Source organism: Ictalurus furcatus, chromosome 13, assembly GCF_023375685.1.
Source record: "Ictalurus furcatus strain D&B chromosome 13, Billie_1.0, whole genome shotgun sequence".
Taxonomy (NCBI): domain Eukaryota; kingdom Metazoa; phylum Chordata; class Actinopteri; order Siluriformes; family Ictaluridae; genus Ictalurus; species Ictalurus furcatus.
Window position 1 is genome coordinate 12,580,148 of NC_071267.1, and position 282,570 is coordinate 12,862,717.

Genomic DNA, 282,570 nt, shown 5'->3' on the forward strand with positions numbered 1-282,570 from the left:
CAGACATATTCCGCAATTATCTATCAGTCCCTCCAGGATTTAGCGATTTTGCAATTGCAGAAATAATGATAATCAGCCTTTATTGGCCACATATACATTATAGCACAGTGAAATTCTTTTCTTTGCATACCCCAGCATGTCAGGAAGCTGGTGTCAGAGCGCAGAGTCAGCCAAGGTACAGCGCCCCTGGAGCAGAGGGTTAAGGGCCTTGCTCAGGGGCCCAACAGTGGCAGCTTGGCAGTGCCTAAACCCCTGACCTCCCGATCAGTAACCCAGAGCATGGCAGTGCTGGGGCTTGAACCCCGACCTTCCGATCAGTAACTCAGAGCCTTAACTTCTGCCACCACTGCCCCAAAATTATGGCAAAGTCAAGGAATATTCTGCAATATTCACAGGAGCTTGCAAATTTTCACAATTACCAAAGTTTCCACAGTTTTAGGCCAAAACGCATCATGTGACATCATCACAACACACCCTGTGATGTTTTCACAATGCACATTCAGCCAAAGCCAACTTCGATTCACGCGTGTCAAACATGAGTACAGCTAAAAGGTCTCATTTAACAACAAACATCACTGCGAAAGACCATGCAAAACAAGTTCTTGCAATTTCACCAATTCAAGAAGTTTTCTGCAAAAAAGCAGAAACAAACTGCAAATTACATCGCAAATTTTGAGAAAAGCCACAGCAAAATCAGGCATTTTTGGCCGCAACAATGACAAACTCTGTGAAGTCTTGTATGGACTGATCTATGAACTCTAGGAATGTTTTATAGAACTCATATATTTGCAAGTTTAAAATATTGACAAATATATTTTACTGGTGATCTCTTACCTGCTACAGCATGAGGGTCAGCACTGAAATCAGCATGATCCACTGTCCCTGAGTTCAGACTGCTCTTCAGTCTCTTTACCACAGAGGCAGCCGCTGTCAACCTGAACAAGCCCTAAGAGGAGCCATGCAGTGTTCAGAACAAGTCATATGGAAATTGAGGAAGCATCGATGAATACTAGTGCTACTTTGAGGGTTTCAGTTTAGGTCTGCATGTGTGGGTGAGTGCAGGCGTGCATGTCATGTGGTCAGTCATGCTTAGGGACACACTTCACTGTGGGTAAAATTGAAAGGTAGCACAGGCCAGGTGATTTATACATAATCCTTAATTGGCCTTTGCTTTCATTATGTGCATCTTTAGCATGTGTGTTTGTAGGTGTTCATCCAGTGGATCACCTCTTCTCTGAGTCCTGTCCTCAGCAGCAGTCTAACACACTCCTGGATGGGTTCAGCAATCTCTTGGCCAGAGCTCTTAAGGTGGGAGTTTAGAGACTCACCATACACCTTCCTTAATGAGACACCCACCTGGGGTTCTGTTTTGCAAAAACACAACACACACACACACATGCACACACACACACACACACACACACACATGCACACACACACACACACACATGCACACACGTGCACACGCGCACACACACACACACACACACACACACACACACACACACACACACACACACACACAGATCGTTAGTCCTGAGGTTTGTTAAAGGGGAATTCCCCTTCTTAGTGAATCATAAATGCTTTTGCGCTGTGTAGAAAATCTGCAATTATTCTAACAAGGAAATACAAAAATTGAGGAATTTACAAGGACGTATGTTTATTTGTAACATTAAACAAATACATTGAATAATTGAAAGACCAGTCAGGAACCACAGAGAAACTATATATTGTATTTCATTCCTCCTCACCTGTTTGGTTGTGGTTTTCCTTGAGCTCAATGATATTTTTGTCCAAAAATTCATAGGAGAGTTTGTGGTATTCAGCTTGTAGCTCCAAGAGCTAAAGGGAGATCACAGTAAGAAGTCCAACTCCAACAGAATATTGTAACAGTGTAATTCTCATACCAGCCCTATTGGAGATATTAAGTACTCACATGTATGAAATAATTGGCATATTCATCTTCTTTACTGGAAAAATGGTAAAGATCAGCTGAATACTGGTCCTATGAAAGACAAACTTTGGTCAGTACAGTCTACAAATGGCAACACCACTTTTTTTGTGTATAAAATCACGGCAGATTGAAATTCACACCTTAATTGACTCTAGTTTTCTCCAAGCTTCCTCCACTTCCTCCCTCAGTCCATCCTGCTTGGCCTGGGGACCTGAACTGCCTTGAGCTCTGAGAACAAAAGAAAGATCAAGGTCAAAGTTCAAGGTCAATTACTCTATTTAAACAACTTACAGAACATCAGCATCACCTGGTTCGAGCATTGTGCCAATCTGTTGTCAGTTTTGCAAACTGCTTCTTGTTCTTCAGAATCTCTGGAAGGTCTTCCTAATTAGAGATGTAGTTTGTGTTCTTAGTGCTTTTGAATGCCATGGATGAAATATGAGAAAACGATGCTAGAGAAACACAAACAGTTACCTCACTGAGTTTATTTAGAGGCTCCAGAACATCTTTTTCCAGCTTCACCTCAAAGTCTGCTAATGTTTGTGCCAGAATGTTCTGCATGAAGCAACACATTTCTAGAACCTTCCTGTAAAAAAAAAAAGAAAAGAAAAAAGGCACAGCCAGTTGTGGTTAAGGAGCCAGAATCTAGTTTTTTCATGACCACTGATTGCTACATTTTTCGGCCTGTTCCCTCTGCTCAGTTTAGCTCTCAGTGGAAAGCTATTATATGTAGTGAAGATATTTTTGAACTCACAGAAAGTTCAAAGAGAAATGTGTGATAGCTTACATTATGTGTATGTTTGGAAACTTGGTCCATAAACTCTCACCTAATAGAGGATTCACCATCAAAATCTTTAAAGCTCTCAGCCATACTGACAGACAGCAACATAAGGGGGAGCTTTTTCTAAAAGATGACACAAGGAGAAAAATGCAAAGAAAAAGAGGCAAAATGTTAGAAGGCAGGATTAACAAATGCAAATAACGCCTTTTTGGAGTTTGGGGATGGGGCAGTGAAAGCTTTTAAGAAAAAAAGCCTATAATTTCTATAATTAGATGAATTCAGGCAGTGAAAGCTTTTTTCTTTTTTTTTTTTAAAAAAAGCCTATAATTTCTATAATTAGATGAATTCAGGTATGAGAAGACAGAAACAGAGAAGGCAAGGATCACCATTCGTCTCTCTGAGTCCAGTCCCTGCTGACTCTGCAAACATCCGACCAGCTTCTTGTGGATGATCTGAGCCGCTTTCCTGGTTGGTTCCACACGCTGCTCCACCTTCACACAGCCACATGTACACTTAGCAACCAAGCTTACACACACTGGCCATATGAAAGGGTGTGAACTGGTGCTGAATGTAGCTAATGCAGTCTACAGAAAGCATCTCAAAGTAACTCATGAAGCTGTCAAAATAACTCACCAAAACCAGATCCTCCGAGAGAAGGTCAGTTGCATCTTGTGCCCTAAAATAGTAACAGCACTATTTTTACAAGATTTCAACCCTAAGACATCACTATTGCAACCTATTTGCAGTCTAGTACATCTCTAGAGCGGTTTATGATCCAGATGTGCCACATTCCCAATTCTTGGAACTACATCCCTCTTCTGTTTAAGTTTCACTGTAGTTACTGAGTAAATCATTAAATGTTAATTCAATATTAATTAGTAATTCATTAAGAAGTAGCACAACTACTAAAGAATTTGGTTTAAGATGCATAACTAACTGATGTTCTTGGAGTATAATGGGTTAAATACAATGCACGAAGGGTATTATATACCACATGTTTATTTCCGGATAAGTTATCACGTCATTATCATTCTTTTAATACTGCTTATACTTGTACTCTCTTTTGAGGCCTCTTACAGTGTAAAAAATCAACCTCTTGGAACAAATCAGCACAGCATATTTTAGGTACCTAATCCTAAATATTAAGCACAAATTATTAAGAACAAATTTCCAAATATGTACCATCATAATTATTTACTGAAGCCATCAGAGTTTTTTTTTATTCCTGAAATTTCTTTCCACAGTGTAGTGTGACCCTACGGGGCTATCTGTATTTGTGTCTGTATCTGTGTAGTGCTAAATAAATTTGTATATGTATCTGCATTAGGATTTAAACCAAAAGTAGATGTGGTCTCTAACGGAAGGTTTTTGTATGCTTGTTTTTTGTGAACCCAACCACTATGCGCCGAGAAACACTGGAAAACACTGAAAAAAACCATGGCTACCGTAAAAAGAAGTCATTTTCATCCACAAAATATAACAATGAATGGCAATTTGCAGAACCTTAATTTATTCATTACTTTATTTATTCTTAAAGAATCACTTTTTTTTTTGGACATCCCTCCATGTTGCCCTGTGAACAATGCATGGGCTATACAGAGCAGAGGTTCTATAAATAAAAGCATATAGACACCTGACCATCACACCCATATATGGGCCTCCACAAACTGTTGCCACTAGCTTGTAAGCACACAATTGTATAGAATTACTTGTATAATAATCTTGTAGAATAATTGTTTGCTGTAGCATTAAGATTTCCCTTTATTGGAACTAAAGGGCCCAAACCTGTTTCAGCATGACAATGCCATTGTGCACAAATTGAGATCCATGAAGACATACTTGGCCAAGGTTGATGTGAAAGAACTTGAGTGGCCTGAGCCCAGACCTCAACCCCACTGAACACCATTGGAATTAACTGGAATTCTAAATTCAGTGCCTGACCTCTCTATATAACTCTTGTAGCTGAATGAGCATAAATCCCCACCTCCACACCCCTAAAAGTTATTATAAGGTTATTAAAATGAGGTTACTATAACAGCAAAGGGCAGACTAGCTGTTTTAATGCCCATGATTTTGGAAAGAGCACATCATTTCGGGTGTAATGATCAGATGTCCACATAATTTTGGCCATATAGTGTAAGATAGAGTTTAGGTCAGGCATAGAATAGGACGCTTACTTATTTGTATCCGTACACGTTTAGAACACATTATCTGTTCAATCCGAATGTATTCAGATTCAGTTACATCCCTAAGAGGTAGAGATAGTGTTTGTTTGTACTTGCCTGTAGTATTTTCTAAAAAAAATTGTTGGTTCAGAAAATATAAACATAAAATCTAAACATATAACAATAAACTAGTGGCCAAACACAGACCAGGCAGATTAAGGACTGCTGAACATTCATGTTCGTAATCTTCATGATCTTCGATTGACCCATGGGCATTATGCTTGCGACCGCATCACATAAAAATAAAAAGCTCTTGCTACACTTGCATAGCACTGTTTTGTTGGTTGTCACAGACTCTAATCTAAAAAAAAAACAACACAGAATACTGAAGCTCATATTCCTATCTATATAGTTCATATTATTCATATTATCGGTTTAGTTCAACTATTGTATTTATTTTGACTACATATATATCGCTTTGCTTGTATTTTTCTCATTTGTAAGTCGCTTTGTATAAAAGCGTCTGCTAAGTGAATAAATGTAAATGTAAATGTAAAATGTTAAGTTATTAGGCTTTAAATTAAACCCATCAGTTCAAGTGACTAGTCAGTAAGTGTTTTACTATAATGCCTAAATAATAACTATATAACAATAATTACTTTGATTGTTCTTAGGAGGGACCTCTAACACAACAATATTATGTTATATTGTGTTACAAAATAACATCTTTTGTATAAATGGCTTATTCATTTCTCTATTACACAGTGAGCATTGGGATTTTTAATTATGCATAAATTAATTGTATGTATTATTAATGCATGTTCGTTACACATTAATACAATTCAAACCTAATGGTCTGATAATTGTGAAAAGTGTGGCTGAAATGAGAAATTGTGGCACACACTTTTGCGTGTGCAGTTCGAAGTTATTTCAGCCTACTAAAAAGTAAGTCCTAAAATTAGAGAGTGAAGTGTGTTGTGGTTAAAAAGCAGGCCAAAGAGAATGGTGCAGGGGAAGGAGGAGGCAGAGACTGCAAGCTGCAACAAACATGGGTTTTACATGCCATTTGCAAAGCCCTCTCACTTCTTACCCAAACAATATTATAGGGTAGATTTATGGCTAACAGTATATCAGGGAGACATGAATCAAATGTACATTTTGGTCAGCCAGCCATTAGATGCAATACACAGGAACAGCATCTGAACCTCTGATCCAGTTGGCCTGCTGTGTGTCAAGTCGTATACATCAATGCAAACTGTGACACCTCAGAGATAATTGAGATCTAACTGACATTAGAGGTTTCGAGCCGCACATCATTTCAAAGTACAGAAGATAAGAGCGCAAGTGAAACCACAGACTCATGGAGGATACCACGCCCTGTTATTATGGAAATGCTGCTGTCACCACAGGTGCTCTCACCAACAGTATGCACATCTTTCTGTTTATATCAGACAAGTGCAGATGGGTAAAATGTGCTAGTTTGAAGGTTTGACGTATTATCTCTCTCTGAAACAGACGTATTATCTTTCTCTATACAGTTATAGTGCTGTGAAAAAGTATTTGCTGATTTCTTCTGTTTTTGTGTATATCTCAGACAAAATTGTTTCAGAAATTAAAACAAAATCTAAGATAAAACAAAGACAACCTGAGTAAACACAAAATTCAGATTTTAAATTATAATGTTATTTACTGAAGCAAAAAAGTTATCCAATACCAATTGGGCCTGTATGAAAATGTATTTGCCCCGTAGTTACTAATTCCCCAAATCTATGAAACTGCATTCATAACGGGGTTCAGCTGGACCAGACAAAACCAGGCCTGATTACTGCAAACCCTGTTCAATCAAAATTAAGACTTAAATAGAACTTTTTCAACAGCATGAAGTTAAAAGGTTAAAAGGTCTTACGCAGTAACACACTATGCCCACGTTTTTCAAAGAAATTCCAGAAATGATTAAATACATCAGTCTGGGAAGGGTTACAAAGCTATTTCATAGGCTCTGGAACTCCAAAGAACCACAGTGAGAGCCATTATCTCCAAATGGAAAAACTTCCCAGAAGTGGCCGACCTTCCAAAATTCCTAAAAGTGCACAGCAACGACTCATCCTCGACAGGAAATTAGGCCTCTCTTGCATCAATAAAGGTCACTGTTCATGACTCCACTATCAGAAAGACTCTGGGCAAAAATGGCATCCATAGAAGAGTGGCGCTGTGAAAACCATTGCTAACCCAGAAGAACATTAAGTCTCGTCTGAATTTTGCCAAAACACACTTTGATGATCCTCAAACCTTTTGGGAGAATGTTCTGTGGATTGAGGAATCGAAAGTGGAACTGTTTGGAAGACAGAGGTACCGTTACATCTGGTGTAAACCAAACACAGAATTCCACAAAAAGAACATCATATCTATGGTCAAGCATGGTGGTGTGGGGATGCTTTGCTGCTTCAGGGCCACTTGCAATAATTGAGAGAAACATTAATTCTGCTTTCTACCAGAAAATCCTAAAGGAGAATGTCTGTTCTTCGGTCCATGAGTTGAAACTCAAGCGCAACTGGATTATGCAGCAAGACAATGATCCAAAATATAGGAGTAAGTCCACCTCTGAATGACTAAAAAAAGCTAAATTAAAGTTTTGGAGTGGCCTAGTCAAATCCTGACTTTGCCCAATTGAGATGTTGTGGCAGGACCTTAAACGGGCAGTTCATGCTCGAAAACCCTCCAATGTGGCTGAACTAAAGCAGTTCTGCGAAGAAGAGTGGGCCAAAATTCCACCACAGCGCTGTGAAAGACTTATCTCCAGATATTGGAAGCATTTGGTTGCAGTTATTGCTGCTAAAGATGGCACAACCAGATTTTAAGTTTAAGGGGGCAATTACATTTTCTAATTGGTGATATAACTTTTTTGCTTCAATAAAAAAAAAACTGTATAGTGTGTTTACTCATTTTGCCTTTGTTTCATGTTGTATTTCGTTTGAAGATCTAAAACTATTTATTATGAGATATACACAAAAAGAGAAGAACTCAGGAGCAAATACTTTTTCACAGCACTGTAAATAGTTCTGTGTTTGGTATCTGAGACAAACACCTCTTCAACATTTAGATATCTAAATGAATGGACGTGGATATTTTGCCAAACTGGATAAGTTTTATGGTGCTTGTTCAGTTATATTTCTTCTGCTTATTTGGAGTAGTTATGAAAGACTTTATGGTCAAAAGACAAGTGTTCATGTTGTTATTAATGGTTGCTGTTAGATTTGCAGCTACGCACACACCTCAGCGTTGGCGGACGCTTTGTTCCTCTTTAAACGTGTAGACATGTTGTTGAGGTATTGAATAACAGTGCTAACATCAGTTAGCAGGATGCAAAACGCACCATTTTCTCTGCACCTTGCACACACGCTGCAACCTACAGCAAACAGCAGCACTGCATTAACACCCACTATATTTCAATCTAGTACAAAGGCCAACTGCAGCTCTCTCTAAGTAGCATCAAAACAAACCATATTTGTTATTATGGTTATAATAAAATCTATGAATGAATTATACATATGACATTTTCCTCTCTTTTCTCTCTCTGGGAAAGTTGGGGACATCCTTAGTTCAGCAAAAAAAAGCACAAATCAGGAATTCTACCTAAAATACTACCATGGCTTTTTAGTCAACCTAGAAAGGAATATGAATGACGGCATGTATTTTCTGGGTCAATGAGTGAACTTCCTTATATAAAAATTGATGTTGGCTTAGTCAAAATACATTCTCTGGCCAGAACATTTCAGATGCCTATCATATTGATAAATTCATGGTATGAGGATAATCTAAAGCTGCGATACACATGATAGATATTCAGTAAAACAAACAACAGTAAACTAGAGATCATCAAGACACGATATATCACTAAACATTATCATTAGATGCCACATGAAAGTACTTACTTCCCCACATTTCCAAACTGCTTTAAGAGGTTAAATTGCTTTAGCATGGTTATGATGGTCTACTTTTCTTCCCACCACCTTCCAGTCCTTTTTCTTATGCTCAGGTCAGACTCAGTCTCATTTGATGGTTGATATTTCCATATGATTTATGTAAAAAGGAAACCAATGTGATTTATTAAGTTCCCCACTTGAAGCTCTCGACCAAACACTCACAAATGCACACGCCTCAAGTCCAGAAAGAGGAAGTCAAAACATGCATACAGGGAAGGAGTTCTATGCATCACGCTGTGAAACTCTTTCAGTCATATATTGCTACAGTGAAAACAGAACTGTGTTCAGTAGATTCACCAATCCTGGCTTCATACTTTTTACACATCAAGGTCTGTTACATGGGTTTTGTGATTCTGATATATATATATATATATATATATATATATATATATATATATATATATATATATATATATATATATATATATGAATTACTGAAATATAAATAATGTCATTGGAGAGTTGCTATGAGCTGGAAATTTTCTCCAGATTGGCTTACTTAAAATGTTATCATTTGCATTGCATTAACTGAACTGTCATATGACTGCAGTCAGGGTGGCTGTCAGTCATTACTTCACTTTAGTCACATTGAACACTGCAATTAGGAGCACTTCATTTTGTGCATGTAACATTTATTAACACTATTTGCATCATAATTACTTCTGAAGCATCTAATTACTTGGAACATTAACGTCTGACCCAACATGTATAATTTATTATATTCTAAATAATAGAAATTAATAATCAATTTAAGAACCACAAAACAAAAAGAACTGTAATGTGCAATATTGATATTTCAAGGGAATATTCTGCATTAATGACAGCTTATATACAGTAGTTGTAAAAATAAATAAATAAATAAATGAATAAATGCTTCAATTTCAGAGTCAAGCTCAGAGCAGGAGTTATAAGTAAGACTGCCACCCAGTGGCCAGAGGGGAGAATCACGTCGGGAATTTGAAAATGTACATTTAAATATCATTTAAACATATTAAAATTTGAACAGCAGACGTTTCATCATTCAGAGCAGTCGAGCTTCGTGGTTGAGGTTTGGTCATAAGTTCAAACACCATTAGAAAGTAATACCTTGTTCATTAGTACAGAATGAAACAGTAAGAGTGTGAGCCTCGACACAGCCGCCAGAGTGTATTTTTGGTTGATGCTGTAATGGCTGAGGATGTGAGCATGAGCTAGCTGGATCACGTGACATCTGTAAGGGGGTTTTTTATTCAATCCCACAGGGCTAATGGCGCAAATGAACTACAGCACAAGCACAATAAGAAAACAGTTAAGCAATCACATGAAGCTGATGCATAACACATAATGGCGAGGAAGCAAGGTTTGCCTTTTTTAAAAGCATCAAGTGTACTTCAGACCTGGACTGCATGTTTTAGGCTTTGCTTTCAGATGTTGATTTTAGCTACAGTAAATACTATTACACTGATACTAAAGTAATAATCTGCTATGTGCATGATACTTTTTTTGGATGAGTGTTTTACTAAGTTGGGCGCATGGTGGCTTAGTGGTTAGCACGTTCGCCTCACACCTCCAGGGGCAGGGGTTTGATTCCCACCGTGGCCCTGTGTGTGCGGAGTTTGCATGTTCTCCTCGTGCTGCGGGGGTTTCCTCCGGGTACTCCAGTTTCCTCCCCCAGTCCAAAGACATGCATGGTAGGCTGATTTGCATGTCCAAAATGTCCGTAGTGTATGAATGGGTGTGTGAATGTGTATGTGATTGTGCCCTGTGATGGATTGGCACCCTGTCCAGGGTGTACCCTGCCTTGTGCCCGATGCTTCCTGGGATAGGCTCCAGGTTTCCCCGCGACCCTGAAAAGGATTAAGCGGTATAGAAGAAGGATGGATGTTTTACTAACCTGATGTTGTTCAATGCTGAACACTACCCCAGACTGATCGAGACTGCAAATTCACCTTGATACACTGTCAGGGTCCTCCATCAGCAAGAGTAAGTGATATTATTATGTCTACCATTTTTGATGGTGGTTTTCCACCATCATCAGTGCTGCTGACAGTCGAGCTTGGCTCAAATACGGCCTAACTGCAAACACACAGAGTATCTCGTCGTCTAGGATATCGTCCTTTTAAATTCAGGGGAAAGTGGAAGTGAGAAATCCTTCACAGCAAATAATGTGGATACTAATGTGTATACGAACAATGAAACTATACATTAATGTATTTATTTTTTTATCTGTGAAGGACAGGGGGGCAGAAGTCTAAGGTTTATGACAGAAGTTCATTTGTTTCATTTGTTCAGTCAGCAGTTCTGCTTTTTCTCTCAATATTATGGCAGAAAGGCATTTTTCTTCTTATTTATTGAGACTTGCTGTACTGTTCATTTCCACATGATTTGCTCAGGTATAATGCTTTTGATAAGAATTTTACTTCATGTTATTCAAGGTTTTTTTTTATACAACCCCAATTCTAAAAAGTTGGGACATTATGGAAAATGCTAATAAAAACAAAGAGGAGTGATTTGTAAATGTACTTAGACTTGTATTTAAACATAAAATGTATAAAGACAAGGTATTTGATGTTTTACCTAATCAACTGCATAGTTTTTTGGAGGTAAACATCTATTTTGAAATTGATGCATGGAGCACGTTCCAAAAAAGTTGGGACGGGGCAATATAGGACAAATAACGATGTGACAAGTTGAAATAAGAAGGTGAGGAAATTGTGTAATCATAGTTTATAAGGAGCCTCCAAAAAAGGCCTAGTCCTTCCAGAGCAAGGATGGGTCAAGGCTCGCCAGTCTGCCAACAGATACATCAGCGAATAATCCAGCACTTTGACAACAACATTCCCCAAAGACAAATCGGTAGGATTTTGGGCATTTCACCTTCTATAGTGCACAATTAAAAGACTCAAGGAATCCGGTCAAATCTCTGTTTGTAAAGGACAAGGCCGAAAACCACTTCTGAATGCGCGTGATCTCCGATCCCTCAGACGCCACTGTCTTAAAAACCGCCATGAGTCTGTAATGGATATCCTGACATGGGATCGGGAATACTTTAGTAAACCTTTGTCAGTCAACACCATTCGCTGCTGCATCCCCAGATGCAAGTTAAGGCTTTACTATGCAAAGCAGAAGCCATACATCAACACTGTCCAGAAACACCGCCGACTTCTCTGGGCTCAGTCTCATCTGAGATGGACAGTAGCACAGTGGAATCGTGTTTTGTGATCCGACGAGTCAACATTTCAAATGGTTTTTCGACAAAACAGCCGTCGTGTTCTCTGGGCTAAAGAGGAAAAGGACCATCCAAGCTGTTATCAGCATCAGGTCCAAAAGCCAGCGTCCATCATTGTACGGGGGTGTGTCAGTGAACATGGCATGTGAGGGAACCATTATATATATGTAGACATTTTGGTGCAACATCACCTGCCATCCAGAGCAGGACAACACCAAACCACATTCTGCCCAGATTACAAGCGCATGGTTGCGTAAGCAGAGAGTATGGGTGCTAGCACACTAGCATCCACAACTGCAGTGCTACACCTGGGTGCCTGCAGTCCTGACTTGTCTCTGATTGGGAATGTGTGGTTCTTTATGAAGTGCAAAATAAGGCAACGAAGGCCCTGTACATTTCTTCAGCTATGCAACTGCATAATGAATGAATGGGGGAAAATTCCACTTGCTAAACTTAATCAACTGGTATTTCAGGACCCAAACACTTAATAAGTGTTAGTAAAAGAAAACATGTTACACAGCAGTAAACAGTCGACTGTCCCAACTTTTTTGGTGTTACAGCCATCAGATTTGAAATGGGTGTGTATTTTAAAAAATAAATTAAATTCACAAAGTAAAACATCAAATAATGTGTTTTCAATATAGCACAGGGTGAACTGAATTTTCAAATAACTTTTTTTTTTGTGCATTTTCCATACTGTCCCAACTTTTTCAGAATTGGGGTTGCAGTATAACAGTACAATTACACTTGGACATCATCTCAGCTTTTGGGCAATTAAAGCCAAGGCCCTAGTGGTCTCTAGCACATTGCATAAGCAAAAAGTCACAAGTAGAAAAAAATATTGTTTAAAAAGAAAAACAAGGAGAAACAAGTGATTGTACTAATGTATTTATTACCATACCACAAAATCAAATCAGGATAAACATACAATTGCTTCCTATCAATAATGCATGTAAATATTTCAGTCATGGAGAACACTTTACAACTATTTTAAACACTTTTGTAAATATATTCCTTTACAAACTGAGCTGAATGTTTAATCATTTGCATCACTGTAATATTGCTTCCCCTAATATTCAAGGCAATTCAAGTCCCACCAACAAACTGAAGCATAGGAGACCCTGTTCAGAACAGGTATTAGCATCCACGCTGGGGGAACTGATCAGTAGAAAGCATCACGAACAGGTGTAAACGTGTTCCTGTGCATCTTTAGGCATGCACTGAAATCAGATCCCTCAAACCACATAACATCTGTAGTGTGAACTCCATACAAATCACCACTTAACCCACCGTGTCATGCATGAAAATACTTCCGATCACTCCAGACAGATGTTAATACCAGTTGTGAACACGGCCTAATATACAAGAGGTATGTTTATGAGTTCATGAGCAGAAAAATATATATTTTTTTAAAAAAAACTAAAAATAAAATAATAAAAATTTACTGAGAAATGTAAGCACAGCAGAATAAAGGGGGAAGTAAAAAGTTCTGGTTATAACCAAACATACTGTTAACATGAATAGGTATGCATAATACTGCTGACATTCTATTCAAAATTAATAAATCAATTATTTTTAAATGGTGTAGCATTACCGGCATTTGTGAGAAGTTGGATACATCTTGCAACTAGCATGCAAAAAATAAAAAAATTAAAGTGGGGCAAAAACATTTTGTTCAGTACAAAGGGTGCTTATCATGTGTAGCTTATCCACAGAGAAAAAAACAACAACATACAGCAATAAGGTCAGAACATGAGCAGATGGTGGTCTATAAGTTTGCTAGTGTTTCTCCATTCATTACTCTACCCTACTCTCTAGAAACATGCCAGATTACGTCAATAAGAACGCAACCCTGGCCAACAACCCAATCAAAACTTTACTAAAACATATCAAAAAGAGCAAATTTAAGAGTAAACTCTTGCAGCTGTAGGATCAGAACACATCGGAGGTATGGGGGGAAAGGACATGAGGACACCCTGGTCTTGCCGATCGCTCCCTGTTTTAGGTACCAATAAACAGACCATTGAGTTCATGTCTTTAACCCCCAATTTTTGTGATGTGACTCTGAATGTCCAAATCGCTGCCTGTCCCTGCCAGTGAAGACAGTGTTTGGGCACCCCTGAGCTGTCTCCCTAATTAATTTGGTCCCTTCCCTCCCGCCCCCATTAACCGAGTCCTCAGGATGGGGACGAGCCTTAACGTTTGGTTTTGGCTTCCTGTGCCTCTTTTTCTGAAACGGATTAAAAAACAGAACACACATAGAAGAGATCTTTTCAGCTTTTAGACAGAAAACTGTTACGCATAATGGAAGTTCTTCAGTATTAATAATAATAAAGTACCTTGCATTCGGACATTATATGGAGATTAGTCCAGTATACATCATGTATACTAGAACATCACAGCATGTTAGACTCACCTTTCCTCAGTTCCTCTCTCTTCTTCGCTGCCTCTTCTCTCTGTTTTTTAATAATAGCCAGTCTGGCGAGGTCTGCCTTGGCCTGATCCGTCTTTCCTTCCAGATGCAGCTTCATGTAGCGCTCCTTAGCTTTCTGCTTCTCAATCTCCTCCCTGCAACCAACACAGACCAGAGTTAGCTAAAAACACAGCTGAAGGAACATTCTCAAGTTCAATCCAGGTGTTTAGAAGTACCTCTCTCTGCGTGTGAGCTCTTTCGGCGCGTTGACGTCGACCTCTGCGGCTTTTTTGCTCTTCTGGGAGACACGGTTGGGATTCTCAATTTCAATCAACCCTTGGACTCCACTCCTCTTCTGCTCCTTTCACCAGATACACAAACACATTTTAGGGAAACACCAGACTTGAGGAGTAACAGAACACATGTAACGGCATAACGTAATCAGGATACAAAAAACTGGTAACTAATCTGTTACAGTTACGTCAAAAAAAAAAAGATTCAAATTACAGGTACATTTTATGTAAAAACAGAACAAAACAAGGGAATACCATCAGGGTCACAAGTTTTCCTTTAAAATCAAAGAAATGCTTTTGTTAGGGTGACCATACGCCCTTTTTTTTCAGACCTTAAAAAAGCATCCGGCCAGGATTTCTAAATTTGAGAAAATGTCCGGGATTTGGCTTTAGTGTAGTTATGATATGCTTATGGTCAAATACTGCATCATGTGTGCGCACGTCTGCATTGCTTTACCCCTCTCTGTAATTCCCGCCTTCTCACACACCAATTGGTCGATTATAAAATGCTTGCAGCAACTATTGGCCAAATTCCTGCCTCTCAACTATTAGCCTTCTCTCAGCGAATGCATGAAGGTAAAGCGCTGTTGTGTTGAAACTGCTAACTGTAATCTGTTATGTCAAAAAACAAAGTAAAACAAAATATATATATATTTTTTTTAAAGGAGTTCAAATTCATCCAGAGCACCAAAATACACAAGAGGAAAGTGAGGATCAGCTTTCCGCATCAGAAACACACGTCAAAATGAAAAATATCATACTTTTTTAAACAATCCTCATCTCTGTTGAGCACCAATGCTGATGGCACACCTGCTAATAAGAAAAGCAGACTCCAGTTGTGGGAGAAAGAAAACGACAGACACAGACGATCATCTTTCTGTGTCAGTTGATAAACACCCAAGTAAAAGTGCAGAAAGGCATTTTAAGACTTCTTGAATTCAAGAATTTGCAAGGCTCAGGTATGATTATCACACGCAGAAAATGTTTTGCGACTTTTGTTCCAAAGCAGGCAGAGAAATAGTGGGGGAAACAAATTTCATTACCGGAACGAACCATTTCAAGAAAGAGACTGTGAGAAAAGACAAAAGCATAAAAAAAAAGCTTGTGACTTGCTTATTATGACAAAAGAAATAAAACCGTTTTCAAAATATCAAAGATGGCGACATTCAGAACGAGAGGCGAACTACAGACAATATTCAGATCCTCTCAAGTAAAACAGAACGTTAAGAAACGATTCAGGGATTTCGGGAATCGACGAAGACCCATTTAATATCGGAGAAGCAGTATTTTTTTTTACTCAGCCCTAATGATTTTAGTTCTGGTTCTCTCTTCCCATTTGTGACTCTCGTGAGCAACACATTTATTTATTTTTATTAAAACAAATCCAAACACTGAACATGTTTTAAGCTCTAAGCTAAAGTATTTTAGATCACATTGCTTTTCTCTTGTCTTTATTTACATATGTGACCCTGAATTAATCCAAAAACAGTCAGATTACATTACTTTCATATCACAATACTTGGATTATGTTACTGATGACACTTTTTATGAAGTAATTTGTAGCTGTAAAGGAATACATTGTTAAAGTAATCCTCCCAACCCTGGGAAACACCAAATCAAACATGTCAGCAGAAATCCATACTTACTGATGGTTATACATTCATTTTTAAAAAAAGAAAGAAAAAGAAAGATAGAAAAAATGAGTAATGTGTTACTTTTTCATCTTCACTACTGCTTTCCTCCTCAGACCCACTCTCCCGCTCTGCACCACTGTTTTCCTCCTGCAAACACATGATTCACCACATTATTTAGAGACTGAGTGACTTAAAATAATCAGTGACAAATAAATAAATAAACACATCAGATGCGTTTGAATTGCAGTGAAATAAACATAGTGGAAATGTACCATCTCCCTTTGCGCTCGCATCTGTCTCTCGATCTCCTCAGGATTGCTGAACTGCTTCCCCCGACCTTTGTGGCCCTTTTTACCTAAAATAAACAAAATGTCCAATAAAAAAAATTCAACATGGATAATGAAGGAAGTAGCCAAGAAACACGAGCGAAGTGACAAAAACATCAGACACAGCCCAGAGAAATATGAATAATGATCGGAGGTTGCTCATGTGGCGGAAACACTCTAGCTCTAGTTGTTTAATAAATACGTGTTCAGTCGACTGGCCGATCGACAATAAAATAAAACTTTCAGATCACGTGCCAGGCTGAAGCATGAAGCAGCACCGGGTTTATTTTCTGGTTAGCTACACGTTAGCTTCTTGTGCAGAAGTCACGATGCGACGCCGCGGCTAACACTGTTAGCAAACAGGCTAACATCATCTAGACACATGTAGGGGTCCTCTTACCTCCTCTCGGCATCGTGACACTAGTCGAAAATCCTTCGAGGAGAAACTGTAAATAAAAATCTGACTGCTGCTTCGATAAAAAGTATACACGAGCTTGTTTTCAAAAATCGAATAAACAGAAGAACAACTCTTCGTGTCTTTATCGAGGTCCTCGAGTGCGGGATCCTCTCGTTGCCGCTTCCTGGGTATGACGTTCCTTTTTCTTCTTCTTCGGTGTCTTTAATTGCGGGTTTTTAAACCAGCAGAACAGCTGCATGCTGCCACCTGCTGTACTGAAGTGTGAACAGCAAACAGACCGGGGCAGAGTGGATAATAACCTGGGGCCAAGTGTGTAAATCTTCTCAGAAAGAATAGTCTTAAGCTTTGAATTAAGTGCAAAAAAACAACTTAGTAAAAAGTAGGACTTGTGTAAGCGTGAGAGCTTTTTTTTATTATAAAGAAACTAAAAGCACCTTTCAGCAAAGTCTAAGACTGACTCTTAAGTGCTGACTGATGTGGCTGACTGAGTCAGTTAAGGACTAAAATGATTTCAAATCAAAATGGCTGCCCTCAGCCTCTGAATTAGCCTGCAAGGGTAAAGTCACAGCAGCATGACACCATTCATTCATATTTTAATTTAGGGTGACCATACATCCTCTTTTTCCCAGACATGTCCTCTTTTTCAGACCTTAAAAAGCGTCTGGACGAGATTTCTAAATTTGAGAAAATGTCCGGGATTCGGCTTTAGCTTCATTATGATGTGCTTATGGTCTAATACTGCATCATGTGTGTGCATGTTTGCATTGCTTTAACCCCTCTCTGTAATTCCCGCCTTCTCACACACCAATTGGTCAATTATAAAATGCTTGCATTAACTGTTGGCCAAATACCGGCCTCTCAACCATTAGGCTTCTCTCAGCGAACATGCGAAGGTGAAGCGCTATTGTGTACAGCGTCAAACAGTTGCTTGACAATAGCAGCAAATTACATCTGTCCTGAGTCGAACAGTGTTGGGGGTTCAATTCCCGCCGCTTCCCTGTATGTGTGAAGTTTTCATGTTCTCTTCATGCTGCGGGGGTTTCCTCTGGGTACTCTGGTTTCCTCCCCCAGTCCAAAGACATGCATGGTCGGCTGACTGGTATGTCCAAAGTGTCCATAGTGTATGAATGGGTGTGTGAGTGTGTATGTGATTGTGCCCTGTGATGTGTTGGCACCCCATCCAGGGTGTACCCCGCCTTGTGCCTCATGCTCCCTGTGATAGGCTTCAGGTTCACCTGGATAAACGTGGGCAGAGTGAAACCAATTGTATTTATATATATATATTTATGTGATGCTAATAGTGTGTCTTTTTCAGTGTATTAAAGTCTTCATTCATAGTAACACTGTTTTGAACACTATTAAGAGATTATGAAATTATCTGAGCATGAGAGGTTACCATAGAAACTTAAGTAGTTTGAATAATTTTGAATTATTTGAATAATTACAGAATAAATGAAAAATGGAATTGTGGCAAAAGAATGGAATTGTGGCATTTATCTTATGATGACTTAAATTTTGAATAAAGGGGTTTATATTAGTTATAAACTCACAGCTGTGGTAACTCTCCAAAATTCACAGAGAGATTTATGAATGCAAGACCCAACACTCACTCTCACACTGTCAAAGAACAGTAATAATCTAACGTAATCTAAAACAACAAGGAAATATAGACTGACTGATAGGGCTGCAAAATATAATTTATCCATCAAATAAAGTGTACTTAGCGAAAGGACAATGATTTAAATCATAACCACTATTAATACAATTAATACGTAAATATCACTTACTGTCAAAGTTCTTTGAATTATTTCAGATTTAACATTAATTATTGTTCATAGCATGGTTAGATTCATGATTAATATGGTTACTGTTGCCCTCAATATCAGCTTCCTGGATGACAGATTTGTCCTTGTTCTTCTGGAGCTTAATGCAGCAATAAGATGCAATGGCAAGGAATATGCCAGCAGCCATCAACTCTCCACCAGCCATGTAGAAAATCAGCTCATAGTTCTTGTAAGTATCCACTAATCGTCCTACATAAAAGTATACAGGGGAGAAGGACAAAAGAAATATGCATACTCTTTTCAAAGCCATGTTGTAATATGTAAAAATACAACTTTTAATTAAGAGGTTGATTAATTTCACTATAGTATGGCTTACCAGCAGAAGGAGGTCCAATGAGCACAGCTGCTGCTTCTATAAGGAGCACTAAACCAAGGGCACTGGAAAAACTGTTAGTCCCCACAATTCCCATAAGCACTTCAAATTGCAATGCACCCACCATTCCATAAGAAAGGCCAAAGAATACACAGAAGATCACTAATCCCATGTAGTCTGTACTTCTGGCTGAGCAAACATCTGTAAGGCCATTTAGAATTAAGGCCAAGCTGAAGAAATAGGGCATTTTGGCTCGTATGCACTTTACTCCTGCCATCAGACCACATGTGGGTCGAGCAAAGATGTCAATAAATCCAATAATGGAGAGGAGGAAAGCAGCTTCCTGGTCAGGCACTCCTTGATCTTTAGCATAGTTGACCAAGAGAATTGTAGGGACAAACAGACCAAGCACAACTACAAATTTGGCTATTATATAAATGATAAGTCCCTTGTCACGGAGCACACTGAAGTCAAGGAGTTTCTTTTTCTTGGGGCTTTCCTTCTGAGCCTTCTCCAGATTATTCTCCTCCTTTGATGGGAGCATCTCTTCCAGCTCGTGAGCATTTGATTCATCCCTGGTTGCAGATTTCCGAACTTTATATCCCAAAGGTCTCATAACAGCACCACAGATGCAACAGTTAAGCAACAGCCCTCCCATGATCAGAAAGCCACCCCTCCAGCCAAAGCGATCCATCAGCACTTGTCCTAGTGGAGAAAGAGCTGAGAGAAAGACTGGACTCCCAGCTGCTGCTAGTCCATTGGCCAGAGGTCTCCGTTTGTCAAAATAACACCCAAGCATTATAAGTGAGGGCTGAAAATTTAGAGCTAGACCAAGCCCTGTGGAGAACAAAATGCAGCAGTACTTGAATGATCTCATATCAGTAAATCTTTATGCAGTGGAAACAGAGTTTAATGTTTAATAAATATGTCTCTCAGATATTATCAGTATGTATATTACACAGAGAAATGGCTTCCCAGTCAGCCTAATAATGCTGGAGTCATTATATACATTTAATTCTTATTCTGTGTTCTGAAAATTGACTTAAGACATTTTTTTCATCAAGAAAATGAAGGGGAACTCTAGGAATTTTGAAGAATGAAAGTTTTCTTTCGTGTACTCAGTGTGGTACCTTGCCCTACAGTGGACAACAGTTGTGTGATACCGATGATTTAAACACCACATACAGCCATTTAATCACCTGTAATGATTCCAGCAGTGAGGTAAAGTTGGATGATGTTGGTGGTAAAAGAGGCCCCAATCATGCCTGCTGAGGCAAACAATCCCCCAATCAACATCACTGGGCGACATCCAAACCTGTTAACCGTGATACTGGAAAGTGGACCTGTTCAGAAAAAAGTAAATATAATCTATGGATCCAGAAAGATTTGATCAATCAATGAAAAGTAAACATGTTACGTGCACTATTTCTTTTGTCTTTGTTTCTCACCTGAGCCATAAAGCATGGCAAGCATGATAGAGGAAATCCATGCCGTGTCACTGTAGCCACAGCCAAAGTCCCGCATTAGTTCTTTAAAGTACACACTAATGGCTTTAGGGAAAGCGTAGGAGAAACCAGTGATAATGAAGCCACCAAACAGCACAGCCCAGCCCCAGCCTCCATCTGGAGGATCCACTCTGTTTCTCTCTACCACACTGCTTCCCATGTTCTATCAAGTAATTCCTGCAGAGAAGGTATGGATCTTTAAAGGACATATTCCTTGTTTAGTTAAATGACCTAGTTTGTTGTTAATTTAAAAACAGGAATGATTACTGATTAGGAATTGATGTCACATGTCTACATAACCAGAGATCTGTAGTACTGTACATACAGTATATATGTGCTCATGATTTTTTATGTAAAATGGAATTAATTTAAACTATACCATTAAATTTGAATCAGTATAATCATGTTATGGCTGTAACAGACAAAGAACAAGCGCTTAATAAAACTTCCCTTCTCTGTAATCATTTATTAATCTATCATGTGCATGTGTTCATTTGTCCATATATTCAAGATCATATATGATTCACAAAACTAAAAAAATAAGCTTTATGTACAAAGACTTCAGCTATAAACACAAAATATTTAATGCTGACACAAATGATTAAAACAGGGTTTTGCCTGTTTTAGGAAGGAAAGGGAAAAAGGAAAAGGGAATGTACTTACTTCACTAGTCCTCTGAGGAGAAAAGGCCTTCCAGAAAATGACTTGATGACTATTTCAGCTCCACTGTTCCCACACATACAAGAATTCCAGATAAAAGGAGAAATAACATATTTTCCTCACCTGTGTTCATTTTCCAGCTATGTTTCTTCACTTAATGGTTAAAGATAAATCCTAATTGTTTGCAAGTTTTCCAATTTACTGAAATCACTACTTCACTTTTAGAACTGATTTGTGTTCTCTTCTTTTATGATCCCAACCTGAGGAAGTCTGCCAAATAAACCCCATGCTCCCTTGTTCCTCCTACTTAATCATTTCTAATTCCTTATAAAGCTCATATTTATTAGACATGTGCACAGGAGTGAGCTGTATTGTGAAAGACTTATTTTGATCTGTGCAATGTTTTCATTAAAAAAATTATATATATATATATATATATATATATATATATATATATATATATATATATATATATAATTGTACTGTACTTGTTCTAAATGTTTAGTCAAAGTACATTCAACTACATTAGCTGAAATAACTGTCAGAGGGAATATATTGTAGGTCCACAAACAATTTTTTTAAACTCTAACAACAAATTAATTTGAAATGTAAAATTAACTTCTTACATCATTTTTACAACTGATTTAAGATGAGTACAATTAGTATTATCGCATTGTATTTATCTTGTATAACACAATAGACTCCACTGAGTTCACAAAATAACTCATTTTATTTTATCATGTACTTAAAACCAATACAAATTTCATCAGTTTCTTGGTATATGTCATTTAATTTACATGTGTTTAATGTTACTGATCTGTTATCTTAACTTATGTGACCCCATTTTTTAAAGTCACTTCACTGACTGATGATGCACTAAGTAACATATCTGAAACTCTTGTGAGACCTCTAAAAGTTGAGCACCATACTATATATGTACCTTGGATCTGAAATACACACCCATGATTTTGTGCCCTGCCATATGACTAAATATATAATAATATTGAAAAATGGCTCTAGAAAATAATGTTCAAGCTGTTTTAGAAACTCTTACATGAAACTGATCCAATCAGGTGGCAGTTCAGAGGGGTGGGGGGTGACGAGGGTTGGGGGTGCAAGCAATTAAAATTTGTTGTTGCCAGTACTTACTCATGTACAGTGCAGCCGGAAAGTATTCACAGTGCTTCACTTTCTCCACATTTTGTTATGTTACAGCCTTATACCAAAATGGATTAAATTCGTTATTTTCCTCAAAATTCTACAAACAATACCCCATAATGACAACGTGAAAGAAGTTTGTTTGAAATCTTTGCAAATTTATTAAAAATAAAAAACAAAAGAAAGCACATGTACGTAAGTATTCACAGCCTTTGCCCTGACACTCAAAATTGAACTCAGGTGCATCCTGTTTCCACTGATCATCCTTGTGATGTTTCTACAACTTGATTGGAGTCCACCTGTGGTCTCCAATATTTATTAAAAATAAAAAACAAAAAAAGCACATGTACATAAGTATTCACAGCCTTTGCTCAATACTTTTTTGAAGCTCCTTTGGCACCAATTACAGCCTCAAGTCTTTTTGAGTATGATGCTACAAGTTTGGCAAACCTATTTTTGGGCAGTTTCTCCCATTCTTCTTTGCAGGACCTCTCAAGCTCTATCAGGTTGGATGGGGAGCGTCGGTGCACAGCCATTTTCAGATCTCTCCAGAGATGTTCTATCGGGTTCAAGTCTGGGCTCTGGCTGGGCCACTCAAGGACATTCACAGAGTGGTCTCTAGCCACTCCTTTGTTATCTTGGCTGTGTGCTTAGGGTCGTTGTCCTGTTGGAAGATGAACCTTCGCCCTAGTCTGAGGTCCAGAGCGCTCTGGATCAGGTTTTCATCAAGGATGTCTCTGTACATTGCTGCATTCATCTTTCCCTCGATCCTGACTAGTCTCCCAGTTCCTGCCACTGAAAAACATCCCCACAGCATTATGCTGTCTCCACCATCATTCACTGTAGGGATGGTATTGGCCAGGTGATGAGTGGTGCCTGGTTTCCTCCAGACATGACACTTGCCATTCAGGCCAAAGAGTTCAATCTTTGTTTCATCAGACCAGAGAATTTTGTTTCTCATGGTCTGAGAGTCCTTCAGGTGCCTTTTGTCAAACTCCAGGCGGGCTGTCATATGCCTTTTACTGAGGAGTGACTTTTGTCTGGCCACTCTACCATACAGGCCTGATTGGTGGAGTGCTGCAGAGATGGTTGTCCTTCTGAAAGGTTCTCCTCTCTCCACAGGGACACGCTTGAGCTCTGTCAGAGTGACCATCGGATTTTTGGTCACCTCCCTGACTAAGGCCAGTTCTAGGAAGACTCCTGCTGGTTCCAAACTTCTTCCATTTACGGATGATGGAGGCCACTGTGCTCATTGGGACCTTCAATGCTGCAGAAATGTTTCTGTACCCTTCCCCAGATCTGTGCCTCGATACAATCCTGTCTCGGAGGTCTACAGACAATTTCTTGGACTCCATGGCTTGGTTTGTACTCTGACATGCATTGTTAACTGTGGGACCTTATATAGGTGTGTGCCTTTCCAAATCATGTCCAATCAACTGAATTTACCACAGGTGGAATCCAATCAAGTTATAGAAACATCACAAGGATGATCAGTGGAAACAGGATGCACCTGAGCTCAATTTTGAGTGTCAGGGCAAAGGCTGTGAATACTTATGTACATGTGCTTTTTTTTGTTTTTTATTTTTAATAAATTTTCAAAGATTTCAAACAAACTTCTTTCACATTGTCATTATGGGGTATTGTTTGTAGAATTTTGAGGAAAATAATTAATTTAATCCATTTTGGAATAAGGCTGTAACATAACAAAATGTGGAAAAAGTGAAGCGCTGTGAATACTTTCGGGATGCATTGTAACTAAAGATAACATCTGTCACAACAGCAGCTTTCCTTCTCTTGATTTCTCTGAAACAGCCTACTCAACACCTTAGATAAATCTTTGTTTACTTGTTACTACTGATAATAATAAATTTAATCTAGATAACAAGTGAGTCAGCTGCTACTGGTTGCAATGTTGTATGGTTACAGTGTGCATGTCACGTTTCTGTTTAACTAAATGGACCCTTACATTGATACTCACTCAAGTAGTATGTACAGCCCTTTATAGATAGTGTTTTCTGCAAAAAAACATTTTCTTAAATATTATTCATGCAGCCTTACTTAAAAAAATGGAACGTGAAAACGTCATATTCATTTTCAGAACTGATGCAATAAAAACCTTTCTTAAAAAAGGTACAGACTTTTGAATCCTACTGTACGTGCCTCGCACCACATACTTCAATCCCCACAAATCTGTGTGCACATTTTAGAACACACCCAACCCAAGTAATCTCCTTTTCTTAAGAAGTGAAACTGCAAACAGTGCAGTAGTGTATTCAGGAAAGAGAGCAGTGCTGGCTGATTTGGCCTTCTAGGATCATTCTACCTGACTGCAAAACTTCGGAATGTTCAGTACTAGATATAAATATTTTATATACATATAGGCTTTTTGGTAAATACGTAATAATAGCTGTTATTCTTATGGGCTTAGTATAGCTTTTTCTGTAACCATACTTTCATATTGTAACACAGGCTTTTTAGACTCTAATATTTTCTTTACACACAGAATAACACTGAAAAACATCTGCAGAGATCCATTAAAGGAAAGGGGACTCAGGCTTGGCTAAGAAAATATTTATATTTTATTGTTTATACAATTAGTAAAGGAAAAAAGCATTAAACAAACATAGCACAGTTTTATGAAACTTTTTTTATTTATTCACAATTTCATAAGAAACTTCACAAGAAGTGAAGTCTCATATTTAAATAGTAGAAATCATTTCACTGAAGAACAACCCACGTCCAAAATACAAACATCGGAAATCCATGCTTCCCATCACTTCTTTTGTTTGTAGTGACTCTTCATGTCGTCTAATTCTTTCTGTATTAGATGTGACATGGCTGTGGTTTCTGAGAGCTGTCAGAGATAAGATTTGATTTAATGTCAATATAATATATAGAATAACAACAAAAAATAGATGATTTCATCTTAAATAGCGCAAGTGATTATTATTCAAGAATAAAATGGATAATGGCTGTAGATCAAGAGGCATCAGTTTGATTTGACATGGGGCTGAACTACCACAGAGCAAATACTGTCTGGGACCGTCGTAAGGTTGGCACCCCACATGAACAGAAAATAAATGTCCATTTTGCTGATTTGTGCCCTAAAAAAAAAATCACTATTTGTTCTGCTAACATTTTTGCTAAATTCATAGCTCCAAAATTGTATCACTTGTTTGTGATCTCTTTGTCTGTTTCAAAGGTAATTCAGTACATTAAAAGGCACTCTACGAAGGGAAAGATATTATGTTCATTGTTTAAGGTTACACCAGCAGTTCAGGTGTATCTCTGGAAGCCATCAGACACAAGGTTTCTCTTCCTATGGAGCTCAAACAAGAACAAACCTACACGAATCCAAGTCAGAAAGCATAACCACTGCCTATTCAGCGTTAAGTCTTTTTAATTAACCATTAAATTCTTAAGGACACATTAAGGACATACAAGTCTTAATTTCATAACATCTATTGTGGATTGTGTGTACCTGTAAGCGGTAGCGTTAACTCACCATATCTAACAACAGCTCTATCTTAAGCCTTAAAAGGTTGTTTTCTTCTTCTAATTGTAGATTCCTATTCTTCAGTTTCTGCATCTCCTTGCTAGACACATTAGGTCCTGACTCTGTGACAAAGTGACCAAAAAAGGCCAATAAGCACTTCACAATAATAAATAAAACAACAGTGCACAAGAGGCTTTTGTGTGTTTGTTTATCGGGAGAAAAGTCTTACCTGTAATCCATTGTCCATCTTCAAATTTCAAGCTCTGACCTCCAATATTCATCATAGGAGCTCCATACTCCAGCCCTAACTCAATCTCCCTAGTGGACCGGTCCAGCTGAAAGAAAACAAATGCAAAAGGTATGTACTAGTGTGTGGATTTTATTGAGTAATAATGAAAATGTTGTGTGTGGGGGGGGGGGGGGGTGCTATTATTACTATTAACAGATATTAACCTATTATTATGACTAATAACTATTATTACTAATATATTACAAATCTCTGAAGCAAATGAAGACTTTAATGTAGTCACAGTATTTATTTCTTACTGTATGGAGGTTAGAGAGAGATGCTGATTTCCGGGGTGGAGTCTTCTTGGGGCTGAATGTGTTGCCAAAAAGAGGCATTTTTGTCTAATTGTAGTAACTGGCAGAGAAATAAAGCAAAACGAGCAAAGCTGTGAGCAAGACTTTCAACAAGATTCAACAGAGATGCAGTGATATTAATATCAGTAATACACAGCTACAGAAACAGCTGTTTAACCGTTACATTTAACCGTCCAAAGCCGTAAAACAACAGACGCTCGTTTTCAACATTAACTTCAAAGCTAGTTACAGTTACTACAAGCAAGTCAGTCGAAAGCGTGGTGAGAGCCTGGTAATACACGGAGAAGTATGTCTACTCAAATCTTTCTCAAAAGACTTTCTGGTGGAAATGCGTTTAGATTTTATGTTTTTATTCATTTATTTTCTCCCACAGACAGCTGGTTTACCGTTGTTTTTCGGCGGAACAAAAATGTGTAAACATCGGGCTACTTCCGGGGGCGCTTAGCAACAGCGGACACGCATCCGTATTCAATAAAAGTCCCGTTTAACAAAGTACACACGAGGACTTCTTTTAGTCACGCATAAACGAAAAGCCAGAAATCTATCCGGAAAATATACACAAAGTAACTGCTGGTCTTCTGAGTTTAGGTCATTCTATGGTGCTGAACCGCAGAACGGACTGTACACTACACAGCACATCCAAAAGTATGTGGACGCGTGACCATTAAACCCATATGAGTTTCTTCCCCAAACTGTTGCCACAAAGTTTTAAACACACACACTTGTCTAGAGTATCTCTGTATGCTGTAGCATTAAGATTTCCCTTCAGTGGCTCTAAAGGCCCCAAAATAGTTTCATCATGACAATGATACTTTTGGCCATGTAGGCAGAACAGCAAAGTGGTTATATATACACAGTCGGATCCATAAGTATTTGGACAGTGAAACAATTTTCATACTTTTGCATCTGGACACCACCACAGTGGATATGAAATGCATGCATGCATCTTCTATACCATTTATCCTACAGGGCCGCGGTGAAGCTGGAGCATATCCCAGGGAGCATGGGGCACAATGCGGGGTACACCCTGGACGGGATGCCAATCCACCACAGGACACAATCACATACACATTCACACACCCATTCATACACTACGGACACTTTGGACATGCCAATCAGCCTACCATGCATGTCTTTGGACTGGGGGAAGAAACTGGAGTACCTGGAGGAAACCCCCACAGCACAGGGAGAACATGCAAAGGTGCTAACCACTAAGCCACTGTAGCAGTCAAAATGTGATTGAAGTGTAAACCTTCAGCTTTAATTCAAGGGTTTAACAAAAATATTGTGTTAACCATTTAGGAATTAAAGCCATTTTTTACAGAGTACCTTCATTTTCACAGGCTCAAAAGTATTTGGACAAACTAACAATCATAAATATCAGGATTATTTTTAATACTTTTATGTAAATCCTTTGCAGTCAGTGACTGCCTGAAGTCTGGAACTGTGGACATCACCAAATGCTGAGTTTCTTCCATTGAGATGTTTTGCCCGGCCTTTTCTGCAGCTGCCTTCAGTTACTGATTGAATGTGGGTCTTTCTGCCTTCAGTAAGCGAAACACATGTTCAATTGGGTTAAGGTCTTCAGACATTTAAGAACATTTAATTTATTTGTCTTAAGAAGCTATTGGATTGCTTTTGAGGGGTTTTCCTAACAATAAATGCGTTTTTTTAGTAGTCATTTGGTGATAAATAAAAGGGTCTGGTTGATGAAGTGATTGACAGGTTTGGCAATGACAGTTGAGCCTCATGAAGGCACACACACTTTCCAACACACAACTAAAGCTCTTGACAGTTCTGTAGCAAAGGCATGTCTTGTTCTTTGGTAAGCTGGTCTAACAGACACTCAGCAGGGAGGTTTTTTGTGTAGTTTTTCTGGTATGTTACTCATTTTGATTTCTAAGGTAGTTTATTGTATTGATATAACTATCAAACCAACATGAGTGAACAAAGTGATAAACCAAGGCAGCTGCCACGAAGTAAACCAAGACAGCTAACACTTGCTAAATTTTATAATAATTTACAATTGACTGTGTATGACTTACTGTGATGGGTTGGAACCCCGTCTAGGGTGTCCCCGGCCTTGTGCCCTGACTCCCCTGGGATAGGGTCCAGGTACCCCTGTGTAGGTGGATGGATGGATGGATGACTTAGTTGACACTTGAAGTAGTTTGGTAAGTTTAGCCAGTCACTCCTTTTTAAATGAAATCCATCAATAGAAGGAGCGGAGTATAAAAGCGCACTTCTCTATTCAGATGCGTAATTTGCTGCAGGTGTCAGAGCTAGATGAACCGTGAGAGAGCCGTGATTTTTTTTCCTCAAAAAAACGATTGTGTTGAGTGTTACCACTATATTTTCACAGGTGGTTCCTTACGTTAGCTACTTCTACTTACATTACTTTGATTTAAATGATGGATAAGGACAGCTAGATAGCAAATGGTAGCTCAATCTTTCATGACTCAAAGCTCAAAATCTTTTCTAGACAACGGTAAAATCAATATACCTGTGAAAATTATACGACTACAACTGATCATTTTACATATGAATTAATAATGCATTTTACACTTTAATTAATAATGCTGTATTTCCCAATAGGAGTTGGCCGATGGACCACCTTAAGTTCCACTTCAGGTAATATCAGCCTGTGCGCTCACATATTGTGTCCATCGTTAATATGAGCAGGTATAATATCTAAAAGTATAATAAAAGTAAATAATAAAAGTAAATAATAAAAGTATAATAATATATATAGCAGGTGGACCTACTGTCCGGCTGGTCATATCTACTTCTCCCTGGCTCCACAGTCTCTACTGCACAGACTCTAGCTGCAATTTTTTCAATATGGCGATTCCCATTTCGACTCCAAAAAGGCTTCAAAACCGCAAAATGGGAGTAAATGGCGCCATGTTGTCCACTCGTATATACGGTGCTTCTCATTTCTTATTTGAACATCCTCATTTCCTTTCCTTGTATCTTAGCTCCACCCCCTTAGGATGTGAGGGAAGGAAGCAAGGATGAGATGCCTGGAGAGAGGAACCGAGACAAGTCGAATGGAATATCCTCGCTCTCTCAAGCGTCACTTCAAAGCGATGTCAATTAATGATGACTGTGATCAGCTGGATTACCTCACTACGCTTCAGGGATCTGCCGTTATGCTTGTTCTTTTTTTGATGTTCTGTTATGTTGTTGGAGCTTGGTTAATAACAACATTCTTAATAAAGCAAAATGCACTGATAGTATGTGAAATTATTCAACAATGAATTAATGAACAATACATAAATTATCGCATCTTTTGTGCAGCTTTGCATATCCAAACACGAAAGGATCAATTGATTACAATACTCATTGTAAGCATATAGTTATTTAATTATATTTCACACGAAATTCCATCAACATCATCAAAGATTCATCATCATTCACATTGTGGCAGATGTAAAGGAGGAGGGGAATTTATATGTGCGTCAGGTTTTTCAACAAGAAACTCTTCTGCATAGGATACACCTGTGTATCCTCGCTCCTAGCGTATCCTCTGGAAGCTTCCTCAGTTCTTGCTCCTTGCCTCCTCGCAGTGCAATTAGAGAATTTACATGTCCTTCAAGATGGTTGACGTCAATCAATTTCAGGGTCACGGGCTGGAGGATGGAGGAGTGAGGAAACAAGGAAGCATCAATTTGAGTATTGAGAAGCACCCGTACAGTCTTTGAGCTGGTGTACTGTCGATTTGTCCAACCTTGTCATATTTTCCTACCGTAGCGCAAAATTATAGCTACATCTATCGATCTATCCTACTACATCGAAAAATCCTACCGTGGGTTTCTGCTTTGCGTCTGTGACTATGTAAAATAATTCAGTGTAACTTTGCTGAAAATTCTTATTAGGCAATGGTAGGATGATTTTACAGTGCAAAATGCCCTATCAGACTGACCTACCAATATAAAATAAACAGGTGGGATGATTTTACAGTGCAGAATGCCCTATCAGACTGACCTACCAATATAAAATAAACAGGTAGGATGAATTGACAGTGCAAAATACCTGATGAGATTTTAATCCATGCGCAAGTAGTAAAAATTAACAAAAAGAGTCAAAAACTTACCTTACATGAATACGTCCACGCGCAAGTAGTAAAAAATTATAGGCATGTTGTGCGCATGCGCAGTAAACCCTGGCAGGACAATCTGACAGGTAGGATGAAATGTCGGGACACCTGCTCTGTAACAGCGCCCCCTACTGCCGGCGTTTATTTTCAGAATGTTCTGTAATCGGCTCTCTTTAGGACCCGCCGTCTCCACTCACCGGCCCAATTCAACTTGGCCACAACTTAGAGAAATCGACAGGGAAGTCTCACATGTTCCGTCTACATTTGGTAACGTTAATTTTCAGCAAAAGGATACTCGGAAAGGATTATATAAGGAGAATAAATACAGAAGTCGCGCGAGATTTACTTTCTGAATAATTTTTATACGGAATTCACTGGTGTTTAAAACAGACTGTGGAAGTGAACACGATTTTCCCTAGGTGGGTGAGCTAATGTGCACAAAACACGCCGCTGTTTTAATTATCTCTGTCTAGTCGACGTTCGCTGATTTAAATCATATGCTGCCTTAATAAAATAATAAATAAAAGCTGTTCATTTGGTTTGATTGAAAGTAGCTAACGCAAAGCGGCTTACTGAGACCCAGCGGTTTATATGATCCTGGTGTTGTTGAATGTGGAGTTTGATTTCCTATGCACAACTTCTACCAGAAGCTAACCTTGCTAATGCTACACCATGCAACAAAACACCGTACAGTAATAATATGCTTATACTTATATCTGCGTTCAAATGTATATATTTTTGCGTAAGTAGAAAGCAAAGCCATCTGCCTACTACAGGAGTAAGATAGCCATCTAACGCATGAGATGGTTGTTAGGTTACATGTTCTTACAGGCCCGGTCCGGGAATGTAGCCTTTTAGCTAGCGCCAGTTTATTCCAGAACAGCGCAGTATTTCACTACAGCGGACACTTTACATTCAGTAATGAAATTGTTTTTCACCCATGGGATGTTCGATATGAATTTTGACCCAAAACCGCTCAGATAATTTGTGATAGTGAAATGTTTATTGCTCAACGCTGAGAGTATACTTATGAAGTTAACAGGTAACTACGGCTAATTTTGCCTCTCAGGCTAGCTAACCTTACAGCTTCAGCTAAACCTACAGTTAACCCTACAGCTTCAGCTAAACCTACAGTTAACCCTACAGCTTCATCTAACCTTTCAGCTAACCTTACAGCTTCAGCTAAACCTACAGTTAACCCTACAGCTTCATCTAACCTTTCAGCTAACCCTACAGCTTCAGCTAACCTTTCATCTAACCTTACAGCTAACCCTACAGCTTCAGCTAACTCTACAGCTTCAGCTAACCCTACAGCTAACCTTAGAGCTAACCCTACAGCTTCATCTAACCCTACAGCTTCATCTAACCCTACAGCTTCAGCTAACCTTACAGCTAACCCTACAGCTTCTACAGCTTAATCTAACCCTACAGCTTCAGCTAACCTTACAGCTTCAGCTAACCTTACAGCTAACCCTACAGCTTCAGCTAACCTTTCAGCTAACCTTACAGCTAACCCTACAGCTTCAGCTAACCCTACAGCTTCATCTACCCTGCTGCGGCCAGTCAGAGTTTATACAGCAGGGTGAACATTTATTTAGGTTAGCAGGCAGGTTTCTTTTAGTTGGTAGTGCTTCTTTTCTTTTTTATAATGATTAAAGTGAATAAAAAGCGAGGCGTACTGAGCGAGCAAAGAGGTTTAGACTTTTTTTTTTCCTTCTCTCTCTTTAAAAAAAAAAAAAAACTTTTCTGAAAAGCCATAGTTAGACAGCAGCCTTGTGTATGTGCTGTAAAGACAGCTTGGTTTTAAAAGATTGTACACATATATACATACATATAAAGTAGTTACATTTCATTCAGTTGAGTTATTAACCAATGTTTAGAAATGTACACATTATCCAAGCTTCTAATTACTAGCTGTTTTCTACACAAATAAGTACCAGTAAGTGTGTTAATAATTAGGACATAGTGTATTTCAATTTTTGCGTTTTTCTGTTACATTTGACAATTGGTGCAAGGTTCTATCAAATGTTAATGATCAGTAACCCCCCCCCCCCCCTTCCATTTTATAGCAATGGATCCAGAGAGACTGAAGCGCAAGGAGGAAATAGAGAAAGCCCTGGGATTCATTCAGTATGTTATTTTGTGTCTTTTTTGCTACCTGTTGCATGCCAGATATTAGATTGGTTGTTTAATGATCTTGTATTATGGTTCTGCAGATCGTCTTTGCCTTTCCCTGATCCTGATGGTTATGAGGTCAGTGCGTCATCTTATTTCTCAGTATAATGTGTATTTATTGGCAGTGTGTTGTTATTTTGAGTAATAATTCCATGTTCCTCTCTACTTTGCAGACGTTTTTGACTCAGTTAGTGTGCAATTTGCTGGACGAAGGTAACACAGTGTTTCGTGATGGAGATTGGAGGCAGGCAGCTGTGCACTATAGTGAAGGTGTGAATGTAGCTCGATATGCTCAGTCTGAAGCGCTGGTCATTCCTCCAGAGCTGCTTGAAAGTCTCTATGTGAACAGAGCATCTGCACACTACAGCCTTGTGAGTGCATACATCATGTTCTTTCCGCCTTCAGTTGTTGAACACCCTTAACGTTGCATTGTGAAAGGGATGTGCTTGTCTGCTTTCGAGCAGAGGCCGTGCTCTGATTGAAATTGATTCTCTTCGGTTTCTGCTCTTGTCATTGTTCAGGAAGAGTATGAGCTGGGGGTGCAGGACTGTGACTGTGCTCTGGCTGTGTCTGAGGGCAACCGGAGAGCACTCTACAGGAAGGCGCTATGCTTGAGAGAGCTGGGTCGATTCAGAGAGGCCTACGAGTGTGGCACTGGGTGCCTGCTCGCTTCTCCTCACGTACGTTATCTTGCCTATGTTGACATTAAAGTATTTGTATTAATCCAAATGAATTAATTCCGGTTGCAGATGAGCTATTTATATGCACCCAAAGCAGACACTGTTGAAAATCTCCATTTACATGCACAGTACATGTGAATCAAATTAAATATATAGACATGTGACAAGTCATTACTATAATGAGAGGTTAACCGTGTTACATGCGTGTTCCCTCACAGGACTGTTTTTTTTTTTTTGTGCTGGATTTGTAGGCCTGAGTGCATCATTGAAAGAAAAAAAACCCCAGCAAATAAGTACCCACTGTGATCTGTTTGAAACTCTTATTCAGTTTTAGATGTCTACATGAACATTTATTATTCTAGTCAGATTATTACTGCATTATCAGGCTGTATGTAAACGTAGCTTCAGGTGCAAATAAAGGCCTGTGATGTAGCATGAACAGATTAAACAAAATGTGGTAGTTGGCTTCACATGTCTCAGAAGAAGCACTTTGTTTCCTTCACCGTACCTGATAGGTAGCTGTCATAATATGGGGGAGCATTCTCTCCTTAGCCAAGCTTTCACTGGTGTAGAGCTAGATTTGTTTTTGAATCTTGGGTTCACCACCGAGTAGTGTCTCATGTTGCAGCTATGAACTTCCCAGTTGCTGCTGTGATTTCTTTAGCCTGGATTGAATCAACGTGGAAAATGCAGTTTTTCTCAAGCTACAGTGTGCCATATTATTACATCCCTGTTAGAAGCCATAATTTGCATAAGTGGTAAAAATAAATAAATAAATTAACGCTGCATAAAAAGCTGTTGATCACAACAATATCTGATGTATTAATTAGACATGGCTGTATGTGTTATGTTGTCAATACAGGACAGACAAGTCAGTGAGTTGGCTAAGGACCTGGCCAACAAACTTGGCCTGAAAATCCGCAAAGCCTATGTTAGTCCTCAGGTATGTAACCTATACTCATTCTCTATGGTATTTGTGAGAAAACAATTGAAAGGCAGCGCAAGGTTTTAGAGGGAGTTTGTAACCAGTATGTGTTTGTGTTTTTTTGTTTTGTTTTTTTTTGTTGTTGTTTTTTATTTAAATCTTTTTTTTTTTTAAATATACGTCCAGGTTGAATCCACAACATCTGGCCCAGCAAGTAATGGGGAAACTACACCTTCTGCAGGGGAGGTAAATATAGGCTTCTAACTTCATCAATGTATAGACATAATTTGTGTAAAGTCATTTAGTCCAATTTTTCCTATACTGAATCTTTCTTCAGACATCCTCAAATGGTCTCGAGTCGCTGACAGATATTGGGTCAGGTACAGCTGCATTTTAAGATACTCGAATATAGATGTGAAAATGTTGCTTTGCTTCTGGATGACAATATTTCATTTGGCATTTTTGAATAATTGCATAGTTGAATGTGTGTGACCCTGATTTTGTTGATGCCCAGATTTGTCAAATGCCCAGTGCATCCCTGCACCTTTGGCCACCCCAATTCCTGTCAGTGATGACCCTGCAATGCCCTCACTGAGTCCCATAGAACCCCAGGACACCCCTGAGAGCCCCAGTCAGGGGTCCACAGGGCAGGTGCAGTATTCTGTGCCAGTGTCTGAGGATGTGGGTGAATGTGTTATGACTACGAATCTGGACAGTCTGCTGGAAAAAGGAGCTGAGGTCAGCGTGGTGAGTCCATAATCAACACTTTAGGGTCATAGGGCTGAACAATTCTCAACAACCTTTCTCAACCATTGCTAGCATGGTCATATATTTGACATATTCTAAAGTATTGTCTACCAAATGGACACATTATTTGAGTCTTTCCAGTCACATACACCCAGTTAGCTATAAGTGTCTGAACTGTATTACAGTTAGACCTAAGCTTCACAAAACAGAAATACGTTGAGATGTAAAATATGTTCTAGAAATAAATGTTGTATTCAGTCAAAGTTTATTGTGCTTTTTAAACATGGTTTTCTTAATTGACTAAATCTTATTCTTTCTTTGTCTCTTCATTAGAACCCTGTTCAAGGTGCCATTCCTACTAACCTCCCAAACACAGCTGTAGGGTTGCGTACTGCCTACCCCTCTGCTCTCCCAGCCTCTTCATCCCCGCTCACGCCCCCTTATTTTGGCTCCACCATCAACCCCCTCACTCAGCTGGACTCTTTTTCAGCACTTGGCCAGAGTGAGAGCTCACAAGCCATGGAGTCTCTCCTCCCTTTCACTGCTGGGGCTGGGGAGGCTGTTGGGCGGGCTAGAGCTGAATCACTTGGCACACAAAGTCTTGACTCTCTCTCCGAGTATACATTACCAGGTAATCTTATGTTACAGCTGTGTTAGCTGTATGAATGTGCCGAATCCCCTTTTTTAGTTTTTGTTGCAATATATCAGAGATTTGTGTATTGGCTGACTCTCAGTATCTGAGTTGAGTCTTTACGAGCTTCTGTTACTAGGTTATGTGCAACATCATTGTCATTTTAGTGGAATTCTGTTGATGAGCACTACCTGTCAAAAGTTTAAACACTCAATCTTTATTAAAAAATTTTCATTCAGTGTTTTAGCTTAATAATAAAGTCATCAAAACTCTGGAATGAACACAAATGGAACTTTGGGAATTATGTTGTGATAAATCCCAAATAATTTAGTATTTTCTCAACCAAGTTCTTGAGGAATCTCCCTGAGATGCTTTTTAAACAGTATTAAAGGAGTTCCCACCTACGCTGGACTCTTATTGGCTGCTTTTCGTTCATCCATTTAAAAAAAAAAAAAAGTTAATAAAATGTTAGTTTTACAATGAAAGAAATGAATGTTGTCACAATTATATTTTTGTCTAGTACCCAGTTTCAATCATTTAATCATACACCTTCAGATCAAAAGATTAAGATCATGAGAAATATTTCAGTCAAGTGTCTCCAAACTTTTGACAGGTAGTGTGTGATCTGTGTTATGTTCTCTGACATTGTTCACACTCGCAGCATGAAACACATCAGTAAACCCGATGTCAATTACAGCATTCCAATTCAGTGTCTGCACTGATTGATATTTAATATGACGTCCTTTCATCCCTTTTAATCTGTTTTTCGTATTTAGATCCCGATGCGTGTTCAACTTTGAAATAATTGCGGAACTGTTTAATATTTTAAATATTTTAATGATGAAGCATTGTTTGCATTATGCTTATTTCCTCTTTTTACACTCAGGAGGAAGAGTCTCTAGCAGTTTCTTCTCTGGATTACGGAACCATGGTACCATTCACTCCGTAAGCACTTTTTCACTCACTATTCAGTCTTTCAGTTCTCCTCATAGACAGCTGCTCATCTGTTTACTTTTTGATTAATTATATTTTGTCCAACAAGCTATTTTTGATTTATGGTCTCTGTAGAATGGCTCAGCTGCAACCAACCTTTCCCTCTTGTCCCAGAATCCATTGGCTGCCACCCATGAGTTCAGACAGGCCTGTCATGCCTGTTACAGTCGCATAGGTAGTGTGTGTGTGTGTGAGAGAGAGAGAGAGAGAGAGAGAGAGATGAGTCTGTCAGTGCTGAAGTTATATTCCGTGTGTTATATCTGCATTGCATTTAACAAGCAAAGTTTGATATTTGCTCCTGATGTAGGTCCTCGAGTCATGGATTACAAGTATCAGCCCGAAGCAGCTCATCGCTGTAAAAGAGACGTGCTGCTCTGTCGCCTAAAATCATCTGAAGACACCACTTGGAAGAGGATACGTCCTCGCCCTGCTCGCAATAACTTCCTTGGAGCATTTGTTCTTTGCAAAGGTATTTCACTGTATTGCCCTGTTTACATGTCATAAACGTCATGACTGTCATTTCATTTTGTTTTCCACATTTTTCCCCACTCATTTTGAGTCCAGTTGATTTGTATGAGTTTGCTGATGCTTTTGCACCTCTCCATGCAGAAGTACAGGAGCGTCAGGAGTGCCAGTATGGAGAAAACTGCACATTTGCCTATTGCCAGGAGGAGATCGATGTGTGGACCCAGGAGAGGAAAGGAGCTTTAAGTCGAGAGCTATTATTTGACCCCCTGGGCACAAATGAGAGACGAGCACTTAGTGTCACGCGCTTGTTGCAGATTCATATGGGCATGTTCATGTTCCTCTGTGAGGTAGTTCAACATGGTGCCACAAAACATTATAAGCTCATTTTGAACATAGATGTTTACCTGAAACTGATTTCTATGGTTTCTTCTTCTGTCCCTGCTTTATTGTAGGAATGTTTTGACAGTAAGCCTCGTATTATAAGCAAGCGCAGCAAAGAGAATCTAGGTGTCTGCTCCAACCTGACTGCGAAGCATCCTTTTGATGATAACAAGTGAGCCACCGTTCTGATTGTTTTTTTTTTTTTTTCCTTCTCTGCACTTTTATAAGTCATATGGCTCTTAAATTAAATGTTCAGATGATTTTGGTATACTGTAGTCCTTTATCAGTAGGTTTTGATCCTGTTAATACATTTATTTGTTTGTGTGTGTGCTTTGCATGTGGTGCGGTAGGTGCCTGGTGCATGTGGTACGCTCAGCCAATGTGCGCTACAGTAAGATTCGTCCGCTCCATCCACTATGCCAGTTTGATGTATGCCGCCATGAGGTGCGCTACGGCTGCCAGAGGGAAGACAGCTGTTCTTTCGCTCACTCAGTTATTGAGCTCAAGTGCTGGGTGCTACAACAGGATACAGGTACAAAATACACGAACACTTAGTTGCTCAAATTGGGCCTCGTTTACCTCATTTATTTTAATAACGGAGTAAACTTGTGTGTAAATGTTTACGTAAACTAAATTTCCGCCAGTTTTACCAACATTTCGGAAAGGCTGATTTCTTTGTACTGTTGTGCACACGTTGATCAACGGTAATGTCCAAGCGTGTTCTCGACACGGCTCATTTACAATGACAAATACAGCCTCAAAGTAAATAAGCTAATTAAAGAAATCATGCAGAATGCTGCAAGATTTAGTCAGAATAAGAAGAGAAATTTTAACCTTTGTCTGAACACATGCATGATTAGGTATCACCCATGAGGAGATGGTGCAGGAGTCTAAGAGACACTGGCAAAGACTGGAGCAGAATGCACAAAGACAGAAGGTGAGGCTCTCGAAGATTTTGACTGGTCATCTCTTATTTACATAAAAATTTGCCTAGGTGCCTAATCATCATTTTCATTCATCCTTCCAAAAAGTTTTTAAAAACTGATTAGTGTGCAATTCTATACTTTTTTTTTTTTTTTTTTTTTTTGAGAAAGATGATTTACCTCACCCAATTTGTGTCTTTCAGCCCATGCATGTGCCTCATCAAACCAGCAGCACTAACAGTAATTCTGGTTTTGGGACCGGAGGAGGGGTTGGAGTGGGCGGTGAGAGTATTGGAGGTGGAGGCTCAGGAGGAGGCACGTGTGGCCGAGGACGTGGGCTCAACCTCAAGATGAAGTTTGTGTGTGGCCAGTGCTGGAGGGAGGGCCAGGTCAATGAGCCGGACAAGGCACTGAAATACTGCACTGCAAAAGCCAAACATAGGTGAATCTACTACTAAGCCTTCAGCTGGCTTTGCACAACTTTTGTTGTGGGATATATTTTTCTATATTCTTTCACAGTAAATTGAAATTGGTTGTCAATTCACAAAGCCAATTTCATGCTTTATTATGAAATGAAGACAGTGCTTCAATCCCAGAAATGGTTTAGTGTAATACAATGATTACAATGATGCACACATACCTATACATCTGATTTGTCCATTACCAAATCCATTAGTGCCATTAAATGTTATTAAATCAATTCCAGACCTTTTACCTCCTTAATGAAGGATGAAAAAATAACGACGGAATAGCCCATACCTGTCCATGAAACAGCTTTTGAGTCAAGTGTCCAATAACTTTTGGTCCCTTGAAAAAGAGGGGGCTACATATGAAAGAGCTGTAATTCCTAAATCCTTCCTCCAGTGTGGATGTGAATACATTTAAATTAAAGATGAGAGACTGCACGTTAAGCCCATATTCATTATTTAACTATATCTTGAATATGTTTTGGTAACATATTTGTCAGTGTACAAATATATATGGACCTAACTATTTACTGGAGCCAGTCAGTTGGATTTGTTGTATATCGTAGAATTTAATTTTAATGGAAAAAAAATCTTAGTTCTGATGTTGCTTGAAATCAAAATCTGACCTGTGCACTCCCATAGGTAATGAATGGTTGCTTGTCACTTGTAGTTAGTGTGACAAACTAAAATTAATATATGTAAGACTAAAATTCTGTATGTAAAATGTAATCCTTTAAAGTCGGATACATGTGGAATCTGTATGATTCAAAGGCATCACGTCTTTAAAATAATCAGTCCGTATAGGATTTATTATTTTTTTGTGCTGTGGATGTTTTCTAAATTTGTGATGCAACTTGCGGAATTTTTAATTTTTTTTTTGCTGAAAACTACTTGAATTTGCACGGTCTTTCGCAGTGATGTTGATAAATGAGACCGTTTAGCTGCACTCATGTTCGACGCACGTGAATCGAAGAGGGTTCTTTGCCCAAATCTCCAGAAAATCTATGGTAACTTTGAAAAATTAGAAGGTCCTCTGAATATTAGAGTTTCCTTGATTTTACATTAATTTCTGCGATTGCAAAATCACAGAATCCTGGAGGGACTGAATAATGGACTACATTTTGTCTGTTTTACATATCCTCACCTTTGCTCATTTCTACTTCCAGCTGGACAAAAGAGCGCCGGGTACTGTTGGTAAAATCGTTTGAGAAGAAAAAGTGGGTAGTTGTACGGCCACTTCCTTTTTCTCGGACTTACCCTCAGCAGTATGATGTAAGTTCTCAGCTCTTTCTTTTCTCCGTTAGCCATGTAGGTGGCTACACGCATTTGTCCTAATTTTAGGAGAATACTGTGTTTTTTTTCTTTTATCATAGAAACTTGGACTCAAATTAGATAGAGAAAAAGACCAAGTTTTAAGTGATTTGTGAATGTAGGAATTTAAAGCGAATTATTTACAGCAAGGCTTCACACTTAAGAATCATAACATGGTTACATTTTTGTGTTTGTAGATGTGTGTTCATGTGATGAAACAGAAGAAGTGCCACTACATTGGGAATTGCTCTTTTGCGCACAGTTCAGAAGAAAGAGACGTGTGGACCTACATGAAGAACAACAGTTGTGAGTATCATGCATTCATTCTTCAAAAGTAAAAAAAAAAAAAAAATTCTTCACTAAAGTGAAGCTTTTATTATTCTACGTTATTGCTTTGTGGTTTAAAAAATCCTTTTCTGTCTCACTTACAGTGAGGGACATGCAGCAGATGTATGATTTATGGCTATCACTGACCAATCAGAACCGTCGATCAGATGGCCCCCTGATGACTCCACCTCCTGAAGAAAAACAGAATGCCATGCCAACTGATTACACTGCATCAGTGGTGGGTGACTGGCCTCTATAGTACTGATGTTTCACTGTTTGAGTTATAATTTTGATGAGTTGATTGCACCTTTAAATGTTGATCTGCTTCAGTAGATCTAAACTAGGGGTGTACAATCTTATCTGGAAAGGGCCGGTGTGGGTGCAGGTTTTCATTCCAGCTAAGCAGAAGCCACACCGGTCTATTGAAAGCCAAGATCAACTGATTAATTGAATCAGGTGTGGCTCCTGCTTGATTGGAATGAAAGCCTGCACCCACACCGGCCCTTTGCGGATAAGATTGGACACCCCTTGACTAAACTGTTGCAAAATCCTGTAGTCTACACTGACGTGACTCAAATCATGTACTGCAAGGAATCTGTAAGCATGGAATTTGTGCAACCTGTGCTGTCTTAGTCGTGGCCTTGATGATCTTGCCTGTTTTTATAGTGTACTGTCTGTCTGATTCCGTTTGTGGCTCTGATTGACAGGCTGGGCGGCGCATGTCAGGAAGTGGGGAACTGTGACCCCGACCAAAGCATTCAGTGGTAGGCCTTGTGACTACCTGGATGAGGCTTCCTGTCATGAGAACCAGTCAGTTTGTATTCTCCATTCCCTTCAGTGCAACTTCAGGACGCACTGTAATTTCCTGTTGGCAGTCTGACTGTAAGCCTAACATGGTGATAGTGAACACAAACATTTATGCCCAAATACATTTGTTGACATTACACTTGGCTGTGTGTTTTGTATGCAAACCAGTAATGACAGCCTATGTAATTAAGGTCATTTGAAAATCCTAAACCAAATTATGCCTGTTTAACATTCAAGTGGTTCCTTTATCTGTGTTCTTGCCATATTGGCAGAAGAAAATGATTGTATAGACAGCAAGGGTCCTCCAAAAGAGATTTTGAAATGTATTGAACACACCTTGGCAGTTATCCTTTGCCTGTCTGGCTCTTTCTTTATAGTACTAGCATGTAGGTTTGTTGCCTGTCTATCTCCACCATCCAGTCTTGCGTGCACAAACTTGCCTTTACATTCAGTTTGCACTGACTGAGCTGTGAAAGGGGCAGTGTTTTGTAATAAGTAAAGAAGGTAATTGAGAGCAGTGATTGGATAACAGTCTGCTCCTCCATTATAATATGATCTGAGCAGTCAGATATAAGATACTTTACTGTTATTATAGCTTTGTGAAGTAATGTGATTGCTTTGACTGAGAAGTTTAAGAAGCATAACTTTTTGGAATTAGACTCATTTGCGATTATTTACCCTGTGCCATCATAAATCTTTGGCTCTACCTAGGCTATATTCGAAAATGAGTTCTTGAATTCTTAACAGTTCAACTTTAAACAGATCCACAATAGTTCTCCATAATTAATATTTACTCACTTCATGCAGTGAACCTGAATGAATTTAAACATGGAGGACTTTAGGCAGATAAAGTTGACATGGTGTGCCTATGCGTAATTATATTCCCTCCAAAAAAAGAAATATACACTCATGCTATACCTTGCTACTTTTAGTAAGCCCTGTCCATACGTATGGTGGACATACATATTTACTATACTACTAATGATTATTGATAACCTAGCAGTTAAAGCTTAATAAAAATATAGCCTGACCTTGTATTGATTACATAGAACCTGTTGTTATTGAACTATGCTATATGACTTGTATTGCTGATTTAGATGACTAGTGATTTTTCTTCTCGCTTCTGTGAGGGTCTTTCCAGAAATGTCAGTTTTGTGAGGTTGCCCCCAGCCTATTACCACCAACTCAAAGAAAGAAATATCTGTAAATCTTACTGTTAGCACATTAACACCTTAGAAATAATGCAAATTTCATGAATTTGAGGCTGGGAGTTGTCTGGATTTCAACATGTATGAATACATTGGGGTTTCTGGAATGATCTTACTGTATGCTTCAGTGAGGGATTGTATTATTATTATTATTATTATTATTATTACTACTACTACTATTATGATTATGATAATGATTACTATTATGACTGTCTATCCTCCCATATCCTATTGATATATGTATATGTTAATTGCTATGTATAACTCTCTCTTAAGTATATGTATCAATGTATGAACATAAAACATAACAGTGAATAGTCTATGTATGCTGAGAGACTTTGAGTTTAGGGAGGAGGTGCTGTGTAGATACATGTGCTTGAGCTTTTAAGATGGTCATTAGTTTAGTTTATTCTTGGGCTAGAAGACAAATATAGTGTGGGGTGTTTTTTTTGTTGTTGTTTTTTTTTCTTTCTCTCCTCTCTTCTTCTTTTTCAAAGAGGTCATACATCATTGCTTTTTCTTCTGATTTGTTTGGAATGTGTTTTGTTGCAGGGTGTGAGGGTAGGATCCACCATGTGCCTTTATTTTCCCTTTGATTTGACAGGTGGATTAAGTGGAATGATAATTAGTGGAGATAATTATATTTTAAAACGCATAACTTCACCTGCCAAAACTCCTCACCTGGTTCTGATAAAGTCCTCAAGCACATGTATTGTCAGTTGTATTGTGAGGAAATGCTAAGCATACATAAGGGTTGTGGTTTTTTTTGTTTGTTTGTTTTTTTTGCATAGCACCTTATACAATATAAACATATATACAATTATAAATATCCTGAACATATATAATCTTTCTCCTTCAATATATGATAAATATATACATACTTAGACAACTTTAATAATGAAATAGATGCAAGGTGGTGGATGGGTTTTGTGGTTTTTGTTGGCTGATGATGTTGGTTGTGGCATGCAGCTCCATTTGTCTTGAACGTTCTCTTGTGGAACGTTGACACTTTCCACAGAATAGTTTTTTCTGATTTTGGTAGCAGTTTCCACTCTTGATGATGGGTAGACAATCGGAGGAAGTGTGAGTAAGCTGAGAAGGAGGTGCAGAGAATCAGTTTACAGCCACTGTCTCAATAATGAGGATGTTTGTTAAAGGACATATCAAAGGGTCAAAATCTCTGGCCACCAGTTATTCAGTGGGTTTAAGAGAGAGCACCATCCACTCAACTAAATCACATCCTTGTCATTTTCAACTTGAGTTTACTTCATTTGAATGTGAACATGTGACATTTTGGACTTGCTCTGACTCCTTCCCCAAGTAGTTTGAACAAATGGGAAGAGTTTGCACATGGTTAGACCTTTGTGTTTAATACTCTCTAAAGCAAAGTCTCCATTTTGAATGGCAGACAGTTAAACATTGATCTTGACATGATGTCATGTCTTTTCAACAGAACACAGAATTATGGATAATGATTAAGATGCTGTTCTCTGTCAATATGACTTATTTTTCAACTAATAGCTGAAAAAAATCAGGGTTTTTGGAAAGAAAAAAAAGCCTTTTTTTGTACTGTATTTTTACATTTTTTTTTTTGTTTGTTTGTTTCTCCTTTTTGCTCCCTTATTGGAATGAATATTGAACACAGTGGACCAAATCTCATGAGTGCTTAACAATAAACAGATTGTTTTAGAATGTGTGTTGTTTGTTTATTTCTTAAAGTACAATAGAAGGTGTTATTAGAGTTCACAATATACAGTATCTCACAAAAGTGAGTACACCCCTCACATAAATATTTGATTATATCTTTTCATGTGACAACACTGAAGAAATGACACTTTGCTACAATGTAAAGTAGTGAGTGTACAGCTTGTATAACAGTGTAAATTTACTGTCCCCTCGAAATAACTCAACACACAGCCATTAATGTCTAAACCGCTGGCAACAAAAGTGAGTACACCCCTAAGTGAAAATGTCCAAAATTAGCCATTTCCCCTCCCCTTACAAGGTCTCAGGTGTGAATGGGGAGCAGGTGTGTTAAATTTGGTGTCATGGCTCTCACCCTCCCTCATACTGGTCACTGGAAGTTCAACATGGCACCTCATGGCAAAGAACTCTCTGAGGCTCTGAAAAAAAAGAATTGTTGCTCTACATAAAGATGGCCTAGGCTATAAGAAGATTGCCAAGACCCTGACACTGAGCTGCTGCACAGTGACCAAGACCAGACAGTGGTTTAACAGGACAGGTTCCACTCAGAACAGGCCTCGCCATGGTCGACCAAGGAAGTTGAGTGCACGTGCTCAGCGTCATATCCAGAGGTTGTGTTTGGGAAATAGACGTCTGAGTGCTGCCAGCATTGTTGCAGAGGTTGAAGGGGGGGGGGTCAGCCTGTCAGTGCATTGAACATCTGTGTGGCATCCTCAAACGGAAGGTGGAGGAGCACAAGGTCTCTAACATCCACCAGCTCCGTGATGTCGTCATGGAGGAGTGGAAGAGGACTCCAGTGGCAACCTGTGAAGCTCTGGTGAAGTCCATGCCCAAGAGGGTTAAGGCAGTGCTGGAAAATAATGGTGGCCACACAAAATATTGACACTTTGGGTCCAATTTGGACATTTTCACTCAGGGGTGTACTCACTTTTGTTGCCAGCGGTTTAGACATTATGGCTGTGTGTTGAGTTATTTTGAGGGGACAGTAAATTTACACTGTTACACAAGCTGTACACTCACTACTTTACATTGTAACAAAGTGTCATTTCTTCAGTGTTGTCACATTAAAAGATATAATCAAATATTTACAAAAATGTGAGGGGTGTACTCACTTTTGTGAGATACTGTAGACATTTTACTAAACAGACCAAATGAGACCAGTTGTGAGTAGCATGATCTTTTCTTAAAGCTGCTTGATGTAAGAATTTTTTATTTTCACCCTCTTTAGTGGGAAAAAAACAGCCACTGACACCTCCTTGCAGAACATCATTTTATAACATGTTTCATAACAAAATACTTCACCTGTTCATCAGGAAAGCAGCTAAACTGTTGAATTAGATATCTTTCATGCCTTAATTTGGGGCATGTTGACACACGATGTACCTGAGCTGATGTGTGGAAATTTTCCACCACTGTTGACCTGACGAACAGGTGAAGCATTTTGTTAGGAAACAAAATGTTATACAGTGTTCTTCTGCAAGTAGCTGGCAATAGCATTTTTTTCTACTAAAGAAACATTCTAAATTCTTACCTCAACCAATCAATTGATTTGATTGATTTATTTTTTTAAAACATGGCCAGTAGTTTTAAATGACCAAATCTTTTGCATGATTAAATATCTAACCATAATCTCTTTGGATCTGGGGTCTGTTCCAGAAAGAGTTCTATATTCAAAAATGATTATACAGTAAAATTTGTCTAATAATATAAATGACATGTAAAATACCTGCAAATTGAATTATGTGCATGCTTCCAAGCCTAACAATTTATTGTTTCAATGATGTACATAAGTAACTTAATACAATTTAACTCAAGAATTTTAATTGATTCAAAAACCCATGTTTTGAGAACAAATATCTATACTCGTGTGATTTCACCAACTCGGCATAAAATAGACAATGTGTTACATGTACAGCTCTGTAGAAACATGCTTTGTGTGTACCATAGCAAAAGCATTTATAAAAAGCTTCAACATTTGGCATGCTGGAACATTGCAGGGTTGTCAGACTATCTATACATCATTTTCCAGGTTAGTTTCAGACTACAACTTGTCACTCAGTGCGTTTACATGGACAACAATAATCCACTATTAACCCGATTAAGACAACACTGATTAAGAAACTACCATGTAAACAGCTATTTTTAATTACCTTAATCTGATTAAGGTCATACTCGAAGTAAACACTAATCAAATTAAGACGTGGAGTATTCCTGTTTTAGTCGCATTATCGACGTGTATTACAGACATGTAAACACCTTAATCACATTATTAACGTCGTGTGAGAGTTTTCACCACATTTTGCGACAGGACACGATCACACACGGCACTGCTCGACATTATACGGCGAACAAGAGGGTATGGCTGCGTCCCAAACCGCATACTTGCCTACTATAGGCCTGTAGTGGGGAAAAATACATGTATCTCGGCTACTATATAGACGGTAAGTACGCGGTTTGGGTCGCAGCCCACGGCTTCAAGCAGTCGTCTATTTGCACGTACAGCATGACAAATAATTAACTGCACTTAAAGCGTTCGTAAAAAATTAATAAAAACACCCAAAACTGTATACGGTACCATAACGAAGAGAAACTGTATGTTGATACATGAAATTTTGGAGGGACATCGGAAGGCGTGGCGCGGTGACATAATGACGTGTGCCGTTAATCTAATTATGTTCTATAATATGTAAAACGGATACATGAAAGGAGTATTCTAAAAGCGACTCATGTAAACACCTTAATCACATTATTATCTTACTCAGAGTAAGGTCAATAATTAGATTACTGCTGTCCATGTAAACGTAGTCAGTGTGTTACATGTACAGCTCTGTAGAAACATGCTTTGTGTGTACCATAGCAAAAGCATTTATAAAAAGCTACAACATTTGGCATGCTGGAACATTGCAGGCTTGTCAGACTATCTATACATCATTTTCCAGGTTAGTTTCAGATTACAAGTTGTCACTGAAACTGGTATGGATGTTGTCTAATCCTTGTTGGAACTCCAGGTTTTGACGAATCTCAAATTATGTTACATTTACATTTATTCACTTAGCAGACGCTTTTATCCAAAGCAACTTACAAATGAGAAAGATACAAGCAAAGCGATATATCAAGCAGAGAACAATACAAGTAGTGCTACCATACAAGATCCATTAATTGAATTCCAGAAGAAGCAAAGTGCAGAGTAGAGGTGTAAGTGCAATTATTTATTTGTTTGTTTGTTTGTTTATTTATATTATGAGTTGGTTAGGTGTTCATGGAAGAGGTGGGTCTTTAGCTGTTTTTTGAAGATGGTGAGAGATTCTGCGGTCCGGATCGAGATTGGAAGTGCATTCCACCACTGAGAAACAGTTAGTGTGAAGATTCTGGAAAGGGACCTTGCGCCACGCTGAGTTGGAACTACTAAACATCGGTTGCTAATCGATCGCAGATTGCAAGAGGGAACGTAGGCCTTCAGGAGAGAGTTGAGGTAGGAGGGTGCTGTTCCTGACAAGGTCTTGTAGGTGAGCATCAAGGCCTTGAACTTGATGCGGGCAGCTACAGGAAGCCAGTGGAGGGAGATGAAGAGGGGTGTGACATGGGTTCTCTTGGGCTGGTTGAAGACGAGGCGCACTGCAGCATTCTGAATCATCTCAAGGGGTTTGATGGAGCTGGCTGGGAGGCCTGAAAGCAGTGAGTTGCAGTAGTCCAGTTTAGAGATAACAAGAGCCTGGACTAGTATCTGTGTAGCCTGTTTGGTGATGTAGGGTCAGATTTTCTTGATGTTGTAAAGGATGAACCTACAGGACCTTGCAGTTGCTGAGATATGGTCTGTAAAGGTCAAGCCGTTATCAAGAACCACCCCAAGATTCCTGGCCGTCCTGGTTGGCATGAGTGTGAGTGAGCCGAGCTGTACAGTGAGGTTGTGGTTGATTGAGGGACAGGCTGGGATCACGAGAAGCTCAGATTTTGCCAGGTTAAGCTTAAGATGGTTTTCCTTCATCCAGACCGAGATGTCCAAAAGGCAAGCAGAGATGCGTGCAGAGACGGATGGATCGTCAGGCTGGACGTCAGGCTGTTAGCAGGCTAATTTGCAAATCCTACTTTCTGAAAGTGAACCCTAGAGGGAGAAAGCTGATTTAAACTTGATTTTGCTGCGAACAGCCTCGTAGAGTGTGATAGGAAGAGGTCTGACACCACATGTTATCCTGATGTTAATACCTCTACCATGCTTGCTATTCAGAGAGCACATCAGATCATATACTGATATCAAGACTAATCATTGTATTTATTTTATTACAAATTTGAGAATACTACACCATTAGATACTTTTTCTTCATTATTATTCAACATTTCTAGTGGTCACTGGTCAAAGAAAACATGGTTAATATTTCAGATGTAATAATGTTCAAAGTACTTTTTTGAATGAAACAGTAGGTTGGATAGTGTCAGTATTAATGTTGGCTTAATTTCATGAAAGAGATATAGACACGTGCTTTTGGTCTGCTTAGATAACCTACCTTCATTCCTATTGGCTGCCAAGAGGACTATGAGCACTTCCGACAGCCAATCACACACATCAAAGCTCAGTAAGTAATTATCCTCAGAGAGACGGAGCTGGTGTTTATGATCTGTGTGCAGAAGTTAGGTAACTTCGCACAGCTTGTGGATATCGGAAGGTTTCGTTCTCTGAAGACTGTGAAGAACCTTCAGGCTTGTCTTCATTCATAATTTGATTTGTTAGTTAAAACATGAGTTGTACTGAAATGTCTTCAGATATTCCGGAACTATTCAAAGCCCTGCTCGAGCACCCTTTCTCCTTCTCCCCTATTAATGACGACGGTAAGTGTATAAAACTCAGTTCTGCAACTGGGTTGTGGTAATATTTTTGCTGACTGTTTTAACAGCAAGATTATTCTGTAATTCAAGCACGTTACTGATCTTCAGTGTGACTTATTATATTGATCGTTTGCACAGTCAATTTAAACGGTATGCTATTTGTTATTAAGATTTGTCAGTTTGGTGACTTTTTTTTTTAAAACCCAACAGAATCTTACAAAACAAATGTAAAAAAAAAAAAAAAAAAAAAAAAATTGTATGCATTGTTGAAATGGCTACTAGAACTTATTATTGTACAATAAATTGCTGAGTTTGGATCATAGTAATACACTGTAACGTGCATATGACGAAATGTTAAATTCAGCTCAAACCCTTACCGTGAATATCACCAGTCCAATGCTATGACAACCTGTTAAATTCTCATAAACTCATGAATTAATGAGCAGATTTAATAGCGCAGGTACTGGGTTTCTCGCCTGAAGTTGTGCACCACTGACCCAGAAGACAAGGCAATGTTTTGTTTAGATTAGATTAGATTAGGGTTTTTCATTTAGCCACACATCTTCTGTCACAATATAGTTCTCAGAACACACTAGGAGATGCTTAATATGTTTACACTCAAAATATAATATAATAACCTTTTTTGCATACAAATATATCCTTACATCACGAAATCAAAACAGAAGATATAAATCAATGTCGAGATGAACTGAACCGAGATGCCAAATTAACCGCAATTAAGTGTTTATCTGATTTGGTATCCCAAGTTGGTGCACACTGCCACACTAACTTTGCTGTGTAAAGTGCAATATCCTATCGACTTGTCCTTGCCATTTAGCCTGGAAGGAATGCATACATTTTTAGCACGATTCCCTTTGGTATATAATAAATACATGGTCTATATAGGGACCTTGTAATTTATAGGGGAGTACAATATAATAACGAATGCTTATTCAATATCAGATATTTAGTTATTAACACCTGACACTTGCCTGAACTTGCCTAGGTAACCTAGTTTGACAGCAAAAGGGGTAATGTTAATCTTTTATATGCTCATCTTGAGGGAGCATTTTGTAACTAAGAAACATCACTCTTGGTTAGATTTGGGTATCGTGTAAATAAAGTTACTACAGTAGTATGCAGGGACCACGTGCCCATGTAAGCGTGTTTTGCTATTATTCGACAAAGTCTGAGTGACGCAGTTTGGCTTCTTTGGTAACAGGAATTCCTGGCAACGTCTATAAATCTCGCGAGAGTTTGTACATAAACGCGGCACCGCCTTGTAGCTACCAGCTGTCTCATTGGTCCGTCTGCGTGTTTCCTTTCTGATAACGGCACGTGCAGGGCCATGTGATCGTGTGTGCGCGCGCTCGTTCATGTAATGTGTTCCTAAGAAGTGGATTAATTCTTCATTTACTAAGCCTTCTACTGTCATTTTTTGGTGTATAAACATTATAGAAATGTGATATAAATTTGCAGTGAGCTTACCAATAAAACACGATTCATACAAAAGTATTCTACAATGCGTTGTGTTCTACACTGTGATATTTTACCCATTTAAGATTTATTACTGAAGTACACTGTAGTTAACCTGCATCCCTCGTCGTGTGTATGAGTTTTGATAAGTTAGATTGGATTATTTGGAACAGATTTCATTGAATTCTGACGTCGACACTATAGATTAACGTGTGTGGGTGGGTGTGGTTTGCGCGGGGGGTGGTAACACATGCAGCGTCCGCGTTCACTTCAGTATGGCCGCCCACGCAGGTCTAATCTCGATATATTATTCATGTTGGAGAAGTGTGATTGGTCAGTCCGTCCAAAGTGGACGGGATTTAATGTGAATATGAAATAAGCTGTTTGCGTGCAACATGGACAATGTGGTGAAAGGCAACGGCCTTGTTTACAGGGTGCGGTAGTGTCTGTTAGTGTTTTCGCAGAAATTAGTCTCAAAACAAGGAAGACGGACGTACAAAATGTCCTCGGTATCGGTATGTTTGGACGAAGGGAACAGTCCTCCGGCTGGGTTTCCAGTGGCGTTAAAGAAAGTGCTGGAAATTCCTCCGCCGAATTTGTTGGACTGTGCAGATGGTACGTAGGTCACGGATTTCTTACCGAGTTGTGTACACGGTGTACGGTGTTATGGAGGCCATGTAGGGAAAAAAAACCAACTCGTTGAAAGTGTGAAGACAAATAAAGCAAGTAAAAGGGCAAGTAGTCCTACAGGCATCAATATGTAGCCTATAGCTATAGTCTTCAAGATATAACACACATTGTACATGTCAAGTATGTAGTGCATATTAATAAAAGCAATACTTGATGCATGCCTTGTATTGTAGTGGTATAATATACATGTTTTGGTTTAGACGCCAGCAAAGCAATACTCGAAAACCTGTTTAATGATATTAATGTTTACAAAAATAAATTGTTTAAAACATAAAATAAAAAAGGAAAAGTCAGGCAATGTAATAAGTGAACTAACAATACCCATACACTCCCAGAGAATAATATTGTCTTATTTGTCATTTTGCTCAACCTTAGTCATAGTTAGTGGTCACAATTAAACAAGTGAGAGAAAAATAGTGTAGGCTTTTCAATAAGTTGTGGTTTATGTACGGTGAACGTTTAAATAGTCATTTAATAGTTTAAATGAATTCAGCTCCAGCTTTTCATCTCATGACCGTGGTTTCCATGCTGTATCTGTGCCAGCTGGACCTGTGTATGTCTTCTGTGTGTTTCTAGAATTAATGCAGCATTTCCTGTATCGCCACACTCAGTAACATAGGGTGATTTAGTAATCATGCTTGTTTCATATAAGCTATCCAATTTTCAAGCACATGTTCAGGTCTCAATGTTTATTGTAAAAAAAAAAAAAAAACCCAAAAAAACTGAAGCCAGAAAATATAAGGAGAATTTTACGCTAATAAAAGTGTTTTTTCTTAAGTGTTTTTGTTTTTTTCCCAGAAGATGAGAAAGAGAAGCTTTCTGGAGATGAAGCGGACTCTGTAGGGGGAGTCAGTGGATTGGGGCCATCAGCTGCCTTGACCCCTGCTATCTGGGACAAGACAATTCCATATGATGGCAAAACCTTTCATCTTGAGTACATGGATCTGGAGGAATTTCTCATGGAGAATGGTATCCCTGCTTCTGAACAAGTCCAGCAGAAGAACCTTGCAAAAGAGAGTTCCAAGCATCTTCTAGAGAAAACTCTCACTATCATCCCAAAGACAGAACCTAGCTCAGCAGATCCCATCTCTCTTCTACCAACCATGGAGCTGGAACAGTGTGAAGAAGAAGTAGTAACAACTGTTATATCAACCTCTGACTCAGCACAGACCAAAACAGGTCAGCATAGCGGGGGAATGTTAAATGCAGGTCATGGCCACGGACCAATAGAAATTTGTGTCTTCCAAATTCACCAAATGTATCTCTTGAAAGATTTGGTAATTAGCTCGTTGGCTGAATCTGGTGTATAAAATGAAGTAGATAAAAACTGTGCAGTGTTGTGTACACCCTGATACGAGTTTAGTGATGCTTTGTTTAAAAAAGATTCAGAAAACCTGTGGAAAAAATGAGTAATAAAATAACACAGTTTATTTTCAAATTCTATTGCACATAGAAATTCAGTAAAATCAACTTCACTCTCAAGAACCTAACAGACCCCAGAGGTTTATTTGGGTTCACTGAATAGTAAAAGAACAAACATAATCTACAGAATATCAATGATGTTCTTTAAGAAATCACAAATATCAGTGATTTTCCTGTGTGTTGTAAGTGCTCCAGCTCAGTGCATACTCTGACCACACATTTCAGGCCTAACCAGAACAGAGGAATGTCTGACGCCAGACCCCATTGACCCAGAGGACATTGAGATAGCAGTGGATTTTGAGCCTGATCCTGCAGACCTTGTGCTTTCAAGTCTACCCGGAGGAGAACTCTTCGACCCTCGCAAGCATCGCTTCAATGAAGAGGATCTCAAACCACAACCAATGATCAAGAAAGCCAAGAAAATATTTGTGCCTGAAGAACATAAGGTAGGTCTTTAATTTCCGCTAGAAGTGTGTGCAGGACTTTTTGTTTGTCTATTTTACACCACTCTTGACCAATTCTGCTGACTCCTGTGTAACGTTTGACCAGTGTCCCCTTACTCCCACAGTTATTGTTTTTGTTTGTCCTTGCCCATGATATTTCCTAAAAAAAAATCAGTCGGTTCTATTTCTCAGAATATAAACAAATTAGTCATTTAAACCACAGTGACCCTGACTTTTTTTGTGTGTCCCCCAGTGCACACCTTTACTTTCAGACACTGTTTTTTAGGAAAGTATTTTTCATTATTTTAAAACAGTAATACCAATTATGCAAAAACGTTTCTAAAGCAAGCGATGCTTTAATGCAGAGTTCACATTGTCCTTGCATTGTATTCAACACTTTTTTGCAAACTGTTCCAGGATGAAAAATATTGGCAAAGGAGGAAGAAGAATAACATTGCAGCAAAACGTTCCCGGGAAGCTAGGCGGCTGAAGGAGAATCAGATCACAGTCCGGGCAGCCTTCTTGGAGCATGAGAACGTGGCCCTGAGGCAGGAGGTAGCTGAGCTGCGCAAGGACTTGGGACGCTGCAAGAAAATCGTGGCTTGCTATGAAGCGAAATACGGATCACTGTAAGAGACTGATCCCAGCAAACAACAGCTGGACGATTTGCGTTTTCAAAAGAAGTCAGTAAATCCACTCTATCTCATGACTAAACTGAAACGTTTACTACGGTCACATTTTTGCCTTTTTATGATGCTATGTTCAATGAAAGCAAACTTATCTGCCTAACTGTAAGTTATATCAATCCAATCCAGTTGTCATTGTTTATAATTAAAATTTATTTTTAAAATTATATTGTAACTTTTATTAACAGTTTATATAAATCGTCCCTACAATGGGTGTTCATAAACATTGCTTAAATATTTTATAAAGCAATACCGGAGTATGTATTTAAGGCTTATGTCAAAGTCTGTGAGATGACGACAAAGATTTTAGGAAGTGTATTGGTTCGTCTTTACATGAAACCGAGAAGAGGCCAAGAATATTAATATGGTGTACATATTGTTATATCTGTATTTTTCAAACATTTTAAAAAGGTTTCATAAAGTACCCCGTTGTCATCTTGCCCTTGAAGAAATGTATTTAGTGTATTGAATACTTTTCAGCTGAAGTATTAATATATATTTGCATTCAACGCTACAATGAAGTCAAAACAATTTCTTCTTTTTGAAGCCAATATGCCAGCCATATGAATAATTTTAATACCCTCAAAATAAAATGGTAATCAAATTTGTATTTATAAGTTCGAAACACTGTATGTTCTCAAATTGATACATTTGAAATAAAAAACAATGATCTCAGTCAGCCCTTAATCATAATTAAGGGTTCATTCTTCTCCCTTTGATATTAAGACAGTCCCATAAAACCTCACTTTTGACACAAGCCTTTCATAAATACTCCAGCATGCTTGTTATGAATTTTATAATGGCCCTGTGCCAGTACACTTAGTGTTAAAGAGGGTTTTTTTTTTTTCCAAAAAAAAGTTTGGTTACTTTATTATGCTTTAAATCCCCTTCGACCTTCTTCCTGGAAGCATGAGGAAGAGAATTATGGTTGAAATTCAGATTGAATTGGTCATGTGACTTGGTGAGTTGGGATAGGGTGATATGGGGGGGGGGAAACAGAGAGAAAGTTAGCCATGTGACCACTAAACTACATTGAAAATAACAAATTGGATGATGTGTATTTAATTGAGCAATTTTATTGTTACAATTTAATAAAGATAAATAATTAATTCTATTTATTGGTTTGTTTGTTTTTAATTTTGTACATTGTTTCAGCTGTGGTGAAAGTTAAAGGGGCTGTTTAGCGCTTTCTGTTCAAAAGCATAACCACTACTCGTGTTTGATGGCAGGGCTTCTTTTTCAGGGTAGTAAAATGACCATACTGTCTTAAGCACTATTCGGACAGGGCTAGTTTTCCAGGGGATGTCGGAGAAGTTAGTGTTTCACAGACGTACTTCGTGATTTTAATCCCGTCTAAATCTGCCAAGTCTGTTTTTTTCTTACACAACCTATTTAAAAAAACTATTATTTAAAAATAATAATAATAAATAAAACAAATTCCAGAGTAAATTACCCACTGGTCTTCAGTTAACTCTGTGATCCTCCCACCTGAATGCGAATGTCTGTGACTGCGGATAATATCTTTTCACAGTGCTTTTCCTTGTGTGTTTTGGCCAACGTGAACTACAGTAGAAGCGCTTACGTGCATGTTTTCTGCTTGCTGCGTGCAATTCAGTCTGGATGTAGATGTTTTTGCTACCCGGTGAAGAAATTTAAAAAAATTTCATCAACAAGAAGAGCCAAATCACAAATTGCTAAGATTACTCACCTTCATTTCTTCACTAAATTATATAATGTTTTACTTATATAAGTAATCACGTCTTTATTTTAGTGGGTTTATTATAAGCAGCCAGTTCTATAAAATCATGTTTTTGTTTTTTAAATAAGTAATTTTACTTAATTAAAATTGTCAATAAATTAAGAAAATGTATTTTTTAAATTTAAAAGTACTTAAGCATGCATCCAGAGCACATGAACTTCTACAACACCCAGATGTACAAAACACTCCCACCTCTGTAATAAACACAGACGTTAGTACCGTCCGAATCAGTACATGGAATCACAGACGTCAGGTGATTGAGAATTGTAACTCGAACTACGTTTAGAAAACTATTCCCGTCTGAAAAGTGCTTAAGATTAGAGTTCATCAGGGACAACTTTTGCATCTCCTTATCTGTGCATTTACTTGAGCTGCTTTTGAATTATCTGTAAATATTATAGATAAAATACAGTTTATGGCATTGTGTCTCAGTACCATTTTGACAACCTATTAGAAGTTCAGCTGATATTAGTGCTTCCTAAAAGGAATAACATGTCTCTCTTTCTTCCAGGATGAAACTGTCTACCAGGCACAGAGTAAATGCTTTTTAAGCAAAAAAATCTATTTAGCTGTTTAAGTGTGACTTTAAACTGAAATTCTGATTGGTCACCCGAAAGGGGTGGTTTACTGACCAGCTTCAAGGTTCAAAATGCAAATAATTGGATTTCCAGGTTCTAACTAGAAATAGAAGATATGTATAATTATTTGTATTTCATGTCTAATCAAAGCTTTTTCATGTTGAAAGGATACTTTGTTTCTATATTTAAATCTTCCCTGATCTGGAGTCACTGTCACTCTAGTTCATGCATGTTATTGAGCAAACATCATTCCAACTCCTGATCTGTAGAGATGGAGTCCAGTTCTCTGGACTACCAGGGCTGGTGAATAACTGATGAGTGGAATCATGCGTTTGTGAACAGGGAAAGCATTAAACTGTACTGTTATGACCTCTGGTTTATAGAATATTGCTTTTTTTTTTATTAAAACTTCCTGTGCTGAATGTTCCATGCTTGTTCCACGTTATTAAAGAGTGTCTTCTCAATATGATTCTTTGTACTGTTTTACTTCACAGCTAGTAGAGTGACAAACTGCAACAGCATACTGTATAACAGTTTTATTTATTACATTTTTTTGGGGGGGGGGATACTTGTACAAAAGATAGCTGCTGAAAACATGTAAAAGGTCATCTTCCAAATTCCCACAGCTTCACCTCTTCTTGAAGCCATATTTTTTTCTCTCATAAAAGAGGTCAGTCTTCGAGCTGCCGAGGTTCACGATCTTGGGACAACCGTCTCGCTGTACAGCAGAGAGAAGAAAAACACATTAGTAAGCAAAGCTAGGTCGTAGTTTGCATCATTGCATTAAGTTTTTCTTACCCACAGATAAAACCGATCTCCTAGTGACAAGGACAGAAAAAATTAAATAGAAGTTTACTTACATCTTTTTCCTGAATGGTACATTCCTTGCAGTAGTAAGCATCTGATACCCCTGGACCTCCACATATCACACAGCGTCCTTGATACGAGCCGTAGTTACATTCGTCACATATGCGTACAAGTGTGCAAGGCCTGACGTAAGAGTCGCAGATAACACACTTCCCATCACCTGAAGACAAGTTTGACACATTAAATAAAACATATGAAGCTTACAGAATATGAAAGGCTTAAAAGATAATCAGTGTTAAATGTTTTCACATGCAACAGAAATTAAAACATTTAACAGAACTACCATGAAGACAGGAAGGCACAATATTATTGTACTATACTGAAAAGTCTAATGCTTACTGACGACTCCACATTGGTGGCAGAAATATACTTCCAGATAATACAACAATGATGTAATCTATTTTTCAAATGACATGAAACAGATCTGAGTCTGAAAAAGTTAAAGCTGATGATTCGCAGAGAACATGTTAGTACAACAGATTAATTAATGCTGCTGAAAATATTTAATTAAATCTATGTATTTTCACCACTGCCTATAACTGTCAAATACAAAGTATAGACTGAGCTCTACTGTGTTTTCTTTTAAAACTTACATTTTTCACAAAGTCTCCCAATGGCTGCAAAGGAAAAAGAGAAAGAAAGTAAATCAACAAGTCCACAATGTCTTTTCATTAGTAAGTTCTGTCTAAAGCCTCCTTATTAGTTATTCTGCTTATTCTTCAAATGCTTTTTAACACCTATTTTATTTATTTTGTGAGAAATTACAAGGATGTGGTCTTTACCAGTGCATTTGTGAACTAAATAGGAAACTTTCAGGAGCAGCACTTTAGTATCAATGTTCAGAAACCTCAGTCTGGGGCTCTCAAATGTGGAATTTACTAACTTGGCCCAAATAAAGACATTGTTTATGGAAGTACTTCACCCCAATTGCTGCTGTTTTCTGTCTTAGTGAGAGAATATCACATTTAAAAGCTCTGCTTTAATACATGTGAGGGTGTTACTATGGCTATGTTGATATTTTCATATTAAAAATATCTTTATATGACTGCTTTATATTTAGTTGAGTGTTCAGTGGGGATAAATCAAAGGTCCGACAAGGAGACCAAAAAAAATCTTTAAGGTGAAAGATCCTGTCAGGGGCCAAAATTTCTGCTGGTGCCCCTTAATATAGTATTTCTGTAACCATGATGTAAAGTTATATAGACCTCAACTGTATAAATTATGACTGTCTAAATATTACTTACATTAAATAGTAAACAGTATGTCTGAAATAATAAAAATAAATAACAGTTTAAGACTGTTGCATGCTGCAAGGAGGTTTAAAAAAAAGGGGGGGGGGGGTAAAAAACCTAAGCTGATCCATGGAGTCTGCCACAAAAGCATGTTTTACTTAATTTTTTGTTAATTATTTGTTTTATGTAAAAGTTATTAAAGACTGAGAAAGACAGGTAGTCTACAGAGCTATAGAGGTTTATGTTAATTTATAGTAATGCTCAAGTGATTTACAGCTTACATTTTTCTAAAACATGAAAAAGAGCCTTAAACTGGCTCTCTTTAAGCATGGACGCTATGCATTAAAAGTTTAATAGCGATACAAGACACAAATGTGTAATTCTGCAGTCCAAAACTCCACTCCAGGGACTCAGTAATACAGTAATCCTGTAATACACAACTCTTACAGGAGGTGTAAACATTCACTGATGTTCAAGAAGGCAACACAATACATTAAGAGCCAGAGGGTCTAAACATCTTATGTGAAAATAAGAACTTTAAACAAAATAACAATTCACACCGAGCAGCCTGTTCAAAAGTTTACACCCCCCTGGCTCTTAATGTATCGTGATGCCTTCTGGAACATCAGTGAATGTTTACACCTCCTGTAAGAGTTGTGTACGAGTCCCTCAGTTGTCCTAAGTGTGAAAAGATGGATCTCAACTTCATATAGCCGCTGTTGGAAAAGATGATGTTGGAAAAGCAGAGAATGTGCAGGACCTGGAGGATTTTTCTGAAGAACAGTGGGCAGTTTAACTGCTCAGGACAAATAAGGGACTCGTGTACTTAAAACTCATCACAAAACATAAAAAAAATCCTGGATCATCCAGGTAACGACACACAGTGTTAAGAATCAAGGGTATGTAAACTTTTGAACGGGTTCATTTGTGTAAATTCAGTTAAGCAGAATTTAGCAGAAATGCTAAACCACAACAACGAGCTTTGCTAAACTTGCTAACTTAGCTAACAACGTGGCTAATTAGTTACATCCTGATAACCCTGAGATCATAAAGATCGATTGTAAATCGCATCTGTGTGTCTGCTCTCTGATATCTGTAATGCACCTCAACAGTAGTTCTTACCGACACCCGCTTGCTTTCTGCAGAAAATCAAATCCGGATGATGTTTAGCCATTTTGTACTAGCCGAGATAGAGTCGGCTCCACGACACTTTGTCGTAGTAACGTCACTGTTGACCTTTCACCCCACTCTTCTTCTCCACAAAGCGGCGCGCGCGCACACTGCCGCCTTCTGGTCCGTCAGACACAGGTCGACTGTCAGCAGGCTGTCCTCAAACACATTACTTCGACAAGTCATGAGTCGATTATTAGTCATTGGCACAGTTGCACTGGGTACATTGGGCATTGAAATGCTTGTGACGAGGCTCGGATTTAAACATTGACAGTACAAACAGTTATTTACATTTATGGCATTTGACATGAGCAGAAACATATTTGGACACTAAGGCAGAGATGAAACTGTGATGGTAAATGAGACAGTGATGTACAACAACAGAGTAAAGTGACGTGCTATTAAATGATTACAATGGTTGAGTAAAAGTGACATGACATAATTAACTATTTGTTAGTTAACTATTAAGTTAACTATTTGTTTAATCACCCAAACATGAAATAATAATAATAATGAGTAATGAGCCTTTATTAGTCACATATACATTTCAGCACAGTGAAATTCTTTTCTTCGCATACCACAGCATACCAGGAGGTTGGGGTCAGAGCATAGGGTCAGCCATGATACAGCACCCCTGGAGCAGAGGGGTTAAGGGCCTTGCTCAAGGGCCCAACAGTGGCAGCTTGGCTGCACCAGGGTTTGAACCCTCGACCTTCCAATTAATAACCCAGAGCCTGGCAGTGCTGGGGCTTGACCCCTGACCTTCCAATCAGTAACCCAGAGCCTTAACCGTCAAGCAACCACTGCTTTTTATAGCTTACATTTGGGACTAAAATAAGTCATATGTGTGAGTTTCACTGATGTACCAACAATCAAGACAACATTAAGAGGGGATGCCTTAAAATAAATCCCCCGTTAAATATTTTTCTACTGACTTAGTTGGGACTAAAAAGGGTGGTCGTCGGTCAGTCCTTCAGTCTCCTCTTCAAGAGGTGAGTTGCATGCTTACATTTGGGACTAAAATAAGTCATATGTGTGAGTTTCACTGATGTACCAACAATCAAGACAACTTTAAGAGGGGATGCCTTAAAATAAATCCCCCGTTAAACATTTTTCTACTGACTTAGTTGGGACTAAAAAGGGTGGTCATCGGTCAGTCCTTCAGTCTCCTCTTCAAGAGGTGAGTTGCATTCTCAACTGGGTTAAGATCTGGTGATTGACTTGGCCAGCCTGAAACCTTCCACTTTTTCTCATTATGAAGTCTTTTGTGATGGCAGTGTGTTTTGGGCCATTGTCTAGCTGCATGATGAAGTTCCTCCCAATTAGATTGGATTGAATCTTGTGCTATGGCATCCATATTTCTGCTCTCGAAGTCTTCGAATGGTGGATTATGATACCGTTCACCCTGCCCTGTGGAGGTTGTTGATGTCACTGTATGTAGTTTTTGCATTTTTCTTCACAGCTCTGACAATGTCTCTGACATCAGCTGCTGTTGGTTTCCTAGGCTAACCTGTTCCATGTCTGGTTGTTAGTACACCAGTGGTTTTTTCTTTTCTTTTTCAGGGAATTCCAAATAGTTTCACTGGCTATTTCCTTATTTTTTCAGCTTCAAAGTGGCTTGCTTTTCTCCCAGAGATAGCTCTCTGGTCTTCATGTTGGTTTATTCTTTTTAAAAACAACAAATGCAATCTTAACAGGTGAAACCCGGGGCTCAAACCAAGAGTAGACATTCAGAGCTATGAATTAATGATAATAATGATAATGAGTCTTTATTGGTCACATATACATTAAAGCACAGTGAAATTCTTTTCTTTGCTTACCCCAGCATGTTAGGAAGTCAGAGCGCAGGGTCAGCCATGATACAGCGCCCCTGGAGCAGAGAGGGTTAAGGGCCTTAACCAGTAGAACACCTTTGGGATGTGGTACGAGAGTCGCAGCATGAAAGTGCATGGAATCCATGCCACGAAGAATTGAGGCTGTTTTGAGAGGGAGACCCTACCCAGTATTAGTATAGTGTTCCCAATTAAGTGTTCATTGAGTGGACATATGAACACTTCATGTACACTTCATGCACACTACATGGGCAAATTCACACATAAATTCACAAGTTATAATGATAGGGCTGAAACAGAATAGCATTTGAGCACTATATTTGTTATATTCTTCCGAGACGTTGAGAAGGGTTGCGTCCTTAAATCCCACACTACCCATACTAGTGTACTAAACAGTGCTAAGAAGCAGTAGTGTGGGCGGAAAAGGACGCTCACGGGACTTAAAACTGCTGACGTCATTTTCAAGCGTCACATCTTTGTCAGTGCACAAAATGGCATCCTACTGTTTGACCGTCTCCCGGCTGCAGGTAAACGGAAAAAAGTCTATTGATTTACCTCATTCTATGTGTTTCGTGTGTATATAATTCGTAGTATATAATTAATTGCATTGAAGTGTGTGTATTTAATGTTGAAGAAGGTTTTTGTGAGGGAGAAGAGCGCAGACAGCCGGCTAACGCTGCTCAGGTCATCGACTCCAAGGATGTTAACAGAGGGCTATGAGCTCTTCTTACCTAAAGAGTCACCATTCATGGGTGTTTTTCGATCAATTATGAGGAAAGCACCCTTTTATAATACTTAGTGACTGTTTTGACGGTTTCGTATTTTGCGTGTGTGAAGAGGAAAGCTCGGTGTTTTAGTTGCAAGGTTAACGCAAGGTTAAAATAGTGTGTGCGCTATGAAGCGGGGAAACCACAGCGCCATTTCTCCAGCAAAACAACTCTGAACAAGTGAACGAGGACTGCTCTTGTAGAAGAAAATTATAACTTTTCCTCCGAGTAATGACGAGCTTGCTGAAGTCATGTCTCTATTTATGTCTAAAATGTAGGGTTCTTGATTCTTCAGTTAGCCACCGCGCATTTAATTGCATTTCTAGTGGATTTTTCTTAATGACACTTTAAATAGTAAAGGACTACCACATGAGCAATTTCCTTCTTTTACATATTTTTGTTTTTTAGACAGTAAAAAGCTTTGTCAGTTGTGAGAAATATTCCATAGCCGCAATTAGTTTCAGCTTAGTTTTTACTTGAACTTTAATAGTTTTAATTTCTCTACTCACTCCTTCGTAACTGGTTAATGTTTTGCTAGTAGCATGTTGTCAAGCTTGAATTTGAAGTGCAGATTTTCCCCTCAGCTAATCCTGGGCCATGGGGTTCGACGTCTTCATGTGTCTGCCGCCCTCAGCGCTAAAGCCAAGGTGTCTATGAGCCGTTTTGAGCCCAACTCCTACATCAACTATGAGAAACTCCAATCCAATGTCAATATTGTACGCAAAAGGTCAGCCTGCTCCACTCATGCTTGCTCTTCACGCTCATGTTTGTTTGTTTTTCCTCTCTTATCTACACCGGTCTGTTTTAGTATAGCTCTTTCTGTTGATTTCTTTCCAGCACACTGGTTTCCTATTTGTCCACGTTATCTGATACTGATTATGATCTCTGGTATTAATATTGATAATCTGATAATGGGGGGAAAAGCCATATTTTTATATATATATATATATATATATATATATATATATATATATATATATATATATAACAGTGGGATATTTATTTCTTTTTAATAAATAGGCTGGACAGGCCACTTACGCTTTCAGAGAAGATTGTCTATGGCCATCTGGATGACCCCGCAGGTCAGGAGATTGTTCGAGGACGCACATACTTGCGCCTCCGCCCAGACAGAGTGGCAATGCAAGACGCAACAGCACAGATGGCCATGCTGCAGTTTATCAGCAGTGGGCTCCCCAGAGTGGCCGTACCATCTACCATCCACTGTGATCACCTAATTGAAGCTCAGATAGGAGGAGTCCAGGACTTGCAACGAGCAAAGGTAAGTCTAATAAGATGCGCTTGGCTTCATGTTTGCCGTTCACATTGTACAAGAGTGTTAAGTTGAAGTCAAGGGAAACGCACTAAACGTAATGTTAAAACCTGACGTGGCAATTTGTCCTTGACTGTAAGGACAAATTGACTTTTTTGTTTTTCTCTCTCTATAGTTTGGAGATTTATTGGGGCTGTAATTAGTTTTTGCGCAATATGAATGGATGAGTGACTGACTAAACTGCAGTTTATTTTTATCCTGCTGTGACCCAGGAAGTGAATCAGGAAGTTTACAACTTCCTTGCCAGTGCAGGGGCTAAATACGGTGTCGGTTTCTGGAAACCTGGCTCAGGAATCATCCATCAGGTACTGTGTAAATGTGCACTTTTTTTTTTTGCGCTGCACCCCTGAATACTGGAAGCTTTTTGAAGATATTTTCCAGTACTTTAACATTAGCGAGTCTGTATTCTATAACATTTCTTGCAGATTATTTTGGAAAATTATGCCTACCCTGGAGTAATGTTGATTGGTACTGATTCCCACACACCCAATGGCGGTGGATTGGGCAGCATCTGTATTGGAGTGGGTGGAGCTGATGCTGTTGATGTCATGGCAGGAATTCCCTGGGAGCTTAAGTGTCCCAAAGTGAGTTTACATATACACACACAATCAGCCACTGGTCACCTCTGTGGCTCTAAGTGCTTGCATTTTGACAAGCTTATCACTTTGCAAAAATATGTAAATTCCTGTGCAGGTCATTGGTGTGAGATTGACGGGCAGTCTGTCAGGTTGGACCTCACCAAAGGATGTTATCCTGAAAGTGGCTGGCATCCTTACTGTAAAAGGTGGCACTGGTGCTATTGTGGAGTATCATGGTCCTGGGGTGGATTCCATCTCTTGTACAGGTAAGACTTAGCATCACTGATAGAGATAACAGTTCAGTGTATGTTTTACATGTGCTTACATTTTTTTTTACGTTTTAGGAATGGCTACTATCTGTAATATGGGTGCTGAAATCGGTGCCACTACGTCAGTCTTCCCGTACAATCACCGTATGAGGACGTACCTGGAGAAGACAGGCCGTGGAGGTTGGCGGTAGTAGTATATCTGGCACATGTGTATTCATTCATTCATTCTTTTCCTCTGTTATAATTATTTTCTTGTTTTGTATAGAAATTGCTGGTCTGGCTGATGAGTACAAAGATCTACTGGTCCCTGATGCTGGCTGTGAATACGACCAGCTGATTGAGCTCAACCTGAGTGAGGTGAGCACCCATCCTGATTTAGTCTGTAACTAGAATACTAGAAACCTGTGAAATTCATCTTTTGCATTTGATGGAATATGGTGATCTGTTCACTGTATGTTAATGTAATTCTAATATGTCATCTATATGTGATGATCGACATTCCCGAGTCCAGTTTCATTAGAATTTGTTCTACAAAGGAAGCTGGGTCTTTTACACATGCTTCCTTGTGATTTTATTTTATTTTTTCCCCTCTATCCGGAGCAACAGTGTCTGGTTTTTCTCTCCAAGCCAAAATAACCATTACTCAAACTCAAGGTTGTTCTGATAATTTTTGCCCCTGGCAGCGAGACCTCTCTGTGATTCCATCACAAGAGATGTTGTCTCTTTCACTGACTTGGCATATTACAGCGCTCACCTTGCTGTGCTGCATTTCTCTAATATTGCTCTTCCCCTTTTGCTGAAACATTGCTCCATGCAGTGCTTGAACCAGACGCACTCCAGTTTGAATGGGATTCTAAAACATATTAGCAAATATATTTTACATGCAAAAAAGTGGAGTAAGGGCACTGTTTGTTTTGATTACTGTAATTTCTTTATTGATGAATTTCCACCTAAAACTTTATTACAACCTTGCTTTTCTGGCTATGGTTATTAGTGTAAAAAATCAAAAGGAATTTTAGGCTGATTTGCTACCAGAGTGGTGGGTCCATTAACTTATTCAGTCATTTGTCTCTTTTTCTGAGTTTATTTCAACATGTAGGAGTAGACATATCCCATTGATGACAAGTGCTGGAAATTGTTGGTTTCTAATAAAACCATAAACAAATAGAAACAATTACTGTAATACAAACGCTTTAACATGTCTTATATCACGCATCTGAAATCAGTTTTAACAAATCCAATAAATATGTAGGATCAAAGAAAACTAAACATAACTAGAATTCAAAGCATGCAAAATATCAAACACAACATACTTGCAATCAAACAAACAAGCAAAAGAAACTTACATGAACAGCAGTAATGTAATTATTGACCTTATTCTGAATAAGACAATATTGTGATTAAGGTGTTTACATGTGTTGCTTTTAGAATATTCCTTTCATATTCCTGTTTTACATGATATAGAACATAGATTGATTAACGGAACACGTCATTACGTCGCCACGCCGTCCGACGTTCCCTCCAGAATTTCACTTTTCAACATATAGTTCGTCTTCGTTATGGTACCGTATACAGTTTTGGGTGTTTCATTTTTAATTTTATGAAAGCCTCAAGTGCAGTTAATTATTTGTCATGCTATACATGCAAATAGACGACTGCTTGAAGCCGTGGGCTGTGTCCGAAACCAAATACATACCTATTATATAGTAGCAGAAATACATGTATATCTCCTACTATATATTGTAGGTAAGTACATGGTTTCGGACGCAGTCGTGCTCTCTTGTTTGCCGTCAAACGGTTGAGCACTGCTGTGTGTGTACGTGTTCTGTCCCTAAATGCGGTGAAAACTCCCACCCGACGTTAATAGTGTGATTAGGGTGTGTACATGTCTGTAATGCACATTGATAATGCGACTAAAACAGGAATACTCCACACATCTTAATTCGATTTGTGTTTACTTCGGGTATGACTTTAGTCGGATTAAGGTAATCAATAATCGCTGTTTACATGATAGTTTCTTAATCAGGGTATCGTCTTAATCGAGTTAATATCTGATTATTGTTATCCATGTAAACGTACTGATTGTCAACTACTCAACAACTCCACACAGGCCATATCTGAATCAAGGAGAGGTGGCTTCTTGCATCCAAACACTGAGACTAGGGCTTAATTAGTAAGAAGCCACAAGTGTTCTCATTAAGCTTTGGCCAGACTATCAAATCACATGATGATGACAGGCTAATTGTAGAAAAATCTGTATTCAGTGCCAGCTTCAGCTTATGCCTTTTCCATTTGGTCACCTACTATTTCCCACCCACCAGCCAGCTTTCCCCTATCATAAGACAGTTATGAACTTGGGAGTGTAAAGGTTAACGTGTTTTCTCTCAAACACATGAAGCCAGCCTACCACATATTTGCAAACTGCTGCTCATGCAGCGTTGCAGGGCAGCGTAATACAGCTCTGAGGACCGTGCTGTCAGCTCTCTTCCACATACGCAAGCTCATAGATGCTCACTATTAGCTAATATCACTGTAATTGACATGGGAGTGAGGAAATGCCATCCCACCTAAAGAGCACGGCCAGTTTTACTCTTATAGACCATGGATGGCTCTGGCATTGTCGGGATTGAGCCTCCTGATATGACAAAAGCTTTTCTGTTGTGCCACTCTTGAGCCCCTCAGGTTATGATTTACATGTACTTGTGCTCTCCCTTGTAACCTTGTAGAGTAGAGGTCTTCGGTCTTATCCGCAAAAAGTCAGTGTGGCTTGAGGCTTTCTTTCCAACCACGCAAGAGTCGGGCCTGATTCCACTTGTTTTGATCAACTCATCTTGGTCTCTAATCAATTGTGCTCCTGTTTGGCTGAAATGAAAGCTTGTGGATAAGATTGAGGACCACTACTGTACAGTATATACACTTGGCTCTTCTGGCACTGGTTCCTAGTCATCCTGAAGTTTAACCAGCCAAGATGGTCAAGTTATTCTAATTCGTTGCCTGTGTGTCTCGCCTAACTCTCAAAACAGTTTTGTCCTCTTTTCCTGTATTTTCTTTTGTTTTTTTCCTTCATGTGTATAGAAGTGTATTTTTTCTATATGAATCTTCTCTTTAAAACATTTGGTTTAAGAATAGGACTATTATTAATAATAATAATAATAATAATAATAATAATAATAATAATAATAATTAATATTAATAATAATAATAATAATCATTATTATTATTATTATTATTATTATTACTACTACTACAGAGTCCACATAAGGGTTTTGCTTGAGTAAAGTCACTAATCTTCCTGTGCTTGTGGGCCTTTTGCTTATTTCCTGTTTACCATCTTGCAGCTGAAGCCACACATCAATGGTCCCTTCACCCCTGACTTAGCTCACCGAGTGTCTGACATTGGCTCTGTGGCAGAGAAGAATGGCTGGCCTTTAGAGGTTAAAGTTGGTATGTACCACCACAGCTGCAGCACCTTGTATGCACACACCTTGAAATTGTATTGTGCTGTCAATTTTTCAGAGAAAACCATTTGTATGTCGTTCATTCACTGACTTTCAGGTCTGATTGGAAGCTGCACCAACTCGAGTTATGAAGATATGGGTAGAGCTGCCTCTCTGGCCAAGCAGGCTCTAGACAAGGGGCTCAAGTGCAAGGCCAAGTTCACGGTCACCCCTGGCTCTGAGCAGATCCGTGCTACCATTGAGAGAGACGGTTATGTGAGTCTCTGTACTTAATTTCGGAGCTAGTTTAAAAGTATAGACCAGACATGGCCTTTGTAATGTAGCGTTAAACTCAGTATCACTTGCTCATGATCGACACTCAGCACCTGTTTGTGATTTTTAGGGAGTTAAGGAATTTGTGTTTCTATAAGGTCTCTGTATGTTGCGTTCATTTGTTTTTGGTTTGAAAATTAAAAAACGAATGACAATGCGTTAAATCTTTTTTGGTTTGTTTTAATATTCATAATTAAATGACTAATAAACTGTGTTTAGTATCCATTTTTGCTCAAAAATGCAAAATATTTAAAATATATTTATGCTTTCTTCCCATCGTATTTTTTGTGTTTGAGTTATTTCGTTTTAGGTTCGATTATTCGTTGGATATTCACTTTCCCCTGCCCTTGTTCTATAGAAGCGACAGTCTTACAGGGATATCAATACCACCATTAGTTTAATAATATTCAATTAATATATACGGACATAAAACATCTACTCAAAAATGCCAATGTGTGTTAGAGCTACATATTTACACCTGAAAATGTTCTGACACTGTATCACAGCGCAAGTTGCCTAAGGGATTGTCTGGCAATTCCACCCACTGAGTTAAAACGTCGAAAAGCCCAGTTTTTGACAGCTTAAAAAGGTGGACAGACTGAAGCCGCCTTGTGAGTGTAGAACTTAAAAATATGTTCTATGTTTCTGCCGTTATTTTGTGATTGGTTGTGGCAATCTACAGCCCTTCCTCAAACTTCTCAACACACAGACTGCCTCAGATTGCTTTTAACCAATACACATATTGTAAAAAAAAAAAAAAAAAAAAAAAAAGATTAATGTTGTCTTTGCTTAAGTTCTGACTGAGTGGGCAAGACCGATGTTTGGGTGGGCTCAGACCACCCCTGCCCATGCCTAGATCTGGCCCGGAATGTCAATGTTGTCTGCACATTAATTAAAATTACTTATAATTATTAACATACAGAAGTCATTTAAAAACAAACATTTTAAATACTGAAGGCTGTAGCAGGCTCACAATGAGATGCCTGACCTATTAAAATAATTGAGTTCTGTATTTGTATAAAGGGAGATATTGGCAAAATCTCACCTGTAGTACATCTCTCTGACCACTAGGAACCTACTGGAACTTTTGGATTGTGGAAAAAAAACACGTAGGTGAGGTGCATGTCATTGTGATCCTGCTACAGTCTTTAGAATGTAAAAATGTGTTTTAAAATTACTTTTGTATGTTAAATCTTAGGTCATTTTAATTAATGTGTGGACAACGTTGATGTTTTAACTCAGTGGGTGGAATTGCCAGTCAGAACATTCTCAGGTGTAAATATGTAGCTCTAATACATGTTGGCATTTTTGAGTAAATGTTTTATGTCCGTATATAATAATTGAATATATTTACCCTAATGGTGGTATTGATACCTGTGTAAGACTGTTGCCTTTATAGAACAAGGGCAGGGTAAAGTGAATATCCAGTGAATATCGAACCTAAAACTAACTTTATTGCGGTGGAAAAACCCATCTAATTTTCCCAGTGGACCCATCATCCTCCCTTACTGTAACCTTCTTGCTGCCTTTGAAAAGCACATAATGAACTTCTCGGAGCAAAGCTAACATGTTTGACTAAACCACTGATGAATTCTGCTTGTTTTTCAGTTAGTTAAATTACACAGTACACGGACCATATAACTGTGTTATGTTTTGTATACATGTAGTATAATATTTATTTCTCTGGTTGCAGGCCAAGATACTGACTGATGTTGGAGGAGTTGTCCTGGCCAATGCTTGTGGACCGTGCATTGGACAGTGGGACAGGTAATACGGAGAACCTTGCTTATGAAGCACAATCATTTTTAATCTCCAGTAATCATTCTTTTGAATTAATTCTATTTGTGACTTAGCTATTTTTTTCTTGTGTAGGAGAGATGTTAAGAAAGGAGAGAAAAACACCATAGTCACATCCTATAACAGGAACTTCACAGCCCGAAATGATGCCAATCCTGCCACCCACGCCTTTGTTACATCTCCAGAGGTACTAGGATTAGGGTCTTATTGAGGGCTGTGCTACCATTTGAGTCTGTTTTCTTCTAGTTGAATTTCTTGTTAAATTTGCACTTTTTTGTTTGATTTTCTGCCAATCAGATTGTTACTGCACTTGCCATTGCGGGTACACTGAAATTCAACCCTGAGGTTGACTATCTCACAGCTCCCAATGGAGAGAAGTTTAAGCTGGAGCCCCCTACAGGAGATGAGTTACCTGAACGTGACTTTGACCCAGGCCAGGACACATATCAGCACCCCCCGGCTGATGGCACTGGCCTCAGAGTGGATGTCAACCCACAGAGCAACCGCCTGCAGCTGCTCGAGCCCTTTGATAAGTGGCACGGCAAAGACCTGGAGGACATGCAAGTGCTCATAAAGGTAATCTGACACAGGGGTGCTTACTGATTTGGCTCCTAGGTTATCATTTATCTTTAAATTTAATCAGAGCTATTCCTAGGTGAAAGGCAAATGCACCACTGACCACATCAGTGCTGCTGGACCCTGGCTGAAATTCCGTGGTCATTTGGACAACATCTCAAACAATCTGCTCATTGGAGCTGTGAACATTGAAAATGATGCAGTCAATAAGGTCCGCAGTCAGCTGACTGGAGAATTTGGTGCCGTACCTGATGTTGCACGCAACTACAAGGTAAAAGGTCATTGCCTTGATTCTCGCAGGATTTCTTTATTGAATTCACTGGAAGGTTAATGGATTACTTATACTGTTTAGATCTGTTAGAACACAGATGCAGTTCGAGTCTTTAAAACTTCTGAAGTAAATAAAGTTAAATGATGTATTATTGGCTTATTTGTAGAAAAATGATGTTTCATGGGTTGTGGTGGGAGATGAGAACTATGGTGAGGGATCCAGCAGAGAACATGCTGCTTTGGAGCCCAGACATCTTGGAGGCAGGGCCATCATTGTCAAGAGCTTTGCCAGAATACATGGTGCGTGTGATTCCTCTTTTTCCTCTTTTTTTCCCCCCTCTATCTTCTTCTCTTTTTTTGTTCCTTCCCCATTTAATGTGGTGTTGATGCTCTCTTTTATCTTCCACTCCATAACCTATGTGTCTTTCAATAAGAAGACATTATTGTCATTGTACTGCTGTGCAAAACAGCGAGATTATAATGATATTCCCGGAGTTTTTTTCAGACAGCAACATAAAGCAACAATTTAAAAAAGGCACATAAATATAAAACGGTAATTAAACAATTGTAAATTAAAATGGTACAGTAGACAACTGGACAGTAGGACAAACCATCTGCTGTGTGCTTATTCATCAGTAACAGTTATGAAAGACACACTTCTTGCTCCTAAAATTTTAATTCTCATGAGTACACAATGCGACTCACACAGAGGTGTACATCAGCACTATCAGAGGATCCTGCAGAACCCAACAAAAAAGTTGCAGGAATGGGCATTTTTACCTTTGTTGTGGGTGAGTGGGTGGTCAGATATGAAGCCCATGGGACAAAGAAAGGTCATGTTCATTAACATGAGCGCATTAACATGAGCAGTAGGTGCTCACACAGTGCTACGTGAAGCGTTTACTGCTTTCATTCGTTCGTCATCAGTAATCAGTATCCTGTTAAGTATCATTGTGATTTTAATGTGTTTTATATTTTGAGAAATAAGACCAACTATATATGGAAAAATATGGCGAGCAGGTGCAAACAATAATAATTGCAGGAGCAGATTGGCAGGATAGCTCGAATGTCTGTGGGAACAGGCTGGATTAGCTACAATTCTTTTGGGAGCAGGTGGGAATGGGATTAACAAAACAGTCCCATGCACATCTCTACACTCTATCCTTTAAAAAAAACTTTATAAATGGTGTAACTACACCTTCCCTAGAGTGGCTCCCTGATTCTGGGATAACGTATTTATTGCTCTGTTTTTTGGCTATTGTGCTAACGTTATATGGCTAATGCCTAATGCTTTTATAAGGTTGGAGAATACTTGATACTGATTCACTTCCTGGGTCACAGCAGGACATAAGAACAAATTGCATACAGTGGCAGAGTCCGAAATTGTGTACTACCCTACTACACAGTAGGTGAAAAGCAATACGGCAGAGGGGTAGTATGTCTGAATTCTCAGTAGGTGAGAAATACCCGGATGGCGTACTACTTCCGGTGAGGTTTTGCAGTATGCAGCCGATGGAGAATATGTGAATCAAAAATCCCATAATGCAATGGGACTTGTGTGGACGAGCTCAGAAAAAAAATGGCAGAAGACAGCGCGTTGGCTCTTTTTAAGTATTAAACCTTGGTTAAACATAACTTGTTTAACAATACGCAAATAAATTGTTAACTTGTTGAAGGTTTAAACAAGAAAACCGTTGTCACAGCGTTTGAAACCTTTTTTTATGATCTCCATCATGCCTTAGCCAGCCAAGCTAACGGCAACGAATTTACCTCCACATGTTAACACCTCCCACATTAAATTACTAATTCACTTAACTTATATGTGTCCTGATATGTGTTTTGCTGTTAGTATGGTTACTTTAATCTGGTGGCCCCTTTAAGATTTTTGTGTGTTTATGATGACGTCGAAGGTCACATGACAGTGCCAACATAGTGGACGTAGTCTGTCCGGGATTGTAATTCTGAATGTGTGCACACAGCTGTGATAATGGTGAAATTCCAAAATCGTACACGCATCAGCTTTAATACATACCGTGTGTACTGTTGTAGGTGTCTTCGATAGATAGATAGATTAATGTATGGACGGATAGAGAGACATTTTGTTGATCCTGAGGGAAATTGTAGATTATCGATGCTAATAAAATGCATTATTGCTCTTGTTGTTTCTATTTTAGTATACTTAAACAAGATACCAGATTACATATTTATCCAACCCATCCTTGATAGAAGCTTAATTACATGTTGAATTTTTTTCAGGTTAATGCTCCACTTACTTTAATTTTTTATTTTTTAATATATGAACAGAAACAAACTTAAAGAAACAAGGCCTGCTTCCTCTTACCTTTGCTGACCCTGCTGATTATGACAAAATCCGCCCAGATGATAAAATATCCATCGTAGGCCTCCAGACTTTTGCCCCAGGAAAGGTGAGGAGCATTTCTTTTAATCAAAAGTCAGAGTCCCGTATATTTACTTTGTCATTATTAATCTACACCATGGTGGACATCACCGTTGAAGATGTAAAAAGTGTCAAAGAAATTGCCTTCCTCACTTGCCCTTTATTTTTGTGTGTTTTTCCCTTTAGCCTCTGCATGCTGTACTGAAGCACAATGATGGCAGCAAGGAAACTATTGAGCTAAACCACACTTTCAACGAGACACAGATCGAATGGTTCCAGGCAGGCTCTGCCTTAAACAGGATGAAGGAGCTGCAGTAATAAAGGACTGGTCCTGACGAAAGGGCAAAGAACTACACACATGGAAGAGTTGTGAGGCATCAAATATTCAACAGAAGTATTTGCAATTTGTTTAAATGGACACACACAGAAGTCAATCAGATAGGATGCTGTAACTATGAGTAGGGTATGTTTAATTCCTGCCTCAAGAAACGGTATTGCCTAAATAAAGCATACATACACAATAAATTAATGCACAGTTTATTATGCCTTGATCAATAAATCAAGGCACAAGGAAATATGAGGAGCATAGCAGTGTTGATAAATGCCATGTGATTTAAGTAGAGGTCCGGTATGTCACTCGGTTGTTTAAAAGTGCATGGAGCTTGTTTTTTCACTTTATTTTCTTGTTTCATCTTGAATCAAACTAGGAAGTGGAACTTTACAGTATACTTCTCAAACAGCAACAGTACGGTTTTCTTTAGATTTCACAGTTGCTCTAATATGTAAACCAGTTATATCTCATCAGCTCAGCAATAGTTACTCTGCCCTTTTGCTAGTCATGTTAAGCAGATAACTAATGAGAACTGCTTGTGAATCGTATTCTGTGGTGTTCTGTGATATCTGCGTTATCTGTGGTAACTCTCTCATAATTGTGTGGTCAGAGTTGTAAGGTTGCCATAGAGAAAAATGTGCTCATGCTTTTCAGAACTATTTCTGAGTAATAGATGAAGATTTGGTTGGCTGTGCTGCCTCACAGGTTCATCAAAACCTTCTTCTAACTCCAACTCCACTGTATATACAGTCTGTTATTACATTGTGATTCACATTGCAAATCTTTGAAAATGAGATGCATATTTATTTCTATTGTCAAAGAAAGTCAAATATCCATCAAATTCTTTGTCAAAACCTAATTAAAATCTTGGATATATTCATCCTGATTTGAAAGCATTTTCAATTCGTATTGTATAGGGATTATTTCACTCTAGAGCTTTAAATGTGTAAAAACATTAATGCCTATGTGTAATTGATGTGTGATTAATTAACTCCTAATGCAATAACTGCTGAATGCTTGTAGTGTGACTGTATTACCATAGCATACCCTGATGGGGCAATTGAGTCAGTACTTTCCTGTTACTGCAGCTACAATCCACAAAAACTGTGTGAGACATCTGGAGGCTTGAGCATCTCTCATGCATGATTCTTACAGTGATGGGCAATAGGAGTAAATGTGCTGTTTTGATAATATTGACCTTCGTCAATTGTTTTTCCTTTGAGCATCATTCATCTATACACTTAAGAATCAAAGTTGCACCTAGCACTGTAAAAGCTACCCTGCTGATAAATTCAGCTTGCTTTGATCAGCTTCCAACTGCCAAAAACACAGGCTGAGCTGGTCAGGCTCAAACCATTTCTGAATTACTGCTACTAATTCTAGAGAATTAGTGAGAAGATCCTCTCAATAAAATAACTCAACATTAAGACATTTAGAATATCTCAAACATTTATTGATCGATTTAGTCAAGCCATGAGGATGCTGGAAAATAACATGACACCTGGTGTTCAGGTCAAGATGGATTTTTCAGCATGATGATAGTTGTTCAAAGTCACCTAAAGGATAGTGTTCATTAAGTTAACACACGGCATGTGTTTTGTGGTCACAAGTTAACACAATATGTGTTGTGTGGTCACATATATACAGTATCTCACAAAAGTGAGTACACCCCTCACATTTTTGTAAATATTTGATTATCTCTTTTCATGTGACAACGCTAAAGAAATGACACTTTGGACACCTCCAAGACAACCACTGCCTTGCTAAAGAAGCTGAGGGTGAAGGTGATGGACTAAACCCTATTGAGCATCTGTGGGGCATCCTCAAATGGAAAGTGGAGGAGCACAAGGTCTCTAACATCCACCAGCTCCATGATGTTGTCATGGAGGAGAGGAAGAGGACTCCAGTGGCAACCTGTGAAGCTCTGGTGAAGTCCATGCACAAGAGGGTTAAGGCAGTGCTGGAAAATAATGGTGGCCACACAAAATATTGACACTTTGGGCCCAATTTGGACATTTTCACTTAGGGGTGTACTCACTTCTGTTGCCAGCGGTTTAGACATTAATGGCTGTGTGTTGAGTTATTTTGAGTGGACAGCAAATATACACTGTTATACAAGCTGTACACTCACTACTTTACATTGTAGCAAAGTGTCATTTCTTTAGTGTTGTCACATGAAAAGATATAATCAAATATTTACAAAAATGTGAGGGGAGTACTCACTTTTGTGAGATACTGTAGGTTCTGTACTTATACATGATTTTAGTTTGCAAAAATGGTGCCCTTCGAATGAAACAGTAAGGGGGCTTTTTTTTATTATTATTATTACTTTTGGATAACCTTTTGAAATAAGTATTATTACTGGATATCCTAAACATTGCACTTCCTGAGAACATATGTCCAAGTATCACCCAACTTCAGTGGGTGATATCTCAACTGGATACTGTGGATTTGTACCTAAGACCTGCTGCTGTAATCATGAAGACCATGATGCTCTTACTGAACATCCTTTCAGCATACTTAATGCCCACTTTTTGGCTTCTAACTATCCAATGTTACCCAGAAGAGGATGGGTTCCCTTTGAGTCTGCTCAAGGGTTCTTTCTCATGTCGTATCAGGAAGGTTTTCCTAGCCACTGTCATGGCTTGCTCATTAGGGGTATCATTATAGGCTAAATCCAGAGTCATCTAGTGGGGTGAAAGGTGATGACAATTATAGGGGCCCCCACTGCCCAGGTGCCCCACTAAATCAGTAGTATTTATATTACAGTATTAGACATATTACAGTTTCAGCTTGTATGCCTGAGAGTTTAATGAAAACCACAACAACTTCATGAAATAAGTTTTCCCAAATAACCAAACCCCCCCCCCCCCCCCCCACACACACTCCCCCACCCCCCAAATAAAATAAAAATACCCATCTGTTGAAAAAATACCCGCTGGTCGCTGATATGTTTTAAGATAACAATACTGTCAAGAAAATGTGAATACAACTCACTTCTCTTGGATGGATACATTTATTAGCTTTATTTAATAAAATATTATGCAGATGCGTATTATCTTCATCAAAAATGAAGACAGTGAGTATCTGCAAACACTTTTGAGGAAAAAAAAAAGTTTTTACAATAACATTACCATGATATGTTACAAGTAAATATACTGCGTCAAAGTGATATGATATTAATCTTTTAAAATAATAATGTAGATGTGGTCCATGGTCATATCTTATACCGTATATGATATGAGTGGAGGACTGTGGGGTCCAGAACCCCCTAGATACAACCCTGGCTAATTCTATTGCTTTGTATCAATGTCTATTATTAAAAACGCTATAGAAATACCATTTAATTGAATAATCGATGATTCACATCTAACCCCCTGATGCGTGAATGAGTATACGCTTTAAACCCCCCCCCCCCTTTTTTTTTTCTAGAAAAAGCACATCCAAACCTCCTCCTCCTCCTCCTCCTTCAGCACATCATTGGGTAAGCTCTGCCGGGGTTTGTGTTTTCTATATGAATAAACAGCTGTGTGCCTCTCATGGATCAGCTTAACATAAACATGGCAGCAGAGTGAAGAATAGACCTATTACACCCGCGGACATTTTGAAAATACGGTAAGAGCGAGAGCGTCCTCGGTAGTCAGCTCCATCCCTGCTCCACATTCCGTTATAAATAAAACGCCATGCTGGTTTTATGACGCGTTCATGTTTACAAGGGAATGCAAAGCTTGTGGTGTTTGCCTAGCGCTAGCGTGATGTTTTCAAGTCGCGACTCGTGTTACATTAGTGAGTGAACTGGGTAAACGTGCTGTAACAGTAACGGGTTGGAAGGAGACTAATGATCATTAGGTTCCGTGTGTTATTCTGAGCATGTGCTCGATGTACTAAAAGGCGAACAACACATTCTCACTTGAAGATCATTTCCATTTACGCCCAGTTTTTATGGAGTGGAAAAATGACACCTCTTCAGAGATGCACTTAATTACTGGGAGCTCTCTGTTGCAACGTTATGATGTTGGTGTTCCAGCTTATGTTACACCTTTATTGCCCACAATTTATTAAAATGACAGAAATATTCTGGTTTCAGAGCATTTTCGTTAGACTACTTGTTTCCCCCCTCGAGCTTCCACTGTATGAAAATAAAGGGACATCTATTTACAGGTGCGCCTGTCTTCTAGCTGTACTCACTCATTGGTCCTTTCATCAGGTTCATTTGTCACTACCTTCAGTGAAATCGAGCTAGTTAGTTAGCAATTTAGCTGGGAAACAATACTAATGTTGTTGACCTGATTTTGGAAATGATTTTTGATGCTTTTGCTCATGAGGAGCGACCAACAGATGAAACAGATAAAACATGTCATTTACAATAAAATATTATTCTATTATACTTCAATAAAAGACACATGTGCTTCCTCGATTTTAAAAACCACCAGCCGCCACTGGTCTGTTGCTATGCATGTTTGTCAGCCCATCTTAACTTTGTGCATTTAACGAAAAGGGACTACCACAGGACAACTGCTGACTCAACAATATCTGGGTGGCGGACCATTCTCTGTGATGCTGACACGGTAGTCTGCATGGCACTGATTGGAGTCGTGTACACTCCGTTGCAGGAATTCTTAAACACCTTAGTATAGTATCTCTGCTGGGCTGAGAATAGTCTGCCAACAGCAGTTCTGTAGTATGATCGCTGATGAAGGCCTATAGAAACACTGTGCATGAAAAATATGAGTTATATACTGTAACTGCACACCTACAAGGCGTACAAACAAGGTGCTGTGGTGGTGGTCCCTTTCCATTGATGGACAAAGTGCAATGATGTGTAACAGGAAATGAGCTAAAGTCAGTAAACACATCATGTACCTGATAAAATGAGCAACTAGTGTAACAACAATGCAGATGTACTTAATAAACTTTCTACTAAGAAATGGCTTTATTGTCATAACTATTGCATGTTCACATTGTAGTTGATGCTGGATTGTTATCGACACTCTGTAAAGTAGATTAATTTGTGATTCTCTGCAGTGCTTTTCTGCTTCTGAATCTACTCCTTTGCGGCCCAGCTGGTTAGTCTTCAGCCTGTGAAGCCTGCAGGTTCAGAGGGCTCGGACTCCTCTGAATGATGACTGATTCAGACACTTCATCCTCATCTGATCCTTTGCTGCACAAACCGCACACTCCTCTCCCACTCTCTTTGCCTTTTCTGAGAGGGGGCAGTCATGTTTGGGAGAGGAAACCGCCACAAGCCGGGGAGCCACATAGTCCACTTCCTACCAAGCGCAATCGCTCCTACTCTGCGTAAGTCAGAGCAAAACACTCTGTGTTAGAGAAATAAAATGAAACTTGGATGCTGGAGCAGTTTTGACTGTGCCATCTCTCTAAATGTGTGACAGAGTTTGCTTTGCTTTCAGTAATATGCATCCTGGACTCACTTTCTCTCAATCATTGTCTCTGTTTTATCAGAACTGTGAGGTCCAGGTCTGGCCCAGTTTTCAAGGGAGTCTGCAAGAACTTCTCTAGATCTCAGGGACATGGTTTCATCCGACCTACTCATGGAGGCGAGGATATATTTGTTCACATCTCAGAGTGAGTACACCATCAGAGGAGTTATTATCAAGCATGCTGCATTGGACTCTAGAATAATACATAATTAGAATTTTGTAAAATCAATGGGGCACTGACATTTTAAAGAACAATATGTGCCTTCTTTTTTTTTTAACAGCATTGAGGGTGAATATGTACCAGTGGAGGGGGATGAGGTGACCTACAAAGTGTGTCCTGTTCCACCGAAGAATCTGAAGTTCCAGGCTATAGAGGTGGTAATCACTAACCTTACACCAGGAACAAAGCATGAGACATGGTCTGGACAAGTTTTCAGCTCATAGCTCAGACATTACTCTTGCTAGAATGAATAACAGAAGTTTGGGCAGGACGAATTCTGACATGGAGAAGGGAAATACAGTGTTACAAAATAGCTGAAGGCATTAAATATCTTTATATATATTTACTAACATAAGCTTGAAATGGTGTTATGTGTAAGTAGGTTATGGATGGATTTGGGGTCGTGTAACTTCTGGGTCTTTAGCTTGGCAAATATGTGCTATAAACTATTTGGAAGGTGGTGTAACTAACTGGAGTTAGAAGTTAGTTTGGCAGGACTGACTGAGCTTTTAAAATAGCAGTAGAAGTTATATAAAAACATAAAGTCTCCATCTGGATAGCATTGACTTTGTCTGTATTTATTTATTTATTTATTTATATTTTAGGGTGAAGTTGATTTCATTATTTCGGTGCATTGTTATTACATACTACTGAGACTACTGACACCCAAAATGTTAGTGTCATGTGGACGAACAGTAATAATTATATTCTTAATAATCATAGAACAAATGTTAAATTTCTGTAAGTGGAAATTTTAATTACCTTACCTCACAGTTAGGGGTGGACAAAGTACTGAGAAATTATACTTAAGTGACAGTATATATAATGTGTCAAAATCTTACTCAATTAAAAGTTGAACTATTCTGCCAAAAAATGCAATCAAATGAAAGTTAAATAGTTGCTACTTAGGGCCAGGGGTGCGCATGCTCAAGTAACACAGTGCAACAGATTATCCATATTCAGACACACATGGTTAGCTATAGCACTAACTACATTGTGTAACACAATAAGGTCGAGGTTTATAACAAGTACTTTGTAGGTCTAAATAAAAATGTATGGAGGAAAAATTTAGTTTTTTTATTGAAAATGTAATCGGGTAAGAGTACAAGTATTCAATTTCAACAACAATCAAGTATAAATACACCAAAATAATACTTAAGTATAGTAAGAAAGTACAACTACTCAAATATTGTCTACCCTTGCTCAAAATAGTGAATTTTTTTTTTAAGAACATTGGAAATGCTCACAAACCTCATCCATCTGATAATGGGCTGTTCATTAGTGAAAAGCATTTTGACATTGCATTGTCAGTGTCCTCTTCTGTAACAAACTGTGTGCATTTTAAGAACATTAAATAAACATTGGGTATTTGACTAAATACCCCACTCAAATTCACTTCTTCCCCACCTTCAGTGTAACTGTAATTTTATTGTTTACAATGTAATAAATGGTTGTTTGAATTTACAGTTGTCTGACCATGCATGAGTCTGATCATTCAGATGCACTGATGAACATTTTCGAATGGTAAATCTTTTGCTCAGATTTGTTCATATACAACTTCATTGAATAAGAACCATTGTCTGTAAGTTTCTTAGCAGCGTACACTAACTTAAGTCAGTGGCTCTGAATGTGACTAATAAATATTTTGCTCATGCTGACTCACTTCATCATTGTTTTGACCAAATTCCATGAGCATTTTGCACCAATGGACAAATCAGATACTGCAAATCAAATCAAATCTTGTTTTATACATGCTTAGTATGCTCTTGGCTCCTGTCTTTACTGCTCTGTTTTTAACAACAGTGCATAGAAGATCAAAAGAAGACTTTTAAATGAGCAAAGATGCCATAAGGAGATAAATGCTCAAGCATAATTTCAGAAGCTTATGCAGACTACTGGAGAGCCTTAAAGACACATTACAGTTTTAAAAGACCTTAAAGTTAAAAAAAAAAAAACTCTCAAAGTCATCAAATGAAGATATTAGGAAAATATATTTGGGTAATACAGTATGTAAATTAATTATAAATATATACAGTTGTATGCAAAAGTTTGGTCACCCCTGAAAAGAAGTAAATACAAACTGTGTAAATACAAAAAGTAATAAATAAATAAATAAATAAACAAACACACACACACATTATTTTAAATAATTTTAGTACTGTAACTGTGCATTAACATTCGCAGAAATCTTTTTTGTAATAGTTTGCTGCATCGTTCATGTCTTTTCACTTAAAAAATGAACAAAATATGTCATTTGGTTGGGGGTGCCCAAGCATTATGCTAGGACATTATGTACCCACTTGATTGTAGCAAATTCATCAGTTTTATCTTTTCTCAGAAGGTGTGTTCACTTAGCAGCAAACCATGAGTCAACTTTTATGACAGTTCAGTTAATCAGCAGCACTGTAGTTTCATAGCACATCAACCTTTGAACTTTGAGCTTCATTGTCTTCTTAATTTACTGCTATATTTTTTTCTACCAAGTTTTTAACATGAGGACAAATACACAGTAAAATCCCTAGTGTTGAATTAACACCCAGAGTGTTTATATGAGTCCAATGGACTCATATAAACACTGAAGGGTGTGAATTCAACACTGTGGGTGTTAAATCAACACTGGTGATTTTGCTGTGTATTATGTAAGTATAATGTAAGAAAGGTTTATATGAGGCAATAAATGAAAGGTATGTCAAATTGAACACATTAAAACCCACAATAGCCAAAGTCCATGTTAATTTATATCTGCTACTTGTAAAAATCTGTTTTCCATTTATGATATATATGAATATTCTTCTCCTAAATGACTTCCCTAAATTTGATTAATGACTTGTCCTACATTGTACCACAAAAATGAAAACATCAAGTTGTGCATGAGCATCAAAAGGGGACTCAAACATCTTCAGTTAAATGACACATTCAGACAATTATCTTTCTCTTTTTTTTCCTTTTTTTTTTACTACTTGTTCCTTCAGTGGTCTTTGCCTTCTAAAGAACTGCACCAAACTAGTATTTATGTTTACCTCAAAACTGCAAGGCTGGGTTGCAATCACTGGCAAAGATATTAAGCTGACTCAAACTAATGAGGGACACTTCAATAGTGATACCATGTTATCAAAATCACATGATATTACAGATATAATCTAAAATATATGGAGGACAAGATGTAAACAGGAATTTCACTCAGACTAAGATCAATCGATGATGAAAGGCTTTTACAAACTTTATAAATAAGTATTTTTATATAAACCAAGACAAACAACGGTGAAATAATGTTTGTGTTAAATAGTTTTTTAACATGAAGATGTATGTACATTATCCACTATACAGAACAGTAGAAAAATGGGGAAGCATGTTTCTGGGACAGTTCTATAGGCATTTTAGTGATGTTATGTGCTTGCATGTAGAAGGATAGCTTGTTATACAAATGCATGTAAAATACTCATTATTTAAAATATAAAATCAAAATTACTAACTAAACACATGAATCCAGATGTGCTAAGTTCTCACTACAAGCCAGATAATATCTGACTGAATAAATCACATGTGTAGTTTAGGTCTGTGTGTTCACTGTTAGACCACAGCAGCAGGTGACCGGGTGTCTCTGTATAATTTTTACAGTGTGATTGTATAGCCAATCTTGCTGCTGTAGAAACTGAGCAGATGGGTAGGCTATACATTTTCAAATGCTCTTATCTGAGCAAGTCTCAGTTCAGACACCGGGCTGGTTTATTACTACACAAGCTCTCTCGCTCTCTGTAGTTCATTAACGAGCAGTGGCTCCGAGAGCAGAAACATCTCGCTTTGATTGTCAACATTTTTTACGTCGTGTATTTTTCCATTAGTTTTATCTTTTCTCGTAGTCCACGGACTAGGTTTATAGTCAACAATAAACCTAACACAGAGTGGACTAAACTGGCATTAGATTGTAGATTTTTTTTTTTTTTGCTTATTAGACACTTCTACCTACGCTATTAACCCTCAAAATATTTATATGTCTAGGCCGATTTCCTACAAATATGACACCGTGCTAAATTCTGTGAAGACAGTTTGGGGTCCAGCTAATTTAGACTTTTTGTTTGTTTGTTTGTATGTTTTTTAAGAGAGAAGCGGATCATTTCTTTTGATTCAACGCAATTGTCTTGTAACAGCTGGTAATGAATAATGCGTTACTGGATTTTTGTGTGTTTGTGGAGTCTAACGAGTGGACTGAACCAGTCTTGCCTAAACGGTGAGTACCTGATGAACGTGGTGCTGCTGCAGGACGACGTGTCTCCCTGGAGTTTGAACTTCGTTCAGCCAGCGGTGATGAAAGCGATTAAATTCGACGCGGAGATCAACTACAGCAATGGTAGTTTTTTTTTTTTGTTTGTTTGTTTTTTTCTGCTTGTAGATAATTATGACCAAAAGAAGTCTAGATATTCTACACATTTTTTTATGTTGGTGAACAAATACGCATAGTCAGCAGGCTGTATATATTCCTGTGTGGTCCTTATAGGTCCCTAGTCATTGTAGTTTGGTGAACCACATCAATGAACATTTTCATATTATAAGGTGATCATTTTGTTCTAAAACAGATTTTATTTTTGTCTAATTTGGTGACTATGGCGATGTTCGGTCTACCTGGTATTGAGGCTTGGATTAAAACTTTTTCAAATAAAGTTACCAGCCAGTTGATCATGAAAATAATGTAATAATAACTTAACAATAACCACAATAATACCATTATAATAGTGGATGATTAAGATCAGATGTATCATTTATTTATTTATTTATTGTCCTGAATGTCTCTTTAACAGAGAGCGGAAATTATAAAATGGTTCGAAACTAAAAATAGCCATGGATCTGTTAACTTACTAATATTTAGTTTGTTGTAACCCAACCAAATGGGATAAAACATCTGTATGGCCAAAAATATGATAAGTAGCTAACAGTATCTGCATTGTATACTGACTTATCACTTATCTTGTATGTACAGAGCTCAAATGAAACATAAGTTTAAACAATTCTTTAAAAAATTGGATATTATAAAAATCATATATATATATTATAATTTAACTTGTACAGATGGGTAAAAAATTAATGGAAAAACTGGTGGGCCTGATATGCTCTGGGAGCCACCTGTCCCCTAGGGAAGGGTCACTGCAAAACTATTCTTATTAATCACCCTTATTCTGTAATGAAACCTTTTTATCTTGACTGGAGTAGTCTCTTCCATCTCATGTCTCAGCATCATGTAGGATTAGCACATTTCTTATAGTATTAGAGAGCGCTCTCTGCCACCAACATCAAAACACCAAATGAGAGAATATCTTTTAGAAGAATATTATTCAGCGCTCCAGTATAGTTCCAGAGACTTGTAAAATCTATGCCAAGGAGAACTGGAGCATAAGGAGTTATACTACATCATTTTTCTGTTTGTAGTTTTCTACATACAGCTGTATGAACCCTAAAAATATATCTGATTTTTGCTAGCTATATGCTATTACTTACTAACAATTGACAAATCATTAAACACAATGATACATTTGAAAAGCTTGTCAACCAAATAGGATATGCTGTTGAAGATACATTAACTTTGACTAGACGGACATTATCAACAACAAAAAAAAACCCCACAGGTAAGGCCATGTTTTTGTTTTTATTTTTTCAGTAATTTCATTGGTGCTGTGTTTTTGTTTTTTTGTTTTTTTCAGATGTGACTCACAACCTGAGTGCGACCTACAATGGGTTTCAAACTGTTTATTACCGACATAAAGGCTGTAGCAGCAGCCCCTGTGGGGGAATAGAGATCCTAAAAGATCTTGATGTGAGAGTTCATTTCAGGTGTACTAACTTTGAGACATGATCATCACTCTGTTTACGTTGGTAAATCTCATAGCCAATATTCTGTTGTAGAAATCAGGAATGGTTGGCTGTGCTCTGCTGGGACCATCCTGTACCTATGCAACCTTCCAGCTGGTGGAGTGAGTTAGACTGATTCCTAACTTTGGGCCGTATTCAGAGTTGGTGACTTAAGTCCAATGATTTTGTCAATATTTATGTGGGGAAATTTGCATATATTCAGACTTCGTTGCACACCTACTTAAATCAATTTTCTAGGCTCATTGAGATTATGCAAATCACTTTCATGTAGTTCATGACTCTGAGGTTGCCAGACTTTTCTTGAGTAGAAGTGTCTGAGACTGGTTTCAATAGAGTCTAGATGACAGACTTTAAACACAAGTTCTTTCCTTTGAATCCATTAATTTAATGAAGCATTAACATTTTGTTAGGATACATGGCATCATGGACTCTATCAAATATCAGCAGATATTAAATGAAAACCTGACTGCCTCTGCCAGAAAGCTTAAAATGGGCCGTGGTTGGCTCTTCCTGCAGGACAATGATCCAAAACATACATCAATATCAACACAAAAATGGTTTACTGACCACAAAATCAAGGTCCTGCCATGGCCATCCCAGTCCCCTGACTTGAAACCCATAGAAAACCTGTGGGGTGAACTGAAGAGGAGAGTCCACCAGCGTGGACCTCGAAATTTGAAAGATCTGGAGAGATTCTGTATGGAGGAATGGACTCAGATCCCTTGCCATGTATTCTCTAACCTCCAATCTTGGTAAAGGAAGGTAGCACAAAGTATTGACTAAAAAGGTGCCAATTATTGTTGCACACCTATATTTAACAAATAATTTTTTTTAATAAACCTGTGTTGTGTTTTCAATTGTTTGATATCCATGAGAGCAGAGTATTTTGTGCATTTTTTTTAAACAAAAGATCAAAAGGTTAAACAATAAAAACAAGTTTTCACAGCCGCCTTTGCTCATATTTACCAAGGGTGCCAATATTAGTGGAGGGCACTGTATATAAGTGTATTTACAGGCCAGACAATGACTCTCTGCATGTCGTATTGTGGTTACATGAAACTGTCAGACAGTGGTGGTGGACTTAACACTTGCTCTTAGCTTGAGCCAATATTGAGCCAGAAAATGTGCTATAGTTCAGAATCGGGCGTAACTGACTCTCTTTTAAATCTCTTTTACTCAAAATCCACCCTGTGTGAGTAACTCTCATGCAATTTCTAAATAGTATATGCGTTTTTAATTATGTTTGCGGTCTGAATACCTATGTGCACAATTGTGGTATAATATCCTCACTATGCACTTATCTATCTCAATTCTAAATATGGCCCTTTGCTTGAAATTATTGACTTGAAAATGGTAAGACTTTCCATGTCACACTGCGCTCTTTAATGAAAAGGCATTCTATTACTGTTGAAACTGTTGTGCCTAGTGTTGTCTCCATGCCTTTCACATTAGTAAAGTTGTTGTTTTTTTTTTTTATCCAAGTTTTAAAGATCTGCTACAGTTTGTAAGTCCTTTCTTCTCATGAAAATATTTGCTTTAATTGTATGTGTAACCTGGTCTTTGGCAGTATTGACGTTGGTCTAAAACTCAATATGCCCATCATCTCAGCGGGGAGTTTTGGCCTGTCTTGTGACTACAAGGCTAACCTGACACGCCTACTGCCTCCAGCTCGCAAGGTCTCCAACTTCTTTATCAAATTCTGGAACTTCTCTGACGATATTAAGCCTTTGTGGAGTAAGACATACATCTACAAAAAAAACAATAACACAGAGGATTGCTTTTGGTGAGTTACCTGAGATGTTTTTTTTTTCCCATGAAATAAGCTAGACCTTAGTTCAGGGGAAGGATTAGTTCAGTTAATGCCAAGTTGTTCTGAAAATGTGTTTAGTTATTTGTGCTTTAACAGTGAATGTATCAGCTTATCATGTGACAAAGATGCTTAAAAGCTAATGAGACATTACCTTTTCCTCTTGACAAGGTACATGAATGCCCTAGAGGTTGACTCAGGCTCCTTTGCTTCCAGTGTTGAGAAAAGAGTGGTGCTCCGAAAAGAAGAAGAGTTCAGTGCTGCATTAAAAAATGATAGAGAAAGTAACTGTAAGGATAAATTCCATGTTTTCCTGCCTTCTTTTTTAAACGGGCAAATGTTTGTCCATCATGAAACAGTGTTTGCTTTCCCCACAGTGTTTATTTTATGCGGAACTCCCGATGATATCATGCAATTGAAGAATGGCTCTCTGGATGTCGATACTCATGTTACCTTTATTCTCATTGATCTGTACAAGTCAGTCATCCACCAATCACTGCTATTTCACTTTTTTTTAGTCTTATCTTTCTTTTTGAGTCTTTCTCAGTGTGCTCATGGGGAACAACATAGGAAACTAAACATTGCAATATATCTCTTTTTAGTGACAAATATTACCATGAGCCATCCAATGATGCTATGAAGAATGTCTTGGTGCTGACAATGCCCAATACTCGGAATTACACCATAACCACCAACAACACGGTCAGGGGTTTTGCTGCTTTTCTTTTTCAGCTTCTTTATCATGTATAATTGTGTTTTGTACTTTATAGAGTAATTACACACTTTTCTGCTGCCAGTCCACATGCCACAAAGCTGTCATATATGGATTTTATGCTTGTCTTATTGTATCTGTTTCTTCCTGTCTGCTCTTTTGTCTTTTTGTCTGTAGATGAATGATTATATCGCCGCATATCATGATGCGGTACTGCTGTTCGGGCAGGTGATGAGGCAAATTTGGCGGATTCCTGTCATGGATGTAAACAGTGTCAACATTAACTATTTCAGAAATGTGTCATTTAAAGGTTAACATAATTGAGACTTAAAATCCTGTTGACTTCCTAATTAAGTCTCGGATAAAGTTAGTGAAATCATAATGTAAATGAAACCTGTGTGAATATTATGTGTTTATGATCACAGGTATTGCGGGAGATTATATGTTAGACGAGCATGGGGATAGAGATGTGGTGTTTTCAGTGATTTACACCAACATCAACAATGAGGTATGCAATAAATCTTCAACCACTCCAACTGAATACACCAGATATATTTGCCAGGGAGATTATGGGAATGTGGAAATCATTTATAAAGTCACAACTCGATTACTGGCAGAGAGCACACACAGTACCTTAGTGACTGCTTGCAACTGGTTTGTGTTATCAGACATAAAAGCTTAAGTTCCCCTTTCTGTCCTTCAGTACAAAGTTTTGTATGAGTTTGACACCAGTAATAATAAAACAGCACTGGTCGACGTCAATCCTTCATTCATCTGGCCTCAACAGAAACTTCCTGGTGATCAGCCTCTTGCTGATAATGCAGGTGCTGTGACTTTTCTGATTTAGTTGCTTTTGCTGTTAGCAGTTTACTGTTAAGGTTATGCACTTTAAGTCATACCTAGAGTAGGTACAAAGAATGAACTCTCAGTTTAATTTAACCATGCCTAAACAGCAAAATTGCATGAATGTTACTATTTACAGACCCTTTAACAATGATTTCTAACTCACCTTATTTATGTTCAGGTCTGCTGGTGCAGTATGTCAATGTCATATCACTGGGCTTCCTAGCGTTGGTAGTGATAGCCACAGTTGCGTTTGTCTTTTACTGGTAAGAACGTCAGATTCTGTCATATTTTATAATTTCCTCATCCACTTAGTGTTTTGTGTTTTGAGAACATAAAGAAATATATGCTTTCTGCTTTCCCAGGCAGAACAGGTCATACCGCCGTAAACAAAAGCGATGGTCCCACATCCCTGTAGAGCTCATTACCCCTGTAGAGTCCAGTGAGAGAAATATGGTGTCTCTAAAGGTAATGTTTGTCACCTATTCACACTTTAGGTCTTATGCCTTTGAATCTTTTTGTAGCTTAATTCATTTACTTTTCTCTAGTCATTTTAACATTGCGAAGGACATAACACTGTATGAGACATGATTTGTTCAAAAGTGCTTTTCAGAAGTGGTTTTCACAGTATTTTTTAACACTGAAAATTTCTTTGTACCTTTCCATTGGGCCAAACTTGTTAATACATTGAAACACATCAACCAAATAGTAGATATCTGTACCATGACATTATTATAAATGAACTATGTTGATCTTTTTACAGTATCAGGTTTCAGGTTTCAGTGATCTGTTCATATAGCTTGCTTTTATGATAGAGTCCATCAATAAACAGCTACTCAGTCCATTTAACCACATTTAATCAAATTCATTTAGAGGTAATAGACTATTAATAATTTCATTATATCTGGTTAATCAGATTGATGAGGATGCCTGGAAAGATACGTGTCAGAAGATTCGCCGGGCACGCTACGATAAAAAGGTGATTTGTCATCATTCTTCTAGTAGCTCTCTCATCAACTTGCCTGTTCAATATTCAGTTATTTCAACATAACGGCATGTTTGTTGTTGTAGATTGTAATCCTTAAAGAGCTGAAGCACTCTGATGGCTACTTCAGTGAAAGACAGAGAATAGCACTTAATGCAGTAAGCAAACGTTCTTTTTTCTCTTTGTGATGCTTTGGACTCTATTTGCAACAACCACTTGACAAAAAAAAGTACTTACACCTAGGCTAAAGATATTCAATGTCGGTTTTTCCACAACTCCAATCATTTCATATTACCATACATGATCCATCCAGTGGGTTATAATTTTACATACACCAAGTTAACTGTTTCCTAAACTAGTCTGGACGAGTCTGGAAATTGATGTAATGACATTTAGAAGCTTCTGATTGGCCAACTGTGATATTTTGGATGTAATTGGGAGTGAAACTTTGGCTGTAAAATGGCCTACTTTTAAAGCCAGTGCCTCTTTGCCCTTGATACCATGGGAAAATCCAAGCAACTCAGCCAAGACCTCAGAAAAAATTATTGTGGGGTTCCTACTTTGGGGCAATTTACAAACAACCAAAGATACCATGAGCATCTGTACAAACAAAGGAACCAGTGATCCACCATTAGGAGACCTACAATGCCATGGCATGAAGGCTTGAGGGAAAGGAAAATCGTGTGATCACCATACTTTTAGAGAGGTGTTCCATAATGATCAGCACAATGTATGGAGGAAACAGGATGAGGATTTAATTCAAAGAACATGGTGAAGCATGGGTTAGCAGCATCATGTTGTGATGGTGTTTTGCTGGAAAAGTGCAATTCAGAAAATAGATGGTATCATGCGGTGGGAGGATTATCTAGAAATACTGAAGCATCTCAAGATATCAGCCAGAAAGTTAAAACTTGGTTCCAACTGGGTCTTCCAGCAGGACAGTGATCCTAAGCATACCTCCAAAGTGAAATTATTGAAGAAGCCATCACAAAATCCTGCCCTGAATCTCATACTGTAAAAAAAAATTGTGGATTGGACTGAAAAAGTGTGTCTGATCAAGGAGGCCCACAGACCTGATTAAGTTATACCAGTTCTATCAGGAGATTTAGGCAATTCTGGCTTTGAGACGTTTGTGGAAGGCTATCCCAAGTGTTTTATTCAAGTTAAGCAATTAAAAGGCAATGTCACCAAATACTGTCCAGGGTGTACCCCGCCTTGTGCCCGATACTCCCTGGGATAGGCTCCAGGATTCCCTGTGACCCTGAAGGAAGGATAAGTGGTAGAAGATGGATGGATGGATTGATGTCACCAAATACTAACAAAGTGTATGTAAACCCACTGAAAGTATTTTGACCCAATGAAAATCTGATATATTCTGATATAAAAGCTGAAATAATTTTTAAACATTTTTATTAATTACTATTATTTTGAAATAAGCTCTTATAGAAATAAAGTACATACCCTAATTGATTGAACACAGGAAATGTATTGTAAGATGAAATGGGTGGAGTTGTGAAAAATTGAGCTTGAGCGTCTTCAGCCTAGGTGTATGTAAACCCTTGGCCTCAACTGTAAACACTCGTTTTTATATTTCTTGAAACAATAAAATGTATTTGAAATAGAAGACAACTTTTTCTTTGGTCTACTTTCTTTTCAGCTATTACAAATAGATTATTACAACCTAATAAAATTCTATGGTACAGTAAAGATTGATCATGAGGTTCTTGGAGTGTTTGAGTACGGAGAGCGAGGATCTCTGAGGGTGCGTAGAGCAGCACAAATAACATGACCTTAAAGTTGACCATACACTGGTTCAGCTCAGATTTACACATATTTTTGGTGTCTGTATTCTTTCAGTATGTACTTAATGATAGGATTTCATACCCAGAGGAGACCTTCATGGACTGGGAGTTCAAAATTTCTGTCATGTATGACATTGCAAAGGTATGTGAACACTTATTTATTGTTTGAGTTCATATCTTTTTTAATTTTTCTGAGTAGCATAAAGTCTTTAATATAATGCCATGCAGGGCATGTCCTATCTTCACGCAAGCAACATTGAAGTCCATGGCCATCTGAAGTCCACCAACTGTGTCACTGATAATCGTATGGTAGTGAAAATTACCGGCTTTGGTTTTAATACTTTCATCAGTCCAGACAGAGGTCAGTGTTCCTCTGTTGTTGCATTTACACTGAACAGGATTTTATTTCTTCCTCAACTAGAAATTTTTTCTTTCTCACAGATCTGTGGACTGCTCCAGAGCACTTAAGAAAAGAGGGCATTTCTCAGAAGGGAGATGTTTATAGTTTTGCCATAATTGCACAGGAAATCATGCTGAGAAAATGCACATTCTACACCAAGGCCTGTTCTGATAAAGCTGGTGAGAGTGTATAAATTACACCTCAATCATACACATACTGACCCCTGCTGGAGAACTATTGGTTAGATTCACTAGTTAGATTTGTCCATACCATATCCAGTTTCAGTGAGGTTGTAGTAGTTGACTTCCCTCAAATACCATGGTAGAGAAAAATGTCTACTTTTAACACATTCTTAAATATACATACATATATCTTAAATATATACATCCATCCTTCTCTTTGAACAGAAAAGTTGGACCATGTGCAGTATCCCCGAATGCTGTGTTTTTTCAGGCCTGACCTAAACTTTGAAACTGCAAGTGAAAAAGAACTAGAGGTGTGTGTGGTTGTACAGTGCTGTGAAATGCCCCATCTTGATTGCTTCTGTTTTTACGTGTGTATATCTCATCGTAAATAATTTTATATCTTCAAATGAAATACAACATAAAACAAAGGCAACAAAGACCTGAGTAAGCACACAATACAGTTTTTCTTTCTTTCTTTTTTTATTGAAGCAAAAAAAGTTATCCAACACCTATCACCAATGGGAAAAACTAATTGCCCTCTTAAAAATTTAAATTCTAGTTGTGCCACCTTTAGCAGCAATAACTGCAACCAAACACTTCCGATAACTGGAGATCATTCTTTCACTTACTTCTAGGACTAGGACTTACTTCTAGGCTTTGGAGTATTGTCTTGCTGCATAATCCAGTTGTGCTTGAGTTTCAATTTACAGACTGGACATTCTCCTTTAGGATTTTCTGGTAGAGAACAGAATTCATGTTTCCCACAACTATTGCAAGTTGCCCAGGCCCTGAAGCAGCAGAGCATCCCCACACCATCACACCACCACCACCATGCTTGACTGTAGGTATAATGTTCTTTTTGTGGAATTCTGTGTTTGGTTTACGCCAGATGTAATGGGACCACTGTCGTCCAAACAGTTCCACTTTCGACTCATCAATCCACAGAACATTCTCCCAAAAGCAGAGGTGGGTAGTAACGTGCTACATTTACTTTGTTACATTTACTTGAGAGACTTTTTGAAAAAAAGAAAACTTTTAAGAGAAGGTTTAACTGGCCATACTTATATTCTTGCTCAAGTTAATTTTTAATCACAGAAATGTACTTTTACTTCGCTACATTTGGTGGCGTTCCTCCATTACTGTCAGAGTGCGAATTATTTCATCCCCCCTAAATAAGGCTTGATCCCCCTGAAGGACATCAAGAACAAACGAGAACACCTGAACGAGATGGTCTCGGCCCGATTGTTTTGGTGTGTATCTGAGCATGGTTGCCGTGTTTATATATGCCTAAACGAACCGAATAAAGGGAGAAAATGCACCAGGTTCCGAAACAAACTCTCCAAATGAGCCATGTGTGAAAACGCCCTGAGATCCAGGATTTTCCCTTCATTTTAATCACTTTTGAAGTAACTAGCGTCTTCTCATTGGATACTTTATTACTCTTACTCAAGTAATTATTTACATTATTACTTTTACTGTTACTTAAGTAATAATTTTTTATAAGTAGTTTTACTTGTACTTGAGTAAAATGTTTGTCTACTCTACTCACCTATGCCCAAAAGGTTTGAGGATCATCAAGGTGTGTTTTGGCAAAGTTCAGACAAGCCTTAATGTTCTTCTGGGTTAGCAGTGGTTTTCACCTCGCCACGCTTCCATGGATGTAATTTTTGCCCAGTGTGTTTCTGATAGTGGAGTCATGAACTGTGACTTTTATTGATGCAAGAAAGGCCTGTAGTTCCTTTGATGTTATCCTTGGCTCTTTTGTGACTTCCTGGACGAGTCATTGCTGTGCTCTTGGAGGAATTTGGAAGGTCGGCCACTTCTGGGAAGGTTCACTACTATGTTGAGTTTTTTCCATTTGGAGATAATGGCTCTCACTGTGGTTCTTTGGTGTCCCAGAGCCTTTGAAATAGCTTTGTAACACTTTTCAGACTGATGTATTTCAATCACCTTCTTCATCATTTCTGGAATTTCTTTCAGTTTTGGCATAGTGTGTTACTGGGTAAGACCTTTTAACCAACTTCATGCTGTTGAAAAAGTTCTATTTAAATTTAGATTTGATTGAACTTGGTTTGAAGTAATCAGGCCTGCTTGCGTCTAGTCCAGCTGAACCCCATTATAAATGCAGTTTCATAGATTTGGGTAATTAGTTATTACGGGGATAAATGCATTTTTACACTGGCTCAGTTGGTATTGGATAACTTTTTTGCTTCAATAAATAACTATCATTTAAAAACTGTACTTTGTGTTTACTCAGGTTGAAAAAAGAATACTAAAGAAGAAACCAATATGGGGCAAATACTTTTTCACAGCACTGTATGTGTTTGTGTATCTTATGTAATGGAATGTTATCTTATTTTAATGGTATTTTAATACATTTCTGTTAAATGCCAGGGCAAACAAAAAAGACCTATCTTGTATTGTGTCTTCTGTCCATAATCCATGGTTTCAGGTGTACTTACTTATTAAATCCTGTTGGGATGAAGACCCTGACAAAAGACCAGATTTCAGAAAGATTGAAAGCACTTTGGGAAAGATTGTCAGGTAACAACTGTTCTCTCAGGTGAAACAAACTTTATATACAAAGTAAGAGACAGGACGAGGCAAATGTAATGCTAAATATAATACAAGTTAGTACACACAGCAGTACAGGAAGTAAGGCAGTGCACATAGTGAAATAATACATTATAACAAATAATAACTATTTTAATCTGTATTGGTGAAAAAAGAGGTAGAGGTATAAGTTTTATAACTTACAGTTGATATGTTACTGTATAGCCAGGCTTAGTATTCACATTCCAGTCCTGATTGCATAATGATAGAAAGTAACTGGTGATTTTTGTGCTAAATTAGGATTACTATAGAAGTTGCTGTAGTTTTACAAACATGTTTGTAAATTTTGTCATAGTCTGCACAACCAGGCCAATGAGAGTTACATGGGAAATCTAATTCGCCGGCTACAGATGTATTCCCGTAACCTAGAGCACCTGGTGGAAGAGCGCACAGCTCTGTACAAGGCAGAGAGAGATAGAGCGGACAATCTCAACTTCATGCTTCTTCCAGGGTAAGGTTCAACAATAGAGCTTGACTGTCCTCAGACTGCATATTCAGAACACATAAAATGATACATTTCCTCTATTTCAGATATAGGGTGCCTTACTATTTAAGTGTTTTATGTGTAGTTGTAGCTGTGTAAAGTTTATAAAGACACAGTCTTGAGCTAAAATCATGTGTATACCCTAGGCCAGTGGTACGCTCTCTGAAGGAGACTGGCAGTGTGGAGCCTGAGCTGTTTGATGAGGTCACTATCTACTTTAGTGATATTGTGGGTTTCACCACCCTTTGTCACTACAGCACACCCATGGAGGTGGTGGACATGCTCAATGACATTTACAAAAACTTTGACAGCATCCTCGACCATCATGATGTCTACAAGGTGGCTCTGCAGATGAATCTACATCACATTCAAACAGTATTTGTGCGCAATCCATTTTGTGCTTCAGTAAATACCATATGACGTTATCTATTTGCCTGTTCCTGATTCAGGTGGAGACAATTGGTGATGCGTACATGGTGGTGTCGGGTCTCCCACGGCGAAATGGAGACAGACATGTTATGGATATTTGCCATATGGCGCTGGACATCCTTTCCTTCATGGGCACTTTTGAGTTGCGCCACCTGCCTGGCTTGCCTGTATGGATCCGTATAGGGGTGCACTCAGGTATTGCGATGTGTGGGGCCCAGGTATTTTTGTTATGTAGGCAGGCTGAGGGAAGGTGGCTTATACAAATACAAAGTTGTAGAACTGAAGATTACCAGCATAGCAGGATTAAACACTATTCACTTGCTGTTTTAGCTGGCTGCTGAGCTGTATCTTCTGATCAGAATTAGTGGTGGAAATGGTGTAAACAGTGGTATATATGATAAATTAAATACACTAAGTATGCATGGATGCTTATGTGCAGCTTTCGCAGAAGCTTTCTGAGTGGGTGCAGAATTGCATGTTGTAATTGCAATATGATTTAGGAAAAAAAATGAAAGTCTCAGAAATATATAGGTATGAGGTATGAGAGTTAATAGGTATAATCATGATCAGGGTGAGGGCTGTAGAAAGAACAAATATTTTCCCTGATATTTCTAGAATATTTCTATTACTTGAGTTTAAACACAGTCATTACAATTAGATAAATGGCTACAAATAAAATTTATTCACATACAGCAGAGCAGCAAGCAGGTGATTACTAATATCATTGTTTGTTTCTTTAAAAAAAAAAAAAAGATAGTTAATACTTAATTTTAAATCATGTACAAATTGATTTATACAGAAGTTTTGTCTTCTGACTGAGTTCAAACTGTTCTGACTCTTCACAAAAGTTCTGTTTTAGATAGTGTTCATTTAAATTAAATTAAATAACTATTACTTCTTTTATGCAAAGGCCCTTGTGCTGCAGGTGTTGTGGGGCTTAAGATGCCCAGATATTGTCTGTTTGGAGACACAGTGAACACTGCTTCTCGCATGGAGTCCACAGGATTACGTAAGTATCACAACTAAATGTGTTATTTACTTTCTCTATTAGATTTTTCTATTCTGTTTCCTTAAAGTCCTCGTGAAGTGCCTTGAAATGGCAACGTTGATGTAATTTCCACTGAAACAGGAAGTCAGAGCAGGACATATAGAGCGGTTCCTCCTTCTTTTAAAATAGCAAATAGCGTTTAGCTTATCTCACAGCCAGGCCTAAGCCGTATTTGACAGTTCGTATCAAGGACTTTTGGAATGTTGGGGGCGGGACACTTCAGATTCTAGCATTTGATTGGACAGAAAATCTGATGAGAAGCTGGAGTGCAGAATGATGTCATCAAAATTGTTGATCTGAATTGCTGGTAGGGAGAGAGACTGTAAATTTTTAATGCATATATCTTCTAAATGTGACTTTTGTAATTGCTTTGGAGCACACTACCTTATAGATAACCTTAAGGCCGACATATTCATGCTAAAAGCCACAAAACTTCATGGGGACTTTAAGCTCCAATACTCACTTATTTGTATCAGTTCCACACAGAAATTCCTAGCATTAAAATTGCAGTGTTAAAAATTGTCTGGCAAACTGATTATAGATTGCTATTCATTATCCATATCTGACATAGCCTTGAAAATCCATGTAAGTCAGTCAACAATCAACATTATTGAGCGGGCTAACTGCAAGTTTGAATATATGAAGCGAGGAGAGACATATTTAAAGGTATGTCTGTTCTTTTAAAAAATAGAATTTGTGAATGTATGTAGATCACATAAATTAATGCATCTACAGAAAAACAAGTTGTTGTTTTTTTTACCATTACACCATTATTTTTATGCCATTACCAATATCATCATTAGGGTAAAGGCAAGGAGACAACATACTGGTTAACAGGGGTTACTGGACAAAACTACAACCTGCCTACACCCCCAACAGCGTGAGTCAGACACCTTTTCATATTCATTCATTACTTAATATTTAGTCATTCAAACAGAATGTGAGTATTGTATTTTCTAAATAATTTGCACCAGCATACTGTATATATATTTTGTATAACATATGTTTCACAACTAGTATTTGTCCATCAATAATATTCAGCTGTCTCACAGAAATAAAGTTCATTTATTCAGTGTGAACTAGTTATGTGTTTGTAACTGTAACCACCTGGGTTCCTGATATTTAGAAATTGCACTAGTTCAGCAGAAAGATTATAAGGAATGATTGTCGAATGACAGCAGTATTTTTGCAAACTTATTTCATGACCTTGTTGGAATATCTTAACATGCATGTGCGCGCGCACACACACAAGGGGATATTCAGATGTTATACACTGCCCCAGGCTATTATACAGGGTTCATTGTAGCTAGCATTACATGTTAAAAAATATGATTATTTGCAAGTCCACATTATAAAACTACAGTCTGCAGCTATTTACAGTACATAAAAGATATAGAGTAAATCTTCTTGTAAGCTAAACTACTGTATTCTTCCACTGGTGATGGTAGTGAAAACTTCCAGCGTCTGCAGCAAGACCTGGCAGAGATGATAAAGAGTTGTCTGGAGCAGCGGTCTCCGAGTCTTGAGAAGAGGAAGACACTTTCAGCAGGTCAGAGGAAGCTCAGAGGTCACTCACAGCTGACTGACAGTGAGCAGCCTGAGTACTTCCACCTTGCTACTGTTGACAACCTTAGTACATACCTGTAACCTGTAAAATGTTTGTTCCATGTTCATTGCAGAATATTGTAAATAATCTATATTTAACTATCAATAACTATTGATTTTTTTTTTCAAATGTAGTATTTGGATAAATTTCTATTCTTAGTTTATAAGAATGTGCATTTTTACACTGGTATGTGTGAACTTCTGTGAAATTGAATTTTAAAGCATGTTTTACTAGCTGTTGTGTATCTTTTAGCTGCAACCCATTTTAAAGAGAGGTTTTTATTAAATTGTTCTTTACGAATGCTCATTACAAGTGCATTATACTAAGTTTTAATCAAGCCACATCACACCATTGTCATTGTAAGAAATACAACTCAAAAGCTTGAAGCACTTTTTTTAAAATAAAGAGCACGATTATTTGAATTTTCTATTTGCTACTCCCACATCAATTCATCGACTAGCGTGATTGATTTGTATGCTTAAGAAAACGTTCCTGAATAATGCACTGATCAAGATATATGATATTTATTAAGTATGTTGGAACTGTCAAAAAAATGACCTCTAGGAATCTTTAGCATGTCACCTAGTGGAAAACTGCTAAAACTTGCAACCGCACACAAATGAAAGGAAAACTGGTGCTTTTGTTGTGATGTAGGTGACATTATGTTGGCATGGTTTATGTTAACTTATTCCCTTGGAGGGAAGTGTCACTTCAAATCAAGACAAAGTTATTCTGACTGATGATAATGATCTTTATCCTGTGATGAAACAAAACATTTCTGTCCTGAAGGAAGTGTTCTCTATCAGGATGACCCCATCCACAAGGCAAGAGGGCTCATTGAAAAACACTATATGACAAACAGTTTGTGGTCTCATAACCATCACACCTGTGTGTGCTTCTTGAACATCCCATTCCATATTTTGGAGGACGACTGTTGGGATTTGCCTGTTCAGCCACAAAATCATTAGAGAGGTCCGGCACAGATGTCAGTCAAGGAAACCTGGGGGATTGTCTGCATTCCAGTTCATCACAAATGTGTTCAGAGGGGTTAAGGTCAGGGCTCTGCGCAAGCCACTTGAGTTCTTTCACTCCAACCGTGGCACGTCATGGCTTCATGGACCTGGCTTTGTGCACTGGGGCATTGTCATGCTGGAACATGTTTGGGCCCCATAGGTCCAGTGAAAGGAAATTGTAATGTTACAGCCTACAAAGACATCCTGATGGTCAGGTGTCCACAAACTTTAGGCCAAACTTTAGGTGTAACTTTAGTAGGTACACCTACTCATTCATGCAATTATCTAATCAGCCAATCATGTAGCAGCAGTGCAATACATAAAGTCATGCAGCCATCAGAATGAGGAAAAAATGTGATCTCAGGGATTTTGACCGTGGCATGAATGATGGTACCAGATGGCGTGGTTTGAGTATATCTATCACTGTTGATCTCCTGGGCAGGTTTTTTTGTGATGTAAAAAAAATTAAACCAAGATAAATCATCTCAGAACTTTTTCCACCCTCAATGTGAAATTACAATGTATAAGAATTTAGTGAAAAACGATCAGAAACATTTTAGGGAAAATAGGAAAAATAATAAAGTTACAATAACCTGGTCGTATAAGTGTGCACACCCTTTTATAATTGGAGACGTGACTGTGTTTTCAGAATGAACCAATCACATTCAATCCCATGTTCAAAAGTAATTATCATGCAGCTGTCATCAATGAAATTATTCTGATTAACCCCAAATAAAGATCAGCTGTTTCTGTAGGACTGCCTTCACATCTTCTTGGTTTCATCTGACTGCTGAAGCCATGGTCCGTAAAGATCATATAAAGCATGTACAGGGTCTCACTGTTGAAAGGTTTCGATCAGGAGAAGGGTACAAAAAAAATTCCACAACATTAAATGTACCATGGAACACCATGAAGGCCATCATCAACAAGTGGAGAAAATGGAGTAACACAGTGACATCACCAAGAACAGGATGTCCCTCCAAAAGGACAAGACAAAAACTTACCAGAGAACCTGCCAAGAGATCTCAGCAACATTAAAGGAGTTACAGTTGTATCTGACAACACTGATTACTCTCTGCATGTGACAACAATCTCTTGTATCCTTCACATGTCTGGGCTATGGGGTAGGGTGGCTAGACAGAAGCCCTTTCTCACAAAAACATCCAAGCCCAACTAAATCACCCCAAAGCATGTGGCAAAGTGTGTTATGGTCTGATGAGACCAATTTCAAAAGATATAAGATAGATACAGTGCCCTCTACTAATATTGGCTGTGAAAAATTGTCTTTATAGGTTAATCTTTTGATCTTTTGTTCAAGAAATTCACAAAAATACTCTGCTCTCATGTATATCAAACAATTGCAAACACAATTTTATTTGGTGTAATAAAATCACACACTGCTTCAACAAAGTATTAGTTTAGGAGTGTGCACACTGATGCAACTAGGTCATTGTAAGTGTTTTTATTTTTATTTTCCCCCCTAAAATGTTTAATTGTTTTTCACTTATTTTTGTATGTTATAATTTCACACTGAGGGTGGAAAAAGTTGATGATTTATCCTGGTTCCATATTTTTTTACATCACAAAAAAATGCCATTTTAACAGGGGTTTGTAGACTTTTTATATCCAATATATAATGTGTGTGTGTGTGTGTGTATATATATATATATATATATATATATATATATATATATATATATATATATATATATATATATGTTGAGTGTGTGTTCGCTGTTGCCTTACATGCCTGTTCTTTGCTGATAGACCACCTCAAGGTTTGACATGTTCTGCATTCTGAGATGCTTTTCTGCTCAACACGATTATAAAGAGTTACTGTACCCTTCCTGTCAGCTCAAACCAGTCTGCCAATTTTCCTCTGTCCTCTCTCGACGTTTTCCAGACACGTAACTGCTGCTCACTGGATGTTTTTTTTTTTCTTTTTCGAACAGTTCTAAGTTATTTAAATACCACGAGACTGTGAGTTTCTGAAAAACTTGAACTAGCTCATCTGGCACCAAACAACCATCCCACAGTCAAAGTTGCTGAGATCACATTTTTTCTCCATACTGATCTTCTGAACATTAACTGAAGCTCTAGACCTGTATTTGCATGATTTTATGCAGTGCCCTGCTGCAACATGATTGGCTGTTTGGAAAATTGCAGGAATGAGCATGTGTCCAGGCGTTCCTATTAAAGTGTCTGGAAACTGGGGTTATTTCCAGTGTCCTTTACTGATTATCACTTACAAAGACCATAGACAACAATCATATAAATTAATATTCAGCACTCAAAATTATACATTTTACCAAAATAATCAATATATAAACAAAAAAAATGTGATTGGAAATGATCCACACCTGATGGTGTATGTATCCAACATTTTCTGTAAAAAAAAAATTGTCTATCATGAAGGTGAAAGAAAACGTGTGCATGAGAAACAAGATTGTCACCTCAAATGCATGTACAGTGTGTAGGACTTGCTTTAGTTTTAAATTATACATTTAAGATGAATAAATTAATAATGCATAAAACATTTTAAGAGAAAAATAAATAAACTACACTGGATTAAAGAAAGAAAATACCATATCAAAGCATTATGATGTATGCATTCTTTTAAAAACTGTGTTGGGATACAAAAGACTTAACATTCTATACTAAGTACATCATACAAAACTAATTCCCTGGCCTATGACATGATTATGATTATAAATGCCTCCTGGCTAAAGGATGAGGATGAAAGTGTGCCATTGTAACAGTATACACAAGTGATTAAAAATGATCTTTTAATGGTCAAACTACAGACTTCTCACTTTACATACTTAAGTTTCTCTCAACCTTGTCTGTAAAAAAAATAATAAAAATTTAGTATGAATATGCTCAGTTACAGCAGACCACAATATGTAAAAAACAACAACAACAACAACAACAAACTACCTTCTTCAATAAATCAATGAGGGAGGCAGAAAGTACTTAATTTTGATTTTGTGCTGATTTTGGGGCTTGTTGTTTTTAAAATAACTGAATTTCTTGTTTAACTGATATATTGTACAATGTCTCAGTTACAAGACATTGTAAACAAGGGTTTATAGGACCCAAATATAGAAAGCTCTTTTAGGATCATAATAAATGCAAGACAGAATTGCATAACATAATGTCATAACAGTAATGTACATAATGTAATAACATAATGTAATAAACAGTAGCATCAGACCCTTTTGTAAGTATCACATTATATGATTGTAATTGTAGACAAACCAACCGCAACATTGGAGCAGTACAGTATCCCAGTCGCACTGTGTTATGCTCATTAAATAGTGCTCAGGCTACGTGCCTGCATTTACATTCACAGCCATTTTCACAGCCATTTTCACACAAAAATACAAATTCTTTTGGATTTTATAATATTGTCAAGACGTCGCTGATATAAGGTTATGGTAGGAGTTAAATATTCTAGTGAAATGCTGAATCATGGTCCAGGATTTATTTATTTTTTATCCCTGTTTTCATTACACTAAAGTTAATTGATATGAGTTATACCAATTGGTTGCCATTTGATCACAGGTTAGTAAGATCTATTAACTTCTGTTGCTTAAACAGTAATATTTTCTCCCGCTACAGCACACTTACTTCTACACATGCTTCACACACAGTTCCATACTTTGATTATCTTTCAGCTGCTGGTTTTTACACTGATCTCTGAGAGGGACAATTTTAGTATTTAAAAAAAAATAATTATGGCAATACAAAAAAATGTGTATACTCTACATCCGGGATCCATGAATCTGGAAAAGCTGCAAAATGGTAAATAAAAAATATAATGAGAATAAACATCTGGGACTTTACAATATTAACTGAACGTGCTTTAACTTTATAATAATAACAGCTGAATAAGTGTTCGAATATTAAAAAAAATGTTTCTTTAGATGGAGATGCAGGTGAAGATGACAATGACTAAATGACAATTTATGGAGCTAGGATTCTGTCTGACAAATTTCATGTTCATATTACATTAACGCTCCACCCATGTCAGTATGCCTAAAGTACAGTGTACCTGAAAATGCTGCTTTTGCTTAAAAAGTAGAGAGATGTAAATAGAAACACATCATAATATTAATAATAATAATAATAATACCACCAAAGAATTAAATATATATAGAAATTTTTATGTGTGTGCCCATTATATTGTGTGTGCAAGCATGCTTAGGCGTTTCTAATGGAGGCTGTCTAGACTATTCCATTTCATTGCACCCTTCTTATTATATTTGTATTAAAGAAAGTGAATGACACCAATTCCTACCTATTCTAATTCCCACCAATTCCCAACTGAAAATTCAAATTGAATTGAATTCATTGCTACTTCATGACCTATGGTTAAACCTTTTATTCTGTTCTTATATTAACTGACTTTCCATTAATAAAATAATTAAACATTCAAGAGAACTTCTCCGCATGTCTGTGTAGGTTTCCTCCAGGTTTCCCCCTCCACCCAAAAGTTCTTTAATATCTTCAGTAGGTGAAGATAAATTGCTCCTAGGTGTGAATGAGTGTGTGAATGTGTGTATGCATGGTGCCCTGCGATGGACTGGCATACCATCTAGGGTGTATTCCTGCCTCACACCCAATAGATTTCTCTCATATTTTCAGTGTGTGATTAATGTAGCAGCACAAATAACTACAATTTTTCATAACTTTTTATGAACAATCCTGTAGCTGACTGTACATACTGTATACAGTATAGCAGTTAGGGGATAGGAATTATAGTAAAAGTTATTATGAAACCACTTCTATACAGTCTGTTCATTGTAGAATGCACATAAGCTTATTAACCAAACATTACACAGTATCTCTGTGGTTAGCTTGTTGCACTTTTTATAGTTTTTTTTTTACATTTTTTTTTTTTACGAGTATAAAGTTCTGATGCAATGAAATAAAATACCCTATCATCCTCTTGGTACAGGTCAGAATTTCTACTGCTACCACCAACAGACACCTAGCATTTGGTATCCTCACCCATTCCTGCGATCGGAACAATGACACAAGTCTCCTAATCTCTAAATCCACTCATTTGGGGTGGTATTTCTTTCTTTCTCATCTTCCTCTTCCTGCTCCTCCTTTTCTCCTTCTTCCACCTGAGTCTCTGAGGCCTTGACATATAATGGGTGTTCAACAAGCAGGAAAAAAGGGCCGCAACCACACAGGTGACAAAAAATAGAATGGCACTTCTTATGTGAATTTTCAAAAGGAAGATGTTCAGATGGTTTATGCAGATAGGAATATACGAAAAACGATACCATTATGCAAAATGGGGCGTGATAAAGTATGAGAATGTTGTAAAGGATATACAATGTTTATACAATATCACTAATGATACTGGTTTTGCCTTTCAGACAATGCAGCTGAAAAATATTAAATGAACAAATGAAATAGTGAAATTGTGAGTATAAAAAGAGATATCAAACCTTATTCTTATGGCTCTGCTCAGTCCCCAGGCCCCCACCAGATGTGTGCAGCTCTTTGGACACAACACAGAGGAACTCAGCCTGGTCCTCTGTACCATAGCTGTAAGATGAGCCAATATTCACCATCTGCAATAAAAAGCAAGAGAAGCAAGAGAAAGGGAGCCTTTTGTTAAAACACAATGACCCAAAGATATTTTACTCAATCAAATAATATCTGTTTACTTGCATTAAATGTTGAACAGATTACTAACTAACGGCTGTATTATATAAATGCAACAAGAAGGTTTTTTTGCAACTGTAGTCTGAAACGGGACACTACATTAGACATGCATGTGCCATTTCACTTGTCAGATATGTTACTGGACTGGGTTCTGGAAGGGGCAACAGGACACTGGGATCAGGAAATCAACTCAGCATCAATCCAACCCACAGTCCAGAGCAGTCCAGGCCGCTGCTTTCGGCAGGCACGTACGCTGACCTGCTCAAACTTCCAGCCGTCCGACATTGTGGAAACCATCTGTGTCAGCTCTTCCTCCTGACACTGCAACACCCGGTAGACATGCTTTGGAGGTACCTGCTGTAAGAGTAAGTGGAGAGAGAGTAAAAAGAGAGAGAGATAAAAGAAGGGGTGCTGTTGTGGTGACCAACTGAAGGAAGTATGTGTATAAATTGATAAATCTAGAGCTGAATAAAATTGAGTGGGAGGGAGATTACAGGTTGCTACAGCAAGAAAAAAAGTCACATTTGAGTCCCTTGGAATTCTGAAGACATCCTCAGAGCTTATCCTCATTTTAGCATGGGCTTTTTTTGCTCCTTTTTTGGCTTGACCACCAGAGATGCCCCTTAGCAGAACAATGGAAATTACAGGGTATCTTCAGTGTTCAACCTCCTCCTGTTTTTTTTTTTTGTCAGCACAGGGACAGTGCTATAATTTAAAATAGCCAGAGTATCCAGTAGCCTTTCACGTCTTATGTTGTTAGTCCAAATATCTAACATCTACAGTATCTCACAAAAGTGAGTACACCCCTCATATTTTTGTAAATATTTGATTATATCTTTTCATGTGACAACACTGAAGAAATGACACTTTGCTACAATGTAAAGTAGTGAGTGTACAGCTTGTGTAACAGTGTAAATTTGCTGTCCCCTCAAAATAACTCAACACACAGCCATTAATGTCTAAACCGCTGGCAACAAAAGTGAGTACACCCCTAAGTGAAAATGTCCAAATTGGACCCGATTAGCCATTTTCCCTCCCCGGTGTCATGTGACTTGTTAGTGTTACAAGGTCTCAGGTGTGAATGGGGAGCAGGTGTGTTAAATTTGGTGTCATCGCTCTCACACTCCCTTGTACTGGTCACTGGAAGTTCAACATGGCACCTCATGACAAAGAACTCTCTGAGCAACTGAAAAAAAGAATTGTTGCTCTACATAAAGATGGCCTAAGCTATAAGAAGATTGCCAAGACCCTGACACTGAGCTGCTGCACGGTGGCCAAGACCATACAGCGGTTTAACAGGACAGGTTCCACTCAGAACAGGCCTCGCCATGGTCGACCAAAGAAGTTGAGTGCACGTGCTCAGCGTCATATCCAGAGGTTGTGTTTGGGAAATAGACGTATGAGTGCTGCCAGCATTGCTGCAGAGGTTGAAGGGGTGGGGGGTCAGCCTGTCAGTGCTCAGACCATACGCCGCACACTGCATCAAATTGATCTGCATGGCTGTCGTCCCAGAAGGAAGCCTCTTCTAAAGATGATGCACAAGAAAGCCCGCAAACAGTTTGCTGAAGATAAGCAGACTAAGGACATGGATTACTGGAACCATGTCCTGTGGTCTGATGAGACCAAGATAAACTTATTTAGTTCAGATGGTGTCAAGCGTGTGTGGAGGCAACCAGGTGAGGAGTACAAAGACAAGTGTGTCTTGCCTACAGTCAAGCATGGTGGTGGGAGTGTCATGGTCTGGGGCTGCATGAGTGCTGCCGGCACTGGGGAGCTACAGTTTATTGAGGGAACCATGACAGCCAACATGTACTGTGACATACCGAAGCAGAGCATGATCCCCTCCCTTTGAAGAAGCATGATAACGAATCCAAACACACCTTCAAGACGACCACTGCCTTGCTAAAGAAGCTGAGGGTGAAGGTGATGGACTGGCCAAGCATGTCTCCAGACCTAAACCCTACTGAGCATCTGTGGGGCATCCTCAAAGGGAAGGTGGAGGAGCACAAGGTCTCTAACATCCACAGCGTCGTGATGTCGTCATGGAGGAGTTAAGAGGGTTAAGGCAGTGCTGGAAAATAATGGTAGCCACACAAAATATTGACACTTTGGGCCCAATTTGGACATTTTCACTTAGGGGTGTACTCACTTTTGTTGCCAGCGGTTTAGACATTAATGGCTGTGTGTTGAGTTATTTTCAGGGGACAGCAAATTTACACTGTTATACAAGCTGTACACTCACTACTTTACATTGTAGCAAAGTGTCATTTCTTCAGTGTTGTCACATGAAAAGATATAATCAAATCTTTACAAAAATGTGAGGGGTGTACTCACTTTTGTGAGATACTGTATGTTGACCCAACTGACATCAAATGACTTGTTTAGATTTTAAAGCTTAAGTCACTGAAGCACAAGAACACCACAATGTTCTTTTTTTCAGATCATACTGACTCATTTAATTGTAATAATAAAGAAAGTTATGTATTTTAAGATTTTAAATGAAACAGAATATGGTTGTAGATTTTAAGACAGATTGCTCATTACCTGAGAGGCCTTACAATCTCGTTCAAGAATCCTCTCTTTAATTAGTTTAATCAATGGAGTGATGTTATAAAACTCTGCCTCTTCCAAGACACCTGAAATTACAGACAAACATATAAAAAAAAATAAATTACATGTGATTGCATGTCTCATTGTTTTATGTATCCTCATGAGAATTTAACCAAATTAAATTACACATGTAGTCAAATGCATCTCTGGTGACCTGAATAATCTGATGCCATGGTTTATAATTATGCACAAAATATGCAAACTAGTTTCTAACACCTGACAAACAGTTACCTGTTTTGTTCCTGGTTTCCAGTTGTTGGATGAAAAGTTAATTGCTGAATTGGTGCATTATTTTCTTTAAGCTATGAGAAGGGCACATTGGCTGTCAATCCAAGACAAAAAATGCCTTTTGAACCTTTGTAGCCATAGTTTTAGATTAATTTAACTCTTGGTGTGAAATAGTGTAGGACACCTGTGACTGTAGTAAATGATTTATGACATAATATATTGGAAGGATTGTATTTTAGTCTGCATAAAATCTTTCTTAGCTGCATTTACATCTAAATGTGTTTCAAATTCTTCCGCATGTTAGCACTTTAATTTTTGGTGCAGTTTATAATGGTGCAAAATATAAACATACAAAACACATGAAAAACAAACCTTCTTCAGCCAGTTCCTTGTTATAAACCAGTTTCCCATGTCGGAGGTAGTTGAGTATAGGGCCGAAGTATGTGGGGTCTCTGTCGATCACGTAGGCACCTGTTTCATCCTACACAAAGATTCAGTCTCTGTCAGATTTTATTCTTGGATTTACAGTTATATAATGCTTTTATCTCACTATACCAGACCCTGTGAGAAAGAGAAGAAAAAGTGCACCTGAGAACCAATGAATAATAATAAGTGGCTACAGCTGCAGGTCACATCAGGATGGTCATAGTCATTGTTTCACATGGCTGAGAGGCTGCTCTCTGCAGTGAATTAACCTTAAGAGCTCTACAGGGAACCTTTTCTTAGCTTGGAGATAAGGATGTTCTTTACATGATGCCCTGTGGAGTAAATTAGACCAGCTAGTCTTACGTATGACTACACAAAAAGAAGGGAGGAAAAGAAAAATGGAAGATGAAATAAGTAAGTAGGAGAAAGGTTCTAAAGATATGGTGAGAGAGTGTGTGCAAAAAAAAAGGAAAGAGCCTGTTGATATTCAAATATGTGGTTCATGTGGTTTCACATGAAGTCAGTGAGAAAATATGAAAAATAAAAGCCACATCTGGCAATATTTTGATGCCGAGAGCACCTCCTTTTGTGGTTAGAGAACTCTCTCTCGCTAGCTCTCTGAGTCTCAGGGGCAGTATTAATACACTACCTTGAGTTTGCATATTAAAGCTCATTTTACACCAGAAGCGACACTGCACGTGCAGCATTAAACATGGAGCCTTCATTTCTGTGTTCATTCACTGGATTAGTATTTAAATTATTTGAGCTTGAATTTTAATTGATGGCAGAGCGCTTTTGTAGTAGGTCTACAGGTATAAACTGACAGTCGGTTTTATTCTTGTTTAATCTCTGTCAAATTAGATGATATAATCCTTTACTTCACTGAAATTTGTGATTGTTATTCACTGCAATCTTTCTTCTGCTCCTAAAAGTGACTATAATATGTTTTGACAACTCATGGAGATGAACAGAATGTCGAATGTCACACAAATGTTCATTATTGAACCAACTCTACTGCATTCAGGCTGACATATTAAACTGACATTCAGTAAAATGTTTGGTGTGGTTTTAATATTTCTGTTGATTATTTCTATATAATACTGTACATCTTTCAAACACAAACTGCCACCAACAGGAGCAACGTTTACTTGCAGTGGAAAATTATATAATATACATTTATAAAATGTACACAATAATTTAAATATTTAAATAAAACTATTACATTCTCTAAAATTATAGAATCATGAAATATAAAATTATTATAGGCTTATTAGATATAATCAGTATAATTGTTTAGGCCAGTGGTCACCAGCCCTTTTCCTTGAGATCTACCTTCCTGCAGGTTTCATCTTTAACCAATATCTAACACACTTGTTGTAGTTCATGAGGAACTTCTTAAGGCAATGATTAGATGGTCAGGTGGGCACGATTATAGTTGAAGATCTTCAGGAAGGTAGATCTCCAGGAACAAGGTTAGTGACCACTGGTTTAGGCTATGTTCACTAATGAATGATGTTTTATTTCCCCCCTTCTCTTGGTTAATTGAATATTCGTTCATTAACTTTTGCAGGTATTCTCATATTAGAATTAGGCAGAAGGCTTGTCTCTAATTAGGATGCAAAATATGGATGTGATTGATTCACCATTTGCTCTCAAATCACAAACCTTTGATATTATATGACAGTTTCATGAGTTAGAGTCAGATTCGTTCATGTCATTGTGTGCACTCAAACCTGGGCTCGTTTCTACACAACACTGAGGAAGTGAACAATGTCCCGATTTCATCGTTGAGATGTAAGCTGTGTTATGTGTGCTGTCTGGATTCTGTATAATCTCCAAAAGAAACTCCAAAGAGTGATACTGTTTTATTTGACCAAACAACAAAACGTAGTGTTTCACCTACCACTCCTTACTGTTTACTGTCTGTTCCCCTCATCTGATGGATCGCTAAGATCCTCTCCTTGTTCTGAAAGACCAGAAACTCTCAGAGATTTCTCATGTTTGTTTTTGGCCTCTCTCAGAAGAACTTCTGAAAATCCAGACATCAATCTCAGGCTTCCTTCTGTACTGGCTAGTGGTAGAGTTAGTGAAAGAAAAATCCTACAATGCCCTCAATGATCTGCCCCCTAATCAGTTGTAACTCTTTCAAAAATGTACTTTCTGCATCATTAGCTATGCATGTCCCTAGTATTCAAACAAGGAAATCTTGCTCTAGATTTAACTGTGACACCACTGTATGAGATACATCAACGGTTAAACACGTCCCTTTGGAATTGATGGCTAATTTAAATGTACCTTTTGTTAATTTAATTGTCGATCACACATCAAGACAAGCAGTGAAAAACTCTGTAACTAGGCAAAGACAATCTCAAGAACAGCCAAGCACCTCTAGCATGGACGTGACTCGACTTGACAGCAGGCATAAAAGCACCTGTGCAAGACGCCCTCACTGTATTAGTCACTTGGGCCAATCTGTAGTCCTCAAACTGTAAAACAAACACACACATACACACACTTGTGTAAGGATTCAGAATAATATTTTTTGCATATTTCCTTAACCCTGGGCAATTACTTTGAAGACAGACAGACAGTGCATTAAAATATATGGTCTGTGTTGATGTTCCTCCCTGCATTTGCACATGGAAACATGAGCAAGTCCCAATAGCCAACCACCTGCATCCCAAAGGAACTAACTGGTAGACAAACAAAGGGCTTGTTTATATCAACACGAGAGGTGCATCAACACCGTTCCTGTTCTGAGCTATCCCTTTCATTCCCACTCTGTGCTTCAATCATTTCCCTCTTGAAAAATTCAGAGAAAAAGGAGTCTGAAAAAGCCTTTTTTTTTAAACCTTCCCATGTGGACTACAGCCCACTCACACCAAACATATATGCTAGTTAGAGGATGAACATTTCAAAATTATAATTGCTTAAATGCTACATAAAGGTAAGAGATACCAAGGACAGGGCACACATCCTCCAGAAGCATGAACCATCCAGTAAATTGTAAACCATACACATCATATTACATAAGTCCTTATTCCTATTAACAACAAACAAATACAGCCTACATGAGCACATCCAGCAGGGGAGTAGGAGGAGAAAACAATCCTTGAACATTTGGGAGAAAACAGAACCCAGAATAGAATTGAGAGGGCTTCACTGATATTTTTGGACTGAGGTCTGGCAGCCTTCAATGTGCCATGTCTTTAATCTTATTACAAGAGTAAGGCACGGACAGTGAGTTGCATACATCAGAGCCAGAGGAAGCTCCACTAAATTACCACAGACCATTTAAAATAAATAATCTACATACTGGCACGCTGGAGACTAAATCCTGTTTGTGGAACTTCAGCCAAATGAGAAACAATGCACAGAGCAATTTGTGTAACATTGAACAGGAAGCATGGGTATAACAAGGAATGCTCTCTGAAAGGGCATATACTGAAAGCATATGAAAAGGTGCCATGAAGAAGAGGAGAAGAGGAGTGACATGACAGAAATAATAAAAATGGTGGACGATGTAACAGGATGGTGGTCAGTCTGTTGACCCAGGTCAAAGACAAAAAAAAATATTTCAGCAAAGAATTCACAAGAAGGATGAAAACCCAGGAAGGACATCCATGTGGAATGCTGTTTATATGATGGAGGGGCTAATGTTTATTTTCTGTAAATTTACTCTCTATTACACACACACACACACACACACAATCCTCGTCAGGACATTCCATTGACATAATTATTAATGCAGCTATTTTTAATTCTGTACCTACACAAAAACTTTTGGCTCTTTTAGTATTTTTTTAACTAAAAGCTTTTTTTGTATATATATATATATATATATATATATATATATATATATATATATATATATATATATATATATATATATATATATATATATATATAAAGACAGTTTTCCTCTCGCGTGGACACCCAAGGTCAAAATGATCAGATATTTCTATCCTTGGGGGGACATTCGCGCGCGCGCACACACACACACACACACACACACACAATGTGACGAAATCATTCTTTGTTTCCCAGCAAGATAAGAGATATGAATGGGTCATGAAAGAGAGCAGAATCACATGAGTGCTGTGAGATGCTGATGCTGAGGTGGGATGCTGCACTACAGCTCTGCAGTCCATCATCTGACTCAGGACCGCGCTGCTCGTCCTTATAACCGCTGTGCTATGTAACAAATATTTATTTCTCCAATCAGATTAAGCCCGATCATCGTCTTACCGTGTCAGAGTGCAGGTCCTGCTGCTGGCACAGTCGGTACAGGAAGGATGTTTGCTCTTTGAGCAGTGTCTGGCGCGTCGTTAGGAACACGGTACCGCCGACATTGAGCCGGACCCATTTCCCGTTCGCGCCTCCTGTGGCGGTGACCCCAGCGCCGTTCCCCGTTACACTGCTCTCTGTGCCGCTCCTGTCGATGTGTGCAGACGTGGATGTCGTTGTTCCTTCACTTCCTTCGCTGTCTTTGTTGTTATTGTTGTTGTTGTTGTTGTTGTTTTGGTTGCTGTGTGCCGAACTGGATGCGTTTTCAGTTACACCCCAGTGTACCGGCTTCCCTTTATCCTTTGTAGCCGTAGCCATTAGGCAATAAATGACTGATGTTTATTTATTCTGTGTAAGTGACCGGGTTTTTTTTTTTAACAGCTAACTGGTATCTTATTTGAATAACTCTGGTGCTCTCCCGCTCTGTGTGTGTCTGACTGTGGCATTCACTAAATTCCAGGGGTTTCAGTACCGCGACGTAAAATGGGCGTTTCTGGAGGTGGGGAAAAGACGCCCCCTTACAAAATAATTAGAGGTCACCGAACATGCGCAGTATAATATATACTTATTTTTTGTGTGGGCATTCCCAGGATCAGCCAGGTAAGATGTAAGATGAAGGACAAAAAGTCATATCGGTAACTATTTTTTTATGTTTGTTTTTTAAATCCTGTAAATGGTAAATTAACTGGTTCTTCAAACTCTGCTCTTTCTGTGCAAATAAAGTTGAGTGTGAATATGGATAATTATGAGTTTGTTTTCTATAATGGGGCTACAGCAGAGGAAAGGATGTTGAGGTTAAAAAGAAATAAAGTTTCACTGCAGATTTTTAGTCTTGCATGTAAACTCAGTAAGACTTTGAGCTTATTTAAGTGAAACAAGCATTTCATGACAGTAGTATTTTTCAAACATGAAACCCCTGTGATCACGGACAGGTATAAGACGTTAAAGTATAAATGTAAAAGTGTATTTGGCACGAGACCCGTGTGATCATGGACATGTATCTGAAGTTATAGCAGAATGAATGTACAATCCCTGTTATCACAGACCGCTCTGCAGCAAATGGCTTTTCTTCCCAAACTGCGCATGATCGTTGACCTATGCAAACTCTCAAAATAGGCCACGCCCATATGATTACGCAATATCCGTTACAATGTCGATGAAAAGTGCCTGGTGTCTGACTGTGGTGTTTCTACCCGCTGGACGTCTGCCGCGGTTGCCAGTTTCAAGAGACTCCATTTCTCGACAGATTGTCGCCGCTCAATCACAGTCTCAATCCAGTCCAAAATGACTATAAACTACACAAAGCTCAAATTAGATCACATTTCAGATTTACTATTCCACCTTCCGAAACCATCTTTAGTCTTTTACTTGCCCAAAAATGCAGCTATAATTCCAATCTGGCAACGTCGATGCTTGATTTCCGTTGTCCCCTCCCACTTTCCTGCACTGCGCAGACTCACAGCAACGGTCAAGCGCGCGCGTAAAACTGATCTGTAAAGGCAGTCTACTGCCTACTTTCCATTACCTCTCTGCTAATTGCAATGTATTATGGGAGCTCAGCACTCTAAGCTTCTCATCTAGACTACACTTAACGTTGTTTTAAAATAACTTTTATATACCTACATTTTTGGATTGCATTGTTAGATTAAATTAGGTTTACAGATTTGACATTTGAAATGGCAATACTCGTTAAATAGTGCACTATATAGAAAACAGTGTGTTGCTAATTTACACAACCAGTGTATTTCATTTGAACAAGCCCAACGTTTTAAGGTCTGTTGTGGCATATAATAAATTTGCTAACAATCTATTAATGTGAAATTGTAACTAAGATTAATGTACAGACCTCTAAATGTAAACCATGTGTTTTAGTCATTTATCTATGGAAACAGCTTTATATACTATGCAAATTATGAAGTCAATATTTACAGATTTGATATTTGAAATGGCACAGGCTAGTCTGAGTATTTCTATACCACTCTCCTGGGATTTTCGCCCACAACAACCGCTAGACTTTGCTCAGAATAGTGTAATAAAGAAAAAAACATCAAGTGAGCGGCAGTTCTGCGGACGGAAAAGCCTTGTTGATGAGAGAGGTCAACGGAGAATGGTTAGACTCGTTCAAGCTGACGTAAAGACTTCAATAACTCAGATAACCACTCTGTACAATTGTGGTGAGCAGAAAAGCACTTCAGAATGCACAACATATCGAACCTTGAGGCGGATGGGTTACAACAACAGAAGACCACGGTGGATTCTACTTCTGTCAGCCAAGAACAGAAAGCTGATGTTAACAGAAAGCTGAGGCTGCAGTGGACACGGGTTCACCAAAACTGGACAGTTGAAGACTGGAAAAACGTAGCCTGGTCTGATGAATCTCGATTTCTGTTGAGGCACACAGAGGGTAGGGTCAGAATACGGTGTAAACAGCATGAATCCATGGACCCAACCTGCCTTGTGTCAACAGTCCAGGCTGGCGGAGGTTGAGTAATGGTGTGAGGAATGTTTTTTGGCACACATTGGGCCCGCTAATACCAATCAATATTAATTGAATATATTATATTGAATATAATTGAATGCCACAGCCTATTTGAGTATTGTTGTTGACTGTGTGTATCCCTTCATGGTGACAATTTACCATCTTGATAATGGTAATGATAATGAGTCTTTATTTGTCACATATACATTACAGCACAGTGAAATTCTTTTTTCTTCGCATATCCCAGCATCTTAGGAGGTTTGGGTCAGAGCGCAGGGTCAGCCATGATATGGTGTCCCTGGAGACATAATGCCACATATCACAAAGCAAAAGTCTTTTCAAACTGGTTTCATGATCATAACAGTAATGAGTTCAATGTTCTTCAGTGGTCTTCCCAGTCACCAGATCTGGATGTGGTAGCTTTCATTCACATCATGAAAGTGCACCTGAAAAATCTGTAGGAATTGTGTGATGCAATCATGTCAACATGAACCAGAATCTCAAAGGAATGTTTCCAACATATTGTGGAATCCATACCATGAACAATTGAGGCTGTTTTGAGAGCAAAACAATGTCTTACCCAGTATTAGTATAGTGTTCCTTATAAAGTGCTTGGTGAGTGTAAGTTTTAAACAAGCATGACCCTGAATAATCCAAATCCTCGACAATCACCACTGAATGCTGTCCTATCACTCAAATCATTAATTTGTACAGACTGATGCATGAAGATTTTACTTACAACATGGTCTTTATATTCAAGTAACAAATTTTAAAATACATGTTTACCATTACAGGTATGGTCAGTGTAGCACACTATTTAAAATAAATTAATTAATTAAATAATAGGATTTTTCAGACAGCGGTATATCCACTGATGTATAGCTTTGAATTTCTCAATCACAAGCAGAGATCCATCCTTAATCCTCCTACTTGGCAACACCTTGTTTATGTCCACAACCTTTTTTTTTTTTTTTTTTTTTTACCACAAATGCTGAAGAACAGAATTGCATTTCTAAAGAGATCATTCTGTCTAAAAATGGGGGGAAACCTTTCGGTGATCGTGAATACATTTTTAAAACCTATTAGTCATGTAATATGTGAGAATAGAGTCAGAAGCAGATTTGAAAACAGGTTTAATTCCCCACGCTCTGTCTAACTAGTGAGTCTTCGCTAGAGACTTTGGTCACCAGAGAGAACAGAGAGGTGATGAACATGTTGTTCTTGACTCAGAAGTCATAAGCAGACATTTACCCAGATGATTAAGGTCTTCTCAGGATTATTTCTTATGGTAAGAAAGTTATGTTAACTGAAAATAAATGAAAGGTAGTGGAAACTTAATTTCTGGAACTATAGGTCTACAAACCACTATCAATCAAGTTAGTTATTCTCAGGAAAATGAACCAATTAAGAAATGCAACAAATATTGATTACAAATCCATAATCTCAGTGTAATTACTGACTACACACTTTCCTTGCTGTGGGTCATCTTGTCCTTGTCCATCACATTGTAATTGTCCAACTGTTCTGATCATTTTGTTTCCAAATAAGAAATGAATAATTGTAACAACACAGACCTGAAAGGGTCTGAATATTTATGTAAATGTTATGTATAATCTTTAATACATTTGCAAAACTTTGTAAAAACATATTTGTTTTTTATTATTATGAAGTATTTTTACTAATTAATGTAAAAATTAATTGAATCTGGGTTTACAGTGGCTTAGTGGTTAGCACGTTCACTTCACACCTCCAGGGTCGGAACCCTGTGTGTGTGGAGTTTGCATGTTCTCCCTGTGCTGTGGGGGTTTCCTCTGTATACTCCAGTTTCCTCCCCCAGTCCAAAGACATGCATGGTAGGCTGATTGACATGTCCAAAAGTGTCCGTAGCGTATGAATGGGTGTGTGAATGTGTATGTGATTGTGCCTTGCGATGGATTGGCACCTCGTCCAGGGTGTATGCCGCCTTGTGCCTCATGTCCCCTGGGATAGGCTCCAGGTTCCCTGCAGCCCTGTAGGATAAGCGGTATAGAAGATGCATGGATGGATGGATGAATTTAATCCATTTTATAATATGGATGTTATGTAACAAAATAAAGGGAAAAATGAACGGGTCTGATTACTTCATAAATACAGCGTACTGTTGAGTTAATTCGATGAGAATCAGATTTGGATGAGGGTCAATGTCTTCCTTCTGACTGATTCATTCTGGCGTGATTGCACACTTGTGGTTATAACAATTATTGAATGCATAGTTTCCAGTGGGTTGATTTGGGGAGTGTATGGCGGGTGAAAGCAGGAAAACGTCCAGCACCCCAGATGGGACTCGAACCCACAATCCCTGGCTTAGGAGGCCAATGCCTTATCCATTAGGCCACTGGGGCGAGCGCGTGAGTGTTTAAACACTATCATTATTAGCGTGTATCCTCACATTTAGACTCTAAATGGATGTAAAGGTTTATTCTTAAATAGCTGAAAGTCCAAAACCAAGAGCGCATATATCCAGGGTTTTACGTTAACCACAAGGCGGTTTGAGCCTTTAGTGAGGTTTCTACAATAAAAGTCCTGACTGTACGTGACGGGTTTCATTGGGTCACATACTACATGCTTGTGTTTTTGCCCAGTTACTTTTTTTCAATATCAACCCTTCTATCTTTGTGTATACATTTAAATACATAAACAATTAAAGAGATTTGTTTTCCTGGCATGGCTTTATTTTGCATTTAAATTTCACGCGGTTTTATTTTGAAAAGTTCAGGAACCGGCAAACTAAAGTGTCCCCATGTGCCCATGTTGTGAAAGAAAACCCTGGTCAGTATTGGGTAGTTGATGTTCTTGGAGATTTCAAGTGCGAAACTTCAGCAAGGTACATTTAATATCGGGTTGTTAATGTTTGAAATGTATAAATTACATTTGGGGACGAGTACGGAATGTTATCAGTTTAGCTAGTTGGCTAACCTGGTAGCTAGATGAGCGCGTAAAGCAAGCTTAGCTAGTTGAATTTAGCTTATTTTGGTAATTGTAATGAACATTAACTAGATAGCTAACATTTATGTTCAAATCTGAATCCTACATGGTTAATGACATAAGGTACCAATGATACTTGGATGAATGAAGGTTAATGAACGGTTTGTGAGAACACAGACAATGCTAATTAGCCGCACTGGCTAGTTAAATGTTAATTTAAATATTAACTGTTAGAAGTGTGGGAATTGAAACTATTACTTTGGTAGGAAGACAGCATAAATGTTTTTTTGTGTTGTATCGTAATTAGCTTTGAATTGTGGATCTGCTAAGAAAGTAACTATAAACCACTTTAGATAGATGGATATCATTATTTCCTTCAGGTGGGTTACCTTTGCCTAACGTTAGTAAATGGATAATATTTAACTGGATATCAAATGTTAAGGTATTTTTATATTATTTTGCCTGTATTACCAGGCAATCGAAAGTAAATCGGATGGCTTCTGGAGATATTGATCAGCTTACAGAGGCTCTGGCCAAGACTCATGTAGGGGAAGAGCTCAGCTACAAGGGTCAAGGACTGAAGCTGAATGATAAACAGTCAGGTAGGTAAAGTTTTGTCTCCTTTACATTGCATTTGGGATGAGTGAAACACCATAAAACGACATATTGCAGTAACTGGGTGATTTTTGTTCTGTCCGTAGTGGAAGAGATAGCACGGGCGATAGAACATTTCCAGGGTTTGAAGGCATTGCGGCTTGAAGGAAATACTCTTGGTGTTGAAGCAGCGCAGGCTATTTCAAAGGCTCTTCAGTCCAAAAAGGATCTGCAGGTAATTTATTTGTTTTCTTTTGAGTTATGTGTGTCTGTATTCTGTGACAGAATGGTGTCCCATCCAGAGTGTATCCCCAGCTCACGCCCAGTGAGTCCAGGATAGTCTCCTGAGCCACCGTGACCCTGACCAGAATAAAGTGTTTGCTGAAATCAAGTGAGTCTGTGCATCTGTATTCCAGTATCTGTTTACCTTTAATATGTCTTTGTTTGTTTTTGTTTTGGGAAAGCGATGCTACTGGAGTGACATGTTTACGGGTCGCCTTCGCTCTGAAATTCCATCTGCCTTGGTGAGTCAGTATCTTGGGTGATATTAATTGTCCATTACTTCATTCAGTATGCATTTACATCTCTAATTTCATATTCTAAACCTTGTAGAAATCACTGGGCAGTGCCTTGATGATCTCTGGGGCCAAGCTTACTGAACTGGACTTGAGTGACAATGCGTTTGGACCAGATGGTGTAAAGGGCATTGAGGCCCTCCTTAAGAGTGCTGTGTGCTACACTCTACAGGAACTCAGGCTGAATAATTGTGGCATGGGCATTGGAGGAGGCACAGTAAGTGGTGGTAGTTAATAGGACAGCCAAGAGTTAAATGATAGCAATTCAGCAATATTCAAAACAATATCCATTGATTCTAGATCCTGGCCTCTGCACTGACTGAATGCTACAAGCAATCAAGTGCTGCCGGCTCACCTCTAAAGCTAAAAGTCTTTGTAGCAGGACGTAATCGACTTGAGAATGATGGCGCCACTGCACTTTCCCAAGCATTTCAGGTAATGAAACACATTTTACCTTTAAACATTTGCTGACACAGATATAACCAGGTTAATGCATTTATTTTTCTCTTGCTCAGTTAATTGGAAGCCTTGAGGAGATTCACATGCCACAGAATGGTATCAACCACCCAGGCATCACAGCTTTGGCCACTGCAGTGCAACACAATCCCAGTCTGCGTGTGATTAACCTCAATGACAATACCTTTACCAAGAGGGGTGCGGTAGCCATGGCCCAGGTCTGATTTACTTTCTGGTTGTTTTACTACCTGACAACACACTTATCATCTAGCAAGTTTTTAATATTTAAATATTTCAATTGTGAATAAATCTATTGCAGTGTTATCTGGCAGTCAGTTAGCTAATTGCATCAATATACAGTAGCTACCTCATGTAGCTTTCAAGCAGGTGAACAATAAAAAAATATTGATGCATTAATGTGTGATGGTGCAGCAAAGAACTGAGCAGATCAAGATACTTTTTTCCCCCTTTTTTTCATTATCAACTTGCCAAAACATTAATTAGTAGTAGTATTGAAAATTCTTAATTAGCACACCTCAACAACTGATTGAGTCCAGTTATGTAGATTTTTTCCAATTATAAAATGACATTTGTGTTTTATTATTTTTTTCAGGCCCTCAGGCACTTGTGCAATGTACAGGTTATTAATTTTGGAGACTGTCTGGTGCGCTCTGAAGGTGCCATTGCTATAACAGCAGCACTAAGAGGACTTCCTGATCTTAAGGTCAGTATTTTCAAGTAATCAGTTGGTAATGACTGTGAAATTGCTAGGTAAAGTGTATTATTCTGTAAAGGGAATTCTGCACACTAATCTGTTATCCAGAAACTCCAGTTTAGTGGTTTTAGTTTAGAATATAGCGGTGATACCGATACCGGTATTGGGCTGACACTGACAAAAATATGGCTCGGATATCAGAGAAAACATATTGGATCCTGAAACAAATGACAAAATGTGGAATTGGGTTTGGACAGAAATGTACTTTTGGAACTGGAAATGTTTACATATAAAGAGACTGGACTGTTTTTTTCCTCTTCTTCTTTTTTCTTTTGTTAGGATTTTTAAAAATTATATTTTTACATTATGCATTATTGTAATGCAATGTAAGTGTTTTTGTGTGAACATGTTTAAAGTGCTTCTGTTAAAATAAAATAAAAAAGCAGTTTATGAAGAAAACAATATCAGAAGGATATCAGTACTGGCTGTTACTGAAGGTTTTGATGGTGAAGAAAAAAGTGTTATCATGCCATCACTAGTCTTCAGGCAAGACTACCAAATCTCAATGTCAATGGAAAAAATTGTGCACTTTCTGTTATCCTCAAGTAACAAGTTAGTAGCATTCAGAAGCACTCTCACAAGTGCCATGTTATTGTGGAGTAAAAAGTCAAAGTTATCACAAACATTATATAGAAGTTGTATTTTAGGGTCACCTATTAATATATTTGGGTGAAATAACATTGTAAAAACATTTAACACATTGTTTTGGCAGCTGCTTTGCCCCCATTTGACATTGGAAATGACTGTTTAAATTTATACCAGGTGCTTCCATGCATCAATATGAAGCATTAATTCTGTGTTTTGCTGCATTGGGTTTGTATATTTAATATGCAAATGCCTGTGCTGCCAGGCAGATTATTATAAACCGGTATTACCACAGTATGATCAAATGAGGTTTGTTATTTCAGCAATATTTTCAGTTGTATGTCTAGTGGCAGTTAAAACATTTGCACAACTTGAATTATAACCAATGCAAAGGTGCACACTGCCACAATAAAATGCCAGTGGTTGTGATTAATAAAATATCAAAATTGCTGATCATCTCAGCCCTTGTATGTGAATAGTAATTTATCTTCACCCACATTTTCATAACGTAATCATTTATGCAGCAGTACCCTGGATGAAAAGTACTTATGGTTGTTATGTGTGTAGGAGCTGAACCTGTCATTTGGAGAGATTTCAGAAGCTGCAGCTCTGGTTGTTGCCCGGGCTATACGGGACAAAGCTGAACTGGACAAACTAGACCTCAATGGTAACCTTGTGTTTTGTGTTTGCAGCGTGAATTAATAACATGTTTAGCTACATAAAGTCATAAGTTCTAGTGCACAGAACGAACATGTATGCTTTGACATGCTTCTGGATTGAAGTGATTTACTGATTCACAAAGTAGAATGCGAATGTGCATATATTTCAAATGCAAACTGTGAAAATAACCTTCTTACAGAGTCTGATTGATGAATGAATTCTATTTACAACATCCAGTGATGATCATTGCATACAAAACATAATGAATAAACAGGAATGTTATGTTCCTTTCACAATATGTTGTATGTGAAGTGAATGATTCTGGAGTGCAATGAACCCTAAAATCTAAACCACTGTATGTTCAGGCTGTGACTTTTTAAAGATTTCAAAGTGCTAAAATGAACTAAACAGTTGGTACTGGTTGTTTGGACAGGAAACTGCCTGGGGGAAGATGGTTGTGAAGCTCTGAAAGAGGCCATGGAAAGTATGGGCATGGGGGATGTGCTTTGCTCACTCAGGTATTTTAAAATTTTAGTACCTACGGGGGGGGGGAGTAACACCAGTGCTTCTTAACTAAGTATAGCTCGAAGGACATCAGTGAATGGTCTATAGAAATCTGCACTGATTCTTCTCTGCCAGAATCTTTGAATTGAGCTATTTAAATTTTCTTTTAAATACACAAAAAAAAAAGATTTGAAATTGTTCAATCAGGATTAAGCAGCTTCAGAATGTCCAGTCATGTTTTCAGCCTTCGAAAAATGACAAGTCAAAACATGATGTCAAATTCCTTTTGTTATTGTCACTTAATAATTATATTAATAATTATAGTGATGATGAAGGGGAAGAGGACGAGGATGATGATGATGATGAGGATGATGAGGAAGAGGAAGATGGTGAAGATGAGCAGAACTTTATCAATGGGCTAAAAGATGAAGGTGAAAGAAGCCCAGGAAAGGTAAGATACACTGTCTATTGCGTGTATTATAAATAATTAAATTATTTCAGTATTCGTTAATGAAAGAGAGAAATACAGACTTGAGTGTTTTTCACTTAACATTAAGTAAAATAATTTTCTCTACACAGGTGCCATTAGGCAGTGCTGAGCTCTTGTCCTTCTTTCAGTCTCCAACTTCAGAAAAGCTGCTTAACCTTGGTGCCAAGAGAGTTCAGCTCTTTGAGCAACAAGTACAGTATATATTTTCATTCTTAGAGCTGGCCAAAATGAGTTCATTATGGGATCCATTTCAAACAGTTCATAACATGTGTTTCAGGTGGATTTTTCAGATGCTGCTAAAATTGCAGACATTTTTCTTCAGCTATCTTCAGTGTATAAAGAAGACGCAGATGTGAAGCAAGTTGTTTTTGAGATTGCTGGTATGAGCAAAATGCTTCATTCCAAAACAATAATGAAAATGTTCTTGTTGTGAAAATATTTGTTGGTCGTTAAACCTCTCCTCACTTGTGTAAAACAGATGCCCTGTTGAAGAAGGCGCTTTCCAACCCTCAGTTTCAGACCTATAGTTTTACCTGTTCACTGTTGGTGAAAGCGGGGCTTTTAAAGGTACCACTTACTATAATGTGATTTTAGTGTATGATGCTATGTTAGTGTATGAGCCTTTCCCTCAGATTAATTCTATTTTCATGTTATATATCAGCATGGTTCAACATCTCGTACTTTGTACTTCAGGGTGAGAAGAAGGCCAAGAAAGTTTGCGTCTTGCCTGGTCACCTACTTACTCTGAAGCACTGTGTTGAGCAAGAATACTTCCCTGTGGACCAGGCCAATGTTCTAGAGGTCTTTGTGTCTCGGTTAGTACATGTGTTTACTGAGCTATTGACAAAAGTAATTGTAGTTTTTTTTCTTCTCTCAATCAATTTTATAAGTCAGCTCTGTTCACTGTGATTATTCATGTTCCATTACAGCCTTGTGACTTTGTGTATGTTTAACTTTCAGAAATGGCAAAGTTTTAGCGTCATGTTCCAGTGCTAGAGATGACCTTAAAGCCACACTGGAGAAAAGGATCTCTGCCTAGGACCTTGTTTTGTCACTGAGAACTCCTAATACAGGACAATCACATGGGCCAATGAGGGGACCACTAATGCTTCTAAGGACTTGATTTATTATTGTCTGTATCCACCCAAGTCATCAGTTCTCTTAATTGGAGCATAGTTTGACCATAGTGAAGCAAGTCCTTGGAAATGTATAAAGTACATTGCAAACCACTGCCTTATTACAAACAAATTGTAAGTTAAATTAAATATATAAACTTGATTGGCTTTGAAAAGAAGTGTGACTCTGCTGAGGTTTTACTTCCATTCAAAGATTCAGTCTTGGCTACCTGAATAACAGCCCAATTGCTGTTAAAGAGCTTTTTAGATATGATGATATTTGAAGATGAATTGTCACCGATATTCCTATATTATGTGTCATAACTTTAACTGTAAACGTTGACGTAAAAGTGCACCAAGTAACTAATTTAGGGGGATTTCTTCAACTTGGAATACATTATATTTTCCAACTAACTTGTTTATTGACGTTCTCAAATAATACCAGCAATATGCACAAACACTTGCTCTTTGGCCAGTGCCAGACTGAATCTGAAGAATGGGACAAATATGAAAATGCTAATTAGTTTTTTCCTCCAGGAGAAAATAACTGTTATGACTTTTTTTTAGTATTGACCTATTTTCATAAATAAAAACAAAAACATCATAAAAAAAAGTATTGGATGAGGGCTTTGTAGTAAAATAAATAAAAAATCTAGCTCATGTAGGAAGTGTAATTTCAGAGGTGTGATAAACACCTTTACACTGATTTATTTGACAAGAGGTGTCAAATTTAGTATGAAGTGATGTCTGTAGAATTGGTGTTAAATCTTTAGGGCAGCTAGTACAAGGGAACAGAATCAAATATGAAAAACGTACCTCAATACAGTTTGAATCTCATATTTCTGGTTGTATGATTATTATACTCGGTGTGCTTTTATTGTTTTTGTATTCACATTAAACTGATGACTTTTGAGAAAAGGAGTCTTGTCCATTTCAAACTACGCACTTACCTTATACCTTAAACGTCTAGCGATTTTGTTTAGTGCATCATGTGATTTTCCTTACAGAGGTGTTTCCAGCTGTTATTGTGTACTGTTAGGAAGTTAGTGATAATTATATTTGCAGTGACCTAGAGAAGTATCTTTGTATTTAGAAGTATTTAATATCAGTGACTGCATTTTGTTCTGAAAAAGTCCTGCTCAGTTCCACCAGTCTATAGCCAAATGGGAGTCTTTGTGAAAGGGTTAGGATATAAATTTTATTTAGCAAGGACAGTCTGCAGGAAGAGGATTACTAGAAAGTACAGGAACTTTTAACAAGTGCATGGAATTTCAACTAGCTTTGTAACTGTAATGTGTGTGCAAATTACATTACACATTAATCTTAATTAATGTAATTAGCTGTTTGATTAGGGTTCATTTTTATTTAGTAACTATTTGCACTTTTATGCAAGAAGTATTTAGTTATCCCCAAAATAAAACTATTTAAGCTTATCAAAACAGTCAGTGATAATAGCAGAAGACTAATTCCAGTAGAGGAATTCAAGAGAAAATTATGTCCACCCCATGGTATGTTTGTGAGAGCCACTCTGGCTGTGAGTGTGGTGTTGAACAGTGTGTCTTTGTGTGTGCAGTGAGGTCTGGAGCTGCAGGGACACACACACATTCACACACTGAGCCACCTCGACACGACAAATTCCTCTGGTGCGGTGCTTATCAGAGAATCTTTAAAATCTTGTACACAAGTGGTTATTTAAGATGAGATTAACTTCAGTCTTTAGGAGGCATTAGAAGACTCTGTGAATTCCTAGTGAGGAAGGTAGGTGCCATTCAAGTTTTTTTCATTTTCTTTCAAAATTAAAAACAGTGATAAGATTGACTGTCTGTCTGTCATTGGAAGTTGGAAAAGGTTCTTATGAGTTTTTATATATCTATATAGTATACTGGAATTACTGATTGGAATCTAATAAACATTGTTTTAAAAGGACAGTTTTCTTTCATTGTAAATTTAACTGGAATTCAGTGGAAAATGTATTTAATTGCTAGATAATGAAAGTAGGAATTGACTTACGATTCACTTAAAGAAAAAAAATATTTAAAGGAGGTCTCAGTATCATTAGTATCATCAAAGTTAATGCAGAAATGTAATAGTGAACTGAACTGAAGCCACAGTGAATAAAACATGATAGGTTGTAGGCTAGAACAACAAATGATCAATTATGACAGGTTTTTGTTTTGTTTTGTCTGCTGTGTTGTACATATAGAGACCAAAATGTTTCTCCTTCCTACATGGGCCGTTATATTATTGTTTTTTCTCGGAATCCGGGAAGTGAAGCCAGGAAAGTGCCCTAAATTCTGCATGTGTGACAGCATTCAGCTTACAGTGGCTTGTGTCAAGAGGAACCTGACTGAGATTCCACCCACCATTGATGAGGTACAATTGATATGGTTAACATACTTATATAGGAGTTAAAAGTACATCGCATCCAGGCATAATGGCAATAATAATCATATGGCGATTATTCAAGGCAATTGTTATCTACTGTATATATTAATTTGATCATTAAAGAAAATTGTGATCATTTAGGTAGTATAAAGGTTGTAGTAAATAATTTAAACAAGTAAAACTGAAATCCCAACCGTTTAATTAAGCTCTTATGTCAAAAACTTATCACATCTCCATGATAATGTTAAGAACTTCATATATTGTGCTGTTCCCACATTGTTTGCACAAAAATGTAGGGCTTCTCCACCTCCTAAAGTCCAATGTATCCCCACTCTATAATGTAAACTGTATAACGATACAGCTAAAAAAACATATAACAAACCTTTCTATAATCTGTGTGTGCACTTCCCAGATCACAGTTAAGTTGGACCTGAGAGGTAATAACATACAGGAGCTTCCTACAGGAGCATTCAAACATACACCTTACCTCACCCACTTGTCTCTCCAACGCACTGGCATCCACAAAGTACGAGAAGGAGCTTTCCGCAGTCTCGGCCGCTTGGTCTTTCTCAACTTGGCCTACAATGACATCGATATTCTGTACCAAGTGAGACAAGCACTGCTCATTTACAAGACCAGATTCATTTTGTATGGAACACATTGTGTTTGAACTGTTACATTCTGTATATAGTTTATGTTAACATGAAGCTCTTTGCTTCTGTTCATCTTAATCACAGGAGTCATTTGATGGGCTCTCCTCCCTGAAGCAGCTAATCATTGACCACAACAGAATAGAGGAGATCCAGCCTGGAGCTTTCTCGCAGCTGGGGTTTCTTAACCTCCTCTCCGTCACTCACAACCAGCTGGTATACATACCGAATATGGCTTTTCAGGGCCTACAGAACATTAAGTGGTTACAGCTCAGTCATAATGCACTCAATTATGTTGACACTGAAGCTTTTGCTGGCCTCTTCACTCTAACCCGTCTCAGTCTTGATAACAACGAGCTCCAGTTTTTCCCCACTGAGACCATGACAAGGTGAGCTTAATACAATTTTGTGTACTCTTGAAAGTTGTCATTGTGTATTTTCTTTGAAAAAATGTCAATGGAAGAAGAATGTCAGCCAGAGCTGAGAGAAAACGTTTTCTCATGTTTTTTCTCTATAGACTCCCTGAGGTGACACGCCTAGACTTGAGTTACAATCCCATGACCTATCTTGGAGAGGAGGTAGTGTCTATGGCAAAGCTTACACACCTCTTTTTGGATCACAATTCTCTGCAGGATTTTTCTAGTGCAGCTGTTTTGCTCTCACCCAAGCTCACACACCTTGACCTCAGCCATAACCAGCTGCGTGTCTTGCAGCCTTTGGCCCTTGGCTCCCCTAAGCTGACTCGTCTCAACCTGACGGGCAACCCAATCTACTGCAGTTGCTACCTGCGTCCACTGCGAGAGTGGGCAATGCAGGAGCAGGTACGTCTTGGAGGAACTTGTAGTGGTCCACCCCACCTATCTGATGAGAGCCTCGATGCAGTGCAACCTGCTGATTTACGCTGCCAGAGTCAGGAGGCCATGCTGAAAGCTGAGCTGGAGGAACAGCGCAGACTTCCACCCCCACTGACAACCCCACCTGGTGACAAGGCCAAATGCCCAGACAACTGCATTTGTGAAGTAAGGGAGTTTCATGATAGTACAATGAAGATTTTTTCATGTTAGGTATTAATTAAATAATTAAATATTGTCTCTGTTTTTACATTTAACACTAGACTGAAAACCATCACGTATCCTGTGAGAAGCAGGGCCACACCAAAGTACCACGAGGCTTCTCTCTAGACACACGCTTGCTGGACTTACGTGACAATCACTTCCATTACATTGCTTCCAAAAGTTTCCCAGGCTTGCCAGAAGTGGTTTCCCTTCATCTGCAGCGCTGTAAAATCCATGAAGTGGAAGACGGGGCTTTCAGTGGTATGAAAGGTCTGGTCTACCTCTATCTTTCAGAGAATGACCTCACGTCACTGAGTCCAGATGTCTTCAAGGGCCTGCCCCAGCTCACCTACCTTCATTTAGAAAAGAACCGATTTAAACAGTTTCCCAAAGGAGCTTTTACGCTGCTGCCTGGCTTGTTGGCTCTACACTTGGAGAACAATGCCATCACTAAGCTTGAGACAGAAATACTGACAGGTGCTGAGAAACTGAGGAGTCTTTTTCTGAACATGAATGATATTACCAACATCGCTCCCAGGGCCTTTGACCCAGCATCTGACCTTGCTACATTGCACTTAGATAACAACAAACTCAAGGAAGTGCCAACTAATGCCTTTCTAAAAACAAGTAGCTTGACAGAGCTTTATTTGTCCTACAATCCTATTCACTGGATTGGGGCCAAAGCTTTTCTTCCCATTGCAACCTCTCTGAAGCATCTTTATCTCAATAACATGAGTTTAGAAAAGGTGAGACTTAAGTACACAGTTCACATATTAAAATGCAAATTGTATGTAAAGTGGTGCTTGAAAGATTGAAGTTGAACCCTTTAGAATTTTCTACATATCTGCATAAATATGACTTAAAACACCATCAGATTTTCACAGTCCTAAAAGTAGACAACGATAACCCAATTACACAAATGAAATAAAAATATTGCACTTGGTCATTTACTTATTGAAGATCCAAGATTACATATCTATGAGTGGAAAAAGTATGTGAACCTCTAGGATTAGTAGTTCAATTTGAAGATGAAATTAGAGTCAGGTGTTTTCAATCAATGGGATGACAATCAAGTGTGAGTGAGTGTCAGGTTTAATTTAAAGAACAGGGATCTATCAAAGTATGGTCTACACAACACGTTTGTGGCCGTGTATCATGGCATGAACAAAGGAGATTTCCGAGGACCTCAGAAAAAGTGTTGTTGATGCTCATCAGGCTGGAAAAGGTTACAAAACTATCTCTAAAGAGTTTGGACTCCACCAATCCACAATCAGACAGATTGGGTATAATGGAGGAAATTTAAGACTGTTATTACCCTTCACAGGATTGGTCGACCAACAAAGATCACTCCAAGAGCAAGATGTGTAATAGTCCACAAGGTCACAAAAGAACCCAAGGTAACTTGTAAGCAACTAAAGGCCTCTCTCACATTGGCTAATGTTAATGTTCACCAATCCACCACCAGGAGGCTTGTTTTGTGGATTTACGAGACCAAAATAGAATTTTTGGTTTAAATGAGAAGGGTTATGTTTGGAGAAAGGAAAACACTGCATTCCAGCATTACCTAATCTGTGAAACGTGGTGGTGGTAGTATCATGGTTTGGGCCTGTTTTGCTGCATCTGGGCCAGGATGGCTTGCACTTAGATGCAAGCTGTTCCATCAAATGCAATTGATGGAACAGTGAATTCTCAATTATACCAGCAAATTCTAAAGGAAAATATCAGGACATCTGTCCATGAACTGAATCTCAAGAGAAAGTTGGTCATGCAGCAAGACAATGACCCTAAACACACAAGTCATTCTACCAAAGGATGGTTAAAAAAAGAATAAAGTTAATGTTTTGGAATGGCTAAGTCAAAGTGCTGACCTTAAAATGTGAAAGAACCTGAAACAAGCAGTTCATGTGACGAAACCCACCAACATCCCAGAGTTGAAGCTGTTCTGTACTGAGGAATGGACAAAATTCCTCCAAACCGATGTGCAGGACTGATCAACTGTTACTGGAAACATTTAGTTGCAGGTATTACTGCACAAGGGGTTCATACCAGATACTGAAAGCAAAGGTTCACATACTTTTGCTACTCACAGATTTGTAATATTGGATCATTTTCCTTAATAAATAAATAACCAAGTGTAATATTTTTGTCTCATTTGTTTAATTGAGTACCCATTGTCTAGTTTTAGAACTTATGTGAAACTCTGATGATGTTTTAGGTCATGTTTATGCAGAAATATAGACAATTCTAAAGGGTTCACAAACTACTGTATGTACTCCAGCTTTTTCATAGGGATAGAACAAACAATTATCTTGTAGTATGCTGTAATTACCATATTACCTAAACACTATAAAAAAAACAATATTGTGACCAAAAACATTTGCAAACATTCTTCTGCTCTAAATTTCACATTGTAGATGATTACCTGTACATTCCTATTATGATATCATAAAAGTTATTTGTTTAATTTACTTTCCATGTACAGATGTCCAAGGATTCACTTACTGGCCTTGGGTCTGGACTACAGAGTCTTTTATTGGAGGGCAATCAGCTTGAGGATGTGCCGGACTTTAGTCCACTTACAGGGCTTCAGGTCATTAATCTGGCAGAGAATCCACTGCTGTGTGACTGCCCACTCCTACCTCTGCGCAAGTAAGATTGCTTCCTGTTCTCCTTATCTCACTGCGTTAACATTACCTAACATTATGATATGACCACTCCATTGGTGGGGGAGCAATATGTGATCCTGGCACCAAATCATTTGAATGTGGTTACCTTTTTAAAATGGTGTTTCATCTCCGCTGAAAAAAGGTCTTATGATACTTTTCAACACGCTAGTGTGAAAAATACAAATCAACCAGGAGGTTGCCAGTGTTTAGGATCCTACATACAGCCCCCTCCAAAAGTATTGGAAGGGCACAGCCAAATAATTTATATCTTGACACTTGAGTTTGAGATCAAAATATGAATGTGAAATGATAGATCAGAATGTCAGGTTTCCTTTCATGATATTTACATCTAGATGTGTTAAACAATTTAGAACATGGCACCTTTTGTTTGAACCCACCCATTTATCAAAATGATCAAAAATATTGGAACACATGACTGACAAGTGTTGCCAAGGGTAGATAACACTAACCCTAGGTTAGATTGTTTGTTTAAATAAAAAATAGTTATGAATGTCTATTCCCTGCCGTGGGTTTTGCCAGTGAAGACTGCATTTGTTGTTAAAAAGGATAAACCAACATGAGAAGAGTTGTCTATGTGAGAAAGGCAAGCCATTTTGATGAGCCATTGCACAAGCACTGGGTATAGCCAATACAACAATTTGGAATGTCCTGAAAAAGAAGGAAACCACTGGTATACTAACAACTACACATGGAACAGGCCAGCCAAGGAAAACAACAGCAATTGATGAAATGTGAGAGCTGTGAATAAAAACCCCAAAACAACAGTAACAGTGATAGAAAGGTTATAAAGTATGGAGAAAGAAAAAAATCTGCTCATGGTACAAAACATATGAGCTCGTCAGTCAAGCATGGTGGAGATAGTGTCACGGCTTGGGCTTGCATGGCTGCGTCTGGAACAGGCCCATTAATCTTTATTGATGATGTAACTCATGATGGTAGTATCAGAATGAATTCCGAAGTTTACAGAAACATTCTGTCTGCCAATTTACAGAGAAATGCATCCAATCTAATTGGGAGGAACCCCCCAACTCAAAAAAACAAAAACAAAACAAAAAAACAAAAAAAGAACAAGAACCAACTTAAAGAAGCTACAAGGCTGGAAAATACAACAGTTTGTTGATGTTATTGGGTCACCAGTTTGATGAAGTTATTGCAAGCAAGAAATATGTAACCAAATATTAAGTGTTATTTATTTTATTGTAATAGCTGTTAGTATACTTTTGCTCACCCAACAAAATTGGGTGGTCTGCCAACAAAGGTGCCATGTTCCAAGGTGTTTAACACATCTAGATGTGAATATCAGAAAATGAAATTCTGATCTATCATCTCATTCATCTTTTGATCTCAAACCCAAATGTATTCAAAAACAAGAAAAATATGGCCTTGCTGTTCCAATACAGTGGGGACTGTATAGCAGTATATGTGATTTAAGGTAGTGTGTACATACATTCTGTTATCTGTATGTTTAATCATTAGCATGTTATAATGTTGGTAATGTATATGTGCATGCACAGCATTTTTTATTTTAAGAAACCTTTTCTGCAGGTGGCTAGAGAGCGTCAACCTGAAGTCGAGGGCCAAATGTGGTTATCCACCTGAGCTCAAAGGCCAAAGGGTCAAGGACATTCATGTTTTTAAGAGCTGTCCAGGACAGGGGCCTCCTCTTTCCCCAAATCAGAAGATCTCCAAAGCACCAAAGAGCACAAAATCTAAACCAGCCTATGCCAAAACTACTAAGTCCAAACCACGCAAGAATGCAAAATCTCACTTAGTGCAGAAGTCTAGTGCTAAGAAGTCTGTGTGATCACAAAACATTTATAAGAGCATTAATATTTATGACATTTCTAAATAAGATATTTAACAATGTTTTACTTTATTTTACAACAAACACAAATATCTTTAAAAGTTGCCTAGTAGTAAATGTTGTCTTTCAGAAAGTACACTCAGAAGTTGTTAACAGTTTAGCACTGAGTGATATTGGTATAGTCTTATTTCAGTATAATCAGTTTTTCCTTGTAAAGTTAAGCCTCTGTTGTCATGTGTCTTATTAATTCCTGTTCATTCATCATAGCTTTGGTTGGATGAAATTAGTGTACATTTATTGGTATTAACAAACTGACACAGAAAATAAGCTTCAGTAGTGTGTGAGAAGAAAAGGTTAAAAAAAAAAACAAGAAATAATACACAAATAACAGAATCCACCAAGTATTTGCTCTTTTTTTTATCAGGATTGTATCAGCTGAGGTGCTTTTTGATGCTGAAAGAGAGAGCAGTGTTCATTTATTGTCCATCAGTAAATAGCTGTTTTGATGTAATCTGTGAACCTGGAGTGATTCACTCTGGAATTTCTTCTTTCAGTAAAGAAGGTGGAGGTGTGTGGTATCCAGTGCTTTCATTGCCTTCAAGGTCATGGGTGATCGGGGTCTCCATCTCCATTTCCTCCACTTTCACTTTAAAGGAAATAACTGCATACAAAATATGCATCTCCATGAATGATTATTACATTCATATAAATAAGGAAAGCATATTTAGAACACAAGCAATACTTACTCTCTTCCTCAAGCTCAGTCTTTAGATTTATGATTGGCATGTTCACAGGCTGCATGGGTGTGGCTGCGGGCAGAGTTGTGAGTTCTTGGGGCTGAGTAGGTACAGGCTGATTGTCTGACTGGAGATGTCCATCTTGCTGAGGAACTGAGGGTTTTGATGTGTCATCACTTGTCCTTTTCTTTACATATCTTCTCTCTAAAGGTCACAGAGGGTCAATTAGTTTAAATAAATAAACAAACAAACAAAAACGGTGTCCAATTAAAAATTATACAATTAACAATTATTTTAAGAAATAATGTGTAGAAACTTCAATTATATAAAACATATTTAGAGCAAATGATAAATGTTGCCAAGAAGAAGAAGAAAAAAAAAAAGAGACAAGCAACATGACTGGGAACAGAAAAATACTTACTCTTTTTACCCACTGATTTTTTGCTTGTGCGTTCCTGAGGTTCTGTAAAAAAAAACAACAACAACAAAAATATTATCATCAGACTCATTTTAACTTCAATATGCTTTATTTATTCATTTTTCTTATAAAATGTCTAACAAACAGATACCTTCAGTTAAATATACATGTAATTAAACAGTTAGTTTGGGTTCACCAATTTGATTGGACAAGAGTGGTGGTATTTAGTATAACAGCACTGGGACATTTCACTGTTTGTGTCGCTTGTCTGTATTCGTACTACAGGCTGTCAAGTCAGTTTGTGCACGGAATGACATGACATCTGATCTGGAAATATTTTCGTTGACAAATCAAAAATAAATATAACATTTGGCCATATTGTGTCTGAAATAATCTCTTCCGTGCTGATAGCTAGTATATCAGCACTCTTGCTCATGTGATACTGCTTAATTATTGTATGTTGCTGACTATGTGTAGCACAAAATGTAGTATTGGACTTGGTACTAAGGTAAGAAGGCTATTGGTGAGGCAAGCCTGTAAACTTTACTCTGGGTTCTCGTTTATTTATAAATCTTGAAATACAAAAATAAAGACATTTGTCATCATGGGTATATGGGTTCCCTCTACCTGGTCCAATGGGGGGCTGAAGCTGATATCCAGCAAGTTCACACCAGCCCACAGGGTAGATATCAGGGGATTCACAGTCCACCCACTGATCAAACTCTGACTCCCAACCATCAAAGTGCAGCAAAAGCAGGCGACCCACACAGCGCTGCACAGTGGCCACACACACCAACCGAGGCTCCATTAGGTCCACTGCCTCCAGCTTCATGCCTGGGGCAAAGCCATGCTCTACAGCATCCTGGAGGAGGGAGACAAGAGAGGTGTTAGCACTTAACTAACTTTGTACACACAAATGAGTGACTAATGAAATGTGTGGGGAGAATATTTTACTGTGTTAAACAGTCTGCGTGGAGCAGCCTCTGCTCCCATTTCTTCCAAATATTTGGCCCATGTGAAGGTTGCCTGATCATATCCTAATGGAAAAGAAAAAAAAACATTCAATTTATCTTAATACAATTTACAGGAAAATGTGCAGTCTGAGAATTTTAGATTAGAAAAGCTCATACCAGGGGGTAGAGTGAGGGGTATGTCATTGCTTTGGCAATATCCTGTGGGTAAGATGGCATGTGAGCCAACATGGTAGCAAAACCAATCTGAACCATCGCCAATCTCCACACCATCAATACCGACCATGAGATAGCCATCGAAGAGCACCTGACAGACCAGAAAATGCATTCCAATCAGATTACAGACAATGTAATTCGCTCCACCGAAAGTTTGAGTTTTACATGAGTACAGCTAAAAGGTCTCATTTACCAATAAACATTCTTTCTAAAGACCATGCAAAACAATTTTGTGCAATTTCACCAATTCAAGTAGCTTTCTGCAAAAAAAGCACAAAAAAATCACGCATTTCACGAATCTGCGAAATCCTGTATGGACTATTTACGAATGTTCTGCTGTTCACTAAACACAAGAAATTACTAATCAAGATTCAGCATGTGAAGTGCAATATAAAAATGGAAAGTAATTTCAAGCAAATCTGTACATGCTTGAGACCTGAGGTTTGAGATTTGGTATTTGAGAATTGCTATAATTCAATTCAGTAAGGTCACAAAAATACCAATATGTTATAATAGCAGCCTTCGCAAACTAACAAGAACATCACTGCTGTACCTTTCGAACGGAAGCTACACAGATGTTCCCCAGGTTCAGAGGATCAATGGCCTCCAGTTTCATGCCTTCCTTGAAAAACCCTCCTTCCATATAAACAGTCCTTAACTAAAATTCATTTAAAAAAATAGTTTAGTAATGAAGATTTCTAAACAATTTCATAAAGAATGACAGAATATCCATAAACAGAATGAAAACGTTGCAGGCATGAGACAGACACTAACCTTTTTGAACTGACTTGGCACACTATCACACAAAACCTTACGGAATGCTGGATGACTGCTCATATCAACAGACTTATCTGTGAAGAAAGCATACAGAGCCTCAACTAAAAAACATGGCTCTTTACTATTAACACCATGAACCTTGAAGTGTATTTTAACGTCTCAAAATGTAGTTTGTGTAATGCACCAATATACGAAAGATCTGTAAATTCAAAGAGTTTCTTGCAAAAGAACCAAAAAATATTCATTATCAAATGTATGAACTGTGTTATTTGTTAATTAAAATAATCATTAGACATACAATGTCATGTCTTTGTGGTCCTTTGTAGACACAAAACTACAATTTAGAAAGAAATGCACAATCTAAGTAGCAGACAATTCTCCTGGCCACCATTACCTGTTTCCTTAATGAGATGACCCACTCTAACCGACCAGTTTATGGGGTGTATAAGGGGGCTCAACATGTGACACCAGAAATCTGAGAGCACCTCCCCTGAGGCTCCAAGCCCTGCATCTTCATATATAAGCCTTAGACGGCCCCCAATCACAGTATCTACCACTGCTGTACGGGTTCGGCTAACCAGAGAGCGATCCACTACTTCTACACGGACCCCCTGCCTGAAGGGACACTTCATACTCTCTGCCATCTGAGAAAGCCAGAGACAAAAAAGAAAAAAATATTGAGCTCTGTACTGTATATAAAATCGGTAAATATGGGACACGGTGTGCATTTGTTGTTACCATAGCATGAAAATCCACAGGTATTGTAGATGCTCCTACAAGTCTCTGCATCAAGTATGATTTCCAGCCAGTTATGTGTTTGTTGATCTCTGAGAAAAAATCAAACAGAATACAAAACAAACTGAACTCCAGGAAACAATATATACAGTGTCTTTCTGCTTTTTTATTGGTTTAAACAAAGTACTGCATGATTTATCATCAGACATTTTCTTACTTACCCTGAGGGGGAACAAGTAGTTTGCTGTTCACTGCACACCAGCCAATAGGATGGACATCAGCGATACCCAGGTTACACCAAAAATCATGACTATCATCATCTTCAAAACCCACGTATCGTAACAGGGCCTTGTAACCTGAGTGAGGAAAAAACTAAGAATACTGTTCCAAACACAAGGTTATGATTGTTCTAAACAGGAAATACTTCGGCATGTAGAAATTAATCAAAAAAATCACAGACAATTAAAAGTCAAAAATCAACAGTGAATGGGTCAAGACATAGTTTAGTCGCTACAAAGTCACCTGTAAACCTGTTAGTAGTTCTGTTCAAAGTGTTAATGGTGTGGCTCATCTTCCCATCTTACGTTCTTATAACAAGAAATACCAAGTCTACATTCACTTTCCTCTTTATAACCTAAACTACAGCCCATGTTCGACATTGTTCATACCTATATAAATATTTCGTAATTTAGACTAAAGTCAACATTGTTTTTACTTGCATTGACGGTGTGAATATCATATCAAAACTGGACTACTGCAATGCACTACTCTCAGGCCTCCCAGCCAGCTCCATCCAACCCTTCCAAATGATTCAGAATGCAGCAGTAAGCTTAATCTTCAACCAGCCCAAGAGAACCCATGTCACACCCCTCTTCATCTCCCTCCACTGGCTTGTTGTAGCTGCACGTATCAAATTCAAGGCCTTGATGCTCACGTACAAGACCTTGTCTGGAACAGCACCCCCCTACCTCAACTCTCTCCTGAAGGCTTATGTTCCCTCATGCAATCTGCGATCGATTAACGTCCTAGTAATACCTACTCAGCATGGCTCAAGGTCACTTTCCAGAACCTTCACAATGAACTTCCAACCTCAATCCAGACAATAGAATCTGTCACCATCTTAAAAAAAAAACCAGCTAAATACCCAGCTCTTCCGTGAGCATGTAACTAACCCCACATTATCCTTTATTTAAATAAATAAATAAATACATGATTAATTAAAAAAAAACAACAAAAAAAAAACACCACCTTACTCTGGCTCTTACACCTCTACTCTGCACTTTGCTTTTCTAGAACTCAATTAAAAAGTATTGTATGGTAGCACCACTTGTAATGTTCTCCGCTTGATATATCGCTTTGCTTGTATTTCCTCATTTGTAAGTCGCTTTGGATAAAAGTGTCTGCTAAATGAATAAATGTAAATGCGAACCTTTAAACCCCTTCAGTTCAAGTGACCAATTTGGCATAAAAGTACAGCTATTAATATTTAATAAATAATATTTATAAAATTGTAAACCCCCTAACAATACATCATGGACAATTGACCATCTTTATGATGTTTGTGCAAATGTTCTCACAATTGACTATAATAAATGTGCTAAACAAACAGTTTGGTACCAGCAAGTCGAATGACAGTGGCAATCCAGTAAACCTTGGTCAGCAAAGTAGTGCGAGTATTCAGGACCTCCACTCGCAATCCCACAGCAATGTCCTCCCACTGAGCACAGAGTGGTACCTGTGTGGCCAAGAATCAGCACTCAAATACACAAGTGTGTCAGTAATCCGTAATTAACATTACATTAAAAAAAATAAAAAATACAATGCAAAAAAAATTGTACTTGCAAAAGTAAAAATGTACTACTGGTCCATTGTTCTCTATAGCATTTTCTACAGCATGTATTTGCAATAAATAATGAAAAATGAAAAACAAATCTTTTCATTTGACTGGTATTATAGAATTATGGTACTTATGTGCTGATTTTAACATTTTAAAATTACAGGCTGAAGGACATGCACTCACATGTCTGAAGCAGGACACTGGGGCGGCGAGGCAGCCGTGTTTCTCAAGGTAACATCCCCAGTTGAAACCAGAAGAGGCTGGAGAAAGGAGAATAAATATATGATTATGTGCACCAAAAAATAGTATATACACCAGTACATAGTATGCACGTGTGCGTCGCACCATCTTTCCTAATAGCGGTGCTGCCATGATGACGTTCAGTAACTTCTGCATGAGGGGAAGCATTGGTCTGTAGTGCAGGAGCTTTCCGAAGAGGCCTTCCCTAAACATGGACACGCAAAGGTGTGCAATTTATTATAACATATATAAGCATCCAAAGAATGTCAGCGAGAATTCATATAGTTCACATTAATCTAGTTATATTCTAAAAATGTGCAGCCTTTTTTAGACACAGCCTCTTCCTTTAACATATTCACTTCATAGCTGACTTCACTGCTCACCTGTAACCGTGCCATTATAGAGGATTTTTTCGAGTTGGAGGAGAAGGAACGGGAACAGGACGGACTGCAGAAGCGCTTGGATCTGGAGTAAAAAGTGCCCCGGGTTCCAGAAATGCCACACATCTCACAAACCACTGCAGACAAGCAAGTCAAACATACTCAATACACAATGAAAATCAAATACAAGTACTGAAGATGGCTTAACACTTCAGTAATTACTGATGTTTGTCTCTCCATACAAAGGTAAATTACATAATCATTAATCAATTCTCAAAAGAGTACTCCCAAGCTGTACTTATTTTCTTGGAAAACGTACTGTTAGTGATAGAAATAACATTTGTCCAATCTGGGCAGTTACAGCAAACCTTTTTCTGGCTATTATGGCATTTCTTTTGCAGTACATCTGCCAATCTAAAGTTAATACACAATTAATAACATTCTTGGCATCTTGAAGTATAAGAAATCACAACCCTCCCCCCCATTGACTTCATAGTGCTTCCATGGCATAATGTATTATGGATTATGTGCATATATGCAATACAGAGAGTAAAGTGATATATATATATATATATATATATATATATATATATATATATATATATATATATATATATATAAATTTGTAAGTTGTACCTGGTTCATCAGCATATTCCACAGGAGAGAGTGGAGCAAATGTGGGACTAATATGCCCATCTTCATCAGACAGAAGCTGTTCAATGTGCTCTTTATCCTTTGTTTCCTTCTGTTTCTCTGCAGCACCCAAGTCTGCATTAAGAGTGGGCCAACCTTCCTTCACACCAAAACAAAATATAGAATTTGTTCAGAGGAGGTATCTCTAATAGCCAATTAATCTTAGGGCAGTACTTCTCAGTCAGATTCTCAATGATAGTTCTCAGCAATTTACACATCGATTAAATCTACTGTCTGTATTGACTTATTTATGGTTCCCAATACACCTTTGGAGGGTAACTTCTTGCTAGTGATACTTGTCCATATGGGGGTCCAAGGCGTGAATGAAATAAACTCTGCTTTATAGAGAGGAGATGTTTTCCAGGTACTCACCGAGTCCTGCTTCTGATACTCTGTGCTCACACTTTGCTTTTTCCCCTTTGGACTGCATGCTGTGCAGGTGGTGCCATGACCTCCACATTTAGTGCAAAGTGGTCGGATAAAAATAGTTGGAATGGCACCCTCCTTCAGCTTGAGCCCTTTAGAACCCATGTTCTTGGTTAACATGGTGGGTCTGGGCTCAAAACAGTCCTTGCTAAAGTGTTCAGAGCACAAGAAAGAGAAGGTCTTGGCGACCCATTTGTGGCGAGTTCTTTGTACCTGCTTTTCCCATTTTAGAAACTCACCACGATCTTTGGGAAATCTGAACATACTAACATTGTCCCGGTATGACTTTCCACAGCCATATGCTACACAAAGGTTGGGCATTTTGTGATTTTCAAATGTTTACATACGTTAGTTGGGTGAATCTTGCAGACTCTCGAGTTCTTTCCCCCCTGAAGTATACCTGAAAGAAATGACAGTCAGAAAAAAAGAGTATATTGTTTGTTGTTAGTATTAAAACATGAATCTGTATCAATAAGAATAGCTGATGCAAAATAATATATTACATTAGTGCTGCTAAACAGCCTTCAGTCGTGTACAGTTTACTAGCACATGTTCTGCAAATTTCAATAACAACAATTCACAACATTCACTGCCGAAGTGTCAACAAGTCGCAATAAAATCATCAATAAACAATACTGCTTTAATATTTTTGTCGAAATATTAATTATGCATTTTTCAAACCAAAAACTAACATTCAACCATTTAAACCCTCCAAAAGCTTACACGCTTCTTCTGCGCCTTTTTTGGGGATTGTCGACTTAATGTAGAAAAGCGCACTACTGCCACCAAGTGGAGATAAACTACTACACCACTGTTCAAACGCCCTGCGCAAATCTGTGGCTACAGCTGGGCATATGGCACATATTGATATACGATTAATTAAATACCACCCTTACTCTCCTCATATACATTATTATTATAATTATTATTATTATCAATAGTACTAACAGTAAGAGCAACAGTATTAACCTACAAATACAAAAAACAGTACCTTGGCGAGCACCGCGGTTCCATGGTGTAATGGTTAGCACTCTGGACTCTGAATCCAGCGATCCGAGTTCAAATCTCGGTGGAACCTGCCAACTCTTTTCAAAAGTCTGAAAATCACTCACACAGTGTATGTGGGTCTCAACAGTTAAAAACAACAAAACGTCGTCCCAAATTAATTAGACGTTAGTTGCTGGGTTGTTTCTTAATCATGAATGGAGCACTACAACATTAGTTAAAACCAGATGTGACATTTTAATCTGCGGTTTTGTCTATGAACGAGTGGTGCCTCCGTGAGGGAAAATGGTGTAACTGACTATTTAGGGCATCTAACTGTGGTATAAGAAATGCCCCATAATAACCAAGGGGTGTCAATGAATCAGAGAAATAATAATAATAATAATAATAATAAATAAATATTTAAAAAAGTGACTAAGTAGTTAAAAAGTTGTGTTCATCAGCCACAAAAAATTAAGAAAGCTTTCTAGAATTGTGGCTTAATAAACTTTATGTACAGTCCACTCCATAATTATTAAAATTATTAATTATTATTTAAATTATTATTTAAAAAAAAAAAAGTCTAAAAGTTCTATCATATCCCAAAGGCCACTGAAAAACACTAAACTCATTGGTTCATAAAACCAGTTTGAGATGACTTTTGCGGTCACGTAATGAGGGTTAGGACGGATGCAAATGCAAATAAAAGCTTTTATTAAAGAGAGGCAGGCAGACAAATCCAAATCATGAGACAATAGCATGGTCAAAAACTGGCAATAGGTCAGGCAATCAGCAAACAGGCACAAACTAGGCAAAACAGGAATCGAGAAACGTGGACAAGAACAGGATCAAAACTAGGACACATAACACGATGAACAACAGGTTGGTAAACGGAAACTCACATAATACTTCGCAAAGACTTAGTGTTAGAACAGTCTCTTATGTGTGGTGTGATTGTGCATGAGATGCGGGTGTTTAAGAATTAGAATGAAGGTGAGTGATCTGGGAATTGCAGTCCATGGCAGCCATGTTTGTAGGCTGCAGTGCAGGATGGGAAATGTAGTCACGGGTTTGCTGTGATATGACAGAACCCAGTCAGCCCCCCCCGGTGCCAAAATACACTCCCTCCCCCAGCGGTCCTGGCCGTCTTCACAGCCCCTCAGGTTCCAATGCAGTTCGAATGATGCAGGCATCATTCGACAAGTAGCAGGTTGGGGCTGGTTCACCGGGGTCATTAGTCAAGACCCAGGCTTGGGAAGTTGTGTCGTCAGCTTTAGACTCGTGCTTGGATTGGTGGGCTGTCTCGTCGGCCTTTCTTGAGTGTGGAGCACACAGTGGAGCAGGAAGGCAGAGCAATGTCCGTAGAGAAGCCTGGTGTAGTGACCTCTGAGGCAAAGTAGGGAAGCAAAGCAGAGCTCTTGGCTGCAACGGGACGCCGAGAAACTTCCTCAGCTGAACAAGGAGGTTGAATGGCATTCTCAGCTGTATAGGGATGCTGAGTGGTATCCTCAGTCCTGCAGAGAGGCTGAGCGTCATTCTCCATTGACTCTGCAGGCGGAACTTGGTTGGCTGTGTCAGCAGACTCAGGTGTACACAGAGCTTGGTTGGCCGTGTCGTCTGTCTCGAGTGTGAGCATAACTTGGTTGGCCTTGACGTCGGCATCAGGCGTGAGCATAACTTGGTTGGCCGTGACGTCGGCTTCAGGCGCGAGCAGAACTTGGTCGGCCGTGACGTCGGCTTCAGGCGCGAGCATATCTTGGTTGGTCTTGACCTCCGCATCAGGCGTGAGCATAACTTGGTTGGACATGCCAGCGATCTTGGACTGGAACTTGGCATGGAAGGTCACTTCGTTGATCTCAGACTGGAACTTGGCATGGAAGGTCATCTCCTCGACTGCGGTCAGGAACATGGCTTGGGTGGCCTTCTCTCCGACCTCGGTCAGGAACCTGGCTCGGGAGGCCGTCTCTCCGACCTGGGACAGGAACCTGGCTCGGGAGGCCGTCTCTCCGACCTGGGACAGGAACCTGGCTCGGGAGGCCGTCTCTCCGACCTGGGACAGGAACCTGGCTCGGGAGGCCGTCTCTCCGACCTGGGACAGGAACCTGGCTCGGGAGGCCGTCTCTCCGACCTGGGACAGGAACCTGGCTCGGGAGGCCGTCTCTTCGACCTGGGACAGGAACGTGGCTCGGGAGGCCGTCTCTTCGACCTGGGACAGGAACGTGGCTCGGGAGGCCGTCTCTTCGACCTCAGACTGGAACTTTACTTTATGCTGGAGATCTTGAGATGATACCACATCATGGGTCTGAGGCTGGAGCCCTGGAGCTGAGGTCACTACATTGAGGTCATACAGGGAAGACAACTTCGTGGATCTCTGACTGGAGCTTTGCTGTGGGGGCCACCCTGTTTGCCTGCATATAATAGGTGGTGAACAGCAGGGCACCTTTATCTGCCAGGCTGACCTCCCTCCAAAAGATGTTCCAGATCGGCCTTGGATTCTGGACTCCCGAACGTCGTCACAAATAGTCCCACAAACTGAGTTATGTTTTCAAGTCTACTGGATCTTGTCTCTAGATCCGAAGAACCGTGACAACATGATCCTTATCCATTGCTTCTAATCAGGCTTGGGGTCTGTTAGGCTCGCAAAATAGAACTGGCAGTCAACAAGAAATTACTCCAGATAGACAAAAAACCCATCATACATATCCTGGAGATCCATGCCAGTCCACTGGGGAAACTGGATCAAATCCAAAGCTGGGACGATTTGCTTGGTTTGCCTAGCGTGACGTCTCCTCCGTCTTCCTGCTGCATCCATGGTGAGGCAAAGTATTCAGTCACATAATGAGGGTTAGGACGGATGCAAATGCAGATAAGAGCTGTTATTAAAGAGAGACAGGCAGACAAATCCAAATCATCGGCAAACAGGCGCAAACAGGCGCAAACAGGCACAAACTAGGCAAAACAGGAATTGAGAAACGTGGATGAGGACAGGATCAAAAATAAGACACAAAACATGGCTTGGTAAACAGAAACTCACATAATACTTTGCAAAGACTTAGTGTTCGAACAGTCTCTTTTATGTGTGGTGTGATTGTGTGGGAGATTGGATGCAGGTGTGCGTGATTAGAATGAAGGTGAGTGTTCTGGGAATTGCAGTCCATGGCAGCCATGTTTGTAAACCGCAGTGCAGGGTGGGAAATGTAGTCACTGGTTTGTTGTGATATCACATTTGCTTTGTGACATGATGCATTGTCATGCTGTTAGCCATTAGAAGATGGTAAATTGTGGCCATGAAGGGATGCATAGACTCAGCAACAATACTCAAATAGGCTGTGGCATTCAAGTGATGATTGATTGGTATTAACGGACCCAAAATATACCAAGAAAACATTCCCCACATCATTACACCACCTATGCCAGTCTGGGCTGTTGACATAAGGCAGGTTGGGTCAGTGGATACATGATGTTGGTGCCAAATTCTGACCCTACCATGTGTGTTTCTCAGAAGAAATTGAGATTCATCAGACCAGGCTACATTTTTCCAGTCTTCAGCTGTCCAATTTTGGGGAACCTGTGTCCACTGCAGCCTCAGCTTTCTGTTCTTGGCTGGCAGAAGTGGAACCCGATATGGTCTTCTGCTGTTGTAGTGCATCCGCCTCAAGGTTGGAATTGTTGTGCATTCTTCGATGCTTTTCTGCTCACCACAATTGTACAGAGTGGTTATGTTAGTTTCTATAGCTTTCTGTTAGCTCCAACCAGTCTGGGCATTCTCTGTTGATGTCTCCCATCAACAAAACTTTCCATCTGCAGAACTGACACTCACTAGATGTTTTTTCTTTATTGCACCATTCTGAGTCAACTCTAGACACTGTTGAGCATGAACATTGCATGAATGTGTAAGTGTACAGGTGTTCCTAATAAAGTGCTCAGTGACTGTATAAAAGGAATATCGCATGCAATTAGTGATATTTCAAGCTACTATGCAGTCCCCATTCTTCACCAAACATGGTGATGGTGTGAACAGACAAAAAGGTTGATTGTGTTATCAACTGAGCACAACACACAATTTCAGCTGTAGTTCTAATGATTCTTGATGACGTTCAGGCACTGCATTTTGTGGGTTGAAGATCAGAGAACTGTCTATGGGAGAAAAGCAAGCCATTTTGAAGCTGAGAAAAGAGGGAAAATCGATGAGAGGCACTGGACAAACATTGGGCATAGCCAATATAACAATTTAGAATGACCTGAAAAAGAAAGAAACCACTGGTACACTGAGCAACTGACACCGTTTGGGTCAGCCAGTGAAAACAACAACAGCTTATGACAAAAACATTGTGAGAGCTGTGAAGAAAAACCCAAAAACAACAGTGAGTGACATCACCTACCTCCACAGGACAGGGGTGAAGGCATCACAATCCACTGTTTGAAGAAGACTTCAAGAGCAGAAATATAGTGGCCGTACCACAAGATGCAAACCACTCATCAGCAATAAGAATCAGAAAGCCAGATTGGAATTCGCAAAGAAATACAGAGATGAGCGACACAATTTCTGGAACCAAGATTAACTTTTACCAAAGTGATGGAAAGGCCAAAGTGTGGAGAAAGAAAGGATCTGCTCATGACCCAAAACATACAAACTCAACCGTGAAACATGGTGGATGTAGTGTCATGACTTGGGCTTGCATGGCTGCTTCTGGAATGGGCTCACTAATCTTTATTGATGATGTAACTCATGATGTTAGCAGCGGAATGAATTCAGAAGTCTACAGAAACATTCTGTCTGCCAATTTACAGAGAAATTCATCCAAATTAATTACGAGGAACTTTATCATGCAGCAAGGCAATGACCCCAAATACACTGCCAACTCAAAAAAGGACTTTATCATGGGGGAAAAAGTGAAAGGTTTAAGACTGGCCAAGTAAATCACCAGACCATAACCTAATCAAGCATGCATTTCACCTCCTGAAGAGGAGACTGAAAGGAGAGACACCCCAAAACAAACAACAACTGAAAGAGGCTATGATACAAGTCTGGAAAAGCATCACAAAAGAAGAAACCAAGAATTTGGTGATGTCACTAAGTCATAAGCTTGATGCAGTAAGCTAAGGATATGCAACCAAATATTAAGTGTTATTTACTTTAAGACTGTTCTGTTCCTATACTTTTGCTCACCTAAAAATTGGGTGGTCTGATAAAAAAAGGTTCAATGTTTTATGTTGTTTAACAGATCTAGATATAAATACAAGGAAATTAAAGCTGAAATCCTAAACTCTCATCTCATATCCATCTTTTGATCTCAAACCCTTTAGTCTTTGGTGTAATGCACAAATAAATTAATTGGCTTGCCATTCCAATACTTTCGGAGGGGACTGTAGTTGACATCACCAGGATCCATAAAAGTAAGTGCATTGATAATATAATTACATAACACATATAAACATGTTAATTAAATTAACTATTTAAACATTACATTAAATGGTAAGTATTTGAGGGATTATGACTGGATCTTTGCTTTAAAACAAAACTATGTATTTATTTGTAATATTTTCAAAATATTCTATCAGGCCATTTGTTCAGTATATAATTTGTGCAGTCAAATACTAAAGTTGGTTTGTTTCACCAATTACAGCAGTAGGTTATTCTACTGTTACTCAATAGCCATACAAATATGTGATGCCAGTGAACGATTTCTTGTTATGGAATTGTGCATTACTGTTTAGCGGTGCAACTGTGCATAACTGTCTCAACATGTGTGTGGATCACTAAGCATTTACTTGTTCTCATAAACACACTCCAGAGATGGGTAAATTAATCAGTGGCAGAAAAACCCACCATCCTTACTCCTGGTATCATTGTGTAGGTGATGGACAGAAATGTCGACCTTCTGAAAAGTATGTTAATTTATGCACTCAGTACTTGGTCGGGATTCCTTTTACATGAATTGCATCAGTGGAGGCAATCAGCCTGTGGCACTGCTGAGGTGTTCTGGAAGCCCAGGTTGCTTTGATAGCGGCCTTCAGCTCATCTGTATTGTTGGGTCTGTTGTCTCTCATAGATTCTCTGTGGGGTTCAGGTGAGGTGAGTTGGCTGGCCAATCAAACACAGTAACACCATGGTCAGTAAACCAGTTACCAGTAGTTTTGGCACTGTGGGCAGGTGCCAAGTCCTGCTGGAAAAGGAAATCAGCATCTCCATAAAGCTTGTCAACAGATGGAAGCATGAATTGCTCTAAAATCTCCTGGTAGACGCTGCATTGACTCTCGAATTTGAGAAAACACAGTGGACCAACACCAGCAGATGACATGGCACCCCAAATCATCACTGACTGTGGAAACGTCACACTGGACTTCAAGCAACTTGGATTCTGTGTCTCTCCACTCTTCCTCCAGACTCTGGGACCTTGATTTCCAAATGAAATGCAAAATTTACTTTCATTTTCCCCATGATTGTGGTTGTGTACTGAACCAGACTGAGAGATTAAAGGCTCAGGAAACCTTTGCAGGTGTTTTGACTTCATTAGTTGGTTAGATCTCCTCTCAGGTCGACATTTCTGTATTATAAATTCTTTATTCTAATATTTTGAGATACTAGATATTGGATTTCCATGAGCTGTAAGCCATAATCATGAAGATTAAACTAAAAAAAAAGACTTGAAATATTTCACTTTATGTGTAATGAATCTAGAATATATCAAAGTTCCACTTTTTGAATTAAATTATGGGAAAAAACTAACTTTTTCATGATATTCGAATTTTTTGAGATGCATCTGTAAAAATACTTCTTTTTTTTTTTTTTTTTGCTATTTATTGCACCCAAAGGTCTTTTGATTCCTTAACTTTCCACATACAGAACATGTTACATTTATTGAGGTTTGGTTTAAACCCATTCCACTGAGGTGACAAGTTACACAGGCTACTAACTATAAGAACTCAATAATAAATATCTTATAACTTTTGTTGTGATTTTCACTGCTGTAACAAAATAAAACAAACAAACAAACAAACAATAAAAAAAAAAATCACTGACTCCTGAGGGTACCAGACCCAACTTCGAGAACCACCTCCCTAAAAGTCAAGGTTGACATTTAACCCTGCATGAAAACACAATATTTATTTTTGGGTTTCAAGACATTTTCTTGATTTACAGACAACCAACAAATTGACCAGAGCGCCATGTTATCAAAAAAAGGATAAAACATTTTAAATACAAACAAAAACATACCAACAATAATAATTCAGAAATACAACCGTAACATTGCATCAATATTTTAATCTAACAGTTAAGTAAAGTGCAGGTTATATTAGCGTCGTGCGCTGTCAGATTTGCTTGTCTCAACGCTGCCGTCTAATAAGAAATACGAGCAAAACGGGGAAACGGGTGTGTTGTATGTTTACGAGTGGGTCAGGGGGTTAGTACGTGAGTCTTTTGATGGTCTGAGGCCGACTCCCCCTTCTCTTCCTCCTCTTCCTCCTCCTCTGCTCGCACAAATTTATAAAGAACAAAAATCGCGCTGGGGAGGGGGTTGATCCGCTGAAGCTGAAACCGAGAGGCGAACCCAGGAAAGAGGAGTATTTTGTACACGGGACTTTCCCCTCCTTCGTCCCTAAAAAGGAGGGGGAAAAGTCGAATTTTGAAGGCGACAAAAAAGACGAGGGTTGCTACTAGGCGACGACGCCTATTTTTGTGGATATATATATTTTTTATTCGTAAAAATATGGCTGAGAACGTTCTGGAGTCTGGCCCGCCTTCAGCCAAGAGGCCTAAACTATCTTCTCCGGCACTTTCTGCCTCCGCCAGCGATGGAAACGGTAAATATGCTTTTTATTTTATCTTGCAAATAACTAAAGACAGAATTATTTACGATGTTTAACCCTTCTGTTGCCCATTTTTGCCCGTGCGTGACTTGTCATGTTGGACAGAAGCGTGTGATGGTTTTCTCTCTCTCTCTCTCTCTCTCTCTCTCTACGTGTGTGTGTGTATGTTTTTGCCGTAGCTAGCAAACGCAGCTAGTTTTCAAGCTAACGACGTACAACCGTACGGGACCAGCTTAGCGTTAGCCTAGCTTGTCATTCCAGGTTTATGAATTGTGCCCGTTGGGTGCTAAGGCGGCTAACTTGTTCGTTAGTTAGTTAGCAGCAACATTAGCTTGCTGCTTGGCTCGTAGTTAAGCTGGGGAGTGCTGTTTCACAGATTTTGCACGTACTGATCACAACATTGTAGCCAGATGCCAAAGATGTAGTTTGGTGGCTGATGGGTTTATTTTTTTTGTAAGGTGCCAAACTAAACAACAAACAGCAAGCGTGATGATCTAATTTAGAGAGGATAACACTTCAGCTAGCTCCAGTCAAACACACTCACAGTGACTTTAATTACGTTCTCTTAGTTTGTCAGTGACAATACTTAGTTCGGCTAAGATGTGTCGACTTAATGAAACAATTAGCTCTAAGCTACGTCCACAGATATTTGTCTTGATTATAACGTTCAGTTGTCTGGTTGAATACTATATATCGAAACATTGCCTGATTTTTGTTGTGAAGTTTGATATTTGAACGACCTAACTTGCTACATCAAAGCTCATCTCTTGTTGGCTAACAATCGACCAAGATCAACCCTCATTAGCCTGGTTAGCTAACGCTGGCTAGTTTGTTTTCCAAACAACGTAAAAACTTAGAGTTATAAAGTGAAACCGAAGTCGGTTTGAAGACGCAACTCTCAGTTTAGGATCCTAGTACTTGTTTAACAAACAACTTCTGGGATTGTCTTTTGGTATTTTGTTCGCTTTGCGATGCAGGGATGTGATTTAATATTGTTAGCAGGTCAGCTAGCTGGTGTGAACACCGTGTATAGCTGTAAATGCCGCAGCTCCAGGCCCAGTTGTTAGAACTCCGACTCCCTCTGGCATTGTTAGCTAGTTGGCTAACTTGCTTTGGCGTCGTCTTGGGAAACACGACAGACTTCGGTTTATTAACACGTTAAGTAGAAAATAAACACACTTGGCGACTATTAATAATGTTTGACATAATCCGATATCAGTCACACTGGCTATGATCCCAGTTTGACTGACCAGCGAAGCCAGTCCAGCTAGCTAGTTGTTACAAATACGCGGTTGTGTTGGGTCATTTTTTTTTTCTCTGTCCCATCTGCATCTGTTTCTATTGTTCAGCCCTAACGCTACTAATGGACCTGTGGACTTAAGAAGGGGCACGAAATTTTAGTATTGCATATACACCGGTCTGTTTGGGGGTTGGTGGGAACTTAAACTTAAATATGTTCTCTATAAGTTTAAGTTTAGATCTTGCTCACAAAGTGGTTACAACGTTGTATCCTAATGTGGCAGCTGCTGAACTCATTCAGGTGTTTTTCCTGTAATTTTGTATATTTTGGACATTTCCTTATGAGGAATGATTTCTTAACAGCCCGTGTATTATTTACGATCTTCTTGTGGAATAACATTGTATACATTTTTGTATATTGAAAACATTTCGAGGACTCAGTCAATGTGCAACTAAATACACACAGAGCCTGTATTTCTGAACAAATTGTCTGTCGCTGTCAAAAGCCCCTCTGACATGATCTTATTCATTTTTATAAACTGATTTTGGTTCTTGTTAATGTGCAGAAGACCTGAAGATGTGTTAAACCAGTAGCACATGTAAAAATAAATCATTAATCATGTTCACTCTCTCCAAACACACGACTGTATTTTTAAAAATAAAATCAGTGTGGTGGTGTTCTCATTAAGCACTTTGTTAAGGTAATTTATTTGCAGGAGGTAGGTAGGTAATTTGCAGCAGAAAAAGACTTTGAGAACCCCTCATGATAAAATGCAGAACTGGCTAAATGTGACTTTTTAGTAAATCACAGTGGCAGCCAGTGTGTTGAATTCTCAAATTGGGTTGATGAGTAGACTGTAAGAATCTTTTCCTCTTAGCAGTTATGTGCCTCCATCTTTATGCTTTGACCTTATGACAATAACAGTAACAATTGTGTTCATCTCTCTCTCTCTCTCTCTCTCTCTCTCTCTCTTTTTTTTAGACTTTAGCTCACTCTTTGACCTGGAGCATGACCTGCCAGATGAGCTCATCAGCTCCTCTGACCTAGCTGTGGCGAATGGAGGGGACCTAGGGCAGCTCCACACCAGTTTAGGTGGAGGCGGTGTAGCAATCGGTGGGCTTGGAGGGGTTGGCACTGCTGGCCAGGATGCAGCTGCCAAGCACAAACAACTCTCTGAGCTGCTCCGATCGGGAGCACCGCCTGTAGCAGCGCAACAGCAGCAAGGAGGCAGTCCAGCTGGGGCATCTATGGGGCTTATGGGGAGCATGAAGGCATCTCCAGGACCCCAGAACATGATGCCTCAGGGGCAGCAGCACCTCTCCCCTCAGCAGGCCAACCTACTTCAACAGCAACAGATGGCAGGAATGATGGGTGGCATAAACAGAACTATGCTTGTACCTCAGAAAGGTAGTGGTCAGCAGCAACAAGGGGCCCCTACACCTCAGCAGCAAGGCATGATGGGAGGACAGATGATGAATGGAACACCTAGAATGGGCTACCCCAATCCAGGCATGGGCAGTAACAGTAACCTGCTGGCTGAGACCCTACAGCAGCAGGCAGCAGGAGGCCAAAGTGGACTAAGAGCACCGCAGCCTGGAGTATTAAACAAGGTAGGGTACTCCTGGAGTTACAACAGTACTGTTTACCTTTTCCAGGAGTCTTTTTTACTGTTTGTTGTCGTTTCCACCCCCTTTTTTTTTTTTTTTGTTTCACTTCACTTCCTTGTTACATTTGGTGGTGTGTTTTGCGACAAGTTTCTTTACTGCAGTGTGTGACATACATACTATGTATGTCACACAGAAGTAAAAGCAGAGCAACCAGTTTGTACACACTGGTGAATGCTGAATATATTTAATAATTATATGCTACAGTAACTTTCTGGGAAAGAGATGTGCCTTTTTTGGTGTGGACCTGTTTAGTACTCAATTTCCTGAACCAAATTTCTTGACCGTTTTGTTGTGTTAATTGTACAAAATGAAATGTATTAAGTATGACTAAGTGTAGGGGATGTGTGTTAAATGTATAAAATGTTGTCGCTGCTGGGTGTGCAACAGGTTTATTAAAATGGAATGAATCCAGTCTAGGTTATTGGCATCTCCTAAATATTTGTCTGGTTCTCTAGCTATTGAGCGATGTTAAGGCAAATGTATTCTTTAAGCTAGGGTTGTGTACATTTTAATAATTTATGACACATTATAATCCCCATCTCTGTCTTACCTCCTTTCTTTTATATTCTTATGTTTCCATTCTTTCCCATGTGGCTCCAGATGGGGATGATGGGAGGTGCAGGCACCTATGGGGGCCCCTATAATCCAAATGCAGGTCAGAGTCTGAGTGGTGGAGGGCTTGCACCGCAGCTCATGAACAAACCAGGTTTAACCAACAGCTTGGCCCAATTCAACATGGACAAAAAACCCCAGCCTATGTCAGGCATGCCGTCCATGGTGAGTAGCTAGATTTCATGAAGTTTAAAGGGCTTCCACTGATTTTATTTCATAATCAAGGAGTTATATTTCATACATCTCACCTTCCATATAAATATTACATGAGCTAGGAAAACTGACCTCATATCTTCTACTTGGCGCACAACTGGCCTTGTTCTTTGTTATAATAAAATTTTTTAATGAAACATCAGTGTATAAGAGTATGACCGATGGTGTCTTTGCATCTGTCTTGCAACATATGGACATGAGTACAACACTTTAATAGGCACATTAAAAAAACACATCTCCAAGCATATTTCTTTCCTGCTGTCTCCCTCTCCTAGGCTTCCCAGCAGTCAACAGCTGGTAGTACTGGAGGGGCAGCAGGGATTGTACCTAATGCCCAGGGAGGGCTTGGTCCATCATCAGCTGCATCAGTAGGAGCAGGAGTTCCTCCTACCGCTGACCCAGAAAAGCGCAAACTCATACAACAGCAGCTGGTTCTCCTGCTCCATGCCCACAAATGCCAGCGGCGGGAGCAGGCTAATGGGGAGATACGCCAGTGCAACCTGCCCCACTGCCGCACTATGAAGAACGTCCTCAACCACATGACGCACTGCCAGGCTGGCAAATCCTGCCAGGGTAGGTTGAACAAGGGCTACTCGTGAACTTAGAGTGTGTAAGTTGTATGTACAAAGTAGGTTTGGGGAAATAAAAATCAATATTCCACAATTTAATTGCCCAGAACAAATAGCTTAAAGAAGACCGAAGAACAAGCATTTCCAATTTCAGAAAAACATTTTTAGGTTTATAAAGAGAGATGGAGTATTAATATTATCAGTTATGCAAGTAGAACCTTTGGCTGGCAGTGGTAAATAAAATTCAGCTGGATTATGGATTCTGCAGTAAACAGTAAAAAAAAAAAAAAAAAACAAAACAGTACATTTCCAATATAATCCTTTATAGTTGTCCCTTAACCACTAACATTAACATTATTTGTTAATTATGTTATTTCTGACACTTTGATGTAGGCCTATTTTATCTTTTGAGCTCAATTTCCATTTAATTATTTAATTTTTTTGGTGCTTGTTAGCTGCAAAGTGAAAGTGCAATTCCTATTACATTTAGTTAAGTGGTGTTAAATATATACTTGTCTAATTTTTGCCAAGTCAAACATACAGTGATGCATTCAACTCGACAGAAAGCACGAGCATTCTTACAAGTTCAGTAGTAAACGTGAGATTAGGGGAAGGTGGTAGGGTTTCCAGATGGTGTTGGTTAATATCGGACTGTTCAAAACACCTACACAAAGCACTCCTATTTTATGAGGGAGAAAATTATTGCTCTTTTAGTATATTTTTGAGTTATAACTTGTACTGGTTTGGTAATTTAATCAGAGTAAACTGGATATTGTGGCAGTGTAATATCGTGTTGGGACAATAAATTTGTTATTGCACAAGCATAGCACACAGTAATTCTTGCAAATGCAAGAACTCTTTTGTCAATAATCCAGTCAACATGTTTACAAGCACTTCAGTTATCTGACAAAGGGAAACCAGTCATTCAATCTTATTTTCTTTTATTTTAGTGGCACTGATAGATTTGCCCAGAGATGGGTAGAGCAGCCAGAATGTCATGCAAAGTCAAAGTACTGCACTTTACAACCCAGTCTTTTTACTTTAGTTATTTCATTAAAGACCTCTAAAGTGCAGTGTAAATAATAATAAAAACTCCTTTATTATGTCCAGTATTTCCATGGGGATGTTGGGAGATGTTGGCTCTCAATATAATGGTAATTTAATCAGCCTGCACAATGTAATTAAACCATAGCAAATCAAATTACAATAATTATTTAAAAGAACTTGTGGTATATGGTATGCGTCTCTCCCCATTCAAGCAGTTTGGTGCTTGGTCTAGAATGACTGTGAACGACACTGAGGGTTTCTGTAGTGAGCGCGGTGCCGGGAGTTTCTGTAGTGAGCGCGGCACCGAGGGTTTGGTCACGGGAAAAGCACAGCATTGCTACCTACCCATCATTTATTTTGTTGAAGTTTTATAGTTTTGAAATGGAGTATCTATCAAGTAGTTGAACTATTTTATTAAGTAGTGGAGTAATGCTAAACACCACATCATTTTTTCTTATCATGGGCTATATATTTTTCATCCATCATTTTCAGTTTATTTTTGACTGGTTGGAGCGTGCGTGACTTGCTGGTGGACACACTTTTTCCTTCCAAGTGCACATGCTCAGCTGTAAAATAATGAGATGTGATTAACCTTATAATTGGGCCTAAATCCAGCTGGATTCATATAGATTTTTTTAATTGCCCAAAACACAAAAATACTCTGCTCTCATGGATCTCAAACGTTTGCAGACAAAACACGTGTTTACCAAAAAAAAAAAAAAATTATTGACAAAGGGTGCCAATTATTGTTGCACACCTATATTTGACAGTTTGTTACCTCCCTTTGCCAAAATAACAGCTCTGAGTCTTCTCTTATAATGCCTGATGAGGTTGGAGAATACATGGCGAGGGATCTGAGACCATTACTCCATACAGAATCTCTCCAGATCCTTCAAATTTCGAGGTCCAGGCTGGTGGACTCTCCTCTTCAGTTCACCCCACAGGTTTTCTATGGGTTTCAAGTCAGGGGACTGGGATGGCCATGGCAGGATCTTGATTTTGTGGTCAGTAAGCCATTTTTGTGTTGATTTTGATGCATGTTTTGGATCATTGCCTGCCGGAAGAGCCAACCATGGTCCATTTTAAGCTTTCTGGCAGAGGATGTCAGGTTTTCATTTAATATCTGTTGATATTTTATAGTCCATGATGCCATTTATCCTAACAAAATTTCCAGGATCTCTGGCAGAAAAATGGGCCCAGAACATTAGAGCCACCACCATATTTAACTGTGGGCATGAGGTACTTTTCCATATGGCTACCTCTTTGTGTGCGTCAAAACCACCTCTGGTGTTTATTGCCAAAAAGCTCTATTTTGGTTTCATTTGACCATAGAACCCGATCCCATTTGAAGTTCCAGTAGTGTCTGGCAAACTGAAGACGCTTGAGTTTGTTTTTCGATGACAGTAGAGGCTTTTTTCTTGAAACCCTTCCAAACAACTTGTGGTGATGTAGGTGACTTTAGATTGTAGTTTTGGAGACTTTTTCTGACCCCAAGACGCAACTTCTGCAATTCTCCAGCTGTGATCCTTGGAGATTTTTTTTTGGCCACTTGAACCATCCTCTTAACAGTTTGTTGAGACGATATAGACACGCGTCCATTTCCAGGTTGATTCATAATGGTTCCAGTTGACTGGAACTTCTTAATTGTTGCCCTGATGGTGGAAATGGTCATGTTCAATGCTTGTGCTATTTTCTTACAGCCACTTCCCATTTTTTGAAGCTCAACAACCTTTTGCTGCACATCACTGCTATATTCCTTGGTCTTACCCATTTGTTATAGGCCAAATTCCCTTAGTCATTCATGTGTTACCTTGTATTTATACCCCTGTGAAAGTCATGGTTGAACAATTTCCTGTTCCTGGTCAGGAAATTGTTTTTAGTACCCAGGTGTACTAAATAAAATTTTAAATATCAATGGGAATAATCTTGAAATATATTTTTCTCATGTGAATTCATGACTTTCTCGAACAAAAGATCAAAAGGTTAAACAATAAAGACAATTCTTCACAGCCTTCTTTGCTCATATTTACTGTCTGCCAATATTAGTGGAGGGCACTGAATATGTAATGTGTTCACAACTTATTATATTCAGTGACTAATAATTCCTTTAATTGTTGCAAATGTGGAGAACAAGTTGTCCTATAGTTTCTCCCTTTTTACTGTGAAAAAATATTTGCCCCAATCCTGATTTATTCTGTTTTTGTGTCTCCTATTATGTCCCTTATTAAATAGTTTTAAATATTCAGACAAAATGCAACATAAAACAAAGGCAACCTGAGTAGGTGCACAATAGAGTTAATTTTTTTTTATTGAAGCAAAAAAGTGATCCAACACATCGTCAATGTATAAAAAAATAAATAAAAAAAACCACCACAATAACCTAATTGCCCCCTTAAACGTAAAATCTGGTCGTGCCACCTTTAGCAGCAATAACTGCAACCAAATGCTTCTGATAACCGGAGATCAGTCTTTCACTTACTTCTAGGACTTACTCCTATGCATTGGATAGTTGTCTTGCTGCATAATCCAGTTGTGCTTGAGTTTCAACTCTCGGATTGAAGACTGGACATTCTCCTTTAGGCTTTTCTGGTATAGAGCAGAATTCATGTTTCTCTCAATTATTGCAAGTTGCCCAGTCCCTGAAGCAGAAAAGCATCCCCACACCATCACACTTCCACCACCATGCTTGACTGTAGGTATGATGTTCATTTTGTGAAATTCTGTGTTACACCAGATGTAACGGGACCCGTCTTCCAAACAGTTCCACTTTCGACTCCTCAATCCACAGCACATTCTCCCCAAAGGTTTGAGGATCATCAAAGTGTGTTTTGGCAAAATTCAGATGAGCCTTAACATTCTTCTGGGTCAGCAGTGGTTTTCACCTAGTCACTGTTCCATGGATGCCATTTTTGCCTAGTGTCTTTCTGATCGTGGAGTCATAAGCAGTGATTTTTATTGATGCAAAAGGTCCTTTTGATGATGTCCTTGGCTCTTTTGTGACTTCCTGGATGAGTCGTTGCTGTGTTCTTGGAGGAATTTTGGAAGGTTGGCCACTTCTAGTAAGGTTCACTACTGTGTCGAGTTTTTCCATTTGGAGATAATGGCTCTCGCTGTGGTTCTTTGGTGTCCCAGAGCCATTGAAATAGCTTTGTAACCTTTCCCAGACTGATGTATTTCAATCATCTTCCTCATCCTTTCTGGAATTTCAGTTTTGGCATAGTGTGTTACTTGGTAAGACCTTTTTAACAAACATGCTGTTGAAAAAGTTCTATTTAAGTGTTGATTTGCTTGAACAGGGTTTGCAGTAATCAGGCCTGGTTGAGTCTAGTCCAGCTGAACCCCATTATGAATGCAGTTTCATAGTTTTGGGGAATTAATAACTACGGGAGCAAATACATTTTCACACAGGCCCTGTATTGTATAACTTTTTTTGCTTCAGTAAATAACATTTATCATTTTGAAACTGTATTTTGTGTTTACTCAGGTTGCCTTCGTCTTAGATTTTGTTTTAATTTCTGAAGCAATTTTGTCTGAGATGTACACAAAAACAGAAGAAATCAGGATGGGGCAAAATACCTTTTCACTATAATTAAACCAAACATTTGTCACTTTAATTTCCAGTGGCACACTGTGCCTCATCACGACAGATCATCTCCCATTGGAAGAACTGTACGAGGCATGACTGCCCTGTGTGTTTGCCACTGAAGAATGCAGGAGATAAGAGGAATCAACAGTGTGAGTGTGTGTATCATTTCACCAGGTGACTGGTATGATGTACGTTGTTTTGGACATTAGTCCTATACCACGTTACTTGATTTGGAATTTGCTTAAAATGTGGGTATGCATAATGTTCTATATGTGAGATCAAATATTTCTACTACAATTTCTTCCATGCACTTGAATCAAACATCTACCCCTATCTTCCCCAACCACAGCCCTACTAAGCACTGCTAATGTGGGCTTAGGCAGTGCTTTGGGTACAGCATCAGGTGGCCCACACAGTGCTCCCAATCTTAACACTCCAGGTCAGATAGACCCCAGCTCCATTGAGAGAGCCTATGCTGCTCTGGGACTCACGTACCAGAGTAACCAGGTACCCTCACAGCCTGCCCAACAAACACCTAGGCCACTCAACACTATGGGTAAGTGTACCTAACTAAGACTGCAAGTTGACTGCTTGTTTTAAAATTTGAAATCTTACAGAATATTAAAATCTTATAGAATGACTGTTGTGAAGATATTTTGGCTTGCTAATGGCTAAATTCATTGTATGTGAAGTGAATCATATGTTGCAATTGCTTTAATAGGTGGCAACCCAATGGGTGTGAATGGGGCTGTTGGTGTACAACCACAGAGTCAACCATCTAACCTTCTTCAAGATCCTATGTTGCATGTCAACATGAATGCTCAAAAGTAAGCAAAGCAAGGAGGTTCTCAATCTCATAATTCTGGAAACCTGAGGCTTGATATTCCACTACATTCTACTAAATATTTTGACATACATGTGTAAAGGCATTGTCCCATCCCTCTTTCTTTTAGTCTGTTAAATGATGGTAGTAGTGTGGGCAATATGGGATCACTGCCTGTGGCCACTCCAGCTGCTGGTCCTGGCATGAGAAAGAACTGGCATGAGGACATCACCCAGGATCTGCGCAACCATCTCGTCCACAAACTGTATGCATTTCTTCATAATTATTCAAGCGTTGTTAACAGATACTGGGGTGGACAAATCATTAATTATTTAGCTAGCCCACCAGACAAGTGAAAGTGACTGGGCTAATAGTCACATAAAGTGATCATGTATGGCAATAGTGTTAGTTGCATAAGTGCAGTAATCCAGGTTAAGGGAAATTAACAAATATAGAAATTCCTTGAACAAAGATGACTTTATATGTTAACTTGTCCTCTACTATAAAAGTTTCTGATGTATATCACTGTGTTTGTGCACTTGACAAAGAGTCAGCAAGTTGTTTCTTCTTCTCTTGAAACAGTGTCCAGGCCATCTTCCCTACCCCAGATCCAGCTGCACTGAAGGACCGGCGCATGGAGAATCTAGTGGCTTATGCTCGTAAAGTAGAGGGGGACATGTATGAATCTGCAAACAGCAGGGTAACAGTTCTTCCATCTGCCATGTCAACTGTGTTGTCTGTATTTTTATTTATTTAGTTATTTTTCTTAGTAAGTCTTGGTCTTATCTTGAAAATTTTTTGCTTTAATCCACCCTGTAGGCTGAGTACTACCACTTGCTAGCAGAGAAGATCTACAAGATACAGAAGGAACTGGAAGAGAAGCGGCGGATGAGGTTGCAGAAACAGGGTATGATGCCTGGAATGCTTCCTGCTGGGATGCAGCAGGGACCCCCTGGCATGGGGCAGCAAGGACCACCACCAGGACTTCCCCCAAGTGAGTAGGCTAGTCACCAGTGCTTGTTTTCAGAATGCAAAATGCACACATGGTTTGCAGTTTTGCATTACACACACGGAGTTTGAGAACAATAAGGTTCCTATGCAGAGATTTCATTAGTTTGCACTTTTGTATTGTCACGATCCTGCCTAATCAATTTTTAGTTCTCTCTGTAGATGGCCCTCTATCCGATCCATCCATGGTGCGGCCCACTGGACCAAATCAGATGGTTAACAGGATGCAGAACCCTGCTGGTCTGTGCATTAGATGCTAAGTGTTGCCACAGTTTTCCTTTTCCGTTCTAAATATTAGAACTATAAATACAAATTCACTCATTTAAATGCTTCTGTTTGTGATAGGAATGAATCCATTTAATCAAATACAGCCCATGGGTCAGAGATCCACTCCTCCACTTCCACTTGGTACGCCCCTCAACCAGGTAAGTAAAGTGATGGACCCAACTGCCTGTACTAGCCATCTTAAAATTACAGATAGGTTTCAAGACACAGATCAGGCCTGTTCCAGATCTATGCTTAATGTACATGGCAGTAGGAACTGTCCATGAAAGCCCTAAAGTAATGCAAAGAAGTGAATGTCCAAGGTCAATGAAGAAGAAGAACCAAAGAAATGCTTAGGAATTTGAGTGATTGAGAAATGGTAATAGTAGCCTATGCTGATCATACTATGGACTAAATTCTTTATCAGATGATTGTCATATCCTATGGAATGTGGTCCGTTATAAGTGAATCACCAGCAGTGCTTGGGTGAGGGTAGGGGACCAAAGGTTGTTTAGGGGTGGGAGAATTATTACCTAGTATGTTGTATGCACTCTCAGTGCACTTTACTGGGAACACTAAATACTAATACTGAGTAGGGCCTCCCCTTGCTTTCAAAACAGCCTCAATTCTTCATGGCATGGACTACACAAATTGTTGGAAACCACCCACCATCATGCCAACAAACAAATAAACCAGAAAAAAACATTTGGATATATTGGTTAACACATTTCCCTTTTTTAAAACATTTATTTAATTTACTTTCTTTTTTTTATTATTATTATTATTTTTTTATTTCCAACAGTGTGGTGGCTTAAGGATTTATGTTTAGAAATCAAACTGTCATTGGGTGTGGCTCAAAAAATTGTACCTGCAGTTTTGGAGACTGTTGTGAAATGTGCTTTTGCCAGTAATACTTTACAAACATAGCCCTAACAAATAGGACGTTCTATCTTTTGAACTTTAAGGTGTAATATTTAATTACATGGGCACTGTCTCCTTGCCAGCCTAAAATATGTTCACAGACTTGTGCATGATGTTAGAGGGGGAGTGGTGGCTCAGTGATTAAAGGCTCTGGGTTACTCATCAGAAGGTCAGGAGTTCAAGCCCCATCACTGCCAAGCTACCACTGTTGGGCCCTTGGGCAAGGCCCTTAACCGTCAATTTCTCAGTTATATAAATGAGAAGTCGCTCTGGATAAGGGTGTCTGCCAAATGCCGTAAATGTATTGTTTATTTTTCAATGTTTCAGATGCCTATGGGGCCTTCAAGGATGGCACCACCTAATGTTGCACAAATGCAGAATCAGTATCTACCATCCGGCCAGTTTCAGGGTTCAAGCCCAATGCATGGTACTGGGCCAGTTGGTATGGCACAACCTGGCCCTCAGGGTGGCATGGCCCAGGTATGAGGGGAAATTCCCATCTAGCACTGTTTGTCAAACCCCTGCACTGCAGTTTTATGAGCTAGAATAGCCACAACATGAATTTGCACTGAATTGTGGCCCTGCATGTAGAGTTTTTATCAAATCTGCATCGGACATTCTCACAACCTGTATTACTGATCAACTCAAGTACCCAATGCTATGCCTCATTTAATAATTTAGCACAGACATGCAGCTATACTCATGCACACAGACAGTAAGGCTCCTTCTCTGTGTCTGGGCATTTTTTTGAAAGTATTGCATTTATTCACCTTTCATTGAGGGCTGAATTATGAATGCTGTGTGTGTGTGTGTGTGTGTGTGTGTGTGTGTGTGTGTGTGTGTGTGTGTGTGTGTGTGTGTGTGTGTGTGTGTGTGTTTTAGCATGCTCCAATTCCGACACCTCCATTGCTGCCAGCCAGTAGTCCTTTAGCCCAGCCTGCCTCGGTTGGGGGAGTGGGAAGCGGGGCATCAGTGGGCTCTCTAGGCACCAACAATGGGGTCGGAGTGCCTCCGTCATCCTCCCCCTCTCATTCCATCAGCCTTTCGCACTGTCCAGCTGTCCGGCAGAGCTCTCCCTCTCCAGCACGCAGCCGCACACCAACTCCACACCTCACACCGCCTCCAAGCCTACCAGGTTCACAGACTCCACAGCCTCACACCCCCAGTTTGCCCCACTTAAACCTGGGTGCTGGTCAGCAGCAGCTACCTCAGCCTGCTAACACTGACAAAGCCATGCAACTACAGCAGCCGGTAGGTGGGGCTCCCTCAACACCAAATGCTGCTCTTGCACCTCAGCATCCTCCCACTCCAGTGAGTGTTTCTATCCTGCCATATGACAGTATTTGTTACTAGCTGACATCAGTGAAGGACACTTATTAATTGCACCTGTTTGGTCATGGTGTTGTCAGTTCTGCATTTCCAATGACCAACATCTTATTCTGTCTCTTCTTTTACATATCAGTTGTCTCAGAAGGGCTCTCTGCCAGTAGATGGCCAGGCTGCTACTCCTGCTTCTGTAAGCAGTGTTGAGGCATCCTCCCAGCAGGCACCCTCTGATGTTACTGGCATTCTTGAGCCTAAGACTGAGCATGAGGATGAGGAAGAAGAGGCGGATGAGGAATCCTCAATGATGGGAGGGAGAACTGGCAAGAAAGGAGATATAAAGGCTGAGGAAATGCCTGAGGTAACAAAAAGAGACTAGCTTAATGCACCAGGCACTTAAATTCATCCTTCCCATGCAGCTAGTATAAGAGGTTATTTGCTCTTTTCTTAGATAAAGAAGGAGGAGCCTTCAAGTGATGGATGTAAAAGTATTCCCATGGAAACATCTATGGCAGCAGGGGAGGACAAAAAGCCTGAACTGAAAACTGAGCCTAAAGAAGGTGATGTTGGTTTAGGAACCCCTGGCACTCCAGCTGGAACATCTAATAAAAAGAAACGTGAGAACATTTTCCACAAGGAAATTAACATACAAGATATACCCAAATGCTTTGATGTAGAATTTCATGGCTTGATGCAACCACTCGGAATAGTATATTTTCTGATTGCATAAACATTTTGCATGAAATCCATTAAAACATTTCAATTTGTACTAAACCCCCTTTTGTTGGACTAGTCTTCAAACCTGAGGAGTTGAGACAGGCCCTAATGCCCACACTGGAGTGTCTCTATCGTCAGGACCCGGAGTCTCTCCCCTTCCGCCAGCCTGTGGATCCATCACTCCTGGGAATACCTGTATGTGTCCTTTACCACTAATGAACACCAGATAAGTGTTTTTGTCCTAACTGATTTAGACATGGCTTATTAATGTGATTTATTTGTGCAGTTATGAATTTGTGATATGATTGCTATACTAACAAATTCATGTATTTATTTATCTATAAAAACTGTGAGCCCAACAGTAATATTGTAAGTAATGAATATGTAATATGTGCGTTTTATTGTATTATTTTTCATTCCTCAGGATTATTTTGACATTGTAAAGAATCCTATGGACTTGTCTACTATAAAACGCAAACTTGACACGGGCCAGTATCAGGAGCCGTGGCAATATGTGGATGACATCTGCCTCATGTTCAACAATGCCTGGCTGTACAATCGCAAGACTTCACGTGTATACAAGTACTGCTCCAAACTGGCCGAGGTGTTCGAGCAAGAGATAGACCCTGTCATGCAGAGCCTTGGTTATTGCTGTGGGAGAAAGGTAAATGTATGCTCAGAGGTAGGCTCATAAACTGAGGCAATAGACAGGTTTTTTATTTTAATTTTTTATTACTGAAGTATAACCCTACTTAGCTTCATGATGCACTTCACAGTAGTGCTGGGCGATAAAGGGATCTTGATTTGTATGTGGTTAATGTGAATGGGCATTTAGTCTGTATTAATGTACCTGACTAGCTAAATAGCTCACCATCAACCAAAGCATGGGACTAGGTAAGCGTACTGGAGTAGTGACTTGCCCAGTGACCAGCTAATGAATTTCTGATTTGCCCACTCCAGCAGAGAGTGTAAAACTGGTTTCAAGTGTTGTAAGTCTAATTTTGTATACTGTCTGCATGTATTTTGTGTTCCAAGACTAAATTAATTCTGCATTCATTTAGGAGGATTTTCTTCATAAATCATGATGTGTTACAGTCTGACACATTGTGATTAAATATCAAAATGGGTCAACATAGAAAATTTTATTTTAACATTTTTGACCATATCACCCAGCTTGACTTCAGACACCACAAAATTTTGCATTTGTTTTAACTACAGCTTACTTGCCATACATAATTTGCTTGTTGTAATGGTTCCATGCTTTTGTCTTTCATCTTTTTCTGTCATAGCGGGAATTCTCCCCTCAAACTCTGTGCTGCTACGGCAAGCAGCTTTGCACTATACCTCGAGATGCTGCTTACTTTAGCTACCAGAACAGGTAAGGGACATAGACTGGATAGCTGCCATACATACACAAATATAATATGGTGTTTCATATTTATATTATAACAATATCATGATCAAAAACTGCCAAACCTAGTTAGTAGGTGTGTAATGTTGCACAAAATTCAGTTTTGCAGTTTCGATATGGTGATGTTTTGATACAATAAGTTTTCAACGCAGCAAAAGTGAGCATGGACATAACGTGTGCCTTAGGTTTCCATTTTCTATTGTATTAAAACATTCAGCATTATAAAAGCACAATAATTGAAACTTAACAATTACAGTGTTTGTGATTCATTCAGATTCTTGGCAGCATACAACAAAAGAAAAACCATGCATTAAACAGCAGTCCCTCCAGGATTTTGCGAACACAGAAATTAATGCCATAAAGCAAACTCTGAAATCAAGCAAACTCTGATTTGGGCCAAGATGCATCACAACGCGCATTCAGCCAAAGCCCTCTTCGATTCATGTGCGTGGCACATGACTGCATAAAAAAAAATAAACAATAGAAACCATCACATAGATTCTAATGTTTTCCACTACAAATAATCAGCTAACAATTGAAACCATTACCATTTCTGGTCCATAATGGTATCCACTAGACATAACATGCCACCAATAGAAGGAAACAAATTACCAGTAAAACCAATACAATTCCAATTCTAACCATTACAAATTCTATGAGGTTTTCTATAGTTTTTTTTTCTTTCAGCAAGGAGGTCTCATTTACCAACAAATTTAAGCATGAAAGATGGTGAAAAACAATTCTGTGCAATTGCAAGTTCACCAATTCAAGAAAACAAAGCAGAAAAACGTCGCAAATTACATTGCAAAAATTTGGGAAAAAGCCGCAGCAAAATCAAGCATTTTTGGCTGCAACGGTCACAAAAAAAAAGCTCTGTGAAATCCTGCATGGGCTGATTGAAGTGGAACAAAGTTACTCGTGGCTAAACTTTCAGTGGTGGTGTTATTCAGGGTGGTGTCTGTGCAGCCCAATTGCTGCAGCATTTGTGTTTTCGTCTAGTTTTACAGACACAGAAGGGTGACCAACTTTAACACACCTGCTCCCCATTCACACCTGAGACCTTGTAACACTAACAAGTCACATGACACCAGGGAGGGAAAATGTCTAATTGGGCCCAATTTGGACATTTTCACTTAGGGGTGTACTCACTTTTGTTGCCAGCGGTTTAGACATTAATGGCTGTGTGTTTGAGTTATTTTGAGTGGACAGCAAATTTACACTGTTTCACAAGCTATACACTCACTACTTTACATTGTAGCAAAGTGTCATTTCTTCAGTGTTGTCACATGAAAAGATATAATCAAATATTTACAAAAATGTGAGGGGTGTACTCACTGTTGTGAGATACTGCATATGTGTGCATGTATGTGTGTATCTTCTAATTACTAGATACAGAGGAGGTGTTTTTTTTGTTTGTTTGTTTTTAAAAAAAATAAATAAATAGGGGAGGGAGTGTGGGATTGATTTGGCTAAATGTTTTACAGTAGTAAATTTACATTTACAAGTAGTATAAGCACTGTTTTATGACTAATAGCCTACTTAATTATGCAGTCTGTTAAATGTATTCTGTTCGATGCGCTGATGTATTTACTCGAGAGCCTCATATCAAGCGAAACAGTATACTGTATTGCTACAGCTCTTTTAGTTAGGACACAGTATTTATTGACCAAAATATGTCCTAAGAAGATTTGATGGTCAAACTATGGTTTGGTTTACCCAGTGGGGTATGTAGATGCTGCCTAAAGTGGTTTTTTGTTAGTGTACATACACTTCACTGCAGAATTATTGGCACCCAGTCATGAAAATGAGTAAAGATTGTAATATACAAAAAGAATAATATTCATTAAGTGGTATTTTGAACTCGCACAGCAGGCACATTGTGTTTTGGGGAGGGAAAATAATGTTTCAATAAACTACCTGGTTAACTTTTTTTTTTTTTTTCCCCCTTCTACAAAGCCCTTACTTGGAAATTATCCGTGCCCTTACAACTAAATAGTTTGTGAGTCTTGACCTGGGAGAATAGACCTGGGGACCTGGAGAGTCTCTTCCTGAGTATTTCCCCATGAAAAACAGCTCTAAAATGCATTGGAAAATATGGAGGGGGATCATTGATGCATGAAAATTGACAACCACAAGTATAAACAATACATTTCTGCAAATGTGGACTTCAGGCTTTTTCCCACTCCTTTGCAGTCTTATTTTATATGCATTACCTGATCATCTGTCTCTCTTGTGTTCTTTGGGGTGTGTGTGGGGGGGCCCATTGAAATGGATGGTAAAAGAGTGTAGTATAGATGTGTACCTTTTTATTTTTATATATATATATATATATATATATATATATATATATATATATTTTAAATGTAAACCTTATATATTCCCCAGAAACACAACATGGTTAAAGGCAACAGCGGAGTTCCTGGGGACTAGGGATGTCACGATACCAAAAATCTAGTAGTCGGTACCGATACCACCAAAAGTACACGATACTCGATACCACGGTGTGGTTTTAAAAAAATTAATAAAAAGAAAAAAAAATGTAAAAAATAAAATTAAACGCTCCTGGAGGACATCCTCCTCTGGTTAATACTGGCAAAAAGAGAGAGAGAGGGATATTTTATTTATCAAACACTGCCTGACAGTGACTAATAAAGGGTTAAGGTGCACTCCTAAATGCACACAAACACACCCCCTTATACTCTGAATGCAAGCATTAGTTTAAATTCACTGATATGGTGGCAGGCCAAAAAGATTTATTACAACCATTAACATTTCAATAATTATTTGAGACATTATTCTACATTTTGGTGTCAGGACACGGGCTGAATGGCAATGCATGGTGGCCCATTAGGAGGTAGTTTATAACACTGCAATACGTTAGCGTCGTTAAAAAATAACTGGCTATAGCTAACGTTACATGGAGCACTATGTTAGCTGGTTTCACGGCCACAATGCCAGCTACCTCAAACAGACATGATGTAGGGCCTGTCTTTTAGGTGTGTTGCCAAATTTGAGGTGTTTCCTTGCTTTGTTTGAAATGAACGATGGCATCGGTTGCACACTGGCAACCAATGATACCTTTCCTCTCAATGAGCTTTCCTCTCTCTGCCTTTCAACAAGTCGGGGCAGAGCTAAACTTGTCGCCATTTTCTGTAGTTTTTCCTGTGTGCTTGTAGGCGTTCTTTTTCTTCTTTACCACTTGTGGATTGACTAAAACACTTGAGCGGATTTGCTGCCCGCATCAGGTTTGAAAGAATTGCAACCTCACTACCTTCATTACCAATGGTACCTACGCTACTGCAGAAAAACAAGTACCGTCACTTTTAAGAATGTTGGTACCGAAGTATCGGTTCTTGTGACATCCCTTCTGGGGACTGAGAGCAAATGAAAAATAAATTTTAAAAGAAGGATGGTTTGTTTGTATTTATTTAAAATATTCCTTATTGGTGTCAATTTTGGTACATGTTTTTCAGAGAAAATGCTATAGCTATATATGATGCATTGATGCAGTAATTTGTGCAAAAGGAGCCCCGACCAAGTGCATAAATTAACATGCTTTTCAGAAGGTCAGCGTTTCTGTATTATAAATTCTTTATTCTAATATTTTGAGATACTGTATTTTTGATTTCCATGAGCTGTAAGCCATAATCATCCAGATTAAAACAAAATAAAAAAAAAAAAAAAGGTTTGAAATTTCACTTCGTGTAATGAATCTAGAATATATTTAAGTTCCACTTTTTGAATTCAATTGTGGGGAAAAAATTTACTTTTCCACAATATTCAAATTTTTTGAGATGCACCTGTAATTCGTCTGAGTTGTAAGTAGTTCCAATAATTCTGAAGGGTATTGTATTTATTAACAGAAGAAACGGTTCTCTAACAGCTGGTCTGAAGGTGTAATTCACATGCATATTTGTGCCTCCTATGAGAAGAGACAGCCTTAAAATAATCTTAGGCTGACACTTTTCTTCTGCAGCATGTGTATATGTTTAATGTGCTCATGTGTCTGTAAATACTCCCTACCCCCCCCCCCCTCACCCCCGCCTCCCGTGCAGTTGATTATGCTCTTGTTTAGCTGTGATGGTTTACTCATTACACATGCAAACGCTAATCTGTGCTTTGCTTTGGCTTTCTGCTTGTCTTGTCTGTCGTTTCCCTGTCTTTGTCCATTCCTACCTTTTTATCTAATGTCCCGTTTTTTTATTTTCTCCTTTTTTGACACTTCCCTTTCTGTAATTCAACACTTGTCTGCCATTGCCTGCTTTCATCTCATCATTCATCTCAATCATATCCCTTCCTTCATAAAATCCCTGCTCAAAAACCCTGCATCATGATTGACTCCTCTGGCGACGACCCTGTCCTGCGCTCCTCATCTGTGCCTGCTTCCCACTTGGCCTGCCCTGCCTTGCGCTGCACTGATTGGTGTCTGCTTCGTCATGGCCTTTCTGTGAATGGCTGTGGTGCTGGTGAATGGTGTAGTTCACCAAAATATGGACTTCTTGCTGACAGGTACCACTTCTGTGAGAAGTGTTTCAACGAGATCCAGGGTGAAAGCGTGTCCCTAGGGGATGACCCATCCCAGCCGCAGACGTGAGTTCTTCCATCAAGGCTTTCTCTTTTCTAGCCTCATGAAGGATATCTTTTTTTTTTTTTTTAAAAAACAATTCTAGGTTAATTGTATGTCACCTCACTCTCTTCAGTGTTCTTGCCCAGATAGAATTTGAAGAGATTGTCATAGAGAAAAGGAAAGTTTTCTAGCTGTTGTCCTACTTCAATGTGTTAAAAGCTGCTTGTTCATGTTCCAGGTCAATCAACAAGGACCAGTTTGAAAAGAAGAAGAATGACACACTTGACCCTGAGTTGTGAGTTTCATCATCATTGTTGCTGATATTTTGCTGAGTGTGTTTTCTTAAATAATGTATTACTCTTAGTAACTACAAAGGAAAAAAATCTCCACATTATTTTTTTTTTGAGTATTGCAGATACTAATACTATATGCTATAATGCAGTCTTTTGGGCAATATAATTTATACCATTTATGACTTGATTTGACATGTGCTCTTTGTAGATTTGTAGAATGTATGGACTGTGGGCGTAAAATGCATCAGATCTGTGTTCTGCACAATGACACTATTTGGCCTATAGGGTGAGTCTTTGTGATGCTGGTAGTCCTGATTTAACTCATTTTGGTTGTATTTCAAGGAACTCCCATCTTACCAACATCTCTCTCACTATTTCAGCTTTGTTTGTAACGAGTGTCTGAAAAAGTCCAACAAGAACCGCAAAGATAATAAATATTCTGCTAAAAGTATGTTATGCTACACGTTTTAATGAATACGTATTAAACAATGGGGTAGTCAATAATAACGTTATTAATAACGTATAATTTTGATCACCGTAAATGTTCTTTTGCTCATTTAGGGCTGCCCCAGACTAAACTGGGCAACTACTTAGAAACTCGTGTTAATGAATTTCTGAAGCGCCAAAACCACCCAGAATCTGGTGATGTCACTATTCGTGTTGTCCATGTCTCTGAGAAGGTTGTAGAAGTCAAACCAGGAATGAAATCCAGGTGAGAGATGCTGGGATCTGATTAGATATGTAAGGCTGACCTTAGTTTTAAGAACATTGCCATTACTGTTGTTTGTTATCCTCTGTTTTGGCTAGGAATATGGTCATAAGATAAAAGAAGCAGACAGGGAGATTTTATTTTTATTTATTTTTTATAAAGTTTATTATTCCTGCAGTCTGTGACCCATGTTGCCCGTTGATTTGTTATTTTCCCCTTTTTCTCAGATTTGTGGACAGTGGAGAGATGCCAGAGTCCTTCCCATATAAATCCAAAGCTCTGTTTGCCTTTGAGGACATTGATGGTGCTGATGTCTGCTTTTTTGGCATGCATGTGCAGGAATACAGCTCAGATTGTCCACACCCTAATCAAAGGTAGGGCATATCCTTATTAGATGATCTTGAACAAACATGTTATTAAACAGAAATAATATTGCCCCTGTCATTCATCTAACAAATATAACCATGTTTTCTTACACTCTGTCAGTTTTTAAATACAAGTTATTGGACTGCACCTTTTGTACAGTCTGATAATGCTGTTCCTCTTCCCTAACAGACGAGTATACATATCCTACTTGGACAGTGTGCACTTTTTTCAGCCACGTTGTTTGAGAACAGCAGTATACCATGAGATTCTTATTGGGTATCTGGAGTATGTCAAAAAATTAGGGTAAGATGTTTCCATTGGATGTCATGATGGAGTAAGAAATGTTAAATTATCTAATTTATGCCTGCATCTTTGCCACTTGCCTCCTACCCAACCTTGATTTTGTGATTCTACTTTCAGGTTTACTACAGGCCACATTTGGGCCTGCCCTCCCAGTGAGGGAGATGACTACATCTTCCACTGTCACCCTGCAGACCAAAAGATACCCAAGCCTAAGCGACTACAGGAGTGGTACAAGAAGATGCTGGATAAAGCTGTGGCAGAGCGCATTGTACATGACTATAAGGTACATGATTAGTTATTTTGGGTCAAATGGTGCTTTGTATGGCATGTATATTTATAAAGACACAGACAGATTCAAGAAGCCATTTTATTCCTTTGCAGGACATCTTCAAGCAGGCGACTGAGGATCGTCTCACTAGTGCCAAAGAGCTGCCTTATTTTGAGGGTGATTTCTGGCCCAATGTGCTTGAAGAGAGCATTAAGGAGCTGGAGCAGGAGGAGGAGGAGAGAAAACGGGAGGAGAACAGTACTTCCTGTGAAAGTGTAGATGTAAGTTGGAAAATCCGTTCACCATAGTTACATTAAACCCTTGAGTCAATTTGATTGTATACCACCTTGCCTCCTCTAGGCTACAAAGGGTGACAGCAAGAACGCCAAGAAAAAGAACAATAAAAAGACGAGCAAGAACAAGAGCAGTCTGAGCCGAGCCAACAAAAAGAAGCCAGGGATGCCAAACGTGTCGAATGACCTGTCACAAAAACTTTATGCCACCATGGAGAAGCATAAAGAGGTAGGACAGAGACATATTCACCATTTTAATTGGAGGGGGACGACTTGGTATTCTAATTTTTCTTTCTTTAAGGTGTTCTTTGTCATCCGGCTGATTGCTGGGCCCATTTCCAATGCTCTTCCACCAATCATGGACCCCGATCCGTTAATGGCATGTGACCTGATGGATGGACGAGATGCTTTCCTTACACTGGCACGAGACAAACACCTGGAGTTTTCCTCGTTAAGGCGGTCCAAATGGAGTTCCATGTGTATGCTGGTAGAGCTGCACAACCAGAGCCAAGATCGATTCGTCTATACCTGTAATGAATGCAAACACCATGTTGAGACCCGCTTCCACTGCACTGTATGTGAGGTAAGGAATATTAAGTTTGCTTAAAGTTTTCTGCATCTGGGGCGGAAACTGAGATGAGGTGTAAAATGTCATCTGTATATATGTTGGCTTATTTATGTCTTCATTTAATGCAGTCTCCATTAAACTATGGTACTGTTAGCCTGTGGTCCGCTGAAGTATTTATTCTTGTATTGTCTCATCACAGGATTATGACCTTTGCATCACTTGCTACAATACAAAGGGTCATGAGCACAAGATGGAGAAGCTGGGCCTGGGTCTGGATGATGAGAGCAACAGCCAAGCTGCAACCTCCATGCAGAGTCCTGGTGACTCACGCCGTCTTAGCATTCAGCGCTGCATTCAGTCTCTGGTACATGCTTGCCAGTGTCGCAATGCCAACTGCTCACTTCCATCCTGTCAAAAGATGAAAAGAGTGGTCCAGCATACCAAGGGCTGCAAGCGTAAAACTAATGGTGGTTGTCCTATCTGCAAGCAGCTTATTGCACTTTGCTGTTACCATGCTAAACACTGCCAAGAGAACAAGTGTCCTGTGCCTTTCTGCCTAAACATCAAGCAGAAACTGCGTCAACAGCAGCTCCAGCACCGGGTTCAGCAGGCCCAGATGCTTCGGAGAAGGGTGGCTAGCATGCAAAGAACAGGCCAGCCACTAATTGGTGGAAATGAAGGGTTGCCATCACCCAGCAATAATGGTACTACTGGACCTGGGACACCCACACAAAGTACTCCATCTCCTGCCCTACAGCCACCCACTCAGCAATGTCCAACTCCTGTCCCCCAGCCTGGAGTTGCAGGAGGTCCACAGCAGCAGCAGCAACTTGCAGGAATGGTGCAGCATCCTCAATTCCAGCAGCTACCTGCCGGTGGTGGGATGATGAACTCTCCACAGCAACAGATGGCTCAACAACAGCAACCACCACAGACACCCTCCATACAGCAGCTTCAGCATCCCAACAGCCTTCCTCCATATGTGCAAAGACCTCCAGGTTCCTCTCCACTTTCTCAGTCTATGGGGAAACCTGGTATGGGCCCAGCTAGTCTACCCCAGCAACAACAGTCAAACCCAGGTCAGTCAACATTTCCCTCACAGCAGCCCTCTGGTCCTCCTCCTGCAGCCCTGGAAATGGCCTTGAAGATTCAGCGAGTGGCAGAGACTCAAAGGCAAATGGCTAAACAAAAAAGCCTGCAGATGAATCAAGGACCAGGGATGATGGCCCCACACACCCTGCACCAGAGCCCTCAGGCTCAAAACCCAATGGGTCTGAACCATCCTGGAGCAGGGATGGTGGGGCCCCAGGGATTACAAACCCAGACACAATCCACTGTAGCCAGGGCTCAAATGGAGCAACAGCAGTGTGTGGTAGGAGCTGGCATGCAGCAACAAGGAGGGCCTCAAAACCAACTTCCTCCTCCGGTGCAAATGCCACAAGCTCCACAGGGTGGACCTCAGCTCCAACCTCCACAGCAGCAGTGGGGTACCCCTAGCATACCCCCTCAGCAGAGACCAGGAATGTTGAGTCAAATGGGTCATGCAGGAATGGTTGCTGGGCAACAACCACCACAGATGGTGCAGCAGCAGCTTCCACAACAGGGGCAACCAAGAGTGATGGGTATGATGGCTGGCCCAGGTGGAGCTTCAAACCCAGGAATTGGCAGTGGAGGTCTCCTTCAGAGTGCCTTGCAAGACCTTCTTGGAGCTCTGCGTTCCCCCAGTTCCCCCCTTCAACAGCAACAGGTCCTGAAAATATTGCGCTCAAATCCTCAGCTTATGGCAACATTTGTCAAGCAGCGTGTGCCGAAATACCTTGGAAGAGGTGGGCCTGGTGCTGGAGGTGCAGGCCCAGCAACCATGGAAAGCCAGCAGCTAAATGTAAATACAGGGGGCACTCAACCAGGTATGCACATGGGTCAAGGGACTGGCATGCCCCCTACGAACCCACTTCAGCAGCAGCAACAACAACTTCAACAGCGTTCCCTTATGGGTGTGAATATGCAGCAGCAGCAGCAAATGGCTTTGCAGCAGCAACATGGTGTTATGCCTGGTCAAGGCTCAAACATGACCGGTATGTCACCCCAGTTCAAAGAATTCATGAGGAAACATTTGCAGCAGCAGCAGATGGGAAACCTTGGTCAGTTTCAGCATCCGCAATCACAACAGCAGCAAGGTTATCTTGCCCAGCCTGGGATGCCGTCTCAGCAGCCAGGTCAAGCTCAAGCTGGTGGACTGCCGCAGCAGCAAGGAGGACCGCAGGCTGGGCTTCAACAGAATTATTCAGGATCCATGTCTCCACAGGTGGCAGCAGCCTTACAACAGAGATTGCAGCAGCAGCAGCAACAGAATGCCATGAGTGGACTCCAAGGGAGTGATGGTGGTAGTTCACTTCAACAGCAGCAACTACAGCCCCCTCAAGGTGGTTCTCAGCCTCAGCCTTCCCAGGCCATTATCCAGCAAGCACTGCACCAAAGGCTCCTCCAGCAGCAGCAGCAGCAGCAGCAGCAGCAGCAGCAGCATCATCTAGGTGGTGGGTCTCCTGCTCAGCATAATAATCCCATGAGCCCTCAACAGCCAATGTCCCAGTCTCCGCATTTACAGGGCCACCAACTTTCCACTTCTCTTAGCAACCAAGTGAGGTCACCCCAGCCATCGCCACGACCCCAGTCTCTGCCACCAAACTCTAGTCCATCTCCTCGCATGCAACCCCAGCCTTCTCCACACCGCATCTCCCCCCAAACACAAACAGGCTCTCCACATCCTGGTCATCTTCCCCCACATCACACTGGCATGGTAGCACCTCCACTTCCACAACCATCATCTCAACAGCAACAACAGGCTAATGCTTTGGACCAAGCCCCATTTGGGTCAGACCAGAATGCCATGCTTTCACAGCTTGGTGGAATGGGGCCCCTGCATGGGCAAGGAGCTAATGACATGTTGGCTGGCAGCAACCAAGACATGGGGACAAATCACAGCTCATTAAATTTAATGTAGCATTACAGTCCTCAAAACACTTAACAGGAATGGGTTGCAATTTTAAAAATTTACTGTTGCTCTCATTATTAGTGTTATTATTTAATATTTTTGAAGTAAATGAAAAGACTACACCTTCCTATGGGAGATACTACATTAAATGAGCAAATATTAATAAATTAAATGAATGGTAAATTATTGCTGTTAATATATGCACATATATTTTTAGCCAATTGTGTTCAAAGGGTTCTGGGTGAAAGGATGGGAATATTCTCCTTGGTATTTGACGTACTATTTTTGGGGATGACTGCCTTTTTATAAATATTTTTTTAAGATTTTAAATGCATAAAATTAAAGAGAAAAATGTGTTAACACAATAGATCTTTGTTGTTTTTCCTCCATACACATTCAATATTGGGCCCATTTTTAAAAGTGTTAATTACCATCAGCAGTTGGTGATTAAAATTTAACAATTCTTATTATTTATTACCTTCATTCTTGGAGACGGATTGAATCCCTACAGAGGCCCCTACTGGACAACTATTGGCATATTTTCTTTAAAGTGGTTGCAGTTTGTAATGTATGTATTTTTGTTTGCAGAACCAAGCAAGAAATGGATACATTTTTATTTATTTATTTTATTTTTTTTAATTTTATTTTTTATGGTCTTGTGAGGGAGGGATTTTGGGGTTTATTTTTCGAGTAAAAACCACAGTGTATCTTTTTTTTATTTTATTTTTATTTATTTATTTATTTTTTCTTTCTTCCTTTCCCTTTCTCCCCCCCGATGGCAGATTGCATGGGATGCTTACATACTGTCCTATGCATGTCACGATTTTCTCACTACTGTAGTCCCTGTCCTTTTGAATGTGTACTTCAATCTTTCATTCTGTCTTTTTATAATTGGAATGGTACTAGAACTGCTGACACTACACATATGCTATAATCATTGGACACAGTGCAGTAATTTCTACCATGAGGTTTAAACGCTGATGAGGGAATTTTTGAGTTCTCAAGGAAGCAATCTTAATGCTTTTTTTTTTTTTTTTTTTTTTTTTTTTTTTTTTTTGCGCCATCTCATGGACTCTGTCCTCACTTCCTCTCTGTCCAGGAAGGAACTGTTTTCCTGACTTTTTTTTTGATGCTCAGAACTTTGGGATTTCAATCATCTTTTTCCTACTGTGTAAAGATATTCTGGACTTAAAACTTTTTTTTTATTATTATTATAATTTTTTTGTTAAATAAAATTGAAATACATTGAACTGGACAGTCAAGTCATAGAATTTTCTATTTATGGTTCCTTCTGATTTAAATTCAAGGGAGTTTTCATGGGTGGGATGTTTCAGACCAACACGAGCAGGTTTATATGTATACTAAAATTGAGTTGTGGGGGGGTTTTTGGGTTGGTTTTTTTTTTTTTTTTCCCCTTTTTTTTTTTTTTTTTTTTTTATAAAAAGAAAATGATTGGTGTGTAGTAACAAGGCACTGCTGGTTCTCTTTGTCTTTATGTTGCACCCAAACACACTGTGGAGGGCATCTACTGTCCATTTCAGATAGAAAAAGACAGGTGAAAATGAAATATGAAAAGCAATTCTGTTCTAATTTTCTGTTTTAATTTCCCCACTCCTTCACATGTTTAACTGGTAAAGTTAGCGTGACAAGACCTGAACAGTGGCAATATGGCGTGAGACTTATTTTATAAAATAAGAAAAATACTTGTCATATATAAAATTATATACACATATAGATAGATATTTTATTTAATTTTTGAAAAAAAAAAACGAAGTAAAACGAGCTGATAAATTACAATTTTTAAGAGACGTAATGCGAAATGACACTGTCATACCTTATACATCCCTCTTGGGGACTGCTGAGAAATGTTTTGATTAAATGTCTTATACATGTCTATATAAATATATACATAATGATCCACTGTACAAACCATAGTAACTGAACATATTTTTGTTCTGTTTTTTTTTGTGTGGGTGTTTTTTTTTTGTTTTTGTTTTTGTTTTATTTTTTGCTTGTTTTTTTTTTTTTTTTTTTGGATGGGGGAGATGTGGACTGGACAAATACCATGTGATTTGTTAAAGTTTTGACCACTTTTCTCTTGCTAACACTTTTTGGTGCTTGCTGGGAGGAGCAAAAATATTTGATGCTCTGGTTTCAATAATTTTTTTAAGTTATTTTTGTGGTCAGATTTTTTTCAATTATTTAATTGTACATTAAAGTATGTTTGTACCAATGGAAAACTCATTTGGTGGTTTTGCTTTGTATAGAATTTTGACTTCCACAGACCGTCCAAGTACTCTCATGGTACTTTCACTATGCTGTTTCTCGAATCGATAAAATAACAAAGCCATGAACATATGAATATTATGATGCTTGAAGATCCAAGGGGGGGGGGGGAGAATCATTGATTTCTCACACTTTGCTTTATTACAATATAAAAGCACTTTTGTTTAATATAGTACAAATACTGCCATGTATTCTGGCATCACAACACCAGGGTATCTGTTGTGTAAAGTGCAGATTTTCAGCGATTACAGAGATCTTGGTAGTATGTTCAATATTTATGCGATTAGAGTACCTTGTTACCACTAATTATAAGAAAAGTACAAAACATTTTCTTAACACTATGCTCAATTAAACATTTATATGTAATCATAGAAAAATACAGTGTAGGTTGATGCAATTACCTTTTGGTATAAATATACATCACATGGTGAATAGCAAGAGAATATCAGAGTACACACAAGCAGACAAGTCTTGCAATGACTGGCTAAAAGTGGAACAATAGATGCTACAAAGTGCTGCTATAGAAATGATATTTAAGTAAATTTAGAGGTAGTAAAATTATAGCAGGCAGGTATGCAGATGTTTTCTGCAAAGGGTGGAGGGCGAAGGTTACCATATTGTCTTGATCTCTAATTACTTCTAAAGTAATAAAATATTAAAAGGGGAAAATGAACTTATCTATTTATTTTTGAGACATATTCAGTAGAATCAGTTAATTGCAATGGTTTTTTACTTGCATGGAAAAACAACACTTTTGTGTACTGATGGTTTATGGAAATGTGTAAGCTATTGATTCTATTGAGTTAAATGCTGCATTGCTTAAACCAGGCTGTACCATGAGTGAGCATATTACATCTCACACTGTATGACGATGTCTGTTCACAACGACAGAAATGGCATGACCTCACAGGCCGGAGAAAATGTTGACAACCAGAACACACACAGCTCTAATGGTGTGTGAAATTTTATGTGCGAAACTTAACTTTAAAACTTAAAAGGAAACATGGAACAACTGGACAGAGAAGTGATTCTGCTTGAGGAAACATGGACAATACAGTGTATACTCTTAACCCCATTTACACTCGGTCACTTCATGTGTATAGGCATAATGCACTTTTTGAAAGTGTAGTCTGATAAACATTATTTACATAATATAGAAAATATTTTTTGTGATGAAGTCATTTTTCAGGATGATAATGTCGCATCTTGCCACAGAACAGTGTGTGTTCAAGCTTTTCTTCAAGAAAGGTAGATTAACTCAAAGACACGGCCAGCAAACAGTCTGGATCTCACTCCGATTGAACATTTTTGTTGGAAATAAAATGTAAAAATTGGTCCATGACCAGCCTCCATCCTGCAAAGCTGATCTGTCACCTGCTATTCGAGAAAGTTGGAACCAGCTTGATTGAGAACATTGTTTCTCATTAGTGAAGTCTATGCCTCAAAGAATTCAGGCCATTATAAAAGCCAGAGGAGGAGCAACAAAGTACTAATTGTGATTTTTTGTTGTTGTTGATTCCATAATTTTTTCCTCAATTTGATCTGGGAAAAATATTTGCCATTAATAAAACAATTTAATTTCATTTGTTTGAGGTATGTTTCACATAGCCAGAATGTTCATCTATTAAACAAAAATCGTTTTGTGTCATATCTATGATTTGTTTATTTGCTACGAAGTAAAAAAGCTGGGTGAGCAAGGATACAATCCTTGTACACTACACATCAAATGGCCAGGTGGAAACGGGGTCTTTCAGTGACAGCTCGCATACTGTCGGACACAGTGAAGCCAATCACTCACACAGCCTGCAGCACTACAGTATGAATACTGAGCAACTATACTACACTGTTGGTAAAACATGTCACAGGTCAACTTTAAGCAAACTGCTTTCTACTCAAAATAGGCAACAGGCATTTACACATATATTGGATCGTAACAGTGCTCACACTACACAACATCTGATTACATTTTCTATCAAAATAAAGCTGGGCGCTGTACACATTTCCAGTGAAACATGGCAGTTAGGAATTCTGTTTGCTATGCTGCAATTTTTACTACCTAAATAGTGTGATGGTTATGATGAAAATGGAAGGACACCATTATACTGATCAGAGTATTAGGCTATAACTAGTCACAATATGGAACATATGGGTGCTGTTTTAAATCTGGCCCATTTCCCTATTCACTACATGGTTGAACCTGAAAGCCTTGGATAAAAAAAAAGGAAAGAAAGAAAGTTAACAGGTCAACAGGAAAAACATGAACAAACACTTATGGACATCTAGATCAAATGTCATAGAGTAAACTCTGAAATAGAATAAATCTGTGGAAAAGTTATATGACCTAACATTTCATAAATGACCATTTCTTCCATAACTGCCAGTGTTACATGTACAACAGTCCTGTACTCATGTATTAGGAAACGCCAAATCTGATTTTTAAAAATGTTTTAATTGAGTAGTTTTTCTTGAATAACATTGGATCAAATTGTTTCATGAGCTACTTCACTACTTTCTTTAAGTAATAATTTATTGGGCATGAACTTCATGTTCAAATCTGCAGTACATCTCTTTTTTTTTACCAAACAAACAAGGTTGGTCAGATTTGACATGAGTTTTGGACTCGAAGGCCATAGATTATCCCACCAAAACCTTATGTGTGAAGGAAGCTACTGTTAATTACAATGCTGTGAAGTCAGAGATGAATTAGAGGCATTACAAGGGTCATGAGGTTAACATTAGTGGTAAAGCAAAAAATAAAAAAAAACAACAATCAAGCAAAAAAACTCGAACGCCGGAAATAAAAAAAAGGAGCAGCAGTAGGGCTTGATAAAAAAAAATCAAGGTTGCTGGCTTTCTGAGGTGGCAACAGCCTCAAATATTAAGGGAATTATAGTGAATTTAATCCTCTCTGAACAATTAAGTTGTTCTAATTGTTTGCTAATTATTAAACAACTTAAACATATTGTACCTGGTTAGTTTTGGCATGTGTATTTTGATTTGTATTGTCAGCTATATATGCTCCACTGGTCTGCAATTTTGTGCTGACTCTATGCAGCTCTGAGGCTCTGCTGCAAGGGGTTTGGGCATTTGTGGCCTTCGTGGTAGACAGGTGATGTAGTGGGCTGTGTGGTGTGGTGGTACAGGTACCTGGTGGCAGTACAGCATGGTGGTGTCAGATATAAGTGGTTGCATGCCCAGCTACAGCAATTACGGAAATCCACTGACCATAATGTTTATATTTTCTCACTTTCAATTCTGGCAATGAGCATGCTGTGCTGCCACTTCTCACCTATCTTTTGTTTCTGCTCTTATTTTTGGTGGTAAAACAACGCTGAGTGAAAATAAACTGTTAGAATATGTATGTATTATAGTAAGACTTTTGTAATACTGAGGAGATTATGATAGGGACAACAGATAACTGCATCATCCAAAGGTATTTCAAGTTTTGAATACTTAAATACTAAATAAATGTGCTTGGTTTGTCATGCACAATGTTTAAGAGAAGGGGGTGCACAGCACAGCTGAAGTTATATTCTTCCATGACTTGTTTGCAATGACATATTTCTGTCTGAGAGGTCCCCAATTCCTCAACAGTTATGTCCTGTTGCTGTGATATCAGCCCTGTTAATACTAATCATTTCATATTAAAAATAATTCTCCAGTTCCCTAAAAATGATCATCTTGACAATTCACAACCAAAATTTGTATTTTACTTGTTTTTACTTTTAATAAAAGTGTGCACACAAGTGCCTCTTGTTTGACGATGTCTGATAGGCAATTTTATTTACTGATTGCAAGTTAAAAATTAGGCTATGTACAGCTAAAGAGTACTTTTAAATGTACTCAAATAAACACACCCTCAAGTAGCAGTACTATGTGAGTATAGTTTCAATCTCTTTTCTATTAGATCACAGGCTTCAAATATAAAACTGTATTTTGAAATTGCTTCTGCTGCATTGACAACAACAGAGCATATACATATAGCAGGAAGAGAAGACCTCCCATGCTGAGGATGTTTGCTCTACTACTCATAAATGTACCTTAAAATATAAAACAAACAAACAAACAAACAAAAAAGTCTCTCAGTAGAAAGAATTATGTAAAACGTCAATACATGTAGTGCTTTTGATGAAAGTCTCACATTTCACTTCTCCCTCCTTCTGTCTCACGTGACATCTTCATACTTTATCATATTCCTGTACAGTATTACAGCTCCAGTTCCCAGCTTCTAAAGAAGCCTTTTGCAACCAAAGCCTCTCTAAAAGTAACTGTCAGTGAATTGATGGTGACATCTGTCACAGTTACCTCCTCCAAACCCATAACCGGCCTCCATTCCTCACACACTGGAGACACTGTCATTTCCTCTGATCCAGTTATTGGACTCCAACGCTCTGTCTCCACATTACCTGATTGTGTGTGTGTGTGTGTGTGTGTGAGAGAGAGAGAGAGAGAGAGAGAGAGAGAGAGAGAGATACAGTTCTGTATATAGCAATTCTGTGAGGTAAACATTGAACAAGTGTTTGTATGGATAGTATGGAACAAAACTTTCCATTAAAATACATGGCTAGCAAGGACAAGGAGCATGCACATGAACAATCCCACCTCTACTAGGGATATGGAATGTTTTACAGGGAATTTTTTTACACTGGTGGGCAGAGATGTTTGGCAAGGTGGCACATTCATACAAGGGGTGGGGGACAGCTCACATGTAGCCTCACACAGATATACATCATGAAAATCTCAACAGATGACTGTGATAAAATATGCAGATAGAATACAGTGAAAATGAAATCAGTCTAACGGGGAAAAAATAAACTATTAAGGCTGTTCTACAGGTTGTTGCTGATGCTTCCACTTTCTGTAGCAAAAGAAAGCTTTCCATTTTCACAAAAATGTAATCGTTCCTCTACAATTTTTTTTTAATCTAATCTGGAAAATGCCCACTACACAAACATGTCTGCCCAGTTTGAAATGTTTTCTTTTTGGCATTTTGTTACTTGGGCTTATGTAGCTATTTTACTGAAGGATGACAATACTGATTTAGGTCAACATAGCGTTCATCCCTATTCTCTGACTAACATACTCACTGTTTAGAGTGGCCCTGCCAGTCTCTGTCTCTTCCTGTCTTATAACCTCCTCTTCATAGTTGTCATCCTTCTCCAACTCCTCCCAGTCCTCAACTGAATAACCTTTGAGGTTTCTCTTCTTTCTCTTGTGATGAACTAGTTGACGATATACATCACTTTCTTTGGAGCAGAATTTCTGCGCTGTATGTCCAGCCTGTGGATTGAGGGGGTGTGTAAGGGACAGGTGCAGATGTCCTGGAGACTTCTCTGCAGCTTTGTGTGCACTGCGGAGATCCATTGAGTAAATGCCCTTTTGGATAAAGATTAGAAGTAAGAAACTGTACAGCAAAATCGCATGATGCCAGGATGGTACAGTCAATAAGAAGAAATGTAATGGTAGGACATGCTAGACATTACCTGCACAAGAAGTCTTTTAGGTTTAGGTCCTCTCTTACGCCAGCCCACTGCTCTGTCCTTGTGCTCTCTATTGCAAAATGGAATTTGAGAAACGTAATTGAACTAACGGCTTAAACAAGAGAGTGTAATTTTATTTTTATTAGTTAGTATATTGATTCCTGAATTTGAACAAAGCTCACTTCTCCTCATATGCTAGAACAAGCCGGGGATCCAGGATATGCTCCTCAGGTTCCCAAGTGCTATACCTGCAAATTAAGCATTTATTTATGTATCTATCTTTAGAATTCGATAGTGGTTATAAAAATAGATAGAAATAAAATGACGAGATTATTGGGTTTTTTAACACATGCTGTGAATCATTTACAAACTTGGGAGAGCATACTTACTTTGGGGGCCACCCCTTCCACTTCAGTAAATACTCCACATTCCCCTGAAACATTATAAAAAAAAAAGAGTTCACGCTTTCAGCTAACAGTCTGTCATGGTCTTCAGATGGCATGACGTAATGACGCATGACGTATGAGGAAACGCTGAAGGGTCGACCCCAAAAGCTCCCGTTTAATTACATTGTAGTCAAAACAGTGACGCACATACTGTGAGCTGCAGGCAGATTGAGAGTGAATGTGCACAGAGACTGGCACAGAGGTGCGCGTTTACAGAGACTCGGACTGGCTGCATTTGACATTTTGAAATGAAATCTTTTTTCTGACTTAAACGTTTTAAGTCCCGCTATCAGGCTGAGAGAGTGCACGCGCATCACAGCTCGAGCTCCGTCATTGCCACTAAGACTGTCTGCGCAGTATAACATCAAAATATCAAAATATATATAATAAGGTAAAATAAAAAAGTAGGCCACCGCACTAGGAATACTTATGAGTATATGAGTAATCCGACAGCAGCGTGTCATTTAACTTTAGCCCATGTGATCGCTGTTTGAAGGATACTGCGTAGCACTTTGTGTCACTCTGGAGGAAACACGGCGGAGGAAAGATTTGGATCGGATCACCTACTGGTTTCATAACATGCTATACACATTGGTTTCTCTCCCTTCTAGGCTCCATTAAAGTACGTTGATGAAGCGATCGCTTTGCTCCCCGCCCTCCTCCTTAAGCATGGTGTCATGTTAATGATGTAAACACTGTGCTGCTTAAAATCCTCAGCACTTCTGCAAAACAGCAAAACCAACAACATTCACTGCAGCTCGCAGCGTGGCTCCCTTACCTTCCTCACTCTTTTCTTTATGATCGATTCCACAGCAAACACTTGTTCTCCGATAGCTGACAGTTCCATGGGATTATTTGCGATTGTAATTTATTTGAATAAATAACACCAGAGCTGTGTAATGTAGCTATTTAGAAGTGCGCTTTTGCTCGTCAAAATGAGTGCAAACGAGACGAATCAGTGGTGTCCTACTCCTTCTCTCCTACTGTTTTCTTCGCAGTTTTTTTGATTTGGCTTCAGTTTTGAAAGCTTTTCAACGTCCCATTTCCTCGTACTAGATCTTTCTGTGCGCACAGTGACTTTTAAAATCTGCGACACATCTGCATGGCTCAGCGCGCCCCCACGCGCATAGCCTTGCGCTAACAGTTTGGGAAGCCAAAAGTGTCAAAAACGTTCATTCATTCGTTCGTTTATCTTTAGTAACCTAAACTTGTGGGCCCAGAGCCAATCCCGGGAACACTGGGCACGAGGTCTGAATACACCCTGGGATGGTATGCCAGTCCAGCGGTCTATAGCCTACACACATTCACACACGCGCATTCACACCTAGTGGCAATTTAGCATAGTCAGTCCACCTGCGAGACAGAAAAACAGAGAACCTGTGGGAAACCCACATGGACAGAGGGAGAATATGCCAAATTAGCACAGACAGTAACCCTAGTTCAGGATTGAACCAGGGAGCCTGGCACTGTGAGGGAGCCAGATTATCTGCTGCACCACCATGTTGGAATTGTCTGCAATGATTAAACACACAAAACTGCTCTCTAGTTATTTTGAACACTCACAACCCAACTTATTATTATTATTATTATTATTATTATTATTATTATTATTTAAAGGATTGTTTTCCTTTAAACTAATAAAAGTGTGCACACAAGTTCCCCTTCTTTGCTGCTATTGGATAACACATTGCTACATTACTACATTAGTCATAGGTCCCTAGTGGCTACAGAATAAATTCATTTACAAAATGTATCATTATAAAAATGATTTGAATGTTAAAATGAAACATTAGATATCCTATTAAAATCAGTGCACACTGCACAAGCAAATGCAATATGGATTATTCACCAGTCAATTGGAGAGCACCATTCACACATGCATTCATACACACACGCACACATATTGACACCTAGGTGCAACTTGTAGTAGCCAATCCACTTACTGGCTACTGGGAAGTCCCCTACTTAAAACATCTTCCTGTGCACCTGGACCCTGAAGCTGTGAAGCAGCAGCTCTACCCACTGTGCACCACTCATGCTGAAAAAATTCAGGTCACCAACAACAGTTCTAGGAATGGGGAAATTATCACTGAATTGACCAGATATTACCAGAGATTATGGCGTGTGTGCACATGTATTAGTTGCTGGGGGTGCATATAAAAAATTATATTAAAATCATTCATAGATGAAGTTCTATAAAAGTATTTGTTACTACATTTTAGCAGCAATTTTTTTTAGCAATTCTCACCAATTATGATTTTTAAAAAAAAAATTGTTTTCCCCTGTTCATGTGCATTTTGGAGTATTTTAGTATGGTTTTATTGATGTATTGTTAGGATAGGGAGTAGTGTTGCTGCCTCACAGCTCCAGGGTTCCCGATTTGATCCTGAGCATTGGTTACCGTCTGTGTGGAGTTTTTGTGCATATTTTCTCTGTCTGTATGGGTTTCTTTCAGGTTGTCCAGTTTCCTAAAAACATGCCAGGAGGTGGATGGGCTAAGATAAATTGCCTGTGTGTGTGCATGGTGCCCAGCAATAAACTGGTGTCCCATTCATGGTGTTTTCCCACTTTGCACCCAGTGTTCCCGGGATAGGCTCTGGAACCACAGTGACCATGGATAAAGCAGTTATTAAAAGTGAGTGAATGAGTAATATATTATTTATGTAAAAAATCATGGCCTATAGTGTTTGAAAAAAAGTGTGTATATTGCATTGACATGTTTGACTTCAAAAGATAAAAAAAATTATTCATATGTAATTTTATTTTCGTGCATTTTTTAAAAAATTCTTGTGCGGGTTCATTTCGGATATACATCATACTTTTATAAGAGACTACTGCAAATATTTGATTAATCACATTTTTACACACTTCTATAGCAAAGGTGATAGACTACACGAGAAGCATGGCCTCCCCTAACATTTCATTAAAATGTGGCAATGTAATGTTTACCAATTTGTCTGTACAATTATCACTCTATGAAATTTGATCTTAGTGAATCAAAATATCAAATATCTAAAATCTCACTGCAATATTGTGCTCATTTAATGCAAACTCTTTTCAGTGGACAGTGCAGCATGTGTGAAAATGTCCACAGAAGGCAGTAGGCACACTACTGATAGAACTCCATGGACGCATGGCTTCAGAGAGATCCCACGACAGATTCACTGAGAGTCAATGAGGGCATCATAGATGTGTTTTGCATAGGAAAAAATATCTCAATGTTTACTTGACAATACACATATCATTAATGCATTTTTGTCCTGCCTGGACACATGGCTTCTTCATATGAAGATTGGGAGACCTCTCAATTGGACTGATACTCGCAGTGGGCTCGCTGCAGTAGTCAGGGAGTTGAGTAGCGGAATACATTACAGTTTTATGCAACTAGTATAGCTTGCTATTTTAACTTTGTAATTTGTAAATATTGTAAATAAATTGCAAGTTCTGTTTTATTATTTGTGTTTGGAAATTTGTTGTTTATTTATAAGTCTAGCTAGCTAGTTTTCACTCCCTTCTTCAGTGAAATTGAGCTATCTTAGCTAACTAGACACTGCTGTTGCCCTGATTTTGAAAACATCTTTAGATGCTCTTAATTATGAGGAAAGACTGAGAACACCCAAGATTGTTTTAATTCCAAAGTCAGTGAGTGAAAACAGGTCCTGTTAGCTCTCCTGGTACAGTATATTTAACTGGCTGACTGGTAGTGCTGTTCTGCTGGTCTTGTGTGCTTCACCTATTTTGAAAGTCGCCAGCCTCCACTGTTTTATACATTTTAATTCATTGGACACACTTTATGCCTCACTTATGTGAGGACTAGTTATACACAGCCTTGTCATAAGTAAGAGCTTGTGGTATGAAAATGTAATTGAGTAAGGTGACAAAAGGGCTCATCTTAGTGATCCTTATCAGTCTTAAATTGTTACACCAACATGGGTAATTTAACCAAAACTGTATACATACGGCCATATTTTGCAAATATAAATGACTTGTTTAAGCACTCTACAAGCTTACATCAACACACTCTAAAATCAATTACATGACTAATGTGAAAGAATGACTGAAATGAGAAATGAGAGGTTCCCTGGAGCCTATCCCAAGGAACTTGGGGCACAAGGCAGAGGACACCCTCCATGGGGTGCCAACCCATCGCAGAGCACAATCGCATACACATTCACACACTACGGACAATTTGGAAATGGCAATCAACCTACAACACACGTCTTTGGACTGGGAGAGGAAGTTGGAGTACCCGGAGGAAACCGCCAAAGCATGGGAAGAACATGCAAACTCCGTGCACACAGGGCAGAGGCGGGGTTCAAACGGAAGTGTGAGGCAAACATGCTAATCACTAAGCCACCAAGCCACTGTACCCCTCTGACACGGGATCAAGAGTATCCATGCCTGATCAGTTTCGGATGTCCTGCCTCTGGATGGAGCTCTAATCTACTCCAATTCCATACTGCTGGGACTACGGCTGCTTCTAAGGCCATGCAGACTTCATATAAATCAATAATGAACTTTTTCACAATATCTGTTGTTACCCAGATGAGGATGGGTTCCCTTCTGAGTCTGGTTCCTCTCAAGGTTTCTTCCTCTTAAAACATCTTAGGGAGTTTTTCCTTGCCACCGTCACCAGTCAGTGGCTTGCTCAGTTGGAATAAATTCGCAACTTTAATATCTGTATTCTGTATCTGTGTTGATATTTCTGTAAAGTTGCTTTGAGACAATGTCTATTGTAAAAAGCGCTATACAAATCAAATTGAATTGAAGAGTATGAATATAAACTATGAAATATTAGCCTATGTAACTTGTTAAAAGTATACTACATTATTAGGTACTATATTGCAGGCTTGAACTAAAATCTGGCACATGCAAATTCATAGTTTTAGTTTTTTTTGTCATCTCTAGATACAAAAAAATACCTGCCCTCTTTTCAGACATGCCTACATGTACACTAAATGTTTTGTAAATCTATTGGCCTTCCATATTTCAGAACTGGTCTGTATGCTTCCAGGACATACACTAGTAGGTCAATCTAAGTTTAAATTTCCTGTCAGTATCAAATGGATGTGCAGGGCCGTTATTTCGTTGCACACAGCACATTAGCAGATATTGGACCACCAATCCATTTACATACAAAGACATTTTATTGATGTCACAACACATCTTTGATTATACATAAAGTGCCATTACAAGCATTTGCATGGAAAACAATGGCATGATCACGTTGTGACTACATCTTCCCTAAAAAGGGACATGAGGGAACAGGATTGTCATGGCAAAGAAATCAAAACACTTCTACAGTTTAACTAAGCACCCTGTGTATGTAAATGTGGAATGTCCCTTTTTGTACAACAGTAATATTTATTAATATACTTATGGATTTGGCCTAGCAAGGTTTCCAGAATGCTAGAGGTTTCTTTCATCTAAATCTAGATGTTAACTAAATCAAATGAGAGTGTGCAGTTTTGAGAAAACCTGAGGTGTACATTTAGATTTCCCTTTCAAATAATTCCCTTTCGAGTTCATTTAGAAGCCCCCCCCCCCCAACAATGAACAGTATACACAGACTTGAACAAACTTTTACAGATATACTGCATAATTGGCTTAATTACTCAACCAACACAAAAGACAACCAACAACAAAACAACAATCTCATCCTTTTAAATCTCTCTCACAAAACTATTTTTAACTCCAGCACTTATTTAAAGAACTAAATCTGTTTTCTTTCTCAACAACTTTTTCTCATGAACAAACAAATTCTTAACATCCATTCAAAATACAGCACAGACAGTTTGGCAATGGGGCATGAAGATTATATTTTACTATCCATGTAAAATAATCCTTGTATGGTTTTAACTGTATCTGTGTGAAGGAAATAACCATTGTGGGTAGCATGGCTGTAGTGCAAGACAGAAAAGTAGCAGTTTTCCTAAGACTCCTACAAAAGATTGACATGAAAAATCCAGTTATTACTTTGCCACACTGTGCTGCTTAGATATTTCTTATCCATTACACCCCGCAACAAACCACACACTGAATACTATCAGGTGAAGGTGCTTCAGGTTCCTTTTGTAAGCTGGCCATCAAAAACCTCCACTGCCACAGTAGAGGCTGAGGTGTAATATACACAATCATGTGGACATAAGGGGAATCACATGAAGAGCAAAGAAGTGACTGAGTGTAACATATACAGAGAATGCATGACTGAATTTCAAATGTCTTATTTTGAATCTAAAACAGTATGAAACAAAAAAAGAAACGGCAGACATAGAAAAATGCTTTGCCAAATTCCAACTGTTGAAAGTTTTATAGAACAGTATAGTGTTTTTTTTGCAACATCCCTGTGTGTTAATGTCTTTTGCTGCTTTAGCCTGTGTCCAGCATTTTGTGTGGTTTTTTTTTTGTGTGTGTAAACAAAAAAGTCTTGCCAGTGTGCTTTTGTGACATGTTGAGTGCAACTCCATTTGCTCTTATATGGTTCCCTGATTGAACCTTACATTCCCTCCTGAGCATGAGCTGGACAATCCAAGAAAACTATCAAATATTATCAGTCCTCCAGGTCTGATGGACCTCCACCTCCTCTGGTACAACCAACAGCAGTTCACAGTTCTTCCCTCGAAGCTGGTGACGCAAGAACTTCCTGCAACATCATCAAAAATAATGTTGCAACATGATTTCCAGGCAGTTGGACTCATAAGCTGACAATCCTATTTTTTAGCTGTGGTGCTAAAAAAAAACTGAACTGTTACAAAACCTACAAAAATAGTGGGGAACATGTGCTTAACTATGAAGTGTTGTTCCTGACTTCAGTTATACCACTATTTTATTTGGCGGTGTTAAATAAAACAGACTTGTGAACGTTTACATGGCCAAATAAAACAGTGATTTAACAGAGTTACTTGCTTTTACTTCATAATTAAACATGTACTTCATATCATCTATTGGTGTAGTTTTGTCACGATGTTGCAACAGAAGCAATACTTGTAACCTAGACTCCTAGAAATATATCAGATAAGTCTCATTTAATCACAAACACTTGTGGTGTGGGTAGTTTCAAAATACCTGAGTTCATCAGCTGTTCCAATGGGATGGGGATTGCGCAGTTTTGAGTCCAAGTTATAGTAGACTCCACCCACCTCCCTCACTCCAATCCAATGCTGCCGTTTTAGTGGCAGGCGCAGAGGCCCCCAACGCAGGTTGGACGGCACATTCAAAATGAAGCCCGTCACGTTTGGCAGTGCGATACTGCTCACATCTCTAAGATAAACAAAAATTTGACATAATGACAAAGATGCAGACAATAAGTGTACTGAACATTAAATCTTATCTGTGACAGAGCAAGTACCTTCTTTTGTCCCACCAAACAGCTTCATACCCACGTGTCTGTAATGCAGCCATAATGACATTTACATCATAGTTGCCATTACCCAGCATGCTCTTCTTGTGAGGGGTTACCAATGTGCTAGGGGAGAGCCTGTAAGGCAGGACAGAGAACTATCAAGAAGGAAAACAATCTTCATCAGACCTATGTTTAACTATATTTTCATGTTGCAAGTTCTTATTTATGATGCTGACTGTTTGATTACGGACTGTAAACTATTCCTGTTCCCGTTCGGTGGTGTATTAAACAGTGGTCTCATAACAGGTACAGTATCTTAAGTATAAGTTGACTGTAAGTGCCAAAAGCAAGGCACTGAAAGGTGCTGGCCTAGATTAAATACAGTAAATTTGTGCAACATGCAAAATTTACAAACCTCTGGTAGATTTCTTGAAGTGCCTCTCTACTGAAGGCAGCACCGTCCTGGAAGACATTATTTAGTGCATGCAGAGCACATAACTCTCTGTGTTGCTTCTCATGGTAGATGGCAGGAGGTTGTTGAGGAGGAGGGACGACTCTGGCATTTAAAGCTTCATACGATTCAGGGGCACATCCACCTCCAGCAGCCTCACTTTTCTGTTTGCTGACCTTCCACGGCATACAGCCCAGCTCCTGAAAACTACCGACCCCCCTCCCCTTACCAGAACATGGTGTACTCCCCATCCCAGATACTCTGCTACTCTGTCACCGCTGTCATCTCCACAACAACCACTCAGATGCTTGGTGTGTATGGCAAGGGGAGGGGAAGATAGCTACAATGAGAAAACTGAAGCCAGTTCAATGTATCTACTGAGAGTGTATGAGTGAAGATAAAGAAAATATCAGCAGATGACAAAACAGCGAAATGTTCTTGGAATCAGCACTGGCATCTCCTTTCTGTGTTCTACATACGGTTCTCGCATGTGGACCTGTTGAAGACCAAAGTGGTCTCTAACACAAAGCAGTTCTTTCCATTTTGGCTCAGATCAGATGTTGCAAAACATCCAGGAAAAACACACACAGGTGACCAAGTGAAACTCCTGAACTTGTGGCAGTCATGAAGAATTCACACCACGCAAGACTTAAAGAAAAAGAAATAAAGATTAAGCATTAGTTGAAATAATTTCTACTTACAATCTACAACAAAACAAAAGAAAACATAATATTATATTAATATAGGGATGAAACGGTTACCGGTTTCATGATAAACCATGATAAAATTCCTTGATGGTGAGGATTACCGTGTCACGTTTAATTATCATTAAAATCGTGCGCGATTATCGTGATAGTAAAACTCACGGTAAATGCTGTTCACACACACCCAGCATGAGTCTGACTCAATGGCAGCATGCAACATTTTTTTTGAGAGTTGAAGACGTTGAAAACAAACGCTACAATTAAAAACTGAACGCTCCTGCTCAATTCAGCATGAGCCGAATGAGTCAGAGTCGCAGCATAGATCAGCAGGAATCAGATTTGATTTATCGCGTGATGAAAGTGAGGCGAGCAGACTGACGGGAGGAGTGAGGCGAGCCGAGCCGAGCCGAGCCGACTGACGGGGGGAGTGAGGCGAGCCGAGCCGAGCCGAGCCGACTGACGGGGGGAGTGAGGCGAGCCGAGCCGAGTGACGGGAAGAGTGAGGCGAGCCGAGCCGACTGATGGGAAGAGTGAGGCGAGCCGAAGCGACTGACGGGAAGAGTGAGGCGAGCCGAAGCGACTGACGGGAAGAGTGAGGCGAAGCAACTGACGGGAAGAGTGAGGCGAAGCGACTGACAAGACGATGGTGGAAGATTTGGTTTAAATTAAGCAAGTTTGTCATTGTACTGTTTTGTTGTTGTTGTGTTTTTCATTAAGAATAATAATGAACCCACCCTTCAAACAATCAAAAGTGAAAGTGAAACGCCCATGGCCACAAGGCATGTAATTTAAAAGCGAGGGGGAAAGAGGGAAAAGTGCCAACAAAGCACCAAAACCACTTTTTCACAGCAACTTTCTTCTGGCAAGCTCTGCAGACAGGGTTACAATGTTCTATTAAGTCTCCCTCAGCATTTTTATAAAATCCAAAATATGACCACACTTTGAATTTGGTCCTCTTGGAAAGTTGGGAATTCTCCTCAGCTCTGTCACTGTCTCCCGCATGTCCTCTAACTGAACTAAATGATTTTATTACTATAAAAAAAGCAGTCGGGGCAGAGCCGCTGTGATGTGATCAGTGTGCGACCAAACACAAATATAAAACCTGTATAAAAGATTTCAGTGTGTATCAGTACTTTTTGTACATTTTCAACACATTTCAACAATACCGTGATAATACTGATAACCGTGATAGTTTTGGTCACGATAATCGCGATATGAAATTTTCATACTGTTACATATCTATATTAATACAATAATAATAATAATAATAATAATAATAATAATAATAATCCTTAATCGTATATCTGCTTCCTTACTGTAACTATGCGAATAAGAGCAATGTAAATACTGTTCTCTCTGAAGCTAGATTTACAACGCTAACGTCTGGTTCCAGGTAACGTTATCTACTTTGGACAGAGTGGCCCATAAACTTCCTGCTGACTAGTACACAGCTGTGAGAAGAAATGGGAAGAAAAGCTTTTTAAAACTTCAGACAGCATTTAAGAACTAGTTATTTCCGGATATTAAACATGAATTAGGGTTACTCTGTCCAGTACATCCACCCCTCTCTAATAATTTTGCCATAACGTTTCTCAGCTAGCTACATGCTACCCGTCTGATATTATTTACTACAAAATACGGCCAAAAGGAAACCATAGAATTAATCCTCCTCACCGCGCACTGCAACCAGTACACAATGCTGTAGACTCCGAGCTGTTCCTCTGCTGTCAAATTGACGTTTTTATCTCTTTTCCTGAGGTTGTTTATTTCTTTGTTTCTCGCACTTTTTCCTTATAGCGCTGTATTCCAACCTGAGCATGCGCGAGACGTCATTGGCTTTCTGCTGCCTGCTCTGGCGATGTCATCAGCACCTTGCGAACTGTAGCTCCGCCCATGCGACTGCAAAGTTTGGCTTTTAAACCTAAATGGCTCTATTTTCAACATATGATGTACATAGAGCACCATGGTATAGAAAATACTTCATATATACTTTACAGTGCACTACATGTCCATTCAGCTATGACCTCAACTGTGCATGAACGTGTTTTTTTGTTCAGGGTCTAAATCCAGAAGAATAACAATCATTTATTGGTTTGAATACATTTTAGACAACTATGGTTCAAATTTCCATCAGGTCACATGTAATTGTTCTAATGATCAATTTCATGCTCAGGAATGAGAACCAGTTATTAAAACGGCTTTGTGGTTTTTACATACATACATACATACATACATACATACACACACAATTTATATATATATATATATATATATAAATAAAATATATATATAAATATATATATATATATTAAAAAAATATATATATAATATAAATATATATATATAATATAAATATAAATAATATAATTATATTATATATATATATATATATTATATTATATATATTTATATATACATATATATATATATACACATATACACACACACACACACACACACACACACACACACATTTTTACGATGTGCTTCTTATGGTCAATAGGTTTGTAACGAACATTAAATACTGTAATCTATAAAACATTACTGTGAACATATCATTCTATATTTATCTAAGTTTAAAAATTTTAGACTCATAATTAAATAGTAATAGGTGTTAACAAGGTGAAATTTCAATGGAATTTTCTACTTTCACAAATACACTGAATAAAAATATAAATGCTATATATTTTTGTCCAGTATATTTATAATCTGTACAAAAACTTTTTTTTTTTACTAAACTAATTTTTACTGAACTATAATTTTTACCCCCAAAAAAGTTGTTTTGTGAGTACATCACTTTAATCTGGCCATTGAATTATATAAATCTACATACCAATCTGAAGTGTCAAGCAGCCCTGTTATTGGAATTGAATGTTTCTTAATGTCATCAGGAGAGCAGTACTGCTGCCTGAAGTCATGATCACACCTTCCTGGTTTTCAATATAAAAATGGCATTAAGAGGCAGGCATGTTGGACAGATAATGAGGAAAAAAAATTAATTAATTCATCGTCAGTAATCACTTTTACTGGTCTGGGTCATGGCAAATCTGGAACCGACCCTAGCAACACTGGGTGCAAGGTGGGATAATGCACCCAGGATGGGACGCCACTCAATTGCAGAGTGGCATTTGAACATTCCACACTCATTCAAATTTATCATAGCCAATCGTCCTATAGGAATGTTTTTGGCCAATGAAAAGAAACAAATGAACCTGGAAGAAAGGATCGAACCAGGGACTTTGGAGCTCTGGAGCTGTGAGAGTTGTGACACCACTGAAACAAAAACTACTGAACAGAAATGTTATTACAAAGAGAATTGTCTCCCATATAATACTGTTTCCTAGTAAAAATAAAGCATCATAAAACAACCATTTAAATATCTTCTGTTTCTTTTGAATGTTGTATTTTGTAGTTATTTTGTACTGGTACGTACAATGTATTTACAACAGAGACACTCATTCTTTCTGGAAATCAAACAGTACAAAAAGTTTTAATTAGTGTTTAAAGGTTTTTGTTTTCTGTTTTACAAATCCTTAAAACAATGTGTAACAACAGTAAGTGAAGATTAAAATGCTGTAACAGCATTTGCAGTATGGAAACACTTCCTTCACCTACTAAAACAGCAAAACTACTCCTTATTTAACACATCTTAACTGTTCAGATCAATTGTCAGCATCAGGCACTGTATCATATAAACTCAGGCAAAATCTTGTCACAATTTATTTAGAGAGCTGTGCAGTCAGAGCATCTACGAGTTCCTGTTTCTTGGTTCCTGTGGTTTGTACTCGGAATTGTTTGCAGGCATCTTTAAGCACAGGTACCGTCAGCTTGCCCAAAGTTCCGTTAGCCACATGGGCTCGCAGCTCATCTTCTGAAATCTCAACTTTTGGTTTCTTGTCAACACCTCCCCCAGACTCAGCTGTTAAAAACAAAGGAATGTCTTCAGCAGCAGTACTAGTGACTGACACTGCTAATGAAAATATGTCACCTTTATCTATGTCGTTTCTAAAATCCATGATCCCTCACCTGGTTTACGTTTGGCTGATGGCTTGCCTTCAGGGTTGTAGTCCGCTGGATAGACCAAATCTTTGAATTCCTGAACTAGAGGACCAAGTCGATCATCCATCATTTTCACCTTGGGCACTGGAGATGGACAAAAATATGAAATTTAACAATAACACTATATATGACCTATATATACACACACTATATAAAGTTTGTGGACACCTGACCATCACACACATGTGTGCCTTCCCCAAACTGTTGCCACAAAGCTGGAAGGACAGAGTTGTATAGGAAGTCTTTGTAGGCTGTAACATTACAATTTCCATTCACTGGAACTAAGAGGCCCAAACCTGTTCTAGTATGACAATGGCAATGTTCACAAAGCAAGGTCTATGAAGATATGGTTTGCCAAGTTTAGAGTAGAAGAATTTGAGAGGCCTGCACAGGGCCCTGACCTCAACCCCACTGAACACCTTTGGGATGAACTGGAACACAGACTGCAACCCAGGCCTCCTCACCCAACACCAGTGCCTGACCTCAGGGACACACTCAAAATCTAGTGGAAAGCCTTCCCATAAGGTTATTATAATATCAATTAGGGGACCAAATCTGGAATAGGATGTTCAAAAAACACATGGGTGTGATGTGCAGGTGTCAACAAACTTTTGGCCATATACAGTACTGCATATGAGGATACATGTGATTCATGATATGACATCACAGGTTAAAAACATGGCTAATTCAGATAAGGAAAACTCTTACTTGTAAAGTCTTCAATAGCTTCAGGTGCCATCATATCCAGAGCTAGGGCCTCCAGATTCCTATAATGCTGTTGCAGAACTGGATTTTCAAATGCATCACTCCTATAGGCATAAAATTCACAAACGAAATTGGTTTATTTGTTCATTACTGTTTTTATTTGGACACACTACAGCAATTCCCTTGAATTAACATGGCGAAAATGAAAACAATACCTATATTTGAAGCGGAGTTTGTGCACGATCTCTTTCATTTTGTTAACTTGTTCATCAGAGGCTGTAGGACACTCGTGCACATCCAGAGTGCGTATATCATCCGCAAAGGGTAGGAAAATAGCATGAAAACCTGTATCATGAAAGTAAACAGTGTTTAGTGTTCATATCTGGACAGGATGACAGATCTACAGTAATGTATAATTACTGTACATATTCATTATGGTGAATAATATTTTGCTATAAAATGACAGGTGGTACCTGGCGGTGCAACTTGAACCTGACTGTTGTCCACAACTTCTCTCTGGGGTACCAAGGCCACAAAGCGAGGTGGAGTGTTACGTCGTGAAGTTAATTTGCACAATGCAAACAGGTTTCTTTCACTACATCTTTGCAGCAGAGCGGTGAAAACACAGGAACTCCCTGGAAGAGTGTTGAATGTGTTTTGAGAAGTGAAAGAGGTACTATCATGCCAGAAAACAATAACAAGCATTTCGGTTTAAATCAAATCTGTACAGAAAAAGCAACAAACAAAGCCTTGCCTGTGACTTGCTCCTCCTCGGGATATACGAACAATGAAGGTCGTATATGATGGTGCAATTTCAAACGATCCATTGGCTTAAACCCCATCAGAACCAGACTTGGATCATCAAACTTTTTGATCTCATCCACTTCGTCCTTCTCCATAACAATCTGCTTGTTTCCATAAACCTTTATTAAACAAAAAGAGAACATGTACATGCTAAATCTTGTTACCATAGGCTTATGCATAACAGATGATTCTTTAAAAATGCAATTTGAGCAGTTACCTGGGCTTTCTTGGTATCACTGGGCAGAAGCAGGCTTCCATTTTGGGTGTGGAAGAGACGGGTCTTAGTGCGAACTGGCTCATTGGTATCTCTGTACAACTTGACAGCAGAAGGTTTTCTGGCTGTTCTGGCCAACACGTAGATACCCACTGCCACATTCATATCATCTCCCAGAGAAAAAGTAATTCTTAGAAAAAAAGTTGGTATAAAACATATCATTACAGGGGCAATTATACAAAAGGGGCATATGTGGGTTGTGATATTTTATTTGCAATGGGCTTATTTACAATCCCCACTGAAAGTATTGGAACAGCAAGGCCAATTCTCTTGTTTTCACTATACACTGAAGACATTTGCATTTAAGGTCAAAAGATGATTACAAGACAACAGATCAGAATTTCAGCTTTTATTTCCTCATATTTACATCTAGATATGTTAAACCACTTAGAACCTTTTGCTTGTCATTCAAGTGATCAAAATTGTGACTGATAACTGTTTCTTGCTGCCCAGGTGTGCCCTTTAAAATGGACTGTTTAAAGAATTAACAGCTCTGAATGTCTACTCTTGGTTTGAGGCCTAGGTGTTGCCTGTGAAGACTGAATTTGTTGTTAAAAGGATAAACCAACTTGAGAGCTGTCTGTGGGAGAAAAGCAAGCCATTATGAAGTGGAGAAAAAGGGAAAATCTATCAGAACTGTTGCACAAGCAATGGGCATAGCCAGTACAACAATTTGGAAAGTCTTGAAAAAGAAAGAAACCACTGGTGTATTAACAAACAGACATGGAACAGGTCAGCCAAGGAAAACAACAGCAGTTGATGACAAAAACATTGTGAGAGCTGTGAGGAAAAGCCCCAAAACAACAGTTAGTGAAATTACCAACTACCTTCACAGGGCAGGGTTGAAGGTATCACAATCTACCATTCAAAGAAGACTTCAAGTGCAGAAATATATAGGCCATACCAGAATTTTATGTGTTTTAGTTATCAAACACTGTCTGACAACGAGTGGAGGTGCACTCCTAAATGCGCACGCACACACACGCACGCGCACACACGCACACCTTATACTCTGAATGCAAGCATTAGTTTAAATTCACTGATATGGTGGCAGGACAGAAATATTTATTAAAAGCATGAACATTTGAATAATTATTAGTGACATTAAGCTACATTTAGCTGACAGGACACGGGCTGAATGGTGATGCATGGTGGCCCATTCGGAGGTAGTTTATAACATTGCAATGCGTTGCAATAGCTACCTTTGTCTATGTGGAAGAAAATGCCTTTATTATAGTTCTTGGTACTTGGAAACAAGTAACAATGGAGTAAAATGGTCTATAAACAATGTTTAAACTACTACAATGTAAACAATGTTTACTACCTACATTTTAGGTTTTGTATCCACACTTTCCAACTGCACATACACATTCCACAGTCTTTTCACTTACCTACTCTGAGCTCTCTTTTGCATCTCTCGGGCCCTGACCCTCTTCTGTAGTTCCTCAAGTTTCCCACAAGGTTCGCACTGCACCCCAAACTCACTCTCATCTTCAGGGGGGCTTACAATGTCACAGAAGAACAGAGAAACATCAAACCCTCCCGGCTTGGTAAGGTGCATTAAGTCTATAACCACTCCTGTTGAAAGAGAGAAATACTCATATCAAGATCAGATTCAACAACAGATATATAAGCTTCCAAAAGTTTAACATTTTGTATTTTCACCTGTCTCTTTAAGATCATCAGCCTTAGTACAAGCCTGTCTGTCTCGATTTCTGTCTCCTCCGTGAGGGTTATCTCTGCAGGTGAAAATCATGAGACGTTTGTGAGACAGCCGTAGCTTAATGTCACTATACAAGTTTGAACAGCACCACAGAGCATCTCCGAGTGACGTCTGTCCACTGCCCATGATATGCATCTCTGCAGCCAGCTGAGCCCCTTTATCACCTCTCAGGTTATCGATTTCCTGTACACGCCGAGCACCTGAGAGAAGAATCGGTTGGTTATAAACTGACAACTCTGACAACAGTATACCACCACAAAATCTTTTGCCTACCAGGAGAGTCCAGATCATGGTAAACGTAGACATGTTTGAAAGAGTTTCTGGGGTTCTTGCTCTGCTCAGTCCCATAAAACACCAATGCAACCAGGTCTCGGTCACTACTTATGATTTTACTGGTGTACACACTGCGCACACACTAGAAGAAAAAGACAGATACAAATGGGTGTTGTAAAACTGACCATAATTTGCTCAGAAGCAGGACTGCTTGGATTTCAGGCAGTATATGTGTGCATACCTGCATTGTCATGTCAAAGTTAGAGGGTTCTCCATCTTCTCCCGTAATGAACATTTCTTTAGATGCATCCACTAAGAACACCAAGCTGTCACGCCCACTGCTCTTGTATTCTCCTATTACAATATCAATAGAATATATTTCATATTAAACAGGTTCATAACTACATTTAATCCACGTTGGTTAAATATCTTACACTTGGATGTTAACTTGAAGCCTTTTTAACGACGTGAAAGGAAAGAGGTGCAAACCTGCAAATTCTTCTCCTTCTTCTTGCTCAACTTCGTCATCCTCGTTACGGTAGTCTGACCAATCAGCCATTCTTCCTTTTCTTTTTTTTTCACACGTTAACCTTAAATAAACCCCAGACTTTACTTTTTGATAGTAATGTATGCTCTATAACGAGGAAGCGATGTCCCGCAGCAGAAGCACAAAACCCCGCGCGGGATGCGTGGGCCAAAGAGTACAATTTGAGTGACAGCGCAACAATCCAATCAACGACAGAAGATGGAATCACTTACACCAATTAAAGTGTAGGAGGGCGTGGTCTGTGAAGGCGGAAGTGTTTGGGCACGGACCGACGAATAAACAGAAAACAGAAAAGAAATGTAACCAAACTACCGCAGAAGTATTTACCTTAGATTAGACTGAACTTTTAAAACTTGTACCAGCTGGAAAATAATAGCATTTTTTTTTTTTTACAATTCTGTTAGAAACGTCGATATGTAAGAACACTGCACGAAATGTCCTATTGACTAACTATTGCTTTTATATCGCCACCTATTGCTGTGGAGTATGAACGAGGCAGTTTCTGTTTCCTGATGTAAATAGCGCCGTCATCTTCTGTGTTGTAGTCGTCCTAGTCTTTTCTTTTATGTCACTGAGGTAGCGTTACTGTCTTTTCGTTTAGCTAGCGTTTCCCTAAACTTTTAAATTAGTGGTTAACCTTAGCAGGTAAGCAAAATCCGGCGGAACACATCCCTGTAGCGTTAATTAAGTTTTAGGTAGGAGGTAAATTAAAAACTGCGCGGAGTGATGGAGGATCAGACCTACAATGTGAAGCTCTATATTTATGACCTGTCAAAGGGACTTGCTCGCCAGCTGAGTCCTATTCTGTTAGGTGAGTAACTTGACTAGCAAGATCCTAGCTAAAGTCAATTAGTTGCCAGGGTAAGCAAATAGTCTTTACTTGTAAAGCCATTTATCATATTAACATTTGCTTTCTGATTGACAGGAAAACAACTCGAAGGAGTTTGGTAAGTATTTAAAAGCCATGTATATCTCTGCATTCTTCCGTCTGGTCCTTCTATGATGGTGCTTCTCATCGAAGAATGTTTGTTGTGGCATAACATGCCAGAAGTTTATAAGCCTGAGAGTTAAAAACCTGTGTTATTTGAACCTAGGCACACAGCAATAGTAATCCACGGAGCAGAGTATTTCTTTGGGGGACAGGGTATAACACACTGCCCACCGGTAAGACATATTAAAATAGTCTTCAGTGTTATTTCTGGTTTGTTCATAAAGAAATATAAAGAAGTTAGTTCTCAGATAAGGAACACAGCTGTAATACAACAGCACACCAAAAGAGCTGAGTCATGTGTTGTGAATGACGTGGTCATGCATTGTTCATTGTTTCAGGCTGCTACACTTTTGGGACAGCCCGATGCCATAGTGGATTTGGGAAACACAGAAGTTCCTAAGGACATATTTACAGAATATGTTTCATCCCTGCAAGAGTCTACATATAGGCAAATTCATAATTTTTTTATGCTTTTACAGATTTGATCATGTTTCAGATGATGTGCTTATGTTTCAACAAAGCTTCAGTATGCAAAATCAGAAGCAAATTACATATGTATAGTAACATATAAGAGCATTTTTTTCTTCTTCATTTCTCTATACAGACCAGAGACGTACCACCTTTTTGAACACAACTGTAACACTTTCAGTAGTGAGATGGCCCAGTTTTTAACAGGACGAAAAATCCCATCGTATATTACTGACCTGCCATCCGATGTGCTTTCCACGTAAGTCTCTCATACAGACCATGAGTGTAGGAAAAATGAATTGGAATAGTTCAACCCAATTACCTGATAGCAGTATTAACACTGAACATTTTCTTATTATGTATGCCAGAAATTCTGCCATCCTGAAACTCTACATTTAACATGAATTTGTCTGCTCTCCACAGGCCTTTTGGACAAACACTGCGTCCTCTGATTGAGTCTGTCAGCATTGCCCCACCTACAGACAACTCTTTCAATGGACACTATGGACAAAGGTAGACTGTGTTGTAAAGACCATTGCCATGTTAAATGGTTCCGGCAAAAATTAGGTCCAATAAAAAAATGAAGGTTTCACAAAGATCAATATCAGCCATTATATAGAGATTGTGTGTGTATGTATGTTTGTGTATGTGTGTTTTCTGGCACTACAGGCAAATGTAGCTCACAAATGAGGGAAGCTTATAGCTGCCAGCCTAACTGATGTCTCCATCATCACACATTTGTTTCAAAATGCATTAAAAAAAGAATAGTTTCATAAACCAACATCTCAAGCTTATTATACAAGACATAAACATGACCAAATGAGTTTTTAAAGCCTGTTAAACACAGTCTCTAGATAGGCTAAGTTACCTGAGTAATAAATAGTTTGCTGCAATGCATCATATGCTATGTATAGATAAACCTAAGCGGTTTATGATGTTAAATTATGTTGCATTCTGAGTTAAAAACAAAGTAAAACGCTCTCCTCAGGATCTTGATTTTTGCAGACACTGGCCCATAGTGATGAACTATTAGCTTGTAATTGAAACCGTAATAAAGCAGTGTGGAAAAATCTTTCACTGCAGCGATCACATTTCATTGAAATATTATAATAAATGATTACTATGTAAGTTTATTTTATAATGTTCAATTATACTATACTGTTTATATAAATAATAGTTATATAATAAATCATCCGCTATTTTGTATGTTAAGGCTGGGGCTCATTCTTGACAAATAATGGATTCCTCCTGGATCTCAAAGTCTGCTTTTGTGTTGACTTGATTTTTTTGATCTGCAGTAACATCTGAAAGTCACACAAGTTTGCGCAAAGCGATACCAAAATAAATGCTGAGGCAGTGATTCTGGCTTATGGCTGCTATTGCTGTTTTATACCCTGCAGCACACGTTTTTACTTTTTTACTCTACTGTATGACACATTACTGTACTGTATGACAGTGCCTTGCAGTATCTGAAACCAAAAAGAGAGACTATTTACTAGTACTTAATATCTTGACGCTATTTGAGTTGAGTGTGTGATGATTAACATGCACGTTTGTATGATGCTGAATTGGAGGCTCTAAGCTTCCCTTACTTGTGAGCAACATTAGTCTGATATCTCTAGTTTAGATGCCAAATATGTGTTGGCTCAACTACAACAGGGGAATTACAATTTTCTCCCATCTATCACTATAATACATTGGTTTAGGATATCTAGATAGATAGATAGATGATTATATATATATATATATATGTGTGTATGTGTATATATATTTATATATATGTATGTACATATAGATAAGATAGATGGATAGATAGATAGATTTATTGATCCAAAGGAAATTGCAGCATTACAGTAGTGGTAAAAGACATTAATGAGAACTTGATTGGTAAAATGAAACTAAATTCTTAGTAATGAAGCTTCAGAATAATATATTGAGTAATATAATGCAGAGTAGTATATTGCAAAATATTCTGGTCTTCCAGACACGTTGTGCTGTTTTTATTAACAAAATGTTTGGCTCATCACTTACTAAAACAAAAAACACAAAATAACAAAAATACATGTAGCTAACAAAATATTTAAAGAATTTCAGGAAATGTATAACATATTAATACAAACATGCTATATGCAAGGTGGGACTACATTTATACTGGTACCAAATATCACAAGATACAAATGGGAATGCACATTGTTTATGATTTTGTGGTAAAGCATAGGATTGTTGTGTCATAGAGACACTACTTTCTTAAAATTTCTCTTGGCAACCTCCATTCATATCTTATCCATTTGTCTCCGTTGTTGTATGGCACATGTGCTGATGAGTTGATTTATTGTACCCGTTTCACCTTCTTTTTTTGTCATTATTTGTCATGGAATCATTTCTACCTTTACAATCTGTCGAAATTAGATTGCTCTGTTGATGAACTTTGTTGAACTCAGTTTTATAACTTATTTTAAATTTTTTTACAAGTTCTGTCTGTCATTAGCACTGAAGTTTGGATCATAAGATTGCGCTTCAGACAAATCAAACAGTATAGGTTAAGCTTATATATATATATATATATATATATATATATATATATATATATATATATATATATATATTAATACCTTTTGAGGAGCAAAAAGCTACATAATGACAGAATACAGAGAATCTTTTAACTTAAGATGTTTTCTCTATGTTGAAGTTAGTATGTCTATGTGTATACTTTGACTTAATGATTTCTTTATTTATTATAGACTTGAATATGCTTTGGTTGACCTAATATTAACTGATTTATTGGTTACATCGCTTGTCAAATTGGTGTAATTATTTTGTATCTCAAATACTAAAGCATAACTGTATATTTTTTATCTTTATTAACTAATGGGAAACAAAATGTTATTTTTCTGTAATGCAACTTTGTTTCAGTTTAACACAGGGATCTTCCTTGAACAAAAGGGAATGGGATGAGGTGTAAGATACCTCTGATTGTGATGCTGTTTGTCCGCTTAAAAGACTTTGATAATTGTAGTGTAGCAATGAAAGTGGCCACTAAGTGGCAGAAGTACTACACAGTTCTGAGGTAAACCAAGCCAAACAGACATCAGCATTCATATTTAGAATTTTTACATATACATTTCCACTGTATTGAATATTGTTATTATAATGTAAATGTATAATATCTTCTATAACCTGCAATAAACATATCTGCTCTTACTCGTTTCCTATAAACATTGTCATAATGTTCAGATGGATGACAATGGAAATAAAATGGTTAATTAAACGTAATTAAAAATTACTTTTTAAGTAATTTTGTAAATCATTTACCCCTATATATCCTTTTGTGCAGTGATCTTCATGTAGAAAACCTTGTACTTGATAATGAGGGCCATGCCAGCAGTTACTTACAGGTTTTTCCTGTACTTACAGGTGCGTCCTGTTTTAAGCAGGTGAGAGGTTCTCTTACTTTCACTCATGACATGACCTTTCATAAGTCATGTCCTGTGGGAAAATATGGAAAGTAAATACAGTTGTAATTGGGAATCATGTACATACTCTATTTTGAAGTCAGTCCTGTCTTTTTTATCTAAAAGTGCTAGTAGCATTTGGTAGATGTCCTGGTTCAGAGCGACTTACATTTATCTCATGTATACAACTGAGCTGGTGAGTGTTGTGGACCTTGCTCACGGGCCCAGCACTAACAGCTTGGTAGTGCTGGGATTTGAGCTCACAACCTTGTGATTTTGTGTCTAAACTGTCTGAGATACTGTGCTTCTCTGTAAACATAGACCACAAACATAGACCACATTGTGAAACTGTGTTATTTGATTTACGTTGGGTGTATAAAAAAAAATTCAGTAGCTTAGGTGTTGACACTGACGAGTTATGCAAGGTATGCCATTGAGAGTATAATTTCTCAGAGGTCTTAGTTATGTAAGCTTATGGTCATCTGCATTTTGTGCTGTAGAGGAGTATGGATGGAGCATGTCAAATATGTGGACATTCATCTAGTAAAGACCATGTGGATGAAGCAGTTGCTCAGTGAGGAGGAAAATTATGACTCCTGGCCACAGAGGAATTAAATTAGGAGGCTGTGTACAGCTAACATAACAATATTATTTCGTCACTCAAATTCAGTGTGAGTGCATGCACCTAGTGAACATATACAGTGGGTTCGGAAAGTATTCAGACCTCTTCGGTTTTTGCATACTTTATTGTGCTATAAATGTAATTTAAAATGGATTAAATGTCCGTTTTTGGCAATTAATCTGCACATAATCCATAATGACAAAGCAAAACAGATTTTTAGAAATTTTTCCAAATATAAAAAAAATAAATAACTGAAATATCTCATTTAGATAAGTATTCAGATTCCAAATTGAGCTCAGGTACATCCTGTGGGCTTTGATTGTCTTGAGATGTCTCTAGAACTTCCAGTCATGTATAGATTTTTAATAAATTTGCAAAGATTTCTAAAGCACTTTTTTGTCATCATAGGACTATTCTGTGTTGATCAATGGCGACAAAGTCAATTGAAACCATTTAAAATTTAATCTATAACAATAAATAATATCATATGGAATATTTTTGGAACCCACTGTTGTGCAGATTAATGTGACCACCTACAAAAAAATGATAGATTTAGTATATGTTTGCTGTTTGGTTTTACACTTGTGTTCAAGGCTCTAAAAAACAAAAAATCCAATAAGTATTTGATTAGTTAAAATCAGTGTAGTGACCTAAGAAAAATGTTGAAGTGTTATGTTCTTAGTGAAGTGAGGTGTTATTTTCTAATAGTTATGATAAGCCCATATAATTTCTTCTTTATTGCTACAGTAAAGGCGTTGTGGTATGAATGACTACAATTTTTTTTTGTCAATTTATGAAATGAAAAGTAATATAAGTAATTGAGTTTGACACCCCAGGTTTAATACATTAGTAATTTTACAGTGTTAAAAACAGGAGGAAAAATCTGTTATAACCACTGATACCTAGCTGTGCATAAAATGCTCTTTACGCATGAAGTATATGACACGAAGGATTAAAAGGGGGGAAAAACAAAGCAGAATCTTGAGCATAGTGCTGAAATGTCACAAAGTTGACTATTAAACAATTTAAAAAAACTGGATCCCACCCTAGGAACTGTTAAATCACTGGTGAAATTTTTTTAAATGTTTAAAAATGGTTTTATGTTTTATAGGTACTAGAAGGAAACACCAAGACATGCTTCATATACTCACTACTATTATTAGTTCCATTTAAATCCTCTCTGAGTGTTTTTCTCTTCCTCAGAAGTGGAGTTGAACTGTAATCTCTCTCTTCCTAAACCTCCTTCTGTGTGGAATTTCAACTGTCAGATCCCTTAGCTCAAGAATCAAGCTGTCCTTCCTCTATTAGTCCACATGTACAGGTCCTCGTCAGTAGTAGTTGGAACCTAAGCTTAGCTACACTGTTGAGCTTCTTAAAAATACAAAACAACAGTCATCTCTCAGCTTCCTCATGCACATTACTAGTACTTTTTGTAGCACACACACACACACACACACATTTGAAGTAGTGATGCAATGCTATGTATTCAATTCTTGTTATTCTGAATATCCTAGTCACATCACAATAAGAAAAGAAAAAGGATGGTGTTTGTTATGTTTTGTATATAGCCTAAGAAACATTAACCAGAACAAAGATGGCAAAAATAAACACTGTTACTGCATGCACTATATGGCCAAAAGTTTGTGGACACCTGACCATCACACCCTTGTTGAACATTCCATTCCAGATTTAGTCCCTCTTTTACTGTTATAATAACCTCCACTCTTCTGGGAAGGCTTTTCACTAGATTTTGGGGTGTGGCTGTGGGGATTTGCTCATTCAGTCACAAGAACATTAGTGAAGTCAGGCACTGATGTTTGAAGAGGAGACCTGGTGCACATTCGGCATTCCAGATCATCCCAAAGGTGTTCAATGGGGTTGATGTCAAGGCTCCGTGCAGGCAACTCAAGTTCTTCTACACTAAGTTTGGCAAACCATGTCTTTATAAACCTCATTTTGTGCACAGGGGCATTGTCATGCTGGAACAGGTTTGGACCTCTTAGTTCCAGTGAAGGAAAACTGTAATGCTACAGCATATAAAGACATCCTATACAAATGTGTGCATCCAACATTGTGGCAATAGTTTGAGGAAGTACCACATATGTGTGTGATGGTCAGGTGTCCACAAACGTATGCCCATATAGTGTATTATAAAACATGGAGGATGACAGAAAAACTTAAGAGAAAACTTGGAAGATGGTAATATAATATTTGTCATTTAGAATTTTCCTTTTGTTGTTTCTCCTGTTAGCTGAATGGTTATCTCAAGGAATATACCATCTCACATTTTGGTGAATGCAGGTTACAAATCCCATTTTAATCCCATTCACTGCAGTTCAATACACAATTATTCTGACTGATGATGTTTATCCTATGATATGCCCTCCACCACCATGATAAATCATTAACAAATGTAAACAACAATAGTTTGAGCATGGGTCTGCACTGGGAGGGAGGTGTCTGGGCTAGAGGGGTAATAGCTAATGTTTGTCTGTCTGTCTGTCTCCACCCTTCCTCTCAATGAGCTTGCGTGTGTTTGTGTGTGTGTGTGTGGCCATGAGCGGAGCAAAGCCAAAGCCATGCAGAATAAACAGCATGTGAGCTAAAAAGGTGCAACATTGCTTACATGACTAAGTTTTACATTACTGTCTGACTGCACAAATAAAAAAGCTCACTTGTGCTATTAATAATAATGCAGTTTGTTACTGTACTCTTCACCTGTTAGACTCTTTAAACATCATTTTGTAATTTATCATCACATTGCCTACCCCTAGGTAAAAGTTTGAAGCAATGTGGCAGGCATAACTATTTGAAGTAATCATACAGTAATACCAGCCACATTGAAACAGACCAACTCTCAGGCTGGAGCCTAAACAAGCCTTTTCCCTGAGGACTTCTGTTAGTGGGACCAGTCAATATTATGGGTCCTATTTTGATTGGAGGATGAGTGATTAAAAAAAGATGGAAGCCATGGGTTTTCTCAGTGGATCAATGAATTTCCAGACCAGCTCACAATAATAATGAAATCAATACAGTGAGTGTCCACACATTTGCATGTTTTTTCAGTCTGTAAAGGTCACGTTTGACAGAGAGGCCCCTCAGGTATCAGACTGACTTTTCTGTTTGTGATACTGCTATAGGAGTACATGCAGCTCACCGGAGTATTTTAGAGTACCATCAAAGGATGTTGCGCTGAGTAGTCACTTCCTTCCTTTCATCTTAAATTTGCTTCTTCCTTTCTGTACAGATATATCCCTTGCTGAATATGTGCAGTCACTTCCTCTCTTCTCTTCATTTTGTTGCCTTCTTTTTACTCTTTATAATATTTTAGTTAAAGTTAAGTGTCATTTTTCACCACTCCTCTTGTCTTCTGTGAATGGAAGGTTCTCTATAACCTGCATGCACTTCTGTAGTAATATCCTCTTGTACAACGATCTGACATCAGTTATTAACTGAAAGATACTGATGAATTTTAAATCAAAATTAATAACATAATTGCTTTGAATTGGTACACACACTCACACTCAATGGCACTCAGTATCTGCTGGTATTTATTCATATTGTGGGTAATAATTCAGTTAATTGTGTGTCTCTGGCAAACACAAATTAGTGCTTATGTGGTCAAAATCAAATAAAAAATATAATTGTATGTCAGGTTTATGCTCTCTTCTCCTATATTAATTTATACATAGCTGTTTTTTTATACATGCCTTTGTGCGTTGAGGAACATGCTTTGTAATGATCATGTAAATAAGGTGGGAGAGATTGTATAGTGGATATAAAAAGTCTACACACCCCTGTTAAAATTACTTTTTTATTTTTTTTTATTTTTGTGATGTACAATAAATTAATCCAAGATAAACTTTTTCCACCTTTAATGCGATATTGCAACCAACAAGATTCAAGTGAAAATGATTTATGACTTTATTTTTACATCACAAAAACCTGTCATTTTAACAGGGGTGTGTAGACTTTTATATCCACTATATCTGTAAGTAGCATGTAGTAAGCAATCAGATACAAAGCACTGCAATTCTAATTAATAGTAATTGCTGTACTGTGGATATTATGGTACTCTGTCAATTTGTGCTAGAAGCTGTATACATTGATGCCAGCCTTTCCTAATATGCCTTAAAATCAACTATTGGAAACAGCGCTCTTTTTAAATGAAATGATTCATTATTGTCAGCTCTCTGACTTTTCTCTTTCAATTTTGGTTTCTGTTTGAAAACAAGAAAAGGAATGCACTGTGGGTTTGATCTCATCATCTACCGACATTTTAACCAGAGAAAATCTTCCCTTCATCATTCTGACAAAACAACTTCAACACCATTGATTCACATTCAGTTTGACCTTTTAACAGAAATTTAGGCAGGAATGATGTGTCTAACTGCCTTCCACAGTATCTTCAGAATGTAGATGTTTGTCTGAGCTCAGCATGTTAGGTTTATTTTCATCACTTTATATTTATTTTAGTGATTAATAAAGTAACACACCTCTTAATGTTTTAAAGATATGATCATTTATCACATCCATCAGATCAAATGTTCATTTTCTTTTCTTTTATTTTATTTTCCCATTATAGGTCACCAATATATAATCCACATGCCCATGATGCCCAAAAAGAACCTTATAGCCACATTACATATGACTTGCGGAAAGCACTTTGCCCCACAGCCATGCATCACTAATTCTTTTACTGAATCTCCAATCCCCCCACCACTATTTGAAATGTAAGTTGAGGCATGGTATTTCCACCCCCTCAGTCTAATAGGCAATTTGCTTATTCCTTTCATTTCATTGTAACCTCCTCCTCCATCTCTCATGCTTTACTTTCTCAACCTTATCAGTAAATCCACTGCTCTCTGTCTGTTACCGTCTCAGGATGGCCATATTTCATGCTACAGTGGGTTCATCACAGAGCAGCAAAGTAATGCAGAATGGGTTGTCTGTTATCAGGATAGATGAAGGAAATAAGGAGTAAAAAGAAATAGAAAAGTACAGGATAAAAAAAGGAAAAATCATGGGAAAATGGAATAAGTGTAGAACAAATGTGTAAATGGTGGGAGTAGAGCATCTAACTCTGGGGAAAAAGCATACTAATAGTAAGAATACCAGAAGATGGAAGGTCAGGGATGGCCAGTATTCCTGATACCTGTATTTGAAATACATGTTTAAAAAACAAATTGATGGCTGTAGAATGTTTTTCATGTAATTTGGATCACAATACTTTTGCAACATACAGGGGACTGTATATACCCTGATATTTGAATATATTCTGCTCCAGGGGCGCTGTATCATGGCTGACCCTGTGCTCTGACCCCAACTTCTTAACATGCTGGGGTATGCGAAGAAAAGAATTTCACTGTGCATATGTATATGTGACCAATAAAGACTCATTGTTATATACAGTCCCCTGTGAAAGTATTGGAACAGCAAGGCCAATTTTTTATGCCTCACACTGAAGACATATGGGTTTGAGATCAAAAGACGAATGTGAGACAATAGATCAGAATTTCAGCTTTCATTTCCTGATAGTTACATCTAGATGTGTTAAACAACTTAGAACATGGTACCTTTGGTTTTAACCCACCCATTTTTCAAGTGATCAAATATATTGGAACACGTGATTGACTGGTGTTACTTGTTGTGCAGGTGTGCCCTGTTAGAGTGATTGTTTAAATATTAATAGCTCTGAATGTCTACTCTTGGTTTGAGCCCTGGGTTTCGCCTGTGAAGACTGCATTTGTTGTTAAAAAGGACAAACCAACATGAAGACCAGAGCACTGTCTATGGAAGAAAAGCAAACCATTTTGAAGCTAATAAAAGAGGGGAAATCAATCAGAGCTATTACACAAGCATTGGGCATAGCCAGTACAACAATCTGAAATGTCTTGAAAAAGAAAGAAACCACTGGTATACTAACAACCAGACATGGAACAGGTCAGCCAAGGAAAACAAAAGCAGTTGATGACAGAAACATTGTGAAAGCTGTGAGGAAAAAACAAAAACAGCAGTCAGTGACATCGCCAACAACCTCCACAGGGCAGGGGTGAAGTTATCACAATCCACCATTTGAAGAAGACTTCAAAAGCATATAGGGGGCATACCACAAATGCAAACAACTCATCATCAGTAAGCATCAGAAGGCCAGATTGATATTTGCAGAGAAATACACAGATGAGCCACAAAAGAGCTCATCAGTCAAGCATGGTGGAGGTAGTGTCATGGCTTGGGCTTGCATGGCTGCTTCTGGAAAGGGCTCACTAATCTTTAATGATGATGTAACTCATGATGGTAGCAGCAGAATGAATTCAGAAGTCTACAGAAACATTCTGTCCGCCAATTTACAGAGAAATGCAACCAAACTAATTGGGAGGAACTTCATCATGCAGCAAGACAATGACCCAAAACACACTGCCAACTCAACAAAGCATTATTCAGGGGGAAAAAGTGGAAGGTTTTAGACTGGCCAAGTCAAACACCAGACCAGACCTTAACCTAATTTAGCATGTATTTCCCCTCCTGAAGAGGAGAATGAAGGGAGAAATCCCCGAAACAAACAACAACTGAAAGAAGCTGTGGTAAAAGCATCACAAAAGAAGAATGTAACAGTTTGGTGTGCCACCAGCTTGAAGCAGTGATTGCAAACTAGGAATATGCAGCTAAACATCAAGTCTTATTACTTTAATTTACTTCAACACTATCTGTTCCTATACTTTTGCTCACTAAAAAATTGGTTGGTCTGCCACCAAAGGTGCCATGCTCTAAGTTGTTTAACACATATAGATGTAAGTGAAAGCTGAAAATCTGATCTATCGTTTCATATTCATCTTTTGATCTCAAACCCAAATGTATTCAGCATATAGCAAAAAATAAAGAATTGGCCTTGTTGTTACAATACTTTTGTAGGGGACTGTATAATTAGAGGTTGAATGGGGAAAAGGGCACAGACTAACTGCAATCTCAGAAATATGCAGAGCAAGTCAGTTGTGAGCTGTTAATTTTAGCACAGTAAACTTTAATTCTGTGAACCATGAAAAGAAAAGGGCACACAAGTGCTGTTAACTCTCTGCACATAGGTCCTATTATTTTTTCATCTTTGTTCCCAAACTAAAACTACCAGGTATTAATCTTATAGTAATAATACAATGATGGAAGTGTAATTAATCATAAATATCTACCTAAAATGGAGGAAGCTAAGATAAAATTATTCTTGAATATCAATCTGCAGATATTAAATAGCTAGGGTCCAAAGTTTTAGCCTAGTAAGGTTTACAATTTGTGTCTGTAAAATACTCAGACTTACACTATCCATGCAATCTCACATCCTAGAGACTTCATGCAGTGAAATGTTGGTATATCGTGATTACATGATCTCCATCACAATCCTCATAAGCTCCATCACAATCCACATGAGCTTACAGCTCAGGGAAAAAAGCCATGAGGCTCATTAAGCTGCCATATTTTGTCATTCAGATGGCTTCCTAGATTAATTGTATGATCAAACAATCAGGACACCTGTTTGCTTTTGGCCAGACAATTGTAATGATTCATGCCAATGAGATGCATTGTCAGTCAATTTAAATAATGCAACTTGTGTGTGTTTACATTTACATTTATTTCTTTAGCAGATGCTTTTATCCAAAGTGACTTACACATGAGGAAATACAAGCAAAGCAATATATCAAGCAGAGAACAATAAAAGTGGTCCTACCATACAAGATTTTTAATTGAGTGCTAGAGGAGCAAAGTGCACAGATTAGAGGTGTAAGAAGTAGTATACAGTAAGTGCAAGGTTTTTTTGTGTTTTTTTTTTTTTGAGTGGGGACAATTTAGAGGTTACTTAAGTGTTCACGGAAGACCTGGGCTGTTTTTTAACATAGTGATGGATTTTGCTGTCTGGATTGACGTTACAAGTTCATTCCACCACTGATGGATAGTCAGTTTGAAGGTTTTGGAAAGGGACCTCATATGTTTCTGTTTCCAGATTTTTTTCATCTGTATTTTATTTTGTTGTGTTATTTTATTAATGAGATATTTTTTTGCATGGCAGTACCTGATTACACAGTATACTTTCAGTGTATCTGTTGCTTTTGATGGCAAGTTAGTTTGCTCTGCTCTATGACTTTCACTCTCAATTTGCTCTGTTTGTTGTCATCATTCTTAGATGCCTCAGAGGTGCTCAACCTTCTGTTCAGTGATGTGCCTGTTCTTGATATGTGTGGTGCTTATGTTGCTCTGTGGCTATCATATCTCTTAGAAGGACTAGGGATGGGCCAATTATAAGATACAATTTTCATTTCTCAAAGATTTTTTGGCATTTGGCTGTTCAAATAGCATGTTGAACATGTATAGTCTATGCAGGTAAAGTCTCTTTCTCTCAGTCTCCCTGGTCAATATCTATCCATCCATCTTCTACCGCTTACTCCTTCTTCAGGGTCACGAGGAACCTGAAGCCTATCCCAGGAAGCATCGGGCACAAGGCGGGGTACACCCTGGACAGGGTGCCAATCCATCACAGGGCACAATCACATACACACTCACACACCCATTCATACATTACGGACACTTTAGACACGCCAATCAGCCTATCATGCATGTGACACACATGGCCCCGGGACTCGGACCCCAGACGCTGGAGGCGTGAGGCGAACGTGCTAACCACTAAGCCACCGTGCGCCCCTGGTCAATATCATCATGCCAATTTCCACCTGTTAAATAGTGAATAACCAGATAGTTGAAGGTATAGTAGCCAGAGTCCCATCAATTTTAGGCAATGGATATGCATGTTTATTCACTTACAGTGGTGCTTGATAGTTTGTGAATTATAACAATTTCTGCATAAATATGACCTAAAACAACATCAGATTTTCACACAAGTTCTAAATGTAGATAAGGAGAACCCAATTTAAAAAATAAGACAAAAATTTTATACTTGGTCATTTTATTTATTAAGGAAAATGGTCCAATATTACATATCTGTGAGTGGCAAAAGTATGTGCATCTTTGCCTTCAGAATCTAGTGTGATCCCCTTGTACAGCAATAACTGCAACTAAATGTTTCCAGTAAGTGTTGATCAGTCCTGCACATCGGCTTGGAGGAATTTGCGTCCATTCCTCAGTACAGAACAGCTTCAACTCTGGGATGTTGGTGGGTTTCCTCACATGAAATGCTTGCTTCAGGTCCTTCCACGATATTTCTTTTGTATTAAGGTCAGGACTTTGACATGGCCATTCCGAAAAATAAATGTATTCTTCTGTAACCATTCATTGGTAGAATGACTTGTGTGTTTAGGGTCATTGTCTTGCTGCATGACCCACATTCTCTTGAGATTCAGTTCATGGACAGATAGCCTGGCATTTTCCTTCAATCATGGAAAGCTGTGCTGGCCCAGATGCAGCAAAACTAGCCCAAACCATGATACTACCACCAGCATGTTTCACAGATGAGATAAGGTTCTTATGCTGGAATGCAGTGTTTTCCTTTCTCCAAACATAACCCTTCTCATTTAATTTTTTAAAAAATTATTTGGTTCTCATGCATCCACAAAACATTTTTCCAATAGTCTTCTGGCTTGTACACATGATCTTTAGGAAACGTCTGACAGGCATCAGTGTTCTTTTTGGAGAATAGTGGCTTTCTCCTTGCAACCCTGCCATGCACATTGTTCAGTATTCTCCTGATGGTAGACTCATTAACATTAACACTAACCAATGTGAGAGAGGCTTTAGTTGCTTAGAAATCACCCTGGGTTCCTTTGTGACCTTACGGACTATTACATGTCTTGCTCTTGGAGTGCTCTTTGTTGGACGATTACTCCTGGGGAGGGTAACAATGGTCTTGAATTTCCTCGATTTTTACACAGTCTATCTGATTGTGGATTGGTGGAGACCAAACTCTTTAGAGATGGTTTTGTAGCCTTTTCCAGCCGGATTATCATCAACAACTCTTTTTCTGAGGTCCTCAGAAAACTCCTTTTTTCATGCCATGATACATTTCCACAGACATGTTGTGAAGATCAGACTTTGATAGATCCCTGTTCTTTAAATAAAACAGGGTGCGCACTCACACCTGATTGTCATCCCATTGATTGAAAACACCTGACTCTAATTTCACCTTCAAATTAAACGTTAATCCTAGAGGTTCACATACTTTTGCCACTCACTGTGTAATATTGGATCATGTTCCTCAATAAATAAATTACCAAGTATAATATTTTTCTCTCATTTGTTTAATTAGGTTCTCTTTGTTCTTTGTCTACTTTTAGGACTTGTATGAAAATATGATAGTTTTAGGTCACATTTATACAGATATATAGAAAATTCTAAAGGGTTCACTAACGTTCCTGCACCACTGTAATTATGGTGTCCTTAGGCCAAATATAACCTTAAACTCCCATCTTACTTTTTTTTAAATGTATTTTCTAATTTATTATTATTTTATTTTTTTTTTTTTACAAGGAGTACAGATCTGTCCATGGATTGTTTGATATTTGATTGTCACATTCTCCTGTCCTTGCTGTTGGACTTGAAAATTTAGGTGTAAATGAAGTCTGTGAGAAAGATGTTTAACAGGCTGAATCAACATAGTATAAATTTTGCAGGGAATGGGTTCTCCCTGAACCACTGGACCCAGTAAATTACCCAGGTGACTGCCCAATTACCCTTTCTTTCTTGCTGGAGTTGCTCCTGTTTCTGTTCTGTCCTTTTCACTTGCTATGACCATTCCGGCACATAACCCAATGGCATTTGTGCCTATTTTCATATGCAATTATGCTGCATTCTGTGCAATTTTTTTTTTCATTTTATAAACGAAACTGACCTACAAGTCTAAATGTATATTGCACATGTAGCAACACACAAAGTGCGCTTTTCCACCTCATACATATTTGTTTTTATCAAGGATCATGCCTGCTCACACATCCCACATGAACAGTAGCTTCCTTAGCTTGTTTTAGCCAGATAGACAGACAGCTAGTCTTGTCAGCCCAGTAATGCAGTGAACAATGTGACAAAGTTAGGTGGGTAGCTTGAATTTACTATTTAAGTAGGCAAGTTTAGGTAGATAGAAAAATTGCTTGACTTTTCTATGACAGTCATGCTTGATGGAGACTAAACTAAAGGTATGTATACTCCTACGAGGGTTGCCATGTCTCCAGCCCAATTAAATGTCAATTAAATTTCCAGCCCAATTCAATCGCAAAAACAACGCAAAAGACTTGAAACTACCCCAAAAAGGTTAGATATTTGAAATTAGAGACACATTATGCTTCTTTTTCACAGTCTTTTGCATGGGAAAGAAGTTCACTGTGATGCACATGTATTTCTGATGGGCAGTAGCTACAATACACCTTTTTATGATTGCCTGGTCCAGTCATTATTCACCACATCAAATTTTCCTTTCCCAATCTTTTCAATATATCTTACAACAGAAATGGTTCTGTACATCATAGACATGCAGTTTGCAATTACACTTATCCTTTGCCTATGTTTGTGGAAATTGAATTTATTGTGATTTGGTATAAAACAAAATCTTGGCAGCTGCAAACTATTTCTGTATAATTGTATTTTTTCACCTGCAACCTTGTTCCAGAACTAGGCCAGTTTGGAGTAAGAAAACATAACCCTGGCAACATGATCTCCTGTGGACAGTTGTGTGAAAGCCAAGGTTGAATTGCTGTCGAGTAATAAGAGCATGTTGAGGTTCCTCGGCACTGGACATGTGTGCATCTGTCTGTGAAGCCAGGCTTGGTGCAATTGGACACTTGTATAAAGGTCAGGGACACAACATAGTTGGCTTTCAGCCAGAAGATGACAAAAGAGGACAGCAGGTTAATATTTGTGGTACAGCAGTACAATAGTAATAGTAATAATTTATTAACCCTTCATGATTTAGTGCATACCAGCAGCATGGTTTCTGAATAATACTTGAAGTCATGAGGTCTATTGAGGTCATGTTCCTCTGAAATACTCAAATACATACATTTTGAATTGAAATTAATTTATAGTTTCTTTTTTATATATTTAAATTTACATACTTTATAATGTGTATTTTTAAAGTATATATCCTTCCCCCCTTCCTTTTGGGAAGGGTGTACAGAAAGAAAGGGAAAGTAACAAAGGTGAAACGGACAGTTTGCTTATGAGATTTAAATGTGATGCAAATAAAAGCTAACGTCAATGAAAAGATGATGAAACTCAGGAGCCTCTTTCCCCCAGCTATGAATGTATTATGATGCTTGACACATTTATAGAAAATAAGTGCCTCAGAAGTCCATAAAATCTGAAAATTATTCTTCAATTGTTTGCAGGCACACAAACGCAGACACACAGGGTTAATAATAATCTTTTCCACTACAGAACCTTCTCAAATTTCTCTTTTATTTTATTTATTGTCTCTGACTGGGTATTCCTGATCATTCTTTCCTCTAGTTTTTGTTTATATAGTGCATAGTATCATTCTTGCTCACTTGTATGCCTTGACAGAGAATAGTGTTCTGCTTCACGTCACCTGACAGCTTCTCTGTATCACCTCTGCACATCCAACAATCAAAGAGGAAAAGATATGAGAGGGAACAGAAAAGAGGAATGTATGATGACAGAAGAGTCATAGGTGTTAGACTCTTCTATCTATTGGAATTTTTTAAAAATTTTTTTTACATAGTTAGATTTTTTACATAGCTGATTTTTTGTAGCTAGATGATCTCTAAATCACAATGTTTGACATTAAAAGATTTGGAAATTAAATGCGCATGTACGTATGCTCTGCTCTCTCAAGAGAGTTTTTGGGGAGAGTAAGAGAGAAAGGCAGAGACAGTGTTTGTGTGTAGATAAAAGAGATCTGGGCAGTAAGGTGCAGTACCTAGAGGAAAAAGGGAGGTTGTGAGAAATAGATTACAACCAGTAGATTGTGTACTGGTAAAGCAATCAATAAAACATTTTGGCTACACTCACACAACAGGCATAAGTGGCCCAAATCTGACTTACTGACCAAATCCGATGTTTCTTCTTAGGCGTTTCACTGCAGCCTATATCTGACATTAGTCTGAACAGATCACGCTCCTAAACTGACCCGTTACATAATGCATTCAATCTTGCTGTAAAACAGCCACGTTATTCAGCCATGGCCAATTCTTTGATTCACATCCTTGGTTTCTTTCAATTTTGCTTTTAAACTTTTAACTTTCCTTTGGCACTGCAGCACTGCAGGTTCTCTATGCCCATGTTCACCCATTTCTTTTGAGATCTCTTCAATCACAGAGTGGTTGTGACATCTGCCTTCTAATTTTGTTTGTACGGCAACATCACCCCACATATTTATGAAGTCCGTTGTCATTATGTTGCTACTGAAATCCTCATTCATTGTTATCCTCCATCTTTCCTTCCACGAGATTATCTTTCAGCATGAAATTATGATGAATGGTGAGCTGGATTGATGTAAAACTCACGTGAATTCAGATCTGCCTGTTCAGACAGAGGTCACATTGCCACTTATCAGATATGTATTGGGATTTCAGTACCACATATGAAAATGGCCCAAATTGGAATTGAAAATGTCAGATTCAGGGTGTTTGTTGCTGTTCACACAGCCATGAAAGTAACATATCTGTGTCACATTTGAAGAAAAATATCGGATTTGGGCCACTTTTGCCTGCTGTGTGATAGCCTTAGTTTATTCCCAAAGGCATTATGGACTAAATGAGAGACCTTTAATCACAAGCCTCCTCGTTTTACTCCTTTTTGCATCTTCAACCTGCAGAATGTTTATGAATCTTTAAGAATGTTAATGGACAGTAGGTGGGGGAGTCTTGTCAGCCATAATGGGCTTGGACAGGTTTGGATTTTGCAAATGCATGAAGTGGATTTGACAACTGAAACCTTGGATTTTATCGTGCAGTCACACACATACATTTATAATGCCATGTGTTTATCTCCATCCTGCACCTTTATGACAGTTTACAGTGACAGGCTTTGGAAGAAGAATATTCACTATATGCTACACTATAGCATGCAACCTGTGCTGGCTGTTGAAGTAATTCACCCTTTCTTTCCCTTCCCCATCTTACACACACTTGGAGGCACTTTTGTGCAAATATGAACAATTAGGCTGCCGTTAAAAATAGAAATAGGTTTTTGCTTCATAAAGCTATTTTTAAAATTGCAATGTCCTTAAATATAACATAATATAATATCCATTCCTTAGCCTTTTTACTGAGCTGCAGCTGGGTAGATAATATAATCCCCTCCCCCTACTCCCTACTCCTCTCTCTCTCTCTCTCTCTCTCTCTCTCTCTCTCTCTCTCTCTCTCTCTCTCTCTCGCTCTCTTTCAGAGTTGAGAGAGGGGTTCGGGCAGAGAGGAAGGATTTCATTTCTGTCCTGAACTGTTGCTTTCCATGGGACTTTAAGTCTGGACTCTGAGTGGAGTATGTTGGATTGCTATAAAGACACCTGCTGTGAACTCTTTAGGACTCCTTACCTCAGGAAGAAGAGGAGGAACTCTTCATAAAGCTCTTCATAAAGGAACCATTAATTACTCATTTGTAGTGGCAAAAACTGAAATGAAACTGCTTGGATGTACAGGTCAGCTCTGTTGACCAGACTACCTAGTGCAATGCTGGAAACTGTTTACTGATATGCAGGAGCAAGGGAAAGCAGAAAATCTCCAAAGACCTGTATTTAATATTTTTCTTATTTAAGACTGAGGTAAAATATTATTTCTGTTGGTCTGATTTAGATAATTAGTGAACATTTCTTCTAACATCTAGTTTACAATTTTACAATGTTCTTCAGTATTAACTTGTAAATTATTGGCATGTCTTAACAAACTGGTATTTGTCATAGGTATAAATAGTAAGCTTAGCTAAATAATTATCTACCTTATTACCTAATTTAAGTTAGTTAAATAATTATCCATTCAAATTTCAAGCTTGCATGATTAACACTTGCTATCAAATTGGAGCAGTCTTATCTCTAAGTATTTAAGTATTTAGAGCACCATGGTTAGCCCGTCTTTTCTACTCCACGTTGTCCTGGCTGCTTTACTTGGGTGTGCCTCACAGGCCCAGGATGAGGTTATCACAGAGATGGACATGCAGCTGTCCAATCGGACAGCAGATCCCACCATTACATCAGAGGGAGCGCTAATACTGAGCTCACCTGCAGGAGAAATAGTGGAGGAAACAGTCCCACCCACAGGTACCCGCTGCCAGGGTTATTATGATGTCATGGGTCAGTGGGACCCACCATTTAATTGCAATGCAGGTGTCTTCCTATACTGCTGTGGCACCTGCTTTTACCGGTTCTGCTGCCAGTTCCGTCAGCAACGTCTAGACCAGACCTCATGCTCCAACTATGATACACCACTTTGGGCCAACACAGGAAAACCTGGGGCCACTATCACTGAGGTGCAGTCAGAGCATGAGAGGGATCGCACGCAAATTATTGTCTATATAATCTGTGGTGTGGTGGCCATCATGGTCCTGGTAGGCATCTTCACCAAGCTGGGTTTGGAAAGGAGCCGAGGTGGACAAAATGAGGTCAACAACTCAAGGTGAGTTTAAAAGCTCCGTGAGTGAAAGTGCTTATTAACATATTTTATGACCATATTCTACAATGCATAACGTTCACCCCAGGTTTCACCACTGCCAGACTGTCACAGTGTCTCTGAAATGGAGGGAAAAAAACAAACAAAAAAACCCCTGATTTGTCATATACTTACTTGCAGTGTTTGATAATTATATACACATAATTATCCATATACATATAATTAATGGATATAATTATACTTACTTGCTGGGATTATAATGTTTGTTTTATTAAGTTTAATGTAATAAATGACAGTCATAAATTAACTAATGTCAGAATAAATGTATAAACTACATTTCAGAATAATACACTGAAACTTCTATCAGTAAAAATATTGGAGGCATTCTGTAGTATTATTTCCCCTCTTATAAGCTCTAATAGCTCAATCTGTCCTGCACATGAACTCACCATAAAATGTTATGGCTGATGAAGGTTTTGAAAGATGGCACCCACCTTTTAGTAAATTGAAGCAGAAAAGTTCATATACTATAAATGATTCAGATTTTTGTACTGTGCCGGTATTTGCAAGAAAAAGAAGATAAAATTTGTAGGGGGAATTTTGTAGATATCGAGTGCTTACAATTAGTACTAGATTATAAGATCTTTCCTCTGAATTGTTTACTTAATTGTCTTACACACTCTTGGCCACTGCAGTTCCTACTAAGTATCTCTCATCCATTCTCTGATAAAATCAAAACATTTTTGTCCTCATTTTGAATATTCAAGAACACTCTCTGAATATCAAATGACCTGTCGGGAATCATAAAGCAAAAAGCAATTCACAAGTGTGCCAAGCTCTTCCCTCGCCTTCCCAATGCTCACATCTCAGACTGAGGCTGCGCTAATTATGTAAAAGCCCTTTAAAAGTAGGTGACATTTTGTGGTGAGTAAAAAGTACCACATTTTAGGAAAATTTCTTTAAGTTAATATCTCTCTAAAACAGAGCATTACTGATATTCTGATCACTGCTCCTGAGATTAACTCTTCTCCTTTTGCTCTTTTCCCACTCTTTGTGCATGTTTTGTCACAAATCCTCACTCTGCCTCTTAGTGCTTTTACACAACAAGCCAGCATTGTATACATGGATTTTTTGTTTGTTACCTACTTAAGTATTTTGTTACATTTTTGTTATATGTTTAATACATTCAACAAACCAGAATACCTGTGGTAACTCCACATCAACTACCTACCATGTAAATATCACCTTCTTTCTGTGATGTTATGGCAGTTTGAGGGGCTTTTAGCATCAGTTGATGTGGTATAGAATAATATAAACCTTTAGCTACTAATGTGGATGGTTCCCAGTTATTGAGTCATAATTCAGTCTACATCATGTACTACAGTAGAGACATTTAAGACTAGCAAGTGCATGGTTCATATAACAGAATAAAGGAAGTACTAGAGCCAGGGACATTACTGTGTAATGTATAATAAGAAACAGAATGGAGGTAATTGGCAAATCAAAGGCAGTCTTGCTTTTTATGATGTATATGCAGGTATATGAGATATCACTTTACATAATATAGGATTTTCTGTTTAAAAAAGAAGAAGAAGAAATTAAATAATTAAACAAACAAATAAATAAATAAATACAACCCTTCTGAATGGTGTGTGACATCACTTCATACATTCTGCTTATAGTACAACTTCATATTATGAGAGTCCCTGTACATGTAAACCATGGGGAAATGTTTGTTGAGAAAATTAGAAAATGTCCTCTGTTTTCTTCTTGTATTCCCAGTGTTCGTATGTCACCTAGAGTCCCTTCTAATAACTTGTTGTTCAGAACTGCCCACATACATTTAACGTGTATGGATAGACGTGGCTGGCTGAGAGCTACAATGTGTATGTGTGACTGAGGTTTCAGGTGTTTGGAGGTGTTTCTGTCTCTCTGATTTGGAAAGTCTATCATCTCCTGCTTGGATAAGTCATGGTGGGTGAGCGTTGACATTTTCATCCTTCTGGCCCCCTGCCTACCCATGCTTCTTTCCCATCCTCTCCAGGCGCCCTGAGTAGTCTGGTGGTAATGAGAGGGTCCACGCTCACTGACAAAACCTTGCACGTCAGCACAATGCTATTTTAGATTTTTTATGCCGTTAAACTCCTCATGGCTTCACACCTGACCTGTCTCTGCAGTGTAGCCTAAGGGAGTCCGGAAGCAGACACAGTAAAGTCTACTCTAATGATCATGATTAATGGACACATTAACCTCTGTCTAGTGCATATTAACTCTACCGATTCAAAGGACGTACACACAGTCTTGGAATTATTCTGTTATACAGTACATAAATATTCACACATACACACACACACACACACATTTTGTGTTCAAACATTTGAAGAAAATTACTTTTATGACACAAAGGTTAAAAAAACAAACAACAGTAAGCAAATGTTGGTTGCATAAGTATACACACCCCTGGGCCAATACTGTATAGAACCACCTTTGATTGCAATTACAACTGCAAGTCTTTGGGGATGTGTTTCAGCTTTGCATATCTGAATCCTGATACTTTTGTCCATTATTCTTGGCAAAATTGCCTCAGCTCAGTCAGATTGAGACCATTAGTGAACAGCAAATTTTCAAGTCTTGCCACAGACTGAGGTCTGGGTTTGACTGGGCCATTCTAACATATTCCAATTCTTGGTTTGAAACCACTCCAGTTTTGGCATTATGTATTGTCCTGTTGCAAGGTGAACCTCTGCCCCAGTCTCAAGTCTCTTGCAGACCGAAACAGGTTTCTTCTAGAGTTGCCCTGTATTTGGTTCCATCCATCTTGCCCTCAACCCTGACCAGTTTCCCATTCCCTGCTAATGAAAATTATCCCCACAGTAAAGCATGGTGGTGGGGGCATCATGTTGTGGAGATACTTCATGGTGTTCATGGTGTTCTCAAGGTGATGAGCAGTGTTGGCTTTCCAGTGATGAGCATCATCAGCGTTCACTTTGTGCATTTTGTCTCATCATGTATACTGTGTCTCAAACATGCTTTGAACAAACTGCAAATGAGATTTCATATGACCTTTTTTCAGTGTCTGAGCTGTTGTGTTCTATGTACAGCTTTTACTCCCTGAGTTGTGGATCTATCCAGGTCCATCACACTTACCATTTTTCCTTTTGGTTGCTTCTCTGCCCTCCGTACCCAGTCTCCGGCTTTAGTGTGGACAGCCTGTGGAGTCGTGGTTGTGCTGTATTCTTTCCAGTGTTTAATAATGGATTTAATATTGCGCTGCAGAATGTTCAAAGTCTGATGGATACTTTTCCAGAACTGTGTCTCGGACTTGTTTTGATAGCTCCTATGTCATTTCTGTGTGGATTTTGTGGATTTCGCAGTGATGGGGGTGAATACTGATTGAACATGATACTAATTGGTACTAATTATACAGTACAGCAGTAGCGAGCAGGAGCTGCAATTACAATCCTAATTTAGCTTCTTATGGAATCACAAATTTTACATTTTTTAATTTGTAAATATGTAATGTCAATTAAGTCTATTTAATTTCCAGGTTGTGACACTACAAACTGTGGAATAGGGGGCGGTACTGTATATGAGGGTGACTGGTCTAGATTATTCACATTATGAGTATGTATATTAGTCTGGGAGAGTGCAAAGGAGGGTGACATTTTTGATAGTGCTGTTACAAGGAGGTGTAATGGATGGTGGTAAAGGATATTTCAGCTACACTCATGCTCTGCTGGACAGATTAGAGAGAGAGAGAGAGAGAGAGGTATTGGGGGATTTGAGAGTTTAATAGATAAATAGAGAGTCAAAGCAAACCACACAAACTATGCTAACACTGAAATCGTCTAAGCAAATATATCGAAGGTTGATTTATACAACACATTTTTTTAAAAAACAGAGTAAGTATATTCCTTACTTTGATACATGATTCATTTGATTAATTTTTAAATTCAACTAAAATTGCTCAACAAGATGAGAAGCTAAATTAGGATTGTAATTGCCGCTCCTGCTCGCTACTGCTGTACTGTATAATTAGTACCAATTAGTATCATGTTCAAATGTGTATCAATCAGAACATTTACAAGCAAGAAACCTTAATTAAGCTGCTATTGTTTCTAGTGAAATATGTAATCATGCATTTAACTGTAAAATGTGTGTACAAATTCCTCTGGATGTTGCATGCACATTCCCCAAGGCTCAGGGGGGAAAGAAACATTGAAAAAAATATCATAATGATTTTATTTACAGCCAATAATTTGTAATTAATACTTTAAGTAGTGTTGATTTGCATCAACTATGAAGGCTGACAGTAATGTTTTCTGCAAAGAAGATTCCACAGAAGCTGTAATTCACATGAGCAACTAAAAACTGTTAGAAATTGTGAATTAGACAGAGGATTTTCTCATAGTTAAAGGTGATAACCAGAGAATGGCAAATAAATAGAAACCCATAGAAAGAAATGCTATGCGCAATTTATAATCATTTAGACATCTCTAATTTATATAGCCAAGCATCTCACTCACTAAAGCTTTCCTCCAGAGATACAGAAATTACTGATCTGAGCATTTTAAGAATAAGAGTGGAGCAGAAACTTCAAATGATCCAATTAAACCTTGAAAACAAAAGAAATTATTATACATAGAATTTTTTTGACTGACCCACTAAAAAATTTTCAACTTCTCCTAGTTTGACAAACAGTAAATAAAGTAAAGCAAGTAAAAACCCTACACACTCTTCAGTGGTGGAAGTTAAGCCTCAAAATTTATTTGTATTTCCATAAATCAGCATTATGGAGAAAACATTTTCCTTTGACCACTGCTATTTTAAGTATGCCACACACTGAACCCAGTAGTGATCCCAGTCTTTAAACTCTGTAAGTAACCTTGCATTCCCACTGCCTAGGGTAACATTAGTCTCAGCTTCCCAATGATATCTGCGACAGATAATGTGTGTCATTATGTCTCAGCTTTCCTGTTTATAACAGAAGGATTTGCTGAAATTGCTGACAGCTCACAAGATTAACACACTGGTTGACCTGAGCATACCATCTCACCATGCTTTTCTCTTTTCTGCCCTCTCGGTCATTTCTGAAATTTGCTTCATCATTTAAGTGAGATGATTGCTGTGCATCATCGTCCTCTCCTGCCTCTCTGATGTGTTGTTGTCCTTATTTTTTGCCTCAGTGGTCTACTGCCATTGGCAGTTTCTGGCGTAGGGGAGCACACTTTTGTTCTGCAATCACATTAGATCTCATCATGGTCTTATATCAGCCAGAAGGCTGTACATGTACATGTCTGGGCACTCACTTGGAATGCACGTGTATGTAACAGTGCCAGAGGAAATAGTATCCATTATTATTACATAATGTAGGTCTACGTTTTACACCCAGGATTGCTTTTGTCTTACTCAGAGAAAGGTCTTAGATATGTGCCATTGTTGTTGTATTTCTATGTTTGATAGAGCATACACAGTGCTTTCCAAAATTATTGGAATGACAAAGCCAGTTCTATTGTTTTTGCTATATGCTGAAGACATTTGGGTTTGAGATCAAAAGATAAACATGAGATGATAGATCAGAATTTCTTCTTCTTAGAACAAGGCACAATTTGTTTGAACCCACCCATTTTTCAAGTGATCAAAATATTGGAACATGTGACTGACTGGTGTTTCTTGAAGGGAGAAACCCCCAAAATAAACAACAACTGAAATACGTTGCAGTGAAAGCCTGGAAAAGCATCAAAAAGAAGAATGCAACAGTTTGGTGATGTCAGTGGGTCACAGGCTTGATGCAGTTATTGTAAGCAAGCGATATACAACTAAATATTAAGTGTTAGTATTTGTTCCTATACTTTTGCACGCCTAAAAAAATTGGGGGGTCCGCCACCAAAGGTGCCATGTTCTAAGTTGTTTTGACTCATCTAGATGTAAATATCAGGAAAGGATAGTTGAAATTATGATCTACTGTCTCATATTCATACTCAAACCCAAATATCTTCAGTGGACAGCAAAAACAAAAGAATTGTCCTTGATGATCCAATATGTTTGGAGGGGACTGTATATTGTTTATATGTTCCTCTTGATTTTTTATAACTTTTTAATGGCTTACAGATTTAAAGGTTTACAGATTAAACCCACATATAGAAAAAGTTGTTCACACATTTATTGGAAGTATATTCTGCTCCTAACAAGCTAGCCCTTTAAGAAAATATATGCAGATAAGTTATTAGTTACGATGAATGTTTTAGAAAATCTGGAGGACTGTAGTTTTTAAACTAAGGAAAAGTTGTAGCTTGCACTGGATACTGTTTTTTAATTCACACACACACACACACACACACACACACTCACTCTCTCTCTCTCTCTCTCTCTCTCTCTCTCTCTCTCTCTCACTCTCACTCTCATACAGTATGACTGATAGATTTCACATATCTCAGGAATCTCAGATTATGCCTTATGCCTGTCAGATCGTCCGTCATGCCTTCCAGCCTGTTTTACCATTAACTTCTATTAACATTTAGAAAGTGTGGTTTACCATGGAGCATTCAGGCCTGGGGGTCTAAAATGAACACACACTGACTTCTTGCATGCTCATAAAGACATCCCACTTTATTCATGCAAACCAAAAGTATTTATACACTGATAACAGCAGTGCGTGGATGGTTTCTACTGGTCCAGGTGTCAGACAGATTGAAACAAAACACACAGCACATAGTCATAATACAAAATAAGTCCTGTGTCATGTTGACACAGAAATACATGTGTATTTCAAGTATACAGCTATAATCAAGGATAGCAGTTGATCAGCTTATTTAAAGAGGTAATTAAATGAATACAAGGTAATTAAATGATTACATTCATCATAGGTATTTGATAGCAGTTCATAATATAAGAGAGTTCATGATATAGAGAATTTCCTTTCAATGACCAATGTCAAATAACACAGATCTGCTAGAACCCTTATATGGTTATATGGTTGTACCACTGGGGTAATCCTTAAGTTGCTAATATATGGTACCATAGAAGTTTCCCTATCACAAAAGTTATTTTGGACACTAAGAACCTGTAAATATCCAACAAACCATTAAAGAACCATTCAAGAATGCATTTTTTAAAAGAGTATACTAATGTTTCCATCTTTGCTGTGCAGGACTCTGCAGGAGCTGCTGAAACAGCCAGGTGGGGATGCGAGCCCTGTAGATGGAACCATTAGCAGTAGCACCACCATTGGAGCCAATGGCATTTCGGCTCGGATGTTGCGCAGCCGCAGCGGTAAGACACTGAGGCCTTTCTGTCCCCAAATTCAATGTGTGCATGCCAACATGGTCACAAAAGACCCAAAAGTCTAAAAGCATATTTTTGACTTCTTGTGCACAAATGGATGTATACTTTAGTGCATCTCTACGTGTGACCTTTTCATCAGTAATCCTGACTGAACATAGATGCAGATGTATGTGGTGTGGGCTATAAATCATGTGGGTATTCAGGATTAGGTGTAGGGCTTTAAGCAGTGAAGATGGGAAGGAAAAAGTCAAGTGTAGAAATTAAGGTCTTGGTTTTTCTGCTAGTTGGTGATGCTACTTCTGTTAATATCACATTAGGACCTCACTGGAGACATATAGCACTAAATCAAATGCAGGCCACCAGTGGCCTCTGTTTAACTGTGCACCCACCCCAGTGCAGGCATCATTTAAATGATGCAACGGCTTTTTGCACCACCCTTGGTTAATCTTCCACAAATTCCCAATGCTTTTACTGAATGTTGTATTAAATCATTGGTGTTCTTTAATAAACCATTAATAACATCTGTGCTATGGTTTGTAATTAGTACTGTAACAGAGGTATAGTAAGTTTTATGAGGTAAACTTCAATTGGATGGCTTGCTAAGGTCCATTAGTTCAATTGTAAAGAAGATAAAAATATATAAATTAAGGGCAAGAAGGAAGAACTGAGAGAAATATGTTCTGATACAGTGACTGTATTAAAAGAGTTCACATTATGATGCTGATTGGTCCCTAATTCTATGCTGAAGAAGCATGTGCTCTTTACATTTTACCCATATGAATGTCCTGTATATATGGGGAGTGTTCTATAGAGGTTTGATTTCAGCCTTTGCACTCCTCCTATTCCCTCTTTCATGCCTCAAATTTTCACACCTTACCCTTTTTTATTCCCATTTCATTATTGTCTACCTTCCTCCTACTAACCTAAATAAACCCTCCTTTCTTACTCATCTGCATATAAAGTCAAGTTCAACAGAGCTACTGAAAGTGTCACTTTGTGGAATTGCAAACGGGAAGACTTCAGACCAACAGCTGATGTGGGATTTATTCTGTGCACTGTGCTTAAGATGCACATTATTCTCCCCTCATTATGACAAGGATTTAAGCTTGGCTCTCCAGTGCTCAGAGGTTTAATGTGTGTCTGACTGTACACACCTCCTGCATATCCTCTAGTTTTCTCCAGTAATGGCATTAAGATCAAGAAGCAGTACTGCTGTTGTCACATGGATTTTAGAAAGCTTACTCAGGGAATTTGACATGTAACAGGAGGGTTCAAGAAGCTTGACATCTCTCCATGAAGGCTTTGATCTGCGAGGGTTAAAGAAGAGAGATTATGGAAATAGCAGGCTGTTACACTGCCTCATATGCTCTGGACATGTGGAGAGGCCCTGCATGTTAAATAATGTCTAGTTGTTTATAAAGAGACATGACCTGGTAAGGTGGCCCCAATGGCAATGCTGTTTTTTCACTGGAAAGAAGAGCTGACATCATCTTTAGTGATGATTTAGCCTTAAAGTTCCTGTTCCTGCTCACAATAATAGGCCAAACTAAATTACAAGCCTGTAAAATCACAAAAAAATACAATGATAATGTCATTATTGCTATAAAATTCTATCCGCTTTCAATTGTGACTGTGTTCTGGCCATAAACTGACACTACATGCATTTTGTGGCAGTGTAGGTTAGGATCTATTTGCAACAAAGGATAAAATATGTGAGGATTAAAAAAAATCTGCTCAGTAACTGAAATTATACGTAATTTTTTGTTTCTTGAAATGAGAAATAATAATCAGAAGTAGCTGCAAAATCTGCCACTATCATATTATTTAAGAAGTTACACTGTTTCAGGAGCCCCTTTCTGCTCTGCCCCCATTTCATCTTCCCTGTTAGGTAAACTTTCTTTCATCCCCAAATGTTCTACTTTAGCCATGTTCTTCTTTTCTGTGCTCCTGCCTCACCATCCCCCCGCCTGCCTCTACCAAACTCCCCACAGAAAATAAGCAAGTATCTCAAAGCTTAGTTACAGTACATCTCTTTCTCCCCTATCACTTCCCTCAGCAAGAAAAAAAACCTAAACACCACATACCAGGATTCGAGTGGAATCATGTAAATGGAAACATCATTCCAGATTTGGTCTCCCCTTCATGTTATGTTTTGTGCGTAACCTACGAAACATTAACCAGAACAAAACTGGTAAAAGATTAAATAAAATAACTAGTGTCACTAGTTACACTATATGGCCAAAAGTTTGTGGACATGTGACCATCACACCCATATGTACTTTTTGAACATCCCATTCCAGAGTTAACACTCTTTTATTGTTATAATAACCTCCACTCTTTTGGGAAGGCTTTCCACTAGATTTTGGAGTGTGGCTATGGGGATTTGCTCATTCAGCCAAAAGAGCATTAGTGAGGTCAGGCACTAATTTTGGGTGAAGAGGCCTGACACGCAGTTGGCATTCCAATTCAACCCAAAGATGTTCAGTGGGGTTGAGGTCAATGCTCTGTACAGGCCACTCGACTACTTCCATTCCAACCTTGGCAAACCATGTCTTTATAAACCTCGTTTTGTGCACAGGGGCATTGTCATGCTGGAATATGTTTGGGCCCCTTAGTGCCAGTGAAGAAAAATTGTGATGCTACAGCATACAAAGACATCCTGTACAAATGTGTCACGCTCCTCTCCTCTCCACTAATAGCTGGTGTGTGGTGGGCTTTCTGGTGCACAATGGCTGCCATCGCATCATCCAGGTGGATGCTACGCACAGGTGGTGGTTAAGGAGTAAGGAGTAAAGAGATCCCCCCCCTTGATCATGACTTCTACATGATCAAATCGATACAAAAACATTTTAGATTCCCAAACATTAGTTTTCTAGCACAAATTGAAATGTTACAGAAAAATGTTTGTATGTCTGTAAAGAAAGCAGCGTATTATGTAAGAGACCACTTTTCAGACAAAAAACACAATGAAGGCTGCTGGGTTTTGCTGCAGAAATAAGAGACAAGTGCGACAGTCAAAGTCTCCATAAGAATTGTGACTGTTTCTGCAAGATACTCAAAAAAACTTACAGCTCATTTCCTTATAAAACTGCACCAATTGCCCCGGAGACTACTATTTTTTTTTTTTTTTTTGTCACACCAAATATTGACTTTGTTTCATTTACTACAGTTTACTACTCTTTACTGTATTTTTTTTTTAAATGTAGAAACATATAATTTCATTGTTTTGAAGGCATCTTTGCTCTACAGCATTTCTTTGTATGTGCCTAAAACGTTTGCACAGTACTGTATATGCACATGTGCCCATCTGCAGCTCACCTCAGTCACATATCTGTCTTTCCTGCACTGAAAGCTGGATAGTGTACCATTACGACCATGTCAAATGGGTCTGAGAGCTTCAGGGCTGTGATCATGCACAATAGTTGGTTCTAGTGTAAGATGGTGGCATTATGCTGAGGACGGTGAGTAGCAGTGTGCGCACTCACACTCTCTCTCACACACACACACAGACACACACACACACACGTCTCTCAGTTCCAAATCTCTACTGCACACATACATACAATGTCCCACTCAGTTTACATTCAAATCCTAAAAAATACTGGATGGATATTTGCCTTATGAGCTTATAAGCAGTTAATCCTGTATGTTCTTGCCTGCGGTGACTGTGTGGTTTTACCCCTGACTCAGTAGCTACATGTTTTTTAGAATCACAGTGTGTTACTTAAAAAAAACAACAACAACAGTATTTTGTATTCTGGAGATTCAGAAGTAAATTTTGTATGGGAGACATGAGACAAAAAGACCATATTAACCCACCAGGACTTATGAAAAGGGTTTTGAATCACTAAACTTTCTATGATTTCAATAGAAATATTAAAATCATAGAATGTATGATAAGTAGTAATACTTATGGAGGACAATTTTATTTTTTTGTGTAGCACAATCATAAATTTACTTAGATGCATTCTGATGGAAGTTACTAGGGTTGAAAAAAGCTCGGCTCCTGAGATATGCTTTGGTCTGACAGCCCCCTCATTAGCCCATACTTTTACCCTGCATCATTATCCAACACTGGAGGGGGCTGGCACATAGAGGCAATGGCAAAAGTGGATGGCAGTGGTAGTGCTACAGCTATTGAGCTCAAGCATGGATTTCTACTACCACTCTGTCCAGAGGGTGTTTTGCAGTTTATGAAACGAGAGAACTAAAAATACACAAATAGAATAATAAAATCATAGAAACATTAAACTTGTCATGTGTGCAGCTAATGAGAAATTAACATAGGCCTAGAACGGCTGTAGCTCTAGTTGTTTTTTAGTCTTAAAATAATGTTAATGCTAAAAGCATAAAATTCAGATATCTAAATGCACACTTGTGCCCCAATTTTGCTGTGCTGTTTTCATAATTCAGTAATGAGTATATAATACAGTCATGCACTGAAGAATGTGCTTGTGGTTTTAGTAAACCTTCCTTTAGAAGACTAAATAAGCTCTTCTTTGCCATTAACAGGAAGCAGTAGCATAATTCTCTGAATATATGATGCCATTTAACCCTGCATGCACATTGATCATAGCTCAACACACTGTGCTATGTTTAATGAGACATGACTAATGATCAATGGAAAACATGAAGGAAAAAGAGTCAACATTCACTAATTGAATCAGTGGCCTGTCCACATTACCAGACAAGTGTGGAAGTAGGCCATTCAGACTGGGGCAGGGCTCTCAGTGTGGCCTGTGCCACATTTGTGTGTCAATATATGACATGGCAGGCAAGCAGAACAAAACAGCACTATTGTGCCTCAAACCAGCAAAGGCACCAAATTTAAATCTGTCCCCGGTGTTTATGCTGTTTTTAGAGTATCACCTTGTAAAAAGTAGCACAAAATTATAATCTACTCTATTTGATTAGTTTGCTGAGCATATCATACACACAGACAAACAAATAGCAGTGGAAGTCTCAGTACACATTTGTTTATTCAGAAGATTTAGATGGTTCAGCGTTCTCCTAAGTTATGTTTCTTATGGTCTGTAAGGCTGTTGTGTCCTCATTCAGAGATGCTGCTGAACTACAAACCTCCCCAACAGAGCACTTTATCACAACCCAGATCTGTGCATACATTCAAACCCATAAAAGGAGAAAAAGGGGCATAATCTAAACTAAAAAATAAATTACAGAGGGATGAAAATAAATTATGCTCTGTCAAGCTGGTCTATCACCGCACTTAATTATGGAGTTTTATAACCCCATAATCGAAGACAAGTATAAAAATTCATTTTAATGTCCTGGTCATCATAAACCTACTTGTATTAGATATGACTTCTATATGAATCACTTTGTAGGTATGAAAGTGCTGTCTGTGTCCCATCTTTTGCCAAGTACAATTTGTCCACTTTTCCCATTAGACAAAAGGGGCCACCATAGAACCACCTCTGACTAAATATTATTGGGGTGATGGACCATTCTTAGCAGAGCTATAACACTGACATGGTAGTATGGCAGGTGTATCTAATTAAATGGCAAAATACTGTAGAAGGTAGGTCTACTTAATAAACTAGAGTGAAGTCAACCTATACTGTCTAGTAGAGCTGGACACAAAATATTGTGATATATTGCTACACATTTTTTGTAAGTATACTTGGTATAAATAATAAAACAATGTGGGTAAAGATTGTCCTGCATTAATCAGAGCAAAACTTGCTTTAAAAAAAAAAAAATCACATAATGCCTTGATTGAAAATTATGCCTTTTGAATTTAGACAGAATGTGTATATTTAAAAAATGGTTCATAATAAAGCTCATTGGTGTATTGCAGGCTTCTGCAGTATTAGTATTGGAAAACTTGCAATAGCAATTACCGAACTATTGTCCAAATATGGCAGTATTTTTAAATGGTAAATGGCGCACTTATATAGCGCTTTTATCCAAAGCGCTTTACACTATGTCTCATTCACCCATTCACACACACACTCACACACCAATGGTAGCAGAGCTGTCTTGCAAGGCGCTAACTTTTATAGGCGCTAATTTTTATACCTCAGACCATCTGAATACATCTCAAGGACACCTGTGGTGGTCAAACCTTTAATCGGAATGAACTTGTTTATAATGGGTAAATGGGGTATGCTTTGGTGCCTGCTAGGGGCCTGAGAACTCTGCGAACCCGTGACTCTATGTGTTTTTGGCTTTTTGCAAGCTTCTCATGCAAGCTTCTCATGCAAGCTTCTCATGCAAGCTTCTCATGCAAGCTTCTCAGGCTCAAATTTTGTGTGGTCATTGAAATGACAAGCCACGCTGTGGTGATTTGAGGGAGCCACATGTTCAGTCTATATGGCTGTGATGGTTTCTAGCTTCCGAAACTTACTCTCTTGTTTCTAGGGTTTCTATGCAACCCTAGCACACAGAGTACGTTACACAAGGTTGATTTCCAGCACCACAGACTGTGCCACACAGGGTGCCATCCATAAACCAGAAATCAACCCCATGTTCTGGCCTAGGTATCCCACTGGCAGGCTTGAAGTCTTTATCAACTCCATCATAGAGGGATTGATAGCTGCAGATTAGGGTGATTGTTGACAATGCAGTCAAATTAGCAGCCACAGAGTTCAGAAAGGACTCTAAAAAGTAAGAAAATTACACTTAACGTAGCTGTGAAAGATGATATGAGTCTATTGCATGGATGACAGGGTACCTGTAACTCTGAGCACAGTCACAAACTGTTCCGCAGATACTGAAGTTCCACAGTGTACGTGAGGTCTGACATACATACTGTGCAAAAGTCTTAGACACATTTCTTTAAATGCTGTAAAGCAAAGATGTAATCCAAAATAATTAAATTAAACGATTCTACATAAAAATATATACTACAAAGATGAGTATACAGCACTAAACAAAGTCAATATTAGGTGCAACAACCCTCTTATAATGCATCAATAATCTCAGGTACACAGTTTTATAAGGAAATTTGCTGGAGTTTTTTCTAAGCAGAATCTTAGAGAATCTTGGAGAACCTGCCACAGTTCTTCTTCAAGACTTTGTCTCACTTGCATGTGTTTTTGCAGCTAATCCCTGAGCCAGCATTATTATTTTTTCTGTCTGAAAAGTGTATTATTTGTATTATTAAAAAAGTATTATGTAATATATTAAGTGTATATAAGTGTATTATTAAAAAGTATTATGTAATATATTACTTTCTTTACTGACTTACAGACACTTTTCTGTAGCACAACATTTTCTGTAAGATTCTGTAACTGTAACATTTTCATTGGAAATCTAAAATGTTTTTTAATTTTTACCCAATAATGAAGAAGTCATAAAAAAATACAGTTCACACTGTACGAATTTGGCCACGATTTGGTCATCTCAGACAAATTTTGAGAATACTAAAAGATTCCTATAATCCTAGGCCAAAATCTGTAGTATTTGATTGCTAGTTTGACATGTTCCCCGACAGCAAATTAACTGCAGTTGTGATCAAATTTTTCCTCCGATTAAATTTCGTCAGTGTCAGCAGATTTGAGGCACAGTCCTGTAGTGTGGCTTCTCCTACTCCGTACGAGTCTTCTTACGTGCGTCCGTTATTCGCGTCTTGACTGTCGTACAGTCTGACATTAATGACAACTAAGATGCTACAGTGTGACATGGCTTATAGCCGGGATCATGTTCGTACAGTCTGACAAGCAACAGTTGCAAAGGACTATTAAAAATCAAATACTATATATTATGGTCATTTCATGACTTTGTTGGAAGGTCTGCACACGCACACAAGAAGGTGTCCAGGTGGTTCTCACTGCCCCTGGCATTTACTTCACCCCATTAGGAGGGTTGAAATAAAACAGCTTTGATCATTTTATCAGTCTTACTGCAAAAAAACAAACTGCAGTGAAACATAAGTTGAAGATGGGTTTGCTAGAGCACAAAAATATCTACTATAGGAAAAGTTTGCAACATTAATTGAACAAATAATGAATTTCACAAACCACAGATTAATTAGTTATATAACCTCTTTTTAAAGTTGCTTACTTGTTCTTGCTTTCTCCTATTCCAGAGCAGTATCACCTCAGCAACACAGCATTCAGTCCAACAGTTGGAGTCTCTCATCCCCAAAGCAACAACAGTCTGTCTGGCCTCACACACAGCAAGTACTCTTCACTGAAGGCTGTTGGTAAGAGATTGAATAAAGATGGTCTGTCAGTCATGGGAATACTAGAAACCCTCCTATCTCTACTGAGCTATTTACATTTTAATCAAATTCCTTTTGATGGTTATCATGCAGTTCAATTATCTTTTATTCATTTGATTTAACATTCAGAGGCAATACAGAATTATATAAACCCTTTCATAGATTTTTATTTTTTTTTTTTAACTTCATGCAGCATTTGTGTCAGGGGTGTCACCAAAACTTGGGGCTATTCAGCAACTGGTTACAGGAACCAATTTATAAAAACAGACTTAGAACACATCTCATGACACCTGACGCAGAGATGCATTCATTATATCCCGCTCAATATTTGCATATATGATAATGCTGATAACTGTCATCAAATGAGCTGTACATCCTGAAACCAAAAAGAACCAGAGAGCAACACTCACTGAACACTTTATTAGGAACACTATATTAATAAGGGTAGGACCTCCCTTTGCTCTTAAAACAGCCTCAATTCTTCATGGCATGGATTCCACACATATATTACTATACAAATCTATGTCATACCCTGTAAACACTTTAGATTTTTCAATTGACACTAATAAGGAAAGCATGTGAGTAGTACATGTTGCCTCCTGTATGTAAGACAGTAGAAATAAGTTGCTCTAAGATTAGTGTATTATTTGTTTTCTAGAAACTGCAAACTTAATTTTAAGGTAACTCAGAATTTGTAATGTGGATTTAGGGAAAGCCATTACAACTACCAGTTTTCATTTGACTGATTCCTAAATTTAAAACCTAAGGGCCAGCTTTAATTAGTTGTTCAGCTGACACAAAATTGTGATAAACCTTTGATAATGGTGATAATGTTTGAAATGTTACTGTAATACAACAGTACTGAATGTCTAAATTAGGATACTAAGGGGTCAATAATAAACAAGCAATGTCTAGCACAAATTGCAGGCGGTGAAAATGGAGACTGTTTTACCAATAAGAAAGCATTTTATTTATTCATTTTTACAGTAGCTTCAGACATCACAGCACAATGCCATTACAGGAAGTTCTAAGTGTCAGTACAACCATTCACTGTTCACTCTAACATCAGTCAATCTATTGCCATAAAGAGAACATAAAGAGTAGAGACAGAGTGCAGCTTCCAGGTCAACTCTTCAGAGAGAGAGGTAACTCATGTCTAAGGAATGACCTTAATGCGCTGATGCACTAATCTGAAATGACACCACTGCTCCATGCGTTTATGTATGTTCACTACACTCAGGAATAATACATTTTTTATTTGTAGCTCGGGAGGGTCAAGCCCATATTACACCTAAACGTAGGAGCTCAGTTGGATATTTATGAGGATAATTATTTTATTTCAAACTTCAAGGAACATTTGCTCAATTATTAGTGTGGCCACTTTACCGAGCTTCATAAATAACCTCGCAGAAACATCAATTAGATTTGGATCACCGTCAGATCACATAGAACTCGATCAGGCGACTGAAAGCTTGGAGTCAACACTCCGCTACACGCTAGATAGAGTGGCTCCACTCAAAAGGAAAATAATTAGAGAAAAAAAAAAAAAATTAGCACCCTGGTATAACGATCAAACGCGAACCTTAAAACAGACAACTCGACAATTAGAACGTAAATGGCGTCAAACCAAACTGGTGATATTTCAAACAGCATGGAAGGAGAGCCTACTGAAATATAGGAAATCTCTTGGCGATGCTAGAAAAATCTATTTCTCCGCCTTAATAGGAGACAACAAAAACAATTCTAGATTCCTTTTCAACACAGTAGCAAAATTAACTAGGAATAAAACCACTACAGAGAGAAACACTCAATCATTACATAGCAGTGAAGATTTCATGAAATTTTTCATCGATAAGGTTGAAAATATTAGACGTGAAATACGGGCCATTAAATTAAAACCGGACAGTACTGTAACAAACCCATTACATGACAATGTAGCAATATCAGATCAATGTTTAGAGTATTTTGCTTCACTTAGAGAGACCGAACTAGCTACATTAATCTCTTCAGCCAATTCATCAACTTGCATACTAGATCCCGTACCTACATGTTTGTTTAAACAGATTTGTCCAGGAGTAATTGAACCACTTCTAAATATAATCAATTCTTCCCTAAGCACTGGCTATGTACCTAAATCACTTAAATTAGCAGTTATTAAACCCTTGATTAAAAAACCTGATCTTGACCCGTCTCAATTGTCCAGCTATAGACCAATATCAAATCTCCCCTTCATCTCTAAGATTTTAGAAAAGGTTGTAGCAAAGCAGTTATGCTCGTACTTAGATAGGAATAACATTCATGAAATGTATCAGTCAGGGTTTAGACCTCATCATAGCACAGAGACAGCATTAGTTAAAGTAGTAAATGACCTTCTACTGACCTACGATCAGGGTTGTGTCTCTCTGCTTGTGTTACTCGACCTTAGTGCAGCTTTTGATACTATAGATCACACTATTCTCCTTGATAGATTAGAAAATGTTGTTGGTATTAAGGGAACAGTCCTCTCCTGGCTCAGGTCTTATCTGACCGATCGTTATCAGTTCGTAGATGTAAATGGTGAATTCTCCATGCGTACTGAGGTTACTTTTGGAGTTCCACAGGGTTCTGTTTTAGGCCCACTGCTCTTTACTTTATATATGCTACCCCTAGGTCAAATTATTCGTAAACATGGAATTAGCTTCCACTGTTATGCTGATGATACACAGTTGTATGTTTCAGCGAAGCCAGAGGACAGACAGAAGCTTAGTAAAGCTGAGGATTGTGTAAAGGACATTAGACATTGGATGTTAACTAACTTCCTTCTACTTAATTCTGATAAAACAGAAATACTTTTATTAGGCCCACGTGTAGCTAGAAGTAATCTTTCTGATCACATGGTTACTCTGGATGGTCTTTCTGTTTCATCATGTGCAGCAGTTAAAGACCTTGGAGTGATTATTGACTCCAGCCTATCATTTGATGCTCATGTAGATAATATTACTAGGATAGCCTTCTTTCATCTCAGAAATATTTCTAAAATAAGAAACATATTGTCACTACATGATGCAGAAATACTAGTTCATGCATTCGTCACCTCTAGATTAGATTACTGTAATGCCTTACTGTCTGGATGTTCCAGTAGGAATATAAATAAGCTCCAGTTAGTCCAGAATGCAGCTGCTAGAGTCCTAACTAGAACTAGAAGGTACGACCATATCACACCGATATTATCAATACTGCATTGGCTCCCAGTAAAATCTCGCATTAACTATAAAATACTTTTATTAACCTATAAAGCACTAAATGGTCTCGCGCCACAATATCTAAGCGACCTTTTGGTTTTATATAATCCGCCACGCCTACTTAGATCAAAAGATGCAGGCTATTTGACGGTACCTCGAATAGTGAAGGCTACAGCAGGGGGAAGAGCTTTCTCTTATAGAGCCCCACAGTTATGGAACAGTCTTCCTATTAGTGTTCGGGACTCAGACACAGTCTCAGTGTTTAAGTCTAGGCTTAAAACGTATTTGTTTACTCAAGCCTACCCTGACTAGATTCTGTTCTACTACTTCGCAGTCATAATAATCTTTTTTCTCCCTCCCTCCTTTCGCCGAGCCCCACATGAATTTATGGAGATACTAGAGATCCAGATCCTTTCTGCCTCTGGATGGAGCTCAAATCTTCTCTAATTCCAGACTGCTGGGACTACGGCTGCTCCTAAGGCCATACAGACTTCATATAAATCCATAATGAACTTTTTCACACTATCTGTTGTTACCCAGATGAGGATGGGTTCCCTTCTGAGTCGGGTTCCTCTCAAGGTTTCTTCCTCTTAAAACATCTTAGGGAGTTTTTCCTTGCCACCGTCGCCACTCAGTGGCTTGCTCAGTTGGGATAAATTTGCACCTTTAATATCTGTATACCATGTTGATATTTCTGTAAAGCTGCTTTGAGACAATGTCTATTGTAAAAAGCGCTATACAAATAAAATAAAATTGAAAATTGAAAAACTTCACTTCAAACACCTCTCCCCCTCTCTCCCTCTCTCTCTTAGCAGACACGGCCAGCAGAGGTTACTATAAGAGCTATCCACTCATGGATTTCTCTCAATACCAAACTCTTCCTGCACCATTTCAACCTATCCCAGGGCACCAAAAAGAGAAGTCCTATTCCCATCAAGACAAGCCCTACATGCACCAAGCTCTGCCTTCTCGTGACATCCACTCTGCTCTTTCCATTTCCATCCCCACCAGCCAACTTGAGAGGAGCTGCATTCGAAAAACCAGCGCTCATCCCTTACACCTAAGCTCAAGCTTCACAGTGTGCGACTCTGCATCCCGACATGTCCATCGGCAGACCTCACACCCTGGACACCCTAGTCGTAGGCAGACCTACGCCAGCAGAAGGCAATACAGCATAGAGATGCTTCCTGAGCTTTTCTCACAGCCCATGTCCTATGAAGGACCTTCATCCTACCCTCACAAACACAAGAGCTTTCAAACCAACAGCAAAACAGAAGTCACTGTCTAAGAGTCCTCAGCGGTTTCATTTTATTCATGGACACACCAATGATAAGACTTTCTTACCACAGATGCTTAGCTTTCCATCTGGTTTCTCCAGCCTCAATAGTTCAGTCTCTGTCCTCTGGTCCTTATGTCTCTGCTACAGCACACTGTCCCAAAAACACAGAGCTGGGAGGTAAGTGTGCAGCCTGGAACACTGGAATGGTCCCGAGGACTACAGTAGCTCTGCAGGGATAATGCCATCATCTCATCAGCTCTAGAGCTACCTCTGAGCTACATACAACAGTATGAGTTGATCATCATTTTGGGGATTCATTATTGAGAAAAGCTACACATAGTGATTCAATTTATTTCATCAGCTGACCTCAGGCAGAAGGCAACACTCAACTTGAGTAGGTCTTGATCAGGAGTCTTTGAAAGACATACAGTGCATCCGGAAAGTATTCAGAGTGCTTCACTTTTTCCACATTTTGTTATGTTACAGCCTTATTCAAAAATGGATTAAATTAATTATTTTCCTCAAAATTCTACAAACAATACCCCATAATGGTAACACAAAAGAAGTTTGTTTGAAATCTTTGCAAATTTCTTTAAAACAAAAACAAAAAAAAAGCACACATACATAAGTATTCACAGCCTTTGCTCAATACTTTGTTAAAGCACCTTTGGCACCAATTACAGCCTCAAGTCTTTTTGAGTATGATGCTACAAGCTTGGCACACCTATTTTTGGGCAGTTTCTCCCATTCTTTGTTGCAGGACCTCTCAAGCTCTATCAGGTTGGATGGGGAGCGTCGGTGCACAACTATTTTCAGATCTCTCCAGAGATGTTCTATCGGGTTCAAGTCTGGGCTCTGGCTGGGCCACTCAAGGACATTCACAGAGTTGTCCTGTAGCCACTCCTTTGTTATCTTGGCTGTGTGCTTAGGGTCATTGTCCTGTTGGAAGATAAACCTTCACCCCAGTCTGGGGTCCAGAGTGCTCTGGAGCAGGTTTTCATCAAGGATGTCTCTGTACATTGCTGCATTCATCTTTCCCTCGATCCTGACTAGTCTCCCAGTTCCTGCCGCTGAAAAACATCCCCACAGCATGATGCTTCCACCACCATGCTTCGCTGTAGGGATGGTATTGGCCAGGTGATGACTGGTGCCTGGTTTCCACCAGACATGACGCTTGTCATTCAGGCCAAAGAGTTCAATCTTTGTCTTGGTCTTGGTCTGAGAGTCCTTCAGGTGCCTTTTGGCAAACTCCAGGCGGGCTGTCAAATGCCTTTTACTGAGGAGTGGCTTTCGTCTGGCCACTCTACCATACAGGCCTGATATGTAGAGTGCTGCAGAGATGGTTGTTCTTCTGGAAGGTTCTCCTCTCTCCACAGAGACATGCTAGAGCTCTGTCAGAGTGACCATCAGGTTTTTGGTCACCTCCCTGACTAAGGCCCTTCTCCCCCGATCGCTCAGTTTGGCCAGCTCTAGGAAGAGTCCTGGAAGAGTCCATTTATGGATGATGAAGTCCACTGTGCTCATTGGGACCTTCAATGCTGCAGAAATGTTTCTGTACCCTTCCCCAGATCTGTGCCTCGATACAATACCGTCTCGGAGGTCTCCAGACAATTCCTTGGACTTCATGGCTTGGTTTGTACTCTGATATGCATTGTTAACTGTGGGACCTTATATAGGCGTGTGCCTTTCCAAATCATGTCCAATCAACTGAATTTACCACAGATGGACTCCAATCAAGTTGTAGAAACATCTCAAGGATGATCAGTGGAAACAGGATGCACCTGAGCTCAATTTTGAGTGTCATGGCAAAGGCTGTGAATACTTATGTATATGTGCTTTTTTTGTTTTATATTTTTAATAAATTTGCAAAGATTTCAAACAAACTTCTTTCACATTGTCATTATGGGGTATTTTTTGTAGAATTTTGAGGAAAATAATGAATTTAATCCATTTTGGAATAAGGCTGTAACATAACAAAATGTGGAAAAAGTGAAGCGCTGTGAATACTTTCCGGATGCACTGTATGTAAGAGGCCTGGGACGTGAAACCAGGGATCACTAGAGGGACACTTTTTCTGAGGGGCTTATTATGAGAGATCTCCTTGTTTTATTGGGTCATGTGGTCATTAAAAGACAGTGCTGAGACAGTCTGCAGGTTATAGTATTACAGATCACACACATGACATTATGTACATACCATAAATGGGGGAAAAAAAGTCAGTAACTTCTTCATTCCTGTTCTCCTAGTCTTATCTCAGCTCCCCCTTATGGTAATCTGAAGCAATTGTGACCCCACTGTGATGCTGAATCACATTTTCCTGAACTGTTCTTACACATCCAGCTCTCAGCAAGGGAAGACATCTCAAGTTACAATTCCCATTTGTTCAGCATATGATCCAGAGCAATAATCTGGAACTGTGAAATCTCTTTCCCATATGCTTATGACACTTTAGCACAGAGATCTCTCCAGACCTACGACAACTGTGACATTTCGATTTACCAAGACAGATGATGAATCTTGCTGCTCCATTATTAAATACAACTTATGCAAAGGTGAATTGGTGAGTTTTAGCAGTGTTGAAGATTTTTAAGTTAAAGATTGCTCATAGATTTCTGCATTTCAAGCACATTTTATCTACAACAAAGCCTAAAATATATATATATATATATAAAAACACACACACAATTTATATGTTTGTAGTTTTCAGAATATATAAATTATAAAGTGCTTCCAATATTATCCAGTATTAGCATTTGCTCAGATCTCCTATCTCTGTGAACATTTGTGCACTTTTGTAATCTTAAATTTACATTTCATTATTCTACACATGAATATTTGTATTTGTGTGGAGAGCATTTGAACTACATTTGTAAAGCAACTTTGTAAGAGATGTATGTACATGTATTAATATATTGTGTTGCACTGTACACCTTTAAATTTAGAACTTTTAAAAGTTCTTTGCTTGTCCATTTGGGGGAACCCTTAAAAGTTTGTATTTAGAATCTTACAATGGAGTGTTTCCCTGTCAGAATGTTTTCCAAGTAGAACCCCTTTTTAGAAGATAAAACCCCTTAATTATCATCCAGTGACTCCTAAAAGAAACTTTGAAGAACCATTTTTCCCCCTAAGAGTGTAAATGTATCTGTTATGTATATACCATTACTATACTAATTATCTATTCATTTAAAAGGGCTTTTCAGAAGAAATTAAGAGTAAAAATCTGTATGCAACCCTATTCGCCAAAGTATAATATCTAATATCTAGAGGTACAATATTTGCACTGAATTCTTAGAGGACAGTGTTGACATGACAATTTAGAAATTATAGAAGCTGAAAATGTTTGTAATGCCACAAAAACAGACAGAATGGAAGGGGGTTTTGTGGTAAAGTTTAGTAATTGGTCTGAAAATATCAAAAGAAGGGCACCACACAGTGCAGTGAATCGTGTAACAAAATCAATTTTGCTCTTAAAAGGTCAGATCTCTGCCTAATCCCGCTACCAATGCCTAAATATCTGTTTGGATATTACAGACAGTTACTCATAGTGTAGGACTATAGCAGTCTGATTATTTCTGTGCAGAATATGAACTCAAAAATATCTGTATAACAAATATGCTAATCATGGTTATAGAAGAACTGTATACAGCAAAATATGGCAAAAAAAAAAATTCTTAGTCACTTATTTGTACATTGCACTACACGGTCATTTTGAGAATAAAACAATTCTAACAGTTTCAAATTTCTCAATACCTCTGAAATTCTTCTTTCAAAAACATACAATACCACACACTGCTGTACTAAACAGTATGTGGGAACAGAATTGCTTTATTATTATTTTAAATATTCTGCGTGGCAGTATATAGTTCTGAGATTGTGCTCGTCTGCTAGTGCACAGATTTATATGTCCCCATTACAAAACACACATTTCCCAGTCCTTTCTGTTGTTTTATCAGGTAAAAAGTTCAAACATTTCCTCTCATCTTACCAGTCCTTCAGCAAAGCAGCCTGTTTACACACTGTGGCAAAACACCTCCTCTCATGTAGCGCTACAAATTGTGTGGACTCCCTCTGCTGGTCAGTTCAGATACTGCAGAAAAAGAATTAACCTATAACATTTCATTCTTTTTTTTCCTTCTTCTTTTTTTTTTTAACGGAGGGAATGCAAGATTGGCACAAAATAATGCAAAACCAAAACTCATTTTCGTATTTTATTTATTTTTTTGTTTTTGTTTTTTCTTTTCTTTTTAAAAAATAGCAATTTTCAAATATTCTGAAATCTGAATCCCAAACCTGATGTCCAGTAGCTCAGTTATGCAAAGAGAAAGGCTTTAGTCAAGAACATGTACCTCAAATACAGCAATGCATAGAGTAAGGTGAACATCACCAAACCCAGTTCCCAGCAGAGATTGTTCGTTTGGAGGTTTCCTTAGACCAGAACACTGGTCAGGTCAGCATAAGTGCAAAGTTGAAAGCACTGGCGTTTTGGAAGCTATTCCAAAGCCAGTCTCAGAAATTAGGTGAAGACTATCTCTCTGCTTAATTCTTCTTCCCATCATGTGCCCATGTCTCTCAGTGCCAGCAGGGAAAGTATGGTGGAGTGACAGCAATGTGGCATGAGGGAGGTAACCCACATAGTTAAACACTGACTTTCTGGATAACTCCAGAAAATCTTGACATTTAGAAACTGCCTAGATTCAAATACTATTTATTCATGATGATGAGCAACCAGCTGTATGAGCGTAAATCCCCATTAATAGCCACCCAAACAGCTGGTGCATCCATTTTATTTGGAGGTCAAAACACTTGAGAAGTATAATGAGGGTTTTTTGGAGGGTGGGGTTAATACATTAGTGCACTGTACCATGTTTATGTTTGATTGAGGGAGTAAGGGGTAATACTCAGTGCTTTAGTAGACTTATTAAACAAGTGAATGCTTAAATATCATACACCAGTTTAAATGGTTTTAGCATTTGAAACAGCATGTATGTTGGAGTGTGTGTGCGCATGTGTAAAGGCTGTACACTGTATATGAGCAAAGGTGCTAGGTTGCATTTTATCTGCTAAGCAATTAAGACCAAAGCTACAAACAAGGGTCCCAGTGGAGCTGCAGGTCTGAACTGTCCAAAAAGTCTGCTGAGAAAACACTGGGAGGTGTGTGTGAACTCAGAGGAACTAGGATTGTCCCGCCTGTGCTGCTCCCTCCTCCCATGGATAAGTCCAGCCAGTCCATGCCATCAAGCACGGGGTCTTCAAAGTCCAGGCTGGTGGGATGGGGGGAGAAACTCAGTTCAGTGGTGTCCATTGGGGAATGGGGATGATCAAGAATACTAGAAGTGCTCAGCATTTGGTTGTGGAAGTCGTCAATCAGCGTCATTGGACCATCAGGTTCCACACCAAGCAGCGGTGACCCCGTGGTGCTCTTCAGGAAGTCCTCCAGACAGCCGCTTCCTGAGTAGGACCGATGCTGTGTGTCAGGAGGCTGATGGGAAGGGGTGGAGTCATGTGGAGTAATGGGGGGGGAGAGATGAAGCGGGGAGGATGGAGGAGAGGGGGGGTTGGAGTGCAGCTCTGAGAGAGAAGGGTCTGGATTGGCCTTGAATCCCGCTGAGATTTCTGGTTCAAGTGCAGGAAGAGGCAGAAGACAGCAGACAATAAGAAGCATGAAATCCTTAATTATTTATGAATATATGTTCCTTCATTAACTATAGGCATGGTGACACAGATGCTGGAACCTTTTCAGGAACTAAAATATTCTGAAGCTACACGAAAACTACATGAGTTCCTCAGCACTGCAGAGACCATGAACATGTATGTAAAATAAAAAGTGATGCAAACTAATCAAGTTTGGAATCAAACCAAAAAATAAGAGATGATATTTGATCAAATCAGCATTCAGTATCGCAAGCTCCACCTCAACAATTCCTGGTACACAGAAAAGAGCATGGTCAAGAACAGGAACTAAAAAAATATTCATCTAACTATGGCCATGGAGCCAACATTGATCATAATTCCTCCAGAGAAAACATGCTTTAAGTTCCTGTATTCATGAAAAGGTTCTTGCAGTGTAAATGTACCTTATAATCATTTTCAAAATGTATTTGACTACGTTTTTTTCCTTACCTCCACTCTTAATAAGAATGTCAAACAAATCGTCTATATGGTGATTGCTGGAACCATTCTCCTGTGGGTGCAAGAACATTATTTTAATCTATAGCTCTGCTTCACCATCAGGAAAAAAGAAAGAAACATTAAAATATAGCAATGAAGCAGACAAAGCAGATGGAGATGAACAAAGTGCAAAGAGAGTGTCATACTTTGACATGATGGGGGTTATGGGATTCCGGTTTTGGAGATGGAGGTGTAAATAAAGTGTGTCGGTCAAAGCTTGGACATACATCTCCCTGCAAGAGAGGGAGATAGATCATGGTGGAAAAGGAAAATGGAGGGATACAAAAAAGGGGAAATGAGATGTGAAACAGGAAGTGTTAAGATGTTATGAGATAATGAATTGCAAAGCTGGCTGGACTGGATAATACTGTACCTTGAGTGAAGTAGGGGAGCTAGGCTCGGTGAGAGGGTGGGGCTCTTCATTGAGGAAAAAAGGATGAAGATTGGGTGGGGCTGACATTGACTGACTTGACTCCTGAACAAAAGGAGTTTGTAAGTGCAGTCCTGCCTTTTGTACCTGGAAACGGAGTTAAGGGTCATTATATTATATACTGCAATAACTTTAGGTTTAATGCATGTTCAGTTCAATTTGTTAGATGATAGAAAGCAGTCTGTACTCTTAGTCAACTTACGAGCTGTAACAAGTGAAACATTTTTTTAACAAATCATACTATATCAGTGTTAAGTGCACATTCACATACTTTTGAAGTGGGCTGTTTGGCAGGAGCAGTTTGTTGGGGCTGTTGGGATTTGCTCACAAGTTGAGCAACCTCGTTAGCTGATTGGCTGGGAAGCCTGACGGGTGTGGACTGCATCCTCTGAAATAAATCATGCAGCATAAGTGAATCTATTTAACAGCACAAAAACTACAATTCTGTACATCAATGCATTTATACACATTACCTGAAGGGTGATGCGTCCGTTGGATTTCATTTGTGGAGATTCACTGTTCCGGTTGTCCACACTGTTATTGGTAAGTGCAATGAGGTAATGGTTGCCATTGCCATCGGTGACAAGAGTGGGTGCTGGATGAGCTTTGAGAAGATCCAGTGGGAACGATGTGGTCACTTGAGTGCCAGTTTGTTGGCTGACAAACACTTGGGAGACCTATGAAAAAAAGGCATGGATTAAAGTACATTCAAAGACAGACGGTAACTGGAGCGAACACAAAATTCAAACAAATACAGATCCTTTCAACGTTCTCTTAAAAACAAGAAAGCACAAGAAACTGGGCATTTTTTGGATTAACAGGTCTGTCTTGATTTTTTATTTGCTTGTTGTCCATATTATTAACCCCACCCCCCATATAGATTCTGGTGCACCACTGAGATTAGAGCAGATACCTTTAATGGCAGCTACTAAAATATGCCCAATATTATGAAATGTTTCTAACTAACATCGTGGAAGTACTAGGTTTTATTTAATGTGGAATTTACCTGAATTAACCAATGTTGTAACAAATTTAACACTAATGCTAAATATATACAATAAGGATAAGCCATCCAAGAAGCATTAAATCACATTTTAGACGGGGTGCCTTACTGACTATTATTATCAGTACCTTTTGTACTAATTGTTCATTAGTCACTATAACCTGACTGACCTGTTGCGTCTGTGATGGTTGTTGTTGTTTTTGCTGCTGTTGTTTTTGTGGCCTTTGCTGCTTCTTTTGATTAGCCTGTAGCTGCTTCTGCTGGCTCTGCTGGACAATGAGCTGCTGCGGCTTCTGTTGTTGCAGTGCCTGCGGCTGCTGCTGTTTTGACTGCTCTGACTGCATTTGCTGCTGCGCCTGCAGTCGGTGGATCTGCTGCAGTTTGAGCAGTGTCTGCTGAGAACATTGTGTTTGCATCTTTCTCTGAGGCTGTGGTTCTGCTGATGTCTCCATGTCCTCCTTTGCTTCCTCTTTTACCTTCACACCCTCTCTGTTGGCCAGGGCTACGCCTTCAGTCTTGACTATTATGTCCATTCCCTCTACGGTTGATCCACGCTTGCCCTGTTCAAGCTGTGAGCGCAGAGTCTCCACAAGTTGCTGTTTCTGCCTTAGCATGCGGGTCAGCTGCTCGATTTGCTTATCCTTCTCTTGCAGCATCTGGTCTTTGTCCAGCAGAGATGCTGAGGGTGCCAGTGGGGCTGCCATTGGATGTTCCTGGGGCTGTGTAGCTGAAGAAGGGGCAGCAATGGGGTGGGATATACAGCATGTTGACTGCCCAAGAGGCTCCTCTTTAACTGGGGACGGATGCTCTGAGGAGGGGTGCAGACTCAGCTGAGTGAGAGGTGAGCTAACCTATTTAGGAAGAGAGGCTCACATTAAATAATTATATAATAAAACAATATATCTTCTTGTTAAGAAGGGACAGTAGCATATACAGTAGCATTTACCAATAAAATGAAACATGAACTGAAACATCTGAAGTTTGTTGTAAGGTCCGCATTATGAAACAAATCTATAAACACTTCCTGAGTGGAAAACAGAACCAACCATTTCTCCAAATACATCCCCATTACAGCTGGTCTCATCAGCACTCATTCCAGCCACTGAGCGTTCAGATGGTGAAGGAGATACAGGAGGGGAGGAACTTGTACTGTTGAAGCGTGTGATTTGGGGCAGGGCTGCAGCTTGGATGCCACTGCTCATTGCCACAGCATAGGCTGCCCCCTTCCCGATGGCATCTTTAGACTGAACTGCCACTTCCTGAGGTGGAACTTGAACCGTTTTCATAGGTCCAGACCCTACTACTACACCACCATTCTGTTCCTGGTAGTTCTTCAGTCTCTCTATGAGGTCATTCTTAGTGCCAGACACAGTCAAACCCCTCAGTTTCAGCTCCTGTTTAAGCTCTGCAACCTGAAATACAAGTACATTTAATAATGTACTGACCTTTAGAGTGCATTGTAAAACTGACCCATTAGAAAGCTGGCTTACTTTGAATTCATCCAAGTTTGCAGGCAATGCTCCTGGCTTGGCCCCTCCTGCCACTGGCTGGCTGGAACGATTAGCTCCATTCTGTGTGGATGCGGCAGCAGATGTGGAAACCGATCGAGATGGGGAAGGGCCAGAATTGGCCGGCTGTTGCTGCTGCTGTGGCTGCTGTTCAGAAGGAAGTCTGGAAATATAGGGACAGAACATTTACCTTCCTGCTTTCTGTGGAAAATTTACACAAGCGTTCTTTATCTGTACTGGCATCAAAAAATATAAAAACCCCATATATCTCTCGAATTAAGAACTCACTTGGGTGGAGCAGGTAGGATGGTGTGATAGTTGTAGTGCTGCTGCTGCTGGCTGATGATCTGGAGCTGGAGGAAGAGCTGCTGTTGGTGGAGGATCTTTGCATAAGATGAATCCAGCTGGGGAGGGGGCTCACGGTCATTCTTCTGATCAGGAGGAATGTACTGGTGATATTTCAGCTTCTTCACCTTAGGTTTGTTCTCTTTAGGCTTCTTAGCCCGCTGAGCAGAACGATCAACACTAGACTTTAACTGGGACTGTTGCAACGATAACACGTAAAGAAAAAAGGTTAATGGTGACAAAGGGGAAAATAATACGAGATAGGTAAGCAAATGATCAATAAAGGATAGATCTGCAAGAACGTGTTAGCGCTAGCTGTCACTGACTTTGGCAGATCCAGTAGGAGGACGGGCACATGCAACCATCGAAAGTCCGTTGGTCAGATTTTGTGGGGAAGAGGACTCAGGAGCATTAAGCAGAGGTGGCGCAGCCTGAGTGAGGAACTGGAAATTGGAATTTATATACAAGTTATTTCAGCTACTTATATACATGCCATTCATATTCATGTCTTCTACTATGTTGATTTGTTTTTTTGTATTATAAACAAAAAGGAGTAAAGAGGAGACCTGAAATGTACCTGTGTGGGTGAGGGGTTTCGGTTCAGATTAAGCATATCAGAGGGGGAGTGTTGAGGGACAGAGCCAAGTGGAGAGTCCTGACTGCCCGGCTGTTCAGGAGATAGGCCATCACTGCTGTCCTCATCCAATGAGGAATTCTCACCTTTTGGAGAACCTGTACCTATGAGAATGTAGAGAAAGTAATAGAAGATCTGTAATATAAATAATCTGCTAACAGAATTTCAGCATGATGCTACTTTGACTGATGTTGACAGTGAAGAGTCTTGTGCTATGATGTGTATTTCTGTGGTGTAATGCTGACCTAAGAGTGCAGGCACAGGCAGGATGTTCTTATGGATGAGCTCAATAGGGCCGGGCCGGTGAGAGATTTTGTCATTGAGGTCATCAGCCAGGCGAGCCCTTTTTAGTTTCAGTTGTTTGGCCTGCAGAGAGGGCTCCACTGATGTCTCTGTGGATAGGACAGAGGCATACTTACAGAACTTGCAAGCAGACCGCATGTGCAGAGTAACAGCAAAGCCACACCAATAATCTCACAAAATTCATTCAATTTATAGTGCATTTAATCTCAGGTTTTTGAAATTTAAAAATTTTTTGTTTCTGTTCATCCTAAGCATTTCTGAGTTTTATTTCAATTCAACTTCAGAAATTTAGCAGCACTAAGAGCAAAGCAAGCAAGTAATATCCATTATGGCACATATAGAAATTTCTCCTTCGCACATTTGCACACAAAAAACCCCAACTGATAGCATATCTTCCTGCAGTTCTATGACTTTGAGTTAGAGAGAACTGTCCGACCTAACTTACCCTCTAATATGTGCATCCTCACCAGCTCTGACCTCTCTGGCCGACTCCTGATCTTTCTCTTCAAATAGTCCTCAGTCTAGAGAGAAAAGGAGAGACAGACACACAATTGTTGTATTTGATGTACAAACCCTAAAAATCATAACAAGGTAGTAAATCTTAATTTCAAATCTTAGATTTCCACTCAAAAGCCAAAACAAAGGGTCTATGAAGTTACTCACCCGTGCTCTCTCAAGACTTTTTCTCTGCTCATGAAAGGCAGCAGGACTCTTCAGTGCTGTAGGCAGAAAAAGGTGTGCTTACTGCTTGACTGCACCAGTCATATTTGATATTAAGAAACACACTAAAAGCAGAACTGTTAGTTTTGTAGAATATCAGATCAGTTGTACACTCAATGGAACCTTTAACAGGGGAATTGCTAAAAGACACCATCTTATAGGGTAAAAACAGGCTCCTGAGGATGAAACAGACATGTTCATCTAATGACCTAATCCAAATCAAACACTTTTTAACTCCAGAGATGAAGACTATTAGAGGGGAAACACAAATTCTTGAAGTGCAGAGAGCTTCCCAGGATTGAAGCTGTATCAAGACATTTCAAACGTAATAACACTATTATCTGTTATCATAATATGTGGATGAAACATAAATACAAAGAGCAAAAAGTAGTGTTTGCATCAAAGAAAATGTGTGAAATAGAAAATCTAGCAGATAGAAAAATCCCAATTTCTCAAGACCACAAGACCTCTAATTATTCTACATATTATACACAACAATGAGAAATGATAGGGTGGCAGTTAGACGTTCAGTTAGATGATGAAACAGAACTGATTGGGTAACAGTTGATGACATTTCCTCACTGAGAGGGCTGGACACTGACCCAAAACATGTAATCACAATTAACCCTATGTGAGAGGTCCAGATAAAACTAGTACAAAAAGTCTCGCTCTCTCCCTCTCTCTCTCTTTTTTTTTTTTAGCACCGGAGATGATACATGAATATAACATGACAGCTGAAACAAACCCTCCCAACACCTGCTGTTTGTCTCTGAATTCTCTTTCAATAATTACTTTAATTACTTTTGAGCACGTGGTTGTTTATTTGAGATCAAGAGTTTGGGATTTTGTGACGTCTTTCCAAATTCACTAACCACAGTGTGGGTTAAATAGCAGATGGGTCCTCTATGAAGCTACAAACTTTTTAACATTACGGCCTGCGTGTGTTATGGAAGCCATTTTTTGGCTTTCACTCTCACAGTGTTTAGTTGCACTTGCCACAGCAGCACTTCCTCCTTCACACAGATAGGCAGAACAGAGAGCACTGTGAAAAGGGTGCTTCTTCTAGTCTGATGAGCAGAACCCAGAATACGGAAGTGGAAGCCGAGGGGGAAGCAGGACCACCAGATAACACACACAGGCCTTTTCACAATGACTGAGCATACAAACTTGTAAGGCAGGTCAAAGACATAAACATAGACCTCCATTTGCTAAATCGGCCAGGAAAACCAAACAATTATTTTGACATTGACTTGTTGCACGCAGCTATTCAAATGTAGGTTACAGTGAAGTTTACAGCTGACATTTTACCATCAGATTTTCTAAATTAGTTAATAAAGGGCCAGATGTTAAATCTTGGCAAAGTGGGGTCACCTGGCTTCTGCTGAAATTTTGGATGTTGATTTATAAGTCTAAGCACTAGCAGTGGAAGTCACAGACATTGCTTAAAGTCTTGCAACATGCTTTTATCTGAAGCAACTGTAAAACCCTTCCTTGGTTGATACATTTGCTGAGGTATTTGAATACAGCCATCAATAATTCTTGTACTCATTCAAATTTGAGGTGAAGACAATGAATATTTAAATGTATTTACAGTCTTGTTAGCATGCTTTGTATGTTAACATTCAACATAAAGCGTCTCACTGCTGCATGGCTGGATTTTTTGCAAAACAAACAGAACCTGTCGCAATAATGTGCAAAAATATAATTTAAGTTTACAGCTGAATGGCAGAGAGCTGAGAAAAAGGACTTACGCGGCATGATTCCTTGGCTGACGAGCTCCTCTCGTGTCCTCCTCTGCTGTAGTTTGATTTGGAGGACTGCATGAGGACAAAAGAGCAGCGTTAGACAATTTAAATACACTTAACAATCACATCAGATTGGTTAAGTTATGATGTTTCGCCTCTCAGTGTCTTCTTCAAATTTAAACGTCTTAGAGATCGTCTACACATAGTCTGAAATACGCACTGCTGGGTCTGTCTTCGGTAACATGCCGAGGGGAGGGACCGCGACAGTGTAGGCTGTTTGCAGTTACACACTTCCTGTTTCTACATACTCAAATTTTGTTTGATTCAAACAGTGTACCATACAGTGCAAAAGAGGAGAATCAGGGTCAAAAACAGGAACATATGGAGCACTGTAACAAGTGAGAGCAAAATTGCTCAACAAAAGTACAAAGAAGGAATTAAGACCTGTGACACTTACCCTCTGTTTTGAACACGAACAATTATTCTTGTGTGATATATTAATCATCTCTACATGATATTACATTGACACGATATCCAGTGACGTTTACACATTTTGTAAAGCATTTATCATCACTCAAAAACAGCAGTCTTTTTCTCCCCAATAAAACGGATAGATGAGCCAATCGACCTTTCGATCTAGAATGATCTGTGCAGGTGCAACTCTCCTGGCCCATTCCCCCCATTTCATGCTTTAAATATGTATAAATTGTCAGATGGGAAGAGGTTTGTGGTTATGTGTTCCAAACACAATTTCTCAGTTGCAGCAGCTTGTACATGGATACCAAAAAACTTTACAGAAAGCAAAAGTAAATTACATATTTTTTTACTGAGTTATGCCAGTGCTTAAAAGCTATGGTAAGACATTCTCCTATACTGACCTTCATGTATCTAGAATGTAATGATTGTTGTTTTCAATTTGTTATACAATAAATAAATAAATAAATAAATAAATAAATAAATAAAATAGCCAAATAATTAAATAACAAATAATTTCATCTTTTTCTGGAAAGGCTGAAATCATTGGTGGAATATATGGCAGACACACCTGTCATCCCAATGCAATGACATCATCATGGTTATGCAGTTGCTGTGTTTCCTGATCAGCTGTTCTGACCTTCATAGACACTGTATCATGGGGTTTAATGCTGGGCTTTATTGAGCAACAGTGCCATTCACTCTCTGAACTGTACACCCATGTGCCACACAACAGTTGAAGGCCAAAACACACCAAACAGCGTGCAGCACAACTGACTGCCCTCACAAAACACAAATCGTGCCCTCACATCTATTTTCCACTCTCCCTTGTGAATCCTTTTGTTCGTTCAAATGTTATTTTGAGTCATCTAAATTCTTCTCATTTTCACTTTAACAGCAGCCTTTGAAAACCCAAACCCCTCCTCCTACCACCACTATTTCAATACCAATTGCACCACTAAAGAAACACAACCCCCAGCAGCCCAGACCTCACTGGGACTGTTACTGTGAATCAATCAGACACCTTATTACAGCAGCTCTCTCTTTTTCAATAAAGGAGGGAATTGATAAGAACAGAGTTACCAGTGACCAGACAGTACCCTGCTTCAATATCTCCGGTCAGAACCATATCTCCCTGCAGCTCTCGCTTTGTTTCCCACTGAAACTAAGCAGGGTTGAGCCTGGTCAGTACCTGGATGGGAGACCTCCAGGGGAAAACTAAGGTTGCTGCTGGAAGTGGTATTAGAGATGCCAGCAGGGGGTGCTCACCCTGTGGTCTGTGTGGGGCCTAGTGACAGGGACACTATACTGTATAAACAGCACCGTCTTTCGGATGAGACATTAAACCGAGGTCATTAACCCCGATGTCCTGGCGAAATTCCCCCGTTGGCCCTTCTGTATCATGGCCCCCTAATAATCCCCATCTCTGAACTGGCTACATCACTCTTTCCTCTCCACTAATAGCTGGTGTGTGGTGGGCATTCTGGCGCACTATGGCTGCCATCGCATTATCCAGGTGGATTCTACACACTAGTGGTGGTTGAGGAGATTCCCCTCATACTATGTAAAGCGTTTTGAGTGTCAAGAAAATCGATATATAAATGTAACTGCAACTAACTTTAGGATCCTTTAAGAGCCTACAGAAGAAAATATTCCAGAGCCCAAACCCCGAGCAGCCAACTGGATTAATCACCAAGTCTGCCAGTTGGTAAGCTCAATTAAACAAGGCTCTCGCCCCCAAACAGGGCAACCTGAACAGGCACAACACCTAGGTCAAGCCAGCTCTCACTCTTGGCTTCATACTCAGAGTGAACATCAGTGGCTTGAGCTCAACTTCAAGATTTTACACTAGACCTCATCTGCTAAACCAATATATAGGCATTAATTTAATAAAATAGTTATTTAATGTGTCGAAATGGAAAACAGAATTGTACAACCCCTGTCTAGTTCTATTGCATGTTAATGTTCAAATGAAAAGTGAAAGAATGGGCCTACCTTCTTTAAGGCTATGATAGGCATGTCTGTCATAGTCCAGCCTCAGAGGCTGTTCATCTTGATCAGTTCTGTATGGTTCATCCTCAAAAGAGGTTGTATCAAAGTGGAAGCAATGGTGAGTATCCAGCATGACTGAATCCAGCATTGGCGATACTGATCCTGCTATGGTCTCAATTTAGAATGGAGACTAAGAAAGCAGGAATCAGAAACCAATATCACAGCTGTTTTCCTGAGGTGTGAAAAATCACATTTGCAGTGGCTTACAGAAGGGAAGTTCCCCTTAATAACTATATTTGTTCCAAACAAGAGCAGATTTATTTTTTCAACTCCACGATTAAGAAGTTCACACTGTGAATAGCACACAAGTTCCACTTCTGTCTAGTCAAAATGACCACTCGCCTCTGCTTCTCCTTCTCCTCTGATTTTCCTCTTTTCTTGTAGCAGGGGCAAATGACAAATCTCCAGACCTAACACAGAGCCTCTACCCATGAAGTACATCCAGAGAACCAAGCAAAAAAAGTGAGATGTAGCAAAGAGGACAGGGACATGCTACCAGCAAGAAAAACCTGCTCTCGGTGCACCATTTGCTCTCTCCCAACACACACACAGACAGTCAGAGGAAGAGATTACTGAGAGTCAGTGACTGCACTGTCTACCTCAGCTGTTGCTACTCGTTCACTCATTACAACTTGCAGTCTCTTGCTGATATCAAATTACACCAACCCAAACTAAATGCACCACTCGTATATTATGCACACAAAAACAAGGACTTTTATCAAAACTAGTAATGGCCTTTATGTAGTCATATCCTGCACATTATTATATTAGTGATAAAGAAAACCTCTGCTAACCTATAGAAGGGGTTAAAAAAAGATCAAGGAGTCCTCTTCCAACACCAAGATATTAATGGGCTGTTCATAGTTCATATTTCAAGAGGTGATCACAGGCTGAGATCAAGTTTTTCTCATTATGTTGCACTGTACAGTAAAATAGAAGCTCTTTGTTTCATTACAAATTGATAGTGAATGACAGGAATAAGGTCGGTGAGAGACTGGGAATCTCCTATGATCTTTGTACTCCTGCCATGGGACAAGGTGCAGGAGTTTCTGGGCATCCATGTGTATTCTCAAACTTCTGTGTAGCTCCTGCAAATTTCACCCCCCACCCCTTGGGTCCTCTCCCAGTTTTAAATAGTATGGCCAGCTGGCCAAAAGGCTCTATATTCAGCTTAGTATCACCTATGCAACCACTGGATAGAATTACTTACAGATATTCCTACACTAAGACACTCACAATTAGGCTGACATGCATTTACACATGCAACATATGGAGAATAAAAAAAAAAATACACAAAAGACACAGCTGATAGACATGGCAGACTTATTTAAAAGTGTAGATACTCATTTCTCATCATCATACAGTAGCACTTCTTCATATTGTGAAGACAATTTTCCAAGACACTGTGGGGCTTTCCAGTCAAAGCTGAACTGAAATTAAGAACGGTTATCTCATGAAAAGCAGTCCTTCATAGCACATTCATAGTGCATCACTCCACTGATAGTATGCATTTAAAAAAACTCATAACTTCTGGGTTAAATTTTTATTGAACAGGCTCTTCCACAGTAGATTTCCTCCTCAAAGGAGTGTTTTAGCAACTGGTTTATCAACTTCCAGTTTGAGCACTGGAAGCTGTATGTGTGAACCTTCTGAGGATTGTTCTTATAATAAATAGTAAATAGACAGTCTAATTTATATAGTCTAATAAATAGACTATATAAAAGTCTCTTCAGTCCAAAAGATTCTTAGTTAAATCTTTAAGTAAAATTGGGTTTTATAAAATAGCTTAAGGCTGATACTGAATGTTATGTGGTTAGTGTGAGTAAATGGGAGTAATCAGCTAAGAAATGGACGTTAATCCATATTTGAAATCTACATGCTGCACCATGCTGTATTACAGCCCAGACCAAAAGAACAGAGCAGCCTAACAAGATGATGTGCATCTGAAATGGTTGGCATAACTCAGAAAAGCACTGACTTGTTTCTTACAATGTTGTTGGAGATATGTGATTGCCAGTCAAATATGCAGTTAAAAAAGTAGTTACATTGTGACCCAGTATGACTTTATAAGCTCTGCATCATCAATAAATTGTAGTACATATTTTCATGCACAGGAGACTGTAGGCACCTGACTTTTCTGTCTCTATGCTGCCACCTTTTGCTTCTGATTCTTTAAAGCACCCCAAAATACCTACCAATTTGAGAGTACTTTTAGGGCTTAACATGTTTGTATAAACTACCTAAGTATAGGAGTTAGCACCCTGATTTCTAAGATTTTGTTTGTATATAAAACAATTTTTTTTACTCTGTGCAGCTTTATACATACCAGCCCTGACTCTAGATCAGCTTTACTGAACATCTGGAACATATGTTTACAGTTTGTCCCAATGCTAATGAACAGTAACACATACTCAAATGCTGCCTATCCTTTAAGATGTTGAGAATGAGCTCACACCAGCCCACAGCTGCTCACAAGCACTGACACACCACCTTGTACAAACACAGCAAGAAGTAGGAAACAAAGTCCACTAGTGTCACAGGTTCACAGCTACCCAAAGAACAATGAAAAGACAGACAGTAAAGAAAAAACACCTTACTGTTTATTATGAGTAATGCAATATTTGGGCTGAAAGACTCATTACTGATTTATTGTTTTATAACGTTGCAAGTTTAATAGTGAGTGGTAGCATATGAATACGTAAGCAGACAGACATTAATGTCACTTTGACAGTGGCTCTTAGAATAACACAAAACGGATGTTCGCACATTGGCCAAATCTTTAACAGCCACTACATTACTAATACTGAAAAGCTGCTGAATAAGTGTTAGTGACCTCAAACCTTGTTTTGAGCTTTGTAACAGGGTTTAAACAGTACTGTGTCTGAGGAGACTCTGCTCTGTCTTGATTGGGTATTTAAGTGCATTGAACGTTGAATGTAACTCAGAACACATAAACCAGTAACTTCCACTCTACACGGTATATTCTTCTAAACATTCCTCCCTATTTTCCTGGCCATGCTGTCTTGTACTGAGGAAGGAAAGGGAGTTCATCAACCCCTCTAACACAGAGCTTTAACCGGACATCACATTACAAATACACAATTTCCTGAACTCGGTTGCTTCAAAAGTTCACCAGCTAAAGGGCCTAGAAAGAAAATAGTTTACATCGTCCATGACTCCTGCTATTGGGGTGTTGATTCTCATCTCCCTTATTCAACTTCTCTGTTCAATATTCACATTATTGTTAAAGAGTCTCTATTGTTCAAATTTCCTCTTTTATATTCTTTGTCCAGAAAACCACTTATCAAGTTTTTGTGGTTTTATGTACTAAATGGAGTTGTTATTCATTTTTTTACATGACCATTTTCTAACCTCTCACTATCCATTACAATTAAAAGGTATCTTCCCCCCCGTGCTGTTCTGATTGGCTGGCCACATGTGAAATAAGCTATACTCCACTGCCACTTACAATTTGGCTCAATTTGTACAGTGGAAAAATACTGGAAGATGAAAAAATAGAATCTTATCAACATATCGATGTTTGAACCACAATATGATCCAAACATCACCCTATACCTTCTAATGGAGTATCTGGCAACATATATAAAATTACATTTGCCATCCTCATAGACAGGAACACCACAACATTTAGCTATGTTTTTGAAATGTGTTCATAGTAATACCACAACAGCCATGAGAAATAAAAAATGTGTTGTCTCTGCAGATTCGTTTGTATCGTATGGACTGGGGGCAGAACAGCAACGTTTGAAACTGTTAAAGAGAGAATAGCATTTCTGAACCGGACACAATTGTTCTTCACAATATGCCGAACTAGAAGATATTCATGATTTTCCCTTATTTATTTTCACCACCATTAGAAGTGATCCTAAATGTTTCTAGCTCCACACTTTAGAGCATTAATATGTTAATAACAAAGTTGACAAATCACAAATTATATAAAGGAGCACTTTACAACAAAAGAGAATGGGGACAGATGGCAAACGTGTAGATTAAACATGTCCTTCTTTACTAGGAGTGTGGAAGGGCAAAGAAAGGTACAAAGAAAAGCAGGGTAATGAAATGTGATCGGCATGCATTCAAGGGGTAATATGAGGCACTGTAAGGAGCTGGTTGTATTCAGAAAATTAGGTTTTCAGACAAAGTTCAGATTGAGGCTCTTGGTTTTAGACAGAGCAACATGAAATATTTTAATCTGAACCCAGTGCACGTGACTTGCAATTTAATGCGAGTCTTGGTCTCTGGGCTACAAAACCAAAATAGTCCACAGCACAGAGAGAATTTTGTGTTCTAGTCTTTTCTTAAAAACCTGCTTGTTTAAGGACAGAAATCCCTGCTAGGCACATATATATGAGGAGAGCAATACAAGATTCTTTATCAGCATTGAATAAGTAGACGATGACTGCATAACAGATTGCCCTTCTCATTGTTTACTACTGATAAACAGTCTCCAACATCCCAATACAATGGTCATGTTTGGTATTCTGCTCAGTATACATAATGCACTTTGTTTTAGCACATAAATCAAAGCTGAATTAGCCATTAGGTAAATGGGGGGGGGGGGGGGGGAGAAGTCCAATCAACATATAGGAGCTGTTTTCCATCTTTCTATATGCATGCACATACAGCTTAACTGAGCCTAAACTCTAAGGCAACACACTAGGGATAACCAGGACACTATCAGAGTGCAACTGCATTACTAATCAATTTTAAATACATCTATCTAGTCCAATATATTCAGAGTTGTTTGCATCACCACGGTTAATGTTAAAGTTTCTCAGCTTCACAGTCTGTACTCCTGCACTTGTTGAAAAACGTTTGATTTGGGCAATAAAACACTTTCTATAGCTGAGGGATATGACTGTTCCATTGGCTTCAGTTCACCAAACCAAAATAGAAATCAAGCAAGTCAATGCCATGATGCAACACATGTGCATGATTTTTTTGGGGGGGTCAGGAAGACATTCAGCCATTTTGCATCATTTTACAATCAGTGTCATTTTGGATAGACATTGTGTGATGAGGCTGAACTGCATTCATGCACAGTTATGCGTCTCATCTTGTCAGTATAGATAAGAAAGGTCTGCTATCTTTCATTCTACTCTCTCGCCTTCCCACTCCATCCATCCCACTCCATTTTGAGTTTGTGTAAGCATGCCAGAGCTGGAGTCCATCACACAGAGTTACATAACACAGAAAACCACAGAGTAGCTCAGAAAAAGTGCAGACAGCCTGCTGCCATCTCCTTACAACAATCTCTCCCAAAACGACACACATTCATGGTTCTCTGTGTTTACAATGTAATGCCTCATTAATGTACCATTTCCAGAGAAAAAGAGGGGGGAAAAGGACAACTGAATTGCAAATATTCCAATATTTTTACATCTACAACTAAGATAGATGACATGTATATTCTTGGAAACATATACTCTGAGATTCTTGGAAAGTTGCCTCTGAACTTTCAACCTAAATGTTTTTAAAATAAAGCAGAGCACTCATGGCCACCTGGATATAATCCTTCATTTAAATCTGAACTTACTATATGCAACTGCTAACCAAAATGATAAAATAATATTTACACCAATCAGCCATAACATTAACACCTGCCTAATATTGTGTATGTCTCCTTGTGCACCAAAACAGCTCAGACCCATCGAGGCATGGATATTACATTAAAACCACCTTCCTAATATTGTGTATGTCCCCTTGTGCACCGATACAGCTCAGACCCATCGAAGCATGAACTCCATAAGACCTCAGAAAGTGTGTTGTGGTAGCTGGCACAATAACAAAGCAAATCCTTTAAGTCCTGTAAGTTGCAAGGTGGGGCCTCCATGAATCAGACTTGTTTGTCTGACACATCCCACAAATGCTCAATGGGATTGAGATCTGGGGAATTTGGAGGACAATTCAACACCTTGAACTCTGTCATGTTCCTCAAACCATTCCTGAACATTTTTTGCAGTGTGGCAGGGCGCATTATCCTGCTGAAAGAGGCCAATGCCATTATGGAATACTGTTGCTATGAAGGGGTGTATAGTACTTGGTCTGCAACAATGTTTAGGTAGGGGGTATGTGCCAAAGTAACATCCACATGAATGCCAGGACCCAAGGTTTCCCAGCAGAACATTGCCCAGAACATCACACCTCCTCCGCCAGCTTGCCTTCTTCCCACAGTGCATCCTGGCACCATCTCTTCCCCAGGTAAGCGCTGCACATGTACCCAACCATCCACATGATGTAAAAGAAAATGAAATTCATCAGACCAGGCCACCTTCTTCCATTGCAGGCGGTAGACAGGAGCCAGCATGGGCACTCTGACCGGTCTGTGGCTGTGAAACCCCATACACAGCAAGCTGTGTTCTGACACCTTTCTATAAAAACCTTAACCAGTATTAACTTTTTCAGCAATTTGCACTACAGTAGCTCTTCTCTGGGATGGGACCAGACAGGTCAGCCTTTGCTCCCCACGTGCATCATTGAGCCTTGGACGCCCATAACCTTGTCGCCAGTAGGTACTAACCACTGCATATTGGGAACACCCCACAAGACCTGCCATTTTGGAGACGCTCTATACCAGTCGTCTAAACATCACAATTTGGCCCTTGTCAAAGTTGCTCAGATCCTCATGCTTGCCCATTTTTCCTGCTTTCAATACCCTGACTTTGAGAACTGACTGTTCACTTCCCGCCTAATATATCTCACCTCTTGACATGTGCCATTGTAACAAGATCATCAATGCTATTCACTTCAACTGGTCAGCAGATTTAACGTCATGGCTCACTGGTGTTTGCATTTATAAAAACAATATCTAAAGTTCATATATACACAAGGGTGTCCCCAAAGTCTCCATACATAGTGAAAATTAAAACGTTTTAGCAAAATGTAACTTTATTTACAAAATCACAACTGCCATTTCTCCAACTCATGATAAACTCATGTTAACACACCTGGTATTATGAATGTAATTGCATGTCCAACGCAACCCTGCCACAGCTTCCCGAATCAACCATGAGAACGATTTCAATATACTCTTCTTTTGTCAAAAGACATCTTAAAGCATCTTATATATGAAAATATAAATATTAGAGATGCACCGATACTAAATTTCTCAGCCGATACCGATAATTGATTATTATATAGAGTGATATCAGCCAATAGCGATAGTTCTGCCTTATATGCCTTCTTTTAAATTAATAATAATTAATTCCACAATTCTGAAGGAAATGCAAATAAAATCTCTCCATTTCAACAAGTTGTTTCACAGTAAAAGAAAATTGAAAACACATTACTCAAATTAACACTAACACGAACTAAATTCTGAAGATTAAAGCAAGATTTCTTAACTTACTGAATGTTATTAATTCATATTAACAGTCAGTGCGTTTACATGGACAACAATAATCCCCTATTAACCCAATTAAGACAATACTCTGATTAAGAAACTACCATGTAAACAGCAATTTTTAATTACCTTAACCCGATTAAGGTCATACTCGAAGTAAACACAAATCAAATTAAGACATGTGGAGTATTCCTGTTTTAGTCGCATTATTGACATGTATTACAGACATGTAAACACCTTAATCACACTATTAACGTTGTGTGAGAGTTTTCACCGCATTTTGCAACAGGACACGATCACACGGCGGTGCTCAACCGTTTTATGGCAAAAAAAAAAGAGAGCACGACTGCATCCCAAATTGCGTACTTTCCTACTATAGGCCTGTAGTAGGAGAAATACATGCATCTCCCGTCTACTATATAGACGGTAAGTACGCGGTTTGGGACACAGCCCACGGATTCATGCAGTTGTCTATTTGCACGTACAGCAGGACAAATACTTAACCGCACCTGAAGCGTTTGTAAAAAAAAGGGGGGGGGGCCTTAAACTGCACTCGACACCGCCTCACTGCTGCAGTGTCTGGTGTAAAATGTTAGCGGTGCAGAGATTACAGAGATTACAAACTGGAGTTTTGTCATTATTCCACACAAGAGACATCTTTACACACAGCATGAAATCGATGTGTTTTTCCGCCCTCTTTTGATTGACAGGATAAAATCGGCCCTGATCATTGGATGTTTTTAAACTATCATACAGGGTGCATCTCTAATAAATATAAGATAACATAAACCAAGTATGAAAGATTGTGAAAGACAATTTGCTTTAAAGAGTGTTTATTTCCCCTATGTATGGAGACTTTTGGGCACCCTATAATATACAAGTGAAAATGAAATACAAATTACGTAGAAAAATGAAGAGAAAAAAAAAAAAGTAGATTAAAAACTACAACTAAACAATTACAAACAACTGAATGCAATTTTGCAATCACTTTTTTTTTTTTTTACATTTCTCAAATACTCAAAATTAACAAATTTAACTAATTCACAGTACTAATTTTGGAGCCTAAATATAGTGCCATTAGATGGCAATGTTTCATGTCACGCATACTTTATATGAGGAAAAAGAAACGTTACCCACCAGAAGTGCCAGCTTCCCAAAAGTTAACAGCAACCTTCAACACAAAATTTTGATTTTGGTGTACTGATAAATGTTGCAGATACTGTCAGTGAGGACACCCAGAACAAGTCAATGTGTGCATATAATGTGTATTTATTCATTCTAAGTCTAAATAAAAACAAAAATAATATTTTTTAAAAAACCAATAAAATTAGTAACACCTCCTAATTGAAGCCCCCTAATTTCAAATGGAAATAAAAAGCAAAAAATGTGAACTATAATAACACTGCTCATAAAAGATGAATACTGTCCTAGTTATTAGATGTTACAGGCTCAATCTTGTCTGTGTAAGTATGTGATGCCAGCTGTCATGTTTTCCTAACATATCCACTGATGAAGGAACACTATCTGCTGCACCAGCCACAGTGCCATCTTAAAATGTTAGATGGACTCATAATACATTAACTGTCTGATCTCTGTTATAATGCATTTGTAAATCAATACTGGGGCAACATAATAACTGACAGTTATGGGCACCAGTTACTGGTACTGATATTATGAGGGAAGTGCTTAAGAGCACTCTGGACAAATATAATTGAAACTAGAGAAAGCTCCCATGAACCTTATGACACCACAACATTATTTGATCCTGGGTGACAAACTGGATTTTCCGAGTCCTATGAAGACATCTGCAAACATAAGCATTATTTAACCTCAGTTAAATGCAGGAGGAGAGACCTGCAAGGGTAACTCTATTACCAAAACAGTTCTGATGTAAGCTTAGCGCCAGCGTCTGCTGATTTCACACATCAGGCCAAAAACTCCCTGCATGTTTGTGCTTTTTTTTCAGGCCAGACTTACTCTAATAACGGGAGTGTATACACTGATTTTTTTTGCTCTCTGCTTTGAGCTCCACTCCCAGTCCCCCAAGAGCAGACAGCTGGTTTAGAGAGAGAGAGAAGCAGAGAAGGACTCATTCCACACCCCGCCCCTTCCAGCTGGAACGACTTTGGGTACAGCATCATACAGTTTTATTTAGAGTGCTCAGACTGCATCATGTACAAGCAGATTAAAAAGTTCTTCAAGTATGCATACTTATATTTATAAGTATATACTTATAGTATATCATATTTATGCACAACTGACCACTTGGTCAATGCATATAATCTAATGTGATCTACAAATAATCACCACATGTCTATTTAGTGTAGTTTAACATCTAATTATTTCCATTTCCCTACTGTGATGTTTTTCCATGCATTCTGATTTTGCCATTCTGAACAAAATGCTTTAAATGGCTTCTAATCAGAGTAGTCTTGGGAAAACTCAACACAAACAGGGCAATAAAGCCTGGACAACAGCATGCTTGTTGGACAACAATAACACTTTAATAACGGTCAAGTTATTAATTACAGCCTCCTTCTGTAAACTCAACTCCACAACATGAATAAGGACTGTACCTGCATTTATGGCAATACTTTACCTGAACATAGAAAATGAAATCACTTGCCAAGTTCAACAATCCATCTGTAGATCAGTTGAGTAGAATAAATAACCAATGAAACAAATGAAGAATGAAATAAAGAATGAATGAAGCAAAAAAACGTGGTGTGTGTTGGAGAAAATAAAATCCGGTGGCTTTACAAAAATTTGTAGAACCTATCTATATACATCTCACCTTCCCTTTGACTGCATCCCGTCTCTCCTGAGTTGGCATGTGTGTGCACGCCCAGCTCAAGTGGGTGTGTGTCAGTGCAAGTTTTCTAGCTACCTTATTCCTTCTGATTCTTTTTTAACCTAGCAACTCTGAAAAGTTTTCTCCATTTCTTGGGAAGGGACTTTAGACTGATGTTGACATTAGCCCTCTGCCTTGTGTCAGACTCGAAACATAATAGTATTCCAGACCACCTATGACCCCTAAAGTGCTCCCTCCTCACAGACTGCTTGTGTCTTGGCACAAGATTATGCAATTCTGTACTTAGGAAAAATATCCTGTTTTGGTCCTCTCATACACCCACGCCCCCATGCTTTCAACACTTCCTGGAGCTCCTATTCAGATTTAGTTCTACAGTGTGCTAATACATGATTGCATGGGCATCTTTCAGACACGCTAACTGCAATACCTGTTTATACTTTATTCAGCAGCAATGCAAAGTATTGCATGAGAAAGATAAAGGTAGCAATTACTTCTATAAAGCTATTAGATAATAATGGACAAAAGCCCCAGTTAGCAAGTCTAATACCAGAGTGTCTTTGGGGTGAGAGACATGAAAGGGGCCCTGCTATAACATGTCTCCAACTATGAGACAGCTCTCAGTAGAAATACAGCTCTAGGGTAAAAGTGTCAAAGAAAAAGGAGTGGTGGCTAAAGGCCAGGAGCTGTGAGATTGGACATGCCCCAAAATGGGGAGGAAAAACCCTGTCACTGTAATTCATTCTCAGAAGCGTTGCAACTTCCACACTGCTGCAGAAGAAGGTGATAACAACACAGTATATCAGTACATGCATTTCTCCAGAGGTAAACTTCACTATCATCTGCAGTACTGTAAAAACAATATAATAAAGGACACAGTAATCAGTTTTGAAAACATAATCATAAGTACTTTGCAGAAAAAATGACAATAGACAGAAAGCTAAACTTACTGAAAGTAGCATTATCTGAGTGCTATCGACTCACCATTCTTCCTCTCGCTCAAAGGCAGCAGAGTGGGGCCGGTCTGAAGCGTAAGCTCCTGCAGCTCGCTGGTCACGGCCTCACTTTGAGGGCTGGGAGTAGTGCCTGAGGCTGAGGCAGACACCATCCTGCCGGCACTCAGCTCCCTCCCAGCCCGGATCTCCTGCGCTGCCAGCGTGATGGGTAAGGGACAACAAACACACCTTGAAAAAATGTAAACAGAGGATAATCATTGCTGGGGATTCAATTAACCTGTTTTTAAGAACATTTTGAAATGGTGCTGAGGGAAACTTTAATGGAAACAGCAGAATTTCAGTATAAAGTGCAATTCACACCCAAATACTGCAAATATGTTTTCACATTTGGATGAAATGAAAGAGCATGTGTATCAATCAAGTTAAGATGATATAAAGGGATTAATATGAACAATAACTATGATGGACTGTACTGTTGCAGAAAGCTCACAATGAAATAGGGAGACATATGGCAGGCTCAGGCATGCCTCATAAGTGTGCAGTCCTACTTGTGCAATACTAATAACAACTTTAAGAACACACACACCCCAAATAACATCAGCTAGAAAACTTGAGTCCTCCAGCAGTTTTTTAAAGAAAAAAAAAACTGTCTTGTTCAACAATCACCTCTACATCTGAGAACTACAAATGCAGATTTTTATTTATATTGTATTTCTCAGAACAGAATCTGTGCACAGTTTACACCGCTGACAAGGTCAGAGAAGGATAAAAAATAGCTAGCATAACCAAAAACAATTAGTGTAACCAACAATGCTTTGGAATTACAGTAAAACAAAAAAACCCCACATATTTAAGTGTCACTTCAAATGGTAAACTGGCAACATGTTGAGAACGTTCTCAAAGACCTCTCAATAACAGAATTTAACGTAGCAAACGAATGCCCTACTGGTAATAGTTTAACAAGAAAGAATCAACTGCTACCAGAAAGCACATTTAGAAACCAAAATCATAGCAAGGCTTTCTTCAAGTGTGTCATATATTAGCTATTCCCCCATGTTTTGAATTACACACACACACATATCCTAAACTTGATGTAGAGGAATGCGACATCTCAACTAGTACAGCAGGTAGATGCCTCCATACACAGCATTCCCAAATTAGACAAAAACACTCTTTAATCTTAAAAACCTATATCTCTGGCTATTCTTTCTAAATTGTCTGTACTAATTCCTGGGCAAGTTCTTATCAAACGCTGAAAAGTTTGAATGTTGCTGAAAAGTCAGAATGTGGTTTCAATAACACATCAACCATTTAAAAATATATCAACCCAAAGCGATTAAAAACATAATTAAGAAATAACCCTGAAACAGGTTCAGGAAACAACCTTAATACACTGGAAGGATCTCTAAAGTTCACAGTCTGACATCAGCATGGAATGACACTACCCAGATAAATACTCACGTAATCTTGTCCATCTGTAACAACACTTTAATAACACATAATACAGCCTTTGCATATAAAATGCTACCTTGTCTATTGAGAATTCTATGTGAATTATCAATGTTGTGCAATGTGTTCATTTTTGATCCACTTTAAAGAGAAAAACACATTTCCCCTGTTCTGTTCTGCTTCCAAATATAAGTCGTATAGACTGATGTTCTCTATGCAGTCAACCACAGATTGAATTAATAGCTGACCCAAATGCAGAATCTGGTTGTTTTTTTAAGCCTATATAAACCAGATCATAGTGACTACAAGGATATGTTCTTCATGACCTACTCAACATGTTTCCACCCATCATGAGCTTTGCAATGACAAATGCATTCAGTATGACTTGTTTGTGGAACTGAGTGATATAAATCTGCTTCCATACACAACAGGCAAATCGAGACCGCAGTAAAATATTACTAGCATGAGTACACACATAAAATGTAGCTATAAACTGTTTACGTTTGTGTGGAAATAAAATGAAATAATAATCAGAAATCTGTTTGTGTCTGTATTTGGTCGCTTGATGTGTCGACACATTTATTTATGCATCTTGGCACACCATCAATGAACATGATTATAATGCGTACACCTACAGAGTTTCTCTTTCTTGCTCATATATAAGAGGAGTTACTTAACTGCGAAATCACTGCAAAAATCTATTAAAACCTATTCAAGGCACTGCATCTATGCACTTTCTGGAGTTTACATGAGCCTCATGTGGAGGCAGTGTTTAGACATGTAGCACGAACTCCTATTACAATATAAAGGGGAAGAACACATTCCTCATTGTGCAAGTCAATACCTGTCTGAAAAGTTCACCTCTAACCACGAAGCCTGGGACAAATGCTTCCACCTAGCAGGCCGTTGAAACAAAATATGTCTCTTTTCTTCCCCTGAGAGCACATCAGGAACCAGCTTAACCTGTCAAATAGGTAGCAGTGCAACTAGTATCCAAGACTGTAATTAGTGTTATTAATTAGTAGTATGTCCATGTGGTGGATCTATAAACTTTAAGGATAACAGTTCATCTCACATGGTTGTTTATTTGAGACGGTCATGTTTAATATGTAATATGTTATCCATATCCAGTTATCCATTAATTTAAGCTCTTAAATGTGCAGCATATGAAAATGTGGCCATGTGTTCATAAATCATCTCTGTAATGTCTACTGCAAACACACAGAGCATTATAAATATAGTGACTGTCTAGTAAGTTCAAATTTATTACCATCATAAATGAATAGCACTGAAAGCACCAGGTGAAAGAAGTATAATGTTACTTGAATCATCTTCCTGACTGAGACCGGATGTGGACGAGAAATATGCTGGCTCGGGAAATAAAAAGACAAAAGACAGCCGAATCTGCTCATATAATCTTATCTGATGTGGGGAAAACCCAAGTTCATGTCAGAATTGTACTGCAGAGCATTTGTGTATTGCAGTAGTTGTTGTCCTACTTATTATTTCTCTCATGTTCCTCTCTAGCTAGACAGCAGGCAGAAAGCTGGAGCATGTGTTGTAAGTAGGTGTGTCCTGTGCTAATATATAATGGCACAAATGCCTTACGTTTTATCAGATGTATAACTAATCAGATATCAGTATGGATGTGAAAATGTGTGCTCTGTAAGAATGGGCATTCATTTGAACTGAAGCATAGTAACACCAGAGTTAGCTAGCGTCTTACAATAATTGTCGAAATTGCACGGCGAAATGGCAGGAAGTGTAAATGCCAGGAACATAAACATCTTTTTAACAACGCCGACACATTCACAACTCGCACATTATACACACGAAACAGATGACGGTCAACGCTAAAGCTGGGACAGTTGGTTCTAACACTTAGACTAGCGTTGTGATGCAACGAATAAGCGACGTGCACTTCACTACAACAACCCGCAAACACCGCAGCACTACTCCAGTCACAGCGGGCTAGCTCACTGCTAACTACTCATTACTCAACTAGCTGCACACTTTCCCCTGCAGTTCAAAGTAACGCCTGTAACTTTGTCCGCTATTTCTAAACAACTTACCGGGTTGCGAGGATCTAAACGAAGTAACTAGTTGGATTTTGAAACGCTTCATTTATTCCCAAACTTGTGCCGTCATGGTTAGCATGAAGCTATGCTGCTCAGCGACCCTGACTAAAGCGCCTCCGCAGTGTGAACTCCCACTACTTCCGGGTGACCACAATCGAGTCAGTATGAAATTACGTCAAATGTATTTTTAGATTATTATTCCTTTTCTTCTTCTTTTTTTTAAATGATGAGCGCACTTAAGGTTTTGCATTATATAACTGACAGTATTATGAATCCACATGGAGATGTTTTAACTAATCTATATTTGTGACGTTAGCTGTGATTTGGTTGGGGGGAAAAAAGCAAGGGGGAAAAGCAACAGTACTAAAGTATACCAGTTACATAACAAATATGTAAGTGTGATGAGATGTAGCCTATTTGTATTATACACTGAGAAAACAAACTTAAGACACTAAATGAGGTGCTGCATGATTTCTTACAGCTGTCTTGTGGACGCTCCCAGTTCTTCTCATCTTCTCCTTGTGCGCCATCTGCTGGTACTGTAATAACAACAAGAGCAGGACATGGGCTTCAGTTATTTTAAGGAACACGTTATCCAAACCTGGGCCTGGACCCTATATCAAATACATTTCAGTTTTCCCTGCTTTCCCTTTTCATCTGTTTTCCCTGCTCTGACTTCCTTTATTCTTCACTTTATTCTGGTCAGGGTTTCAGTGGATATGGAGCCTATCTCAGGGACACTGAGTGTGAGGTGGGGACACACCCTGGATGGGACACTAGTCTTTTGCAAGATACACACCTTTATTTATACACACTCACACTGTGAAGCAGCAGTGTTACACACTATGCCGCCACTCAGAACATCCATCCAGCCATCCATCCATCCATCTATTTTCTTTATGGCTTATCCTACACAGGGTCACGGGGAGCCTGAAGCCTATCCCAGGGGACTCGGGGCACAAGGCAGGGGACCCCTGGATGAGGTGCCATCCCATTGCAGGGCTCCACTCCAGAACATATTTGTTATTTTATGGGATCCAAAATGGACTCACCTGGTTCATGCATTGAATTTCTCATTTGTACAAGTTTAATCATATTTGCAGTAGACAATTAAATTTTTTTTTGAATATTTTATTTAGGCACTTACACAAATTAAATATGAACAATGACCAAATTCACATTCTGTAGTGAACTGTAAACTCTTTAAAGGTAATACATTCAGACAGTACCTTTCCTATGTGCTGTCTTCCTAGATATACTAAGTGAAACTATGAAAATATTGACGATTTCTTAAATCGGTGTATGTGAATGCATCTTTGATAAATATAAAATAATAAACAAGTACAAAACCTTTGCAATACTGAACAACTTGATGACAATTTTGCTAAAAGAAAACTCTTCTAAAATAAGGCCTCGACTTGTCATACCAACAAACAGAACAAGCAGATACAAATATAAAATCCCACAACCATGTTATAAGCACTTTTCCACCAGCTACTAGAACATGTAGGCACTACCTAAAAGCTATCAGAAATACAGACATGTTTGACATGTTGTTACTTCAAACACCTCCTTTCAGAGCATGCCTAGGTGGAAACGATGATCACTGTGTTACATATGCACATCTTTCTGCACGTCTGTCATTTCCTCTGTGTGGTATGTATCTCTCTACCCTGCACCATCATGTTTGGTGACAGTTTCCCAAGGGCATATGATTTCTTTGACTGCCCCTTGTGCTGCACCAGGGCTCTCCTCCTCCTCATCTTCTGAGTCAATGGGGTAGATGCGGCATTCAGGGGGGATGTCAACTTTGATCTGGAAAAAACTGTACCAATGGCATGGGATGATGAGATTAACTACCAGGCCAAAATGTCTTATTTCATAGATGTGAATTCTGTGTGTCTTATTTGTTGGGTCTTACTAACTTGGCAATCCTCTTGGGCTGGGGCTGTGCAAGTTGGTCCACTCCAAGTGGTTGTACTCTTCCTCCCCCTGCTGTCACAGCACATTTTGGTGAGAGACTGGCGAACATGGATGGGGCATTGCATCCTCGCCGAAGGATTCTGCTGAGTGACAGGGCTACACGAGACTTGGATGCAAGAGGATGACTCTCCTGTGACACGGATGCCTCTGTGCTTTCAGTGATAGATGGGAAGTGAGATGAGGCAGGTGCCCCACCATCAAATCTCCTCTCTGAGGCCGGGGTGCTGTCAATGGCCACACTTATTGGGGAAGGACACACGGCACTGTTGGGCAGGGTCATAAGTCCTGGAGAGGTAGCGGACTGGGACTCGCACATGCCTGCATACACAGCCAAGTGTGGCACAGGTGCTGTGTACCGACACAACTGAAATGCACAGAAGGTACAAAGTTTAAATAGCCAAAGCCAAATATTAACCTAATAAAACCTTGTAGAACAAATCGAAATACATAATATATGCCACTTTTGTACAATTGGTTTTGTATTTCTCCTTATATACTACAACATACTTTGAAAAAATAGAAGCAATACATATAGACTGGTTATTGATTTCCCATCAAATGTTGTATGTTCAATGGCATTAGAAATATGATGTTACTCTTTCCTGAATATACTAAAATCACAGTTTTATTTAATAAAATATGGACATGGATAGATATGCATGGGTATGTACATAAATATACATTAAAATTTAACTCCTATTACCTATTTGAAACATTATCTAATAATAATAATTACTATTATGATAGTACTCTTAATGGTACTTCAATTTGTCTGTCTGGGGAAAGCCTTAAAGGTTCAGTGAAGAACCCTATAACAGATGGTTTCCTTTTGAGAAAAGCTTCCAAGTAGAACCCCTTTAGAGAGCTATAATCCAGTCTTTAGAGGGTTATTATTCAAACTTTATTGAACTCTTTTTTTCTAAGAGTGTAATACTAATAATTATTCATTAATAATAATAATTACTATTCACAATGCATTACTGCAGTCATACCTATCTGCACATACATTGTATTGCTTACATTTCATAAGGAAAAGTTCACATTTACCTTAATGCAGCCTCATATTCATTGTTTTTTTTTTACATTGTAATATTTGACACTGTCAGAGTATAACAACAATATCACGGAGAAAAGAAAACATGCAAACCCCTAAATAAACAATGACAGATAATGAATGACAGATGCATAATATGACAACACAGGACAGGAACGATTTGGGAAAATATGTATAACTTTATTACATGGATGGTAAAGAACACAGAAATGGACAGAGTGATTTTATGCAAATGGAACTATTTGCAAGTGATAATGTTTGAACACAAAAGGACAGAATCTGACATAACACAGACGTTCTCATGACAATGAAAAAATATGGGCTACAGAACAAACACATACAATATACTAAGCCTTAAATTAACCCTTTAAAGCCTCAGCTTATTGTTTAGTTATTCAGCTTAAAGCATGCTATATAATAGCTACAGTGAAACTAATAGGAACAGTACCTAGTTACAAGTGAGAAATTAGAATCTTACCAAATAATCATATTCCTTACCTAATGGAGCAATCTACTGAACATATATTTATTAAAAATCTACTAGTCTACAGTTTAAAGATTTACAGAGTAAAGTGCTTAAAACTAGTATATATAGTAAAGCAGTCATAGCAAAAGATATGTTCATTTATCTATGACGACAGTTTGTTAAAATATACTGTGGCTATATTCATTCTACTTGCTCATTTTTTTCTGAGCCAGTTTGCTCATAACCTGTGTGATGTCTACAGGGCCACTGGCAGCCAGCTTGGCTTTTTGCGCCTCCTCCTGCTGCCTCAGGATGATGGGACTCAGGCTGGGCCTTCGCTTCTTGGCGTTCTGCTCCAGCTGAGCATCACTGAGAGGAGACAAAAATGTCAGTTGTGTTATGACATTTGCACTCTGGAAGTGCCAGTTGGTACAGACACCATTCCAATTTTAATAAAGAATGTTATTCTTGATGCTTTATGCTTTAAAGCTAACCTGAATCTGTGCGGCTCAGGAACAACAGCCTTTTTCTGGGTGTCCTTAAATACAGAGGACTTCAGATATCGCCCATAAGAATCCTGAAGTCAAATCAAATATTAGCTTATGCTTGTAAAACTCATCAGAATATTATATAGCTGATTAGTGCTGACGGTTTTAGGGGATATGGGTGACCTTCTTCATGAGCATGTAGATGTGAGTCTGGGCAGCATCCAGGACATAGCGATGTGGGTGAGACAGACCCCTCACAGTGATCTCCATGGTCTTTCCATCAATGTTGATCCAACGAGGTGCTCCACGAGCCAGGAAAGTCCTTAAAAACAAAAGCAGTCACACCAATGTAACACCAGCAAAAACGAAGAAATAAGAACGGCCATGAAAATGTCATATTAATGCTGTATGCATATAAAAACAGTATTAGAAAATTACAGAAAGCACTATAGGGTGGAGAGGATTGTGTGTAATGTGTTGTACACATTCAAAATGTAACATTCAGGAATTTCTTAACACAAAAAGTATGTGGTGGTACACTTACTTGTAGATCTGCTGAGCTTTCTCTTGCATTGTAGCTGCAGCCCCCCATTTCAGATCTTCACATGCCTCCCAAAATGCAAGATTCTCACCTATTTATCAACAGAAACCATCCCCCAATTTCACAACGTCATTGAAAACAGACACAATGTCATTGTCATCATGTTCTTGTTAAGTCTCATGTGCTTTGTATAAATGTGAAATTTTGGTCTAAATCTACTTCTGCAAATTTCTCCTGTATCATCCTAAAAATCTATCACAATAGGGCTTTTGCTTTTGTGTGAAATGGACTGTAAATTAAATGACTTTACAGTATAGCACTGGTGTAAATGTGATTCAGAAGCAATGAGTCTATACATGTTCATCTAACGGTACATACCACTGAACTCCTTTTTCAGAAAAAGACGGAAATCTGCCCGTCCACGTGGATCACAAAGCAGTTCACCAAAGCTGAAAGTCCAGCGCTCCACTCTCATTTTTGTAGGATTTTCAACACTTGAGGTAAAACCACAAGCTTCTTATTATTTAACCTCGCAAAAAAGTACCACTGTAAACTCAATGAGAAAATAATGAACTTACTTCGGCATGTTAAGGTCCCAGTAAGTGACATCATCTGTTAACCATGGGTTGCTTGGAAGGCATGGATAAAGGAAGGGGTCATGCTGTTTGTACGTTGTTGTGTACTTGACAAGGCTGCAGTGATGTAATGGGATACAACAGCATTATATATATGTAATTTGGGTGTAGAAAACATGTAAAAATATGTGCGCATATTTTGATATGCACACGCCCCAACATTTGTTTGATATGACGTACGCCCCAATAGACACAGATGACTTCACTCTTGGCCTCATGATGCACTGTTGAGTGAAGATGATCTGCAGCAGGGGGAAGATAAAATAATTAGCTAATATGTGGTCACATGTGTCTTATATAATGAAATATAGTTAATGCAATAGTATAAAAACATTCAAATATTTTTAACACACACACACACACACAAAGATTTGGGTCCAGAAGTCTGAGACCTCTAGTAAAAAGGCATCTATTTTGCATTCTTTTCTAATTTAATACAACAATTTTCAGAAATTCAGAGTATCTTAGCATTTTTTACATCCCCTTGTGCTTTAATGACAGTGTGCACTCGAGCTGGCATGGACTCTACAAGTCAGTGCAAAACCGTATAATCCATTTTAGATAAAATCCATAAGAGAGTTGTCTGAACACAAACTTCAATAGAAGAGATTAGGCATGAGTAAAAATCCAACCTTTTGTACAAAGTAGTCAACATGGTCAATATCACAAATTTGCTTACATTTAAATAGGGTCCTAGAAATAGTGCAGAATTGTGAATATTATATATTCAAGTTACTGAACATTTACTTTATTTGTTATAAATTTTTCAAAATTCTAAAACCATGTTTTGTTATTTTATTCCATTTTATACATCCCAGTTTCTCAATGTGGTCTCAGACTTTTGGACCCCATTATGTACACATATACATATATACATATATACACATATACACGCACGCACACACACACACACACACACACACACACACACACACACATATATATATATATATATATATATATATATATATATATATATATATATGTATATGTACACACACACACATTCAAAATCAACTTTAATTGGAACACATGTACATTTATCCAGTTATCCAGTCAGCCAATTATGGCTAACCTTCCTCTGTCCAGTTGCAGTGAGTCTGTGCCCATGATAGCCTCAGATTCTTGTTCTTGACTGACAGTCGTGGAACCTGATGAAGTCTACTGCCATTGTAGCCCATCCACCTCCAGGTTTCATGTGTTGAGCATTCTGAGATGCGTTTTCTGTTCACCACGGTTGTAAAGAGTGATTACATGAGTTACTAAATCCTTCCTGGCACTTCAAACCAATTTGGCCATTTTCCTCTAATCTTGTAAACAAGGGATTCCACCCACAGAACTAACCCTCACTAAATGTTTTTTGTTTTTCAGACCATTCTCTTTAAACACTAGAGACTGTTTTGTGTGAAATTCTCAGGAGATCAGTACTTTATGAAATGCTTAAACCAGCCCATCTGGCACCAACCAACAAGAAGTCACAGATATCACACTTTTTCTTCATTCTGATGTTTGACTTGAACATTAATTGAAGATCTTGACCTGTATCTGCATGATTTTATACATTGTGCTGCTGCCACATGATTGAATTATTGGATAACTGCATAAATGAGCAGGTGTACAGGTGTTCCTATTAAAGTGGATGGTGAGCATATATGCAAAGTAATAATCAAAGTAATATGCACAAGTAAACCATAAATGAGGTCATCGCTTACTATTCTTCTGTAGAAGTCAGATGTTTTTTTCTGAAACAAAAACAGGAACAGGATAATAACCCATAAAACACTGCTTCTACATATGTGCAATGAACTTAGTCACCTCTAATATTTTGTACTAAATACACCAGTCACATAATTCTCTTTTAATCATACAGTGTATTATAAAAACAAATTTATATCAAGAAAAGAGAATCTTCTTTCACATAGTTGATTGTGGGTTCATTCACATTTCAGGAAAAAAAATCTGGAAATAAAAGAGAGAAAACAGAAAAACAGTCAGAGACAAAACACTAAATTTAATTCTCAAAATATGTACCCAAGGCCCTGATTCTTAAGAATTAATAATATAAAATAATAGCCATCTTCTGGCCCAACCTATTAAGAATATCATGTCTAAGTTTAGCAAGCTCTTCTGCTGTGCAACCACAGTGAGATTAGTATAGCATAAATCCTCTTGCATATAAGCTGATAGACTAAAAGTGTCCTTGACAGATTAGACACCTCTACTTTCTCATCTACTTTAAATCTCAGGGCTATGCATAATTTGTGCTTGTCCACAGAGGCAACTCTACAACTGTAACTTACCTTTTTACCTCCTCCTGATTGGGATCTACAACTCGTTCCAGTCCATAGTCCATCCCACTAACTGTTCCTGGCTGTTTAGTAGAAATAAAATAAACAAAGCATTGCTTTTCATGCATGTTGCCATTTGCTATGAGACAAAGTATTAAAAAGTTATTTCCTTTCAATTAGAGTGTAAAAATTAATCACTGTATATAATAACCAGTGTTAAAACTTTAGAACTTTAAGTAATTAAAACTTTAGGCAGTCACATTATATGAGTAAAAGCCTGCTTTTCTGAAGCACACATGGCTTATTAATGATTTTTATTGAAGATTCAAAAGCATTTAGTTATTTTTTTAATGATCACTTAAATTTACAAATGTTAATTTTGCCATCTTTTACTATTGAGGGGAAAAAAACAACTGTTGCCTTATTATCTCACCGGTGGTCTGTGTACTACCCAGTAGGCTCTCTCCTGGCAGTCAAAAACCACTCGATCTGGTTTCTTTCTCTCTTTCCCTGCCCTGTGTGTGGAGTAAATACATCGTGATGCACTTGCAAAATCTAGCACCTAAGCTTTCAAGAGTAACTCAGTGTGATAGTATGAAAATGACACCACTTGCCAACTGAAAAATATAATATATAAGAGTGACAGACCTGTACTGTTCTTTGGCCTGCATTACTATGAAGTCCCACTTGTGGTTCATCCATTTATGTAGATGATTGTACTGCTCCTGATTCAATTTTTTTAAATTATTTTCCATATAATGAAAAACATGTAAACCGTTTGAAAATGGTGCCTAGTAATTCACTGATTTGATTAGAGCAATTCTAAAGAGGTGCATATGAATACTGTCATAGTCTTTACCTGTTCATGCAGCTCCAACATCCCCTTTTTACGTATATTTCTCTTTGCCAGGTATATTGCTTGAAAATTCAGAAATATAACCATTAAATTTTCTATAGACCAGAATTATTTTTTAATAATATAGCATTCAATGACAGATGTTTGCCAATTGCACAGAAAACCTGTAATAATGGTCCATTATTTGTATATCAATGTAAATATTAGAAAACAAACAAACCAACCAACAACAACAATGTCAATACTGACCGTAATCAGTGTCCTCCACTGGCCACTGCTGTGCAGGCCAGAAATATGGTGTCTGTGAAAGAATAACGAACAACTTTAATCTTATTAATACTATTATCAAAAACGCTGATAATAAATAAGAATCCTGTGCGAAAATTTTCACTGTTTGTTAGAGATTCGTTAATGTTACCTGAAAGCGATAGAGTAATGCATCTGACTTGATGATGAGTCTCTTGTGATCCTGCAATGGGTAAATATATCCAAAGGCCACCATCATTGTGCCCAAGGCTCGTGCCGCTACAATCAAATAAGACAGAAACATTATCTCACACAAACAACAAGGTTAATATAGAATATTTACTTTTTACTACACACTTGTGCAAACAATTTGCATGTTAACATACGAATTAAGGAAAACTAAACACAGCTAAGCAACTTCAGCCAATTTAGGATGAGGACTTAGTTCATTATTGTGGTGAAAAAAACAACATACCGTGAACTAACAAACAATGAGATCACAAGTTTGCAGGCAATTTGTTACATGCAGGTAATACATGCTGAAGCTTTGTGTTCGTGTTCTCTCTCTCTAAGAAAGCAAGTGGATTTGACTCCCTTGGCTGGCAGAGAGAAAATGACCTCTACTTACCAACAACATCTACCTTGAAACGATTAGAAATCCATTCAACAATATCTTCTCCTGGATGAGATAGAAATAAATATAGTTATGGTTATGTAAGTTTAATTAAATATTACATCATAACCCCTTCGGGCATGATTGATAAACCTTGCAACCAATATCACAGCAATAAGACATGACTTTATTTCTCTAATGTACCCATGAAGTTAATTACTTGAAGCATTACCAACACATGTAGTACACAATGTCTAAAAGTGAACTCAGATGGCTCAGAGGTAAATGGCATAACAGAGAACCACAGTGTTGTCCTCCCCATTTACATGCAAAAAGGGGGAAAACAAGAAACACTATGGAGTAAAAAGCCAAAGATTAGGTGGTGGAATAAGAACGGTTTCTGTATAGAATACAAGAATGTTTTGAGGAATCCATACTACAGTTGGACCTATTTGTCAAAAAGAAGATTTTTCTGTCCTTTTTGGTTGCTTGCCAGAGGTCAGCTGATGAGTTTTCTGAGACAACCACACATTTAGAATTTACATTCCTTCTATTAAGTAAAAACAAATTTAAATGTTCATTTAATACATGTTTATTCAACAACAACAACCAAAAAAAAAAAAACACAGGCTTTTGGGTAAACTCATCTTGGGTAAACGCATCTTACAACAATTGACATGTCACGACTATGTTCACTTATGCAGGGTCAGCATGAGCTCTCTTAATTGGAGCCAAATAAGCAGGAGTCCATGTGACTGAATCAGAACAGCTTCATTAGTGAGGCACAGGCATGGGCCTGCTGATCCAATCCATGTGATTTCACTAAATCATTTATCAACACCTCAGGGGTCCTCTCCATGCCTAAGAATAAGAATATTAAGAATAACTTAAACCATGTTGCACAAGCATCAGTAGAAATTTGTTTTGTACACACGTATAAGAGGAAAATGGGCTTCCCCCAATTCACATATCAGGTTCGTCATAATTTTGGAGCTAAGCATGAAGAGCTTTTCTTCCCTAAGACCAAACAGCCTCGAGGAGGGAGTCATTGCAGCTAGCCACACTGAGGTTGTCATGGCAATGGATACTTCATAAGAGGACTTTAATACATGGTTCACTGGAATAACTGGCAATGTTAAGGAGTAATTGCTCTCAAGCAATCAATGCATGTGGGAAAGTCTCTCTGCAGGTCACAGCTAATAGTGTCTCAGGTGTTGTATTGCACTGATGTGTATTTCACAGGATTCTCTGTCGCACTGCAATCTGCATACGCACACAGCAAAAAGACATTTAAAGTATTGTGTTTTACCTGTGATGGCATGAGGGATGGTGGTGATGACAAGTCTCTGGGTCTGAGACTTTACCCCGGTTTTAGAGTCCTGCATTTCCAACACCAAAGCTTCCATCTACCATTATATATACAAAATGAAAAACAATAACAACACCTTAATTTGCATAGCATTCACCCTTAAAAGGGAACAAGGATACCACTTCAGCTGGACACTGAGTGTAGACAATACATACAAAAAAAATAAAGCAGGATTTTCAGCTACTGCTGATATAATGTTTCTGATGTTGCTTTGTGTGGACCATTTAAATGAACTGTTGTATAAATGAACTATAAATTACCTAACTATCTTCAATGTCATTCCTAGCTAGATAGGATAATATTTTGTCATTCATTGAATGTTCTAACAAGCCTATTTTCTTCACAGATTGAAATTAAGTCTGCGTTCATCAGTCTGCATATAATTTACCAGCAAAGCATCCTGGACACTATGATAGTGTAATAGTGCATCACGTGATGGGATTATTGATGACATTCACTTCTAATGCATGCATTGAATCCCGAGACTTTATCAGACTTTACTCCCGAGATGTTATCAGATAAGCAATACATGCACTGTTTATGTTATCAAACTGATTTTAATTCATAATGGCATTTAATTAATAAAGCTGTTGATATGTTAGTGGAACATTAAGTGTAACCCCACTCCATGTTGTCCTACTGCTATGTATCTGACATCTTTCGCTTGTAAACATTTACCTAGGTAAGAGCTTCATAAAATGCAAACTGATTAATAGCATAAAGCACAGTTTCCACTGTCAAAAGGTAAGCTGCTGTAAGGTCTGAAGCCTGCAATATTCAAGCATGAAGCCGTGCCTGCTGGACTCTTACATGCTGTTTCATTCCTTGATGGTTGACCCCTTTGAAATATACCCACTGATTGACTGGTGGCTCTCTATGGCTGTTTGAAGTTGCTATTAGCTTTCTCAGGGTGTCTGGCTTTTGAAGATGATTTGGGGAATCATGCACCCTCATCCTGATCACAGCGAGTTGTTAACCAAATGACTGGTCTATTATAATCCCAAGAGCAACCAAGTGTCAGATTTTTTTGGGCCCAACACACAGTTATAGAGCATTTGTTTACTTCAAGATGTGAATTACTCAGGCAATATTTTATGGACATGAGTGATTTAATTGTGGCAACAAGGTGGGCTATAAAGCTAATCTAATACTTACAACAACACATTCACCGTACCTCCGATTGTAGATGGTAGAGGGGACAATTTATTTGCAGGTAGAACCTTTGCATTTATTTAGCTTGCATAAAAACTATAAGAACAAATTGCTTTTATTTGGGAATCTGGATTTCCTAACAGGCTCAAGATCTCAAGTTCAAGATAACAGAATACAACGATGTTCTCAGTAGCTCATTTTATTTGAACAAAATTGAGGTTTCCACAAGACACACTGTCTGGCACAATAACAACACTGTTAATAAGTTATGTTTATAGTGCACTGTGGCCGTATATGTTTATGCTTGAATAGACAAAAGCAACAGTTACTTACAAAGACCATGCAAATGTTCAGGTGAAGTGTAGAGTTAGTCTGATGTATTTTTTTTTTAAATGCATTGCAATGCCACAAAAAGCATCAGATGTGTTAATGTATTGCATTAAGGTGTATAATAACCCAAGGAACCTCATACTGAAGAAAATACACTCAAACTGTAATTCACGCTTAAACAGCCTATCACCAGAGAATATCACGCTGGTAAACCCATGTGCTGTGCTGGATAAGACACAAAAACCTTAGACTATGTTGT

At 38.7% G+C, this 282,570-nt stretch overlaps 23 protein-coding genes and 2 non-coding genes across 44 annotated transcripts in view; 11 read left to right on the forward strand and 14 right to left on the reverse strand.

Moving 5' to 3' along the window:
* Positions 1–9,217, reverse strand: part of sh3bp1 (SH3-domain binding protein 1) — an 11,151-nt gene extending 1,934 nt beyond the window's left edge. Inside the window, exons 1-11 of the mRNA XM_053639901.1 lie at positions 8,833–9,217; positions 3,369–3,411; positions 3,122–3,226; positions 2,782–2,858; positions 2,429–2,540; positions 2,262–2,338; positions 2,095–2,182; positions 1,937–2,005; positions 1,752–1,842; positions 1,228–1,364; positions 835–946 (exon numbers count right to left, since the gene is read on the reverse strand). Coding sequence (XP_053495876.1) covers positions 835–946; positions 1,228–1,364; positions 1,752–1,842; positions 1,937–2,005; positions 2,095–2,182; positions 2,262–2,338; positions 2,429–2,540; positions 2,782–2,858; positions 3,122–3,226; positions 3,369–3,411; positions 8,833–8,879 — 958 coding nt within the window. The 5' untranslated portion in view covers positions 8,880–9,217. The remainder of the gene's footprint in view (positions 1–834; positions 947–1,227; positions 1,365–1,751; positions 1,843–1,936; positions 2,006–2,094; positions 2,183–2,261; positions 2,339–2,428; positions 2,541–2,781; positions 2,859–3,121; positions 3,227–3,368; positions 3,412–8,832) is intronic.
* Positions 9,218–12,963: 3,746 nt separating this feature from the next.
* On the reverse strand, positions 12,964–17,352 carry pdap1a (pdgfa associated protein 1a). Its single transcript, XM_053640574.1, has 6 exons — positions 17,158–17,352; positions 16,704–16,786; positions 16,513–16,578; positions 14,741–14,865; positions 14,508–14,659; positions 12,964–14,321 (listed from the first exon to the last, which is right to left on the reverse strand). Exons 1-6 carry the CDS (start codon positions 17,168–17,170, stop codon positions 14,287–14,289), a joined length of 474 nt encoding a protein of 157 aa, XP_053496549.1. The 5' UTR covers positions 17,171–17,352; the 3' UTR covers positions 12,964–14,286.
* A 1,074-nt stretch (positions 17,353–18,426) lies between these two features.
* On the reverse strand, positions 18,427–21,836 carry slc16a8 (solute carrier family 16 member 8). Of its 2 annotated transcripts, none has more exons than XM_053639906.1 (5): positions 21,621–21,836; positions 20,781–21,014; positions 20,532–20,675; positions 19,336–20,169; positions 18,427–19,208 (listed from the first exon to the last, which is right to left on the reverse strand). In XM_053639906.1, the coding sequence occupies exons 2-5, from the start codon at positions 20,995–20,997 to the stop codon at positions 18,997–18,999; spliced, it is 1,407 nt and encodes a 468-aa protein (XP_053495881.1). In that variant the 5' UTR covers positions 20,998–21,014; positions 21,621–21,836; the 3' UTR covers positions 18,427–18,996. The 2 variants fall into 2 exon arrangements, with proteins under 2 accessions (XP_053495881.1, XP_053495880.1); XM_053639905.1 differs by having other exon boundaries at positions 21,501–21,836.
* A 3,375-nt stretch (positions 21,837–25,211) lies between these two features.
* On the reverse strand, positions 25,212–27,189 carry cby1 (chibby homolog 1 (Drosophila)). 4 transcript variants are annotated; one of them, XM_053640045.1, is made up of 5 exons: positions 27,141–27,189; positions 26,698–26,794; positions 26,381–26,486; positions 26,161–26,273; positions 25,212–25,509 (listed from the first exon to the last, which is right to left on the reverse strand). In XM_053640045.1, exons 2-5 carry the CDS (start codon positions 26,773–26,775, stop codon positions 25,429–25,431), a joined length of 378 nt encoding a protein of 125 aa, XP_053496020.1. In that variant the 5' UTR covers positions 26,776–26,794; positions 27,141–27,189; the 3' UTR covers positions 25,212–25,428. The 4 variants fall into 4 exon arrangements, with proteins under 4 accessions (XP_053496020.1, XP_053496021.1, XP_053496023.1 ...); XM_053640046.1 differs by lacking the exon at positions 27,141–27,189 and adding an exon at positions 26,984–27,129; XM_053640048.1 differs by lacking the exon at positions 27,141–27,189 and adding an exon at positions 26,993–27,127.
* Positions 27,190–30,880: 3,691 nt separating this feature from the next.
* zc3h7bb (zinc finger CCCH-type containing 7Bb) lies at positions 30,881–44,588 on the forward strand. 2 transcript variants are annotated; one of them, XM_053640044.1, is made up of 22 exons: positions 30,881–31,272; positions 32,923–32,983; positions 33,070–33,106; positions 33,202–33,399; positions 33,550–33,708; positions 34,571–34,651; positions 34,820–34,879; positions 34,971–35,013; positions 35,148–35,371; positions 35,714–36,011; positions 36,898–36,956; positions 37,080–37,179; positions 37,312–37,473; positions 37,614–37,819; positions 37,925–38,025; positions 38,204–38,385; positions 38,714–38,790; positions 38,980–39,218; positions 40,410–40,515; positions 40,752–40,860; positions 40,986–41,119; positions 41,589–44,588. In XM_053640044.1, exons 2-22 carry the CDS (start codon positions 32,925–32,927, stop codon positions 41,622–41,624), a joined length of 2,670 nt encoding a protein of 889 aa, XP_053496019.1. In that variant the 5' UTR covers positions 30,881–31,272; positions 32,923–32,924; the 3' UTR covers positions 41,625–44,588. The 2 variants fall into 2 exon arrangements, with proteins under 2 accessions (XP_053496019.1, XP_053496018.1); XM_053640043.1 differs by having other exon boundaries at positions 30,883–31,272; positions 35,148–35,380.
* A 4,602-nt stretch (positions 44,589–49,190) lies between these two features.
* Positions 49,191–56,944, forward strand: tefa (TEF transcription factor, PAR bZIP family member a). Of its 4 annotated transcripts, none has more exons than XM_053639617.1 (4): positions 49,191–49,424; positions 52,386–52,766; positions 53,235–53,455; positions 53,870–56,944. In XM_053639617.1, the coding sequence occupies exons 1-4, from the start codon at positions 49,334–49,336 to the stop codon at positions 54,083–54,085; spliced, it is 909 nt and encodes a 302-aa protein (XP_053495592.1). In that variant the 5' UTR covers positions 49,191–49,333; the 3' UTR covers positions 54,086–56,944. The 4 variants fall into 4 exon arrangements, with proteins under 4 accessions (XP_053495592.1, XP_053495593.1, XP_053495590.1 ...); XM_053639618.1 differs by having other exon boundaries at positions 52,389–52,766; XM_053639615.1 differs by lacking the exon at positions 49,191–49,424 and adding an exon at positions 50,181–51,512.
* Positions 56,945–56,996: 52 nt separating this feature from the next.
* On the reverse strand, positions 56,997–59,836 carry phf5a (PHD finger protein 5A). Its single transcript, XM_053639619.1, has 4 exons — positions 59,697–59,836; positions 57,936–57,959; positions 57,336–57,502; positions 56,997–57,193 (listed from the first exon to the last, which is right to left on the reverse strand). The coding sequence occupies exons 1-4, from the start codon at positions 59,746–59,748 to the stop codon at positions 57,104–57,106; spliced, it is 333 nt and encodes a 110-aa protein (XP_053495594.1). The 5' UTR covers positions 59,749–59,836; the 3' UTR covers positions 56,997–57,103.
* Positions 59,837–62,020: 2,184 nt separating this feature from the next.
* aco2 (aconitase 2, mitochondrial) lies at positions 62,021–74,548 on the forward strand. The gene is made up of 17 exons (XM_053639620.1): positions 62,021–62,103; positions 62,928–63,070; positions 63,364–63,622; positions 63,886–63,978; positions 64,099–64,257; positions 64,367–64,517; positions 64,596–64,700; positions 64,786–64,877; positions 67,859–67,964; positions 68,076–68,233; positions 69,984–70,057; positions 70,163–70,274; positions 70,385–70,663; positions 70,743–70,934; positions 71,101–71,233; positions 73,238–73,359; positions 73,518–74,548. The coding sequence occupies exons 1-17, from the start codon at positions 62,068–62,070 to the stop codon at positions 73,647–73,649; spliced, it is 2,346 nt and encodes a 781-aa protein (XP_053495595.1). The 5' UTR covers positions 62,021–62,067; the 3' UTR covers positions 73,650–74,548.
* Positions 74,549–77,115: 2,567 nt separating this feature from the next.
* csdc2a (cold shock domain containing C2, RNA binding a) lies at positions 77,116–80,650 on the forward strand. Its single transcript, XM_053639915.1, has 4 exons — positions 77,116–77,277; positions 78,688–78,960; positions 79,126–79,248; positions 79,385–80,650. The coding sequence occupies exons 2-4, from the start codon at positions 78,782–78,784 to the stop codon at positions 79,545–79,547; spliced, it is 465 nt and encodes a 154-aa protein (XP_053495890.1). The 5' UTR covers positions 77,116–77,277; positions 78,688–78,781; the 3' UTR covers positions 79,548–80,650.
* Positions 80,651–82,769: 2,119 nt separating this feature from the next.
* gucy2cb (guanylate cyclase 2Cb) lies at positions 82,770–98,526 on the forward strand. 2 transcript variants are annotated; one of them, XM_053640182.1, is made up of 27 exons: positions 82,770–83,671; positions 85,017–85,129; positions 85,219–85,286; positions 86,753–86,968; positions 87,164–87,282; positions 87,370–87,469; positions 87,595–87,694; positions 87,882–88,014; positions 88,130–88,212; positions 88,408–88,528; positions 88,729–88,813; positions 88,913–89,015; positions 89,464–89,526; positions 89,619–89,690; positions 91,190–91,294; positions 91,390–91,476; positions 91,563–91,695; positions 91,776–91,913; positions 92,142–92,230; positions 94,372–94,463; positions 94,828–94,983; positions 95,163–95,355; positions 95,466–95,640; positions 96,356–96,454; positions 97,065–97,159; positions 97,297–97,373; positions 97,942–98,519. In XM_053640182.1, the coding sequence occupies exons 1-27, from the start codon at positions 83,485–83,487 to the stop codon at positions 98,138–98,140; spliced, it is 3,201 nt and encodes a 1,066-aa protein (XP_053496157.1). In that variant the 5' UTR covers positions 82,770–83,484; the 3' UTR covers positions 98,141–98,519. The 2 variants fall into 2 exon arrangements, with proteins under 2 accessions (XP_053496157.1, XP_053496156.1); XM_053640181.1 differs by having other exon boundaries at positions 87,164–87,469; positions 97,942–98,526.
* Positions 98,527–101,209: 2,683 nt separating this feature from the next.
* kctd17 (potassium channel tetramerization domain containing 17) lies at positions 101,210–112,663 on the reverse strand. Its single transcript, XM_053640416.1, has 6 exons — positions 112,307–112,663; positions 108,005–108,113; positions 107,339–107,430; positions 105,053–105,151; positions 104,575–104,700; positions 101,210–104,259 (listed from the first exon to the last, which is right to left on the reverse strand). The coding sequence occupies exons 1-6, from the start codon at positions 112,661–112,663 to the stop codon at positions 104,167–104,169; spliced, it is 876 nt and encodes a 291-aa protein (XP_053496391.1). The 3' UTR covers positions 101,210–104,166.
* A 4,389-nt stretch (positions 112,664–117,052) lies between these two features.
* On the forward strand, positions 117,053–124,500 carry rangap1b (Ran GTPase activating protein 1b). Its single transcript, XM_053640577.1, has 16 exons — positions 117,053–117,687; positions 118,263–118,390; positions 118,490–118,617; positions 118,847–118,906; positions 118,995–119,174; positions 119,258–119,392; positions 119,473–119,631; positions 120,027–120,137; positions 121,341–121,440; positions 121,867–121,951; positions 122,262–122,388; positions 122,517–122,618; positions 122,705–122,807; positions 122,906–122,994; positions 123,121–123,242; positions 123,388–124,500. Exons 2-16 carry the CDS (start codon positions 118,282–118,284, stop codon positions 123,464–123,466), a joined length of 1,689 nt encoding a protein of 562 aa, XP_053496552.1. The 5' UTR covers positions 117,053–117,687; positions 118,263–118,281; the 3' UTR covers positions 123,467–124,500.
* trnar-ccu (transfer RNA arginine (anticodon CCU)) lies at positions 117,133–117,205 on the reverse strand. The gene has a single exon. It is a non-coding gene; the product is annotated as a tRNA-Arg (tRNA).
* A 544-nt stretch (positions 124,501–125,044) lies between the features above and the next one.
* On the forward strand, positions 125,045–132,123 carry chadlb (chondroadherin-like b). The gene is made up of 8 exons (XM_053640417.1): positions 125,045–125,300; positions 125,746–125,915; positions 126,340–126,534; positions 126,665–126,966; positions 127,095–127,596; positions 127,692–128,378; positions 130,115–130,281; positions 131,865–132,123. The coding sequence occupies exons 2-8, from the start codon at positions 125,754–125,756 to the stop codon at positions 132,121–132,123; spliced, it is 2,274 nt and encodes a 757-aa protein (XP_053496392.1). The 5' UTR covers positions 125,045–125,300; positions 125,746–125,753.
* l3mbtl2 (L3MBTL histone methyl-lysine binding protein 2) lies at positions 130,521–140,299 on the reverse strand. 4 transcript variants are annotated; one of them, XM_053640260.1, is made up of 18 exons: positions 140,277–140,299; positions 139,500–139,953; positions 139,071–139,227; positions 138,438–138,571; positions 138,160–138,259; positions 137,998–138,074; positions 137,595–137,712; positions 136,199–136,333; positions 135,981–136,069; positions 135,637–135,886; positions 135,240–135,316; positions 135,019–135,123; positions 134,409–134,556; positions 134,233–134,315; positions 133,906–134,140; positions 133,282–133,323; positions 132,870–133,064; positions 130,521–132,784 (listed from the first exon to the last, which is right to left on the reverse strand). In XM_053640260.1, the coding sequence occupies exons 2-18, from the start codon at positions 139,872–139,874 to the stop codon at positions 132,654–132,656; spliced, it is 2,451 nt and encodes an 816-aa protein (XP_053496235.1). In that variant the 5' UTR covers positions 139,875–139,953; positions 140,277–140,299; the 3' UTR covers positions 130,521–132,653. The 4 variants fall into 4 exon arrangements, with proteins under 4 accessions (XP_053496235.1, XP_053496232.1, XP_053496233.1 ...); XM_053640257.1 differs by lacking the exon at positions 140,277–140,299 and adding an exon at positions 140,057–140,270; XM_053640261.1 differs by lacking the exon at positions 140,277–140,299 and having other exon boundaries at positions 130,522–132,784; positions 139,500–139,701; positions 139,901–140,270.
* A 260-nt stretch (positions 140,300–140,559) lies between these two features.
* trnaq-cug (transfer RNA glutamine (anticodon CUG)) lies at positions 140,560–140,631 on the forward strand. Its single transcript has one exon. It is a non-coding gene; the product is annotated as a tRNA-Gln (tRNA).
* Positions 140,632–147,742: 7,111 nt separating this feature from the next.
* ep300a (E1A binding protein p300 a) lies at positions 147,743–176,349 on the forward strand. 4 transcript variants are annotated; one of them, XM_053639141.1, is made up of 31 exons: positions 147,743–148,343; positions 150,571–151,199; positions 151,857–152,033; positions 152,357–152,654; positions 157,319–157,438; positions 157,633–157,839; positions 158,005–158,110; positions 158,237–158,371; positions 158,689–158,806; positions 158,926–159,100; positions 159,265–159,354; positions 159,460–159,539; positions 160,627–160,779; positions 161,182–161,610; positions 161,762–161,983; positions 162,074–162,239; positions 162,416–162,534; positions 162,764–163,003; positions 163,629–163,717; positions 168,260–168,340; positions 168,556–168,612; positions 168,819–168,896; positions 168,991–169,058; positions 169,172–169,322; positions 169,547–169,693; positions 169,875–169,988; positions 170,106–170,271; positions 170,370–170,537; positions 170,617–170,778; positions 170,851–171,132; positions 171,317–176,349. In XM_053639141.1, the coding sequence occupies exons 1-31, from the start codon at positions 148,250–148,252 to the stop codon at positions 174,116–174,118; spliced, it is 7,923 nt and encodes a 2,640-aa protein (XP_053495116.1). In that variant the 5' UTR covers positions 147,743–148,249; the 3' UTR covers positions 174,119–176,349. The 4 variants fall into 4 exon arrangements, with proteins under 4 accessions (XP_053495116.1, XP_053495118.1, XP_053495117.1 ...); XM_053639143.1 differs by having other exon boundaries at positions 147,744–148,343; positions 159,277–159,354; XM_053639142.1 differs by having other exon boundaries at positions 147,744–148,343; positions 157,319–157,432.
* A 164-nt stretch (positions 176,350–176,513) lies between these two features.
* On the reverse strand, positions 176,514–183,785 carry cbx7b (chromobox homolog 7b). The gene is made up of 6 exons (XM_053639145.1): positions 183,100–183,785; positions 182,265–182,308; positions 182,058–182,123; positions 181,879–181,945; positions 181,483–181,771; positions 176,514–180,801 (listed from the first exon to the last, which is right to left on the reverse strand). The coding sequence occupies exons 1-6, from the start codon at positions 183,166–183,168 to the stop codon at positions 180,602–180,604; spliced, it is 735 nt and encodes a 244-aa protein (XP_053495120.1). The 5' UTR covers positions 183,169–183,785; the 3' UTR covers positions 176,514–180,601.
* Positions 183,786–187,130: 3,345 nt separating this feature from the next.
* josd1 (Josephin domain containing 1) lies at positions 187,131–192,668 on the reverse strand. The gene is made up of 5 exons (XM_053639146.1): positions 192,493–192,668; positions 190,079–190,762; positions 189,670–189,798; positions 189,387–189,581; positions 187,131–188,964 (listed from the first exon to the last, which is right to left on the reverse strand). The coding sequence occupies exons 2-5, from the start codon at positions 190,363–190,365 to the stop codon at positions 188,862–188,864; spliced, it is 714 nt and encodes a 237-aa protein (XP_053495121.1). The 5' UTR covers positions 190,366–190,762; positions 192,493–192,668; the 3' UTR covers positions 187,131–188,861.
* Positions 192,669–193,834: 1,166 nt separating this feature from the next.
* On the reverse strand, positions 193,835–199,343 carry xrcc6 (X-ray repair complementing defective repair in Chinese hamster cells 6). The gene is made up of 12 exons (XM_053640719.1): positions 199,146–199,343; positions 198,898–199,010; positions 198,657–198,798; positions 198,326–198,583; positions 198,052–198,238; positions 196,604–196,790; positions 196,337–196,505; positions 196,056–196,217; positions 195,798–195,927; positions 195,586–195,686; positions 194,845–194,961; positions 193,835–194,737 (listed from the first exon to the last, which is right to left on the reverse strand). The coding sequence occupies exons 1-12, from the start codon at positions 199,213–199,215 to the stop codon at positions 194,538–194,540; spliced, it is 1,836 nt and encodes a 611-aa protein (XP_053496694.1). The 5' UTR covers positions 199,216–199,343; the 3' UTR covers positions 193,835–194,537.
* A 62-nt stretch (positions 199,344–199,405) lies between these two features.
* Positions 199,406–201,447, forward strand: desi1b (desumoylating isopeptidase 1b). Its single transcript, XM_053640749.1, has 6 exons — positions 199,406–200,014; positions 200,129–200,150; positions 200,298–200,367; positions 200,533–200,642; positions 200,799–200,921; positions 201,086–201,447. The coding sequence occupies exons 1-6, from the start codon at positions 199,930–199,932 to the stop codon at positions 201,177–201,179; spliced, it is 504 nt and encodes a 167-aa protein (XP_053496724.1). The 5' UTR covers positions 199,406–199,929; the 3' UTR covers positions 201,180–201,447.
* Positions 201,448–219,477: 18,030 nt separating this feature from the next.
* Positions 219,478–240,262, forward strand: shisa8b (shisa family member 8b). Its single transcript, XM_053640750.1, has 4 exons — positions 219,478–220,290; positions 227,435–227,556; positions 235,619–235,735; positions 239,787–240,262. The coding sequence occupies exons 1-4, from the start codon at positions 219,737–219,739 to the stop codon at positions 240,260–240,262; spliced, it is 1,269 nt and encodes a 422-aa protein (XP_053496725.1). The 5' UTR covers positions 219,478–219,736.
* Positions 240,263–244,448: 4,186 nt separating this feature from the next.
* On the reverse strand, positions 244,449–270,425 carry mrtfab (myocardin related transcription factor Ab). Of its 5 annotated transcripts, none has more exons than XM_053640715.1 (18): positions 270,285–270,425; positions 266,792–266,991; positions 253,116–253,181; positions 251,308–251,363; positions 251,090–251,165; positions 250,587–250,733; positions 250,285–250,445; positions 250,034–250,150; positions 249,651–249,904; positions 249,345–249,525; positions 248,901–249,266; positions 248,025–248,705; positions 247,325–247,528; positions 247,123–247,239; positions 246,795–246,938; positions 246,568–246,654; positions 246,374–246,434; positions 244,449–245,866 (listed from the first exon to the last, which is right to left on the reverse strand). In XM_053640715.1, exons 2-18 carry the CDS (start codon positions 266,913–266,915, stop codon positions 245,334–245,336), a joined length of 3,375 nt encoding a protein of 1,124 aa, XP_053496690.1. In that variant the 5' UTR covers positions 266,916–266,991; positions 270,285–270,425; the 3' UTR covers positions 244,449–245,333. The 5 variants fall into 5 exon arrangements, with proteins under 5 accessions (XP_053496690.1, XP_053496692.1, XP_053496689.1 ...); XM_053640717.1 differs by lacking the exons at positions 266,792–266,991; positions 270,285–270,425 and adding exons at positions 264,136–264,169; positions 264,737–264,769; XM_053640714.1 differs by lacking the exons at positions 266,792–266,991; positions 270,285–270,425 and adding an exon at positions 255,579–260,133.
* A 1,682-nt stretch (positions 270,426–272,107) lies between these two features.
* On the reverse strand, positions 272,108–272,804 carry LOC128617340 (regulator of G-protein signaling 9-like). The gene is made up of 2 exons (XM_053640418.1): positions 272,781–272,804; positions 272,108–272,637 (listed from the first exon to the last, which is right to left on the reverse strand). The coding sequence occupies exons 1-2, from the start codon at positions 272,802–272,804 to the stop codon at positions 272,194–272,196; spliced, it is 468 nt and encodes a 155-aa protein (XP_053496393.1). The 3' UTR covers positions 272,108–272,193.
* Positions 272,805–273,076: 272 nt separating this feature from the next.
* The window catches only part of LOC128617555 (regulator of G-protein signaling 9-like), a 10,067-nt gene continuing 573 nt past the window's right edge, over positions 273,077–282,570 (reverse strand). Inside the window, exons 3-18 of the mRNA XM_053640733.1 lie at positions 280,770–280,866; positions 279,476–279,526; positions 279,020–279,126; positions 278,851–278,902; positions 278,605–278,663; positions 278,394–278,470; positions 278,179–278,260; positions 277,766–277,828; positions 277,170–277,199; positions 275,638–275,699; positions 275,401–275,514; positions 275,201–275,316; positions 274,826–274,913; positions 274,465–274,603; positions 274,288–274,370; positions 273,077–274,162 (exon numbers count right to left, since the gene is read on the reverse strand). Of these exons, the coding sequence (XP_053496708.1) occupies positions 274,000–274,162; positions 274,288–274,370; positions 274,465–274,603; positions 274,826–274,913; positions 275,201–275,316; positions 275,401–275,514; positions 275,638–275,699; positions 277,170–277,199; positions 277,766–277,828; positions 278,179–278,260; positions 278,394–278,470; positions 278,605–278,663; positions 278,851–278,902; positions 279,020–279,126; positions 279,476–279,526; positions 280,770–280,866 (1,383 nt within the window). The 3' untranslated portion in view covers positions 273,077–273,999. The remainder of the gene's footprint in view (positions 274,163–274,287; positions 274,371–274,464; positions 274,604–274,825; positions 274,914–275,200; positions 275,317–275,400; positions 275,515–275,637; positions 275,700–277,169; positions 277,200–277,765; positions 277,829–278,178; positions 278,261–278,393; positions 278,471–278,604; positions 278,664–278,850; positions 278,903–279,019; positions 279,127–279,475; positions 279,527–280,769; positions 280,867–282,570) is intronic.

What these genes read in the sequence shown, in the direction of transcription:
- pdap1a (XM_053640574.1), bottom strand. An exon ending in GCAGTAGTGAAGATGAAAAA is followed by an intron (nt 14,866 to 16,512) that starts GTAACACATTAC and finishes ATCTGGTGAAAG; the next exon opens with GAGCAGAAGAGGAGTGGAGT. An exon ending in GAGCTCACACGCAGAGAGAG is followed by an intron (nt 14,660 to 14,740) that starts GTACTTCTAAAC and finishes TGTTGGTTGCAG; the next exon opens with GGAGGAGATTGAGAAGCAGA.
- slc16a8 (XM_053639906.1), bottom strand. Translation starts at nt 20,997, where the DNA reads ATGGGAAGCAGTGTGGTAGAGAGAAACAGAGTGGATCCTCCAGATGGA. An exon ending in TGCCATGCTTTATGGCTCAG is followed by an intron (nt 20,676 to 20,780) that starts GTGAGAAACAAA and finishes TTTTCTGAACAG; the next exon opens with GTCCACTTTCCAGTATCACG. An exon ending in CACTGCTGGAATCATTACAG is followed by an intron (nt 20,170 to 20,531) that starts GTGATTAAATGG and finishes TGTTCTCCACAG; the next exon opens with GGCTTGGTCTAGCTCTAAAT.
- cby1 (XM_053640045.1), bottom strand. Translation starts at nt 26,775, where the DNA reads ATGCCTCTTTTTGGCAACACATTCAGCCCCAAGAAGACTCCACCCCGG. An exon ending in CTCTCTCTAACCTCCATACA is followed by an intron (nt 26,487 to 26,697) that starts GTAAGAAATAAA and finishes GTTTTCTTTCAG; the next exon opens with CTGGACCGGTCCACTAGGGA. An exon ending in TAGAGCTGTTGTTAGATATG is followed by an intron (nt 25,510 to 26,160) that starts GTGAGTTAACGC and finishes TATCTCTGACAG; the next exon opens with CTCTCAGAAACCACAGCCAT.
- zc3h7bb (XM_053640043.1), top strand. Translation starts at nt 32,925, where the DNA reads ATGGATCCAGAGAGACTGAAGCGCAAGGAGGAAATAGAGAAAGCCCTG. An exon ending in CTTACCCTCAGCAGTATGAT is followed by an intron (nt 40,516 to 40,751) that starts GTAAGTTCTCAG and finishes TTGTGTTTGTAG; the next exon opens with ATGTGTGTTCATGTGATGAA. An exon ending in CTGATTACACTGCATCAGTG is followed by an intron (nt 41,120 to 41,588) that starts GTGGGTGACTGG and finishes TCTGATTGACAG; the next exon opens with GCTGGGCGGCGCATGTCAGG.
- tefa (XM_053639615.1), top strand. Translation starts at nt 51,398, where the DNA reads ATGTCCTCGGTATCGGTATGTTTGGACGAAGGGAACAGTCCTCCGGCT. An exon ending in TTTGTTGGACTGTGCAGATG is followed by an intron (nt 51,513 to 52,385) that starts GTACGTAGGTCA and finishes TTTTTTTCCCAG; the next exon opens with AAGATGAGAAAGAGAAGCTT. An exon ending in CTCAGCACAGACCAAAACAG is followed by an intron (nt 52,767 to 53,234) that starts GTCAGCATAGCG and finishes CACACATTTCAG; the next exon opens with GCCTAACCAGAACAGAGGAA.
- phf5a (XM_053639619.1), bottom strand. Translation starts at nt 59,748, where the DNA reads ATGGCTAAACATCATCCGGATTTGATTTTCTGCAGAAAGCAAGCGGGT. An exon ending in CAGAAAGCAAGCGGGTGTCG is followed by an intron (nt 57,960 to 59,696) that starts GTAAGAACTACT and finishes TTTCCTTTGCAG; the next exon opens with CCATTGGGAGACTTTGTGAA. An exon ending in TGGGAGACTTTGTGAAAAAT is followed by an intron (nt 57,503 to 57,935) that starts GTAAGTTTTAAA and finishes ACTTGTCTTCAG; the next exon opens with GTGATGGGAAGTGTGTTATC.
- aco2 (XM_053639620.1), top strand. Translation starts at nt 62,068, where the DNA reads ATGGCATCCTACTGTTTGACCGTCTCCCGGCTGCAG. An exon ending in GCCTTTAGAGGTTAAAGTTG is followed by an intron (nt 67,965 to 68,075) that starts GTATGTACCACC and finishes ACTGACTTTCAG; the next exon opens with GTCTGATTGGAAGCTGCACC. An exon ending in CCTTTGTTACATCTCCAGAG is followed by an intron (nt 70,275 to 70,384) that starts GTACTAGGATTA and finishes TCTGCCAATCAG; the next exon opens with ATTGTTACTGCACTTGCCAT.
- csdc2a (XM_053639915.1), top strand. Translation starts at nt 78,782, where the DNA reads ATGATGACTGATTCAGACACTTCATCCTCATCTGATCCTTTGCTGCAC. An exon ending in CGCAATCGCTCCTACTCTGC is followed by an intron (nt 78,961 to 79,125) that starts GTAAGTCAGAGC and finishes CTGTTTTATCAG; the next exon opens with AACTGTGAGGTCCAGGTCTG. An exon ending in ATATTTGTTCACATCTCAGA is followed by an intron (nt 79,249 to 79,384) that starts GTGAGTACACCA and finishes TTTTTTTAACAG; the next exon opens with CATTGAGGGTGAATATGTAC.
- gucy2cb (XM_053640181.1), top strand. Translation starts at nt 83,485, where the DNA reads ATGCGTTACTGGATTTTTGTGTGTTTGTGGAGTCTAACGAGTGGACTG. An exon ending in ACTTTGGGAAAGATTGTCAG is followed by an intron (nt 94,464 to 94,827) that starts GTAACAACTGTT and finishes ATTTTGTCATAG; the next exon opens with TCTGCACAACCAGGCCAATG. An exon ending in CATGGAGTCCACAGGATTAC is followed by an intron (nt 96,455 to 97,064) that starts GTAAGTATCACA and finishes TATCTGACATAG; the next exon opens with CCTTGAAAATCCATGTAAGT.
- kctd17 (XM_053640416.1), bottom strand. Translation starts at nt 112,663, where the DNA reads ATGGCTACGGCTACAAAGGATAAAGGGAAGCCGGTACACTGGGGTGTA. An exon ending in AGGACCTGCACTCTGACACG is followed by an intron (nt 108,114 to 112,306) that starts GTAAGACGATGA and finishes ATCTTTGTGTAG; the next exon opens with GATGAAACAGGTGCCTACGT. An exon ending in CAAGGAACTGGCTGAAGAAG is followed by an intron (nt 107,431 to 108,004) that starts GTTTGTTTTTCA and finishes CTGTAATTTCAG; the next exon opens with GTGTCTTGGAAGAGGCAGAG.
- rangap1b (XM_053640577.1), top strand. Translation starts at nt 118,282, where the DNA reads ATGGCTTCTGGAGATATTGATCAGCTTACAGAGGCTCTGGCCAAGACT. An exon ending in CACTTTCCCAAGCATTTCAG is followed by an intron (nt 119,393 to 119,472) that starts GTAATGAAACAC and finishes TCTCTTGCTCAG; the next exon opens with TTAATTGGAAGCCTTGAGGA. An exon ending in AGTTGTTTTTGAGATTGCTG is followed by an intron (nt 122,808 to 122,905) that starts GTATGAGCAAAA and finishes TGTGTAAAACAG; the next exon opens with ATGCCCTGTTGAAGAAGGCG.
- chadlb (XM_053640417.1), top strand. Translation starts at nt 125,754, where the DNA reads ATGTTTCTCCTTCCTACATGGGCCGTTATATTATTGTTTTTTCTCGGA. An exon ending in ATAACATGAGTTTAGAAAAG is followed by an intron (nt 128,379 to 130,114) that starts GTGAGACTTAAG and finishes TTCCATGTACAG; the next exon opens with ATGTCCAAGGATTCACTTAC. An exon ending in CCACTCCTACCTCTGCGCAA is followed by an intron (nt 130,282 to 131,864) that starts GTAAGATTGCTT and finishes CCTTTTCTGCAG; the next exon opens with GTGGCTAGAGAGCGTCAACC.
- l3mbtl2 (XM_053640260.1), bottom strand. Translation starts at nt 139,874, where the DNA reads ATGCCCAACCTTTGTGTAGCATATGGCTGTGGAAAGTCATACCGGGAC. An exon ending in TCAGCCCCCCATTGGACCAG is followed by an intron (nt 133,324 to 133,905) that starts GTAGAGGGAACC and finishes TTTTTTTTACAG; the next exon opens with AACCTCAGGAACGCACAAGC. An exon ending in AAAATCAGTGGGTAAAAAGA is followed by an intron (nt 133,065 to 133,281) that starts GTAAGTATTTTT and finishes TGTGACCTTTAG; the next exon opens with AGAGAAGATATGTAAAGAAA.
- ep300a (XM_053639141.1), top strand. Translation starts at nt 148,250, where the DNA reads ATGGCTGAGAACGTTCTGGAGTCTGGCCCGCCTTCAGCCAAGAGGCCT. An exon ending in CTCAGCATCCTCCCACTCCA is followed by an intron (nt 161,611 to 161,761) that starts GTGAGTGTTTCT and finishes TTTACATATCAG; the next exon opens with TTGTCTCAGAAGGGCTCTCT. An exon ending in AGGCTGAGGAAATGCCTGAG is followed by an intron (nt 161,984 to 162,073) that starts GTAACAAAAAGA and finishes CTCTTTTCTTAG; the next exon opens with ATAAAGAAGGAGGAGCCTTC.
- cbx7b (XM_053639145.1), bottom strand. Translation starts at nt 183,168, where the DNA reads ATGGAACTGTCAGCTATCGGAGAACAAGTGTTTGCTGTGGAATCGATC. An exon ending in TGGAAGGGGTGGCCCCCAAA is followed by an intron (nt 182,124 to 182,264) that starts GTAAGTATGCTC and finishes CTTAATTTGCAG; the next exon opens with GTATAGCACTTGGGAACCTG. An exon ending in CTAAAAGACTTCTTGTGCAG is followed by an intron (nt 181,772 to 181,878) that starts GTAATGTCTAGC and finishes TTTATCCAAAAG; the next exon opens with GGCATTTACTCAATGGATCT.
- josd1 (XM_053639146.1), bottom strand. Translation starts at nt 190,365, where the DNA reads ATGGGGAGTACACCATGTTCTGGTAAGGGGAGGGGGGTCGGTAGTTTT. An exon ending in CTTCAAGAAATCTACCAGAG is followed by an intron (nt 189,799 to 190,078) that starts GTTTGTAAATTT and finishes CCTGCCTTACAG; the next exon opens with GCTCTCCCCTAGCACATTGG. An exon ending in GGAACAGCTGATGAACTCAG is followed by an intron (nt 188,965 to 189,386) that starts GTATTTTGAAAC and finishes ATGATGTTGCAG; the next exon opens with GAAGTTCTTGCGTCACCAGC.
- xrcc6 (XM_053640719.1), bottom strand. Translation starts at nt 199,215, where the DNA reads ATGGCTGATTGGTCAGACTACCGTAACGAGGATGACGAAGTTGAGCAA. An exon ending in AGAAGGAGAAGAATTTGCAG is followed by an intron (nt 199,011 to 199,145) that starts GTTTGCACCTCT and finishes ATATTGTAATAG; the next exon opens with GAGAATACAAGAGCAGTGGG. An exon ending in GTGATACCAAGAAAGCCCAG is followed by an intron (nt 196,506 to 196,603) that starts GTAACTGCTCAA and finishes TGTTTAATAAAG; the next exon opens with GTTTATGGAAACAAGCAGAT.
- desi1b (XM_053640749.1), top strand. Translation starts at nt 199,930, where the DNA reads ATGGAGGATCAGACCTACAATGTGAAGCTCTATATTTATGACCTGTCA. An exon ending in GCTGAGTCCTATTCTGTTAG is followed by an intron (nt 200,015 to 200,128) that starts GTGAGTAACTTG and finishes TCTGATTGACAG; the next exon opens with GAAAACAACTCGAAGGAGTT. An exon ending in AAACAACTCGAAGGAGTTTG is followed by an intron (nt 200,151 to 200,297) that starts GTAAGTATTTAA and finishes ATTTGAACCTAG; the next exon opens with GCACACAGCAATAGTAATCC.
- shisa8b (XM_053640750.1), top strand. Translation starts at nt 219,737, where the DNA reads ATGGTTAGCCCGTCTTTTCTACTCCACGTTGTCCTGGCTGCTTTACTT. An exon ending in AATGAGGTCAACAACTCAAG is followed by an intron (nt 220,291 to 227,434) that starts GTGAGTTTAAAA and finishes TTTGCTGTGCAG; the next exon opens with GACTCTGCAGGAGCTGCTGA. An exon ending in GATGTTGCGCAGCCGCAGCG is followed by an intron (nt 227,557 to 235,618) that starts GTAAGACACTGA and finishes CTCCTATTCCAG; the next exon opens with AGCAGTATCACCTCAGCAAC.
- mrtfab (XM_053640714.1), bottom strand. Translation starts at nt 255,723, where the DNA reads ATGCTGGATTCAGTCATGCTGGATACTCACCATTGCTTCCACTTTGAT. An exon ending in GGGATGTATTTGGAGAAATG is followed by an intron (nt 248,706 to 248,900) that starts GTTGGTTCTGTT and finishes CTTCCTAAATAG; the next exon opens with GTTAGCTCACCTCTCACTCA. An exon ending in GCTCCCCTACTTCACTCAAG is followed by an intron (nt 246,655 to 246,794) that starts GTACAGTATTAT and finishes CCTCTCTTGCAG; the next exon opens with GGAGATGTATGTCCAAGCTT.
- LOC128617340 (XM_053640418.1), bottom strand. Translation starts at nt 272,804, where the DNA reads ATGTATTGCTTCTATTTTTTCAAA. An exon ending in ATTGCTTCTATTTTTTCAAA is followed by an intron (nt 272,638 to 272,780) that starts GTATGTTGTAGT and finishes TGTGCATTTCAG; the next exon opens with TTGTGTCGGTACACAGCACC.